The following is a 263,985-nucleotide window of genomic DNA, read 5'->3' on the forward strand; positions in this document are numbered from 1 at the left end:
AACTTCAGCTATTTACACGACTTAACACTTGCGTCAAAATTAAAAGTACAAGTAGAGCCGTTGATAGTGCCCTTTTGCTGGGATCTTACTTTGTGCAGTGTCTGTAAACATCACCTTTCAAAAGTGTCATGAATGAGGCCACAGTGACACATTTTTTGGTTGTTGATGTTCTAAAATGCTTTTGTTAGGGAAAAATCAACTCAAACAAAAACCTGAAGCTGGTGCTGCAGGATAAGGTCCCAGCTCTCCTCCCTGGAGCCGGCTCCAGGGCTCCAGTGTCAGTTTAAAAGTTAAGAATTTTCCATTACCTCCTTTCCGTTCTCCTTGCCATCTGCAAACAGTTTATTTTTTAAGAAAAAAAAAAGTGAAATTGATTCTGTCTTGAAAGATCTTAACCTAAAATACTGCACATTCGAAAAGATGATATTCAGCATTTGAACGTAATGTTGATCGGGGTGAGGTTTGCGCAGAGGAAAGAGTTTCATCACAGAAATTAAGTACGGACACTTCTCAAACGAAAAGATTAATTGTAGGTAACAGTGATATTGAAAAATAGTCCGTCCTATTCTGTTCCCACAGTTAAAATGTCCCTTTACTTATTAGCTCCAATTAGTTTCCATGGTAACCGACCAGCCCTTGTAAACCCTCACTCTTGAGCTTCACTCATCTTTGTCTAGACTGAGCTCACCACCCTTCTTCCTCCACAGATGGCAGTTAGCTGGGTCTATATCTATATCCATATCTTTCATGCACACATAACCAGCACGTAAGTGCCACGTCCACTTTATTACTAGCACAATAGTGGCCAAGGGAGAATGCAAGTGGCATTTAATCCCAGAGTTGCAACGCGTGCATCTGCTGCCACACTAATTTCCCCCCCCCCCCCCCCCGTTGGTTATTGTTTCTTCCAGTCTTGTTCTATTATCAGCTGTTTGCTCCTCGTAATTTCTTTTCAGGGAAGCCAATACAGTATAATAAAAACCTCATTAAACAGAAACACCTATCAGTCTTGGAGAAAGCCCTAGACTACTCCTTTTTGTTTAAAGAATCATTAAACTGTAAAAGAAAAACCACTTGTTTTTCATGCTTGGAAAAAAGAGAACAAAGTCAGCATAACAGTTGACCAAACTAGGGGGCTAATATGAAGATTTAATGCACTTAAGACACCATGGTTCTTTCCCCCTGTGCTGCCAGTTGGACAAACATCCCAACTTAAGCTCCACTGTGAACAAATGATCAGTGAGGCTGAGAGCAGAGCTCCAGGCACTGGGTGGGGAGGGAGGCACCATAGCACCCCGCTGGGCTGTCACAGTGACTGCCCTGAGGGGCTGTGGCCCTGCTGGTGTTGTTGGAGTCCCAGGAAGTCACCATGACCCCAGAAGAACCCAGTGGAGAGTGGGGTGGGCCTTTAGCAAATACTTGACATTGTGAGACCTCAGCAAGTCATACTACTACAGGGCAGGGAGACAGGTACCCCAGAACCCCCAAACCTGCCTGCTCTAAATAGGTTCTGCCATCAACATAAAACATGTAAGACTTTAATGGAAAGGAACTTTAATGCAATTAGTAAACAATACAGGAAAGACAAAGAATATAGTTTCTAAATCAAGCACCCAAAGTTACCCACCCCCTCATGGGTAAAAGTCCACCCAAACAGGATTGGCCCAGAGCAAGGCCCAAAAGCCTGTCTCTTCACCAGCTTTTTCACTTTTCTTTAGCTCCACCCTCCTTTGGGTGGGGCAGGGAAACTGGAACTTACCCTTTTCTTGGGGACCACCCTGTTACAGTACCCTCATAATTTGTGTTGATTTTCCTTCTCTGGGCACAACTCAGTTTTCATTCAGTGTTATTATTTTATTTATTTATTTTGTGGGACCCTCGCCGGCGGCCGGGGAACGAACTGGCGCTGCAGAGGCTGCGGGCAGCTTCTCAGCCCAGCACTCAACCGCTGCACCACCAGGGGAGGCCCTCATTCAGTGTTATTTTTGAGGTAAACCATCCCTTACAAGAGAAGCGATGGCCATGATTAGCCTGGGTATGTCAAAATGTAGCATTAGATTTCTCCTTTTCCTATTAGCTCTGCTCCTACCAGTTTCCAACACCTGCCTTGAGGTACAAATGATTGAGAATATGATTCCCCTGATCTGGTGAAATGCTTTATTCTTAAAAATAAGGCATTTATTTTGGATTTTGAGGTCCTCTGTGAGTTGGAGGAGAAAGAGGTCTGATTATTGATGTTTATCTGATAGGTTATGGAAATCTGTGAAGCTTCTTATACACGTGAATTTTTTGATGATAACATTCCCTTAGACTTTTTCCTTTGTGACAAAAACATCCCCTTAGGCTTTTTCCTAAATGACAAGTGTCACTTAAAGCCCCACAGTGTTAGAAATACATATAATTATTAGTCCTTTGGTGTTTCTATCATACAAACTGTTGAAGGGCAAAGGAAATCACCCTATACCCCTCCGGCTTCTTCTCAGGCTAGATAAGTAATTGAAATAGCAACAAATGGGTTAGCAAAAGAAAGTCAATTGCATAATATCCATATAGACAATTTACATGGTTGTAAGTTCTAAGGAATCATGGAGCGGACTGGGTATATTTGTCCCGCATTTAGAGACCTGAGGGACAGCAGGGGTGTGGAGGACTACTTCACATGTCAGACCAGAAAAGGTTACTTTATCCTTATTTTGTGAGTCAGGATGAGATTCTTAAACATGTTCATTGATAAACCTCCAACTGAATGAGACCCTCCCCAAACTACATTTTCTAGCAGTGATTGCTTCTCCAATTAGGAAAAGGGCAGACACTTAGATATGATGATCTCTCCTTTGATTAGGGAAGGGTGAAGAATTTGGCAAGGGCAGAAGCTTCTCCTCAGCCTCAAGGGATTTCACTGCTCTGTATTCAAAATACTCTGCATGCCAGAGCAGGGCATCTTGAGGAGATCAGTTCTGAGAATCTCAGGGTGGTCTGATTTGGGCACCTTCAGATGTGTCTGTACATGCACAATAAGTCTTGCAATTTGGGTCATTCTTACACTTTGAAATTACTCAGAACTTCATTCATTCATTTATTCTTCTTCACATTCACATTGAACCAAAGCTGCCTGAGAAAGAGAGGAAATTATTGCTTGCTAAACAAAGTCAGATGCTATGCAATAGGGAGCAGGCTTGCTCCTGTTTCCAATGATTGCACAGCTGTTTGGGGGGTTACACTGGAGCCAGTGGGCCTTTCATACCAGACAAGTGGTGTTATCACTGAAGCAGAGGTCCCTCCAGGAAGCATGTATCCAAGGGTGCTGTACCCTGTACAGCTCTATGATAAATACCTTTGGGAGGATAAAGTGGGATCCTAAACCACTTAGTAAAAGATAGTGACCCACAAATGGGGTAATTTATTTTTTAAAAGATTTATTTATCTATGCATACAAGAAATGGGGTACAGGCCAGAGATGAGGGTGGTGAAAGGATTCACTAGAGACAGAATGGGGAAAAGAACAGGCAGAATGACTGAAATACACTGCTGAGGGGAGCAGCCAGTGAGGCAGGAGAGGTAGCTCCCTGGGCGGGGATCGAACTGGTGCTGCAGTGGCTGCAGATAGCTTCATAGGTTATGTCTTAACCTCTTGCACCACCAGGGAGGCACAAATGGGGTAATTTAATGCAAGATGCTGAATTCAATAAAATATGGAAAACAGGAGAGTGAAAAGCTTTTAAAATCTATTTTAAATCCCTATTTGTGAACATTAGTATTTGGGGTTATTGGGTAGTAATCCTAATTTGAGGAGATAATTACATTTAAAATAGATAATAGAAGAAAGTACAAATGATAATAAGAGAAAGATGTGAATTTTGGCAGCAAGAACTTGAGTTTTTATTGGCTCCAACTGGGGCTTTTGGGGATAAAGTGAATTCTATACCTAATGTGTGAAATCAAATCATTTTTTATTCGTAATATATATATTCTCCAGGGAAGGGAAATAGTGTGAATGAAGGGAGGAAACTGGATGCAGTGATGGGTATCACTTATGTCCAAAGAATGTAATAGAATTTTGCCTTTGAAAGGAGTAATAGACAAGTTAGACCCCCTTATTTTATTTTATTTTTAAAGATTTATTTATGTATGCATACAAGAACTATGGTACAGGCCAGATTGTGGGGGTGTGAGAAGATTCACCAGAGACAGAGTGGGGAAATGAACAGGCAGACTGACTGAAATACACTGCTGAGGGGAGCAGCTAGTGAGGCAGGAGAGGTCTGCTGCACCATGTGGGTTGCTCCCTGGACGGGGATCAAACTGGTGCTGCAGAGGCTGTGGATAGCTTTATAGGTTGTGTCTTGACTTCTTGCACCACCAGGGAGGCCCCAGACCCCTTTATTTTAGACCTAAGTGAGGACATTTAAATAATCCCAAGAACTGGGAATAAACCACCAGATTCAACGTATTGCTTCACATATTTTTTTCTTTCAATAGCAACCTGCACTTCTTTTACTAGAAACAAAATTAAGAATTGCAGAGATTCTTTTTATTTGCAGTAGTTCTGTTTTATTGGTGTTAAGTTACATAATTTGAGAAGTTACTGTGAATTCAGATGTATAGAACATTTCAGTTCCTCTCGAAGCCTCCACAGTGCTTAAAAATGTGCTGAAAAATGTTAGGTAGATGGAATCATAAATGCATAAGAGCTTTGCTTGATAATGATAGGATTGAATTAATTTTCTTTTCTGCTTCCATCTTTTATTGTAACATTAGGGTAGGTCAAGGGAACACATCTTCCCCTTTCTTACTTTCATGTAATACTTTCCAATATCCAGGCTTAGAGATTTTGGCATATCCCAATGAGATTAACGCTATGTTGATTTTGGAAGAAAAGAACATCAGACAGTGAACTTAAATTTTTCCTCGTTAGGATCCTAAGAAAATTGGGAATATGCTGTGACTATTTGCCTAATATATATTGATGTTCAATTAATACATCTCAGTAGAATCCCATGTGAAGCAGAGTTCACTTTTTTGACATTTATTTGAAAAATTTTAAATGTGAAGCCTTTGACAAGTTGAATAAATAAAATAATTGGTGACAAAGCAATAATCACTGAACAAACAAAATAGCACACCACAGATAATAGGGCAGAATTAAGTCCATAAAATAAAAATAAATACAGACCTGTTTTTAGCCAAAAAATGGTGTGTGTTTATGGAGAGTTTCCCACTTGCAGGGACACAAGTCAATTCATCTTAAAATCACAACTTCTTTAGGAGCAATTGCTGTCTTACTCACCTTACAACCTCCTCTCTCTGGAACAGAGCACAGTGCATTTATATGATAGATCTTTGCTAAAAGTTTCCAGTGCTAGTGGTTGCTTGCCTTGGTGGAATTTACAAGTGCTACTTCTTAAATAACACAGCTCAGGTTGTCTGAGGAGATTAAGTAGTTAGCTTGAAGACCCTTACTTCTGAGAACATAGCTGATCTGTTAAAAAGCAGAATAGAATCCCTTGAAATACTTTCCTTTCTCATTTTAAGGAAGGTAATATGGTTTTAGTACTCTCTTAACACGACTGGTAAGTACTTGTGTAAAATTTTCTGAGTAATAGATGGAAAACAGCTGTACATCATACATATTACTATTACAGTCTTTACGAGAAACGAGATCTTACAGATGTTAATAAAAAATAGTTATTTTTATGAATATATAGTTCTTTAAATGAGCAGCAATCTTTGGTTGCTTGTTCAATAGGCTGATGTGGATTTTGTTTGGTCTTTTAGAAAGATATCCAACATATCAACATTATCGAGCTATCCTTATGTTAGTCTTAGTCATCACACATTAGATAGTGCAAAAAGCAAAACTGTTTAAAATAAAAAAACTCCACTCCTTTCCCCTTAATAGCTGTAAAACAGAGTTTGCTTATTATTTTGACAACCATGATTTCTTGCACATCAGCTAAGTTTCCTAGGAAGACTGTCAAAAGAACAGTCACAATATTTTTGCAGTTGATTTTAAAGGCAAATTTGTCAAGTATTTTCCCACAAACTTCTTTTTTAAGAATGGGACACTCTTAAAATACAGTGTTAACTCTTTCTTATGCCAGATAGCTCATTTTGATTTAATTTAACAAAAGCTTTGATTTCAAGTGTAAGTATTTCAGAAACTAAAGTTGCAATACTTAATTTCCTCTCTGCTTTTCATCAATGCAGATTTCTATTCAATGATTTAATTGCCTCTCATGTCACCAGTTACAGTAGAATTGCCAGAAGCTATAAAGCAATACAACTCAGTTTCATTACAATGATTCTTATTTTGAAAATAAGATTTAAAAAAAATCTCTTCTCTAAAAGGACTTATTTTGTATTTTAAAGATGTACTGAATTTCTTCCTGAAAATATAAACCCTGAGGCTTTGACAAGTCTTTCAAAGATACTGCTCTTTAGTCATGCCTCTCTCTCCCTGACTTATACCACTGAAAGGGTTGTTTCTTCTTTCAAATTCTTGCCATAATAATAATTTTTAAAAATCTAAAAAGTAGTCTTGAAACACTAGCAGCTGTAATTTTTTAATGTTTTTATCCAGGCTAATTTAATTAACCAACACGATACTATGAGTAGGAAGTTCCTGCTATCGTCTGTATTTTACAGACAGGAGAACTGAGATTTAGAAATATAAAGTGCTTGGGCCTTCCTAGTGGTGCCAGGGGTTGAGACACAGCTTATGAAGCTATCTGCAGCACGAGTTCAATCCCCAGCCAGGGAGCTACCCACATGGCACAGCAGACCTCTCCTGTCTCACCTGCTGCTCCCCTCAGCAGTATATTTCAGTCAATCCTCCTGTTCTGTTCCCCACTCTGTCTCTGGTGAACCCTCTCACCCCCCGCACCTCTGGCCTGTGCCCCAGTTCTTGTATGCATAAATAAATAAATCTTTAAAAAAAATGTTAAAAATGAAAATTCCTCTTTTATTATTCTGCTGTCTCAGTCACCGAAATTGACTTACCTTCCTGATTGGTAGAAAATATCTCCTATTAGAGGAGAGAGATGTAGGAACAGAGAAAATATTCATGGATATAATTGAAGAGAACTTCCCAAATGCGAAGAAGGAGCTGAAAATTGATATACAAGAAGCAAGAAGAACACCAAACTTCCACGACGAAAGGAAAAACACAGCAAGACACATAATAGTAAAGCTCCCAAGAATCCAGGACAAGGAAAAAATAATGAAGCTGACAAGAGGGAAGAAACAGATAACATTCAAAGGAAAACCAATCAGGCTGACATCAGACTTCTCTGAAGAAACACTACAGGCAAGGAGAGAGTGGAGGGACATAGTCAACAGACTCCAAGAAAACAGATGCCAACCAAGAATACTCTATCCCGCAAAGCTCTCTTTCCTCCATGAAGAAAGAATATGGACCTTCCCAGACAAAGAGAAACTCCGGAATTTCATTGCGACTAAACCCCCACTCCAAAAAATACTACAAGGAATCCTAAAGCCAGAACCTCAGAGGGACGAATAACAACGAAAGAAGACCAAAAAAAAAAAAAGTTATTAAAAGAATAAATAAATAAAATCAAAGGAAAGACAAACATAATGGCAAATACAGATGCTAACATATCAATATTAACTCTAAATGTAAATGGACTAAACTCTTCAATAAAAAGACACAGAGTTGCAGCCTGGATTAAGAAACAAAACCCAACCTTTTGCTGTCTCCAGGAAACACATTTAGCTACAAAAGATAAAAATAGGCTCAAAGTCAAAGGATGGAAAACAATCCTACAAGCAAATGGGCCAAAAAAGAAAGCAGGAACAGCTATACTTATATCAGATAAAACAGACTTCAAACTCAAAAAAATAAAAAGAGACCCCAATGGTCACTACATTATGATTAAGGGGACAATACTTCAAGAAGAAATAACACTCATTAACATATACTCACCAAACGAAAGAGCACCAAAATATATCAGACAACTGTTGTCCTCTCTGAAAACAGACATCAGAGAAAACACATATGTAGTGGGAGACTTCAACACACCACTATCAACAATGGATAGATCAACAAGACAAAAAATAAGTAAAGAAACTAAAGCTCTAAATAAGGACCTAGAGCATTTGGGCTTAACAGACATCTATAGAACACTAAACCCAAAAAAAACCGAGTACACATTTTTCTCAAGCGCACACGGATCATTCTCCAGGATCGATCACATACTGGGGCACAAGACAAACATCAACAGATACACCAAGATTGAAATCATACCAACCATCTTTTCTGACCACGAAGGCATCAAACTAGAAATAAATCATAAAAAGAAGGCAAGGAACTATCCTACCTCATGGAGATTAAAAGCAACACTACTGGAAGACCACTGGACTAACGAGGAGATCTAAGAAGAAATTAAAAAATTCTTTGAATTGAATGACAAGGAGGACACCAATATCCTAAATGTATGGGATGCAGCAAAAGCAGTAATAAGAGGAAAATATATAGCAATAGAAGCTCACATCAAAAAACAAGAAAGAACTCAAAGAAACAACCTAATCTCGAAGCTCAAAGATCTAGAAAAAGAACAACAAAAAAACCCAAAACCAGTAGAAGAAAAGAAATAATAAAAACCAAAGCAGAAATAAATGAAATTGAAACTAAAAAAACAATCCAAAAGATCAATGAAACCAAGAGCTGGTTCTTTGAAAATAAATAAAATAGACAAACCCCTAGCCAGGCTCACAAAGGAAAAAAGGGAGAAAGCACAAATACACAGGATCATAAATGAAAGAGGAGAAATCACAACGGACACAGCAGAAATCAAAAGAATAATCAGTAACTACTATGAACAGTTATATGGAAACAAGTTCAACAATCTAGAGGAGATGGACAAATTCCTACAACTCTACAATCACCCAAAGCTAGATAAAGAAGAAATAGAACACCTAAACAGACCAATTACAAGCAGCGAAATTGAAATGGTAATCAAAAACCTCCCCAAAAACAAAAGCCCAGGACCTGATGGATTTACAAATGAATTCTACCAAACATTCAGAGACGAATTAGTGCCTATCCTTCACAAACTCTTCCAAAAAATTGAGAAGGAAGGGACAATACCAAACACGTTCTATGAAGCCAATATTACACTAATACCAAAACCGAATAAGGACAACACAAAAAGGAAAACTATAGGCCAATCTCCCTAATGAACACTGATGCAAAAATCCTCAATAAAATTTTAGCTATCAGAATCCAACAATGTATCCATAAGATAATTCACCACGACCAAGTTGGATTCATTCCAGGGGCACAAGGATGGTTTAACATCCGAAAATCAATCAACGTTATCCAACACATCAACAAAAAGAAATATAAAAACCATATGATAATATCAATAGATGCTGAGAAAGCTTTCGACAAAGTGCAACACCCATTCATGATAAAAGCCCTTGAAATTCTTGGGATACAAGGAACATACCTCAACATCATAAAGGCCATCTATGACAAGCCAACAGCCAGTATCATTCTCAATGGTGAAAAGCTGAAAGCAATTCCATTAAGATCTGGAACAAGACAAGGATGTCCACTCTCACCACTGCTTTTCAATATAATACTGGAAGTCCTAGCCAGAGCAATAAGACAAGAGAAAGACATCCAAGGAATCCAAATAGGAAAAGAAGAAGTCAAACTATCACTATTTGCAGATGATATGATAATATACATAGAGAACCCCAAAATCTCCACAGAAAAACTAATTCAACTCATCAATCAATTCAGTAAAGTGGCAGGATACAAAATCAACACGCAAAAGTCAGTAGCCTTCCTATACACAAACAATAAATCTGAAGAAGAAGAAATCAAAAAAAACCACCCTTTTATTATCGAAACAAAAAAAATCAAATATTTGGGAATAAATCTAACAAAAGAGGTAAAGGACCTATACAAAGAAAACTATAAAACACTGTTAAAAGAAATAGAAGAAGACACAAAGAAATGGAAAGACATCCCCTGCTCATGGATTGGAAGAATAAACATTATTAAAATGGCCATCCTACCAAAAGCAATATACAGATTCAATGCTATTCCAATCAAAATCTCAATGGCATTCTTCAAAGAAATAGAACAAGTATTGATGAAATTCATATGGAATCACCAAAAACCCGAATAGCCAAAGCTCTACTGAAAAAAAAAGAAGGAAATGGAGGCATCACACTCCCAGACTTCAAACTATACTACAAAGCCATAATCATCAAAACTGCATGGTATTGGAACAAGAACAGACATACAGACCAATGGAATCGAATAGAAAATCCAGAAATAAACCCACAGATTTATGGTCAACTAATCTTTGACAAAGGAGCAAAGACTATGCATTGGAGCAAAGAAAGTTTGTTCAATAAATGGTGCTGGGAAAACTGGGTCGCTACATGCAAAAGAATGAAGCTTGACCACTACCTCACACCATACACAAAAATCTACTCAAAATGGATTAAAGAACTAGACATAAGACCTGAAACCATAAAATACATAGAAGGAAATATAGGCGAAACACTACGGGATTTGCACATCAAAGACATCTTTACAGACACATCACCCAAAGCAGTGATAGTGAAGGCAAAGATAAACAGCTGGGACTACATCAAATTAAAGAGCTTCTGCACAGCAAAAGAGACAATAACAAAAACAAAGAGAAACCCCACCAACTGGGAGAACATTTTTGCACCCAACACTAATGATAAAGGACTGATCACAAAAATCTGCAAAGAGCTGATGAGACTCAGCAACAACAAAGAAAATAATCCAGTCAAAAAATGGGCAGAAGAGCTAAAAAGAAATTTCTCTGAAGAGGAAATGCAAATGGCCAGCAGACATATGAAAAAATGTTCAACATCACTTGTAATCAGGGAAATGCAAATCAAAACTACCTTGAGATACCATCTCACACCAGTGAGAATGGCACATATTAAAAAAACTAGCAACAACAAATGTTGGCGAGGATGTGGAGAAAAAGGAACTCTTGTGCACTGTTGGTGGGAGTGCAAACTGGTCCAACCACTATGGAGAGCTGTGTGGAGATTTCTGGACCTACTAAACATAGAGCTTCCATATGATCCAGCAATTCCACTCCTAGGTATTTACCCAAAGGACACAGAAACATCAATTCCAAAGAGCACCTGCACTCCTATGTTTATAGCAGCACTGTTTACAATAGCTAAGCTTTGGAAACAACCCAAATGCCCAAAAATAGATGACTGGATCAAGAATATGTGGTACATATATACCATGGAATATTACTCAGCATTCAAAAAAGATAAACACATGCAATTTGCAGCAACATGGATGGCACTGGAAGGGATCATGCTCAGCGAAATAAGCCAAAAAGAAAAAGAAAAATACCGGATGGTCTCGCTCATAGCTGGAATCTAGAAAACTTAAATAAGGGACCAGGAAAATGAATATAAGAGAGTGAAAATGAAAATCAACAAAAAACTATGAACCAGAGACACTTTTTGGGGGGTGGGGGGCGGGAGGGGAAGGATTGGGGTCAGAATGGGGCATTTGCAATTGTATGGGGGAATATAAAAATAAAATTTAATATTAAAAAAAAAAAAAGAAAATATCTCCTATTAAAATACTTTATTCATTTCAGTCTCCTTTACTGACTTAATTAAAGAAAGACTTTCCTAGAGAAAACATTATCTGAGCCTATTTCCAAAAGATTCAATGTATCTAGAAAGGCATAATTCAGCATTAGTCTATAAAGTCATTAATGAGATATTTTCTGTAAAGAATGGTGGATAAATTTAGGATACATTTTGAAGATATATTTTAAAGTTAAATAATCTGAGAGACCTGAAGACAAGGCAAATTTGTTTTAGGTATCTGTTGGTAGAAAGTTCCACATGTCAGTGATATCGAGTGCTAGCAAAGATTCCTATCTTCTTATCATATTTTAGAAGTGTCAACCAAGCATTTGCTTTTTGTCAATCAAACATTTGTATTTTGTTGTATTTGAACCCAGTATAATATCTAACTCAAAATAGAATCCAATTCATTTTTGAGGGGAAGAAAATTGCTTAGACAATTGCTTTAACTTAGGAATATTTGGTGTCTGAAATTAACTTGATACTTCCCCTCACTTAGATGTCCTTTTTAAAATGGCCTCCTAATGGATAGCTCCCAGAATTATTGTGAAAACTTAAGAATTACATATAACCTGAAAAGTATAAAGTAGAAATTTAGGGGAACTGATCTTAACAGAAAACTTTCAACGCTGTTGACCAATCTCTTTTTTGAAATAACTCTAGTGGAGGTTTATCTGGTTTCATAGGTGCAATTTTTTTTTTAAAGATTTATTTATTTATGCACACAAGAGCTGGGATACAGGCCAGAGGTGCAGGGGGTGAGAGGATTCAACAGAGACAGAGTAGGGAGCAGAACAGGAAGACTGACTGAAATACACTGCTGAGGGTAGCAGTGGGCAAGACAGGAGAGGTCTGCTGCACCATGTGGGTATCTCCCTGGCCGGGGATCAAACTTGGGCTGCAGTGGCTGCAAATAGCTTCATAGGTTGCATCTTAACCCCTGGCACCACCAGGGAGGCCCTGATAGTTGTAATTTTAAAAACAAAAACCACCTGCCCTTTATTCTTCAGAGAAGAAATTTACCAACTCATAATGAGGATATTGGAGTTTGCATGGGAGGGTGGTGTGGAAGGAATGTCAGGGAAGACAGAAAGTGCTAGAAGGTCATCAAATAACATTTTTGCCTGTTCCAAAATATTACCTAGAGTTGACCTTTTCCTAAGATAGGAAGTGACATTCTTCAATATTGCAAAATTTAGTAACACTAGAGATTGCTGACTTCAAACTAAGTACAATCAGTTATTCCACCAACAAAATGGGTTTATTCATAAATAACAAAAAAGAAGTTGTACTTATCCTGATCCAAAACCAACACCTCTTAGGGGTTGAACTCGTGCTGCAGAGGCTGTGGATAGCTTCACAGTGCTGTGCTTAACCCCTCGTGCCATCAGTGAGGCCCTTCATGCCTCATTTAAATAGGGTTTCTCTGCACTAATTTTTACAAGAACAATTAACTTTCTGATACTTGCCTTAAAGATAACCATATTTAGGAGAGGATGTGGAGAGAAAGGAACTCTCCTGCACTGCTGGTGGGAGTGCAAACTGGTGCAACCACTATGGAGAGCTGTGTGGAGATTCCTCAACCTACTAAAGATAGAGCTTCCATATGATCCAGCAATTCCACTCCTAAGTATTTACCCAAAGGACACAGAAATATTAATTCAAAAGGGCACCTGCACCCCTATGTTTATAGCAGCACTGTTTACAATAGCTAAGCTTTGGAAACAACCCAAATACCCCAAAATAGATGACTGGATCAAGAAGATGTGGTACATATACACCATGGAATATTACTCGACAATCAAGAAAGATAAACACATGCAATTTGCAGCAACATGGATGGCGCTGGAAGGGATCATGCTCAGCGAAATAAGCCAGAAAGAAAAAGAAAAAGAAAAATACTGGATGGTCTCACTCATAACAGGAATCTAGAAAACCTAAATAAGGGACCAGTAAAAAGAATAACTATAAGAAAGAAAAAAATCGAAATCAACAAACAACTATGAACCAGAGACACATTTTGGGGGGGTGCAGGGAAAGGACGGATTGGGGTCAAAATTAGGGGGTTGCAATTGTATGGGGAATATAAAAATAAAAAAAAATTAAAAAAAGAATGTACAGGGAAAAAAAAGATAACCATATTTATAATACTGTATAATTTGGGGGCTCCCTGATGGTGCAGGGGTTAAAGACAGAGCTATCAAGCTACTGCCAGACTCTACAGCAGGAGTTCAATCCCCAGCTGGCCAGGGAGCAACCCACATGGTGCAGCAGGCCTCTCCTGTCTTGCCTGCTGCTCCCCTCAGCAGTGTATTTCACCAGTCTGCCTGTTCTACTCCCCACTCTGTCACTGGTGAATCCTCTTACCTCCTGCACTTCTGGCTTACACTCCAGGTCTTGTACGCATAAATAAATCTTAAAAAAAATACTTTATCATTTGGAAAATCTTTTCTTAGGTTTCCAAACACTGGGAATGCAAAGTAAGTTGGACACTCTGTACTTTTTGTATGTTTTTTTAAAGATTACAGGTGTAAGTTAATCAAAAGTAACACATCTAATTTGTGATGACCCAGCAAATACCCATTTCTTTATATATTCCTTTAAAAACTAATGCATTCTCCCATCCCTCTTTATCTCCTTCTTTCATTCCTAGCTCTGCAGTGACTTTTGGTACCAAATTATGATGACCCCTGCTCAAGATAATATTTCAAAGAAGAATATAAGGTTGGAGGAAAGTTTCCTGCATATTTAAAAAAAAAAAGAGGCCACTATAGCAATATATTTTTGTGGCCTACATTGAAAGTGGTATATATTGACATTTGAAACTTTGTGCTTGTAACCCACAAATACATAACACAATATAATTGTGCCATTCATATTATGATTGATTGTAAGATTTATCAAAAATGGTAATCTCTAGTATAAAACAGAGAGCATGACCAGAAACAAGGCACACATTTCAACTGAATGACAAACATCTTTTTTCAATTCTTTTGGAGAACTTCTGGGTCTGTAAATGTAATCACATATGGAGATATTACCAAAAGTCTGAATTCGGGTCTCTTTGTGCATACCCAGTGTAGGAGAAGGCCATTTGCAAGGAAAAGACCATGTGGGAAGAGTCAATAAAGGGGAGGAGGTTGAAGGAGTGGACTCATGAGGCACAAACAAGAGCAGGCAGGGAAAAGGGGAACAGGGAAGGAGGAAAGAGAAAAGGAGAACGATCAGCTAGAAATTGGAGCAGGTTCAGAATTCGAGTGGACTGACATCTTGCTGGGCCAGAGATGATGGCCATTTAACTGTCCAAGCAAGGAATGCTGTCTTAGAACAGAGGCTTGGATTGGAAATTTGGAGGTTCATAATAATAGGAGAGAGGAAATAATTTAACACCAGAAGAGCAGAACCCCACTGAAGAATCCAGAGGAGGTGTGCACATTTGCCTAACTTGTATGTGATGGCTGCTATGCCAAACACTTTATTCTCTCTGCCATGCTTATAAACACTTTCCTGGAAATTGAAGATAAGGATGAAGACGACTGAAGATTTTTGCATAGACTGATGCACTGCTTCTGTACAGGACTGTGTGTTGAGAGCAGCAAGCACTGTCTTCCAGCAAACCTGACTCCAAGAGCTACAAATGAGGCCCAGTGTTAAGATTGTCATTGTTCAGAATACACACATCTTCTTGCTGTCTTTCTGTAGAATTTTTATTTATCTTGGAAATCCTGCTTCAGAGTATACTTTTTACTCTCATATACAGAGATGATGATACTTTTTTCATTTTTAATGCTTATGCACATCATTCATACTTTTATTATTTCAGCTAATGAGGCAATGACTTAATATGCTGTCATTATTGTCTCTTCTACTAAGACAGTGAGCTCAGGACAGATGTTACACATTTCAGCTCCTCTGTGCATATGGAAAAGAATAGCCATGACACCCACCTCCAAGGGTTCTGTGAGGATCATGAACTCAAAGTGTAGCAGCCCTTAGCAGGTTTCTACTCCTGGGCTGGCAGGAGTAGAGTTCGAGGAAGGTGGAACATTGTGGAAAATATTGCTGTTTTGATATTTTCAATGTTACCCTATTGGGAGTACTGGTATAGTTAAGAGAGATTGATAAAAGGCATCATCGAAAGGAAATGAACACTAATTTGGGGTGCAGGCAATCTTAGCTCTGCTTCAGCTCAGTGATCTATTGTTTGAGCAACCCTAGAGGCGGTGGTTCCCCCATCTGCCAAATGAGAATGTCAGGATGTTACAAGTTCCGGTTGACAGTCTCCTGCTAGCCCTGTGGCTCTCAAGGACTCTCCACTAGGCATCAGCCTCATATCAAAGAGTGGTTCCCCAAATTCCCCAAGTTATCTGGGAATTTTCATTTTTAGTTAAAGCCCATATTTCCTTTGTACTGATATTGCAGATCTCTGTGGTGCAGAGAGGAGGATAAATAGTACCCAGACTGGGAAATTCTTCAAACCTCACACACAAGTTGTTCTTAAGCTCTCTGTTGCGTGATTCTGTGGGACCATCACACTGATTGTCCCATCAGGCATGAGACTGGCCCCACTGAAGGTCTGTGGGGTCAGGATGATCTTGAATGCATCCTTTATTGCTTCTTTTCCCATATCCTAATAGGGAAACTGTATGGACCTAGGCAGCATGTAGAGGTTCCTGCTGTCTCTCACACTCTCTCTCTGTTCAGGGCAATGGATTTTGTGATCTTCCAGATGCTTTCTAAGGAAATCTGCTAAGTTTTTGGGCATGCCACCTGGACCACACTGTATACAATGGATTTATGGAGACCCCCACAGAGGCCATCACAGCCATTGAAGTGCAAGGTGTTGAAAACCTGAATTGGGAAGCTGGCAGTGGGGGTGAAAGGGTGCAGGTGGATACAAAGACTATGGAAGGAAAGATCAACACAAATTTAGTGACTGAGGAGAGCCTGGGAAAAGGAAAGCACTGAGTGAAAGATGATTGCAACCTTTCAGAACTGGGACTGTGCTGGGACTGTGGCTTTTTTTTTTTTTTTAAAGATTTATTTATTTATGCATAAAAGAACTGGGGCACAGGCCAGAGGTTTGGGGGGTGAGAGGGTTCACCAGAGACAGAGTGGGGGATAGAATAGGCAGACTGACTGAAACACACTGCTGAGGGGAGCAGCAGGTGAGACAGGAGAGGTCTGCTGTGCCATGTGGGTATCTCCCTGGCTGGGGATCGAACTCGTGCTACAGTGGCTGCAGACAGCTTCACAGTCCTGTGCTTAACCCCTTGAGCCACCAGGGAGTCCTTCTGGGGTTGTGACTTTAATAATTCATGCACATCTCCTGGATTTTGATTCTATAAATTCAGATTGGCCATCAGGTATAAAAGGGAGAAGCAACAGATGAGGGATGCTTTCCTGGAGAAATTATGAATATGTGATGTATCAGATGATGGTGAGAGAGATGGAAATACCTATCTCTGTGCTCAGGAGAGTGGTGAGGACTTAAAATACAACTGGATGATCAAAGGCAGAAAATTAAAGCTTCTGAAGAAGAAAGGATATAAACAGCAAGTTTGTATCTAAAAAGAAGAAGCACTTCTTTTTGACGTGGAAAATGGAAGGATGTGATTACCAGTAGCATCTAATACTGAGTTGTCAGAAAAAAAATTGAGGATGGTTGGGTTCTAGAGTTAATGAGTAAATTTTCTTAGTCTTCTTTCATCTTGTTCTTTGCCTTACTTAAGCATTTATTTCCGTTTGTCTTCCTGCCTGTTTCTTTTCTTCTCCTTCTTTCCCCTCTTCTACTTTAAAAATCTTGGTATGATACACATAGCAAAATTATTTTGATATAAAGTACATAGCAATATTTGCCATTTTAACCCCTTTAAACAGTGCAATGTGTGGCATTTACTATATTCATAGTGTTCACAACCAACATCACTACCTAGTTCCAGAATAAATTTTCATCACCCCAAAGGTAACCCCATAGCCATGAAGCAGTCAACCCCATTTCCTCCCTCTTTATAGTCCCTGGCTATACTACTAATCTGTTTCTAGGCTTGCCTATTCTTGTTATTTCATATAAAGGAAATCATACATATGTGGTCTTTTCTGTCTGACTTATTTCACTAAACATGTTTTAGGAATTCATCCAGGTTGTGGCATGTGTCAGCACTTCTTTCTTTTTACGTTCAAGTGACAGCATACTGTATATATATACCACATTTTATTTATCCATCTATCAGTTTATGGACATTTGGGTTATTTACACCTCTTGTTTATTATGTATAATGCTCTGTGAACATTTGTGTCCAAGTTTCCTGGGAGCATATGTTTTCATTTTTCTAGGGTATAAACCTAAGAATAATATTGGTAGGTTCTATGGCAATTCCATGTTTAACTTACTGAAGAACAACAAAACTATTTTCCACAGTGGCTGTTTCATCTTACATTCTCACAAGCAATAGGTGAGGATTCCATTTTGTTTACATCCTCACACTGCTTATTATATCTGTTTGTTTTAATTCTAGTCACCTTAGCGCATGTGAAGTGGTGTGTGATTGTGGTTTTGCTTTTCATTTCTGTGATAGCTAGTGGCATTGAGCATCTTTTAATATAATTGTCAGCTAGTTTTAGATCTTTTTTGGAGAAATGTCAATCCGTGCCCCTTTCAAAATTAAGTTGTTTGATTTTTTTTGTTGTTGAGTTTTAAGAGTTCTTTATATATTTAGGATAATAGATATGCTTTTCACCTTTTAAGCTGGACTCTGAAGAAAAAGTGGAAGTCAATTTGATAAAGAATCATGGCATTTCTAGGCAGAGATTGCATTGCATACCTGCTGTTTTAGACTTCTCAGGCTGCCATCAGAAAATACCATAGACTAGGTGGCTTAAACCAAAGAAATTTATTTTCTCACATTTTGGGCAGTTGGAAATTTGAGATCATGGTGCCATATGATAGGGTTCTGAAAGGATTCCCTTTTTGGCTTGTCAATGGCTACCTACTTTGTGTTCTTACATGGGGGAGACAGAGAGAGGTGGGGAGGGTAAAGATTTCTGGCATCTCTTTATAAGAGTACTAATCCCATCAAGAATGTCACAACCTCTGGGCCTCCCCTGGTAGCGCAGCGGTTGAGCGCTGGACTGTGAGGCTGCCCGCAGCCTCTGCAGCACCGGTTCGTTCCCTGGCCACCGTGAGGGCCCCACAAAAAAAAAAAAAAAAAAGAATGTCACAACCTCATGAATTTGTCTAAAGCTAATTACCTCCCAAAGATCCCATATCCAAATATCATCACATTGGGTGTTTGGGCTTCAACATATGAATTTTGTGGGGCACACAATCAGTCTATATGCTTGTTTGAAGACTGTGGGGCAAAGGGTTCTGGATCACAGGAACCCTGAGGGGTTGGTCCTAGAGAGGCTAGGACCAGTGGCAGGAGACCCAAACATTCAGACCAATGTTACTCAATCCTAATGTTCATAGGGATCATTCAAGATGTTGTAAAAATGCAGATTCTGATTCAATAGTTCTGTTAGAGGTAGAGATTCTCCATTTCTAAGTCCCCATGCAAGACTAATGTCGTAACAAGTACATAAAAAAATCTGATTTTTGTAAAAAAAGACCCAAAAAGTCTGCTAACGATAGTGATATTTTCTGAGAGCAATGATAATTTATTGAATGACTTGAAAGAGAAAAGTAACAAGATGAACTGGGGTTTTAAAAGGTCACTCTAGTAGCTCAGTGGAAAATATATTGGAATAAGACAACGGAAATGAGTTAGTAGTTAATTATAGTTAAGTAAATTAAAATCTGTATATCCATTTGACAGAGTTTTGTATACACATCAACAATGAATATTTATTACATAATATTAAATAAAAAGAAATCAAAATTAACAAGTCGGTAAAAAAAAGTGTGTAAAGGGAGAAAAAGGGCAATTTTTAAGAGTGCCTCTTGGAAAGTTAAATGATATGTGATTTTTATTATTCATGCTTTTCTCTGAATCATTGTTTTTACCATTCTCAGTCTGAAATTTTGTTTAAATTTCTTTCCAAACTGAAAATTACCCGAGTTACTGAATATTCTCCAAGTTATCAAAGATCCAGAAATTTTTTCTATGAATCTTAAATAAACTTTTAAGGAGCTGCAGCTCTAATACAGTAAATAGGAGTGCTGGTAGAGTTCATTTCCTGGCGCTTCTTAAGGTGCCATGGTGCTGCTGGTTGTCAATTTCACACATGCTATTTCTATCCATTCAGAGCTGACAGCTTGGATTTCCCCCTCCATTGTAATAGTTGTTCTCTCTTCTGGCTTCCCTGGGCTTGCATTTGGTAACCTTTGCCCTTTTATTTGGTACAAGCCAAAATGCCATCTTTGGAAAACTAATGTACCAGAGAAAATGGTAGCACGAAGCCACATAACCTACTGTTCTTTTCCTTTCTGTTTGTAAAGGTTATTATTAGAGCTCATTTTAGAGAATTTCAAATCCATTCAAAGTATCATGGGTTTAAATTTTTCTAATGGAAGCAAAGCTTTTGATGTTTGGGTTTAGAAAACTGCCAAGCCTCTTTAGAGTTCAAATTTTCATACATTGGCATAATTGATCAAAGACTTTATTTTAAGATAAAGAGAAAAGGCAATTTACCTTACCTATAGTTGTTTTGTATTCTTAACATTGTTATTATACTTTTTTTTAATCATACTATTTCTCTGTTTGAAGATCTCCTTTTTTTTACTCACATATATTGGCTTCACCTTCTTTTTGATCAGCTTGAGAAGCCATCTGGAAACAATTGAGAGTGATGTCACAAATCCAGCATTATGATTTTTATATAGGATCAAAGAATAGGAGGAAAAAAATTGAAGAATAGAGCCTGATTTAACCTTTAAGCATAAATACCTATCTAACAGTGTAGAAAGAGGCAAGAAACTATAATAAAGTGAAAGGATTATTATTAGGCATTAAAACAAAGGTAACTGGTTTACCTTGAGGCTCTATTTAGTCAATATACTGGCACTGATTTATATCTATTGTGGGAAAAAGAGATAAACAGACAGAAGGGCAAGACTGACAAGAGATGCCAAAGTGAGAGAGACTTTGTAGTGTTGGGTTTGGCAGAGTGTCCTGAAGCTAAAAGCAGGCAACTATGAGAAAAGTCTTAAACTGGGGCAAAAGGTCATAAGCAAAGACAATGGACCTGGAATTTAGAGGAATTCATACTCTACTGAAGAATTCCTAGACCACTCATGAAATTAACAGATTGTGAAGTCACCAGTGAAAACTGAACCTAGAACTAAAACTAAAATTAAAACACCTCCGCAGCATAAGCAAATGATCTGAAGAAAGGAGGGGGGGCGGTTTCAGAAAGTCGAAAGGGTGAGAACGTAGGGTCCTGATGAGAATGACCCTGAAATTACTGCTAATACAGGAAATGGCTTCATTAAGCCTCAAGAAACTGAGCTCTCAGAACTTGACAAGAATTTGCTCTGAAGAATATTAGCTCATTCTTATACAAATGTTTGTTTCTAGCAAAACTAGATTGTTGATCTCCTAACGGTAGGTTTCAATCAGAAGTTAAAGGAAATGAATGAATTTCAGGGATATAAGTGATGGGTCTGACAGGGGTGAGAAATCAGAGACAGTCCACTCCAAAATTATCCTACTGTTTCAAGTAATAGTCCTGCATTTTTCAGCATCATTCTTGAATATATTTTAATATATTCTTAATACTGTCTTCAACATAGGTGTGTTTTATTTAAATCATCCTCGAAATTTTGAAATTTTGATGGTTGTACTAATTCATAAACTTCTTTGGCCTCCAAGTTATGTCCAAAGAGATTTTTCACTAAACTGGTTGTTGTTACTTTTTTTTTTTTTAAGATTTATTTATTTATTTATACAAGCACTGGGTACTGTCAGATCGCAGGAGGGTGAGAGAATTCACCAGAGCCAGAGCAGGGAGCAGAACAGGCAGAAGGACCGAAGTACACTGCTGAGCGGAGCAGCGGGCGGCAGGAGAGGTCTGCACGCCATGTGGGACCCTCGCCCAGTGGCCGGGGATCGAACCAGTGCTGCAGAGGCTGAGGGCAGCTTCGCAACCCAGTGCTCAACTGCTGCGCAACCAGGGAAGCCCTGTTGTTACTCTTATCACGGAGGAAGATACTTGAAACTTCTCTTGAAGGAATTCCTATCTAATATAATATTTCCAGTCTTGATTTTTTCATTGTTCTTTCTTATTTAGCTTTAATATCTCCCATATGAAAAGCCAATAGAATCTTATTTAAGTAAAAAAACAAATGGACATACTTATAGAGAAACTAACATTAAGAATGAACACACATAAAACCATATTTGACTGTCCTTAATTTGACCTAAGAATCTTTAAAACACTAAATAAAGGCAGATATGTCTGGTATGCTCCTTTCTCACCAGTGGATGTTTACAAAGTGATCCCTGCAATCTTCTGAAGATGGCCAAGACTTCAGAATCCTTCTCAGCACAATACTTCAGAAGCCATTATAACTGATTGGAGTTGGTACTGGAGTGCCAAAAGCATTTGCCTATCTGGCATTAGAGATGAAGAGTATTTTACGTGTGTTGATAATTTTAGATAAGAATATATATGATTTTATTTGGAAATGGAATGATTTCATATTTTTGCTTAAGCACAATTATAAATTTGTAGATAAAACATTCCCAATTTACAAATATTCCATTTGTAGGTGTTTAAAACTCATAACCTGTGAAAACAGCAGCTGGGAGTGGGAGGTCAAGAAAAATAGACAGAGTATGCTATTAGGATAGCAGAACACTTAAGAACACTCAAGATCCAAATCTTTTAGAGTGAGATGCTTTTGACCTCAGCTTTCTTCTTCACCATGCATCAAGCCGGCCATCTTCATATCTTTGGGCTTTAGTTCTTCAATTGTAAAATGATGTGGTCTTCAAAATCAAATATTTAGATAAAGCATTTTTTTCTTGGTATAAGATATGTAGTAAACCCCCTATAAATGTTGTTTTTGATTAATAGGGTGATTGATGTTTTTCTTCATGGTAAAATAAAGAAAATCCTTGCCAATTCTAAATTTTTAAAATAGGAAATTTGGTAATTTTAAGTTTTTCTTATTAGATGTCACCTAGATCACAGAGTATGCTAATGCAATGCAAGTAGCACAAAAGGAAGTATCCATAAAACCATGGGCCCTAATTCCTGCTTGGTTTTCCACAAACAGTTGACAAGTTATTGAACTTAACTGGTCTATCAGTTTCCCAAATATGAAGCTATGGTTCTAAGATTTTTATGATTTTAGATGGTGTTATTTTAGAGGGATTTGGAAATTGGGAAATCAGTGAACTAATTCTACCCATTTGCTCTTTAATGCCTTCTTTGATTCCTCTGCTTATCGACTCACTTGAGCAAAGCTTCTACCCACATAATTTAGATTCAAGTCTAGTCTTTATTGATTTTAAATTTATTTGTGAACCCAAGAGAAAAAATAAACCATATGTCCATAATAAAACTTGTACATAAATGTCCAGTGCATCATTATGCATGGTTTCCCAAAGAGGAAATAATCCAACTGTTTTGTCAGCTGATGAGTAGATTAATAAAATGTGGTATAACCATACGATGCAGCACTATTTGGTCATAAAAAGGAACACTATACTGATACCTGCTATAAACTGGATAAAATATTACACATTGGCATCTGGGTGAAAATTTACCTCAAACAAAGTGATATAAACTAGACACAAAAGACCACATGTGGCAGGATTCTATTTATATGAAATATCCAGAACAGTCAAATCTATAGAGACAGAAAAAAAGTAGATTAGTGGTTGCGTGGAGCAGACTAAGGGCTGGGGAGTGATGTCTAATGGGTATAGGATTTTTTTGAGGTGACAACAATGTTCTAAATTTATTTTGGTGAGGGTGAATATAGCAAATATCTGTGAATAAACTAAATTTAAATAGCTTTTAAAGTATACATTTTAAATACATAAATTATGTAGCATGTGGATTATATCTCTAAAAAGCTGTTATTTTTTTAAAATTCTATTTGAAGAAGATGAAAATGGTGAGTCATTCAGCTTCTAGGTAAGTTTCTAAGGAGTTTCCTGTGATACAAAACAAACTTGTCTAAAAATGTCTGTAAGTCAACATTGAATCAGGGATATATTTTTGGTGTCTTCCATTAAGGACAAAAGAAGTCACTTTAGAAGGAAGGCAGATAAAAGAAAAAGACTAACAACTGAATTTTGTGATAGGATAGGTGGTAAATCAAAACTTGCACTGTAAAACTTAAGGTGAATAGCTAAACAAATATGTATGAAGTGGTGTTTCTAGGTTTTCTTAGAAATAAATGAAAATATTGCTTGTTTTTTTGATATATGCCATTCTTACTGGTGTAAGGTGGTATCTCAGTGTGGTTTTGATTTGCATTTCCCTGATTATAAGGGATGTTGAACATTTTTTCATATGCCTGTTGGCCATTTGCATTTCCTCTTTGGAGAAATGTTTTTGAGTTCTTCTGCCCATTTCTTGACTGCATTGTTTATTTTGTTTTTGTTGAGCCCAAAAATAGATGACTGGATCAAGAAGATGTGGCATATATACACAATGGAATACTATTCAGCAATCAAAAAAGATAAACTCATGCCATTTGCAGCAACATGGATGGAGCCTGAAAGAATTATGCTCAGTGAAATAAGCCAGAAGGAAAAAGAAAAATATTGGATGGTTTCACTTATAGCAGGAATATAGGGGAACCAAATAAGACATCAGTGCAAAAAAATAATACCAGTACAAAACACAACAAAGCAAAAACAGACAATTATAAATCAGATACATCCTGCAGGGGCGGAGGAGGGAGAGGGGTGAGAGAGAGGGAGGGAGGAGCACAGGGGACTGTGGTGATGGTGCATGGGTGCCTTGGGGAAGCAAATATTGTCTAAAAAATGTAAAAAATGATAAATGTTAAAATAAAAAAAAATCTAAAAAAAGAAATAAATGAAAATAAATCTGGTTTGAGGATTCCAATCATTTAATTTCCTTTATAATAAATTTTCAAAATACTTATTGTAAATTACTGAAGACAAACTTCTATAACAGTAGGATCAACACAAGTAATCTATGAATTTATAAGGGGATGGTTAGTCATCTTTCCTATCTCATGCATAAATACAAGTATTGATTGCTGGGACCTCTAAATTCTGTTTTAGAATTTATTTTTGTCTTGCAAACCTACTCAGGAGACTCATTTTAACCTGATTTCACCTATGTGCAAATAGTCTATTCATTCATATTAAGTTCTGAACAATCCTTCTGTAATTTTCATCACTAGTTTTGTTCTATTTAATTACTAGTCACAGTAAAAAGCATTACCCCTAGGGTTTAAAAAAAACACATTTCCTCAAAAATAAAATATGTCTCACCCAATCAGATGAAAAAGGCAAACATTGAGAAACAGAAACCAAAAAGAATAGTTTTACTGTTACTTTTCTCAAGAAAAATAGAGGAAAATTTGGGGGTGGGAAGGAGTTCATGCTTGGTGGCCAGCTCTGATGTACTACTAACTTTTTTTCTTTTCTTTTTTTATTTAAATTTTATTTTTATAGTCCCCATACAATTACAACCCCCTTATTTTGACCCCAACCCCTCCTTTCCCCGCTCCCCACCCCTCATAAAGTGTCTCTGGTTCATAGTTTTTTGTTGATTTTGATATTTTCTTTCTTATACTTATTCTTTTTCCTGGTCCCTTACTTAGGTTTTCTAGATTCCTGCTATGAGTGAGACCATCCGGTGTTTTTCTTTTTCCTTCTGGCTTATTTCACTGAGCATAATTCTTTCAGGCTCCATCCACGTTGCTGCGAATGGCATGTGTTTATCTTTTTTGAATGTACTATTAACTTCTAATAATGGAGAAAACTGGATCTCTTTCTTTTCCTTCTAGTGACAATATGTGAGAAATCACTCATCTCTAGTAATCTTACCCCTTCTCTTTCTGCCTAGCTGCTCATCCTGCTGAAGGTGTGTGGGTCTAGCAGCTAACAGCAATGTAGATAACTTCCTCTTTGAAAAGCAAGGAAAAGGGATAACAGAGGGGCTCCAAGTTCAGGATGTGTGTGTGTGTCTGGAACCAAATGTAGGGAATAAACTCAATTGAGATTGCGGTTATCTCTAAGATAGGGCAATAATACATAGAAACTTTGAAAGATTTTCAGTAGTTAGAGTGAAGAGACAAGAAAAAGCACAGAACTGGAGATTGTGGAGAAGGGATTGAGTGGGGTTTTCAGGTGAATTTCTGCAGACTATCCAAGGCAGCAGCTAAGCTTTGCCAGAAAATAGGACGCATTGCACATATTCCTGCTAATTTTAAGCAGCATTTCCCAGAGTCAAATGTTTATTTCAGTAAAGGCAAGGAAGAGGAATTTGCCTAAGCAAGTGAGAGTCGGTAGGATCAAGAAGGGAGATGGGACTTTTCACAGAGAGATGAAATGTGAGCTGTTCCTTCATTTTTATTTTTATTTTTTAAAAAGATTTATTTATTTATGCATACAAGATCTGGGGTACAGGCCAGAAATGTGGGGGGCGAGATGATTCACCAGAGACAGAGTGAGGAACGGAACAGGCAGATTGACTGAAATACACTGCTGAGGGGAGCAGAGGGCGAGACAGGAGAGGTCAGCTGCACCATGTGGGTTGCTCCCTGGCCGGCTGGGGATGGAACTCTTGTGACAGAGGCTGCGGACAGCTTCATAGGTTGCATCTTAACTGATTGCGCCACCAGGGAGGCCCTGTTCCTTCATTTTTATTGTGATGAAATACATACAACATTTTTTTTAAATTTATTTATACAAGCACTGGGTACAGTCAGAAGCGCGGGAGGGTGAGAGAATTCACCAGAACCAGAGCGGGGAGCAGAGCAGGCAGAAGGACCAAGGTACACTGCTGAGGGGAGCAGCGGGCGGCAGGAGAGGTCTGCGCGCCATGTGGTACCCTCCTCCGACCGGTGCTGCAGAGGCTGCGGGCAGCTTCACAACCCAGTGCTCAACCGCTGCGCCACGAGGGAGGCCCCATATAACATTTGTTTTTAAAGCACACCATTCAGTGGTATTAAGTATAGTCACAATGTCAGTTTCTGAAATGTGTTATTACCCCAAGAGAAACCCTGACAATGTAATCAGCCACTCTCTGCCCCCTCTTCTCCTGGTCCTTGGCCAACACTTACCTGCCTGTGTTTCTAGGGAAACATACACATGAGTGTTCCCAGCACTATTCACAACAGGGAAGGTAGAAACAGCCCAACTGCTCATTGTCAGGTGAATGGATTGACAAAATGTGGTATTTCCTTACAACTATTATTCAGCCATAAAAAGAAATAGAGTGTAGTCATGTTTTGCTTAGGTGGAAATTCTTTCAGAGAAATGCACACCTAAGTGATTTTGTTGTTGCACAATTGTCAATTATCCAAGTGTAGATGGAACAGCTTAGCTTGCACACATCTAGGGTATATAGTCTCTTTTGAAACAGTGACTTATCTGTCACTGTAGAAACTTCCTTTCATGATGTTTGACTGTGCTGATACAAGCTGCAATGCAGAGCAACCTTGAAACATGGCACTTTCCATTCTGTTCTCAGCAAGAAGCAAGACATCCTCAGTAGGGCAGAATATCACAAACACCCACTGGCTGGGGCTCTGGGAAGTTTCTTCTCTATTCTTGGGTGCAATGAGGGGATCCATTTAGCACCATTCTGGATGACAGGTGCTCAACAATAAAGCCAAGAGAAGCAGCCCTGTTTCTGCATATTTTAAGATCTTGAATTGTTCTTTCAAAGTGCTTTAAAAATTTCTCAAATTTTTAAATTATTTAGAAGTTAGAAGGCATGGAAAAAATAAATTGAAGGGTAGAATTATCAAATCGTCTATCCTTTGTTAATTCTTGTGACTCATCTTTCATCCTAACTCTCCTCTCCCCATGCCCCCCTGTAAACCTACCTGGTTGGAATCTTCCCTTTCCTTTGAACTTGTTTTGTGCTCAGTTCTCTTGTGTTTACTCAAGCACAACTTATCCAGCCAGTATTGAACCCAGTGCTTAGTGTACAATTGATGCTCAATAAACAACAGTTGAAAGAATGAAAGAATAATGAGTGAGCAGATGAAACAATGATTTGCTTCTGGAATTCCATAGACCTGATAAGAAGGTCCCACCCCGTGAACTTCATGTTCCTAAAACTCCAGGTCCCTCCATGGGAACTATATTCGCTATTTCCACTCCTGAAACTCTCTTCACCTTTATATCAGTTTTAGTTTATTCCTCCTTGTATTCTGTATCAACAGATGTTAACAATCTTATCTTTATTTACTCTCCTTTGTCCTAGAATCTACACAGAGCTATATATTCCATAACCCTCATGATACTGAATTACTTAGAACATTTACAAAATAAAATAAAACCCTACCAAATCTCTTCTTTCAGATGTGGCTAAGATACCTTTATGAATTTGTCTTGAGACTCTTCCAGGTGGATCTATCCCTCCTGTGCCCTGAATACCTTTTATGCTGTTTTGCTATAGCAACCAAAGAATTTTGGTTTAATGTTTCCTTATGGTATTGTAAAAGCCATCAAGGCAGAAATGATTCAATAGATATTTATTGATTGAATAAATAAATGGATGAATTGTTTTAATATTAATTTTGCCTTAATGAAGACAGCACAGTTTCCATCAGCAATAAAGAAATTTGATAATGAAATAAATTATGGAAGTAAGTTTTTAAGAAATGTCCTTTATCTTATTAGGAAAATCACAATTTTAATAACCCTATTTCCATTAAAGTGATTTTTCTTTCTTTTACTTTATTGCAATTGTGTGTGTATATATATATATACATACATATATATATGTATATACACAATATATAAAAACCTAGATCGTTGTGCAAATTGTGTAAAGAAAAAACAGCAGCTCACTTTCTCTTTGTGGACTTTTAAATTGATTTCCATCTCTCCAATGCCATGACTTTCTTGCTATTTTAATTGTATAACTTAGGTGTTGCCTATATCCTTCTAGAGATGACAAATGTTTAACTCTCTTTATCCTCCTACTCTCATTACACACATATTCTTCACATCATTTCTCCTCAATTTCTATTACATTATTATTCAGCACGATCATGACAACATAAATGTAAATGTTATTCATGGCTGAACCACGTACTGAGTTATTCTTACTTTCCCTGTAAGCTTGTTTTGTTTTCTCTGGAGGTAATTATCTTGGATTTATCTTTTCATTTTCCTTGTTCTTACTAATAATTTGACTTCTGTGCCTGTCATTTATCTAAATTTCATGGTACATGGAATTAATAACCTGACATCTAGAAGAATCAGTGACACAGGAAAGGCATGAGGATGTTAACTGTACTTTGAGGAACTTCAGACTAATTAGCAATTCTCTCATTTATATCTTACTGACAAAATCCCTGCCAGAGTCTCTGTAAGCCTGTTTGACTTCTGGGTCTCTGTGTCTTGCTAATTTCTCTATCTTTCTTCACTGCGCGGTTGCCTATTTCCTATATTTCATTTCTTCCTTTTTCTTAGTTTACATCCTCATCTTTCTGGAGTGCATCCTCTAGGAGTTTTCAAAGATAGGTACAGCATTTTTAATTTTGAAATTTTTTGAAAATGTCTTTTTTGTTCTTTTTTAAAAGATTTATTTATTTATGCATACAAGAACTGGGGTGTAGGCCAGAGGTGTGGGGGTGGGGGAGTGAGAGGAGTCACCAGAGACAGAGTGAGGAGCAGAACAGGCAGATCTACTGAAACACACTGCTGAGGGGAGCAGCAAGCGAGACAGGAGAGATCTGATGCACCATTTGGTTCAGCTCTGGCCGGCTGGGGATCGGACTCTTGATGAGTGGCTGGTGATAGCTTGATTACGCTGTGTGTTTAACCACTGCACCACCAAGGAGACCCTGAAAAATGTCTTTATTAGTCCTTTACCTTGGTCTGTATTTGCCTCGGTTTAGAGTTCTAGGTAGGTGGGAAATATTTTTCCTTCAGAAGTTTGAAGGAATGCTTCTACTGTAGTTTTTTCCTGTTTATAGGACTACATGTTATCTTATTTTTTAATAGAAAAACAATATTGTAATAATGTACACAAAGTGATGATGTTATATATGTATGCATGGTGAAAGGATTCTTACTATTGAATTGGCACATCCTTCACCTTTTTTGGGGGGTAATAAGACGATGTTCTACTCTACTAGCAGATTTCAATTATGTAATATAGTATTATCTAAGACAAGTATCGCATGATATCAATTATATATGGAATAAAAAAAATCAAACACAGTTGTTGAGAACAGATTGGTGGTTGTCAAAGATAGGAAGTGAGGGTGGGTGAAATGGGTGAAGGGGGTCAAAAGGAACAAACTTCCAGTTACAAGATAAATAAGTCATGGGGATGTAATGTACAGTATGGTGACTATAACTAACAATACTTTGCTGTATACTTGAAAGTTGCTAAGAGAGTAGATCTTAAAGTTCTCATCACAACAGAAAAAAAGTAACTATCTGGGGTGAGGGATGTTAACTAAAGTTATTGTGGTGATCATTTCACAATATATACATAAATCATTATTTTGTACAACTTAAACTAACACATCTTATATGTCAATAAAACTGGGGGAAAATGGAATACAGTATTAGCAACTATAGTCACTATGTTACGTTAGATCCTCAGAACTGATTCATTTTACAACTGAAAGTTTGTTCCTATTTACCAGATTCTCCCTATTTCCTTCATCTCTCATTCCTTGGTAACTATAATTCTACATTATTTCTATGAGCATGCGCATCTTTTAAAGATTCCATATATCAGGGATACAATCTCGCTTTAGACTGACTTAATAAATATGTAGCTTACTTCATTTAGCATAATGCTTTCTAGGTTCATCCATATTGTCACAAATAGCAGGATTTCCTTCTTTTTAAAGACTGAGTAACATAATATTCCACTGTTTGTGTATATAGATCAATGCATCCTTTCCTTCTTTCTTCCCTCCCACCCATGTTTTCTTTATCCACTCATCTGTTGATGGACACTGAGCTTGTCTCCATACCTTGGCTATTGTGAACACCACTGCAATAAACACAGGAGAACAGACACCTCTTCAAGAGAGTAATTTTGTTTCTTTTGGCTATAGATTCAGAAGTGGCATTGCTAGATCATATGGTGGCTTTTTAAATTTCTTTAGGAACCTCTATACTAATTTCCTTAGTGACTGTGTCAATTTATATTCCCACCATTTGTTGCCAAGTCAAAAAACCATTGCCAAGATCAATGTCAAAGAGCTTATTCCTGGGGCCTCCATGGTGGCACAAGGGGTCAAGTCACAGCACTATGAAGTTCTCCAAAGCCACTGCTGCACCAGTTGGATCTCCCACCAGGGAGCTGACTCACATGGCAGAGCAGACCTCTCCTGTCTCACCTGCTGCTCCCCTCAGCAGTGTGTTTCATCAGTGTAACTGTTCTGCTCCCCACTCTGTCTCTGGTGAAGCCTCTCACCTCTCCACACCTCTGGCATATATCCCAGTTCTTGTATGCCTAAATAAAAATAAATATTAAAAAAGAGCTTATTCCTTATGTTTTCTTCTAGGAGTTTAAAACATTTTGAATTAATTTTTGTGTTTGATATAAGATAGTGGTCCAGTTTCATTCTTTTGCTTGCGACTGCCCTGTTTCCCCAATGCTATTTATTGATGAGACCATCTTTTTCCCAATTATATTCTTGGCTTCTTTGTCAAAAATTAATTGACCATGCATGTATTCATTTATTTCTGGACTCTCTATATTCTGTTACATGGGTCTATTTGTCCATTTTTATGCCAAGATCATACTGTTGTGATTACTACAACTTTGTAATCAGTTTCTTTAAGGAATCTTGACTATTTGGAGATCTTTGTGGTTTCACAAACATTTTAGGATTTTTTTTCTATTTCTCTGAATAAATGTCATTGGAATTTTTAGATTGCTTTGGATAGTACAGACATTTTAATATTATTAATTCCTCCAATTTGTGAACACAGAATATCTTTTCATTTACTCACATCTTGAATTTCTTTTATTAATGTTTTGCAGTTTTCATTGTGTAGATTTTTTATCTACTTGCTTAAGTTTGTTTCTAAGTATTTTATTTCTTTCGGTACTATTGTAAAAGGGATTGTTTTCTTTATTTTTCTGTTTGTTGTTACTGTATAAAAATGCAACTGATTTTTGTATATTGATTTTATATCCTTCACTTTATTGAATTTATTAGTTTTAAAAATTGTGCTATTATAAGTTATAGTAAGAAATATATAGGTCTTTGTCCTTATTCTTGGTACAGAGATACTAAAATCCTTGGAATTTTCTAAGTGATGAGAATAATAAAGTGGTCTTCATATTCTCAACAACTCCCTTTCAACCACACTTGAATTTATATTAATGAGATGACCTTAGGGAATCACCTAAAGACAGCTGATGCCAGGGGAGCCAACCATGTGATTATAAGTTCGGATATTTCAATCTCACCCCTAACTCTCCATTGAGCACAGAGCAGCTGGTGGCTGAATAAATGCCAATGACCATAAAACCCAAAAGTGACAGTATTTGGGGCCGCCCTGGTGGTGCAAGGGGTTAAGACGCAAACTATGAAGTTATCCACAGCCATTGCAGCACGAGTTTGATCCTTGGTCTGGGAGGTGACCTATATGGTGCAGCAGACCTCTCCTGTCTCGTCCGCTGCTCCCCTCAGCAGTGTATTTCAGTCAGTCTGCCTGTTCTGCTTCCCACTCTGTCTCTGGTGAATCCTTTCATCCCTCATACCTCTGGCCTGTACCCAAGTTATCGTATGCATAAATAGATAAATCTTTAAAAACAAAATGACAGTGTTTGGAGAACTTCTGGGTTGGTGCACAACCTGCACTTGAGATTTGTATATGAAGTGGGTTAGAAGGTATTTTGTAGGATTGAACCTATAAACTGTGGGATCTGATGCTATCCCCAGGTAGATAATGTCAAAATTGAGCTAGTTGCTTAGTAGTATGGGAAAAAACACATCAGAATTGGTGTCAGAATCATGCAGTTTTGGGTGGCCTCTTTAGGGTTTTCTATATATAGGGTCATGTAGTCTGCAAATAGACAGTTTCACTTCTTTTCTAGTTAGGATGCTGTTTATTTCTTTTTATGGCCTAATTACTCTGACTAGGACTCCCAGTACCATGTTGAATTGAAGTGGCAAGAGTTGGCATCCTTTCCTGATCTTAGAAGAATAGTATTTAGCTTTTTTACTATTGAGTATGATGTTAGGTGTGGGCTTGCCATATATGCCCTTTATCATGGTGAGGTTTGTTCTTTCTAAACTCAATTTGTTGAAAGTTTTTTCTTAATAGTGAATGGATTATAATTTTTTGCATTCGTTGATATGATCATATGATTCTTATTTTAATTCAAATTGTTTTGTGTTATTGAGTTGTATGAGTTCTTTATATGTTTTGCATAGTAATAAGTAATCATAGATTTTTTTTTTGGAAAATATCTTCTCTGATTCAGTAGGTCACCTTTCCATTTTGTTGATGATTTTGACTTTTATTTGTACAGAATTACTCCAGGTAATGACTGAAAAGGAAATGATATCATTAGACTATAACAATTTTGCAATCACTAATGAATTAATGGAAATAGGCAGTGGTCATTACTGCCTGTTAATATGATGAAAAGAGATGACTAGACATAACCTCCAGAGGAAATACACAATCCTACCTAATGTGATATTGATGACAGAAAAATTCATACTGTAAGAAACTGCAGGACCAACAGCCTATTTTTTAAAAAATAAATTGCAGAGACAAAGAGGGAGGGAGAAGGGAAGACGAAAGATTAAAAATGACTTAAGGAACATATTGATCTATTGCAGATGTTTGGGTCTTTTTTTTTTTTGGATCCTAAGTTAGACAGAAACTAATAAAAGAGAAAATGAATTCATGAAAAAACTTTGGAAATTTGGATACTGAAATTTTTAGATTGTTCAGAATTGTTTATGTTTTTAAAATCTCATCACTTGGAGGTACATTAGACATTTAGTCATATGATGTCTAAATTTCCTTCAAAATATTGAGTATAGTGAGTGAGATAAAAAGATACTCTCTTACAGCTGATTATTGTTTAAGCTGGGTAATGGGCTCATTTGTGTTTGTTATAGTAACCTCTTTGCTTCCACGTAAGTTGAAAGTTTGTATAACAAACAAGTTAATTAAGAGTAAAATCTCATCTTCAAAATAAAAAGAATGATTTATAAAAATATATGTAATATGATTCATCTTACTAAAAATAATCACTGTCAAATCTCTGTTTATATTTCCCATGCAGGATGAATGAACTTAGGAGCATGGAAGGATAGATGCAAGGGTGTTAATATTGGTTAACTCAGTGGGGAAAAATGGTGGTAGGTTGGATGGAATTGGGGTGGCACAGGATTATATGTGAAGTTATTATTTTTGCATTTCTATATCTTTATTTATTTAATTTATAGCACTCATATAATCCTGCTATCAACTGAAAAATCAAATGAAGTACTTTTGAAATATAAGAATATAATTATTAAAAATTATAACTTATTTCAGTTTTAAAATTTAAAATGAATGTTTTTCAAACTATTCATTACTTTTTTGAGTAAAAATACCTTAAATTTCTTTTGAATGTGTTTTCTGGACAATGAACATCAATAATCTGAATTTACAGATAGAAGTAAAAAGAAAGACACACACAGTCTCTATATATTCTATATATATTCATATATGTATATTCTATGAGTATGTGTATATGCACATATATCCATATATTAAAAAGCCAGGCCACGTAAGAAGAAAATAAGAAAAGTACCTAAGACAAAAAGTTCTAAGTAACAATCAACAATGAATTTAGCAATAGGTGCTCAGTGTAACTGACTCTGAAATCTTCTTTTTGAAAATTCTCTTTAATGATTATACAAATGACTGATTTCATTTTCTCTGTTTGTCATCTTGGTTTATGGGACTCAAATTAGAAAATTTTCCTTTTTCTTAATTTTTCTTTTATTACCAAACATCCTGAAAACGATGAAAACAGCATGTCTGGAAGCGTAGAGCGATCCCACGACGATGGAATTACTTCTATTTCATTTGTGTTTTTTTTAAAACTCTTCTTTACAAAAGAACAATAGAAGGACCTAAATTTCTATGTTAGCACTAAATGCATCTCAGTGCTGCGGAAACATTTCATTTTCTAGCGATTTCAGAGTCTGTATATCCCCTGCTGTTGTAGTCTTTATTAAAATAAAAAGAAAAGGAAAAAAAAAAAAGAAGAAAGAAAAGAAAAGAAGAAGCCTTACATGACAAGAACATTAAACCCCAACAGTGGTTCATTTCAGTTTTGAAGTCTTTCTTCACTACTCTGGGGACACTTATGTCAACATCTTAATAAGGGGAGTAAAGCAGTTTATACGCCTCAGAGCACGTGCACTTAGACCAGAAAATTGGCATGAAGGGGAGAAGGCCAACTCTGCTGTGGACCAATGACAGCCACAGAGTAAGGGGCCTTATTTGGTGAGGACCAGATGACACAATTTGCAGAGGGCAGGTTTAATGCTGTCATTATTAGGGTTGGAAGAAAAACAACTTTGAAGAAACATTTGTTTTGCCCCCTTCCCAGCTCCTCTAAATCTTGAATTCATCTCCTCCATATGTTGGAAATAATTCTACCCAAATTCAATTAAATTCTATTTTTATAATGGTGAAATAACCTTGCACTGAAATTGAAAAGATATTTCTGTAACCTAGAATAATTTTGCTGTCACCAGAACTGCTGTATCAGACATAATACCTCAGTTTTGAATAGAATGAATTATTTCCAATATAAATTAATAAATTATACAATATGATGTATCAACAGCTCAGTCCCATTTGCATTTTCGTAAGCAGAAAAGCAAATGGAAAATGAACCATTAGTTTGAATTTTTAACTATTCTCTAAGTAATATTTAATGATACAGAATTTTCTTTGTTCTTTTTTGCCTTGTATTATTTAAGCTTTGAGGTTTTTAGTCATGACTACCCCAAATAAAACGAAGGGTGGAAATAAAATGGAGAGATTTAGCCAAATGATTAAAAGTGTATATTACTTAAAAAGGTACTTCCCCTCTTCCATTTAATTTTTTATTATTAAATCTGCCTGAAAGAAAGGACCCAGACACAGGGATCCCTCATTGAGTTTCAGACTTTTATGTGGATTTCCCATGATGGATCATAATTATAGGGCTCAGTAATTAATAACCATCTCTTAAAATACAGTAACTTTATATCCTTGGATTGAAGGAAGACCTTCAATGGTGAAGTTCAAATAAAATTTTGAAATCAATTTTACAGGTTAACGAATGTGAACCTAAACATATTAGCTGATATTCTTTAAGTTGCAAGTGGCAGAAACAGACTCAAACTGACTTTAATGTGATAGAACATTTTTCTTCTCATAAGTATAAAATCTAGTTTTAACTGACTTCATATACTGCAGGTTGTAGAAATTTGTTTTCTTTTACCTTCTTTTTTTCATATTTATGTTGTTTTTAATTAGGCTTCCTACAATGGAGATAGAAAAGACCATTGACAATTCCAGGTTCATGTCTTAAAACCTTAGCAATCACAGGAGAAAGGCTGTTTCCTAAAGTTTCCAGTCATTTAATCTGATTGATATAGTTTGGGACATTTAACAATCCCTGGATCAATACCAATTGCAGAGTAATAGAATATTCTAATTGGACAAGTCTGAGATATGTAGTCATCCTTGAAACTAGGACATATACTCAGTTCCAGCTGAATGATGAAGACTGAGAATAAAGGGGAAAAAATTCTCATGCATACTATAAAAGATTGCATTCATGAGTTTGATGGCTAATATATATTATCATTAGTTAAGATTACTAGTTAAAGAAAGAGAGTAGACTAGGTTCCAGACAATTGGAGTATTAGCTGTTAATCTTTATGTAAAAAAACTTTATGAACTGCATTTCTAATTCATAATTAAGTAATTTTAAAAGTTAATGTATTAATTTTTCTAATATGTGAAGTTGGTCTTGTCTTTATTTCATTGCTTCAGTTATAGTCTATATGGTGGTGATCCCCAAATTAAATCTCTAGATCAGATTTCTCTCTGATCTGGGATACTCTAGAAAATTCTGTTTAGAGAATAGTCTTCAGATATTTGGATATCCAGATCCACTTTCTGCATTCTCTACCTTACCATGGACCTCAGGCTCCACCTATATGGACAAATAAAGATTCCCTTGCCTTCTGACTTACATTGGTCAATAATAATTCATCGCAAGGGATTGTGGGGGAGTACAGAGTTGAACATATATATACTTTGATGCCTTTCTTCTGAGAACTGTTCTGAAAAGATAATGTATTTAATGATGAATATTACAAATAATAAAGGCAATTAAGACTAGTAGACCATAGATTGTCTTACTCTGTGGAAAACTATGAATTTTAGTAGAATATAAGTTCCTTTCTTTTATTATGTAACTTTGGTTTACAACATTGTATGTGAGTTAGAGGTATAGAACACACCTTTCAGGTGTATGTTACCACACCACAACCATCACCAAGGCACCTATGGTTCCCCACCCTACCCCCAGTCCCTTTCCGGTAGGCCCAATGCTATAGTCAGATTTTTAAGGTTTGCTATTGGTTTGGTTTTTTTCTAATTCTTTGCTCTGTTTCTCAGTAGTCTGCATGTAAGTGACAATATCCAGCATTTACCTTTCTTCTTTCGACTTATTTTGCTCAGCATAATCCCCTCTAGCTCCATGTGGTTGCAAATGGCAAAAGTTTATCATTTTTTCTTTATAGCTGACTAGTATTCAATAGTGTGTGTGTGTGTATATATATATATATATACACACACACACACACACACACTATTGAATATATATATATATATATATATATAATTTTTACCATTTCCTCATGGGCTTTCCTCAAAGATCAACTAGTCGTCATGCATGATATCTCCACACAGACTAGAGTAGGATTCCTGCAGCATGGTAGTGCCCTTGCTGCCTCTGGGGATATTGGGGAAGCAAAATAGAGGTTCATCTGTTGTGCACTCATCTGAAGGAGATTTTGCTTTTGGTTTGAAGCGCCACCAATTCTTGGGTAATGATTAGTGGTTTTATTGGATGGTCAGAGGCTTATGCAGAACCAATGAAACAAATGAACAAGTGGATATTTGTGTCATATACGGATGTTCTCCACAAAGAGTCCTCATAGAATAGTCCGGTGCATGAAATGACCAGCTCTGAGGGTGTTAGTCAGCTTCATTTCACATGTCCTCAAGGCTATGAATAGGATCATGAACAAGGTGGCTATAAGCAGCGTAGAGACTTAAGAATATGGATTCCTCTTTATGATCAAGCTATTTTTGTCAATTAATGCACAACTGGTCAGCCACAAATATCAAAGCTGAGGCCCCAACAGATAATGATATTCTGGCAGAACATGGATTACACTAGATATAGTCTGTTTGAGGGACTGTATTTACAAAGGATAAATGCACCTTTTAGATGTGCATTTGCTTTCTCTGCTTATTATACTTTTGACTAAATTACTGCTTATCTTACTCACTGTTTGGTGACTAAGATACCAAGTAAATATGACACCTTCATGCATCACAACATTAATTTTGAAGAAGAAATATATTTTACAAAAAAGAACATGGGGTAATTAGTGGATAAATTAAGAAAATTAAGAAAAATTAAGAAAATAAATTAATATAATAATTAAGAAAATATCACAAATTAAGAAAATATCATCCATTCTTCATACTATACCTCATATTATTCCTCATACAATTTGAAGAAATGAAGATACAGTGTCACATTTTCCTCCTTTGTTTCCGTGTGTGTGTGTGTGTGTGTGTGTGTGTGTGTATGTGTGTGTGTTTTCCTCTTTCCCTTTCCTTCCTATTTTATATGGGGTGAATGTGAGCTGGTTTACTTGGTAATTATGATTTTCAAGGTATCAAGATGAGACAGTGTAACTGAAATAGAGTGGAAATAAGTAGAGATTTGCAAGATCTTTTTTAATGTTTAGCTTTAATCTTTTTAAATTTTCTGTGAGAGAATAAATTTCCCCCATAAAACTGAAGAGGATAAATTAAGAAGTTCAGTTCATGGAAATAGAATGTGGAGAGTTCACATTTCATTTCATAGTTCACATACAATCTATGTACAACTATGTAAAACTAGACATTTTCTTTAAACTCCTATGTTTTTTGATTTTGAAATCATTAATCAATGTTAAGTTCAAGCTTGTTAATAAACAATGAGTGTATGCCAAGTTATACTTTCATTGAACTGGAATATAAGTTCACAATGAAAGTGTGCCTTTAGCTTAAATTTAAAATTAATTTTGCTAATTTTTTGTTTTTGTTTTTCTAGTTTCCTTGTTTTGCACAAGGACATCACCAAAGGTGTGTTGCCTCTCTACACAAGTGAAGGAAATTGAAGAACAATGGTTCCTGTAATCATTAATTATTCAAACTAGTTTTTGTTGGTTTTGATAAATGACTGAATGTTTAGGTCTATCAGAACTGTCAATTAGATCTGAGTACATATTTAAAGTATAAACAGTATAATATTTATAGGAAACGCTGCATATTTTTTAGTTCAGCAATTTTAGAAAGTCTCCCTGCTGTGTATTTTGTTCTGAGTACATTAAAACAGCCATTTTAATATTTAATAATAAACTACACACATAGTGGGTGCTCAGTAAACAACCATCTTTTTTCTAGTGTTCACCAACCTCTGTTTTTCACCAGACCTCTTTCTAACAGTCTTTTCTTTTCTGAAACTACTCTTAAAATATCAATATTTATTCCATTTTTATACTAAAACATTGTATTTCATTCACCCATTCATTGTATTGTCTTGAAGGCAATTCATTCATTGGTTTATTCGCCCATTCATTTTTTGACAATTAGGAAATAATGAACACCTAAAATGCACAAAGCAAGAGACAAAAAATTATTCTAAACTACACTATTCAAATACATTAATTTACTAATGAGATTACAATGATATGACTGGATTCATTTTTCAATATCATTCATAGGTATTATCATTACTCATAAACATGTTTCATATTTCACTCAAAACAACTTTAGTTATTCTTAGTTTAAAAATTTCAATGTAATATAGCAATGAGAACATATTATTTTAACTAGATTAATTTTTTAAATAAGTCCTTATTTGTGTGACAAACCCATCTCATGAAATTTGCATTTTTTTTTTTTGGCAGATAAAGACACTGTGTGAGCCCTAAGAAAGGTCTGGCAAAATTCTCTAAACACGTAGAGTTAATACAAAGATGATTCTTGGCTCCAGTCTGAAACATAAGCCTTCACATCACTCTGAAATGGAAATTGATGAAGAAAGAAAAAGAGAAATGTGTCTTATTTTATTAAGGTACTTCGTATGGATATCAGTGAACTAGTCTTCGGGTTCTCATTTTTACTGGGATTTCAGGAAGTTACATTGATTTGGCAATATTTGATCTCATCATGTACACATATTTTAAATATTGGTCCTTCTTGATGGCTTATTCATTTGTCAGGTTATAAAATCCAACTACTTTTTTTTTTTTTGGTCCAAATTACATCCATGAAATGTCTTGTTATCCAACTTAGGCTTTGTGCCATGAAGAATATTCTGAACTGTATTCATGAAATGATCACGGTGACTCTGATGAAAAAAGTTTTAGGAATGGAAAAGCTGATACATATCAAATAATAAATAATAGGTTATACGAATTTGCCAGTAAGTAGACATTTTGTGTGTAAACACAGGCAGCTAATGTGACAGTTTGAAACACGTGCGCTCCATGAATGCTTTGTTGCGGGTTCACATCCACAGAAACCCTGGGTCAGGAAAGTAATGAAACACAATGAGAACAATAGTGCTGCTACCCAACCAGTACATTCGTATTACTGAACTTCAAAGCTCATTATAGATGTTAGAGTATTTGATCATCCCATTTCTATATGGTAGGCACATAATTCTTAACCAGAAACTGGGAAAAAGGGATTAAGTGATTTGTAAAGACCTCAGGGAGCCAAGTTAAATCCCTGTGCTTCTATAGTAGGAAAATAATTTTCTTTACGTACTTTCATCTAAAGCGATTTAGGACTTAATTAAAATTACGCACATTTTGAAATACATAAAATTCTAAATGCCAATCAAGGCTGACTTTAACTTTGTTGGCTTCAACTTTTGGAGCATAAACTGATGGGCTATTGCATTAGGAGTAAAGATTTTCTGAATGTTTAAAAAAATCCAAGAGGTTACTTTTATTTACTTCGGTACATACATAATTGGGGAGACCTGCAAATACCATTTCACTGCTTGTTTGCATGGATATGAATGGGCACACTAAAACTTTAACTATAGAGTAGTATGCAAGATAAAATAAACTGTGATAAGAAAACAAGATAGTGATATGTACCCAGCAGGTGTGCTTGTTCTTCCAGTGATCTATCTGGAGTGTACATGCAAACTCTGGGTGATAATTAAAGCAGATTAGAACAGTTTTCCAACTCTTTTGATTAATATATTCCATTCATTGTAACGTATAATCTCCTTTATGTATTTTCATAATCACTTCACTCCTTTTATGCATCATTTATAAAGGAACTATGTGAGGTAAATATATCATCACATGAAAATTATATGTATAGACTTCATTTAATATATTTAATAATATTCATAAGATAGAAGAAATTTTTGAAATTTCCCCATTTTTAAGTGATACATGGTATTTGATTTAATTTAAATATGAAAGAAAGGAACAATTTGTCAATTATAAACATGACACCACTTGAAGTTTGATAATTTAACACATATCAATGTGTAGATTTAAATATCATTGATATATTCCAGCTTCTAAAATAGAAAAAAACTGTCCTTATGACATCTTTAAAATTTCTATTGTAATTTTTAAAAAAGATTTATTTATTTTTTGCATACAAGAACTGGGGTACAGGCCAGAGGTGTGGATGGGTGAGAGGATTCACCAGAGACAGAGGGGGGAACAGAACAGGCAGATCAACTGAAATACACTGCTGAGGGGAGCAGCAGGAGAGTCAGGAGAGGTCTGGTGCGCCATATGGGTAGCTCCCTGGCCAGGGATGGAACTCATGCTGCAGTGGCTGCAGATAGCTTCATAGGTTGCATTTCTTAACCCCTTGTGCCACCAGGGAGGCCCTCTGTTGTAATTTTTAATTGATTAATTTTTTTCTATGCATTAAAATGAAATTTTAGAAATTTCTCAGTAATTTAAAAAATTATTTTTATAAATTTAAAACATTTAAAAAAGTTTTTGAGATAACATATAAAATATTAATATATAAATTATATAACATAACTTAGATATAAAGTCAATTTACATATATTAATGACTATATTTTTTCTTTTTTAATCCTTCTGAAGTACTGGAGATAACTTGGTATAAAATTTTGATTAGATGAGTTATTGTACCAATCTGATGAACAGTATATTGGGGTGATTGTGCATAATTTTATTATTTTGTTGTGTTCATTAATGTCCTGCACTTTAACATATGTTCTTTATAGTTCTTGTACTTATTCAATATCCCATTATCGGTATACATTGAACAATATATGCTATAAATTAATACAAAACCATCATAATCATCAATTTAGCTATTGTTCAGTTAAAAAATTCAAAGTAAATATAATAGAGAAATGAAAAAATATTATGCAATAGCTAGTGTTATATGATTGGTTGGATGGTAAATCAAAAGAGATCCTAAAACATAAACAGGTTTTTAAATTTTCCCTCACTAATTCACTATACAGCCTCATTCAATATGTACTGGATACTCTTGAATTGTTCTTCTTCAAGGTAGACAGTATTTAAATATTTTAAGTATAATTTCCAGTTTTAAGACTATATCCCCTTGAAAGTTTTTCCAAGTTCCAAAGGAAGACAATAATGAGATATGGAAGAGGGAATAATAAGACAAATGATTTGCTGTCCATTATGTAGAAATTCAGCTGGAAATATCAATAGAATTAGAGAGGGATAGACCCACATTTGTGAATGAATGAGAAGAGTAAGTGAAGAAGTGGAGTATAAGAGAACATATTAACAGTGTACTTGACACTCTTACCAGGGAGTCTCCCAGGTCTCTAATTTATCTGAAATGAGTGTATGATCTGGTCCCTACTCCCTACTTCACGGCAACTCTTTGCAAACACAGCAAATGTCACCACCTCATCAAAATGCAGAAAACTCTTTTTGAGAAATCGAGAGTACAGTGTAGTGAGAGATAAGGCAGTATCTTAGTAGAGATATGGAACCAAGAGAAGCTTTAGGAAGGCATCATTACCACTGGGAAATAGTAATCTTTCTTTACAGTCTGCACTTTTGTACTAAGATTACGAGATAAAACCAAAAGTAGTAATTGTGGTATCAAGTTCTAAGTTCGGAATGTGAGGCCACTGCTGGTATAAACTGACTCAGGCAAGTGTGTTGGCTATTTCATACAGTATTTATTCTTTCATCTGCTTATTCATTCAGAAACACTTCTTCAATACATCTATTTAAAACACTAACTTAAGATGCTTATCGGAGAAATGGTAGATTAGAACCCTGTCTTTAGTAAAAAAAAAAAAAAAGAGTAGGAGCGATATGAAATATGCACACAATTAAAACGTACCTTGAAAAATAAAAATAAATAATATAGCAGGTATGTCAAAAGGTGATTTAATAGTATGGCTTTTACTATTTAAGAACTACAGGGCACCTTCTATGACCAGTTCAGGGTCTGCTTGTTGCTTGAAGCCTCTGCTAATGTCCTGCGTCTTCCCCCATCTGTTCTTTTCCATGGAGTCATGGAACCCATCTGAGAGCAGGGTGCCTCACTATCTTCTTCCTGAACTCTCTATACAATCTCGTCTTGATTTGCAGCAGTCAGTTGCCCAGTAAGTCTGTTGTTTACAGATATAGGAAGATGAAATGCAGGTAAAAGGTCAGGGTCTATGACTTAGCATCCAGTGAGAGAGGCCCATCTCCCATTTCATTGCTATTCAGTCTGTGCCCGGGGGTCCCCTCCAAGCCCTGTTTCCCTCAGGGGAAAGACAATCTCATTTCATCAACTCTGCAACCTAAACGACCTTTCTCTCCATCCTAGTTCTTGCCTTAGTTCCACTGGCGTCTTCACCCCTTGCACCACCAGGGAGGCCCTCTCTGATTCTTTTAAAATTCACTTGGCTCACATGTGATTTTCCAGTGTAATAGAGGAGACATTGTGAAATCAGGCATTCCTGGCATTGGGAAGATTTGCTTGCTGCTGACCACTGTCTACAAAAGATGAGTGGCAGAATGTATGTAGTAACTCACACATTCAGTGTGATTCCATTCCTTTCTTACTCACTGATTCAGGACACATGATATATGATTTGAAAAATGGGTGAACTCTTGAAATCAACTTGTTGGCATGTAAGTTTATCATCTATGTTACAAAGGTACTTTCCTTGGCTGGTATTTGCCTGATTAATGTTTGCTCAAGCATTTACTTTTTATTTTCTATGCTAAAGTGTTTATTTTATAAATGTATGATTAGATTTTTCTAGAACTTAAGACTTTGCCTTTTATTTATTTTTTAACGATTTATTCATTTACGCATGTAAGAACTGGGGGTAAGCCAGAGGTGTGGATGGTGAGAGGATTCACCAAAGAGAGTGGGGAGCAGAACACACAGATATACTGAGATACACTGCTAAGTGGAGAAGTGGGCGAGGCAGGAGAGGTCTGCTGCACCATGTGGGTTGCTCCCTGGCCAGCCAGGGATAGAACTCATGCTGCAGTGGCTGGCAATAGCTTGATAGCACAGTCTTTAACCCCTGCACCACCAGGGAGGCCTGACTTTGCCTTTAAATGATTGAAAATAATTATAAAAATTAATACATTAATATTTTAAAGTTTGGTGTCACATGATAAATTACTTTTATGTCTCAATACCTCCAAATATATTAGCCAGATAAACTATCCCAACAGAAAAGCTCATAGACTAGATTAAAATGCTCAAGTCATGTAGTTTATGGAATCATTTAAAATACATGATGAGAAGCAAGGGGTAAAAAGGGAAGAGGCTATCACACTTCAGGTAGGTTACAAGCAGGGTAGAAGGCCACGCTGTCTTTCCCTGGATGTTAAGTCCTCCAGGCTGGTGGTATGGTTGTGAAGAAATCTATTAGAGGAACCTCACTCAGGGGCAATTTGCTGTATCCATGAGAAGCAGGTAAATATGTCTGATCCCTGCAGTGACCTGACAGTTACTCTACTGAACAGTTCTGGGGGTTTTAATGCAAATTTTTGAGCAAAGTCAGGTCAGAATAAGACCAGGATGGGTGTTACCAACACATGGATAATTTATAGGTGACAGTTGTCAGCATAGAAGTGACATGACCTATGATTTATTACTCTATCTTATCATCATTCCTTTCTATCTTTAAGTGTCATTTTAGTTATTCCATTATATGTTCCATTTATGTATCTAACATGTCTTACAGGTGCTAAATTACTCTATATTTAATAAATCTCTTGTTTGCTGCCTGTGTCTCCTGAGCTTCCTGCGTACTCATTACCTAAAATTAATACATCCTGTGAATTTCATCTGTCTCCCATAAATTGCTTCCTTAATTATGCTTAATAATTATCCTGTATGGGTGTCATTCATTCTATTTTTCTTGTTTTCCACATCAAGTTGAATATTATCTAGCAAGATGCAAACCCACATTACACTAGCAACTGATGATGATTTTAAAGTTAAAGAATGAAAACTATATTTACTTTCTAGCCAATGTTAAGAATATGCTTGTAATGTTTGCAAAATTGCTAGCTTGCAGTTAATTTGCTTTTTTTCTCCTTTACCCTAGTAGTTTATCAATGTTTATTATAGACAATGATAATGACTACTAAATAATTAATTTAATCTAATTTTATCTTTCATTCCTTTCAGGGTTCACCACTAGTATTTGTATTTTATTTTGTTTCTGCAAGTATAACATGTATTTAAACTTAGTGCTATATATGGTAATTGACTTTAATACAACTGACCAAAAAAGTACATTAACTCTTCTCATACTTTTAGATGCTATCAACAAATATGCTGTCAATTTGGGTTACCAAACATTTGAATTGATGAACAAATTTTTGGGAAGAGACATTGTTCTTAAGCAAAAGAGTTTCTGAATTTCCATATTTTACAAAAGCAAAAAATATCAATTAAAATATTTGAACTCTCAGATGATTAATTACTATGGACTTTTTCCAAAGAAATACAATGTCATAGTTGTTATAATCAGAAAAACAGTGGGATCAAATTCTACTTAGCAATGGCATCAAATTTTTAATATATTTGGGATAAAACTAAGAAACGGGCAAGAATATGGAAATTTTCATTCAGGCATAAACACTTTGCAGAAAGAATTCAAAGATATGGCAAGGTGCTAGAAAATATCATCCTGAAAAAGTTACCTAGAAACATAATTAGCCAAAATAAAGACAGAGGAAAGTAAAGAAATCAAGAATGAGGGATTTATGAGGTGAAAGAACTATGACAGACATTTAAGCCTGATAACAACTCAAAGTGAGAACATGACCACCCATGTTCTCAGTACTGGCTGAGTACTGACATAACAAGGTATTCTGGCTCAGTACTGTTAGCACTATGTAGTCTAAGACAAGAACTTCCAGGAAAACTTGAACTTAGCAGTTTTGTTTTTAAAGATTTTTAATTTATTTATGCATACTGCGGTGTTGAGGCAGATGGTGAGAGAATTCATCAGAGACAGAGTAGGGAGCAGAACAGGCAGATCTACTGAAATACACTGCTGAGGGGAGCAGCAAGTAAAACAGGAGAGGTCTGCTGAGCCAAGTGGGCCAATTTCCTGGCTGGGGATCTAACTATCGTGTTGCAGTAGCTGGCGATAGCTTGATAGTGCTGAGACTATAACCCCTGAGCCACCAGGGAGGCCCAGTTTTGTTTTTTTTTTTAAGAAACAGAAAATGCATTTATTTTCTTTTTTAAATTCAAGTACAATTGTTTTACAGCCTTGTTAGTGTTTTGACAGTGTAAGATTTCCCCCCTCAGGCATAGTCACATAGCTCTCCCTCCACAAAAGCACCCGTGGTCCTCCACCATATTTCACTGTGTTCTCCCTCCCCTGGTAGCTCCTCTCCTCTCACTGAATTTCTCAGATATGTGGTCAGTTTTATTCTTGGCATTGAAATTGCTAGCTGATTGATAAGTATTGTAGAATAGAGCAAATAAGTATATAATGTTGACATTATAGAGGTCCAAGTTTCTGGGAGGCTATAAAATGTATTTCACAGTTCGGTGCATTGAAAAAGACTAAAGCAATGACAACCCAGAGGTAATGAGCTATCACCTCCATTCAGTCTCTAATACCATTCCCCAGTAAATGGACCCAGGCTCCAAGGGAATATGGCTGATTCCAGGTCTGGGATAGGGAGGTGGAAGGTGAGCTAAAATATTTTGTGCTTGCAAAAGAAAGTACTCCAAAAGTAAAGAGGGCATATCAAAACAACAGAAAAACAAATTTAACAAGGCTTTCGCTGATGAAATTTGGAAAAATTCAAACATAAAAATGAAAAGCAGTGATAAATGATCTTAAAAATAAAAGGATTTCTATCCTCCTGATGCAATGTATGGGAAAGCATTCAGTATCACCTAAGCTGAATTCTTGTCAAGAAAGTATAATCTGTGTCCATCATGAGGAAATGATCAGACAGATCGAGATTGTGAGATACTTTAAAGACAACTCACTTTGACGTTTCAAAGTGTTAATTCAAAGAAAGGCAAAGCAGGTGCAGCAAATCTGTTTAGCCTAGATTCTTTCAAGTTACATGCTGAAGTATCTTGGGCTGAAGGGTCATGCTATCTGTCACTTAATTTCATATCACTTAGCATCTATGTATCTATATATCTGTCTATCTGTCTACCATTAGAATGGGCAAATGTACCACAATTGGTGAATCTAGATGAATGGCATATGGAATTTATTGTCCTATTCTTACAACTTTAAGTTGAAAATTTGTCAAAATAAAATATTTAGGTGGAGGGAAAAATATTCACATCAGAAAGAGATAATGCATAGTTGGCTAAAAAATAACAAACTGGCCCTGAAATAACTTCTGTATTTAAATCTTGACTTAAATTTAAATTTAGTACATTTGTGGTCTTGGCTAAATTACTAAAGCAGTAACTACTTATTAAGTGAATAAGGAAAATATAACCCATTGGGACATATATTATTCTCTTATATCACTACCAGTGCTGAAAAAATAGAAAAAAAAAACCCTCAAATAATTGCTAATTGACTGATATTATTTGTAATATAAGATTTTGGAGCTGAGGTTTCCTTGGATCCCTTGGAAATTCTGGATTTGTTCACAGCCTTTTCCTTTATTATTGTGCTGAGTAAGTGAAAATAAATAACACTGTCAAGGAGTTTCAATTTCCACTGTAATCAAACTTTTCATATTTTCAAAATCTCCATTATTTAGGAATTCACACAAGTGTAATAATTGTTTATTTTAAATTAACTGACAGAAAGTCATCCTGAACTAGTTTGGTTAGTTAGAGGAATTTACTGGTGGGAAATGTTGAAGAGCTGAACCACAAGAAAGGCGAAGATGTGACTGGACTGAGGGTCTGTGACTGGGGACTTGAAAGCTGATGGGGGTCTTTCACACCAACTCTCATCTTTTTTTCTCTTTTTTTTTGTTAGTTTCATCCCCTTTAATTGTGGATCATGTTCCTCTATAGAACAGGGAAAGTGATCATTAATAACTATTGAACTTCTCATTGTGTTGCTTCCATTATTAAAGACAAACTGTCTATACTGAATTCATTTCAAAAGACTTGGTAAAGGAATCTGGACATTTTTGGTTAAGTGCTCACTTCTGGGGCAATCAGCTGGGGCTTGGTGTTCCATGGGGGTGGGTAGACTTGTGTAAGATCACTGCTGCTCTTTCTAGGACCCACGTATTTTAAATTGGAGAAGGAATATTTTCACAAGTGGTGTGTTAGCCAGACAGTGGTGCAGATTTCTGCAACATCAAAGTCTCAGGTTTTAAGTTTATTCTAATTTGATTACTAAAATTTATAGGGTAAAATCCAAGTTTTTATAAAATAAGTATCTTATTTATGATTCTTATTCAGAAAAATTAAATTCTTGTGACTCTGAAGAACTCACTGAATTTCCAGGGAAAATGTAAAACCGAAGACATGAAGTTAACATAAGTGTAAGAAAAATAATTATTCATTTTAAAAATAAGAGGTATCAAATAGGTGCTTTTAGTGTAGAGAGAAATGGTAGAATAGTTTAATTATGCATCTGGTTTTGAAAATTTAGAATGAGGGCCTCCCTGGTGGTGCAAGGGGTTAAGCACAGCACTGTGAAGCTATCCTCAAACTCTGTAGCACAAGTTCCATCCCCGGCCAGCCAGGGAGCTACCCACATGGCACAGCAGACCTCTCCTATCTTGCACGCTACTCCCCTCAGCAGTGTATTTCAGTCAGTGTGCCTGTTCTGTTCTCCACTGTCTCTGGTGAATCCTCATGTACCCCGCACCTCTGGCCTGTATCCAATTTCTTGTATGCATAAAAATAAATAAAACTTTAAAAAAAGAAAATTTAGAATGAAAATACTCTGTGACATCATTATAACTAAAAAAATTGCAAGTCACACATGGTGAAGAGGTTAAGAGAGGTTAAACTGAAGAGTTACCACTTAACACTGTCCCTTTGAGGACCAGTAAACTCAAATCCACAGCCACAGTATATATTCTGAATATCTTTATCTCTCTTATATTTGGCATTTTATCAAAATATTTTGGGAAATCCTTCCTTATTATTAACATTCCTGACCAGGTAATGTTCACAACAAACAAGTGAAAATAAACTTTCCCTCTGACACTTTTCCATATTTTAAAGGGTTTAGCATTCACCACCTTTGGCATCCCCCAGGTGAGACATAGCAGCAAACAAACATCATTTCTCACAATGTGACAAATGGCACACAAAAAAGTGTGTTGAAGCTAACTCTCTAGCTATGATGGTGTGGATTTTTTGTGGGTAGCAAAGTGTACTTTGTTTGTTCAGTCTAATTAGATGATACCGAGTGTAAGGCTCAGTCGGCCTGGCCTGGTGTACTGTCATTTGCTTGGTTACAGAACTGCATGTCAGGCACTTGGGTGTACTAGGGCAACTGACTATCTGTTGTTTAAACTCTTCCAAAATGAGTGGATTCAATGTTATTATCTTGTTTGGCTCACAATGAGAGAAGAAGAGCTTGTAAAAGAAAAAAACAATGCCCAAAGGAATGCGTGAGGAAGCTGCTTTCATCACATAATCTATGTCTTCATATAATGAAATGGTATATGCAGTGAAGATTAGCACTATTAGCACTGCAGCAAGGTCCCCATACCCAGAGCTGAAGTGTTCCTGCTGGAGGAGACCCATCCGTTGCCTTGTAAAAGGAAGCTACATGAATTCAGTGTACTCACAGACATTAAGATGCTGGAGAGCCAGAAATATGGTAAGCCAGAAATATGGTATTTCTCCAGTCTTGGAGAAATTAGAATGTAAAAAAATGTATTGCTTTGTTTCTGAAAATGACCACGACAGAAGAATGTGAGAAAATATCAAACTAAACTGGAACTGGCTACTCCTGGCCTGATGACCTACATGATATTTGGCAAATGTACTGTTTTTCATTTAAAAAGAAAAAAGTGCCTTTGACAAATTTTTATATTACTTTCAACCTTAGATGAATGAATAGGTGTGTGAAAACACCTAAATCACAGTAGATACTAAATCATAGTAGATACTGCATATGATTCAGACATCCACAGTGTATGTATTAGATTCAGTACTAGGTGTTTATACAACTTGCATTTAAATCCTAGTGGAATCCCTAACTCTGGTGTTGCATGGAAAATTCACAAGCAAGTCTTAGCCAACATAGTGTGGTGGAACTGGAGCGTGGGGGACAGTTAATTCAGGTGCTGGGTCTGTACCTGTGGTTTGTAACTTGATGTTTATGTTCATGTTGGCCACAGGATTCATTTGTTTTATTTATTTCCCTCAGTGAAATGGTGAAACCAACTTGTAACATATGGAAACATTTCCACACTGCAAGAGAGAAAAAGATTTCAAAATATTGTCATGTGAGTAGTCAATTCCAATGCAGAGTACTACATAATATTTCATATGTAATAGTAATAATTGATGCAGTTTGTATCTCTTCCCTTTTCTCTCAAATCTATTTCTAAAAAAAGGACTTTTAGGATCCATTTGGCACAGTAGGGTATGTTGAAAAATATTCTTTTCCTTTGTACTCCTGGTTTGCTTCTCATATTCTAGAAAAAGTTAAGTAAGAAAGAAGTATTGGATTCCATAAAGTTCAACAGTATGAGCTCCCATTTATTGAAAAAAAAAAAAGAAATTAAAGTAGTAACTCTTACATTTCCTGGTTAAGTTTATTTTAAAATTCAATATAATAAATATGATAGTTTTGTGAACAAACCAATTTCTATCTAATCTAAGTACTACTCATAAGGAAGCAGCATTAACATTAACTTTGATCTAGAAAATGTGCTGACCATTTGCATGATTTTAATATTCTCACTAGGTTTATTTTTTTTAAACTTTTGAGTAAAATAACAAAAATATTGAGAACAATTTTTCCCCTCTCATGGGGAAAAAATTCCCAGAAATGCTAAATCTCTGTTTAAGATGTCACTAAAATTGGTTGAGCTTATCTGTAAGATTTCAATTTTCCTGTAGCAATGAAAACTTGGCAAGTTGATCATTTTGAGATTCTGGATAAAAGTGTTTCTATTCACTTGTATGAGAGCACTGTGCCCATTTTACATTGTTTCAATTATGTAATTTTTAAATACCCAATCCCAAATTTCTTTTATAGTTCTTAACTTTGGCAGATAGTTACTTAGGTTAACATCACTGAGTAGCCCTATTACTTGTACAATATTCACTTAAATGCTTGTGTTCAGACAACCTTTAATAACTATGCTGCATAGCAATGAAAACCATTGTTCTACTGAAACACTTTGGGCCTCAAATCTCTAATGGGGGAAATAAAAGCTCCATCCTGTTTTTAATTAGTGTTTGGTCATATAGTGCACTATTATAAAAACTCTTATTTTATTGTATCATATAAAATTTGTGCCACATTTGTGAATGCAAGCACAGTGGTGTGCTCTAGTAGGTGCACAGAAATAAATACAGCTTAAGTCTATGTCATGAAAATGAGGAATGTACTGCAAATATAAATAGAGAATTTGCTCAACCAATACAAACAGGCTAAAGAAAAAATCAAGTGGACCACATATGGAGTTATAGTTAAAAAGAAAAGGAGTATCGGGAGTATAATATTTTGCATTAACCCTGCGACCTTCCACTGTGAAATACTGAATAGAGTGATTTCTCCAGATTTGTGGCTAATAGGTACAATCTATCAAATTACATGCTATATAATTTTGAAATAAAAGTCTTGCTAGAAAGAAAGATATAATCAGCCCGAATCCATAGAATACCGTTTTCAGCAATAAAGAGAAAATAACCAGTGAAGCAACCAGTTGGTTGAAACGAGGAAATAGGGAGGGAATAATTATCAGTTCGTAATCGCTGTGACCATTACCCTTGTCTATAGTCTCCTCTCGAGCAGGGCTTCTGCACCTGGCACTTGTGTGCGCTTGCAGCTGAGAGAGGACACAGAAGGCCAGGCCATAATGGCCCGCTTCCCGGCCCTGCAAGCAGGTCGCCAACTCAATGGCTGCAGATGTTTGTGAAGAATGATCACTTAGGTACTCTCCTTCAGTCATAATCCCAGGGTCCTTGTGGCAGTCAGCAGCTTGAGCTCTTTAACATAAAGGCCAGGCCTGAATTAAGGCTGAATTAAGGGTCTTGGGAAACCTTTGATAGGCCGGGCCTTAGATGTTCTAAGCAGATTGTGAAAATAATTTACAACAAAGGACCAGGTTAATTTAAAAATAGGGTCTTTATTTTTTAAACATTAAATCCATGTTATGCTGCTTCTGATGAGTTTCTATAAACTGATAAGCTTGTCTGATGTAGCTTTGTAAATTTTAAGCACATATGCACAAGTTAAGTTATAACTGGTTCATATTAAACTATTAAAAGGGAATCCTGAAAGGGAGCTTAAAATCAGGTGCATTCAATAAAACTCTATTTGAGTTGGCACAGAGATGGTTGCATGTGTTTTCTAGTTGAGCTGGTGCTGGAAGTTTATCACCTGTATTACCTATGGTTAAATGTTATTTTGCAGCAATAAAAGCAACATTTATAATTTCTATCAACTATCATTAGAGTATATTCATAGTTGATGAATTAACCTCATGTTAAGAGGCAAGTACTAAACCCATAAGACTTACTGAAATTTAATAGAGGTTTATGCTTGTTGGTTAGCTGTGATGTTCAGAAGGGAAAGGAGTTCAAAGAGGCCTCCTTAGGGCAGAGTAAGTGCTGCATTTAAACTAATAGTTTAAACATGTTTATTATTGTTATCGATATTGTCCAACTGAGAAAAGAAACAATTCTCAATAAAGAAGGCAGTTAACATACAATTTTAAGGACCAAATTATTGTCCTCTATGAACTGAAAAGAAATATTTTGTTCATCATTCATGGAATGATTTTGAAATTTGGCTTCAGCTGGAATCATTGATCCTTTATTATATACGCCCTTCCATGCAATCTGTCTTCCTCTGGGAAAACACTTGTCTTGGAACTTGCTAATGAAATTGGAATGGCCAGAAGAAGTTCCCAAGAGGCAAAAATGGGCTGCATGAGATGTTCAGATCCAAAGAATAGGATCATGGCTTCATCAACACACACATTCCAACAAAACAGCACATACTGTGAGTTGTTTTCAAGGCAGAACTCAGGTAATTTTTATTCAAAATAGTTTGGATTCTATCTAGGGCTTACATGTTCTTTTCCTGGAGAGACCAGTTTTCTAAATTCTGTGCCTTCCTAACCAAATAAGATAACTGAGAACTACTGGATGTTAATTCCACTCAGTAAATACTATTTTTAAAGCCAAGTAGCTCCCTCCTCCTGCATTTATTTTTTAGAGATGACAGCCATGGTATTTTCTTCCGGTATCCCAATGACAGTACTGTAAGAATGCATGCCCAGACACACATTTCTCACTTCAATTTCTGAAATAATAAAATTAATCTAGATCTCAAAATTATGTTCATTATTTGGAAACGATTTTTATGAGGTTTTAATTAGAAGTTATATGCACTGAGAGATTTATGGCTGTAAATTTCCCTGGACACATGGCTTTCATTATAATGGCAGTGAACCAATAATTTTTACGCAATTCCCACTGCCCACTCCCCCCACAGCCCCCTGTGAAATTGAAATCATATTAGAGGTCAACCAGGTTTTTGAAAGAAAAGTGGACATTTATAGATTTTCTTGAAACAGGAATCCTTCTGTTTAAGAAATAAGCCAGGAATATTAGAAAAAAAGATTAGCTAAATTATTCTTTGTCATGCAAGTGTGGGAAAAATAAAACTATCTGGAACTTGGGCTTGTTTTAATAGTAATTTTTTTTAATGAGTATTTTCTATGAAGACTAAATTGACTCAGGATTGGGAGTGGTGATCAGACTGATTAATGTGACCCAGTCATTTCACCATCACATTATATATTGTTAGGTCAAAGATCTGTTCAAAAACACAACATTGCCCTCGGCAACAAATACACCAATGTGCCGCGCGCACACACACACACACAAAGCAATTGGATTGTTACATTATAATGTGGTATATGTTATAAAATTACTCTTGTTTTCCATTGGTGAATATTATTGATATTATGTATGGTTAAGCAATCTTCTTATTAGAAACTGTAATTCTGAAAAATCCTTTGTCTTTCTAGGGTTGTTGCCTGAATCCTTATTTTCAACATTATGCAGAAGAGATGGGTAGAAATGACACTTGAAATTCTTTGAGCAGGAGGCTCCATTTAACATGGAAAATATTTTCTGTATTTTCATATCATAGTTATTATACTTTCAATATTCATTGACTGAGAATATAAATATTGCTAAAACTAATATGAATGAGTCTGGTAGCACTTTAAAATGAATTGGTGATTATGATAGTATCTTCATGTATTTAAGGAATAGCAGAAAAACTATTGCAACAGGTCATATAATCAACATATTCAACATATCATTTATCCAAGCCAGGGAAATGACCTAAGTGCCCAAAGACAAATGAGTGGATCAGGAAGATGTAATATATATGCATTTTGGAATACTACTCAGCTATGAAAACCAGATAAACTGTTCCATTTGAAACAACATGGATGGAACTGGAGGAGATTATGCTAAGTGAAATAATTCAGAAGGAGAGACAATTACCAGATGGTGTCACCTATATGTGGAATATGGAATAAGACTAAGGATCAGATGAAAACAAACCAATAACAAACTCGAGAAATCTGACTGTAGAATGGAGGCTACCAGAAGGATAAGTAGGGGGAGAACAAAGTGGGTTCCATGCAAAATGGCCTGTGGTAGACTATGGCTATTTTGGTGGTGGGTGTGGTGTGGAAATAACACTTAAATGGGGAGAGCCCATACCTCTAAATAATATAAAATGTTGTAAACCAATGTTACTTAAATTAAAAAAAATCAAATAAAATAGAAAAATAAAGTCTGGTTAAAATGATCAGTGAAGGTTCATAGAAAAGCACACACAAGATTCCATCTGGTTGATACTCTTTGGGTTGAGACTCAAATTATTTCCACTGCAAACATTTACAATCAAACACTGTCATTCAGACTCAAATATTCCTTAATGGCCCTTTTCCCCTCACTTTTTTTCTCTTGCTTTAAAAAGTCTATTTAAAGTGTATTTTGAACTGTTTTACTAAAAAGTCTCAAATTTTATCTTTCCATGTATGTATTTTTCTGTATTCTAAAATGTTGTGTTATTGGTGTAAACATCACTGTGTGAGAACATTCAGTCACCGTTCAGGTTTTCCTTGCTTGATTACCCAGTAAGCAAATGATCTAAGCATTTTGTTTTTCTTCCTGACAGCTGTCTTCCTTTCAGCTCTTTTATTACTATTAGCACTGTGGGATGAGGTATGCAGAAGCAAAAATAAAACTCAAAATACTTTGCCACTTTATTACTATTTCCACAAAGATGATCAAAGAAAGGAGCAGACTGTGCTTGTTAAAATGATCTCTGATCATTTTCCATATTATCTTGTTCTAGTTCTTCACATAAAGAGGATTCTTTTGTAACAGATATAAAAGGTATGTCATTCACATAGGATTTCTCATTTCATACACTCCAATCTCATTTCAAGATCCCTTTGATTGGGATTCCTAATTCAACTTTTGTTTGTCAATCAGATGTTCAGATATTCTTATTAAACTGGAAGGAAGACAATGTCTATATTCCATTGCCCTATAATTTCCTCTTAACTGACACTATGGGACTGACAGATTTATTTTGGCAGCTTTCTGATTATGGCAATAGTGGTATGATTCTAGAACTTTACAGGTGACTTCTTGATCATAAAGGACAGTTTTCCCTTTGTAGCATAATTCTGAGGCAAATCTGTCTACCAAGACCTTTGTTTCTTCAGCCTTTCTGACAATTCCATAAGTCATTTAATAATAATTTACTGACCTTTCAGTAAACCTTTAATAAAGTAGCTAGCTAGAGTAGCTTCTGTTCTCTGAAACAGATCCCTGATTAAAACAGGAAGGAGATTTGACTGGACAATGCAGAGAATTAGATGTCTTATATTGTCCAGGATATATAATAATATTAGCATATATCAATAATATTAATATAGATTATATCTGTTATTCATAAAACTAGTTTTATTTTTTTAAAGATTTGTTTATTTATGCATGCAAGAACCGGGTTACAGGCCAGAGGTATGGGGGGGGTGTGAGAGGATTCACCAGAGAGAGAGTGGGGAACAGAACAGGCACTGACTGAAATATACTGCTGAGGGGAGCAGCGGGTGAGTCAGGAGAGGTCTGCTGCGCCATGTGGGTAGCTCCTTGGAACCAGGGATTGAACTCGTGCTGCAGAGGCTGCGGATAGCCTTACAGGCTGCGTCTTAACCCCTTGTACCACCAGGGAGGCCCCCATAAAACTAGTTTTAATGCTAGGTTTTTAGAAAATATCAGTCTATACATCAGTCTGTAAAAGCTTATGCTCCTTTAGAATCCATAATGGCATCAACTCCAAAGACCTATTCTACTCCAAAGTAAAAGAAACCTGACTTGTTTGCAGGTAACAATGTGACCCATGTATTTTGGCCTCCCTTGAAGCTAGCCAAATGCATATGACTAAGTCCCATACAATGAAATGTATGAAGGAAGTACATTCCAGAAAGAGCAATCAGTGATGCAACGGTTCAGACGTGTGAGAAAAAGTGGCACATTCATAAAGAATCTTAATATGAGCTCTAACAAGATATTGTAAAGATTCTGGATTTTATCTTTAGGCAGCGAGAAGTCATTAAAGGATTTAAGTAAGAGAGTGATGTGTTCATTCAAGAGATCAAAAAAGATCACTCTAAACTTCTGCTTTTGGTAGTTTATTGCAGTCCAACATCTTTCCTTCAACAACTAAAGGTATCAAATAAATATTATAAATAGCTTTAAAGGCAGCATACCACTGAAGCATCAAGTAAGAGATGGATTGGCATTCCTGATAAAGAGAGTCCTACAATTATCTGAAGATAGCCAGGCACTTTCTTTCCGGAAAGCATTTGTTAATTCTAGGTTCACATTAACACTGGGCTTGGCCTGTGCAGAAGAATGCTCCTAAGGGGAAGTAGAAGGGTATCAGCCTTTACCAGTCATGTGGGGCTGTGACAGATTAGAAACAGTCCCAAATGCCTTCAGATATGCATGTGTGTCTGGGGGAAAGTGGCTAAGGGTTTCTAAGAGGTAGATTGAGATTTTCCATAATCTGAGGGTGCTTGAGTAACAAAGTCAAACTTGTGAGGGTGGGCATGCCTCAAATACATGGTGGGTCTTCACTTAATGAATCTGGCTGATTTTGAATCTGTGGAATAGGAGACTAAAGAACACTGTGATGGTTAATATTATTTGTCAACTTGACTGGGAATATGTTGATTTTTGCCAGAAAAATTGGGAAGTTGGCATTGATCCTGCCCAGGTTGGCCTTGGTGAGTGGAAATTCGTGCTGCTGAGCCCAAGCATAGCCTCTTCCTGCCATGATGGTCTCTTTGTTCAGGGGCTCTTGGATGACAAAGGTGGCTAGGAAAACAGGTTGACTGTTATCTATAGGTGGGTCCTACTATCTACTTATTAAAACCCTCCTCTGTTGAGGTCACCTTTAGTGAGCATTCAACTTGGGTACAAATAGCCTCATAGGGCCTCCCCGGTGGCGCAGCGGTTGAGCGCTGGGTTGCGAAGCTGCCCGCGGCCTCTGCGCCGCCGGTTCGATCCCCGGCTGCTCCCCGGCCACCGGAGGAGGGTCCCACATGGCGTGCAGACTTCTCCTGCCGCCCGCTGCTCCCCTCAGCAGTGTACTTCGGTCCTTCTGCCTGCTCTGCTCCCCGCTCTGGCTCTGGTGAATTCTCTCACCCTCCCGCGCTTCTGACTGTACCCAGTGCATGTATAAACAAAACAAACAAACCAGCAAACAAATAAATAAAGCATGCCTCTATAAAAAAAAAAAAAAAAAAAAAAAAATTAAAAAAAAAATTTAAAAAAAAACAAACAAACAAAAAAAAAAAAACAAATAGCCTCATAATTTTTGCGCATTCAGAAAGATCTGTTCACATGCTTCTTCCCCAGATTTCCATGTCACCAGTTTTTAAATCAAGTTCCTTCCAAGTCACTGACAATTGAGCCCAATCACTGGTTATGGTCCATCAACTGTTATATAATTACATGTCTGGCCAATTCTCCTTCCAAACTAAGTAGATACACAGGTATACTGCCCACTTTTTGTCCAGTGGGGGGATTTCCTTTCAATACTGTTTTTTTCAGGAATGCGCCAAAGAGGGATTATAGTGCTGAGGCTGGCAACTTCGGGATGGTTCCTGCATACTGTGCAGAACCAATGATATACCAAGCCCAAGTCTTACTTTCCTCCATTATCTGATTGTAGGATTTCCACACGATGCCATGAGTCCAGGCTGGGAGAAAGAAGGCAGCATAGCAGGATTGAGAGCATGAACATTTGGGATACTTGTGCCTTCAGGGTCTTCTTGGATTTGATCACATATACACCACTTCCATTTGATGATGGAGTCTTGCTATACATGCCCAACTTAGTGGGTTAGATTACATTGGTTAGGAAACCCGTGTGGGCATTCTGACTGTTGCGAAGCATGTATGTTCTAATTTGCATTCTGGAACCGGGGAAAGAACCACAGAATAGGCTTGGAGACCACTGGACCTACTGGATCCACTGTGAAAAGAACTCAAGCTAAAACTCCATTGGTCATCTGATCTCAATAAGCCCCACTAAGATTGAAGGACAACTGTGGTGTTTTGGGTCTCCTGGCATTAGTGTTAATTCAGAATCAAGGGTGTAGTTGGTTCCTGAGAGGTCTAGTTATTTCCTTTCCCCCAATGTATAGGTACCTTGGGAAAAGGCTGTGGGTCTCTTTGGGGGAAATTTAGGAAAAAGATTAAGGGTATATATTTTGGAAGTAATGAGGATCATTCATCAAAGGGACTCAGCTTCCCCTCAGGGGTTGCTAAATCTGTAAAGTAGTTCAAATCTGGGTCAGGGTCATTGACTCTTTGTTTTTATGATTCAAGTTAAATTTTTGTTCACTTACCCTAGGATAACAATGTCATATACAATTCATGGAGTGAAACCAGTGGATTTCAGCTTTGTTTGTACATTGGAATCACTGGGTGCTTAAGGAAATCTCAGTGCCAGACCACACCTCAGACCAATTTCATAATATTTGCTAAGGGAGGAGTCTAGACATTAACATTTTTTAAGTCCCCAAAGAATTTATTTATCTACTGAGGTCAAAATGAATGAAGCCAGGATGGAAAGAGAAGCCCAATAGTCATTAATACCTATTAATTGCTATCCATCTGATTCTGGGAGCAGAAAATGTTACTAACCTTGCAATGATGACTAATATTTATGTCAACTCCTATTTGAGTTCTAATTTTTTCAGTACTATTTCCTCTACTCTACACAAATTCTGGGAACTCTAGCTATGATTTGGACATCACAAATAGTTTGGGAAGAATTTCCCAAATGGAGTTAAGGGAAAGCATTGTTAATGGTTTATTGATGTCTTCAGAACTGTGACACATAATGACCTCACTCAGTTATCCTGCTAATAGAGTATCCTCATCAGTCCATTACTGTGATCTTTCAAAAAGGGACTTACCATGATCAACATAGGCCTTAGTGGAAGAAAAAATGGTATGAGGATGGTAATAGAGAAAAAAGAGAACAAGGAGGAGAAGATGCAGAGACAAGACTAGTAGGAGAAACAGAAAAGGGGCTCAAAAAGTGCATAACTATGTTCTTGTGGAAAACCTGGTGTCTCGATGACTGAGGGTCTGTGTCAGCTAAGGCTGCGGGCTGGGGTAGGGATAAATGCTAGAGGGTTCTTTTCTGTTAACTGATTCTTCTTCTTTATCCCCAACTTAGGTCTAGTAGGAGAATAGTCTGAATTTCGACTCCTACAAAATGAAGTTAGGGTCAAAATTTGGGGGTGAAAACTGATGCAGTAGCAAAATGTCACATATTAAGACAGAACTGGATCTTGTAGAAGCAACAGCTGGTAAAATTTGCTACTTTGCTAGTATTTTAGTTTGAATGTTTTTATTTTCCAAAATTCTAAGCCCCAAAGATGATGGTATTAAGAGGCAGGGCCTTGGGAAGTGCTTAAGTCATGAGGATGGAGCTATCATGAATGGGAATTATGCCCTTATATATTGTGCCCTTTTATAATCCCTAGCCCCTTTCGCCATGGGAGGACACAGAGAAAAGTCACCATCTGTGAACATGAAAGAGGGCCCTTACCAGAAAGTGACCATCCAGGTATCTTAATCTTCCCTGACTCCAGGACTATAAGCAATAAATTTATGTTGTTTATAGCTAGCCCAGATGGTGATATTTTGCTATAGCAGCCTGAATGGATGAAGACACCAAGTTTAATAACTCTAGGATTCAGAACCTTGACCTCTGGGTATCTACATTTGGTAATGTCTATAATGTAGGCTAGAGCTTACTTCATACAGAACTTCAGGGACTAGACATAGGTATTGTCCGGAAATGAACCATGTTGGGGATGACAGCCTGAAACACACATGGTGTTGGTGACATTGTTCTATTCCTTCCACGATTAAGGAAAATCTGATTGACAGAAATAAAAAAATCAGTATTTTATGAATACTACTAATAAATTAATGACAACCATGATGCTCAGTGGGACTGTAAGGATAAGAAAGGTGTTCACCAAGTGGGGCCTCTTCAGCCTCTTTTCCACCCAGAGAAAATTGGAAATAGCTGCTGTAATGGAGAGCCATCAATTGACCTTCCATATCCCCTGATGAAAGAAGTGCTTTCCTGAAACAATTATGTTCTTTTAAGAACACAAACCTACATTTGTCTAAGAAGAGTTAAAGGGTCAAAAGCAAAGAGTAGAACATTATAGGGTTAGATAGGCTATTTAATGAAGAGTTAGGATGCTGTCTCCTGTAATCTTCCATTTACAAATCCTCAGTGATTTCCTGTTGTGTAAAATAAAATAAGGTATTATTGGTTCATGGAAGGAAGACCTTTCTGTTTTTTTTTTTAATAGGACATAGTAAATATATAATAAGTTATTCATGCTGTATCAGAATACATTGTGATTAAAAACCATTTCTTTGAGAGAGATAGCCAGGACTGCCATGGTGGTGGGCATTGTCTTACTTTGTGTGAATTTTATTGTTTTGACAGACTGAACCTGTGATTTGCCTTCAGATTCTAACCACCAAGTTATAAAGCCCACGAACCCAGATTACAGTGATAACACAGTGCTTTTAAAGGTTTGTCTGAACTACTAATGGGTTTTTGAAAACATCTTTTACTGGAACTCCAATTTGAACTACTAGGCTTTTAATTGGCTCCATGCTTTTCTCTTTAGTATCGAGTGTCAGTGCTCTTTTAAGTAAAATGCCCTTGAGTCACATGGTGGGAAAAGATTTTAATATATTTATAAACCACTTTCTTGAGATATAATTCATGACACTGGTTATTTATTTTAAAGGTATAATTCAGTAATATTTAGTATATTCAAAAGTTGTACAACTGTCACCAAAATGAATTTTAGAATGAGAAAACTCCTATCCCACTAGAGGTCACTTTGTATTTCTCCCCCTCCCTCCTCTACCCCAATTCACTGGCAACTATTGCTTCTATCTGTACAGAATTGTCCCAAATGGAACTATATAACATGTAGCCTTTTGTCTGGTTTTGTCTACTTCATGTTTTTAAGGTTCATCCAGCAGCATGTATCAGCATTTTGTTCCTTTTTCATTGTTAAATTGTATTTCATCTCCTGACTATCACATCATATTTATCACATCACTTGCAAGACATTTGCATTGTTTCCACTTTTGGTGTTGTGAGCAGTGCTGTTAACACATTCATTTTTGTTCAGATGTAGATTTTTATTCTCTTGGGGATATACCTATGAGTGGAATTTATGGATGACATGGTAACTCTTTTAATGTTAAGGAATAGCTAAACAATTTTCCAAAGAGACTATACCATCTTACTTTCCCACCAGCAAAGTGTGAAGGTTCCAATTTCACATCCAGATCAACACTTTTTTTTGAAATAATAGATACCTTAGGAGGGTTTGTAGCAGTATCTCATGGATTTAACGACTAATGATGTCAAGCACGTTTCACGTCCTCTTATAGATTTTTAAATGACCTCTGATTTTTCACTGGGGGGGGCACTTCAAAGCATTTTGTATTAATTTGATCTTAGCTTTTCAGAAAATCTGAAGAAATTGTATTTCTTTAATATTATTACTATTTTTCTATCTGAAAAATTAGTTTTGTAGTTAACAAAAATTTATGATATCAGGCCTCCCTGGTGGTGCAGGGGTTAAAGTCTCAGTGCTATCAAGCTGTCACCAGTCACTGCAGCATGAGTTCCATCCCTGGCCAGGCAGCTAACCCATATGGCGCAGCAGACCTCTTCTGTCTTCCCAGCTGCTCCCCTTAGCAGTGTATTTCAGTACATGCTCCTGTCTGCTCCCCATTCTGTACCTGGTGAATCCTCTCACCATCCCCTCCTCCCCGCAGCTCTGGCCTAGACATCAGTTCTTGTATGCATAAATACATCTTTTTAAAAATTTTTATTTCATGGTTCATGAATATATATGTCATCCTTTAGGTATTTTGTATATTCCCAATTGAGTCAATTACCCTGAATGAAAGTCAGGTTAAAGGGGAAAGAGCATTTGAAAGGGATTATAAACATTATATATAATTTTTGAGATTTTAATTTTTCCATTTGCATTGGCATCAGTTTAGAGAATAGAGTCCATTAGTAAACTTGTATATTTTCACCATATTACCAAATTTAGAAAACCTATAAAAATTTGTGATAATGGAAATCTTTATGTATTAAAAATAGACTTTCTAAAATACTTTTTAGATTCACAGCAAAATTGGGCTGACAGTACAGAAATATTCCAAATCTGGGCCTCCCCTAATGGCGCAGGTAGTTGAGCACAGCTCTGTGAAGCTGTCCTCAGCCTCTGCAGTGCCAGTTCAATCCCGGCCAGAGGGCGAGGGTCCCACATGGTGCGGCAGACCTCTCCTGTCGCTCCCGCTGCTCCCCCCAGCAGTGTATTTCGTCAGTCTGCCTGTTCTGTTCCCCACTCTGTCTCTGGTGAATCCTCTCACCCTCCCGTGCGTCTGGCCTGTACCCCGGTTCTTGTATAAATAAATAAATAAATCTTTAAAAAGAAAATATTCCAAATCCTGGAACACATGCACAGCCTTCTTCACTATCAACATCTATATCAATCAGAGTGTGACATTTGTTACAATTGATGACTCTACATTGACACATCACCCCAAATTCATAGTTTACTGAGGACTTATTGTTGGTATGGGATTTTTTATGGGTTTTAACAAATGTATAATGACATGTATTTGCTATTTTAGTGTAAAGAGTAGTCACTGCCCCCGAAGCCTCTGTGCTCTGCCTTTACATCCCTCTTTCCCCACAAACTGCTGACAAATGCTGATATTTTCACTGTTGTCTTTCCAAACTGTCATGTAGTTGTAATTACGTAGCCTTTTCAGATTGACTTCTTTCACTAATATGTATTTAAGTTTCTGCCACATCTTTTTATGACTTTGTCCCTCTTCTTTTTAGCACTATACAATACTCCATTGTTTAAATGTACTGCAGTTTATTTTCTCATGGACTGCAAGATATCTCGGTTGCTTCAAAGTTTTGAGAATTATGAACAAAGCTTCTGTAAGCATCCATGTGCAGGTATTGTGTGAGCAGAAGGTTTCAATTCATTTGGGTAAATATCAAGGAATGTGATTGCTGGATTGTATAGTGAGACTGTTTAGTCTTGTAAGAAACTGACAAACTGTCTTCTAAAGTAGCTGTGTCATTTTACATTCTACCACCAAGGATTGAGAGTTTCTATTGCTCCACATCAGCATTTGCCATTATCAGTGTTTTGGATATTAGCAGTTCTAATAGAACTGCAGTGATATCTCATGGTTGTATATTAAATGGAGTCCATTACATATTAAAATATGTAATTCCCTATTGACATATGATATTGAACACAATTTCATGTACTTATTTGTCATCAATATATCTTATTTGGTGGGGTGTCCACTCAGGTCTTTGGCTCATTTTTCAATTGGTGTTTGTTTACTTATTGTTGTAAGAGTTCTTTGTAGACTTTGGACAACAATCCTTTTCAAATGTGTTTTTTACAAATATTTTCTTTCAATTTGTGACTGACTTCTCATTCCCTTGACATTGTCTTTTACTGAGCAGAAGTATTTTAGTGAAGTCCAATGTTTTAATTCTTTCTTTCACGAATGGTATAGTTTGTGCTGTATTTAAAAGTCTTTGTTATACCTAGGGTCATTTATATTTTTGCCTATGTTACTTCTCATAAAACTATTTTTCATAAAACCAAATGTTTTACACTTAGGTCTGTGGTCCATTTTGACTTAATTTTTGCTAAAGGATATGAAGTCTGTGTCTAGATTCATCCACTTGCATGTAGATACACAATTGTCATCACAACATTTGTTGAAAAGATTATATTTTCCCCATTGTATTGCCTTTCCTCCTTTGTCAAGGATCAGTTGCCTATATTTATGGTGTCTATTTTTGGGTGCTCTATTCTATTGCAATGACATATTTGTTGATTTCACCAATACCACACTATCTTGGTTATGACAATTTATACTGTTTTAAAGTCAAATTTTATCAGTTCTCCAAGTTTCTTCTTCAGTATGTTAACTATTCAGGAAACTTTGGAATTTGTTGGTAGCCACAACTTTCCAGTTGGCAACTGGAACTTTGATTGGAATGGCATTATCTAAATCAAGTTGGGAAGAACTGATACCAGCATGTTTTTAATTGCAAATTTCATTTGTTCATTGCTGGCATAAGAAAACAATTGACTCTTTTAGATTAGTGCTGTATCTTGCAATTTTACTATAGTCACTTATTAGTTCCAGGTCAGTTTTGTTGATTTAAAAAAAATTTTATGTATCATCTGTGAACAAATATAGTTTCATATTTTTCTTCCCAAATTGTGTATTTTGGGGGATTACATTATTTATTGTCTAACTTCTGCCATGAGGTTTTGGTTTGGGGTTATTTTTGTTGTTTGGGTTTTATATTTAATTTCAGAGTTGCTTATTTTAAGATGTGTCATGTAACTGTGGTCAAAAGGATCATTTGCAGGCTTGTTGATGTCATTATTAAATTGGACTATGGTCTGAGACACTCACCACCAGGTATGGTGATAGGGATGGATGCAACTACTTCTAGGCTCCCCAATATGGTGGTGACATATTAGCGAGACGATAAGATTGTAGCCATATTATATATGCACTTAACTTTAGTTTTTCTTGTCTCTTTCCATTCTTGGACTTTCAGTATGATTTTGAAAGGAGTGGCAGAAAGGACATCTTGCCTTGTTACTTTGTGAGAAAGATTTTAGTTTCTCAGTGGAAACCTTTAAATGAAAGAACACTAACTATTGAAGTTTCCTCTGAGACATGTAAAGTGAGAGTTTCCAACTGACCTAAGAGGATTTTCTAATACTCCTACAAGTTATCCTGCATATAATATTATTAGTTTTCACTTCTTCATCTATTTCACTTTTAAGAACTGAAATGGAAACCAGAAAATCATGCCACTTGGCTTCTTACAGAAAAAAGTATTTTTTCTAATTTGCCTCTGTGAAAAATTATAAACAGACTAAAACTAGTATTTCCCTGGGGTATTTGCAAGCAACCACTTAAATTTTAGCAAAGGCCATGTCAATTATGAACACACTCTCCGTCAGTCATGCAACTACTCATCTAGCAGTAATTGCCCAGTGTTAGGCATTTTGCAACGCTTCCCATTGTAAATATTAAAAATTGATCACAGCGGGGGAAGAGATAATGAAAATGTTTCCATTTGGCACACATCACCATGTCATTATTTTGTAATACATGCATGATATTTTTCTTAGAAGAGAAATATCCAAAAAGTACCAGTAAGGGATGTGTAATGAGAAGAAGACCTGTCTTCTTTGGGTGAGTTCCACTAAAAAAGGGTAAAAAGCTTGTTTTAAATAAATTGAAGCATCAGAGTTGGGCACAAGACACAATGGCCAGGAAAACTCTACTGATTACAACATGCATCCAGAAGGTAACTCTTGATACAGCTTAGGAAGAAGACATGTTACTCTTAATTAGGCTGATCTAAGATGAAGCACTATGGTAAACATCTCATTCAGTCATTAGTCTTACAAACTGTAAATTCTTAGTTTTGGGATGTGTAGTGTTGCTACAATTCTTGGAAAACATTCTTGGTTTCTATTAAGGCTTGTGAAAATCCAAGTAAGAGTGTAGCTTTTCACACAAAAATAAAGAACCTTCCACTTTACAAGACCTATTTAAAAGCTTCATCAGAAGGTTAGACTGTGTTTACTATGCAAGTATTGAACATACCCTTAATCTCATCATTGTGAATACCAACTCAGAGCTAATAGTGTTTATAACCAACATTATAAATAAATACAAAAAACATGTAGATTGGGCCTCCCTGGTGGCGCAAGAGGTTAAGACAACCTATGAGGCTGTCCATAGCCTCTGCAACAGGAGTTCAATCTCTGGCTGCCCAGGGAGCAACCCACATGGTGCAGCTGACCTCTCCTGTCTCACCCGCTGCTCCCCTCAGCAGTGTATTTCAGTCAGTCTGCCTGTTCTGTTCCCCATTCTGTCTCTGGTGAACCCTCTCACCACCACCCCCCCCCCCGCAACTCTGGCCTGTACCCCAGCTCTTGTATGCATAAATAAATAAATGTTTTAAAAAATCATGTAGATTGGATTCATTTCAAACTTGTTGAACAAAAAGAAACTGAAGGCATTCTCTTTATAAGGAGGATTAATTTAATTAACTATCATTTGTTCATTACATTCTTACTATGATTAAGTCCTGTGGAACTTCAAAAACATAATTACATAATAATCTGATATAATGGAGTTCACAATCTAATGGTGAAATAAATAATATGCCTTGATCGAACCCTAATCCATCTAAATATCTCTTCCAAGTACTGTTCCATAAACCATTTTCCCCACCCCTTCTATGTCTTTAACCCTTCATTATTTACTGCTCTTTACCTTTAGCATCTAAAAATAGACATTTGGGCCTCCCTGGTGGCGCAGCGGTTGAGCGCTGGGTTGCGAAGCTGCCCGCAGCCTCTGCAGGGCCGGTTCGATCCCCGGCTGCTCCCCAGCCACTGGAGGAGGGTCCCACATGGCGCGCAGACCTCTCCTGCCGCCCGCTGCTCCCCTCAGCAGTGTACTTCGGTCCTTCTGCCTGCTCTGCTCCCCGCTCTGGCTCTGGTGAATTCTCTCACCCTCCCGCGCTTCTGACTGTACCCAGTGCTTGTATGTATGTATGTATAAATCAATAAATCAATCAATCAATCAATAAATAAATCTTTAAAAAAAAAATAGACATTTTCTCTACATCTACTCCAGATATAGTTCAGTCTCTCTTCTTTTCTTGCTAAGCATATTTCTTGCAAGAATTTTCTCCAGTCCATTCTTTAACCACAGCTGTCCTGCTTCTGATTATCATTTGACAAACAGTGGTTTCTGCACACGTTACCCTGACACCATACTCAATGGACACCTTCAATCTTTACTTCATGGATGGATTTTGACACCATGAACCCATTAAGTCCTTGAAATTCAATTCCCACTGACTTCTATGACCTAGCTGATTCTTTTCTTACATCTCATATAAGTCATCTTTGGTATTAGTCATAGCTCCATTTATTCTGTTTATTGATGCTGCTAGCTGCTAAGGATTTTGTACTGTTGTTTTTTTTAACATTCTTTTTAGGCAATCTGATTGATTCTCATGGTGTGATCCATGGTACCAAAGATTTAGTGCCAATTCTAAATACTAGAGGCATCCAAACAGGGGCCTGCTTCTAAAAAAAAAAAAATTAATGATTTTCCACTCTTTGACACATCTTTTTAATCAACAGTTGACATTGCAGTGATGATATGTTCTGATTGGTTTGACTGCAAAAAAAATTCTGGTAATGTCACACAATATAAACAAGTGGTGCCAGTAATAATGACAATTATAGGGGCAATCATAGGACATGGAGTCTCTTTGAAAACTCACAAGTAGTAATGATTTAGTTTGGTAATAATAATTCAGTGTATTGAATTATAGTTGTATGTGTATATAACATATATCACAATTCTGAATTAATGTGATGAAAATAAAATCCTAGAGACTGCAACCAGAGATGCAGGGAATGAATCAATGTCCTTTTGTTATTATTGTTAGCATTCTCTTTTAGGGTTAAGTTATTTAAAGCCACAAGCCATGAAATAGGCTGTTCAGTCTTTCTTGGTGTCTTGGACTCAGAAGTGGTGGGAAACAATAGAGATTTGTTAGTCTTCTATGACCAAAAGACTGCCAGGGGAAGGGTCTCAGGTCTCTTTCATACTTTTCCTCAGCACAGCAATTGAGTGTCCTTAAGGATTTTTATCCTCAGTATAAGTACCCCATAAGGTTCAGAAAGACTTTTATCAATAGACCCAGAGTAGGTCTCTTCTCACCTTGGTTTGTAAGCTAGAGGTTAATCAAGGCCAGGCAACCCTCCGGAGATTTATTTACATTCCTTAAAGAATGCAGATTGATTTGCAGGAGAGTAGTGAGGACCCCGAAGGCTAAGAAAATGTTCTGTTCTTGCCCAAGTTCTTCTCTCCTCCATAATTGAAAGGGAGCAATAGGTCCTAAACATCTGCCCTTTTCCTAATTGAAAAAGCAATTCCTACTCTCCCTGTTATGACTTAGATCCAAGTCTAGATCATAAAATCCAGAACTCTCCCAGTTTTAGGTTAATCAATAAACATGTTCTCTTTAACCTAAGAATCTCATCTGTACTGTCAGCATAAGGATGAGGTCACCTGCTTGTCTCTCATGCGAAGTCTCCCCATCTCTGTCCTTGAGGTCCCAGGTCCTAAAGCTCAGAATCAATATACCAGGTCTGCTCTATTAACACCTCACAGGAGAAATTAATCATGGTACAAAAATGAACAATGATGTAAAATATATATAAATCAATTTCTTTTTTAAAAGTACTATTAGGGCCTCCCTGGTGGTGCAAGAGGTTGAGCATTGCACTATGAAGCAATCCACAGCCTCTGCAGCATGAATTTGATCCCCGGCCCGCCAAGGGGCAACCCACATGGCGAAGCAGAGCTCTCCGGTCTCTCGCACTACTCTCCTCAGCAGTGTATTTCAGTCAGTCTGCCTGTTCTGTTCCCCACTCTGTCTCTGGTGAATCCTCTCACCCCCCTCATCTCTGGGCTGTGCCCCAGCTCTTGTATGCATAAATAAATAAATCTTTAAAAAAATAATTTAAAAAATCAAAGTACTATTAAAAAGAATTTACAAGCATGTAGATATTCTACATGTTATAAAATTGTTAGTCCTTTGCGAACCCATCAGAAACTGTATTACTCATCCAAACAGAGAAAAACTTAGAGGGCTATGGGATGATTTGTTTGGCCTGGATACTCTACTTTCATCTTATCTTGTGATGCTAAGATAGGTTAAACTTATCTTTAAAATAAGACAATTTGCATACAGTGCTGCTCACTCATTTTAGGTGAATGTTTGATCTATACATCTGTAGTTTAGATTTTTGTTGATGTTGATTAAACTGGGGTGGGGGGAAGAAGCTGATTTTAAGAACTAGAAATGTGCCAGGTGGGTAAGGACTGATTGCATTTGACGAAATGCCTTGTGCTGCTCTCCAGGACCCCTGGGATATTGTCTGCTCCTCTCCCTTCCCCCTAACACACACTTCTGTCATCCCTCACTAACATTGCTGACTACTGGCAATGATGTGTTTGACAAACATTATGTAGTATTAATGGAATAAATGGAAAATACCATGACTCTCAAAATTTGCTTTTATGCTTCTTTGTAGTCAGTTCCCTTAACTCACCTCCACTGGCAAGACTGATCTGATTTTTTGCCTCTTTCAGTATTTCTTCTTTCAGAATATCTTCTAAATGACACTGACAGCATAAAGCCTTTTGCATCTGCTTCCTTTTACTTAGCATAATGATTTTGAGATTTGTCCATGTTACATATATCTGTAGTATGTTTCTTTATATTGCTGAGTATTAATACATTGTATGGATGTACAATTTGTTTATTCCTTCACTGATTGATGCACATTTGGGTTGTTCCCAGTTTTTGGCAGTTCTGAATAAAGTTGCTATAAACATTACTATGCAGATATTTATCTCAACATATGTTTTCATTTCTCATGGGTAAATATCTAGAGATTGCTGAGTTGTATAGAAAACAATATTTAACTTTTGTAGAAGCTTCCAAAAAGAACTGTATCATTTTGTATTTTCACTAGAATTGTTATTTCTTTGCCAACACATAAGAATTTTTTTTTTTATGTAGCCTTTTCAGTGGTGTTTAGTGGTATTTCTTTGTCATTTTGATTTGTAGTTTCCTAATGACTAATGATGTTGAGCATCTTTAGCTCAGTTCCATTTGCATATTTCCAATAGTAAAGAATGCATTCAAACCCTTTGCTTTTATTTTATTTTTGGTAATTTTATTTTATTTTTGGTATTTTATTTTTGAGCTGTTTTTATTCTAGATTTTAGAGAGTTCTTTATATATTCTGGCACAAGTCATCTATTATATATACACATGTGTATATATACACACACACATACATACATATATACATATATTGCAAATATTTTTCCTAACTTTGCTGATTGTCTTCTTTTCTAACAGTGTATTTTTTTTTATAATTTTTTTTTAAATTTTTTTTTTATAGAGGCATGTTTTTATTTGTTTGTTTGTTTGTTTGTTTGTTTGTTTGTTTATACATGCACTGGGTACAGACAGAAGCACGGGAGGGTGAGAGAATTCACCAGAGCCAGAGCGGGGAGCAGAGCAGGCAGAAGGACCGAAGTACACAGCTGAGGGGAGCAGCGGGCGGCAGGAGAGGTCTGCGCGCCATGTGGGACCCTCCTCTGGTGGTTGGGGAGCAGCCGGGGATCGAACCGGCGCCGCAGAGGCCGCGGGCAGCTTCGCAAGCCAGCGCTCAACCTCTGCGCCACCGGGGAGGCCCTCTAACAGTGTATTTTGATAAGCAGTTTTATTTTTTTTTCTTTTCATGGTTTTATGAGTTATGTTTTTCATGTCCTGTAGAAGAATTATTTACCTAATCCCAAGTCATAAGTATTTTCTCCTGGAAATCTACAGTTTCAGGTTTGTTGGTAGGTTTATGATTCATTTTGAGTTAATTTCTGCATATGAGGTCTGGTAAGTTTGCTTGTTTACTTCTCAATATATAATAAGTCCGGCACCATTTGTTGTAAAGATTATTTTTTCTTGACCTGCGATGACATTTTTATCAAAAATCAGTTGATCACGTGGGTTTATATCTGTACTCCATTAATTTATATATCTTTTGCTTGTTTATTTTCTTGTTTTGCTAATACCACGTTATTTTGATTATTGTAGTTTTATAGTAAATCTTGGAATAGGTATTGGAAGCACTCTGGGTACATTCATTTTCAAAACTGTTCTGGCTAGTTCTACCTAAAAATATAATCTGAATCTGAAAAAGAACACACTTTGTAAATTGAAAAGGACTTTTATTCAAGACACCTATGAACTGTATGAGCTTCTTTTTAGTAGATAAGCAGGTTCTCTCTGAAAATGGAGACAGAGGTCTTGGAACAATTTAAGAACAAAATCTACCATCTGCTTTCCCATTCACGCTGGGAAGGAAGACTTGTTTGGGGTGGTCTTCCCCTGGGAAAGTGGAGGGTTCAGGTTCCCTCCCCCACCCTGAGGAAGGGTGGAGCTGAGCAGCAAGAAGTCAGAAAAGACTGGGACAAGAAAGGAAGGAGGATCAAGAGGAGCTGGAAGAGACACTTGGAGCAAAGAGACATGTGAAGAAGCTGTGACTGCTTCTTGGCCTTGGACTTGTACCAGGGACTTGGGAGACATGTAAGGAAACACTTGAAACACATGGTGAGAGGCCCATGGGGAGGTAAAAGTGGTAGTCTTTATCTTGATTTTGATTTTGCTCTTTTCCTTCCAGGCTTGTCTGGCCCCTTCTGCTTCTTTCCTATGGGTCCACACCAGAAGGAACTTTAGAGCGTGAGCTTTTGGGCCTCAGCAGTTCTGTTTTGGGCCAACCCTGTTGTGCTGGGCATTTACCCATGAGGGGATGGGTAACCTTGGGTGTTTAATTGGCAACTATTTTAGCTATTAATGTATTCTTTCTCTTCTTTCTGTTGTGCACTAATTGTATTAAAGTTCCTTTTTAGTGAAGGTCTTAGTCACTAGAATATGCTTTGTCTTGATGCATCAGATGGAGGAACCTATTTAGAACAGGAAGCTTTGGGCTTCCCAGGATGCCGCTCAGCCTGCCCTCTAACAGTCTGTGCACGGATGCCCCTGTGAGGGCATGGCCATGGCTATTTGGACACTTGATATTCCTGGAATGTACTTGACTTCTACTCCAGGCCTTTGCACATGGAACTTATACTTAAATGTCTTCTCTTTACTTATACTCATTAAACTCCTACTGATCTTTTATGACTAAGTTCCAGCATCATCTTTGCTTGAATCTTCTCTGCTCCAGATGGCCTCTCATAGGTCCTCACAGCTCTCTGTGAAGTTCATTCTTAAAGCAGCTTCCTTCTGGGGTTATATTTAGATGCATGTTCCCATTCCTGTTTTGATTCACTTAACATTAAAGCTTTTACTATATATACCCACCAGGTTCTGTGTGGGTGCTGGAGACATGAAAACGAGTTGGTCACAGTCTGTGCCCAGGGGGCAATGGTGTCTAATGTTTCAAACTCCCCATGTAGACTAACATGAATATGCAGTAAAGGATTACTGATTGACTCCAGGATGCAACTCTACGAGAAGTGAATGATGGGTTAGTACAAAAAAGCCACGTATTGACTTCTAAAACAACCTTTATGGGTGGACAATTCTTCATGTTAGCTTAACTTAGATTGCTGTATAACATACTTCATTTATTTAAAAAAATATATAGCATAATATTTTTAGCAATTAGATTGATTTTCTCTTTGTTATTTTAAAACATTAATGTGTTAATGAAACTTTTATAGATATGGGAGATAGACAGAACTTTTGTAACTGTCAGTTTTGAGACCACAGAAAAAGACTTAAAAACAAATGAAGTATCTATTTTTGATGAAATTCTAAGGCACTATAAGAAAAACAGTCAAAATTAAAAGTGTAAATCCAGTCAAGAAATGGGCTGAAGAACTTAAGACATTACTCCAAAAAGGAAATACAAATGGCCAACAGGCATATGAAAAAATGTTCAACATCCCTTATCATTAGGGAAATGCAAATCAAAACCACAATGAGATACCACCTTACACCAGTAAGAATGACACATATCAAAAAAACAAGCAACAACAAATGTTGGCGAGGATGTGGTGAAAAAGGAACTCTCCTACATTGCTGGTGGGAGTGCAAACTGGTCCAACCACTATGGAAAGCTGTCTGGAGGTTCCTCAGTCTACTAAAAATGGAGCTACCACATGACCTGGCAATTCCACTCCTAGGGATCTACTCAAAGGACACAAAAACATTGATTCAAAAGAACACCTGTACCCCTATGTTTACTGCAGCACTATTTACAATAGGTAAAACCTGGAAATAACGCAAATGCCCAAAAATAGATGACTGGATAAAGAAAATGTGGCATATATACACAATGGAATATTATTCGGTAATCAAAAAGATAAACTCATGCCATTTGTAGCAACGTGGATGGAGCTAGAAGGAATTATGCTCAGTGAAATAAGCAGAAGGAAAAAGAAAAATATCAGATGGTTTCACTTATAGCAGAAATATAGGGGAACCAAATAAGACATCAGTGTAAAAAAGTAGGAACAGTACAAAACACAACAAAGCAAAAACAGACAATTATAAATCAGAGACATACTGCAGGGGAGGAGGAGGGAGAGGGATCAGAGGGAGGGAGGGAGGAACACAGGGGCTGAGGCGATAGTGCACGGGTGCATTGGGGAAGGAAACTCTATGGGGACTAACCTGAGGGGGTGGGGGGAAGCAAATATTGTTTAAAAATGAACAATGATGTATAAAATTTTAAAAAATAATAAATTATTTCACAGAGTTTAAATGAAAAAAATTAGAAGTGTAATAAAGCTTGCTGTATACTGGATGAGATAAACCACAAATATGGACAAATGCATACGAATTCATAAAAAAAAATATTTTGAGGTCAAAAGGATCTCATAAGGTAATGTACTATTACTCATTAATTAAATTGCCTTATAAATATTTGCTCTGGGAATTCAAAGGATGAAGGTGTTAAGCAATTTTTAGTGTAATCTGAACTTAGTGCTGAAGGTAAGTAACATTTGGATAAATGAAGATGAGAAGATTATGAAAGTAAACAGTAAAACAACTTGGAGTTTATAATAAGAGGTTTTTTCTTTATCATTAGAGCTCAGCTCCAGTCACCCCTTCTATGAAGGTTTTATTACCACTTCACCTTCTCCTCCACCCACCAGGTAGAAAGGAACACTCCTTTACCTTCCCTCCAGTTACTTTATATATATCAACTATAACATTTTCTATCATTTAAAAATCTTGTCATTTTGTCACTTATTTGTTCTGTGACCTTGGGCAAGTGAGTATACTTTTCTGATCCTCTGTTTCCTTATTCGCGAAATTGAGATTCCAGTCTCAAAGTATTGTTTTGAAAGTTAAATAGAATGATGTACACAAAGTAACTTTTATTATATAAAGTACACACAAGATTTAGCAAATGTTGTATTTCTGTCCTTTGACATGAGCAAAATCTTGGTGAGGAAAAGGCAGAAGTGTGTGTTAGGGGAAAGAGAGAGGAGCCGACAATATCCCAGGGGCTCTGGAGAGCAGCACCAGGCACTGCCTCCAGTGCAACCAGGTCATTATGTAACAGGGTGGTGCCTAGGAAAAGGGGAGGTTCCAGGTCCCCCCCCCCCAAGGGAGGGTGGAGCTGAACAGGGAGGAGAAAAAGCTGGAGAGGAGATTGAAGAAGGAAGGAAGCAGGATATAGAGCAAGAAGGAGACCTGGAGGAGGTACATGGAGCAGAGAGACATGTGAAGAAACTGCACTTGCCTTTGGTTCTGGACTGGTTGAAAAAGATGTGGGTGAGAGACCCATGGGGAGGTTAACTAATGGCAGCTTTTATCTTGATTTTGATTTTGCTTTTTTCCTCCCAGACTTGTCTGGCTATTTCTGACCCTTTTCTATGGGTCCCCAACGGAAGGTGCTTTAGACGTGTGGCAGGCTTTCTGGCCTTGCTCTGGGCCAATCCCATTTGGGTGGACTTTTACCCACAAGGGGGTTAAAAAAAGCTACTAAGACTTATTGTGCCTACCCTGAAAGTTTAAACCAAAAGACCCTTGGGTAACCTTGGGTGCTTGATATAGAAACTATATTTTCTGTCTTTTCTCTATTATTCACTAATTGTATTAATGTTCTTTTCATTAAAGGTCTTATATGTTTTGTCATGATGTGGTGGATGGCAGAACATATTTAGAACAGACAAGTTTAGGGGCTCTGGGGTGCCCCTTTCCTTGCCCTGTAACAATTGCCTACTTGGCATATTTCTAGTTCTGAAATCAGTATCTTCCTTTTCTCCCCATTCACTTTCACCAAGATCAACCAAACTTTGAAAGTTATACCAAATGTCTAAGATTTAAATCAGTCTTTCAAAATTCCTGGTCAGCTTCTTAGAGGTTTAAATCAAAAAAATAAAAATAAAAAAAAAGGATATTGTAATTTTTTTTCTATGTGAATACTTATTCAAGATCAGCAACTTATTTTTTAAGATTTAAAGAAAAATCTGACCATAGCTTTTTTTTATGTAACTATGAAAAAAAGAAAAGAGAATGTAGTAGTTTTAGAATCTGAAAATATTGAAAAACAAAATTATTGTGTTTCAAAGAGTGTCCAGGAATGAAATTGTAGAAAACTACTTTATAACTGATTTTGGTCACATAGTTTTAAATAATTTAAATTTAATATTTAGCTATGTTAAACTCTATGTGAAAATTTTGTTTCCAGGCAGAGATGCTCATGAATAAAAAACTATATAGTTAATAGATACATTTATAGGTAGGAAAACCATAAGCTAGCATAAGGAATTCTCTGTTTGGGTCTGGTAAATGTAGACGTTGTAATGTAGGGAATATGCGGTGAGTAACTGAAATTTAAATTGCTTGGAGCCCACAGACATCCTGTAGTTAGAAAAAAGTCAGATGATATCTGTACAGCAACCACTGTATACTCAAAACTTCACTCCCTATTTTCACTCTTTTATTAAAAAACAAACAAACAAAAAAAAAAAAAACAAGGGAAAAAGGAACACAGAAAACAAACAATTTTTTCTGTGCTAATTGCTTAGGGAACAATTCATGCTGCCAGTCTATGAAGACATTGGTTCAATATCCTGAGAAGTTGTCGATTAAAAGACACCAACTGAGCATTTTGATATTGTTGGGTCATCCCTCAGTCTCTTAACCATCCCATGTACATTGAAATTCAGTCCTTTCCTAAGCTTTTGTGATTCATTTTGACCAACAATCATGAAATACATCTGTATATACATAAACAGAACAAGGAACCTTTTTCCTTATTCCTTATTTTTCATGAAAAGTTTCTGCATTGCAGCAAAAAGGAAAATGATTTTTTAAAAAGTTACTAAGACTTATTGTTCCTACTCTGAAAGTTTAAACCAAAAGACCCTTGATTATTTTTTTATTTCCCTAAAGAGAATCACAGTAAATATCCTAACTCTGCAAACTGAAATAACCTGTAAACTCTGCAGGATTCCTGGAGAAAGGCAGGAACTTGATTTGGGTGGTAATTATGATGGCGTATTCACAAATGCTACAGGTCAGTTAGTGCTTCCATTAGATTTAAAACATCCTTGTGAAAATTCACTCCAGAGAACTTCCAATTTTTGCTTCAAAGTGAATAGCAAAGACTTTCAAAAAAAAAAAAGAATCAGTTTTCTCTGGTCCTTGAACTGGTAAGTCCTTGAAGCAGCTAGCTTGGGGACTAAAGCACTTAATGCTGGTGTTTATCTTAGGGAGGGAAAATGGGAAGCGTTTCATGATTTTCTGAATTTATCATCTCTCCTTCAGTGCTGTCATGACTGATGTAGGGTCCTGAAAAGCAAATGGCGCACTGTGACGACAGAGCAATGTTGTGTGTTGCGACAGGAACTTTGTTGCTGTTTTGCGGTTGGAACGTGATGAGGGACACAGCAGTCGTAGAGCAGGTTTGCAAGGCAAGACTCTGCTGCTTGAACGGAAGTTCTTGTGCCATTTATTGAAAGCACGCAGGCTAGTAAAAGCTTATCATGCGGCAATGGAATGAGGACTGAAGTCCGAAGGGTGGGATAGGATTGGGGGACAAAGTTTTACGAGGAGCAGGGAAGGGGACATCGTGACCATACATCAAGAGACATTTGTGTCAGCAAAATATTTGATGTTATCACAGGCAAAGTTATCCCGAGACCACCATGGAGATAGTCACGTAATCAGGTCAACAGCGGCCTAGGCGTCCCCAGGCCTGTCTTGTGATAAGAGCTATACTCCGTAGGTAGTCAAGGGATTCTCTGCTGTGATATGTAGATAGCAAATAGGTGACAGCTGCCCATGAGTGGCCAGCTCATAGGAACCCACAGTTCAGGACCAGTGGTAAACAAACTCTAAGGACTCAGCATCTGACCACATGCAGCCTCTAGAATCTCAAAACTGTAGTAATGTTTTCAGCAAGAAAACCAGGAAAATAGACATAGTAAGTGATCGTTGATGCCTTTTTCCTTATGTCACCAATCTTTTCATCTGTCAAAAGCCATGTGTCTATACAAAGCAAGAAAAATGTACCTGAATTTTTCTACTCATAGTCAGGGTTGGAATTGATACTTCTCTTTGCTCAAAGTCCCCTAACAAAGCATGGAAAGAAGCTGGCAGGGAGAGAGCATATGTTGATCTGTCTCCTCTCTTTAAACCTGCTGTCACATAATCAAGAATGGTTTTCAGTGAAATACTTCTTTATAGAGGCTGTATGCGTTCCTACACGATGACTGAAAACTTAGTGGGGAAAAAAGGCTTAACTGTTAATTCCCAAGCAATAAACAAACCCAAACGACTAAATTCAGGAAAATTGTTGACATTCTATACCGACCATGTCTCTTTTTCAAAGTAATTATGAAAACATGAAGGGAAAAGTAGGTCAAGTTACACTTTTAAACATAACTTAAATGTTTGGGGATCAAAGAGTTTAAAGAAGAGTAAAAAAGCCAACCGGAATCTGAGAAACGCATTCCCTGCTTATCTCCTTACAGTTTTAATAAACCACTAAATGTTTATAAAACAAGATTATCAGAAAATATGCTTTTCAGAAGACCTATTCTGCGTCAGTTAAAGAGTTTACCCCATGTACTATTTTAAAGAGATTTACCTGAATTTCATAGTTTTTAAAAAAAGACCATTCTTACCAGTTTTGTACCTTTCAAGAGAAAGGCCTTTGTTCTGCCAAAAAACAATCTCCTGTGCAGAGAGGAGCCACAGCCAAAGAGCCACAGGATCTCTGGTCACCCTCCTTGCCTGGAGGTACCTGCAGGCTGCATGTAAACAACAGTACACAGACTCCTTAGGTGGGGGCCCCTGGAGAGGAGAAACCCCTCTCAGGTTAATACTGGGATCCCTTTCTACAAATCATGACAAGATTAATGCAGAAAATGCAAAGAAGAAAAAACACAGGGTCTGGCTCAATCCCCTGAGGTAGTAGGGGAGAAATTTCTAGGGAGATCGGGTTTCGTTTTTGTATAATTACACACTCCATTGAATTTAATTATTTTGTAGTTAAATTCCTAGAAGACAAATGTCTTCTCAGTATATACCTTTGTTTTCTTTCTGGTGTAATCACATTTTTTTCTAGATTGTTTTGAAGAGAAATTCTGTTTTAGGTAATGTTCAAAATATGGTATGCAAAGAGAGCTCTCTGTGCCAAGTATTTTTATTGTCTTACAGATTTGTGGAGCTTATTTTACATGAAAAATTAAAAATTGGTTAAGCGCTTTATTTTAACATCACAAATCCCTAGTTCCATCCAGTTCAGCTCTCTGAGGCTACCATTGGACTTTTCAAGGTCTGATTATTAGGCCATTTACAGGGTCAGCTCCTCCCAGAACCACCCTGCTGTGGCAGCAGCATACTGGAAAGGGATGAGGTTTTGAAAGATTTATCTCAGAGCTGGAGATTTCAGCTCAACATCAGACGTTCTGTAACTTTTCTTGGTGTGAGTCTGACTACTCGGTCTGTGTGAATTAGAGCCAATGCGAATGGTTGCCAAGTGCGGTCACGGGAAGAATGCTGTGGGGAGACCTGGTTTCTCTCTAAGTCTAGCTCTGCCACTAATGTGCTGTGTGACTCGAGCTTTCATTCAACCTCTCCCGAACCTTTGTGAATGTTTCTTATGTGGCAAACGGATGGTGTACTGTTGGTTTTCCTGTTAAATGTTGGAAAGGATAGTAAGTGAGAACAGGTCTCGGAATCTCACTTACTCTGACCATCTCTTTCCAGGTCTCAGTGTCCTTATCTATGAAATGGGGACAGTAAGTCACATTCCATGGGCTTCACTGTGATTTAGGAGATAATGAAGGCAATGTTCCTTGTACAATGCCTGACCTGCTATAAGTACCCTTCAAATAATAGGTTTTGCTATCACACGGAGAAGCCCAAGGGGCCACTGGATTCTCACTGGAATGAGAAGCAGGTCTACTTTTTGGTCTACCATTTGGCCTTGGGCAAGTAACTTAATCTTTTTCACCCTGAATTCATATCTGTTTGGAGAAGTCAACAAAGTCTTGCCTTCCTTGGGGTTTTTTAGTGGGTTAAAATAGGTGTGTGTGAAAATACTGCCTTTAGTCTATCTCTGTCGTACATACTCCATTGCCTCAGAACCAGAAGGAATGTAGTAAAATACAAACTAGGCCTCACTCAACATTTGTTAGGGACTCCCAATTTTCTCCAGAATTAAGTCCAGATTTATTAGCCTGGCATACTAAGCTGTGCATTCTGATCTCTTTCTCAGGCTATGATTCCTTTTTCAACACACCACCACATTGTCCCCAATTACTTTGTAGTCACATGGAACCAGCACACATTTTCTTGATCACACTTTGTCTTTGCATAGTCTATTCTTCCTGCTTCAATGTCCTGTTCTTTTTAACCTAGCAAACCCCTCTCATCACCTAGCAGGGCCCTCAGAAGTTCCCTGTAGACTTTCCTGAGCTCATCATTCTCTCTTCTTTTCTCATATAGCCATTTGTTGATGTCTTAACTCTGGAATGAATAAATGGTGTTGCGATTTTTTAAAACATTTATTTCATAGGAGAACTAGGGTGTAGGCCTCAGGGCAGGGGGTGGTCAGAGCATTCACCAGAGAGAGTGGGGAGCCGAACAGACTTACCTACTGAAATACACTGCTGAGGGGAGCAGCGGGTGAGACAGGAGAGGTCTGCTGTGCCATGTGGGTTAGCTCCCTGGCCGGAAATCAAACTCAGACTATAGTGGTGATAACTTAACCCCTAAGCCACTAGACTTAACCCCTAAGCTATTAGACTTAACCCCTAAGCTATCAGACTTAACCCCTATGCCACTAGAGAGACCCAGGCCTCATGATTTTTATATCACACTTTTTTCCTTAAGAACAGGAATAGCGTTTCATTCACCTCTGCATCCCCAGAGTTTAGAACAATGTAAGGCAAGTCATTGGCATTAGATAAATTATTTTTAAACAAATGAAAGAAAAAAAAGCAAGTATGAAAGTTATTGTTAAATTCATTTTTACTATAACAGACAAACACATAGTTTTTTTAAGTTAAAAAAAAGAAAAGATCACAGTCACTTAGAATACATTACTCCAAAAAAGTCAGCTGGTACCCCAGGGGAGAAGCAGTTCTCTCTAAAGTCAGCTACTTTCAACAATTGTAATTTCAACATTTGTTGGCATTAAAACAACAAAGTGGTGAACATTTTCTTTCTTCTAGTATATGCCAATTATATAGAGATGTTCCTAAGGTAAAATCACTAGCTAATTAAAAAATGAATTAAATGTGTATGTATGATCAATGTAAGGATTATCAACTCAAATGGAAAAAAACAGTGGGCAGGAAGGAAGAGAAAAGAATGAGAATTTTCAGCTTTGAAGATTGCCCAATATTGCAGGCAACACTGTCTAGGGCTGACTACAGATTCCTCTACAAGATATCCCCAAGTCAAGTTTTGGAGTAAGATTAAATTTGCTTTGGGCCTATTTCCAGTGCCCTTTTCTTATCTTTTCCTTCACATTCCGGTGTCCAGATATTTTTGCTGTTTGGTTTCTTTACTGCTCCCAGGTCTCAATGGCTCTGTGACCCTTTGAAGTGACCCAAGTTCCTTTTCCTCTGCATTGCAGCCATAGACTTTTCAGCAGAGCTCAACTAAGGCAAACTGCTAAACAAATCCACCCTAGGGTGCAAACCTCCCAGGGGGTTTCACATTTGAAAAGAGGTCACCAATTGCATTTCCAAAGGATCAAATTGCAAGGAGTGTGAAAAAGTGAAGTGTGGAATTTCATGCCTCTTGAAGAAGAAAATTTTAGCCTTGGAAGCCTCAGTACCTTGTTGCTCAGGCACTTCGCAGCATGGATTTTTGCTGCTGGGTCTTCTGTCACTCAGGGAAGTGGAAAGGACGGGAGGAAATAGTACTGCTGGGGCTGGTGGGCCAGAGACTGGTAGCAAATGGTTATATACAAATGGCAGGATATCATAATATACAAGGGCTGCAGTGTTTAAACTTGCTCATTGTTTGTAACTGAGCTCTTTAGCTACAGTTGTTGTGAATGATATTCCCTGAAGTCCATTTTTAAAGCTGTGATATAAACTTTAAAAGTTCTCTGTTTTTCAAGACAGATTTAAAACCAACAGCCACTGACCTGCTTATTCTTGGTCTGCAGCAGAGAGCATAATTAGGAAAATGGTCCTACACATTCATCAAGTCATTAGCGTGTAAACTGTGCTTTTTAACTGCTAAGCAAGTCTCTTAAAACGGGGATCCAGAATACCTATTAAAAAGACATCTAGATGTGGACTAAGATCAGGTCATAGCATCTAGTTTTGTAAGGAAATTTTAAAAATTCATTTCCCCTTCCTCCCAAATTTTACAAGTTGCTATGACTTGAAGAACTTTAAGAGTTGGGAACACAGGGTAGAAAAAATGCCTTTGTCTCAGGATCCAAAAAACCCCTCAATTATTCTTTCAATGTTGCCCTTCTGTTTGCAGTCTTTTTTTGTTTGGAAGGGCATGCATGGTAACCTGGTAGCTGAAGGTCAAGATTCATTCCAAGCATGTTTTACTAGCATTTGAAAAGCTGGTAATTTCTACCTAAGTATCTGAATTCTAGTTTGTCTTAACAAATGAACTATTTGGTTAAACTTGTGCCTGCATTTCCCACAACATATGACCAGAGCTGACCTGAACCAATACTAAAACCCTCCTCTTGCGCTGTAGCACGTTTCTGTCCTGTTAGCCACTGTCCCCACCACTCTCTACTGTCTTACTCTCTATCTGAAGGCACTGCAATTTCTGAGCTAGACTTCCATGTAGCAATATTAGTATCTGTAAAATGAGCAGTCACACCAGAAAAGAAGTTTCCAGATTTGCTTGATTATAGAAATAATTTGGCATGTCAATAAAAATACAAATTCTTAGGTCTTTCTCTTAAGGATTCTGACTCAGTAGAAATGGAATGAGGTCTTTGATTTTTTTTCTTGTTACCCAGTTTATGCCAGCAAAAAGGTAGAGCTAGAATCTTGACTTAAATGATCTCTCAAATTCTAGTTCTAAAATTCTATTAGTCCAACTAGCCTCAGAAATCTAGCTTAATCATTCTTTTTCAGGTCAATGGGCTTCAATGCATTTAAGACTCTGGTATAATTATTAAATCCAATTAGCCATTCAGTTAAAATATTTTCAATCAGCCTAAGGCTATTTACCACAACATCCCCCACCTGTGATCTGAATAAGAACAAAGGGCCACGGGGAATGAATACTACTCATCTATCACTTCCACATTAAAGTGACTTATTCACACAGCAGGTAAAAATTCCCACAGCCTGGTTTCACTCTTCAGAGGATCTAATTATTTTTAAAAAGTTAGGGAAGAGAGCACATTCTTATCAATGTGCCATTTGAGTATGAATAACAGAAAAGGATATTCAGGATTAAGTGCACTCTGATAACAGCCACATTTTACTTGCACCTTTTTAACTTATGTTCGGGACTGTTTCTCAGAAACTTAAAAAAAATACAGGAAGGATTTAGATTTGATGCAGTGGGATCTTTTAAAATTTGGCACAAGTCTTTTTGTTCTTTCAGCTTACTCTTCAAGGTATCACAATGTGAGAGAACGCAGACTTTGGCTCAGACTGCCTAATATCAGCAAACTGTGGACTGATGTCTGTGGACAAGCAGCTTGGGGAGCTGAGAGGTTTCTATGGAGACGGGAATTAGTGAGGAAGTGCTTTCCTTTTGATTATTCTCCATCCTAATAGGGACAATTGCAACCATTTATCTTTTTCTGAAGGAATAAGGACATCTTTGGGAACAATAGCAAGGACTAGAGTGAGACTGTTCATGTTAAATATCATAAAATATCACGTCCTTCCTTCCTCCGATGTAAATCATAAGGTCTTTGATGGACTCCTTTCCTTGAGAGGCATGACTTTGATTTTCTCAGAGAACAAAATCAGGAAAAAATGCTTTATGTGATCTTGCACATAACTGTACTCTTTTAGAGTTAGATGCATACTAAGCATTTGTAAAAATAATAACCTGAACTTATGTTTAATCTGGACATGTAAAATGCTTGGACAATGCATAATAATTTCATTTACATCTGAGAAGGAAGATATATAAACCATCATTCCCATTTTTTAGATGGAGAAACTAAAGGATAAGCAACTCAGTGATGGTTTTCATAATCGGTGGAAAATGAAGGTGTGAGTGAATATATAATGATTTTAGAATCCAAATTTAATGACTTTCTTTTTGAATTCCCATTCATGATTTTCTTTTCTCATTCTTTACTAGAAAGTAACTGTCACACAGTTGAATTAAATAGAATTAAAGCAAAAAGTTATACAAATTCTACTACCCAGAGTGAAAATCGTTATCTCTTTGACATCCTTCCAGAATACACACACACACACACACACACACAGATAGATGATTTACTTGTACTTATAAAATGATCTCCCGAAAGTTTTATATTTCTCAAACATTTTTCCTTAACCTCTTCATGTTTTTTTACTGGTTGTTTGATCCTTCATCACATGGTTGTGCCAGAGTTTATTAAATCATTTTCTTATTTTGTATGTTTAAGTTGTTTTCTCTTTATTCTTTTTCATAAACAATGCTTTGATGAACAGTTAGAAGTCTGATAAGTACTATCAAAATGTCCTCTAAAGAGGAACCAGTTTTCACTGCAGTAAAACTTTTAAAGTGAGACGGTACACACCGATGTGCCATGTGCCTCAACACACCGATGTGCCATGAATGGTTTTAATGAAAAATAACCTTCTAATGGTAGAGTGAAAACCTATGTTCCCAACTTGTGTTTATTTGACTATCTGTGAATATTAGAGCCTTTGAAACCCAACTGTTCTTACCCTTGCTTATGTATAGAATTTCAGAGGATGTATAATATTTCTGATATTCAGACCATGTTTGATTTTGTGGGTCAGTGCTCAGAAGACCCCTTGCTTGCTTTAAGATTCTGCTCTTGAAATTCATAATAATTTTATCTTTGCAACTGTGATTTTTATGTGAAGTTTGATGGGAAAATGGATCATGCTCTGGGATGGGTCTTCCCAAAAGTGTCAGATAGGCTTTTTTCAATATGTCTAGAGGTCTTTTCTAGTGAGTGTCACTTTGGTAATTATAATAGAACCAGGGGCAGCTGAGGTCTTGTGGGGCCTGTTACTATTATTTAAAGAATGCAGATTATTATTATTATTATTTTAGTGAGGCATTCTTATTTTAACTTTGTAAATATTTTCACAGCATAGGATTTCTCCCCTCAGGTGTGGTCACCTTAGCTCTTTTACCACCAAAACACTGAAAATCCTCCACTATAGACCATTGTACTTTTTCCCTGTCCTATTTTCTCCTCAACCCTTCTCCATTTCCCTCTCCCACCCCCACTCCCAGATGCTTCAAATCTATGGCCTGCTTTCCAGGCTCAGTTTTATAGTTTCTTTGTCTGACTCCTTTTAATTTCTCTGTATTTCATATGTAAGTGAAACCATTTGGTATTTATCCTCTTTCTAGCTTATTTCATGTAGCATAATCCCTTAAGAGTTTCATACATGCTGCCACAAATGGCATGAGTTTATCTTTTTTGATTGCTGAGTAGTATTCCATTGTGTGTGTGTGTGTGTGTGTGTGTGTGTATGTATGTATGTATGTGTATATATATATATATATATATATATAAACACATATTCTTGATCCACTCATCTGTTCTGAGGCATATAGATTATTTCTATATCTTGGTTATTATAGTGCTGCTATGAAATTGGGAATGCAGGTTTCAGTTTGAATTGGTGTTTTTGGGTAGATACCTAGGTGTGGAATTGCTGGGTTGTATGGCAGATAGATGTTTAGTTTTTTGAGATACCTCCACACTTCTTCCCATAGTGGCTATATCAGACTATATCCCTACCAACAGTGTAATATGGTTCCTTTTTCTCCACACCTCACCAGCACTTGTTTCTGTTTTTATTTATTTATTTTTTTGATATTGGTCATTCTTGCAGGTGTAAGGTGATATCTCATTGTGGTTTCGATTTGCATTTCCCTGATGATAAATGATGATGATGATGAACATTTTTTCAAATATCTTTTAGCCATCTGTGTGTCTTCTTCAGAGAAGTAGCTATTTAGTTCTTCTGCACATTTTTTGATAGGATTGTTTGTTTTCTTTTTGTTGAGTTGTATGAGTTCCTCATGGATTGTTGATATCAGTCCCTTGTCTGATGGAAGGTGTACATACCTATTCTTCCAATCAGTGAGGCATTTCTTCATTTTGGTTACTGTTTCTTTCTCTGTATAGAAGCTTTTTATTTTGATTCCATCCCAGTTATTTATATTCATCTTTTTTCCTTGCTTCTGGAGATGAATCTGTGAAGACTTTTATGACATTTATATCATGGAGTGTTTTGCTCATCTTTCCTTTTTGTATTTTATGGTTTGGTTCTTACATCCAAGTCTTTCATCCATTTCAAGTTGATTTTCATGTGTAATGTGAGATATTTACCTAGTTTCATTCATTTGTATGTGACGGTCCAATTTTCCCAATACCATTTATAAAAGAGTCTTACATTGTTCCAGTGTATATAGTTTACTCTTTTGTCATAGCTTAGTTGTCCATTTGAATGTGATTTTATTTCTGGCTCTCTATTTCTATTTCTATTCTATTTATTTCTATTTTATTGGTCAATGTTCCTGTTTTTATTCCAGTGTATGCTGCTTTGATTATTATGGCTTTATAGTACAGTTTGAAATTTGGAAGTGTGATGCCTCCATTTCCTTCCTTTTTAGTCAGGGGGGCTTTGGATATTTAGAGTCTTTTGTGGTTCATGCGAATTGCAGTAATATTTGAAAAATGCAGATTATTTTTATTTAAGAGTAATAAAGACCCTAGAGATTGAGGAGAACCTCTAGCCCTTCTCTCAGTCCTGTTTCCTTCCCCTAACTGAAGAAGAGATCATCACTTTCTAAGCTTTCACTTTTTCCCTAATGAGAGAAGCATCACTGCTCCCCTTTTTATGACCTAGAATAACGTCATGGGGTGGCAGACATCATCATCCAGGTGCAGGTTTATATGTGAAGATGAGGTCTCTAAGAACTCTGAGAGGAAAGGTGAAGTCATCCCCTCCTTGTCCTATGAAGTGATGTCTCTCTTATCTCCTGGCCTGTGAGCCCCTCACTTAAAGGTTTATACCCCTTATTCATTGTAGCTCCTCCTTCCCAAGTGTGTACATTATTAAATTGATTTTTTTCCCTTTGCTCATCTATCTAATGATTGTTTTGATAACTTGCCCAGCTTCAGAAGAACACAGAGGGAGGGGGAATTTCTCTTGTGCCCCAACAATATCATTCATGTGCAGCCTCTGAGATGCCCTTGAACACTGAATTGTGATGGGTCCATGGCACATTAAGAGTTCAGTGAAATTCAAGAGAGTACAAGTTAAGCATGTTACAGCTACAACTGAGTAATTGGGCCAGATAGAGGCCCAGAGAAGTGACACTGGTTATTTAAACCAGAACTTGCCTCAAACATAGAAAGAAGACAATGCTTTTTAAGAGCTTGCAAGATTGTAAGAGTTTACAATGCAAGGGGTTAAGTACAGCACTATGAATCTGGTGAATCCTCTCATCCTCCCACACTTCTGGCCTGTATCCTAGTTCTTGCATGCATGCATAAATAAATCCTTTAAAAAAAAAGCTTACCATGCTTTCGAAGACGAACAAACCTATCATATCCTGTCTTAGTTACATGACTTTTATTACCTATTTCATTAATGCTGAGACTTTCTCTTACATGGTAGAAAAGGGAAAGATGAAACATCTACATTTAGGCCTTCCTTACACATCAGTATGTCAAAGATAGTGTATCAAAGAGTGAATCATGAGGCTGAGAGGTCAAAAGAGAGGGAAGAGCACAAGGGACTATGGTGATGGATCATGGGTGCTGTGGTGGTGGAAGAACTACGGGGGCTACACCTGAGGGGAGAAAACAAATACTGTACAAAAATGAACAATGATGTAAGAAAATGAATAAATTAAATAAAAGAGTGAATCAAAAAATGAAATAAATACAACCTAAACTATTGTCTTAGGTTTATACACATTTTCACAAAATACACATGTATGTATGAGCTATGAAACACAAATTGTACAATTTTGGTGATTCTGCCTATCAGCTAAATGTTTTTATATTTTTATTTTAAAATTAGCAAGGAACAATATAAAGGAAATCATGAAATGCATGCTAATAATTTGAAATTTTATTTTTTACTTATGACATTATTAAATAGCAAATAAAACACCACTTTTTGTCAAGACAGAGCGTGTGGAAGGAAAATAACACTCTGCTTTAGTGCCTTTTCAACTCTGTTTGAATGAGGGTCCTACCTTTTATTCTGCCCTGGACCCCACAAATTATGTAGCCATAGCTGCCAAAATGTAGTCAAGTTTGAGAATCAGTAGGCTAATCCTTACCTTACATTGTGTTAATACAAAGGTCTCCCCCGCTTCCACTTGCTCTTCAGTGTCACTATGTTTAGTTGTATTTCTGTTGCTTACAGTTCACTTTAGCAGGATGTAACATTTTTCCTCCTATCTTTTCCTTCTTCTAGAAGCCTAGAAATCTGGAATCATATTTGCAAAATCATTTTTCTCATAGAAAGATAAATGATTGAATTCAAATTAAAACTTATTTTTAATGATTATAGGAGCTATCACTTGAAATGGATTATAAACTCCCAAAGGCATGAATTTTTACCCATGACAACTACAACTATATGTGGACTATATGACAGAACTCTACAAATACTGCTGAATTTATTAACCATGAACTTTACAAGAATCTAGTATATTAAAATTTAAGATTACTCCTCTCATAGGCATATACATTCAAGTGAAATATTAGTTACTGTCTGATTAATAAGACATTTTATCTACTGTTTTTTCCCCCCTGTGGGTTCTCAGTTCTCATTTTCCATCTTGGAGTCACTTTATTATCTGTTGGTTGGCACTGTAAAGTTTTGTGACTCACATAATTGTCCTTTGTGGTTATAGGAAGACAGACATTGCAGAGTATTTTAAAAAAGAACATTTATTGGTAAAATTGAGATGTTTATTTGGAGATTTATGATGATTTGGAAATCCTGAGAACTCCAGATTAGTCAGAGGTACTCACTGAATTCTAGAACTGTGATCCCAGGTGGAAGTCATGGACTGTGCCCTACAGATGACCTTGTCTAGAAGCTGCTTTCTTTGTTTGAAAGACCCGGAGTGGAAGCAGTCAGGTAGAACTTCCTACAGTAGCACCTTGGTCGGGCTTGGTTCAGTAGGTTTGTAGTCAGTGAGGATAAGTGTAGATGCTTCCCTGTGAAAAATTGGTAAGGGTCTAAAATGAAGGAAATTGGTGGGACATGTGGGACTCCATAAAACAAAATAATAGGCCTGTTTTTAAAAAATCTGAATAATTTCCAAAATTCTGAGGCAACAAAATTAAAGTGTTTCTGCATTAAGATTCTTTGGACTTCCTGCTTCTGAGTAAATTCTCAGAGCCTTCTTAAAGAGATATAAGTTTAATTATTGCTTAACACTCTCAGCATGAGGACACAGAGGGCCTAGGCACATATACAGTAAACTTGAATTTTTGAAACTACATAATCAGATCAAGTGGTGTTGGCCTCATGGAAATTAAAGAGAAGAGGATTATATTTAGCTTATTTTCAAACCAGTCTTAGTGAGCATCACAGACACGGATATTAATTTTTAAATGAAAAGTAGACTGTTTACCATGCACAAAGGATCATTTGTGCTATCCAAATCTATGCTAATCTCCATTTCAAATCCCTTAGCAACTGTTACTTGGTTAGAAAGTTTCAATTTTCATGAAAGAAAGAAAACTTTCTGAATATATTGCTGTGAAATTTGGTTTGGGCTTCGAGTTGTTATTAAAAAAATTTTTAAATTACATAAATAAGTGGTTGTTTAAAATGAGTTTAAATTATCTTTCATATGCACCAAAATCTTCCTGTCTGTTCCTAAAATTAAATGTTTTAATTATTTTATTAAAATAAACTATAATAAATAGGTATGCCAAAACAAAATAAAATTAGATAAGAAAGGATACCCACAGTTTTTAAAACTAGACATTCATTTATTCTTTTTTTTTTTAATTTTTTTTTTTATAGAGGCATGTTTTATTTATTTATTTATTTGTTTGTTTTGTTTATACATGCACTGGGTACAGTCAGAAGCGCGGGAGGGTGAGAGAATTCACCAGAGCCAGAGCGGGGAGCAGAGCAGGCAGAAGGACCAAGGTACACTGCTGAGGGGAGCAGCGGGCGGCAGGAGAGGTCTGCGCGCCATGTGGGACCCTCCTCTGGTGGCCGGGGAGCAGCCGGGGATCGAACTGGCGCCGCAGAGGCCGCGGGCAGCTTCGCAACCCAGCGCTCAACCACTGCGCCACCGGGGAGGCCCTACATTCATTTATTCTTTTGCTCACTCAACAACTAGTATGCAAGCATTTATCTTGTACTAAATACCCGATGTATGTGGAAGAACAGCTCAAATGCCTGACCTGATGGAATGTGTAATCTGGTGGGAATATGAATTTATAAACTTGTGAATATATGAAATATAATAATTATTACACTGGAGTTATGAAGAACTTTATCACACATTTAAAAAGTTAAATAAAATGGTAAGTTTCTAGGAAAAATATTACCTATTAATATTTAGGCAAGAGGATATAAACCAGTAAAGATATATTAGCAGTTAAAAATATAACAACAAACCACATAAATAAAAATATCAAAAAGATCTATGTTATTCATAGAAACATTCTCCCCAAACTTTAAGGTACAGATATTTCCTGTATTTTACAGCATGCTCTAAATAAATATACGTCAAACATATATTGCCAAATAAATAATGAGAATCAGCAAAGAGGGAATCCTTCCCATGTCCTTTTCCTTTTCTAAGGGTAACCTTGATAGTAAAACCAGGCAAGAACAGTGCAAGAATAGGAAGTTATAAATGAATAATAATATTTATGAAATAGATGTTCACTTTAGATTAATATATGTATAATATATGATATTTGTGTATGGTGAGGTATATAAATATATGTGCTTAACATAGTGCTTGATGATCAACTTTAGCTCAGGAATATAAAGAAGTTTTAAAATTAAATAATTGGTATTATTCTCTACATTAAATATTAAATAACAAAGCATTTGTTTCAATGGGTGCAAAAAAAATTTGATCAGCCTCTTCTTCATTTCATTATAAAAACTCTCAGTAATGCAGAAACAGCAGTAAAGTTCTTTCACTTGATAAAATCAATTCATCAAATTCTACGGTAAGAGGATACCTAATGATGACCATATGATTTCCCTTTGAGCAAGAACCTATCTTGTTCATCACTGTTCTGATGGTAAAAGCTAGTTGTAGTAAAACAAACATACAAACAAAAGATATAAAGCTTGAAAAAGCAAAACAACACTTTCAATATTTATATATTTATGATGAAAATCCAAGAGAATCTTATTAGAACTATTAAGAGAATATGGCAAAGATTCTAAACAAAATGCCAGTATATAAAAATGAATTGTATTAAAATACCATAACAACAAAAACTGGGAAATATAATTAAAAAAATTTTATTTTACAATAGTAATAAAAATTCTCATGTGCCTAGGTACACATCTATGAGAACACATGGAGTAGTTTTAGCTGTTAGTAAAACAAAATCAGAATTAAATCATCAGGACATTTATTATTAGTTAAGAAAAGGTTTGAAGTTTGTTGGCAGCTCAAAAATGTCGACAACGATCCAGACTCTGAACTTTTAATTTTTGTTCTGCCATCAAGACTGGATTTGCGGGAGTGTGAGCTGTAAAGTGACTCAGGGTTCAATAGCTCAGAGAAACTCCTTGCTTGGTTTATGTGCTCTGCTGTTGCTGTTTCGAAAGTCTTGATAATTTTGTCTGTCACTACCATTTGTATGTAGTTTTTGTGATATCTCATGAGCACAGAATGCCAGCAGACCACTATGCACAGGAGTTCAGTGACATTAGTGAGTACTAGTTAGGCATGTTACATTTACACTGAATAGCTGGAGAGATGGCAGTCCCAAAAGGCTACATTTCCATTTCAACCAGAACTTTTTCAATTACAGAAAGCTGGCAATGGTATGCTAAGAAATATGAACAACCAAGAAACCCTATCGTATCTTTTCTTCTGTCCCTTCTCTATACTAGCTATTTCATTTATGCTGAAAATGATAACATAGAAAGAAAGGGAAAGATAGGATGATCTGTTGTATCTTTTCCTTTTGCTTCTTCCTTACTTGTTAACCCAAGGTAGAGCGTGGTGGGAGAGTGTATGCAATGAAGATAACTATAAAGACTATTGAGTTCGTCTTGAACAGTGCATCCACTCTGCTCATGAGAATGAAATACATATGCATGTACCAGTTCTGAAATACAAACTGTGAAATTTTGGTATTTCTGCCTGTGAGTCAACTGTTCTTATAGTAGCATTTAAAATAGGCATTTCACAATATAAAGAAAATGACAAAGTTCATGCTAATAACTTCAGGTTTTAAATTTTCTTTACTGAGAACACTTAAAAAAAATCCTAGCAAGTTAAGTGAGTTATTTTATATATTTAGCAGTATTTTTTTTTCCTTGCATTTTGAACAAGGGACCTTGCATTTTTATTTTTGTATTTAGCCCTGCATGTTCTGTGGCTGACTCTGTCTGCTACCCTCGGCTTATTGCTAGCCCTTCTCCCAATTCTCCTAATAGTTACCCTATAATTACAAGATCACCCCCAAAGGAATTACCCTGGATTCCCTGGAAAAGAGGGTAGATCCATCCAAGGTAATATCTGGCAAATAATGATGTCAAGGCCAGGAATTGGCAAACTTCTTCGGCTGAAAGACTAAAGCCTCTGGAGGCACAGAGGCTTTCTTGCAACTAGTCAACCTTCCTGCTGTAGTGTGAAAGTAGATACAGACAGTATGTAAATAAATGGGCATATCTGTGTTCCATTAAAAGTGTCTTTACAAAAATAAGAGTAGGATAGTTCTGGCCTGTCTTCCATAATTTGCTGATCCCTGCATAGAACATAATTTTGCTTTCAATACTAAATGGTGGAACATGGGGTGATGATAGAGAGTAGCTGCCATTTATTGAATGCCTACTGTCTGCTCCTCAGTTGAAATTGGGCATGTTGCCATTTCTAAAAATTATTTATATTTTGCTATCCAGGAAGAAAAGGAAAAGCTTATTAGGAAGTTGAAGAAATTAATTTACATAAATAAAGACTTGATTAAAAGGAAAGATTTATAAATACATAGACAGAAAGGTTTAATATTGTAGAGATGTCACTTTTCTCCAAATTTAGCCATTAATTTCAATTAAAATTCCTGCAGATTTTTCATGGAATGTGACCAGCTGTCCTTAAAGTTTGTATGGAAAAACAAAGGATTAAGAAGAGACTAGACAGTTTTGAAGATGGATAACAGAAATAGCTGGGGAATTTCCCTACCAAATATTGTTACAAAGCTGAACTAATTAAGATGATATTTGTTCTGAACTAGAAAAATGACCTAATCAGCAGAAGAGTATGTTCAGGAACAGATCAGATAATACTTGGTGGAGGAGGATTAACAAAAAGGGTGATGATAGATGAGTCAATACATAATGCTGGGGAGAATTAGTAATTTAATTGGAAAAAATTAGATGTTTGCCTCATCCAAGTCATAAAAACAAACTACAGGTGAATTAAAGACCTTCATGTGAAAAGCAAAACAGTAATACTTTTGGTATAAATTGAAATACTTCTGGTGGAGTAATTTTGAAGTAGAAAAAGTTAAAAAAGTAAGACACAAAAAGCATAAGCAAAAAGAAATATTTTGATGAATCTATTTTCATCAAAATGAAAATAGAAGTATCAGAATAGAAGTATCAGAATCAAACTGAAAAGACATTCCAGGGAGTGGACATGAGTAAAGCATATAATGAAAAAAAAGATTCAATCTGGAATATATAAAAACAACTGGAGAAAAGTGGGTGAATGATGTGAACCAGAAATTCTCAGAGAACCTTCAGAGGCTCACAAACATGTGAAATTGATTCTCAGTCTCCCTAGTATCAGAGAAATGGAAATTAAACAGCAATCAGATTTTATGTTCTCTCCATTAGTTAGCCAGTAATTTTTAAGAAGTGACAATTCAGGAGTTGGCAAGCATGTGGGACAAGTAAAGCTCTTGCCACTGCTGGTGGGATTATAAACTAACATAACTACCTTACAAGTAAAGTGGGTAAAATCTAGTAAAGTTGAGGATGTGTGTGGCATGTACACTAGGGTAATGATTCTTTGTCAGATTCAACAATCTCCTTTAATAACAAATATTTTGTAACACCCAACATAACCTTCTTTATGAGTTCAAAAAGAAATGAGCATAATGTCATTATCTAAATATAAAGGAGAAATAAAATAACATAGTAAAATACCTATTTCAATAAGTACTTGCTTGAACACAGCTAAACTAGAGGGATGAAGAAGCACAAAAAAGTGCATGTGAATTTTACAATTACAGACTGCTGGTTTTTTTTTTTAAAGATTTATTTATTTATGCATACAAGAACTGGGGTAAGACCAGAGGTGTGGGGAGTGAGAGAATTCACCAGAGAAAGAATGGGGAACAGAACAGGCAGACTGACTGAAATACACTGCTGAGGGGAGCAGTGGGCAAGTCAGGAGAGGTGTGCTGCGCCATGTGGGTATCTCCCTGGCTGAGGATTGAACTCGTGCTGCAGTGGCTGCGGATAGCTTCATAGGTTGCATCTTAACCCCCTGCACCACCAGGGAGGCCCTATACACTGTTGTTTTAGCCACACAAATGTTACATTACTGTAGTAGAGAGAGTTTTCTAAATGGACAACAGTTATTAAAGAAGTGAACAATATGCAGTCTTTTTCCATTTGCACGGTAGTTACATTTCTTGGACATCCAGTGCACGTGAACACTAGTTTGTGTTGATGTATAAGATGGAGTCAAGTTCTAGACTTGGATGACATAAAAACAGGGTTCTCATTTAAGCATATGTTCCACCATAGTATACAGAGCAAGTCTTCATGCTCCCTTGGCTTCAGCACAGGAAATGCCACTATATTGTCATTATAGTGACAATAAAAATTTCCCCCACAAAATGCTGTAATATTTCCCATGAGGTGATCCTGTCTTGTTGGGAACGGATATTCAACAAAAACTTTCATGTGGGGGCCTCGCTGGTGGTGCAAGGGGTTAAGCACCACACTATGAAGCAATCCGCAACCTCTGTAGCACGAGTTCGATCCCTGGCCGGCCAGGGAGCAACCCACATGGCGAAGCAGACCTCTCCTTCCTCATCTGCTGCTCCCCTCTGCAGTGTGTTTCAGTCAGTCCGTCTGTTCTGTTCCCCACTCTGTCTCTGGTGAATCCTCTCACGCCCCCACATCTCTGGCCAGTTCTTGTATGCATAGATAAATAAATCTTAAAAAAAAAAAAAAAAACTCTACTGTGGGCACAAGCAGCAATTTGAAGGCATATTCACTGCTACATTCTTTGCCATAGCAAATAACTGGAAATAGTGTAAACATTCCTTAGCAGAATAAATTTGTGTGTGTGCATGTGTGTGTGTGTGTGTGTGTGTGTGTGTGAGAGAGAGAGAGAGAGAGAGAGAGAGAGAGAGAGAGATCTATCATCTCTGTGTATCGCTTTGGCATATTCACACAATGAAATTTTAGACATTAAAATAATAAATTAGAGTTACATGTATTACAGTGAATTTACCTAAAAAACAACATAGTAAGAAAAAACATTACAGTATACTGTAAATAGTATGATGTCTTTTAAATAGACTTAAAACATTCACAACAATAGTCTATCTTAATGTATAATCCATACTGAGCAAAAGTATGAAAAATGTGCCTCAGCTTGAGAAATACCCAATTCTGGAAAGTGGTTACCACTGGGGAGTGAGCCAGAGAGAAATGCGATGAAATGAGGGTGGATAAACAGCAGAATTTTGCTGCATTTTGTAATGTTTTGCTTCTTAAAAATAAAAGAATTGAAGAAAATATTGCAAAATATATCCTAATACATTTGGTAAAACTGGCAAGTAAGCGGGTGTCACTTTTTCACGCTGCTTTTTTGTGTTTTTTAAAATACTTCATTACACAAATTTAACTAGCCTTGATGGCAGCCTTTGATATATTTTATAGGCCATATCCTATATTTTAATGTTTTGATTTGTGTAAAATGATGTAGATGATGAGTATCTTCCAGACATTATACCCTTTCTCCTGGCTTTTGAACATGACCCATGGAGCATTAAGTGGGGCTGTGACACTTGGGTGAACAGTGGCAGGAGTGGCACTTGCTCTCTGGTTCTGGGACTGCTGCTGGGCTTACAGTCTCCTCCTGAACCTTAGAGTCCTTGACCAGCCCTTGATATTGCAATTTCTGTTCTCTATACTGTACATGGTGCTACACCAAACAAACCACAATCTTCTTTTTTGCCTCTGCTTAGAAACACTTATGGCCATGCCCACCACTAAGGTTGCTTAGTTGTGCTGCAAAAAAGAAGATTGAGGGAATTAACACATACCTCAGCCTCTGCAGCAAGTCCTCCTTCTGTAAACTATAACACTTATCACTCTGTTAGTTGCGATGCCTATTCCTATCATGTGCACAATTGAGCTGCCTTGCTCAGTCCTTGTTTATGTCTATTATGATAGTATAATTATTACAACATCCCCTTTCTTAAAATGTCTTAGTTTATAAAATGAATTTTATCATCACTTTATTTCTAACACATGGGATTATGCATCTTTACAAAAACAAACTTCTTATTATTCTCCAAAGTAGTTTCTAATGAAAACAATGGCCTAAAGTAAGCTTGCATTGAGGGAACAGGTGATATTCATTTATTCTTTATGTCTTCAAATAAAAATCAAGCAGAAAATGTAAATGTGATATTAGGTATGCCAGATTACAACTATTGGTTGTTGGATATGTTTGCATGTACTTTATTATTTGATAGTGAAGAAAATAAAAAAAAATTAAATATTCAAAATATTTCTTGTTTTATAAGTTAGAATAAAGTACAAGTTGTTCATTACTATCCTACCAAATATTTACTTTGCTACAACGCACTTTCTTAATAAAGGAAGAGATAGTGCAGAATTACAGTTGGCAAGTCCAGTTGGGCTAAAAACTTGGAACTTTAGTTATAGTTGTCTTTCACCATACCTCAACTCTTAATTCATGAGAAAATCCATCAAATTACATCCCAAATCTGAGCATACTTCACTATCTTCACCACTTGTGCCCTGGCACAGCCTGCAGCATTTTTCTCCTGAACTATTGCAGTAGCCTCCTGCCTCAGTCCTTAGCCTTTGAGCACCCACTCTTCCTCCAAGTGAAACCTTCACATCATTCTTATCTCCCTCACAATGAAAACATCTCACACACCTCCCACCTCCTCCCCCACTGTTTGTTCTCCAGGGACACCGACTTTTTAAAAAATATTTTATTTTACATAGTTGTTATATCATTTTTAATTTTTGCACAATGTATACATTTTTATTTTGGTTATATTCCCCATATAATTCCCAACCCCCTTATTTTGGCCCTAATCCCTCCCCTCCCCCACTACCCCCTGCTATAGTGTGTCTCTGGTTTATAGTTACTTGTTGATTTTGATTTTTTCTTTATTATAATTAAATAGCAGCACTATTTACAATAGCTAAGCTTTGGAAAAAACCCAAATGCCCAAAAATAGATGACTGGATCAAGAAGATGTGGTACAGATACACAATGGAATATTACTCAGCAATCAAAAAAGATAAACTCATGCAATTTGCAGCAATATGGATGGAGCTGGAAGGGATCATGCTCTGTGAAATAAGTCAGGGAAAAAATAAAGAAAAATACTGGATGGTCTCACTCATAGCAGGAATTTAGAAAACCTAAATTAGGGACCAGGAAAAAGACTAATTATAATAAAGACACTGACTTTGCTGCTCTTCCTCAACTGTATGAAGTGCCAGCCTCAGAGCCTTTGCTCTCTCACTGCCTCTGAATTCATACCCTCAGAGAGCCATGTGGCTGCTTCCTCATTTCCTCTGGTCTCAAATATTCCATCTCAGAACGGATGTCCATAGTGACTCTACCTAAAATAGCAGCAGCCTCCCATGCCGCCTCTAACCCCAACTCTTTATTTTTTCTAACACTTTCATTTCCTGACCTGTCACATTTTTATGTTTATGTCTAGTCCCAGAAGAGCAGGACTCTAGCTCCTAAACGAGACCTCATCACACAATACTGGGGGAGGACGGGGAATTGGTGAATTGGGTGTAATCCTGATTGTGTCCTTGAGTCAATTTCTCCCACATGAAGAACATTCACTTTGTGTGTGCTCCAAAGTCAGTTTTATAAGGTAGTATGCAGCATATGCTTTATTTAATTCCAGGAAAACCCATAAGTCTTTGTTTTTAAACAACAATATAACAGGTGGATTTATTGGCACCGAAGTCAATGAGCTGGTTTGTCCTTCCTGCCACTCCCATTGAATTCTCTTGGAAGCATAAAAATTGATGCAGAGTTTCTTCCAACAACACTAGAAACCAGGAATAGCAAAATATCTTGCCAGACACTGGGAAGAATTTCAGAAACCACAACACAGATGGGGCTGGATTGACAAACCATTAGTGGCTGACACATACTTTTTGAAATTGCTGAAACAGAACAGCAGGGTCAGACAGGAAAAGGTTAGGGCACCAGGTGTCCAGTTTGGACTCTGACAGTCTGTAGGAGCTTTCTGCTGATGAAATAAAGATGAAATATAAAAATAACCACTTAAAAATTAAGATAAGTTTATTATAACATGATTTAGACTCAATGCTATGCAGCATATTGGGTTTTTATCTAATATTTATAAATAAAGGAGGTATATTTATAATATGTGATATATAGAATTTTATGCAGAAGTTATAATATGGGCTGCTATTAACCTATTTGTAGATTGTATATTTTCTATCTATACATCTTATGTATGCATTTCAGGGAACATATATATATATATTTTAAAGATTTATTTGTTTATTTATACAAGCACTGGGTACAGTCAGTAGTGCGGGAGGGTGAGAGAACTCACCAGAGCCAGAGCAGGGAGCAGAACAGGCAGACTGACGAAATACACTGCTGAGGGGAGCAGCGGGCGCGGCAGGAGAGGTCTGTCGTGCCATGTGGGACCCTCACCAGCGGCTGGGGATCGAACAGGTGCTGCAGAGGCTGCAGGCAGCTTCACAGCCCAGCGCTCAACCGCTGCGCCACCAGGGGAGGCCCTCAGGAACGTATTTTTATCAGGTGTGTCAGGTATTTTTGCAGAAAACACACGGCAATTTTTAGAAATGGGAGAAAAGATTTCCAATGATGTTATATATTGGACAAGTTCAGAAGTGAGGCTTAGCAGAGAAGCTTCACTGTACTGAGGGGCCCATACTTTCTGTGGGTGGCCACATCTGTTTTCAAGGGTGACTTAACAGGCACTCAAGCTGCAATTACATGAAGTTACATTCTAAAGAGCACTTGGTTGGTGCTCTGTTGCTACCATCTTGAAATTTTTAATAATTTTATATTTGAACTTGTGTGGGAAGAGAGGAGAGAGATCATTGTGTTTGCTAGTAACTCTCATGCAGCCTTTTCAATGCCTCAGGAACACAGATCTCCAAGGCACCCACAACACATGAGAGTTCAGTGGAACTCATGGAAAGTACAAGTAAGTGTTCTATCAAGTCAGTGAAGAAGATGACAGCCCCAAGAGGCCATGCTCCATCAGAACCAGAACTTGCTTTGGATGCAGAAAGAAGGCAATATTGCTTTGAGGACCGTAAACAACCAAGGAACTCTCATATCCTTGCTTACTGTTAGGAGCTGGAATGTGACCCCTCCCCTTTTTATATTACGAAGTTATGAAATCCTAATTCCCAATATTGGAGAATGTGACTGTATTTGAAGACAGGGTCCTTAAAGAGGTAATTAAGTTAATGAAGTCATTAACATGAACCTCATGAGAAGACCTCCCGAGAAGAGAAACTATGGACACAGACACACACAGAGGGAAAGCCATCTGAAGACATAGGGAGAAGACAGCATCTCCAAGCCAAGGAAAGAGGGCTGAGAAGTAATCTGACCTTGATGGCAAACTCATTTCTGACTTTTGCCTCCAGGACTGTGAGAAGATAAATACCTGTTGAGCAAGCCACCTAGTGTGTGGTACTTTGCTATGTCAGCCCTAGAGAGCTAACACACTTACCATGTTTCTGTTCCATATCAGTCATTTTATATTGGGAATGATGACATGGAGGAGTGGGAAAGATGAAGCAGCCCATAGTTTCTCTTCCTTATGGGTCTTTCTTATTTTTCAATAAGCAAAAGGTAGAGCGTGGCTGGTAGAGAATGTGCATAAATCAAGGAGTGAAATAAAAACAGTTGAGTTAGTTTTGTGTTACATTCTCAATGTTCTGGTAAGAACAAAATACACGTGCATGTATGACTTTGTTAGTTTCAAGCATTCATTGATGCAATTAATGTAAACTATTTCCTTAAGGATCTACATAAAACAAACTTATTTTAAATTAAGGTGAATCAAAACAATAACAATGAATAAAAATAGGAAACAGATTTCTCTTTATAACTGTAAGAGAGATGAATATTAATTTACTGGTAATAATTTGCAATAAATATCTAAGCACTTATGCTGTATACCTTAAACTTATACAGAGCTTGATGTTAATCATATCACAAACTGAAAAAAAAGAAAGGGAAAATATGTTATTTGTTAAAAGCAAATACATTTAGGGTTAAGTGATGCAACATTAGGTTTAATGGAGAAAACAATGAAAAACTAAGAAAACTGTTGACATGGTAAAGGTACAGGAAATAAACATATAAACAAGTAAAAGAAAAGGCAAAACATGTAAGGAATTGACACAACTGTAACTAAATACGTTAGTCACTACAAAGAGCATAAAGGGTTAAACTGCCTATGTAAAAGCTGATCCTGGAGGAATTTTAAACATTTTCAGTTATATTTTGATTGCAGGGATACATGTAGAGTGAAACAACATGTCTGCATATTTCCCTGTATTCAGATTATGAAGTTTTCACTTGGTAAGTATTTTGAAAAGGTACATGGTAAAATTCCCCTTTGGAGTTATGCCTTTCAAGCAAATAGCATTTTGTAGCATAACTTTCTTCATTTATCATCAAACTACTTTCTAAAATATTCAAAGCCACTAGGCCATATAGAATGATTGGTTATTGGTTATTGTAAGCATTCAGACTTGAACACATTTTTGACATGCAAAGGTATGCTTGCATTTCAGGTGTGTGATTTCAAAGGCTTAGCGGTGACTTGTGAATGGGCGGCCAGGCCCTCTTTCCTGGCCGCTTTCCAGTAGCTCTGAGAACCTGCCATAAATATCAAGTCTGTGATTCAAGTGAAAAGTCTAAGATAACAAAACAGGTCCTCTAGTCGGCGCATTGTGTCACTGCTGTCTGTATTCACAAGGACTATTTCTACCAATCCCTGAAACAACAAATAAACCCTGGACTCTATTAAGGCTTAGACTGCCTCCCATATCCACCCCCTTTCTACTGTAATGGGGTCTGTAACTCTTTATTCTCCCCTGGTTTATTGATTCCAGTCTTCTTCCACTACTAGCTCTGTAGTTAGGAGGTGGCATTGATCTTGCTTTTTAAAAATTCTGTTCTGATTCTCTGAGCAGATATATACTCAGAGGACAAGATGCTATTGTGGAAAAATAATGCCCACTCCCCCAACTTCCTCAAAGATGTCCATGTCCTAATCTTGGAATTTGTAAATATGGCAGTTTACATGGCTTAGGGGAATTAAGGTTGAAGATGGAATTGAGGGTATTATTTGACTGATCTTAAATAGGGAGGTTATTCTGGATTATCACAGTGGACCCCATAAATGTTCTAAAAAAGTGGGACATGGAGGAGCAGAAGAAACAGAATTGGGAGATGTATCAAGACAGAAGGACTCAACCCACAGTTTCTGGCTTTGAGGACAGAAAAAGGGGCCACCATACCTCAGAAGCTAGAAAAGGGAGGAAATGTGTTCTCCTTTGGAGTCTTTAGAAAGCAATGCAGCCCAGGGGCCCCTTGATTGTAGCCCAGTGAAAACTATGCTTGATTTCTACCTTGATTCTTTACAGAGCTGCTAGAGAATAAATGTGTGTTGCTTTAAGTCACTACGTTTCTAGTTATTTGTTACTGTAGTAACAGCAAGCTAATACAACCTAGAATAAGAGGAGAGTACATCAGTTTTCATTAGTAAACATTCCCAATCTCAATGCTTAAATTTTCACAATGAAAACTACCATTTAGTTTTATGTGCATCCTAGAGACAGGCAATTATTTTACAAAGGCTCATCATGTTCTCTTCCTGTAAGAAAACAGGATTTTGCATAAAATTTCCTTTTGTCCTTGTTGATTTTTCACATTCTGATAATATGAGCAAATGGAAACATTAAATTTAATGTTTAAATTTAAGTTTAAATTTTCACTTGGGCTCTCTTGGAAATTGAGAAAAAGGTAATCAACTAGGGACTTGAGTGGTCAACATAAATAATACTGCGTTACTTTTTTTTTTCTTACCATGCAGATTGTCTCCCCAAAGACAAGGGAAAAAATGTTACTGCTTTAATTTGAAAAAAAAAAAATGAGCAGATGTTATGTAAATAGTTGCCAGAGAATATATTATGTGCATATCAAAGGAAACTGGAAAACCCTTTCCCATAAGACTACATCTGACCCCTGGAACAGCTGTAGCTCTGTGTTTGAAGAGTTCTGTGGAGGAAGGTCATGGAACACCTCTTGGTCCTAGAGGGGATTCTGTCCTAACCTGTCTGTCTGGCCACAAAGGGTGTGAGTAAATACATTTCAAATGGTTCCAGGTCCCATTACTGGTACTCAAGGCAGGAGGCTTCTACTAGTAAAAGGTCATACTTATCGAGGGTAGTACAGACTTGCTATTAGTAGCCTGCCACTCGGGGAAGGGGGGGGGTAGAAAAAAAAGAGAAAACAATTCACCTGCAATTTTTCATAAACAAGCAAGAGGTGTATATACTGACACATTGTCTCTACTTGCAAAACTACAAATTGCCTGTTAGGACCCATCTATCCATTGTCTCAGGTTCCTCACTTCTCCTCCTGAGACAATGGAATTTGCCAGCAGGTACACCTCAGATCTTCTTCCCAGTTTAACCGTGAATCCCTTCCCAGTTTAACCGTGAATCCATGTTACTCTTTCCCCACACCTATTTCTGCCTGGGAAGTAAGCATAGAAAAGGTTTTTGGCTTAGCTCCAGGTTCATATCACTGTGACTGGGGCTGTGGCTCCTTCATCTGATGCCCTTGTGATCCACATGACCCTCTGCTTGGGAATGCCGTATTCCAGAAGGTCTTCATTCTCCCAGCCTCGATTGTTACCACAGTAGCCAGTACTTCAATTGCCATTAGGAAAGCGTTTGAAAAGCTTCTGCCTCTTAAAACTAACAACAAAGTAAAAATCAAAAATCAACAAGCAACTATAAACCAGAGACACACTACAGTGGGGGGAAGAGGGAGTAGGATGAAAACAAGGGGGGTAGGAATTGTATGGGGACTATAACCAAGATGAAAATGCATACATTATGCAAAAATGAAAAATGATGTAAAAATATATAAAATGAAAAAAAAAGAGCAGAATAGAGTAGGAAAAAAAAACCAAACCTAATAGTTTGCTAGGGTTCCAGAAATTTTCACTGGCTTCTAGCAAATGACAATTTCAAACCATAAAAACCAATTGTTTTCGGGCCTCCCCGGTGGTGCAGCGGTTGAGCGTTGGGTTGCGAAGCTGCCCGCAGCCTCTGCGGCGCCGGTTCTATCCCCGACTGCTCCCCTGCCATGGGAGGAGGGTCCCACATGGCACGCAGACCTCTCCTGCCACCCGCTGCTCCCCTCAGCAGTGTACTTCGGTCCTTCTGCCTGCTCTGCTCTCTGCTCTGGCTCTGGTGAATTCTCTCACCCTCCTGCGCTTCTGCCTGTACCCAGTGCATGTATGAACAAAAACAAACAAACAAATAAATGAATGAATAAAATACGTGCCTCTTTAAAAAAAAAAAATCTTAAAAAAAAGAAAAAAAAAACAATTGTTTTCTTTTTCCCACAGACATACAACTTTAATTGTTTAATGCTTCAATGAATTGATGGTCCTTTACTAGGCTACCTTCATGCAGAAGCTTTATCTACTTTGATCTTAATATTGAATGAAGTGAAGTATGTAAAATATGAGGCAGCTCACACTTCTCTTGTGCAGCTTGTTCTAATGGATCCATCATTACTAACCAGGTGAGTCATGTAGTGAACCAATGAAGCTTCCTATTTGCACCCGGCACTATAGGTAGTCACTGACAGACATTTGAAAGTGATTCTCTTCTGAGTAGGGAGAATTATGGTTTTATTTTATTTTTTTTAAAGATTTATTTATTTATGCATACAAGAGCCTGGGTACAGGCCAGAGATGTGGGGGAGGGGTGTGTGTGAGAGGATTCACCAGAGACAGAGTGGGGAACAGAACAGGCAGACTGACTGAAATACACTGCTGAGGGGAGCAACGGGCAAGATAGGAGAGGTCTTCTGTGTCATGTGGGTTGCCCCCTTGCTGGCCGGAGATCGAACTTGTGCTGCAGAGGCTGCGGACTGCCTCATAGCGCAGTGCCCAACTCCTTGCGCCACCAGGGAGGCCCGAATTATGGTTTAAAAAAAATCATAATTAACATCTTTTATTTATATAGTGTTTTATAGCTTAGCAAATGTTTTCCTATTTGATTTATTTTACTGTCACAAAAACTGTGAAATTTGCAGAATAGTTATTATCTTATTTTACTGAGGGAAACAGCAACTCCTAGTTAGTAGTTAGCATGTCTTGCAATTGAGACTGGAAACCAGTTTTATAAATTCTGCCTTGAGTGTCCTATTATTATACCATCATCCTTAAATACGCACAGGAATACAGTGCTGTCTCCTAAGAAGAAGGGAATACTTGCTCTCCAAGAGACCTTTCACCATTTAAGAAACTTGGCCCTGCCATTTGCAATACCCGTCCCTGGGCAGAAGTCCCTACAGCCATTACTGCAAGTATTTATGTGCAGGTCTTTCACTCTACCTAGACTTTGTATGCCATGAAGGAGGAGTTTATATTTTTTAGGACTTGGCATATAGCAGATGTTCAATAAATCACTGATAACAGTAGTTAACATTTATTTAGGGATTCTTATACGCTATGCAGTTTTAAAATGCTTTTACTGGGCCTCTCTGGAGGTGCAAGGGCTTAAGTCTCAGCACTATGAAGCTATTCATGCCACTGTACCATGAGTTCAATCCCCGGCCAGGGAGCAACCTACATGGTCCAGCAGACCTCTCCTGACTCGCCAGCTGCTCCCCTCAGCAGTGTACTTCAGTCAACCCACCTGTTCTGTTCCCTGGCCTGTACCCCAGTTCTTGTGTGCAAAATGATTTTTTTTAAAAAAAATAAAAATGCTTTTACTTAATGCATTTGTTTTTCACAAATGCACTTTGTGAATCTATATACTCCTCAATTTTAAAAATAAAGAAACTGAGTCACAGGCAAATAACTGCCCAGAAAACACAACTAATGGTGCAGTCTTACTGTTGAGTCCCTACTCTTAATCACACTTTGATATGGCTTGTTGATACAATTTTGCTGAGCAAATGATGAGTGGTCTGTAAGGAGGTACCTCTTCCTTGGGCATAAAGAATTCCATTTTCTTTTAGATATCTTTGCATGGCAATCCTCTAAAACACTATTATAGTCTTTGTTGATATCTCTATCACAGAACTAAATCTCACGCTGGTGAAATAAATGCATTCAGTACAATTCAATTTGCATTCGATAAAAAATTTCCATATAATTCAAATCAGGTTTACTGAGAATGCCTGGAGAATTGATGGACTCAGATTGACAGAGCAAAGATGAGAGAACTTGAAAGAGAAATTGGCAAATGCATAGAATACTTGAAGACTGAATTTTGCTACCAGATACAGAATAACATTAAGTCTTCCCATTGAATGTCACCATTGCAGTTGCAAATACTCAAATTAATCTGGAAGCTAAATATGAATTTATCTAATCTTATCAATTACTCCAATCAGTGGGCATTCACACCAAGTGAAACTTGCACCCAAATATGGTTCTCAATTTCTTAAATATCTTTCCCCACTAAGCTTTTCAAGTGCTGAGTTCATGCCACTGCTTATTAAGTATCTGAACAGTATGGGTGGACTCTACCAGTTCTCTTTGGGCAAATCTCAGTAATCTTCTTGTTCAGATTCAGAAATATTCTTTTGAGACCCAGATGGACTTTGTCTTGTCTGTTTCTTTCCCAAAGTTTCTTTACTGGTTTCAAATTTCCTATATTTTAAATAAAGACAATAGTTGCACCTACCTTCATTATTGAGGTCATAGGATAAGCTGCCATGACAAAAAGAACCTCTCAGTTACAGAATCTCGAACATGATAATGTCACTTCTTTCTTATTAAGTAGACCAGAGGTAGGAGGCAGTCCAGTTTAGGCAGAAGCTTGCTCCAGAAGGTCATCAAGGCAACAAGGTTTTTTTTCTTTACCATGATCATGAATATTGTCCTCATTTGACCATGACCATGCCATGCTTTAGCCCACTGGAGGTGGAAAATGAGAAAAAGAGGGCAAAGAATATCTTTATGAGGGATCTGACCAGGAAGTCGCTCATATCACATCCAGTTACATTATCTTGACTGGAATTTAATTACAAGGCCCTACCTATCAACAAGGGAGGCTGGGAAACATGTTCTGAAGGTGAACATCCATGTGCCTAAATAAAACTTGGGTTGGAAGTTTCTTTTTTTTTTTTTTTTTAAAGATTTATTTTTTATTTATTTATACAAGCATTGGGTACAGTCAGAAGCGTGGGAGGGTGAGAGAATTCACCAGAGCCAGAGCGGGGAGCAGAGCAGGCAGAAGGACCGAGGTACACTGCTGAGGGGAGCAGCGGGCGGCAGGAGAGGTCTGCGCGCCATGTGGGACCCTCCTCTGGTGGCCAGGGAGCAGCTGGGGATCGAACTGGCGCTGCAGAGGCAGCGGGCAGCTTCGCAACCCAGCGCTCAACCGCTGCACCACCGGGGAGGCCCTGGAAGTTTCTTACTAAATGAAAGAAGGGAGCAGAATCTTCTATGCTAACTGGAAAGTTTGTCCCAAGGACTAATTAAATTAATATACTTAAAGTACCAAATGAATGTTTTCAATGTTTGTGTTAATCTGGTATCTGTTGTTATCATTGAGCAGTTATACCTGGTAATTTTATTAATACTCAGAACAACTTTATGTAGATAATATTCTGATTTTACAGAGAAGACACACACACACAGAGCTACACATGTATTAACACACATGTCTGTCTGATTCTAAAGGTTGTTTCGCCATTAACTTCATCTCTCCTCACACCTACAAGTCCTTATATATATATTTAAATTATTTATGTATACAAGAAATGAGGTGTAGGCTAGAGGCATGGGGGGTGAGAGGATTCACCAGAGACAGAGCAGGGAGCAGAACAGGTGGATCTACCAAAATACACTGCTGAGGGGAGCAGCGGGCAAGACAGGAGAGGTCTGCTGCATCTTGTGGGTTAGTTCCCTGGCAAGGGATCAAACTCATGCTGTGGTGGCTAGCAACAGCTCCATAGTGCTGAGACTTAATCCCTGTGCCACTAGGGAGGCCCAAAAGGTCTTCTTTTAAAGAAATATTTCCATCTGAGAGGGGCCATGTTAGAGATAAATGAGAAAAGTGGTTGGATAGACCTGGAAAGAAAAGTTGTCAGGTTGGAGGCTTGAAAATTTAGGTTTGATGTGTTGAGCAAATTACAGCCAAGGGGAGTTCTTGAATGGAGTGATGCAACAAGAGGTATTCTGAGGATAATCATCTCAACAGGTAGATGTTGGCCTAAAGGGAAGGAGGCTAAATGATGATGTCATAAGCTAGGCATGAAAAACTGTAAAGGCAAGAAACAGGGCTAAGAGAATGAAAGGAACAGATTGAATCGAAGAGACATTATGAACAAAAGTGTGGAAAGTTTTTACTATGAAAGTATTTTGAGGTATGTGGGAAGTCATTTTCAAATACACTGTGACATTATCTTTAACAAAACACTTTGAAGAAATAGACTCTTATATCTCTTTGAACACTTGACTCATGCCATGATTCCCCAAATAGCTTTTTTTAAAATTTTATATATTTTTGCCTCAATTTTCATTTTTGCACAATGTATGCATTTTCATCTTGGTTAGATTCCCCATACAATTCCCACCCCCTTTATTCCTAAATAGCTTTTAAGGTCTCCAAGTTGCAAATTTAAGACACTCTGGAAATTTTGATAAGATTAGTAGGAAGAAGTGATGGGAAGGAATCCTGATTTGGGAACTTAAGTAATGTTTTAAGTTTTCCATAAGCCAGACTCCCTGTATTGTTATATTCCATTCAGTTGAAGTATGCAGCAGGTATCAGAAGCAAAAGGCCAGATTTGGAGTGAATGCAAACATCTGAAGCTATGATAACAGATTAGATTAATTAATAAATATATATAGTATATCTAATCTGAAGTTAGCTATCTTAATTAGACTATGGAATCATCTTTCAAGAAAGACTTGGAAATTGAATTTTCATACCACCCTAAGTAGACAATGTGAAGATGAAGAGAAGTCAATAATGGAAAAAGAGACAGAGTAAAGCAAGAAAGATAGCCTAATGGAAAAAAGATTGAAATTGCATTTAATTCTGATTCTGTCATATCCTCAGTGAGTTTGGGCAGTTCTCTTAGGCTATCAGTAGGAAGTGGCTGGAGAATGTGAACTCTGTTTTTTTAAGAGATGAAGATTTGATGTTCTAGTTAGAAAGTGTGGGAGAGTTTCAAGAATGAAATGTTGGTTAAAATTGTCAAATACAGTGACAGTCCACCCATCCCTTTCCTGCACCCCTGTCTTTGCCACCCCTCTTCAAAATTCTCACGCCACAAAAGAAACATTGTTGAGACTGTCACTAGAAGTGACTGCATAATAACGTTGGATATTCCCTCAGAATTTAAAGAAAAAATTGTTACATTACATAATCTGACAAATTTTGCTTCTTTCAATTCCTTCCCAAGTCTAAATAAATGCATAAATAGCAGATTGGCAATCCCAAATGCAAAAATAGGCAGGGAGTATATTTTTTTCTACATTTGGGATATTGTCCACTAAGAGATAGATCATGAAGGCACCTTGACACAATAGCGTATTTGAGATTTAAAATCTTATCTTTTGATTGTAGAGGATTTTGTTTTTATGGGAATAAGTTTGATTTTACCAGGTTATCTCTATTAGCAGTTCATGGTTCCTAGGGTTTTCCCCCCTTTTTCAAAATGAAATTCAAGGGCCTATTGTATAAACATGATACTGAATCTACCCACTGCCAAACCCTGGGGCTCTCTAGTATATTAATCCAATCCCCTCACCAAAGGAAAGAAATTCAAGACTAGCAAGCATTAGTATTTGATGGAAAAATAAAATTGTTCTCAGCTGAATTAAAAAAAAAAATCTTGCTAGTAACCAATTTAGCAATGTATTAATAAAGTTCTTATGAGCCTTTTTATTCTTAATCTTTTATGGATGGTTAATTTCTCAATTCAATTACTTTTTTATTGGGGAAGAGAAATTCGACTTCAGTTTCTCTGTTTAGTTAAAGGGTCTTGCTAATTAAAACAAAACTTTTCCCCAAATTTGTAGATGTTAAATGGTTCTATTTATTTTTTTTTAGGAGACAAGAATCCTGTTTTTGAGATAGTAAAAATTAAACTTTATAAATATTTCTTTAAAAATTATTTTAAAAGTATAACCATTGGTACTTGACTCTGTATGAAAATATTGCTTTTTAGGGTTATTAGTATAATTTTGAGGTCAGAGGTTTAAATCTTGGTCCCATAACTTTCAAGGTGGGTGACTTTAGGAAAGTTATTTAAATTCTCATGATCTTATTTTCCTTACATAAAAAATAGGGTAATAGTATCAATGTCATTGATATGTATGCAATTAGTACACAAAAAGTACTAAAACTTTAATGCTACTCTCTTCTCTATTGTTATTTTAAACGAGGAAAATTAAGAAAATACTAAAACTTGAAAATCAAAGCTCAAATAATTCCTTTAAGCTACCTGAACAGAAGCTGGATATGTTTTTTTTTTTTTTTCTGAAAAAATATCTCAAATGGCCCAAATGAGTAAATATTTCATATTGGAGTTCTTGTTATATTTTCCATTGTACTTTTATGAATTCTAGGGAAAATATCAAAAGATACTATCATCTATCTGGGATAGAAAGAGCAAGGGTACTTGCATAATTGGTTAGAAAATGTTTTAATAAGAAAGCATATTTAAGAATATTTGCCTGTTCTGTTTATTTATATATCTATTTATGTCTAGCCTCATTCTAAAAATAACATGTGGTGGCAATTATAAGATTAAAATTTGGCCAGTTAAACTTAAGAACCTATGGAAATAGAAGTTCGATGTTGCACAGAGATGGGATGGGAAAATATATTAGAAATATAAATATGAATAGTTCCAATTCATTTGGAAAAAGGTAAGTTAGAATAAACAATGGAAAAATAAAACAACACAAACTGAAGTATATATATTAACAAAGTTCTTATAGCTTTATCGTTGTAAGGTTTAATTTGGGACAAGACATAATAATTTTCCTGGACACCAAGAAAATGAAATATCCTACCAAAATAGCTCACTAAAAAGTACCCAACAGCAAAGACCCTCAGAAAAATGAGGATTCGGTATGAGAATTATTTGTGAAAAATGTTTTTCCTAACTCAGGGAAACTTGTAATCTTTAGAAATGATGAGAAATGTTTTAATATTCACAGGCCTATATTTTAATATTTAATATTTTTAATAGTCACAGGCCTATATTTTTCCTTAGGTTTATTTTCAACCCATTTTACTACTATAATTTTTTTAATCAAAACCATTTTAATGGAAATTTGTTCTTGATTGAGAAGAAACTTAAAATGTATTTTTTAAAAGATATTTTCCTTATCAATTGAATAAATACATTAACAAGAAGGAGAACTTAGTTGTACATTTATAAAAGATTCATGTTCTCTTCAACTGTGACCATAGAGTGTTATTTAAAAAACAAACAAACAAACAAGCAGCAAGGATGAGAGACCCTATTTGCCCTATGAATGCATGTGTGATTCTTGGCATATCCACACAATATATATACTTTCTGGGAAAGCCAAGATGAAACAAAAAAAAAAAACAACTTAATCTATTTCAGACTCATTGGAAACAAATAACAGCAAAAACAATAGCAGCAAACAATTACAGAGGTATGGTAAGTGCTCCAAAATTGAAGCAGGTACAGAATTCTCAACACCCCACCCCACCCCCAGTGCCCCATCCCGCCCTCCCGCTCTTTGCTCTTTGTCTCACAGTCTCTTTTCTCTCTCTCTCTCTCTCTCTCTCTCTCTCTCTCTCTCTCCCTCCCCTTCCTCTCTCACATACACCCTAACAAAGAGGTGCATATATGTACAAATAAATTACTTTGGCTCTGCATCTGATTTCATTTATGAATCTGAAGGTAAAACATTAAGATTTCACTCTCAATACTTTCAGCCAATTACTGTCCTATGTGTAATAGTTAATATTTACAGAATAATTTGTGAGGAACATCTTTGTTTAATACAAAATTAAACAATTCTTCATGTGGTGGCTACAGATGACTTCTCTTCCTATTAAGATTTCCTAGGGTTGGTTTTCTACTTTAGTTCTTTATTAGTTGGAACAAACAATCTAGTTTCTTGTTATTCCTCATCTCTAAGCTAGTGTGTGATTGAGAAACCTAAAAATCAATGAAATATTTATTAATGACTATAAGGTGCAAAGCACCATTAAAACCATTTAAATATCCCAAACCTAAATCTAAGCTACTGTTGGCTGCCATAGTCAAATAAGTTTGATAAAACATTTCATACAACCTACCTCTCTACCCTTAAAAATGTACAATGCATATCAGAATATTAAATTTTTATACATATTTATTTAAAGTTGTGTTTAATTTGAGCTTTCCCAAGCTTTATAAAAAATAACTTTCAAAGAACCGCAATTAACATGTTATTGGGCCCGGACTTCCACGGAATAGAATCTGGGATTCTCTTGTAAAGAAAAACAGTTTGAAAATAGCCATGCTTCCCTCCCAAGTCAAATATAAATGACCTTTACAACACATGTCATTATATATTATGCACATGCCCTCCTTTCATGGCTGCAATTAATCAAATGGAAACAAACATATTCCAGTATGTCAGTATCATGGCTTCAGATCAGCCAGTAGGTCTGCTAGCAGAAGACTAGTAAAACCTGTAAAGGCAAGTTCCCTGAAGGATTTTGTAGAGGAAAGAAGGAACATCTTCCCTTGCACTCTGCTTGTGCAGAAGGTGATTGGCTTCGCTTGGTTCTGAGGGAGTTCAAATTGGGACAGTGTTGAGAGTGAGATGTGCACTCAGCAATCACTCAGCACAACTGCCCTGCACAAACTGAGAACTTCCTCTATAGTCAAGGGCTACTCAGGGACCCCTGAAGGACCATCTCCCCCACAGACAATTGAAAAGGTCAAAATATGCTCATTATTTAGTTCCATAAATTTGTTAAGGAAAAAAACAAGGACTAAATTATGAACAGAACATTGACAATTGCCTGTCTCAGATCGCTATTTTGCAATATCCACAGAACATTATTTGATATAGAGACACTATTTTAAATGAGGAATATGAATGAGGCATGAAAAAAGGCAAGTGAAAAAACAATCATAAAAGAGAGGTGTTTAAATTGATTTTAAAACCAAAAAAAAAAAAAAAAATCAAACCCAAAAAACCTGGAAGCAAACCCTATTTAAAAGTCGATTTGGATTTTCTACCTTATGATCTGTAAGAAAGAGCAGACTGAGAAATATGGAAGTTAAGGTAGAATCCTATTAGTTGTATAATTTTAGCCAATTCACTTCTCTAAATACATTTTGTTCTCTCTCTTTTTTTTTTTAAAGATTTATTTATTTATTTATACAAGCACTGGGTACAGTCAGAAGCGCAGGAGGGTGACAGAATCCACCAGAGCCAGAGCAGAGAGCAGAACAGGCAGAATGACGAAGTACACTGCTGAGGGAGCAGCGGGTGCTCAACTGCTGCGCCACCGGGGAGGCCCACCTTTTGTTCTCTTTAAAATAAGACATTCTATGATATGGCCCATGGTTGCTGTGAGGACTGAGGCAAAATGTATGTGGAAATGCCTGAGAATCATCAACAGGCTTCATCTGAAGAGGCAGGATCCTATATATTGGAATCACACACAGTGATGTAAACCAATATTACCTTAGTGAAAAAAATGATTAAAAGATACCACACCAATAGTTGTAATTTTATATAGTATTAGTATTTTACACTAAGCAACTCCTCTGAGGACTCTTTCATGACCATCCTAGATTTTCTTCAATGAAGAAGTGAAATCAGGACTCATTCTTCTACCACAAGTTCTACATTTCTGTTCTTGGTTTCTTCTAGAGAGAAACTTCAAAAAGTTTTCTGGGCCTAGAGTTTTAAAAACAACTCTTAGGGGCCTCCCCGGTGGTCCAGCAGTTGAGCGCTGGGTTGCGAAGCCGCCCGCAGCCTCTGCAGTGCTGGTTCGATTCCTGGCTGCTCCCCGGCCACTGGAGGAGGGTCCCACATGGTGCGCAGACCTCTCCTGCCGCCCGCTGCTCCCTTCAGCAGTGTACTTCATCACTCTGCCTGCTCTGCTCCCCGCTCTGGCTCTGGTGAATTCTCTCACCCTCCCGTGCTTCTGACTGTACCCAGTGCTTGTATAAATAAATTAAATAAATAAATAAAATAAAAATAAATCTTAAAAAAAAAATAAAAACATCTCTTAGACTAAGCTATGACAGAGAAGTGAAACAAAAGGAGCAGCTACGTGGGCACACTTTAATTGACAAATAGGCTATGTGTCTGGAACAGGCAAAATCTAGAAGGCTGACCCCACGCAGGACTTCATATGGTTCTGTTAAGACACTTCCCAACCCCGAATGACATTAATGGACTCATTCTTTGCCAAAACTGTTACTTGTCATGTGGAGTAAACTAAGGATTGTCTTTAATGATTTTGTCTTAATAGCTTTTAAACAACATCAACTACTTAAGAAACAAAGAAGCAAGCATGATTTAATAAATGAGTATAAATCAACTGATTTTAAACATGTTTGGTCTTTTCTGTACCATATGTGTCTAATGGGACAGAGCTTCTCCCACTCTACCACATCCCTGCTTTCTACTTCACCCACTTCTTCCTCAGCAAGAAAACAAAGAAGCTTTGCAGTAATTTCATTTACTCTATCATTTTTGCACTTTAGTGACTTTCCAGATCCTGGCAGATATTCTGTATTTTGCATTTCATCTTGTTTGATTTGCATTTCTTTACAGGATGAGAGTAAGAGTGATGAGGGAGGATGAAGAGTTACTTCTTTTAATTTCTTTTTTATGATTCTGGAAGGAGGGAGCAGCATAGAGTAGTTGCAGTTTGGGAGCAAAAACAGAGTACAAAAAAATCATCTAGGTTTGGGCTGCTGGTAAGTACTATAACTTTGAAAGTTAAATATCTGTTTATTTTTTTCTACTTAAATGTTACCAACTGTAGATCTAGAAGACAAGCACAAAATGTATGAAGAGGTTATTTGCAATCCTCTTGTGTTAAGTACCTAGAAATTCTGGCAAAATGTTGGCAAAATCTCCTTTTTTTGGCCACAATTTTATTTTTGTATTAATCTCTGGAGCTGTATTCCTACAGAAAATAAATTTTATATTCTTCAGATTGAATATTCAAAGAAGACCAAGGCAAATAAACCTCAAAAGTTATGTAATTAATTCTAATGATAGAATGTGAGATGTTGTTGTGGAATTGGGAATTTTAAAAACTGGAATACTTTAAACCTCACCATATCACATGGATAAACACTTATTATGACTATGTGGAGGTTGACAACCCAGGCTCCATAACACAAACATAGAGCATAACTGATTTATGCTTAAGTTGTTTGACAATTGCAAATATATATCAGGCTCCAAGTTTAGGGTTAGGTATTTAAAAATAAATGTGATATAGTCTTTGTCCTCCATGGATTAAAATCAGAGTATAGTAGTATAGGTCTACAGAGATATGTTAAATGATTGCCACAGAGATTATTCTAGAAAGGGAAAGATAAGAAATACTTAGTGAAGGTCCAGATTGTGCTAAATACTACACTATCTCATCTCACAAAACACCCAAAATCACATAGTAGATATGACATATATCTACTATTCTTATTTCCCATCTTTTAGATAATATATATGTATATATGTATGCATATATACAACATATAGTCATATATATGACATGTGTATGTCTATGTGTGTGACTCAGGTAGGTTTACTTATTCACATTTATCTTTATAGTGTAGTCATGAATAACTAAGGTCCATTAAAAAAGTCCACAATCTTTGGGTAAAAACATTTTCAGAAGTCTTTCAGAAATCTTTGCAGAAAATAAAAATACTGCTTATTGTCTTCAAAGTCCTTACTTCAGACGTCAAAACATTCTCCATGTAAATGCTTAAGTGATTGCAATTATAGTACTTAATTATTGTGGGGGAAAAAAGGAACTTTCGGGGCCTCCCTGGTGGTGAAAGGGGTTAATAAACACAGCACTATGAAACTATCCACAGTCTCTGCAGCACAAGTTCCATCCCCAGCTGGGCAGGGAGCTACCCACATGACTCAGCAGACTTCTCCTGTCTTGCCCACTGCTCCCCACAGCAGTGTATTTCAGTCAGTCTGCCTGTTCTGTTCCCAACTCTCTCTCTGGTGAATTCTCTCACCCCCTCCTCCTCCTCACCTCTGGCCTGTACCCCAGTTTTTATATGCATAAATAAATAAATCTTCAAAACAAGGAAATTTCTTTGAAAAATTCAATTTTAATTTCAAGTCCATATTTTCATAATACTTGATAAATTAAAAGAAAAATTTCCAAAAGGATTAACTTGCTGTGTCTTTGCATAGCAAATATTGAATGTAATTCAATTTCATAAATAACATAGTCAAATTATTGGCAAGGTCCAAATATTTAAAGATATAAACCAAACTATTAACTTGTTAAGTAAATATGTTCTAGCTAACATTGAATGGAACTTAATATGGATCAATTATATATATATATATATATATATATATAAAGAAAGATTATTAATGTGACTGAAATTTGGCAAAAAAAAGATGAGTTTTGTGCTGGTCTAATGTTTTGTTTAAGTGCTAGTGATATTTGGTTGAATGATCAAAAAATACACAGTTCATACATTATTGATACATTTAATTCATGATTTATTTTTTCTTCCTTTGAACAAAATCATGAAATTAGGTTGTTTTTGCTCAAGCTATCAAATTTCCTGATGCAAAATTTGATTGCTCTCAAGCTATCAGGGAGATGTGGAGATGGCCGAACTGTGTCAGTCACAAAAAGGAGTGGTCAGGGTGACAGGCAGTAGTATGTTGGGGTCAGCTCACATGGGCTCCAGAGGACCCATTAATGGCATCGTTCCCAATTCTGAGGTCACTGGCATTGAACTGGGAACCCCAAATCCACCAAGGGTGGGAGAATTTACTATGAAATTAACTTAGGGATCAGTTCATGCTACAAATCGGTTTCCTTCTCCTCTTGAGTTGATTGTTAAACAGTACAGCTCTGGTTATAGGATGCTCTCAAGGTTGATTTGCAAGTGACTGGTGTGGTGTGGGGTGTGTGTGTGTGTTTTAATAAACTTACTTTCTGCATGTGTTTGTGATAAGCAGAACCCTCTGTAGAACTATTGTCTTGCTTGTCTGGGTACAAGGGTGGTACTGATTTAATTAGATTGTTCTTCTCTTTGAAGCTGTTATTTTCTGTAATTCTCTAAATGAAAAAAAAATAATTTTAGAGCGATCATGATTTTTCTCCTCAAAGGAGACTATATATTTTACCCATTTGATATTCATTCTGAAACTAAATAAAGTTAAAATGTTATGTGTTGGACACCACTTTGTGACATAAGTATCTCTTTCTTAGTCTAAATTGATACAGGTTTCTTAATCTGTTTCTTCTTTTTCATGGTTACTAGAGTAGATTTTATGTTACTGAGCATTGATCCAATTAGGAAAATGAAATGTTTCTGGATAAAAATACCTAAGGATGTTGTGTATGTGTATGTATTACAAAAATGCTGTTGTTTAATTCTTAAATGCATATCAAGCTAGAAAATATTCTTGATTTATAAAAAGAAAGCTATCGATAATGTGAAACATTATAGGAAACAACTGTTCAGTTTAATTTTGTTAAATTACATGACTGTAATACATTAAAAAAAGTAAAATGTTCACCATATAATACTTGTTCTAGATAATCTAAAAAAGACAAAATAGCTTAAGTTGCCAGGAATTCAGCATGGTAATTAAGAAACTGATATAAAAAGCAGAGAAGGAATTCTTGTAACTACCCGACACAAAGCAGATCTTCCAATGTAGAATTACTTCCATCCTGTTCTTTATATGATAAGTATGCTTAGAACAGAACCCTGTCAACTCTTATAACATACTCAACTATTCATTCATTTCCCTCTAAGGCAAATGGATTAGTAATTCATACTTGGACTTTATGAAAATACTATTGTAAAAATATCCTGACATATGTTGACTATCAAAGCCAGGTACTGTATCTTTTCCTCTTAGAATGAATTCAACTCAGTTGATTAAATATCCTCAATATATTGTAGGGTTTACATTTATAAATTAATTTAGTTCAATCTGTTTTTCAGTGCATATTTTTGTTTATGAAAACAAGTTTGGAAAAAAGTATGCTTTAAGTTTAAAAACTGGATAGAAAGTGTTTTCTCAGTTTTGAATTGGAGATTTGTTTTCACAGTTGAGCAGGAAACTATTGCTGTTTTGTGAAAAATAGGGCAACTTATGAAGAGGATAGATGTTAAGAAATGCAACAGAATGTGCATTTGTTCCTTGGTTTCCAGTGCAGGAGAAATCAAGGAGCCATTTAGTTATAAATTTAATAATGCCTATTTACTCAAGCTTGTGTGTATGATCTTGCTAATTTTGGCAGTAAGTTACTTGCACTTAAGACTGCAAAGTTGGGTAAGGACTTTACCATAGGTGTATAGCATTAACTTCCAATTAGATCTTCCTATATGGAACCTTTTTTTATTCACTGGAACCATTTCTACTTCTCTGACTATTTGTCTATTGTACTGCAGTGCCCTGTGGCTTAGTTAAATCTCCATGTGAGGCTTGAGATGGCCATTGCGCAGCACTCATACCTGTTAGCTTTTCCAAAACAAGGACACAGGACTAGCAGGTGCTAGGGTAAAGTATGCCGTGTGAAACTGCAAAATTTCATTGCAAGTTTTTTTCTAGCCCTAATGTTATTATAGGGCTAAGATAGAGAAGAGGCAAGATGCTGCTGTCTTTAGTATAAGAAACTAAGAAAAAAAAATTTCTCAGCAGCTTTCAAGAGGTGATGATACATTTTTCTATTGTAAACAATACACATATTAAGACATTCATTTTTCCTAAGTATAGTCCTCTATCTAAATGTTTAATAGTTTTTAGATTTTGTGATTTCAGAGTGCTTATATTTCTATCTCTCCCCTTCTCCCACCCTTCATGCCATGTTTTCCTCCAGTCTCCCTGGACTTTGCTTTCGTCAGCTTACTTTACATAGCTATCTCCTTATCTCATACATACTATTGGACTTGTGTACAGTGTTTCTTATTTTCTTTTACACATTTTAATGCTTTAATGTAAAATCTTCTATCATATAATTTATCATTTTCCAAACTTTGTTTCTCTCTTTTGGAAATTATCATCAGTAGAGAGAATTTCCAATTCTAGCAGTTTGCTTATGCTGGAAAAGAACTTCTTGTGAATATCAAAAATGTAAAGAAGTAAGTTAATATGCCCTGGTTTTTCAGCACATGGAATTTTTCAGCACATGCAGGCCTTTTCTGTTCTTTGTGCAAATATTTTTACTTTTGTGTCGAATGCTATTTTCTATTTTGTCCAAAATAAATGCCTCTTCTATATGAGTAGTTCTTTGAAACTTCCTTTGTATCTATTTCCTTCACTTTATTCATGAGCAATCTCTGCATAGATGGTATTATGATGACAGATTCCGCTTGCATATTATTCTATTATTACTGTTATCATTATTTTGCTTATTTTCACTTGTCTTTCATTCTAAAAAATCTCTAGGATTCTTGAAATCAAAATCTTTCTATTAATCATCATTATTTCTCTAATGTCTAGTCTAGTGCAGAATATAGACAGATGATTCAGTGAATATTGCTGAAATCTTAAGTAAAGTTATATCTAATTCAGACAGTGGATGAAACTGTATTCTACTTCATTGCAATTTTCAAAATGGGTTACAGTCTCATGATTTTTACATAATATTTAGATAAATGGAAAGCAATTACTCTGACTAGTTGATTGATGATATTCTTATTTAAAAAATGCCATTCAGAAGTCTAGCTGATTAAAAAATTGTTACACTGTTAAAAGTAAACCAACTTCTTTGTGCTGCATTAGTATTGCAATCTCCTATGCAAACATTTAATGACAGAAAGCATCAATTTTGGAAAAGCTACCAAAAAAGAAAGTTATAGATTGAGTGGACACAATCTAAAGACTCATTGCCCATATGGGATAATTAAATGATCAGGAATTACCTAAGAAGAACTGCCTTTATATTTTTATAGGTGTTAATGCATTCCCATAGTTAGAAGTAACATATTTGTATTCTTGTTTTCTCCTGGTTAGTTCTGTATCATGCTTTGCTTGGCTTTTCTACTCTTTCAAGAGAAGATCTCTCACAGCAGGACAATTAAATGCTAAGAAATAGACAACATGTGCTTGTCTTTCAATGGAATTCTAATCCATTAAAAGTAAGTCTGGCATTCATCTTCATTATAATTCTACACATGGTCATGGATCACAAGATACAATCCCATATTCATCTTTAGTTTTGGTGAGACAGTGTCATTCTTATTAATGGAAAGATTCAGGAGATTTTTTTCTTGGCTGCTAATTTATTCTAACTGCATGACAAATGCTTGAAACTGGAAAGAATTTCTATACCATTAAAATGGCTTTCTTGTTTGATAGATGAGCACAGACATCTAATACCATCTAATAACTAACACAGGGCTATTGAGATGGAACCTGGGTCAGTGATTTCCCCACTATACTAAGTTGATTTGATCATATAAACTTTCTTTCCCCTTATATCATTTGACTCTATCTCCTCCCATCCCTGTCCCACCTCAGAAGCCTCACTTCATTAATTAGTGTTCACTTGCTTTTATAAATATTTTGCTTTGTTGAATAATAGCCTTCTATATAAATGTTAAGTATTTGACTTTATCATCCTGACTTGCTTTACTATACAAAATTCCCTTGAAACTCCTTCCCTTTTGCTGTAAATGGCAATATTTTGACTTTCTTTGTGCTGAATAATATTACATGGTGTGGCTAGCCAGCATTTTCTTAGCCCAATCCTCTATCACTGGACACCTAGGTTGTTTCTACATCCTAGCTATTGCAAATAATGCTGCAGGAAACAACGAAGAGCATGTGATTGTTTTAATTGATGGTTTCATGTTCTTTGAAGAAATACCTAAGAGAGGGATTGCTGGAATTTATGGTATTTCCATGTGTAGTTTTTTTAAGGTAAATCCATGAGCCTCCAGAAAGACCCATCTTTTCCTGTTTCTATGTAGACTCCACCTCCTCAAACATATTCTTAGATAGGATTGTGGTGGCAAACTGTCCAGAACCATTTTGATTGGTTCAAACCCAACAATTACATCATTGGTGGCATGTTGTTACCAGTGTCCCTCAATGGCTGGGATACCTCTTATAGCCTGAATTCATTTTGGAGGTGAGAGTAAGGAAGCACAATTTTGTGGTTCTCCCAGTTTGGAAAATAAATGGAAACTAAGGACTATTAACAAAGATTAGCCAGAGCCAGCCCGATGGTGTGGGAAAACTGGAGTATGGATGATGAACGCTGGTCTCACTTGTATTGCACTGAAGTCTGCCCAAGGCCACAACTAAGAACTACCACTAAAAGAAACATACTGCCAGAAATGTCAGGTCCATGAATGCAGTACAAAGGCTATAAATGGAAAATGTGCTTTTCCTATTGACTTGCTTGTATAAATAGCTTAGAGATGTTTTCCAAGTGCAAATCCCTAACACTTTAAAATTTTTACTTCACCCAGTGGGAAGAAAATACTCATTAAAGGAACCACAAACCTCAGCTTCTTGGCAAGAATTTTCAGCTCATTACATGGTAATTAATACTAATCTATATGCTAAAAAAGTAGAAAACCTTTTTCTTTGTTCCTGTTTTTATACTGCTGCTGCCAGACAGCCAATAAAGCTAAAACAGAGCCTTTAAAGAAAAACCAAAAAACTCCATATGCAAATGTAAAGTTCCTTGCCTTTACTGAAGAGATGTATACATTTCTAGTTTCTTGATAATAAAAGTTTACTATTATTTTTTAAATTATTAACATGGCTACTGCATATTGCAACTACTCTAAATCCCACAACCAGTAAAAATAATGTAAATAATAGTAGGAATCCAAAAGTCTTTTAAACCCACTCTTCAGATATAGTTTTTTTTTTTTTTTTTTTTTTTTTTTTAAATATTAAATTTTATTTTTATATCCCCCATACAATTGCAAACGCCCCATTCTGACCCCAATCCTTCCCCTCCCGCCCCCCCCAACCCCCCAAAAAGTGTCTCGTTTCATAGTTTTTGTTGATTTTGATTTTCACTTTCTTATATTCATTTTCCTGGTCCCTTATTTAAGTTTCTAGATTCCTGCTATGAGTGAGACCATCCGTATTTTAACTTTTTCTTTTGGCTTATTTCGCTGAGCATGATCCCTTCCAAGTGCCATCCATGTTGCTGCAAAATTGCATTGTTTGATCTTTTTTGAATGCTGAGTAATATCCATGGTGTATATTGTACCACATCTTCTTGATCCAGTCATCTATTTTTGGGCATTTGGGTTGTTTCCAAAGCTTAGCTATTGTAAACAGTGCTGCTATAAACATAGGAGTGCAGGTGCTCTTTGGAATTGATGTTTCTGTGTCCTTTGGGTAAATACCCTAGGAGTGAATTGCTGGATCATAGAAGCTCTATGTTAGTAGGTCCAGAAATCTCCACACAGCTCTCCATAGTGGTTGGACCAGTTTGCACTCCCACCAACAGTGCACAAGAGTTCCTTTTTCTCCACATCCTCGCCAACATTTGTTGTTGCTAGTTTTTTAATATGTGCCATTCTCCACTGGTGTGAGATGTATCTCATGGTAGTTTTGATTTGCATTCCCGATGACAAGTGATGTTGAACATTTTTCATATGTCTGTTGGCCATTTGCATTTCCTCTTCAGAGAAGTTTCTTTTTAGCTCTTCTGCCCATTTTTTGACTGGATTATTTTCTTTGTTGGGCTGAGTCTCATCAGCCTCTTTGCAGATTTTTGTGATCAGTCCTTTATCATTAGTGTGGGTGCAAAAATGTTCTCCCAGTTGGTGGGGTTTCTCTTTGTTTTGTTATTGTCTCTTTTGCTGTGCAGAAGCTCTTTAATTTGATGTTAGTCCCAGCTGTTTATCTTTCTCTTCACTATCACTGCTTGGGTGATGTGTCTGTAAAGATGTCTTTGATGTGCAAATCCCGTAGTGTTTCGCCTATATTTCCTTCTATGTATTTTATGGTTTCAGGTCTTATGTCTAGTTCTTTAATCCATTTGAGTTGATTTTGTGTATGGTGTGAGGTAGTGGTCAAGCTTCATTCTTTTGCATGTAGCGACCCAGTTTCCCAGCACCATTTATTGAACAAACTTTCTTTGCTCCAACGCATAGTCTTTGCTCCTTTGTCAAAGATTAGTTGACCATAAATCTGTGGGTTTATTTCTGGATTTTCTATTCGATTCCATTGGTCTGTATGTCTGTTCTTGTTCCAATACCATGCAGTTTTGATGATTATGGCTTTGTAGTAGAGTTTGAAGTCTGGGAGTGTGATGCCTCCATTCCTTCTTTTTTTTTCAGTAGAGCTTTGGCTATCGGGGTTTGGTGAGTCCATATGAATTTCATCAATAATTGTTCTATTTCTTTGAAGAATGCCATGAGATTTTGATTGGAATAGCATTGAATCTGTATATTCTTTTTTGGTAGGATGGCCATTTTAATAATGTTTATTCTTCCAATCCATGAGCAGGGGATGTCTTTCCATTTCTTTGTGTCTTCTTCTATTTCTTTTAACAGTTTTATAGTTTTCTTTGTATAGGTCCTTTACCTCTTTTGTTAGATTTATTCCCAAATATTTGATTTTTTTGTTTCGATAATAAAAGGGAGTGTTTTTTGATTTCTTTCTTCTTCAATTTATTGTTTGTGTATAGGAAGGCTACTGACTTTGCGTGTTGATTTTGTATCCTGCCACTTTACTGAATGATTGATGAGTTGAATTAGTTTTCTGTGGAGATTTTGGGGTTCTCTATGTATATTATCATATCATGCAAATAGTGATAGTTTGACTTCTTCTTTCCTATTGGATTCCTTGGATGTCTTTCTCTTGTCTTATTGCTCTGGCTAGGACTTCCAGTATTATATTGAAAAGCAGTGGTGAGAGTGGACATCCTTGTCTTGTTCCAGATCTTAATGGAATTGCTTTCAGCTTTTCACCATTTGAGAATGATACTGGCTGTTGGCTTGTCATAGATGGCCTTTATGATGTTGAGGTATGTTCCTTGTATCCCAAGAATTTCAAGGGCCTTTATCATGAATGGGTGTTGCACTTTGTCGAAAGCTTCTCAGCATCTATGATATTATCATATGGTTTTATATTTCTTTTTGTTGATGTGTTGGATTAACGTTGATTGATTTTCGATGTTAAACCATCCTTGTGCCCCTGGAATGAATCCAACTTTGGTCGTGGTGAATTATCTTATGGATACATTGTTTGGATTCTGATAGCTAAAATTTTATGAGGATTTTTGCATCAGTGTTCATTAGGGAGATGGCCTATAGTTTTCCTTTTTGTGTTGTCCTTATTCGGTTTTGTATTAGTGTAATATTGGCTTCATAGAACGTGTTTGGTATTGTCCCTTCCTTCTCAATTTTTTGGAAGAGTTGTGAAGGATAGGCACTAATTCGTCTCTGAATGTTGGTAGAATTCATTTGTAAATCCATCAGGTCCTGGCTTTTGTTTTTGGGGAGGTTTTTAATTACCATTTCATTTCGCTGCTTGTAATTGTCTGTTTAGGTGTTCTATTTCTTCTTTATCTAGCTTTGTGATTGTAGAGTTGTAGAATTTGTCCATCTCCTCTAGATTGTTGAACTTGTTTCCATATAACTGTTCATAGTAGTTACTGATTATTCTTTTGATTTCTGCTGTGTCCGTTGTGATTTCCCTCTTTCATTTATGATTCTGTGTATTTGTGCTTTCTCCCTTTTTTCCTTTGTGAGCCTGGCTAGGGGTTTGTCTATTTTATTTATTTTTTCAAAGAACCACTCTTGTTTCATTGATCTTTTGGATTTTTTTTAGTTTCAATTTCATTTATTTCTGCTTTGTTTTTATTATTTCTTTCTTCTACTGGTTCTGGGCTTTTTGTTGTTCTTTTTCTAGATCTTTGAGCTTCGAGATTAGGTTTTCTTGAGTTCTTTCTGTTTTTTGATGTGAGCTTCTATTGCTATATATTTCCCTTATTACTGCTTTTGCTGCATCCCATACATTTAGATATTGGTGTCCTCCTTGTCATTCAATTCAAAAATTTTTAATTTCTTCTTTGATCTCCTCGTTAGTCCAGTGGTCTTCCAGTAGTGTGGCTTTAATCTCCATGAGGTAGATAGTTCCTTGCCTTCTTTTTATGATTTATTTCTAGTTTGAATGCCTTCGTGGTCAGAAAAGATTGGTATGATTTCAATCTTGTGTATCTGTGATGTTTGTCTTGGCCCCGTATGTGATCGATCCTGGAGAATGATCGTGTGCGCTTGAGAAAAATGTGTACTCCGTTTTTGGGTTTTAGTGTTCTATAGATGTCTGTTAAGCCCAAATGCTCTAGGTCCTTATTTAGAGCTTTAGTTTCTTTACTTATTTTTGTCTGTTGATCTATCCATTATTGATAGTGGTGTGTTGAAGTCTCCCACTACATATGTGTTTTCTCTGATGTCTGTTTTCAGAGAGGACAACAGTTGTCTGATATATTTTGGTGCTTTCGTTTGGTGAGTAATGTTAATGAGTGTTATTTCTTCTTGAAGTATTGTCCCCTTAATCATAATGTAGTGACCATTGGGGTCTCTTTTTATTTTTTTGAGTTTGAAGTCTGTTTTATCTGATATAAGTATAGCTGTTCCTGCTTTCTTTTTTGGCCCATTTGCTTGTAGGATTGTTTTCCATCCTTTGACTTTGAGCCTATTTTTATCTTTTGTAGCTAAATGTGTTTCCTGGAGACAGCAAAAGGTTGGGTTTTGTTTCTTAATCCAGGCTGCAACTCTGTGTCTTTTTATTGAAGAGTTTAGTCCATTTACATTTAGAGTTAATATTGATATGTTAGCATCTGTATTTGCCATTATGTTTGTCTTTCTTTGATTTTATTTATTTATTCTTTTAAAAACTTTTTTTTTTTTTTTTGTCTTCTTTCGTTGTTATTCGTCCCTCTGAGGTTTCTGGCTTTAGGATTCCTTGTAGTATTTTTTGGAGTGGGGGTTTAGTCGCAATGAAATTCCGGAGTTTCTCTTTGTCTGGGAAGGTCCATATTCTTTCTTCATGGAGGAAAGAGAGCTTTGCGGATAGAGTATTCTTGGTTGGCATCTGTTTTCTTGGAGTCTGTTGACTATGTCCCTCCACTCTCTCCTTGCCCTAGTGTTTCTTCAGAGAAGTCTGATGTCAGCCTGATTGTTTTCTTTGAATGTTATCTGTTTCTTCCCTCTTGTCAGCTTCATATTTTTTCCTGTCCTGGATTCTTGGGAGCTTTACTATTATGTGTCTTGCTGTGTTTTTCCTTTCGTCGTGGAAGTTTGGTGTTCTTCTTGCTTCTTGTATATCAATTTCAGCTCCTTCTTCTCATTGGGAAGTTCTCTTCAATTATATCCATGAATATTTTCTCTGTTCCTACATCTCTCTCCTCTCCTTCTGGAATTCCTATAAACTCTTATATTTCCTTTCCTCATGGAGTCAGATAGTTCCCGAAGTCTTTCTTCATTCTTTTTCCTTCGTACTTCTCTTTCCTTTTCTGTGGTTCTTTTTATTTCTGTGTCTTCAAGATTACTTATTCGTTCTTCCATTTCATCTATTCTGCTTTCATTGCTTTTCCCAGAGTTCTTTAGTTCCTCCATTAATTCTTTGATCTCCTGCATTTCTCTTACTTCCCTCTTTAGGGACTCAATTTCCTTCTTCTGATCTATCACTTTTTTAATCATGGCAATTTTAAATTCTCTTTCTGGAAGGCTCAGAAGTTCTTCCAAGTTGCTGTCGTTGCAATCTGGGGAGTGGTTTTCTTTTGTGGTGTGCTTCTTTCCTGAGGAGTTTTAGGTTGCGTGTGGTTCTTCTACTCCCTACTGTCTGTTTTCTAATTTGTCGTATGCGTTGGGACACTGTGTTGCTCGGACTGACTGACATCTTGGGTGAACTTCTCCGCTCCCCTCTGGCTCTTCCAGGAGCCATCTCTGGCTTCTGGGGAGCTTTCTGCTGTTTTAGGCAGTTTTTACTGAAGAAATGTCCCTGTTCTCAAATGGCGAAGCGGGATGCAGTCCCTGCGCCTCCGGTTCAGGCACACTCTTCTGCGCGCCCGGTCTGCCCCGGACGTGGGTGCCTGCTCCCTCTGTGGGCTCAGACTGCTGGTCGGAAGGGGCCTGCGTGGAATAACTTCCCGGCTGGCCACTGGGTCCGCCAGAAACCTTCTGCCCTTTTCAAGCAGTCTTAAGAAATGTCCTGTTTTATAGGGTGTTAGTGAATTTTTTTTCCTGGTCGCTAGGTGGCGCCAGAGATCTCTCCTATTGTCCTTGGGGGGCTGTTTTTCGCCTCCCCCCACCCGTGGGACAGAGAACAGAGCGGAATGGTAGGGTACACCTCAACAGCTTTGGGTGCTGTGTCTGCCTTGTGCCCCACCGTCGTGGAGAACCCACGCCCCGAATTTTCGTGCCCCGGGTCTCAGTTCGAAGCCCTCAGTTCCAGGACGCGGGCTGTAGCCCAGTTCAGTGGCGCGGGAATGGCGCCTTTTGCACAGCTCCCGTGCCTGGGCGCCTGGTTCCTGCTCACTCAGGGAGGGACCTTCACCTCAGTGAGGACCTCCGTGCGTCTCCCCGCAAGCCTAGGTCGCAGGCGCGGGGACCTGGGCAGCTGCGATCCCGGTCTGCACTTGCTTTTCAAGCTCCCCTAGCGCGCCGCGTTTCCGCGCCAGCTTACCGGCAGCCCGGGCTGTGTGCGCGTCTCCCGGGGTCTTTGTTCTTCTCTAATGGCGCCAGGAGCCGTTCGCTCACCGCCGCGGCGGATCCTGCAGGGTTCGCCTCAGCTCCCGTTCCCGGGGTGTGGTGGCTGCAATAGTTCCTTTCCACTCACAGTCCCGCTTGCTGCGTCCTTTGTTCTTGTGGGCCGTTTTGGTGTGTTGTTTCCTCCTCTCTGCGGTCGGAGAGTGCTGCCTCTGTGGGCGGGGGAGGGAGCAGGGTTCTGCGCTTCCCTCCCTTCTAGTCCTCTTTTATGGCCACTTTCTTCTTCGGGCAGTTCGCTGGCGTCACCCGTTTATCTTCCGTGTCCCACTTCTCACTGGACCTGCCGCTTTTCCTCCCTATTCACTTTTTTTAATGGGAGATCTTACTCGCAGCGTCTCCTCGCCGCCATGTTGCTCCGCCCCCCAGATATAGTTTTATCTGGATTAGATTATTTACTCATGTGACCTCACTAACTGACATTATATTTCATATTCTGTCTGGTATCAGATATGCCAGCTTGGATATGGAATTTAAAAACATAGTCTCTGATGATTATTATAAACTAAACAATAGAGAATAAATGAGAGCTAGACTATTTCTTAAAAATATGAAATATAATGTGTTTTTGCTTGCATTTCTACACTTATATTTTGTAAAAAGCAGTAACTTGGAAGTGAGGAGAGAAAATATACATCTTTCACTTTCATAAGATCTCATGGAATAATACTGGTGATGTTATGTTGCTGAAAAGGAAAATGATTAAGCAAGTAAACAAAGTATATTGATAGACAGGAGCACTGACTGGGAAGGAAATACTAAATACTTACTATAAATAAGGTACTAAACATGGGCATCATATTTGTTGTGAATTTAAACTATATAAATTTGAAATGATATGACACGCATAATAAATTTTCACTTTATGCAAAACTGAATGATATAAAAATCTCCTCAATAAAAATTCTTCAAAATATCATATATTAAAAAAATATTAAGGGGTTGGTAAAATGTTTTTATGCTATTGACAGGCTATCTGGAAACCAACAATCGTACCTACCACCTTTTGCTAAGATTAACTTCATTATTGTGCCAATTTTGAGTTATGCCAAGTCTTCAGAAATATGTGCCTTTTTGCACTGTGACCATCATCCATTGGGATTTGCCAGGGTAAGCTTGGATAACATACTCATGGCCTCTGAGGGTTTTTCAGTCAAGTAAGGGAGATGATGAGGTATATATTTGAGTAAAATAAGGTGAGATATGAAGTGACAGAGGCATGCACAGGAGCTTTGCAAAGTGCAGAGACAACTGATCTAACTTTAAAGGCAGATAAGACATCTTAAAGCAATCGTCACCTGAGTTGATTGATAAGAAAGGCGTAATTTAGCCTGGAAATGTACAGTGAATTGTAAGAGGAAAAACAAATGTAGAGAGAGGGAGAAGAGTATACACAGGCATGAAGACAAAGAATTTTGGTTAGTCTGGAACAGAATGAACTATAAAGACTGGAGAGATAATTGTCGGCATATTATTCAGACTATGCCAACAAATGTGAACAAAATGGAGATCCTACTACTTACCTCAGAGGCTTTAGGTACCAGATTGACACAGTCAATTTTTATTTTATAGGCATCACCTCTAATTTGGAGGATGATTGGTAGGATATAAGGCAGAGAAAAAATAAGATATGATGGGTGTCAAAACTCAGGTAGTGACAGTGGGATTGAACAGTGGTTAGATTACGGAAATATATGCAAAAATGAATATATTTTGGTAGCATACTCCTTTGGTGTTGGAGAAGGAAGATCTGGGAATGAGGATGAATGTGCGGATATCTGAAAATTTAGGGATAGAATAAACAATTCAAAACCAATAGGATATGGATGCTGAGGGAGAAGGAGGAATTAATTATAACTGGTAAATTTGGGGCTAGAGAAGTTTGCTGTAAAGGATTAACTCAGCTGATCTGGATTGCCCAAACCTTACATATTCCAAAGAAAAATTTGGCACTTACCCATCTCCTGGGACACAGTCTCTAAACTCTTAGACTATCTTGCCTGTTAAGAGTGTCTTTGTTTAGCTTAATTCTCAGGTCCTGATAGTTTATGTTCAATTGTGACTTATGGTGGGGGTCCTGGGGTGTGTGGTGTCAGCTGGGCCCCTGCAGGGAACGTACACTCAGTAATTAAGGTTAGCCATGTGGGCAGTCAGTCATGCCAACCCCCAATAAAAACTCTGAACAGGAAGGCTCTGGGAACCTCCCTGGTGGGTAATACTTTGTATGTGTTGTCATACAAAATTACTGGGAAAATGATGTGTTGTCTGTAAGGCACCACTGGAAGAGGACAAAAGGAAGCTGTGCCTGGTTTCTTGGGGGCTCTGCTCTGTGTGTCTTTTATCTTGGCTGATTTTAATCGGTGCCTTTTCATCACAATAAAATATTTGCTTTTCTGAGTTCTAGAAGTTGTTCTAGAGAATTACTGAACTTGAGGGCAGTCTTAAGGACCTCTGAACACAACTCATCAAATGGATAAAAGGTGGCACCATTCATGGAACTAAGTTAATACATGAAGAAAAACAGATTTGGAGGAACTATGAGTTCAATTTTATTTTTTTAAAGATTTATTTATTTATTTATACAAGAACCAGGGTACAGGCCAGATGCACGGGAGGGTAAGAGGATTCACCAGAGACAGAGCAGGGAATAGAACAGGCAGACTGACTGAAACACACTGCTGAGGGGAGCAACAGGCGTAGCAGGAGAGGTCTGCTGCACCATGTGGGACCCTTGCCCGCCGGCAGGGATCAAACTGGTGCTGCAGAGGTTGCAGACAGCTTCACAGCGCGGCGCTCAACTGCCTGCCCCAGCAGGGGAGGCCCTGAGTTCAATTTTAAACATGTTGGTTTGGGGAACATCCAGGTGGAAATGTAGGGTAAGAAGTAAACATGGAATGGAGGAGAAAGTCAGCACTAGGAATCTGGAAACAATAACAATTGAGATATTGTTTAAATTCATGGGTAGATAAAGATGATATAACTTTGAAAATAATAAAACAGTTAAAAAGAGAATTTGGGGGAAACCTCAATCTTTGAAAGTGAGAGAAGTCAAAAATCTTAGAAGAAAGAATCAAGGCATCAGTGGTATCTCAAAAGCCAAGTGGAAAGAATATTCCAAACCGGAGCTATTATCTGACAGCATCAAAAGTCTCAGAAAGACCAAATCACCCCTGGAGTGAAGAGATTTAAAAATGATGATATTGTCATTTCCACTTAATATGTGAAAAAACAGAGACTCAAGGAGTTGGCAAAAGCCATGTGGACAGTGACAGAGCGTACATTAGAATTTGGGACTTGGTGACTATCCATGTGTTCCTTCTAAATCCCACTACTGTCCAGTCTCATGAGTAGACGGAAATCTCTGCTGACAAGCGCTGACTCACTTACTCTTTTGGGCCTACTTTTTCCATGAAGCCTTCTTTAACCCCACCAGCCCATTCTGCCTCCCCTCATATCTACACTTCCTGTAGCACACAAGCTGCTGTTTATCTATTTTTTATGGAAGAATACTATCTCTTTCAGTGAGATTTTAAGTTCCCAAAGACATAGAACTGCATGTCAATATATACCTATAAAAACTATGAGCTATGGCATAATTTCTAATTCCCTCCACTTGTGATGTTGCTTTAGGTATAAAAGGTAACTTTCTCCCTGGGGTAAATGTGTAAAGGAAAAGTGAATCAGACTGCAGACATTCTGTTATGGATCCCACCCATAGATAATGGGAATGTTTTCTTTTTTATCCTTTCAGACTTATGTAGGGGATATGCTAGGCAGCAAAACTGGTAAGGAAGTGAATGAACAGATTTAAAACTCCACCTCTTTCCTCTGGGGAGGTAGGAGAGGGTGAGGGTTCTGAAGAGGTTACAGGAGGTTAGCATGAGGGATGTTCATGAGATGATCAAGGTGGGACACTGGACAAAATAACAGATCAGAGTAAAAAATTTTGTGATAGGGCCTCCCCAGTGGCGCAGCGGTTGAGCGCTGGGTTGCGAAGCTGCCCGCAGCCTCTGAGGCGCCGGTTCAATCCCCGGCTGCTCCCCGGCCACTGGAGGAGGGTCCCACATGGCGCGCAGACCTCTCCTGCCGCCCGCTGCTCCCCTCAGCAGTGTACTTCGGTCCTTCTGCCTGCTCTGCTCCCCGCTCTGGCTCTGGTGAATTCTCTCACCCTCCTGTGCTTCTGACTGTACCCAGTGCTTGTATAAATAAATAAATAAATCTTTAAAAAAAAAAAAAAAAAAAAAAAAAAAAAAATTTTGTGATAGAATTACAAATTATACTTGTGAGTAAGCAGGGAAATTATTTCCAGGGAAACAAGAAGTTACTTTTCTTAGCTAATTTTCTTTTTCGCTAGGAACACTGAGTGTTTGCAGACTGAGTTGGTGATTAGTAATGAGGGCATTTGCTCAGAAGTGGTTCTCAGGATGGAAAATATCCCTTGTTCTTGCTGGTCTATACTTTCTTATTTCTCTCAGGCTGGATTTTGAAGTTATGAACGCACCCAGAGAAGATGGGGAAGGGAGAAATTTAGGCTCAGTATGTTACCTGCAGATTAATTATGTTTTATTTTTCTGTTCTAATGAGCACTTTTACTGAATCCTTACAATATGGTGGCAGTTATAGAATTTATGGATAAAATGTGGCCATTCTATTAATCATCTTTCTGTTAGTTTGGGAAAGGAATAGAAGTCATTTCCTAAAACTACTGACTTGGCTTCGGGGAAGACATTGCAGTATTAGGTATAAGAAGTTGATTCTCAGACATACTTATCTATTCAAGGGAGGGCTGCTCAAAAAACATTTATAAGTACTTGTGAAAGATGAAGGTATTTGACTACGTTTAAATAGTTCAGGAAATCATCTGCAATTACTTATGGAAATACTTGAGCAACTTATGCGTGAATCACCAATGATGGCGTCAGACTTCCCAGAAGTGGGAGTTCCTATCTCCAAAAAGGATTCACTGGTATATTTTACACCATTACCAATTATTTTGTGATTTTAGAAGATAAATTAGGGCTGAAGTTTCTCAGCAGATATTAAAATCATTCATCTATGAGTGAATTCTTTCAATGCAGAATAAAACTGAGATAACCAAAATCGGTTTGTTTATGGAATGTTTTCTAGAGAAAATTTCATTTTGAAGTTTATTCCCAAGAAATGAACTGGAATAAGATATTCCATTTCACTGTACAAATGAATTTTTTTCTTCAAGATCTTTTTGGCAACTTATAAAAACTTATCTGAGTAAAAAATTTTGAGCAAACACTTAGAGTTAGTTATTCTAGTTATCTTACTATGCAGATGAGGAAACTTAGACTCCAAAGGTAAGAAATTTATTTTATTCAGTGTCATGTAGCAAAATGGAAATCTAGGAATCTTAATGCCTAAATGAGAGATTTGCAGTTAATTAACTTGAGCCTCTGTGTTCTTTAAAAGGCTGAGAGTTCTCCCCAACTTAAAAGTCTCCATTTTTTTTTTTCTATCCTCCTAGAGGAGTTATTTTACTGACATTGGAAAAGTCACTTAGTTACTTGAATTGCCTGTGAGTTTTGGTTATTTCAATACTTATTGGGTTTCCCTGGAAAAGAATAAAAAATAAAATCACCTAGCTTTATGCATTCGTCTTCTGTAGTGCCACTCCATATTACTTGGTAAAACATATGTTATCTTACCTTTAAATAAAGGTTTAATTTGCTACAAGCCTTCATCCTTTAGGACTGGCAAGAAATAATATAAGTCATTGTTGGGTTACCCTTCCCTACCCATCAGAATTCAGTGAAGCCTTCAAACTTACCCCTCCTCTGCCACTCTTCTTGATCTTTGAGAAGCAGTGTATTAGGGTGATTTGGAGAGCACAGATCCTGGACCCAGACTACTTGGCCTCAGATTCCAGCTCCATTTCTTAATTCAGTTTACTAAGTAGAATAAGGTTCTCCCAAAGAGCTATGTCAGTGTTCTAACACTCTGATTCATTTCTGTGAATGTGGCCTTATTTAGAAAGGTCTTGTACATATCATTAAGAACTTTGAGACAAGATCACCCTGCCCATCAATCCAATGACAAATGTCCTTAAAAGAAGAGGGAAAGACAAGAAGGAGAAGGTTGCATGAGGATGGAAGCAGTGATTGGAATGATATGGACACAAACCACGGAGCCCCTCCAGGCACCGGAAGTTGGAAGAGGTAAGGCAGAATTCTGTGACAGGGTAAAGAATGGCCTACCAATGCCTTGATGGTGTACTTCTGGTCTCCAGAACTGTGAGAGGATACATGTCTATTGTTTTAAGTGTCTAAGCTTGTGGCAATTTGTTACAGCACCCACAGAAAAATCATACCTTTAGGGTAACCATGGACAAGTCAATTATCCTCTCTGTCAGTTTCCTCTTGTTTGTTAGGAGGATATTAATGCTTAAGGATTGTTATGAAAAAGTCAGTCATTCAAGTGCTTTGAACAGTACTGCAGCATTATAAGAACTTAGCAAGCATTCAGGCTTGTGTGATTAGTCCAGGTTGATCACCACTGATAATCTCATTCTTCAAGGCTACCTGGATTTCTGAGGGTCTGCTTCTCAGCTTCTACTATGCAAATCTTGAGAAAAAGGTGGTCCTGGACTCCAGGACCCTATTACTCTGCCTAACTTTCTTATAGCTGGGGTCTTCTCTGGCAGTGCTAAAGAGCAAGAGGCAATTTGGAGCTATATAATTGCTATTTTGCTCCTTTATCTACCATTAAAGCAAAATGCTTGTCTTTCCTTACCAGAGCAAAGCATATTAACATTCATCAATTTTTGGTAATAATTCACCATTATATATACATTTCAAAGCCATTTTAATGAAACTTTTATTTTAAATTAATTTATTATTGTTTTTTACTGAAGTTCCATGGGTTTACATCCTTGTCAAGTGTTTTGAAAGTACAGGATGCCCCGCCACACCCCACCCCCACCCCAAGGCGTCGTCACCCTAGCGCACCCACTACTGATGCACCAATGTATTGTCCGTCACCACAGTCCACTGTGCTCTCTCCAGACTTGGTTCTGTCCCTCCCCCTTGCCTTCCTTCTCTAGATGTCTCAGTTCTGTGGTCAGCTTTAAAGAGTCCTCTAAAATTTTTAGCTATTGTTACATCTGGCAGAAAAAAATGGTGATTTCTTTCTTATCTATGTTGCTTTTCTGAATGACTTGTTTAAGTTGTAACTGACTGCGGTAGGTTGCTGTACTGTTTTCTTCTTGGTAAGGCCTTGCTCTGTGCCTTGCACACGGAAGTGCAAGCAATGTGCCTATGTAATTGGCTACGAGGTCATTCAAATGGAAGGCTTCTGAGATGGGAGACATAAAGAGTTTCAAAATATTCAAGAAGATTGTTTTTTTCCTGAAACCCAAAGCAGAAAGTACTCCTATTATTAATTTTCTCTGTTTAGTTTCTCCTTTTTTGACGCTTAGTCACCACCAATCCCACAAGCACTGATTTTACCCTTTCACATGTTGTTCCCTCTGCTTATCTCCTCTTTGGCTACATAAAAAACTTCCACTCAGCCTTCATGTTCCAATTCAAGCGTCACTTTCCCCATTTTTCTTAATGCTCCTACTACTGATTCCTGTCCATGTCACTATCATTACTTACACTGTCCAATTCCTTTTCTAGTACTGAATATAAGAGGAGAAGCAGGAAAAAACTCTAAGGAGAAATAATAATGCTTTGGAATAAGGTAGTAGCAGTGGGAAGGGAGAGAAGCAGAAGTATTTGGAATCCATTTTAGAGGTGGATTTGACAGATCTGGTTGAAGATCTTGTTTGACAGATCTTGTTGAAGAATTATAGATAGGAAGTGAGAGAAAGACAATAATCATGGGAAATTCCTTAGCTTGGGTCTGGGCAACTGCGAGGAAAGTGATAATATTTAATGAGATGGAAAAGACAAAGACAAAAAGTTTCATTTTTATCTTAGCTTCTGTTTGTGCATGCGTGGACACCTGTTTATATTAAAGTTGATTATCTGAAGTTCTACTGGGCAAGTGCAGCTTGAGATGTATGAAAAATTAGACATTAGAAATGTTAACTTGACAACCAAATACATCAGATTGGTGCTCAGGTAGGAGCTCAGTGGTAGGATATTGAATGTGGGATTCACTGACACATACTTGATCTCAGAGGCTTTGGAGTACGTGTGATCACTTGGAAAAAGAGTGTAAACAGGGAGGAGGAAGTCTTGGACCAAGCCCTGGATACATTTCAATATGGTTAACATTTACCTGTTATTTCCAATATATTTCATTCAATATTGGCAATCAGTTTAAAAAACTAGAAACTTCTGTTTTATAAGATCCTCAGTCTCAGAGAGTTCAAACAAATTATACATTCCATATAATTTAATACTGCTTGTTTTGCCAGAAAAATTTCCGTTAAGATGTGCAGCTATTCCTTGCCATTACTTTATGAGAAGTCTTAACTTCTTAAGAGGTCTGTAATTTTCCTTTTAATTTCTTATGTGAGGAGTCTGTCAATAGATCTTAATCTGGTAATTACTGCAGCTTATACTGGTTTCAACATGTTAGAAAATATTTAAATATAATGCCATTAGGGGAAATATTTTCTATGTCTTTTGACACTTTCCTATTCTTGAAGTATCTATAAACATATCAACAAATAGCACATATTTTATTCAATGAAGTACAATTTGGATTTCCAACCCATTCTTGACACCCCCAACAGCTGGCATGATGCAGGTTTAGTAAAGACATTTCATCCCCACACTGACTTCATGCAGATACATGAAAAAGCATTTTATAAAAAACTGGCAGACTACTATGAAGCTTTTACATGCATTATTTGACAGAGAAGTTCCAGGGAAAACAAACATATACAAAACAACAAAAACAACACAAGCAGAAATAGTTAAGGGCTCCCTATTTCCTATGCCTATTTTTACCTGTTGCTGTGTAATGAGTGATAAGTCCATTGGCAGGGCATTCTATATAAAAGAACAGATACTTACTCGGTTGATATCTTTGACAACAGAGTCTACTTTGGAATTTCATCACACCCTCCCTGACACCAGCAATGTGTAGGGAAGAAAAGAACAGGGTCTAACTCGACGGTCTGCTTCTAGCTAACATAGAAGATACTTAATGCTAAGCTATGCCTTCTCCTTACCAGTAATAAAGGCCTACCTGGGCTTTTGCCAGTGCTATTCTCTCCCACTATAAATCTTCTAATGCCACTATAATGCTTTATTTTTCAGGTTTCCTCCTGATCGTCTTCTCACTGTGATTTAGCAGAAAAATCCACACGGCTGCCAAATGATCCTATACAATTACAGGATTTATGAGGTGCTAAAACAGCCCTTGGGCAAAGCCATCAAAGGAAAAGAGCTATTCATTTATTCTGTAGTTTGTTGGTCTACAAAAGGAAATGGTCAAAATGGCAACTGTTTATTACCAAAAATAAAGAATTTAAGCAGTTACTCAGGACAATCTGCTGAGTAGGAGGAAGCATACAGGACTATGCACAAGTGTGAGTTGTGGTTTACGGTTTTTCTCTCAGTGGATGGACTTTCTCAGACGCTTGGCCTATTCAAGCTGGTACACCCTGGTTTGGTAGATGGAGAACTGCTCCTTTATCTGCTTCAAATTCTCCTCTTGGGAGAAGATGTGAATAAAATGCAGATGTTTAGAAATACAAAAATCTCATTTTCTGTGACTGCTCACATTGGGAAGAAAGTCAATGGAATCGCTAATTCAGCTTTCTTTTTATTTTGTTTACTGAGAGGTTTTAGAAGAAAAATATAAAAAAATATTAAGGAAGATTTTTGATAATGATAATTTTTTAAGCAAAAATTTCTTTTTTCATAGTAGAGTGGAAGATTTTACTATTCTTATCCAAGTCTGAGTTGTTTAATTATATAGATTAGAATCCATGGTGATTAGAAATTATTCTACTTAAGAAATACTTTTCCAACGAAATATGAATACTCTCAATAATTTGATCTCACTTTCATTGTGTTAAGGAATGTTGTCATTTTTCATATTTTTCTTGATTCCTCAAAGTCATGAAGACTTGCATCACTACAGCCAGCATTGTACTAAACCTAGGCACATACTCCAATCTTGTGGAGATAGGCACGGTTCATGCTCTTTCAGCACCAGTGGTGGGTCTCTTAGTCAGTTATTGTTCACCACTGTAAACCTTTTACTTGCTATAGTGCCTTTGTTATGTGGAATTTTAAAATAAACTCATACTTTCTGCAAGATTAATAGGAAGATGTCATGGTCCCTATAGTGGATGGCATTGTTCTTCCCTATGCTGATGGGCTCTGTCCCACTGTTGTTTTAAGTCACAAGGCACCATGGAAGAGTGGACAGTGAGGTATCCTGTCCATCCATAGGAAGGGTATAGGAAGAGGACAGTTAGCATGGTGTCTAAGGCAAGATCTTAAGTCCAAGAAAGAGGTCATGAATAACAGCCATGGGATAATATATTGGAAGGGACTAGTCCTTACTGTGTCATTTTCAAGGAACTCGATTCAAACTAATCCAAGAAGAACACTGCCTGCTTTAAAATCTTTACCTTTGGAATGTCTCCAATGAGTAGAATATAAATAAAAACTCAAAAATAAATGAATAGAATGTGAAACAATTTTTAATGTCCAACCAAAGGAAACTCTGTTTGAGAGATACTCATGTGTATCTTACTGAGAACTGATGCATTCCTTCCCAGACTTTGCAGTGTGTGATGGAGGGTGGCTGGACCTAAAAACCAAAGTCCAGGTGCAGCTTGTGTTCATTCCCGGATCATTTGTGTTTGTAAAAGCCTATGAGAATGCATGAAGGGGATAGCTTCTCACATTAATTTTTATTATTAATTTTTTTCTTTTTTTTGTCCCCCTACCACCCAATTTTTATTATTTAAAAAAATTGTTGGGCCTCCCCTGGTGGCACAGCAGTTGAGTGCTGGGCTGCAAGGCTGCCCGCAGCCTCTGCAGCACCGGTTCGTTCCCCGGCCAGCGACGAGGGTCCCACAAAAAAAAAAAAAATGTCCTTCATGACAATTCTCAAGCCTAAAATTGAGAGGCTTCCCCAAAATTTTTAGGTGATTATTGGAAAAGTATCTGAAAGATGTTCTTTCGTGTCTCACTTTGGTCAGTTCTATCCAGAACATGATATTATTTCCAACTGGAAATGTGTGGCATTTAAATCAAGAAGTTGAAAAGGCTTCCTGAGCATGCAGTGATAATAATGGCTCATTTACTGAGCACAGCTATGTTCTTTACCCCTAAACACTAGGCACTGCTTTCTTCACTTTATAGACCAGAAAGCTGAGGCTTTGAGGGGTCAATTAAATCATTCAGGCTTCCATGGTTGATAAATATCAGAATCTGCATTTGATAAGAGCCCATTCTGTTCTCTGCTCATTCTGATAAGTAGTCTCTACTACTTGCTGAAGAAGTCCTCTGAAATATGCATCTAGGTCTCCTAGATTTCTTTAAGTTTTCTTATCTGACCCTAACTCACAACGAAATTAAACAACAAAATATCAATATATGTAAATAAATCTAGATAGACAAAATGGGATTTTCAGATAACAAATGCCTATAGCTGGGATTTTGTCAGTGTGTTGGTATCTATATGACTCAGTTCCTCCTGTGTAGAATTTAGGTACTTGTGAAATCATTGTCTGTTTTCCTTAAAGGTTAGGTATGTGTTCACAATGTGAGCAACTAATTGATAATGATTAGTGACTCTCTGTCATCTGTTATACATTATATCTGTCATTTTTAGATAATGGATGTTGCAATCTCAAGGCCATACACACACACACACACACACACACACACACGAGTTTATATTTTTCTTTTGTCTCCATTTCTTTTTCTAATGGCCCTCTGACCTTCCTGTGGAACATTGGAACATCAGTATTTTCAGGGATGGTTCTAGTCTTCTTTTGGGTCCCTTAGAAAATGTGTAAGTTGGCAATGATCTCAGCTGCTCCCCTTCCAAAGATAGTAAGGAGTTTCAGATGAAAGAAACTCAGACCATGTCTCTCTGCCAAAGAAAACAAATCCAGTATCTCTCTTATGATTTTGTTTTGCCAAACTCCAAAAGGAAGGCTGTATTAAAATAGTGTCTTTCACATTAAGTCTTCAAACACCACTAGAATTAAAGTAATGATAAACTTTCCTTTTGCTTTGGATCTCATAACTCTTTCAGGTGTTATGTGAAGACATGTCAAAAGACTCTTCTGTAACCAACTCAGGCTCAGAGACACAGGCAGGCACCCTTCCCACTCTTTCATTCCCCACCCCCACCCTCACCACCATCTTTTACTCCCAGGAATTCCATCTCTTAAAGAACAGATTTTATTTTGAGGCTCTAAAGTAAAATGCTCTCAATAAAATTCTGACAAATGTTTTAAATTTGGACAACTGTTCATCTATTTTAGAGTATCAATGTTAAAGATTTTTAAAAAAGATTTATTTATTTATTTTACACAAGAACCAGGGTACAGATCAGATGTGCGGGAGGGTGAGAGGATTCACCAGAGACAGAGTGGGGAACAGAACAGGCAGACTGACGGAATACACTGCTGAGGGGAGCAGCGGGCGGGACAGGAGAGGTCTGCTGCGCCATGTGGGACCCTCGTCGGCTGGCCGGGATTGAACCCACACTGCAGAGGCTGCAGACAGCTTCACAGGGCGGCGCTCAACCGCCTGTGCCACCAGGGGAGGCCCTTAATGTTTAAGATTTTTATTGTGTTGATAGTTCTTGCAAACCCATGGAATGATTATGAAAACATTACAAAAAGCGTAAAAGCTAAAATAAAAGTATTGCTTTTTAGAATCCATATCCTCAAAAAGGTCCATTGAATGCTACATTCACAATAAAACCCATACTGATGGCCCTAAGGGGATCTGAGCGCCAAGTGGGACCCTCACCTGGTGGCCGGGGATCCAACCGTTGCTGTAGAGGCTGCGGGCAGCTTCGCAGCCCAGCGCTCAACTGCTGCGCCACCGGGGAGGCCCAGTTGCTTAACATTTTTATTCTTTCTCCCATTTTTCAGTTAACTTTTGCACTTAATGAAACCCTCACTGCCCTGATTTTCATCCTTTGAGTCTTTCCTGTTTCTGCCCAACAGATTATCACTGCACACTTGGTACTGGGATTGCTTCTCTTCACTATGTATATAATTTAGCTATGTTCTGTCACCCAACACCCTGTATAAAATATATGTGTCAAATTCTCCCAAGGTATTTTTTAGACTTGAACTCTCTCCTGGCCACCAGACTGGTATATGAAACTCCCTTTTTGGCATTTCTGCTTGTTTATTGAATAGACACTTCAAACAGCATAATCAAAACAGGATTCTTGATTTTTACCTTCTTCCACATGGATTATTTCTGTTTTTGCACCTCAAAAATGGCATCTCCCTTCCCATCTGGACAGCAGCAATAGTCTCTAAACCAATCTATTATTTTCAGTAATAGTTCTTCAATACAATTCTCACTCAGTTAGTGGGCTCTCTGAAAAACATTTATCAGTGATGTTCTTCACCTAAGTAAAGCCCTGTAATAAATGGTTCTCTATTGCATTGACAATATAATTCTGACTACTTACCTTTGCCTATAATTCATTCAGTTCTTTCTTTTGAATATAAAATGTCAATTCCAAGTAGTTACACAGTCATTATCACAATAACAGAAAGTTTGGATTCTGAAGCTAGATATTAATGCTGAATAATCTGTTTACTCAGTTGTGTATTGCCTCTATCCTTCTTACTCTCATCAGAATAGGATCTTGTCTAATTTCTTTACTTACTATAGCTAAATCGTCTACCACAGTACTGGTACCAGAGAGGCACTCGGTGGTAGCTATGGATTCATGATTTCAATAGCTTTTCAGAGTATCTATTCTGCACCAGGTACTCTGTTGAGAGCTAAGATTTAATAGTAACTAAGATCCACTTCCTGAGCTGCCAGGGCTTAGTGGTAGAGAAAAATGAACATTTAATCTTATTGTAAATGTTGTAATAGACAAAAGCATAAGGTGTACTTAGCCTTTTCCTAAGTCAAAATTGATAGCCTAGAGCCTGTCATCTTATAAATGTGGCTGGGAATATATTTCTCTAAATTCATTACTTTACACTTTTCCATAACAAGACTTCTCAGACCCTTCTAATCACTAACTATGTCTTTTGAGTTGTCTTCTCTCACTATTTAAAACTGTGATTCTCAACCTTGATTCTATATTGACATCACCTAGGAAGTTTAAAAACATACTTATGTCAGGGTCCCAACCTTAGGAAGTCTGTTTAATTGTTCTGAGGAATGGCTTGGGCATTGGAATTTAAAATATTTGTAGCCAGGGTTGAGAACAATTGCTCTAGAAATCTTATTTTTCACTGTGTGGTGAGATGGTCAACCTCTGCATCATTGAGAACTTAGAAATACAAAGTCTCAGACCCCACCCTTCATCTACTGTCTTCAAATCCAATCTGTATTCATGGCCATATCCTCCTTTCCCCAGTCTCAATGTAATTATTTAAAAACTATCTTTGGGCCTTCCCTGGTGGCACAGGCAGTTGAGCGCTGGGCTGTGACGCTGCTGTTTCTGGGAAACATATTTAACTACAAAAGATAAACAAAGACTGAAAGTAAAAGGTTTAAAAACAATCCTACAAGCAAATGGACTAAAAAAGAAGGCAGGAGCAGCTCTATTTATATCAGATGAAATAGATTTCATTAAAAAAAGTAAAAAGAGACATAGACGGACACTACATTATGATCAAGGGGACAATACATTAGGGAGAAATAACACTCATCAACATATACTCACCAAATTAAGGAGCACCGAAATATATTAGAGAATTATTATCAGCTCTGAAAACAGACATTAAAGAAAATACATACGTAGTGTGAGACTTCAATACCCCACTATCACCAATGAACAGATCAACAATACAAAAAATAAAGACACTAGAACCCTAAATAAAGACATAGACCTCATGGACTTAACAGACATCTATAGGATACTCACCACACCCAAAAAAATCCAAGTACACATTTTTCTCAAGTGCGCAGGGATCATTCTCCAGAATCGATCACATACTGGGCCACAAGACAAACATCAACAGATACATGAAGATCAAAATCATTCCAAATATCTTTTCTGACCATAAAGCATCAAACTAGAAATAAATCATGAAAAGAAAACAAGGAACCATCCCACTTCATGGAGATTGGAATCCACACTACTGGAAGACCACTGGACTAATGAGAAGATCAAAGACAAAATTTAAAAACATTTGAGTTGAACGACAAGGAGAATACCACTTTCCAGAATGTACGGGATACAGCAAAAGCAGTAATAAGAGGAAAATATATAGTAATACAAGCTCACATGAAAAAACAAGAAAGAACTCAAAGAAATAACCTCATCTCAAATCTTAAAAAGCTAGGAAAAGAACAGCAAAAACCCTAAAGCCAGTAGAAGAAAGGAAATAAAAATCAAAGCAAAAATAAACGAAATAGAAATTAAAAAAAAAAAAACAATCCAAAAGATCAATGAAACCAAAAGTTGGTTCTTTGAAAAAAAATAAACAAAATAGACAAACCTCTAGCCAGGCTCACAAAGAAAAAATGGGAGAAAACACATATAAGTATGATTGTAAATAAAAGAGGAGAAATCACAACAAACACAGTAGAATTCAAAAGAATAATCAGAGATAACTATGAACACTTATATGCAAACAAATTCAACAATCTAGAAGAGATGGACAAATTCCTAGAATGATATAATCATCCAAAGCTGGATAAAGAAGAAATAGAGCACCTAAACAGAACAATTACAAGCAGCGAAATTGAAGCAGTAATCAAAGCACTCCCCAAAAAAAAAAACCTGAGGACCAGACTGCTTCACAAATGAATACTACCAATGTTCAGCAATGAATTAGTGCCTATCCTACACAAACACTTTCAAAAAATTGAAAAAGAAGGAATATTACTAAATACTATCTACAAAGCCAACACTACACTAATACCAAAACCAAACAAAGACAGCACAAAAAAAGAAAATGACAGGCCAATCTCCCTAATGAACACTGATGCAAAAATCCTCAACAAAATCCTTGCCAACAGAATCCAAAAATGCATCAAAGGGATAATACACTACGATCAAGTGGGATTTATCCCAGGGACACAAGGATGGTTCAACATACGAAAATCCATCAGTGTAATCCAACACATCAACAAAAAGAAAAATAAAAACCATACAATCATATCAATAGATGCCGAGAAAGCATTTGACAAAGTCCAACATCCATTTATGATGAAGGCCCTTGAAATTCTCGGGATAGAAGGAACATATCGTAATATGATAAAAGCCATATATGACAAACCCACAGTCAATATTATTCTCAATGGTGAAAAGCTTAAGGCCTTTCCTTTAATATCAGGAGCGAGAAAAGGATGTCCTCTCTCACCACTGCTCTTCAAAATAATACTGGAGGTCCTAGCCAGGGCAATAAGACAAGAGAAAGACATACAAGGAATCCAAATAGGGAAAGAAGTAAAACTATCACTATTTGCAGATGATACGATAATATTCATAGAGATCCCTACAAACTCCACAGAAAAACTACTTAAAATAATCAACCAGTTTAGTAAAGTAACAGGATACAAAATTAACAAACAGAAATCAGTAGCCTTCCTATACACAATCAATCTGAAGAAAAAGGAATCAAGAAAACCAAACCTTTTATAATTGAAACAAAAAAAATCAAATACTTGGGAATAAACCTAACCAAAGAGGTGAAGGACCTATATAAAGAAAATTATAAAACACTGTTAAAAGAAATAGAAGAAGACACAAAGAAATGAAAAGACATCCCTTGCTCATGGATTGGAAGAATTAACATTATTAAAATGGCTGTGCTACCAAAAGCAATTTACAGATCCAATGCTATTCCAATAAAAATAGAAATGAATACTCATGAAATAGAACAAATACTGATGAAATTCATAAGCCCACAAAAACCATGAACAAAGGAGAATGGAGGTATGGAAACAAAGGACGTCCATAACGTCAAACTATACTATAAAGCCATAATAAATAAGAGTATATGGTACTGGAACAAAAACAGACACACAGACCAATGGAACTGAATAGAGAGCCCAGAAATAAAATCACACTTATATGGACAACTAATCTTAGACAAAGGAGCAAAGATTATGCAATGGAACACAGATGGTTTGTTCAATAAATGGTGCTGGAAAACTGGATCTCCACATGCAAAAGAATGAAACTAGACCACTTCCTCTCACTGTGCACAAATATCAACTCAAAATGGATAAAAGAACTGGACATAAGACCTGAAACCATAAAATATATAAAAGAAAATATAGGTAAAACACTATAAGACATACATCTCAGAAACATCTTTAAAGACTCATCACCCAAAGCAAATAAAGTCAAGGAAGAGATAAAAACCTGGGATTACATCAAACTGAAAAGCTTCTGTACAGCAAAAGAGACATTAAGCAAAACAAAGAGACCCTACTGACTGGGAAAAAACTTTTGCACTCCACTTAACTGATTAGGGACTGATCACAAAGATATACAAAGAACTCACAGGACTCAACAAAAACAAGGTAAATAATCTAGTCAATAAAGGGGCAGAAGAACTTAAAAGACTTTTCTCCAAAGAGGAAATGCAAATGGCCAACAGCATATGAAAAAATATTCAACATTCTCTATAATCAAGGAAATGCAAATCAAAACCACAATGAGGTACCATCTTACACCGGTAAGAATGGCACATATCAAAAAAAAACTAGCAACAACAAATGTTGGTGAGGAGGTGTTGAAAAAGGAACTCTCCTACATTGCTGGTGGGAGTGCAAACTGGTCCAACCACTATGAAAAGCTGTCTGGAGATTCCTCAGTCTGCTAAAATGGAGCTACCATATGACCCGGCAATTCCACTCCTAAGGAATCTACCCAAAGGATACAAAAACATTGATTCAAAAGAACACCTGTACCCTTATGTTTATTGCAGCACTATTTATAATAGGTAAAACCTGGAAACAACCCAAATGCCCAAAAATAAATGACTGGATAAAGAAAATGTGGTATATACACACAATGGAATACTATTCAACAATCAAAAAGGATAAACTCATGCCATTTGCAACAACGTGGATGGAGCTAGAAGGAATTATGCTCAGTGAAATAAGTCAGAAGGAAAAAGAAAATATATCAGATTGTTTCACTTATAAGAGGAATATAGGGGAACCAAATAAGACATCAGTTTAAAAAAATAATAACAATACAAAACACAACAAAACCACACAATTATACATCAGAGACATCCTGAAGGGGAGGAGGAGGGGGAGGGATCACAGGGAAGGAGAAGCTCAGGGGACTGTGGTGATGGTGCACGGGTGCATTGGTGAAGGAAACTTTATGGGGGTTATACTTGGCGGGCGGGGGGAAAGCAAATACTTTTTAAAAATGAACAATGGTGCAAAAAATAAAAAATAAATAAATAAACTTGACAAGGCAGAAAGAGTGGTAGACAAGAAAAGTAGAGAGGGCAGGGCAACTAGTGGAACTTTAACAAATAAAGTAGATCTGAATCTAAATCTATCCATAGTCACTCATGGTGTAAATACATGAATTCAAAGACAGACTGCAAAACAAGAAGTAATCAACACACAAACCACAACTTTCTGTTGTTACCACGACATGCACATTAACATCCAATCAGACAGAGACAGCAAACCCAAGAGATTCAGGGTTCAGGGGAGGAGGTGAAGCTGAGACAGGTGGTTTTAGGGAGTGAAAATGTTCTGTGTGACAGAGTCCTGGGGAGAAGGACATGAGGCCTGGGTGCAACCCACTGACAGTACCCAAAGGAGTGACCCCAACTGCACACTGTGGGCTTCAGCTGATAAGGAGATATCACAGGGACGATGCCCTCCTGCAGAGAAGAAATGGCAAGGCTTGACTGCACGTGAACTGTGAGCTACGTGGCCCAGAGTGATCTGAACCCCGGGCCCCATCCACTGCTCCTACCCCACTGCACAGAGTGCATGATGCTTGCTCTCTGTGCATGAGCAGAGCAAGGGGGCAAAGGGGTGGCTAGTACCCACTGGCCGCCCCTCCCCCAGCCAAAGAGTGATGACCCCTGTTGCTAGGCAGCTATTTGTTTTGAAGATAGAACCTTCCACTGTGTTCTGTGCGGTCCGTGAGGCCCACAGGACACTGGCAGTTGGTGGCCAAAAGCACTGACAGCCTGAGTTATGGCGATGTGTGCCCTACTGCTGCTGCAGCAGCTGTGGGCTGTCGTGCTGGTGCTACTTGTCTGCATGGCATAGGTGCCAGGACTCCCAGAAGCAGCCTGACAATTACTCTTTTACTTTGCTCTGCTGGGCTTCACATGGAAGATCAGGCAGGTTTTGAGCAGAGTACAAGGACCTTGGGGAACTCAACCCTCTTCTGTTGAGTGCCCTGGGCAAGGCCCAAAGAAGACCAACTAGGAGACAGCCATCCCTGAAGCCCTCCAGGAACCAGATGCGGAGCCCACTCCTCCCAAAGTACCAGCCGTCAACCTGGCAACACTGAAGCTGGCTCTGGTAATCGTCGGCCTCCAGAAGGCTCATTTGCAAGATGTGAACGCCCAGCCTGATGGGCAGATGCAGAGGCTGCATGTGCAGTTTCCAGGAGGAGCTGGAGTCCTATCACTGAGTCCTGGGGCTGGAGAGCAGGATCGCTGAGGAGGAGGAGCAGCATCTGACCATCTTAAGAATGCTGCTCAGCGCCTGCCAGGGCCTGGACTCCGCCCTTCAGGCCCTGGACCTGCACAAGATCACCCACACGCAGAGAACAGCGCTGGAGAGAGCCGCTGCCTGCCACCTGAGAGAGCTCCACCGCTGGGAGAAGATGGCTCAGGAAAGCAAGGAGGGTGGCATGTTGAAGAAGAAGGAGCTCCAGGAGCTCAAGAGTAGCAATGGATGCCTCGGGGAGGAGCTGGCCAGATGGGAGTGCAAATTCTATCTTTCCCCCCGTGAGCCTGGTGCTCCTTGGGCTCCCCCCCTAGAGGCCCTGCACTGCCAGGGGCTTTCCTGGGACCAGCTGTGGTGGGGCCTGGGGGTGGGGTCCCCTCAGGTTTGACCACCCCCACACCAGCAACTGCCACCCCATCTACCCAGGCACCTGTGAGCTGTCTCCACCGTTCACATTGACTTCCCCATTGATGCCCTATAGGTCCCATTATAGTTAGTTAGTTTTAAGATTATATTTTAAATTAAAAATTTTTATTATTAAAAAACAAAACTAGCATGTATTTGAACAACTACATTCTATTTTCTATGTTTCTATGTATATTGATTCTGTCAATGAGTTCTCCATTCTGAAATAAGTAGAAGCATTTTCTTGTTCTTTGTTTTTCAATTTTGTTTTACAAGTCAAAATCGTATATATTTAAGGTGAACAACATGATAATTTGATATATACACGCATTATGAAATAATTACTACTGTCAATCTAATTTACATATCTTCTTTTCACGGTTACCATTTTGGGAGTAGTTGTATTACAAGAACACATGATAACTATCTACAATTAGAAATTCCAGTATTCAGTAACAATTTCTGTCCTTTAAAGTTCAACCAGGGAGATTTAAAAAAAAATGGTTGGCTCAAAAACAATTAAGGTGTTTTTTAATATTTCATCCTCAAAAAGGGTAATTATTCAAGTAAAACTTGCCCTGTTTTCAAGTCACATTCCATGTGCAAGGTCTGTATATTTCTACATACCAATTAGAAAAAAATGTAACCACCGAGGTGCAATAAAAAGACATTTCTAGGTTCATCCAATATCCTTGTTAGATTTGCTTCTCCAATTACAGATGGGACTTGGGAAAGAGCATCTAGGGGTGGATAGACATCATTTTTGAGACGTGCAGTTTCAGACTATAAATTTTAATCCCGTGTCTGAAGGCAAAGGGGCATTTATTTATAAAAAAGAAAACACCTGAAAGAATAGTACAAACCCATAGACATTAGAAAAGGATATTAAATATTACAGGGAAAATGATCAATAATGAGGCAGTTAAATACCCTAAAAGAAATACTGCCTCAGAAGCCTTAGGGAAGAAATTGAAACCACATCTAAAATCCAGAGCAAAAAAAAAAACACACACAAAAAAGGTTAGCTGGGAAAAGCACCTGGCCCCAACAATGCTATGGCTGAGCTCATAAAAGCGGCAGGCAATTATGTAGCTAGTACCCTGTAAAATTTGTCAGTGCACATGGAAAAACAGAGGAATAGCCAGAAGCCTGGTACAAATCAAATGGCATAAAGACTACTAAATAAGGGAGAACTGAGAGCAAGAAAGGATCACAGATCAGGCCCGGGAAAACTCCCTCATTTCCCATCAGTCCAGCCACATGCCTCAAATACTTCCATAAACTATTTAAAGCACAAAATGTACAAGAGAGTCCCAAGTGGAGAGAGGAGAAAGGGACATTTTCAGAAGAAAACTCAAACTATAACTGCAGCAGAGGAGGGGGAGTCATTTTAATGCCTTGTTTATCTTTACAAGATTGGAGTTCAAGGCCTCCATCAAGAGGGTCATTTTACAACAAAGAAAATAATCCAGTCAAAAAATGGGCAGAAGAGCTAAAAAGAAACTTCTCTGAAGAGGAACTGCAAATGGCCAACAGGCATATGAAAAAATGTTCAACATCACTTGTAATCAGGGAAATGCAAATCAAAACTACCATGAGATACCATCTTACACCAGTGAGAATGGCACATATTAAAAAAACTAGCAACAACAAATGTTGGCGAGGGTGTGGAGAAAAAGGAACTCTTCTACACTGTTGGTGGGAGTGCAAACTGGTCCAACCACTATGGAGAACTGTGTGGAGATTTCTGGACCTACTAAACATAGAGCTTCCATATGATCCAGCAATTCCACTCCTACGTATTTACCCAAAGGACACAGAAACATCAATTCCAAAGAGCACCTGCACCCCTATGTTTATAGCAGCACTGTTTACAATAGCTAAGCTTTGGAAACAGCCCAAATGCCCAAAAATAGATGACTGGATCAAGAAGATGTGGTACATATATACCATGGAATATTACTCAGCATTCAAAAAAGATAAACACATGCAATTTGCAGCAACATGGATGGCACTGGAAGGGATTATGCTCAGCGAAATAAGCCAAAAAGAAAAAGAAAAATACTGGATGGTCTCACTCATAGCAGGAATCTAGAAAACTTAAATAAGGGACCAGGAAAATGAATAACTTTAAGAAAGTGAAAATCAAAATCAACAAAAAACTATGAACCAGAGACACTTTTTGGGGCATGGGGGGCGGGAGGGGAGGGATTGGGGTCAGAATGGGGGGTTTGCAGTTGTATGGGGGAATATAAAAATGAAATTTATTATTTAAAAAAATAATAAAAAAAATAAAACTGACCAATGAATCAAAAAAAAAAAAAAAAGAGGGTCATTTTACAATGATGAAAATGGATCACCACTTAGCATATTCCTCCTTTCATTAACGAAGTCAGCAAAGAAGCTGTGGCCTACAAAATGTACAGAAGAAACTACGGTTGACTTTAGACAGATTATACTAATTATCACAATCAAATGGGGGACCCATCAGTACATTAGAAACAACCTAGAAAGAGGTGACAGAGAAAGTAAAAAAAAAAAAAAAAAACCAACCAAAAACAATACCTGGAACAATTTATAGATTAGATGCAATCAATCAATTTACTCTTATTGGGCATTTTAGTCATTTCCAATATTATAGTCAGTAGTTACTAAAATTTTGCCCTAAAGTCTGTTTCTCCATATTTAAGATCTTATATTAAGAGAAGAGTTCCAAGGGAGGGGAATTTATAGACTGGAAAACAGTAACATTTTAAAATTTTTCACAAAAGTCTCTCAAGTATGTCATATATTGAGTCCCTCCTTCCCCATACTATCAATGATTTCCTTTTTCCCTAGGGACCTTTCCAGCACTGCTTTAATCATTTGAAAAATAAATACATTTTTCCCTATGAAAACAATAAATAGTATGACATTCAAATTTTAATTTGAGTTCCTTTCATTACTTGTGAAATGGGGCATTTATTTTCAGTCAATTGACCCTTTTTTTAAATATAGGGAATGTTCTTTTCCTTATAGATTTGTAAGTGTTCTTTATATGTACTTGAAGGGCTCAGAAACATGATAGAATTTGTGAGAACTTTGGTGGGTCTATTGAGATAACACCCATATTACATTTGTACTCAGAATATACTTCTCAGAGACTCAATTATCAGGTTATCATGGCATGGTTGTACAATCATATTGGTGACTATCAGAGTAAAACCTCCTGGTTTAATATAGAGTAGCTGAAAATTTATAAAATGCTAGATCATGATGTTACTATTTTACATACATGAAAATAGCTGGTGTTTTATTTCTTCTAAGAAAATATAGTTGTTAGAATCACAAAGAATTAGAATTATCAGAGAATTAACAAAATAAGAGATAGTGATCTTTCAGAAATCTTCATGGATAAACAGAAATGAATTTAGCTTTTACTATATCAAGTCTTAAGTAGAATAAGCTCCATCTTCTAGTATTCTGTTAACTTTGGTAGTATACCTTTTTTACCATCAAGCTAAAATTCAGCAGTTAGACTTCACAGGGTGATGATGTATGGTTTGTCCTTCCAGTGGAATGGTAATTGGTAATGGTAAAATGGTCATTTAATTTGTTGCAAAAAAAAAAAAAAATTAAGACAGAGCAATTATCTTTAAAAATGATTAATTATAGTTTAGTTAGTACCAAAGGCATGAGATTTATCTGAATCTTATTACTGCAGTGATTGTAGAAATAAATGATACTTAATAAGCATTCTGTCTCATTCTAGAGTAACTGATGTTGATCAGTGTGTTCTGGGAGGTGAGGTTAAGGTAATGGGTCAAAGAAGTGAACACAGAGTCAGAAAAAGTAAATGGTAGGATGTGATTTTAAAATGTTGCTCCTTCTGAAAGAAATGAAGATAAGAATATGTTTCTTATCTTAGAGTCAGGCCATTTTCTGAATTCCTTTTTTAGGAGAAAACTGCTTTCTACTTCAAAACACTAATGGGTTTCTATCACCTTCGGAGATTACAGTTAAATTCTTTTGCCAGAGGATGGTCATCAATAAGCAAATTTTGCTTATGCTGTCACTTTTGGTTTTAACAAAATGATCTATTTTTGTAACATGGTTGGGTGATGTTAGTCTGACAGTCCTGTTTTTACTCTTAGTGTATTAGTGGAAACAGCCATGGGTAGGTGTTTTTCAGAGCACCAGATTTTAGTTTGATTCCTAGAAAAGAGAATTCTCAGATACCTTACATTCATGCTTTACCTTCTTTACCTTCCCTGCTGCATGATAATTTCAACCAAGTAATGAGGGCTTTTATTTCTGAAGAATCCCATTTTCTCTCTGGGCACATAAACATATCTGATTGTAAGTTCCCATTTATCCATGGTCTTTTTTTGGACATTACAGAGAATACTCAATCCTTATCTCTCTGAGCCTTTCTTTGTAAGCTCCTTTTGTTTCTTCCAACCATCTCCCTGAGGGATTTCAAAGATTCCTCACCATTTCAATCATATGAATGACAAAATGTGTGATTATTATGTTTTGCTAAGATTGTATCCTCTACTTCACATAATCATCTGCTCATTATTTCACTAATGAAACCAGATATCTCATCTATGATAATACACATCATATACTTTTAACACTATCTTTCTTGGATGCTACCTTATATTGTTTAAGTTGCCGATAGGTCCAAAGCCTTTTCTTCTATATGCTATTACTCCATCATTACTGCAGTTGTTTAAAATCAGGGATGATTTTTCTCTCTCCCATTTGGCAATGCCTGAAGACAGTTTTGGTTGTCAATTGGTATGGGGGTGCCACTGGCAACTAGTGCTAGGGTTCAAGATGTGCTAAACATCATACAATGCCCAGAACAGTTGCACAACAAAGTATTGTGCGGTCTAAAATGTCAGTGTTTTAAATGCAAACACGGACACTTGAGATTAAAACTCACTTTAGATCTGGTTCAATTTTCATTTGACCTTGTGAAAGGAATTTACTTCTCCAAACTTTGACCATCTGTAAAATGGGATTTAGGTCTGTTTTTGTGCTTTTAGTTTTGTTTACTGATTTATTTGTATTTTCTTTTATCAATACAATATTGTTTTAATGACTGAATTAAGGAATTTAAGAATTCCTGTTAAATTTATCAGAATTAATCCTTTCATATTAGTTTCTGATGGCTTTCATAAAAATACTTTTCTCAGAAAACTTATTCAAAATATATTAAAATGGAATTCTGATTAGAATTATGAGAAACCTAAAAAGTACTCTCAATATTTATTCTTTCCATTCATGTATGACTCAACATACATATTTACTTTTTAAAAAACGTTTGTATATTTTTGTACAGATCCTATTTAAAATCATTTCTTTGCCTAATTCTTTTGTGTTCTTTCTGATAGTCTGTCAGTTCTTTTGCTCTTATCCAGTAAAATTAACAATATTGAGAATTTTTGTTAAATCTGGTCACAATATATCTTTAGAGTAAATATTTCAAAGCCAAACTCTCACTAGGAATAGTATAGCTTATTTCTTTTAAAATAAAATAAAGTTAATTAGATTTATTGTTTTCAGCCGCTAGTGATTTAACTGCCTGAGTTTGAATTTCCATCGTATGGAAAGTTTTATGCTTGTTACATAAAAGCACCACTGCTTTTCCAAGCTCAGCTTTGTCCCATGGTAGCTACATGCCACTTCTGAATAATAAACTTTTAGGTTAGGAACACTTAGCAGCCCTACAGAATTCCTCTGGCGAGATCTCCACAATGATAAACAAATGCTTAGGTAGGAAAGAATCAAGTACATGAGACGGTAGAATCTCAGTGTACAAAGCATTCTCTGATGACCTCATATATTATGAAAATAGCCCTGGGAAAAATGGTGTATGTTGCCCTGTGTTGGCCCAGAAATTGCCTTACTGTGCTACAAAGGATGAAATTGCCTTACTGTGCTACAAAGGATGAAATGAAAGTCACTCTAGTTTTCTCCAGAGCTAGTAGCTGACTGATATGTAAAGTTTCTGTACTTGGGCTAGAGATGTCAACCCTAGTTCTAAGGGTACCCAAGGATGTTTTATGGGAAATCTTTTGGGCAAAGTGAGATAAACCTACATTTTATTCCCTGCTTACTTCTAAGCTTGATGAATCAGTCTAATTCTTTGTGTCTCAATCTAAGCAGCAAATTGGAGTCCCCTTGAGAGTTGTTTCAAAATGCTGTTTTCTAGATTCTACTTCCAGAACTTTTGTTTTGAGATTCAGATATCAGTATTTGAAAAGCACTTCTGCTGATTCCAAAGTGCAGCCAAAATAGGGATTCCATGAAAATCCTGAGCCTATTCCTTAGTGAGCTACTACTGCAACTGAAAACTTCTCAATAACTTCTAGATGTTATCACCATTAAAAAATCATGATTGTTTAATATAGTAAGGGAGGAGGAGGTATTTGAAAGTGTTTCTAGGACCCTGTACTATTACTTTTGAAAGAAAAGAACCATCAAATGGGAGTTTTGAATGTCCACATTCAATCCTGTTACCTATACCTGCTTTCCATGCATCATTTTCCTAATTATTTCAAAGTGCCATTCATTGCATTTCAGGGTCTCAAAGTGTTATTCCTTATTTATTATTAAGAAATGGCAAGGATAAAATATATCTCATTTTCAAAATATGTTATATTTGGTGAGAAAATTTTTTTTTAAAGATTTATTTATTTATTTATACAAGCACTGGGTACAGTCAGAAGCGCGGGAGGGTGAGAGAATTCACCAGAGCCAGAGCGGGGAGCAGAGCAGGCAGAATGACCGAAGTACACTGCTGAGGGGAGCAGCGGGCGGCAGGAGAGGTCTGCGCTCCATGTGGGACCCTCCTCTGGTGGCCGGGGAGCAGCCGGGGATCGAACCGGCACTGCAAAGGCTGCGGTCAGCTTCGCAACCCAGCGCTCAACCGCTGCACCACCGGGGAGGCCCATTGGTGAGAAAAAGTTAAGTTCATTTGTGTGTCATTTATTTAATTCTAGTTCCAGCTGAAGCTGCTCAAATTCCTTAAATTCTCTCTAAGTAACTTGACACAAGTTTACCATAAGATATTTGACTAAGCTGTGTAACAAGTCTCCTAAAACTTACCAGCTTCACTAAGTATCAGGTGAAGGCAGCCTGCTTAAGTTTTTAATACAACCATGTGGTCTGAGGCTATCTCTTCATTTTTAAGTAATACGGCCTACCAATATCTCAATCCTCTAGTCAATGTGATAATTAAAAAATCTGAAATAATTCAAATGCAATGACTTTCTAGATATATATATATATATATGTTATAATAATAAAAAACATATTGCAGAGTCTTTTTCCATATGGTGCAAGCAATTTGGATTTTAGTAGCAGTTTTTATAACTTGCAACTCACCACTAAAATGTCAGAACCCGTGAGAGTAAAACAACTTCTATTTTAGGTTTTAGATTCATTTGCTCTGATCTCTCAACCAGAAAAACTGACTCTAAAGGCCTCTTTATTCTGAATAAATTTTGCATCAGTTCATTACTACCTTCTCAGTCTATTAGAGCCCAAAGTGTTTCAGTATCTCTTCTCTTTGTTCACTTACTGACACTTATTGAATATGTGCCATGAGGGTGAGGATGTCACCTGACCTTTTATGGCAAAGGAAACCAGTGCAGGAGAAATTTTATATATATATATATATATATATTTCACATTGCTAGAAGCCCATATGCTAAAGTTAAGCAAAGATGCTTAATTTTTAAACCAAAACATTTTAGAGAAAGCAGTATAGATTAAATTGTCTTGATAAAATTAATACATTTGTCTAAGTGCTGGGTCTTAAATTAGAGAGACACATTTCAAAATCACTGGGTGGTTTTGAAATACCTGAAAAACTCACAGGGGAAACTTAACTTTCAATTGTTTTCACACTGCAGTACTTATTTCAGAAATGGTAATGTATTTTTCTGACATTTCTCTGGTCTAGCAAGGAGTTTGACATCTTCTAATATTATTTATGCTCATTTTAATGAGAACAATTAATCTAGGGAAGTTGTTTCAGGACACTTTAGATTGGAAATTAATGAGATTGAGTATTACTGGCATAAGCAGCAAGGATTGCTTGTCTAAATATTAACTTCAACAGCAATTTACTAAGTGTAAAATATACTTTTGAAATATACTTTACATGCTCAAATAATAATATTTTGGATGTACTGGATAGAAGGAGGGGGAATGTGACTCTTAAGTGATCTTTCAAGTATCATATTGACTTAAGATAGTATTTTTAGCTTAGTGACATTTAGAAGAATTCAGAGAAAAAATAGAAATCTTTCTTCACTTATTTGGTTGGGTGCATGGAAAGAGTAAACTTGAATTGACTTAATCTGATGAGGTGACAGGCAATGAGGGTTTGCTTGAAAAAGATCCAGTTTTGCTGTGATGGTCCTGACAGACCTTTTGCTTTAAGGATTAGCAGACTGGTAATTTGGGCCAAGTGGTTCTAGAGTGGCCTGTGAGACTTAATGGATCTGGAAGTAATGCTCGCTTTTCTCCATAATTATATAAAGCCTCTTGTCTTTTAATTGCGGGTAATTTGCTGAAACGAGAATCATCTATGGTAATTCTGATTTCATAGTGTGATTACTTCAACCCAGGATTAGATCAATACTGAGCAAGGAAATAAGAGGATGTGGTATGCCACATTTTATTCAAAAGATTGACAAATGTGCATTGAGGGTTAAATATTTTCAAGGAAATAAAACCTTCTATTCTGTCAATTTTATTCATGACATGTATGTGACAAATTCCCAACAATCGACAATATTATCTTTCAGAGTTCAGAAAAGTACCACTTACCATTAATTATTCACAATCTCAATTACATAACTGTGATCAAGAGAACTTTGGGGTCTTATTGTTTTCCATTTGTCTAAGTAAACGAGGTACTGGTATCTCCTTATCTTTCTGATAAAGGTATGGAAGTCTGTCTGTCTAGCTCTCTTTGGTCTTTATTAGTAATCAAATTATCAAAAATGATTAGATTATTCACTATGACATAAAATATAGTATCAGGTTCTCATTTAACTTTGAATTAACCCTTCGCAGATATTTTTGTGTCAGTCTCTTTAGACAGCTTCTCTCATACATGTTATCTGGCAAAAGAAAGGATCGTGTTCTGTTTTCTTCTATCTTGAATTAGCATGGATGACTTTTGCCATTAGAAGTAATTTCTATTTGTTTTCATTTGACTGCCATTTTATTTTTTTGAGAAAATCCTATTTCTGCCTACATAAAATTGTCTTAGTAATAAGTTTTACCTCTGTTGCTCAATATTTTAGTCACTGACTACATAGGGCAATTGAGCAATTAATGAATTCTGCTAGCTTGAACTGAAATGTTCTGGAAGTGTAAAATATACTTTTGAAGACAGTATGAAAAATATAACGTAAAGTATCTTAGTAACTTTATATAAATGATTACATGCTGATGTAGTATCTTGAATATATCAGGTTAATGAAGCCTATTATTAAAATTAAATTCATTGAAGACGTTTTAAACTTTTCAATATAGATACAAGAAAATATAAAATTGAATTTGTGACTTCACATTTGTGCCTTGCATTATACTTTTATTGGACAATGCTATTCTAACATAGGTTTTGATAGATACTGTTTTTCCCAAAGACCAAGAAAGCTATAGATACTCAAAAGATATTTTTTGGTTAAACCAAACTGACCAAGATTTACAGTAAAAAAATTATAATAGACAACAATAAACAAATTGGACAACATGGAAATTTTAAAGGCAGGAAGCAAAATTAATTGTTAACATAGACATTAAAATATTTAATTTGTTTATTCATAAAACTTTAACTTATTGAGTACCTACCATGTACCAGGCTTATGGGCATATTGAGTATATACACTATTGAACAGATCCAATTTCTGTCTTTAGGGAGCTTTCCATTGCCCATAATGCTATCAATTTCTTTCTTTTTTTGTTTTTTAAGATTTTATTTATTTATACAAGCACTGGGTATAGTCAGAAGCATGGGAGGGTGAGAGAATTCACCAGAGCCAGAGTGAGGAACAGAACAGGCAGACTGACAAAAATACACTGCTGAGGGGAGCAGCTGGCGCAGCAGGAGAGGTTTGCGCACCGTGTGGGACCCTCCCGGGAGGCCGGGAATCAAACCAGCACTGCCTGGCACTGCAGCTTCGCAGCCCAGCACTTAACTGCTGCGCCACCAGGAGAGGCCCATGCTATCAATTTCTAAGAAAGGTTCATTAGTCATTGACTTATTAAGAAGAGCTACATTGGGAGACTAGGCTTTGTAATCAAACAAATAGGAATTGAATTCTCTGTGACTTGAGAAAATTAGTTTGACTCTTAGTTTCTCATTTGTGAAAATAGGAAAATACCTAATTTCACTTGTAAGCATAAATGGCTAATGTAAAACGATTAATATAGTATAGGAGTAAATAGTAAATTATTCACATTATAACTTGAAAAAGACAATAGAATTACTTGAAAGAAAATGTTAAGTGTATGAAGAAAGTATAGAAGGCAGAAAATAAAAGTATAAGTTTGGTCATAAAAAAGAGGAACAAAGAAAAGAGAGGGAATAATATACCAATGATTCTTGAGTTGAAGGTCTAGGAATGAGGAGAAAAAGATTCTTTGGTTAGGTTTTCCTAAGGATTATTTTTGAAATTGTTCCTGTCCCACTTTTAAATAATTTTTTTTTTTTATTTATACAATAGCTGGGGCACAGGCCAGAGGCGCAGGAGGGTGAGAGGATTCACCAGAGACAGAGTGGGGAGCAGAACAGGCAGACAGAATGAAAGCACTGCTGAGGGGAGTAGTGGGTGTGACAGGAGAGGTCTGCCATGCCATGTGAGAATCTCCCTGGCTGGCTGGGAATCAAACCCACGCTGCGGAGACTGCCGACAGCTTCACAGTGCTTCACTCAACCCATTCCGCCACCAGGGAGTCCCCCTGTCCCACTTTTAAAAAATATTTTCAACCCTTTGTTATCTTCTCTACCTTCTGGAACTGATTCTTTCTTTGTATGAAGTTTTAGCTAATAAATTAAATTTCTTTAGTAGATATAGAGTGTTCATGTTTTCTATTTTTTCTAATGTCAGCTTTGAAATGAAGTTGAGAGAATTTTTTTCTATTTCAAAATTGTCAAATGTACTGTGATGAGGTCATTTATATTACTTTATTCTCATTTTAATGTCTTTACTCTCTATAGGAATATCTCCTCTTAAATCCCTCATATTGGTGATTCATATCTTTTTTCTCTTTTAAAAAATAAATTGTATTGTTATTTTCAAGGGTCCACATTTTGTTGCTATTTCTCCATTGTTCATATTTTTTTTTTTACCATTGTTGGTTTCTACTCTTTATTTCCTTACTTCTACTTTTCTTGCATTCCATTTTTCTTTTTTATCTCCCTGAGTAGGACACTTTATTGATTTTAAGCACTTATTAATATGAACATTTATATATTTTTATATTTCCCTCTATGCACTGCTCAGATTGTATTCCACAAATTTTAGCATATTGTGTTTTCATTATTTCATTATTTAAAAAATTTTCTAATTTCCATTGTGATTTCCTCTTTATTATTTGTGTTATTTAGAAGAATACTGCTTTATTTCCAATATATGGAACTATTTTCATTTTGTTGTTATTAATTCCTATTTTCATCTTCTTTGGTCATAAATATTCTCTATAAGTTTAGTTTTCAAAACTTCGAAACTGGAGCCTCCCTGGTGGTGCAAAGGGTTAAGACACAACCTATGAAGTTCCCTGCAGCCACTGAATCATGAGTTCAATCCCCGGCCAGGGAGCAACCCACATGGCGCAGCAGAACTCTCCTGACTCGCCCACTGCTCCCCTCAGCAGTGTACTTCAGTCAGTCTGCTTATTCTGTTCCCCACTCTGTTTCTGGTGAATCCTCTCACCCTCCACACCTCTGGCCTGTACTCCAGTTCTTGTATACATGAATAAATAAATCTTTAAAAAAAATTGAAACTGCTTTATGGCTTAATATATGGTATATTTTAGTGAATATTCTGTTTACCTTGAAAATATGGATTTTTCTTCAGTTTTTTAGATATATATTACAAGAATCCATATATTTAATTGGTTAATAGTGTTACTGAATATTCTATGTTATCATTCATTAATTTCTCTATTTTTTCCAATAATTACTGAGAGATGTAAGTTAAAATCTCCATCACTACAGTTTTTTAATATATTTATTTGTCCATTTTCTCCTTACATAATTTGAAGTCACCTTACCTAGGTGCATACGTATTTAGGTTGTGTCTTGATAAACTGACTTTTATTATTCTATATGAATTTCAGTATTATTTTCTCCAATTTTTTTGAAAAATATCAATGATTGTTTTATAGGGATTGTCTCGAATCTGTATATTGCTTTGGGTAGGATGGTCATTTTTTTTAAAAAGATTTATTTATTTATTTATACAAGAACTGGGTACCATCAGAAGCGCGGGAGGGTGAGAGAATCCACCAGAGCCAGAACAGGGAGCAGAACAAGCAGAAGGACTGAAGTACACTGCTGACTGGAGCCGCAGGCTGCAGGAGAGGTCTGCGCGCCATGTGGGACCCTCACCTGGTGGCCGGGGATCGAACCGGTGCCGCACAGGCTGCAGGCAGCTTCGCAGCCCAGCGTTCAACTGCTGCGCCACCAGGGAGGCCCAGGATGGTCATTTTGACAATATTGGTTCTTCCAATCTATGAGCAGGAAATATTTTTCCATTTCTTTGTGTCTTCTATTTCTTTAAACAATGTCTTATATTTTTCTTCATATAGATCTTTTACATCCGTGTTAGGTTTAATGTCTTATATTTTTCTTCATATAGATCTTTTACATCCGTGTTAGGTTTATTCCCAAGTATTTAATTAAAATATGCTCAGAGCACAGAAAATTTGGAATATTAGGTCATGAGGGAATTTTTACAGAATTAAAAAAATGAATTTTTACATAATTTAAAAAAAACCTCAAGAAAATTTCCTACTTTGTTCCAAATGTCTTTTATCATTAAGGTCAGTGATGCTATAAAAACAGACAAGAAAACCAACACTTACAATCTACCATCAGCCAACCAGAGTACACACGGTATCTTAATAGAGCCTCACAAAATCTGATGAATTTAAACCTTGCTGATATGCTTTTACTATGTTATAGATTAAGTGAAGCAAAGACGTTGTAGAAGGATCGAAATATGCCCTAAAACTATAGAGCAAGTTATCAGTAGATACCTAATTTGAAACTCAATTTCAAAGTACAATGCTTAAAATTAGTTTATGTAAATGGGAAAACATCTAAAATATTGATTTGAAGGATGGTCATTATTATCCATATTATAAAACCTTCAAAGAAATAAGTTAGAGGGTGACATCATTTTTCTATGAATTACTGTGTTGTCAAATTAGAACTAACATGAGCTTTGTTATATTGGTACCTAGTAAATTCTATTTTGAGTGAATGAATGGATTATTATTCCTTACATATTTAGGCATTTACACACAAAATAACTTCTACATTTTCAGTTATCAGATCACATTTGTAAGGGTTTTTAAAACCCAATTCAAAATTGGAGCATCTTTTCCAAGAGCTTTGCTGTGGAGGAAATGTTTTATAAATTTAACTAAAACCCGTATGGAAAGCTTCTTGAGGGATTATAACCCAGTATCTTGTCACAGAAGATACTTAATAATTATTGTTGAGTGATCAAATCTGATCAATGCACTCTCCAGTTGGTTAGCAGTTTGTAGGAATATATTACTGCCATCTTATCTTAAAAATCAAAATTCTACTGAAGGTTTTCAATAGGACTCCACTTAAAATTCCATCTATCAGTAAGTATTTATTGGTTCTTAAATTTAAGAGAATGGAGATTATGATGCTGTAAAATCAATGAATGAATTTTTAAAATGTGAAAAATATGGATTTAAGAAACAAGAGTAATATGAGAAGTTGACATTTGTTGGATATTTTGTGACAAATTTTGGACTCAGTTTTCTGCATATTTATTTTGTTAAAACAACCACTCAATGAGGTAACAGCCCGCCCATTTGGTGAATGAGGGAAGTAAGACTTGCTCAGGCCACCTGAGTAGTAACTGTAATATCTGGGACTTGACTCCATGCCAATCTGATTACAAAACTCATGCTTTTAGCTTATATTGCTTATAAGGTTTATCTCTCTGGTTCTCAATCCTGCTTTGTTTCTTACTGACAATGATTTATTCTGTCTTGGAGCAAATCATTTAAACCCTGTGATTATGAGTTATACCTGCCATGATTATCGTAAGGGTCAAAATTTGAAAGTCTTATGTATCATAGTATTTATTTATTTATCTATTTATTTATTTATTTTTAAGATTTATTTATTTACTTATATAAGCACTGGGTACAGTCAGAAGCGTGGGAGGGGTGAGAGAATTCACCAGAGCCAGAGGGGAGAGCTGAGCAGGTCGGCTGACGAAGTACACTGCTGAGGGGAACAGAGGGCAGCAGGAAAGGTCTGCGTGCCATGTGGGACCCTCCGGGGCAGCGGGGGATTGAACTGGCGCTGCAGAGGATGCGGGCAGCTCTGCAACTCAGTGCTCAACCGCTGAGCCACTGGAGAGGCCCTGTCACCTATATATTCTGTGGAAATCATTTCCCCATTATGTTATCTTTAAGGAACTTAAACTTTCCAGGAATATCCAGCACACTTAAAGAAGACTACCATGGGATCCAAGAGATCTGCAGCAAAGAATATGAACTTTGTCCATAATTGGAATTCCAATAAATGCAGATCTTTTGAATAGACTAGAAAGATGCCCAGGATGGAAAGAGGGTGTCCTATGAGAAAAGCATCTAGAATGACATGGTGATATAGTTGGGTGGGCCAGACTGCATGGGTCAGGAGTGAGTGGAAGATGTCTGTGCTCAATCATGACACCTATATCCCTATGTCTTGTGTGATTGGCCTGGGAGAGAAAAATGACTATGTTCAGTGGCATAAGTGTTCCCCTCAGCTATGTATTTCAGTAGATCCACCTGTTCTGCTCCCCACTCTGTCTCTGATGACTCTTCTCACAACTGCACCTCTGGCCTACAACCCAGTTCTTGTATGCATAAACAAATCTTTAAAAAAAAATGGCCAAAGTCATGTGTGGCTTAAATAGCTTTATTTAGGGAGCTCTCTATGAAACAGCCACTCACAAGGTGGAATCCTTTTCCTGGGTCAATGAGGTGAACAGTAGTACTTGGACTGTGGATACTACTGTATTAGAAGAGATGCTGAGCTGCTGGTGGTGCAGAGCAGCACAACGTACTGAGTAGAACCATCTGGAAGCTGCAGGCATGGACTCTGCTAATCTATGAGATAATATACCTCTTCTCCTCGTCCTACTGAGGAACTCTGCTAGAGGATAAAGTCCTCCTCTAGAACCAATAACCTAGTCCAGAGATATTTGCCCTCATGGAAAATTGGAAAATACAACTTGTAAGGGATTTTGAAATGCTAAAATTTGGAATATTATGACTATGATTTTTTGTAAAATAGGATAAAGAGTTTGGGCAGGGCCTCCCCGGTGGCGCAGCGGTTGAGCGCTTGGTTGCGAACCTGCCCGCGGCCTCTACAGCGCCGGTTCGATCCCCGGCTGCTCCCCGGCCACCGGAGGAGGGTGCCGCATGGCGCGCAGACCTCTCCTGCCGCCCGCTGCTCCCCTCAGCAGTGTACTTCGGTCCTTCTGCCTGTTCTGCTCCCTGCTCTGGCTCTGGTGAATTCTCTCACCCTCCCGCGCTTCTGACTGTACCCAGTGCATGTGTAAACAAAACAAACAAACAAACAAACAAACAAATAAATAAATAAATAAACATGCCTCTATAAAAAAAAAAAAAAAAAAAGAGTTTGGGCAATAACAATTTCAAATATGAGACTATTTTGTAAAGAAAACCTATAGAAAGTGAAAATTCCTAGCATTATTTCAACAAAAAACTTTTTCTCTATTTGTCAGATACTATGTAAGACAAAGAGACATAGTCTAGTTTTAGTATGGGAGGGATATGTATACAGATGTCAGTAAATATTGAGTAATATAGATGCTAAACTAGCAGTATGGACCCACTACAGTGAGGGTTAAGAGGGGTGGGCAGAAGTCAAGGGAACCTCTGAAATAGCTGGGAAACTTCTTAGAGGAGATAGATTCCAGATGAGCAGGAGTAAGGCAGATGACCTGTGGTGAGAAGAGAATTTCAGTGAGAGGTCAAGAGCAAGGAGTATGCAAAGAGTTTGTTGGGCAGAGTGCCTGGCTAGGTACCTGACACATAGAGGCACATGCTGGAGATAAAGCCAGAAAAAACAGCAGCCAGAATGTGGAAGGCTTTGTGTGCATGCCCTACAAACATTTCTGACATAATCTTGCAGGTGATGAGAGCTACTGAAGGATTCCAAACAGGGGAGTTCCACAATCAGACTGCATTTCTGAGATAACTCAGAGGGGAGTGTGGAAAGAGCTGGGCAGAGCAATACTTTAGTGGGCAATATCCCAGCAGGCCTCGTCCTGCTGTGTGCTCCACACGCAGAGGAAGCAACTGCCTTATGGGAAGCAGCTGTGCCCAGGGAAGAGCCCAAACATGGCAGGAGCATGAGATTCCTCTTAGTGATGCCTGGCTGTATATTTTTATAAACCTGCAGTTACTAATACATTTATTTACTATGATAACAGCAATTATAAAATATTTTGGAAAAAATTCAAAATATTTTTTGAATTTTAAAGTGAGAAATCAAAAGAAAATCTGAATGGAGAAAGATTCTTTCTGGATGGGAAGATACAATATTTATATAACTCAATACAATAATTTATAAATTCAAGACAATTCACATAAAAACCATACAGCATTTATTTTAAAGGTAAGTGATCAGAAAATTTAAAAAAATTATCTGAAGAAAAAAGATCAGCAAAATTATCTAAATTTTGAAACATGGGATTACAAAATTGCAATAAAGATATAGTAATTCAAGCACTGTGACAGTCATGTAAAAATAAAATAACAAGTCAGTGAAATAGCAGAGGTTTAGTAGTAGTCCCTGCTATAAATGGAACTTAGAGTTTGATATTCTCACAGTAGAATCAAAGGATTCTTCAATAAATAGTATTGCCACAAAACAGTAAAAATAACAAAGGCAGATATCTGTCAAATACCATTACTTAAGTAAATTCCAATAGGGTAAAGACCTAACCAATATGGCTATACATATATATAGATATGTGCATGTGTGTGCATATGGGGAGAATAAGATGGAAAAGTACAGACATGCTAATTATCTTAAATGAGGGATGGTTTTCTTTCAATAAGGAAAAGTACTAAATGAAAAGATTTGTATGGTTGTCTATATGAAAATTTAAATTCTTACACTCCATAAAATCATTGACATCTGAAAAGCTGTCTCTGGATAGAATGGAAGAAAAATTAACAAACTGGAAGAATAAAGTTAAAATATTTAAAATCTCTGAGTATAAGTTTCTGTTATATATTTACAGCAAATTGGTATGAAAAATAACATTCTTCCATAAAATGGGTCAAGTATATAAACTGGCTTTGCACAGGAGAGGAAATATGCGGAAATAATATTTGAAGTTAGCACACTAGTAACCAGGAAAATGCAAATTAAAATAATAAAATACCATTTTTCATTTAGTAGGCTAGCAAAAGTACAAAACATGAAATGCTATTAAAGGTGCAGGGGGAAAAGTTACTTTCATTGATTATGAGAGTAGAAATTGAACACTTCAGAAGGCAACTGGGCAACAGAAAACAAATTTCAGAAAATACACATAAGCAAAACCTACTATTTTCTCTGTTAGATATTTACTAGAGAGAAGCAATTTCATCTAAGCACAGAGAGCTATATAAAAAAGTATTTATTATAGCATTGCTTGCCATAGTCGGAAATTAGAAACAACCTATATGTCTAAAATAGAATAATGGCTAAATTAGCTATGAAATAGTTATACAGTGAAATATGAGATAGAAGCTATAAAAGACTAAAATGACAAAATATACAAACAATTATTGGAAGGCTGAAAAAGGAGCTATCAGTGACAGTTACAGACCACAGTATAGGTCTGAATGTTTGTGTCCCCTCAAAATTCATGTTGAAAACTCCTACAGTGATGGTATTGAGAAGGGAGGGTTTTGGGAGATGATTAGCTCAGGAGGGCATTACAGAGATCCCTCCCCTCTCCTGCAATGTGATGATACAGTGAGAAGTCTCTACCTAGAAGAGGATCCCCACTAGAGTGGGCATGCTGGCACCCTGGTCTTGGACCTTAACCTCAGGAACTGTAAGAAATAAATTTCTGTTGTTTATGTCACAAGTATGTGGTATTTTGTTATAGAAGCCTAAATAAACTAAGACAAATACAAATTATGTAAGAACATAAACACACCTGATATATTTCAAACATGCATACTTGAAAATATATAGAAAAGGGTCTCAAGGTATTACCCCCCTAAAACATGGTTGTCTCTGAAATAGAGGATATGAAGTAGTTATTCTTTAAGAAAAACTTTGCTTTGTTTATATTGTTGAATGGATATAAAACACTGATTTATGGTAAGGAAACTATCCTGCCTGATAGTTGCAATTTTTCTATTAAACCACATGAAATATAATCTGTTGACTGCAAATAAATATCTTTGATAAAAGCTTAGAATGGCTTCTGTGGGACACAAGTACCCATCGATATTAAAAGCCTTAACTTTGCAGACACTAAACCATAAGGATTTATAATGGTACTTAGCAGCTTTCAGCAAGAGGTGACCAACTGGGAAAACAATAAAGGAGGTATTAGAAGATGTGGTGACTGGTAATGCAGGGTTTTGAGGATTCAAAAAGAGAACTGGAAGAATTAAGTTAACAGGAAGATGGGATGGAAGACAAAGAATCAAGTAACTGGAGGTCTTTTGATGTCATCATCTCTAAATTGTCTGCTCAAATAACTTGTCCATTTTCTCCAGATAGTTTGACTTTTTTTTTTAAAGTTGATTTGTGGGATATTAATCCTCTGTGTATGTCTTGTGAATATACCTGCACTGTGAATTAAGGAGTGAGAAACTGTTAGGCATGGGAGTTATGGGTAGAGAACCTGAAATTCTGGTTGAGATTTCAGCTCAAGGGAATGGTCTACTCAAGAGCAATAGAAATTAAATTCACTGACTTCTAAAAGAGCAAGAAGATTTGTGGCCAAAGAGTTGTGTGAAATGTAAAAGGAATCGAGAAGTCATTCATGACGAATGTTGGATCTTGCCAGAGTAGATGAAGATTTGTGGCCAAAGAGTTGTGTGAATTGTAAAAGGAATCGAGAAGTCATTCTTGACGAATGTTGGATCATTCATGATGAATGTTGGATCTTGCCAGAGTAGATGATTGTAAGATGGATGCCAAAGTCTTATATTTAATGGGGATAGAGAGGAGGAAAGATGGAAAAAAGTTTACCAGGTTCTTAATACTCAGATGAAGTGCATCTTAAAAGAGAAGGGACTTACATCAAGATGGATGCATTAGGGCCAGGAAAGGAAAATGGGTACTTATGGGAAGGTGCAAGCTGCTGGCTTTGTAATCCCTTGAAGTTGAGATACTATCATATAAAAAACTATTTCTGTTTGCAGTGGAAGGGGTATCTGCAAGGCAGGGAAAGGTTTCAGTTGCTCTTTTCTAGAGTTTCTATATACTCATAATTGCACATGTAAGATCAGGGGCTGAGAAAGAGTAAAATGGAACAAGGATCCTACAAATTTCATTGATAAACTATGGATGGATGAGAACATCACCTCAGGTTCTTTATCTCCTCCCTCTTATCAATATATAATTTTGTCATGTTGAACCAGAATCCTCTGTTTTACATTATGCAAATGCTGCCTCCTGATTCTGACTGCATACTGGATGAAGATAGAACTTCTCAGCACACTGCATAATGATGCATTTTAAATCAGAGAACAGACTGAAAGGATGTTATTTGAAATTTTACATTACAAAATATTAGGTGCACCCAGCTAAGTGTTTCATTAAACATGTTTCCTGTTGAGATTCTTACATTTTGAAACTTGGTCCTTCTTCCAGCTTCTAAAAGCCTGTAGGTGTCACAGCAAGTGTTAGGAACAAACATTTGGGCAGTCAGAGAGCAGCATATTATCCTGCTGTAAGAGATGATTAAATACAAGTTGACTGATTCTATTCTAAAATTTTGCTTAGTCTGGATGATACTGACAAGCTTTCTTTGGAAGTTAAGTTAGGTCAAATATGAAAATGAACCAAGTTTCTTTATAATTATATTTTTACGTATTCATATTATCACTGATAACTTTAAACAATTAACCTTTATAATGATAATAAATGTGATTGTATAAAGGTTTGATAACAAAAATTTTTCTAAGATTAAAAATACCAACATTGTAAAAATAATCAACAGGAAAGTAGAATTAAAGCAGAACTACACATTTACAGGCAATATAATATACTATCTCCAATTAAATCTTGGGCAGTAGCCTCTGGATTTTCTTCAGATAAAGCACATATTTTGTTTCTTTTAATAGCATCATCATCCTCCCATTTTCTAGTCTTAAAATAGTATGGCTGTCTTTGACTCCTTCCTTACATTGCAACTAACATCTAAACTGACAAATACTGCGTGTGCCCTGCAAGCAATATATATTCATATTTTTTGTTTCCTATCATTTTCATTTGTATAAACTGAATTCATGTTCTCATTTTTCTGGTTAAATCCATACCAATACTCTCCTTAATGATGCCATTGTTTTTAATGTCTTTATTTTATACACTATTTTCTGTAAATTCAAGGTCAAACTACTTAATATCCATTCATTCAACAAACATTCATTGAGGTTCACTATGTGACCGACATTTTTCCAGTTTCTTGGATTATAGTTACACATTTTCTGTGAGAACCTTTTCCCCATGAAGTTTACATTGCAACAGAGAAGGGGAACAGATCTTTAAAAAGCAGACAAATAAATGGAAAGTAAATTTTGAAAAGGAGTGCTATGAAGAGAATGAAACACAGTGATGTGAAGAAGACTGACAAGCTGGCATCGAGGAAGGTTTACTGAAAAGCTAATAAAGTTAAAGCTAAAGGGGGTCCTCAATTACAAAAATCCTTCCCCAAGTTTTACGGGACAGGGTCCCACAAATATGTTTTCATGCTCATACCTATTGAAAGTAATATATTTTATCCAAATTGGTAGCATTGCTGTCTCATTATACTCTAATTCTAATGAGCGTCCTCTGGATTATTTCAGTTTTAGAGTCAAACTTAGGCAAAACACTAATTATATATGTTGATCAAAAAGAGACTTATTGAGGGCAAACTATAAGATAGAGTAACCATTTGAAGAAATAGTGCCAGAGTTTTCAAGCAGAGGAAATATCAAGGAAAAGGCTAGAGTCTGAACCAGTGTGTCTGAAGCTGAGTAACTGAGGTTCAGAGAAATGGGAGGTATACATAGGCAGGTAACTGATGACTTGGCCACATAGGGCTTTGCAGACCTTATAAGGATGTTGGATTTTATTTCAACTGTAATGTGAAAGTGATGAAAGGTTTGAATGGGTGTAACACAATATAATTTAACTTGCAAAAGCTTATTCTGGATTCTATATAGAAGGAAATGACAGAAGGGAGGAATAGGAGCAGTGAGAACTGTTAGCATGCTAAAGTACTCTGGGAAGAAATGAAGTCTACGTGGGCTAGGTTCATAGCACTGGAGACACATATTCAGGATATATTTTCAGGGAAAAGTGGGTAGAAATTTTCAATGTATTTGAAACAGAGATGCAGGAAAGGGGAATCAATGAGAATTCCTGTTATTTGACCTGACAAGTTGGTAAACAATGACACCATTTTTTAAGGAGATAATTGACAGTATAAGTTTTGGAAGTAGCTGTGTAGAAATGTCTCTTATCATGTTGGTGTTGTGATTTCTATTATTCATTTAAGTCAGCATCAAGGAGGCAGTTAGATACCAAATTTGAAGGTCAGTGGAGAACTCAAACATGTAGCTTGGAATCAGTGGCATGAAATATGTAATTTAAAGTCAACAGATTGGATCAATTCACCTACAGTGTATTTAGGGTAGAATCTTTCAAATCCCTGCACAACGTGCATTATTTCCCACTATATATGCCCTCATTCATAAAATGCCTTTTCTTATTTTCAGCATGCTTGTATTTATTTTACTTTTTATTTTTTATTTTTATTTTTAAATATAATTTATTTACTTACATATATTTCACATCACTGTTCATTTTTGTACAATATGTGCTTTCTCCTCTCAGGTGTAGTCCCCATAGAATTCCCACCACCAATTCACCCATTCACTATTGTAATAGTCCCTTGTTCATCATGCTTGTATTTAAACAAAACATCATTCCATTGATCCTCTTAACATGTAAATTCTATATGCCCTTCTGTTTCTACATCAAGGTCAAACATTCCTGTCTACCTTAGTTTGGCTTAAGTTCCCATCCCAAAGCAGGCACTATGTGTACCTTCATATTCTAGTTGGCCATCTAAGGACTCAAAGTACTGTCTTATCTTCAAATATTCTTTGTTTCTGGAGTACAGGGCCTACATTTTTTTCATGGTCCAAAAGATCTAGATCTGCCGTGCTTTTCAAATAATGACAACCAAGGGGTGGAAATCATACGTAAACACTATTAGTCAAAGGTATTTGCTGTGTAGCTAGATAATACATACTTTTTATCTAGGATACTAAAATTCCTTTTTTTTTTTAAAGATTATTTATTTATTTATACAAGCAATGGGCATAGTCAGAAGCGCAGGAGGGTGAGAGAATTCACCAGAGCCAGAGCGGGGAACAGAACAGCGAGACTGACGAAGTATACTGCTGAGGGGAGCAGCGGGCGGCAGGAGAGGTCTGCGCGCCATGTGGGACCCTTGCCAGTGGCCAGGGATCGAACCGGCGCTGCAGAGGTTTGCAGGCAGCTTCGCAACCCAGCACTCAACTGCTGCGCCAACAGGGGAGGCCCTATACTAAAATTCCTTTATGGCAATTATTTACTAAGTAGTCACTCAATATCAAGAGCAAGATTTCCAGTCATACAAATGTTATTCACTATCAGATATTCTATATATAGAACATAAACTTTCTCTCTTTATTCATTTAAATTTTTACAAATAGATGTACACATACTGAATTCCTAATGTTCTAAAAAGTTACATATATTGAGGTATAATTTATGGGTACAGTTTGATGAATTTTGAGCTTTGTTACTAAAAATAAAATGTGCTTTCTTTGAATAATGTCATATAAATGGAATCAGACAGCATGTAATTCTTTAGTGTCTGGCTTCTTTTCCTCGACATAATATTTTTTGAGATTTATCCTTGTTGTTATGTATGGTAGTAAATTTTTTCTTAGGTAGATGAAAATACCACATACCCACATACTTGTTGCGTGTTTAATTTGTTTTTGGGTTTGGGTTTGTGTAAGTTTTTTGTTGCTGTGTGGCATATTGCTTCAAACTTAGCAACTTAAAACAGTACATACTTCCGCTCTCACAGACACCTGGGTCAGGAGGTTGGGCACAATTCAGGTAGGTCATCTACAAGGCTACAACTGAGGTATAGGCCAGGACTGGGCTCTTCTCTGGAGGACTGACTATGGAAGGATTACCTTCCCAAATCATTCAGGTTTTTAGCAAAAGTTATTTCTTAGAAACCATGGAAGATATGGTTGTTTACTTCTTATATGACAGAATGGAAAGTAACATTTCTGTAAAGAAAGTTTGCTGTCATGATAGAATCTTATGTGGGGTCACTATGGAGAACAGTGTGGAAGGTCCTCAAAAAAATTAAAAGTATGACTACTTTATGATCCAGAAATTCCACTTCTGAATATTTACCTCCCAATTGAAAATACTAATTCAAAGGATATATGCACCCCCATATTCACTGCAGCATTATTTACATTAGCCAAGATATGAAAACAGACTAATTTATACACTGATAGATTAATGGGTACATAAAATGTGACATATATACACAAGGTAATTATTATTCAGTCTTTAAAAGGAAATCTTGTTATTGAGACATGGGTAGACTTTGACGGTATTATACCAAGTGAAATAAATTAGAGAAAGACAAATAACATATGATGTCACTTATGTGGAATCTAAATATATAAATAAAGAACCCAAGCTCTTAGATACAGAGAACAAACAGATTGTGGGTTACCAGTGGTAGGTTGCAGGGATCAGGAGAAACAGGCAAAGGGGGTCAAAAGGAATGAACTTCCTGTTAAAAATCAGTAAGTCATGGAACTCCCTGGTGGCACGGGAGGTTCAGCGCAGCCCTGTGAAGCTGTCTGCAACCTCTGCAGTGTGGGTTCCATTCCGGCTGGCCAGGGAGATACCCACATGGTGTGGCAGACCACTACTGTCTCACCTGCCGCTCCTCTCAGCAGTGTATTTCAGTCAGTCTACCTGTTCTGTTCCCTACTCTGTCTCTGGTGAATCCTCTCACCCCCCACGCCTCTGGCCTGTACCCTCTTCTATAAATAAATAAATCTTTAAAAAAATCAATAAGTCATGGGCATATAATATATAGCATAGTGACTACAATTAAGGACATTGCATATTTGAAAGTTGCTAAATGTAGATCTCAAAAGTTCTCCTAAGGGGGAAAAAAAACTGTAATCAGTGTGTGGTGATAGATGTTAACTGGATATATTGTGAACATTTTGCAAAATATACAAATATTGAATCATTATGTTATATACCTGAAATTAATACAATTAAATCAAGCATACATAAAAATAATTTCCTTAGATTTTAGAAGCAAGGTAACGTAAGGTGTGTATGAAACATTTAGTTTTTGTCAATTTATAGCTTTCTGTTGCTATAATGGATTTTGTGTTTACACCAAACTAAAGCAGACAATGCTGTTGAAAAAGAGAGTTTAGGTGGAAAGTGTAGGTTAAACAGCAAAGGGAGAGAGGGCTCAGATATGGGGACTGGTTTTATTCATGAGCTAGTACTCCGGTCCTATTCTGTTTTTATGGTTTAATGCAATTTTCTACTGTTTTGAACAAAATAGAACTACGACTTCTATTTCATAAGTATAGTTTTATTTTCTTTATACTTAACAACGGCTGTATTATTATTATTATTATTACTATTATTATTTTGTCTGTGATGTTGACGAATTTCACTGGGTTGCTAGAGGAGGCACAGGACACATCCCTCCTTATTACCAGTCAACCTATAACAGTGGGAAGATATGCAAGATTTCTTGCACTGGCTCCTTAAGTCTCCGCCTTCTTTCAAAAGTCTCATTTCCTTAGTTCTCTCCTTGAAATCACAGGAGGTTAGATTGAAGGACATGAGTGGGCCAACATTTTCAGTTTGTAAATGAGTAAAATAGGAAAACCAACGTCCAGACATGGGAGTGACTTGTTTTCTGTGAGAAACAGGCGTTTCCTGTTACGAGGACAGTCCAGAGAGCCTGGATACTGAGTCACTGTGGAAACATAGCAGGTGACACAAATCGGGGAGAGGAAATGATTTAGTATCTTCAGTCTATTTTTTAGGGAAAAAAGTGGAGTCTTGCATTACATAATGGAATCACAGGCATGATATGGCATTACTTTATCATGTTGCGTTGGTTAGTAGTACAAGTTACAGGTCCCACCTATACTCGTGAGGAAGGAATGAACACCAAAGGATGGCTATCACGAGGACCACCTTCAAGTTCATCCTTCACATGATAATTGTGAATACATTTGCTATGAATGCTTATAAACAAGGTTTGGGTGGACATATGTTTTTGTTTCTTTGGGATAAACACCCAAAGTAGAAATACTGGGATATGTGGTAAAAGTATATTTAACTTTTTAATAAACTTCCAAGCTATTTTTGAGAGTGGTTATACCATTTTAAATTTCTACTAAAAGGTATAAGATTTCCATTTGTTCCACATTCTAACATCTGGTAATGTCAGTCCCTTCAAAGTTAGCTACTAAGTGGGTGTGTAGGGGTATCTTATTTTGGTTTTACTTCTCATTTCTTTAAAAACTAATAATGTTGACTATTTTCTAATGTGTTTATTGGCCATTATGATATTAATTTTTGAGTGTCTATTCAAATCTTTAGACCTTATATTTTTGGGTCACTTGTATTTACATATTCTTGATATGATTCATATGTCAGAAAAATACACTGTGGTTATTTTCTCCTAGTCTGTTTTCAGAGAGCAGAAGATTTTAATTTTGAAATATATTTTATATTTTTCTTTTATATTCTGTACATTTTGCATTTTAAATAGTCTGCCTACCACACGATTAAAAAAATTCTTCTAATATTTCTTCTATAGAATTTTTAGTTTTATCTTTTATGTTTCATACATTATAATAAATTTCAAATTAATTTATATGTAACTTGTAAATTTAAGTGTAACTGGTAAAATAAGAGTTGATTTATTTTTTTCTCTTAAATATGATTTTTTGGTGTATTTTTGATCAACGTATTTTTGATATTGTTTCTCATTTAATCACCGCCGGTCCCTTGGCAAAAATTAATTGACTATATATGCATGGATATTTATTATATTTCTCATGACAATATACTGCTCTCTTGGTTAGTGTAACTCTATGTTATAAATCAAGTGTCCTAAGTGCTCCAACTTTTGTTTTTCTCTTTCAAAATACAATGAATATTCACTGAAGGTCATTTTTACTCAAACAAAAATTTTAGAAAACTTTGTTAATGTTATAAAAAAAAATCTGCCTTGGATTTTGATTGGGATTATGTTGAATCTATATATCAGTTTGGGAAATATTAACTTCTTAGCAATAATCTCTGTTCAGACCCACCCAAGAACATATTTTATCTCTCCCTTTATATAGGTCTTTAATTTTTCCTAGCAAAATTTTATATTTTTCCATGCACAGGACTCTGTGCATATTTTTATTATTTTTTTGTGGCTTTAAATGTTATTATAAATAGTATTTACATTGAAGTAGTTTGTATATAGAAATGCATTGGCATATTACAAGTTGATATTGTATCTTGTGAAGTTAATATTCATATAGTAATTCTCATAGTGTCTTATTTTTCCCTTAAAAGATTGTTATATTCACCAGTGAAGCCATCTATATTTTGAACTTTATTTTGGTGGGAGGTTTTTAAAACAAATTAATTTTAATAGTTACAGAATTTTTCAATTTTCGTATTTCTTTTTAGTTTCAGTAATTTGTATCTTTTAATACATTTGTTGCTTGTCATACTTATTGATATAAAGTAGTTTATATTATTTTTTATCCTTTAATGTCTTTAGTAATATCTTTATTTCTTATATCAATAATTTTTAATCATTCTTATTTCAAAGAATCAGATGTTAAAAGATTTCACTATTTTTCTATAGTGTCAGCCTGTTTTATTTTGTGACCTTTTTTGTTCTTATCTTCATTCTATTTATCTTTGTACATGCTATAAGTAGATATATACAGCATTGCTACTGAACCTTTTCTTTACTTATAGGAGCATTTTATATTGATGGCACAGAAAATGTCTACTACTAGTGACTTGATATGGACTCTGTATAATTCAGTTTTGGGGTAGAGTACTCTGTTAAATGTCATTTCAATCAAATTAAAATATCTGACTCTATTTGTGTCAGTTCTGTCAATTTTTGCCATAACAATTCTGAAACTCCATTACGAATTGCATACACATTCAGGATTATTGGTCTTCCACATGAACTAAACCTTTTTGAAATATTCATCCTTATTTTTGGTAACTTCCTTGTTCTCAAGTGTATTTTGTTTGATACTAATATTGCCACTTTAACTTTCTGCTGATTAGTGTTTGCTACTTGGGGTATATTTTTGTCTTTTTTTTTGTTTTAAGATTTATTTATTTATTTATACAAGCACTGGGTACAGTCAGAAGCACGAGAGGGTGAGAGAATTCACCAGAGCCAGAGCGAGAAATAGAACAGGCAGACCAACGAAATACACTGCTGAGGGGCAGGAGAGGTCTGTCGCGCCATGTGGAACACTCACCAGTGGTCAGGGATCAAACCAGCGCTGCAGAGGCTGCGGCCAGCCTCGCAGCCCAGCGCTCAACCGCTGCGCTACCAGGGAAGGTCCTATTTTTTTCATGTCTTAATTTTTAACTTAATTGTATCTTTTTTAAAAAATATTTATTTATGCATACCTCTGGGGTATACCAGAGGTGTGGGAAGTGAGACGATTCACCAGAGAGAGTGGGGAACAGAACAGGTAGATTGACTGAAATATATTCTGCGGGGAGCAGCAGGTGAGACAAGAGAGGTCTTCTGTGCCATGTGGGTTGCTCCCTGGCCGGTTAGGAATTGAACTCATGCTGCAGTGGCTAGAGATAGCTTGATAGTGCTGTGTCTTTAAGACCTGCGCCACCAGGGAGGCCCTTAATTTATCTTTATATTTAAAATAAGTTTTTTGCAGATAATTTATATTGGATTTTGCTCTTTTGTCCAATTTTACAAATTTTTTTAATTTTGATTGAAAACACACATAGTGGAATTTATTGATATGGTTTGATTATATTTGTGCTTTATTTTGTTCATTTTTATCTTTACTCTCTTTCTGCCTTTTTTCAGTTGGCTTATTTTAAAGACTTTTTTGTATTCACACTGTTGACTTATTACTTTCATTCTGTTTTATTTTTTTAGAGCTCCATTTTTGTCATGATTTATAATATGCAAGTTTATCTTACTGTAATTTTATTCAAATAACATTATATCACTACATATATCATATAATAATCTTACAACATACTTCCATTTTCACTCAATCATAGTATGTGTTTTAGTTAACTCATAGTTTATGAATCCCACCATACACTGATTTTAATTTTTAGGCAGTTAGCTTTTCAAAAAGTTAAAAATTAGGAAATCATATTTTATATTTATTTACATATTTACCATTTCTGTCAGTCTACATTCCTTTGTGTAAATTCAAGTATCCCCTGCAACATTTTCCTTCTAAAGATTTCCTGTCACATTTCCTTTAATTTGGGCCTGGTAATGATGAATTCTCTCTTTCGTTTGTTTGAAAAACACTCTTTCATCTTGGTTTTATATTTGAAAAATTTCTGGGCTAATAATTTTTGCTTTCAAAATTTTAAAGAAGTTGCTTCATTACTTTATGGATTCTAGAATTTTTAATTGGAAATCTACTTTATTGCTTAAATCTGTATGTCTCCTGTCTCCATGGTTTCTTTAAGAATGGTTTTCATGTGTTAGGTCCTTAATCCATTTCAAATTAGGTTTTCTTTTTTTAGAATGAAAATACAATTTCCTCACTGCCTGACACTGCAGAATCCTTTTCATCACTACTGTCTTGATTTGTGTTACAGTCATGGGGATGGGTTACAAATGAAAGAAATGAAGTTTGTAGATGATTTACAATAATGATAACAGATTATATTCAAGGTTATCCCTCTTACTTTTATGAATTTGAATTATGGTGTCTTTTGAGAGGCAAAGAATAATGTCCTATTTTGGAGTCAACATGGTTACCAAGGAAATTTTTCCTGCCCATAAACCTCAGCTTTCATAAACGATCTCGCGAAAATCATTGAGAACTATTGTAAACTGTGTTACAAATGATAAATAAGAAATTGATAGCTAAAGAATAACAAATAAAAAGTCAGATCACCTAACCAAGAGTAACCTAATCAAACAACAAAAGATATGATGGCACGTTGAGGCTTAAATAAATCTGGGCAAGTTTTTTATTCAAGGGTAAAAAACTCACCTGAGCAATTTTTATTTCTGGTAGTGGGAAATGAAATTCTCTTTTCTTTCTTAAGATTTCCTTTCTTGCTCTTGAGCATCAAATTCTCACAGATATGAGATGGTTATTTTATAGGCATCTCCTTAGAGGTCAAAATGAAACTTTTTTGACTGTGGTTTTTAAAAAGTAGGCAAGTGGCGGTAAACAGAAGCCACAGTTTAACTGCAACACTTCCCTTTATTTAACTGTTTTCCTTCTTTTATTATATTACATTTAAACTCTCCTGATAATATCCCCCTCCTTTACAATGGACTTCTTAAAACTCCATACAATTTTCTAAAAAGAAAAGTAAAGGTGTAATCGCCTACATATAGTCTTCATATAGGTAACCACTAAATCCTGGACTGAGGGCTAGTGAGAACTTTCAAAGACAGGATCACAGTTTAGAGCTGTAAGTGGAATTTAAGTGTTTTCCCAGCTGGAAACTGTCTTTGTGCAGTTTATGTCATGTGGCTTGATGCAAGTTTAACTAAATGGTTCTGTCTTCACAAGGTTTATCTGTGGTCATGATATACCACAAGTTAAATATAAATCGTATTAAGGTGCTTTGAATGTAACGCACCTGGCCATAGTCCTAGGAGCTAAATGGAAAAAAAAAAAAAAAAAAAAAAAGCGTAAGAGAGTAGAAATTCAACATTTTTGTTATATTCAACAGATTTTCTTTAAGACATTTGCCCTAATGGTGTTAATGGGCTCTAATGTACCCTTATCTTTACAAAGTTCTTTCACTTTTAAAAAGAGTAAAACCATTAAGGAAATTAAACTTAAGTAAGTGGTGGAAAGCTGGGGCAAAGGATCTGACAACTTTGCATGTCTCTTGCATTGCCCTGTGAGAGTTTTCTTAAGTCTTTTGTTTAAAAAGCAACTCTAATGCAAGTGTCAAAATCTGCTTTAGCTAGAACAAATACCTTGATCCAAAAATTACCATGTGAGAATGGGTTTGTACAGGTTTTGTTATGCTTTCATACATTCTATTTCAATTTAATGTTTTATATAATCAGCCATATGTTACATAATAAATAATACATTACACATTAGTATTATTTATATATTAATTAATTGCATAGCATCCTATACATAAATATATGATTCTATTGCCTATTTTCTGTAATGTGTATTTATATTTTTCTGGTAACATATATGTATGTATAGTATACACATATATGTGCAAGCACACGAACTCTTTCTCTCTCTCCCCCCCTATTTCCATTGTGCGTATTCTTACAAGCCTCCATGAAAAATTTAGGGGAAAGAGGAAGTTAATGAGTTAATTAATTAAATAAATAAAAGAGCTATATTAAATTACAGCTTGAGTATATAACACCCTCTTCTTTAATAGCACTCGTCTTTAATAGATCCATTAACCATAAATGTGAAGCTCTGGGAAGGAAAGCAAGGAAGGCAAAAAGCCATATACATCCAAACCAGAGCATAAATGATGAAAAGGGTAAAGGGCAAATAAATTTTGATTTTAATGTTACTTAACCCTTTTAGTACCATAGAGAAGGGAGACTGAGTTCAACAAAAGGGTACTGTTTGAAATCCTGCAGAGCTAACCAAATAAAAGCTTTGAGGGAAGCAAAATGACTTGCAAAGAAGAGACCCCAGGCTTCCAGGGCCACTGGTCTGGGAGGGGTTAAGCAACTTTATCTGATCTTCAGCTCTTTTACTGAACAATTAATGACCTACAGTCTGGAGAAGTTAAAAGCTAGAAGTGAAGCCAGGGCTCCTCAAGACTCCAGCTGGCATTAAATGACAAGAAAGAATTCAGGGGCCAGACAAAGCTGTTATTATAAACCATTGGTAGGAAGAAAATGAAAAATTTAAAAGGGGGAGAAACAAGAAAAAAAGAAGAATGGAAAACAAAACTCAGGAGCAACTTCCTGCTTCGTTTTTAAGTTACATATTTTTGCTTTTGTTGCTAAACTTTTCTGAAAAAATTTCAGGTGCAGAATATTTTAATGCTGCTAATGAAAGTATTGATAACAATGTGCATGAAAAGTTTATGACCCTTGCAAAATAAAACACGATGATCAATTATTTTTCATTTAACTTCTCATTTCAACCAAAAGCCATGTGCCATTTATGGATTAAATTTGTTGAAAATAGTACTGACTGTTACACCAGTACAAAAAAAAAAAAAACTTGATTTATTGCCTTCCTATCTTAATAGAAAAAATATTCTAAATTCATAGGCTTAGCTAATGAACTTTGCGAATGACCCAATTACAAAAGATGAAAACTTATGACTTTGGACATTTATGTTCAATTAGTATTATTGAGAAAAAAACAAAGTCTCTAAAATTTTAGGATCATAAAATGTTTATCAAAATTTTATATACCAATATTTTGTGGACTGGAATAGGTGTTAATCTGAAAACTGACAGAAGAAAGTGTGGATTGTGCTAGTATGGAAGCATCCAGTCTATTACAGACTAGATTAAAATGAGTTGATGTTGACAGTTTTTATTGCTCTAGTTTGTGCACAAATAGGGACCTCCAAAATAGGCATCTTGGTGGTTTTGGGGACACTGTATTCATTTTCCATCACAATCCACTTATTACATTCTTTTTTTTTTTAATAATAAATTTTATTTTTATATTCCCCCATACAATTGCAAATGCCCCATTCTGACACCAATCCTTCCCCTCCCGCCCCCCACCCCCCAAAAAGTGTCTCTGGTTCATAGTTTTTTGTTGATTTTGATTTTCACTTTCTTAAAGTTATTCATTTTCCTGGTCCCTTATTTAAGTTTTCTAGATTCCTGCTATGAGTGAGACCATCCGGTATTTTTCTTTTTCTTTTTGGCTTATTTCGCTGAGCATGATCCCTTCCAGCGCCATCCATGTTGCTGCAAATTGCATGTGTTTATCTTTTTTGAATGCTGAGTAATATTCCATGGTATATATGTACCACATCTTCTTGATCCAGTCATCTATTTTTGGGCATTTGGGTTGTTTCCAAAGCTTAGCTATTGTAAACAGTGCTGCTATAAACATAGGGGTGCAGGTGCTCTTTGGAATTGATGTTTCTGTGTCTTTTGGGTAAATACCTAGGAGTGGAATTGCTGGATCATATGGAAGCTCTATGTTTAGTAGGTCCAGAAATCTCCACACGGCTCTCCATAGTGGTTGGACCAGTTTGCACTCCCACCAACAGTGCAGAAGAGTTCCTTTTTCTCCACACCCTCGCCAACATTTGTTGTTGCTAGTTTTTTTAATATGTGCCATTCTCACTGGTGTGAGATGGTATCTCATGGTAGTTTTGATTTGCATTTCCCTGATTACAAGTGATGTTGAACATTTTTTCATATGTCTGTTGGCCATTTGCATTTCCTCTTCAGAGAAGTTTCTTTTTAGCTCTTCTGCCCATTTTTTGACTGGATTATTTTCTTTGTTGTTGCTGAGTCTCATCAGCTCTTTGCAGATTTTTGTGATCAGTCATTTATCATTAGTGTTGGGTGCAAAAATGTTCTCCCAGTTGGTGGGGTTTCTCTTTGTTTTGTTGTTGTCTCTTTTGCTGTGCAGAAGCTCTTTAATTTGATGTAGTCCCAGCTGTTTATCTTTGCCTTCACTATCACTGCTTTGGGTGATGTGTCTGTAAAGATGTCTTTGATGTGCAAATCCTGTAGTGTTTCGCCTATATTTCCTTCTATGTATTTTATGGTTTCAGGTCTTATGTCTAGTTCTTTAATCCATTTTGAGTTGATTTTTGTGTATGGTGTGAGGTAGTGGTCAAGCTTCATTTTTTTGCATGTAGCGACCCAGTTTTCCCAGCACCATTTATTGAACAAACTTTCTTTGCTCCAATGCATAGTCTTTGCTCCTTTGTCAAAGATTAGTTGACCATAAATCTGTGGGTTTATTTCTGGATTTTCTATTCGATTCCATTGGTCTGTATGTCTGTTCTTGTGCCAATACCATGCAGTTTTGATGATTATGGCTTTGTAGTATAGTTTTAAGTCTGGGAGTGTGATGCCTCCATTTCCTTCTTTTTTTTTTCAGGAGATCTTTGGCTATTCGGGGTTTTTTGTGATTCCATATGAATTTCATCAATAATTGTTCTATTTCTTTGAAGAATGCCATTGAGATTTTGATTGGAATAGCATTGAATCTGTATATTGCTTTTGGTAGGATGGCCATTTTAATAATGTTTATTCTTCCAATCCATGAGCAGGGGATGTCTTTCCATGTCTTTGTGTCTTCTTCTATTTCTTTTAACAGTGTTTTATAGTTTTCTTTGTATAGGTCCTTTACCTCTTTTGTTAGATTTATTCCCAAATATTTGATTTTTTTTGTTTCAGTAATAAAAGGGATGGTTTTTTTGATTTCTTCTTCTTCAGATTTATTGTTTGTGTATAGGAAGGCTACTGACTTTTGCGTGTTGATTTTGTATCCTGCCACTTTACTGAATTGATTGATGAGTTGAATTAGTTTTTCTGTGGAGATTTTGGGGTTCTCTATGTATATTATCATATCATCTGCAAATAGTGATAGTTTGACTTCTTCTTTACCTATTTGGATTCCTTGTATGTCTTTCTCTTGTCTTATTGCTCTGGCTAGGACTTCCAGTATTATATTGAAAAGCAGTGGTGAGAGTGGACATCCTTGTCTTGTTCCAGATCTTAATGGAATTGCTTTCAGCTTTTCACCATTGAGAATGATACTGGCTGTTGGCTTGTCATAGATGGCCTTTATGATGTTGAGGTATGTTCCTTGTATCCCAAGAATTTCAAGGGCTTTTATCATGAATGGGTGTTGCACTTTGTCGAAAGCTTTCTCAGCATCTATTGATATTATCATATAGTTTTTATATTTCTTTTTGTTGATGTGTTGGATAACGTTGATTGATTTTCGGATGTTAAACCATCCTTGTGCCCCTGGAATGAATCCTACTTGGTCGTGGTGAATTATCTTATGGATACATTGTTGGATTCTGATAGCTAAAATTTTATTGAGGATTTTTGCATCAGTGTTCATTAGGGAGATTGGCCTGTAGTTTTCCTTTTTTGTGTTGTCCTTATTCGGTTTTGGTATTAGTGTAATATTGGCTTCATAGAACGTGTTTGGTATTGTCCCTTCCTTCTCAAATTTTTGGAAGAGTTTGTGAAGGATAGGCACTAATTCGTCTCTGAATGTTTGGTAGAATTCATTTGTAAATCCATCAGGTCCTGGGCTTTTGTTTTTGGGGAGGTTTTTGATTACCATTTCAATTTCGCTGCTTGTAATTGGTCTGTTTAGGTGTTCTATTTCTTCTTTATCTAGCTTTGGGTGATTGTAGAGTTGTAGGAATTTGTCCATCTCCTCTAGATTGTTGAACTTGTTTCCATATAACTGTTCATAGTAGTTACTGATTATTCTTTTGATTTCTGCTGTGTCCGTTGTGATTTCTCCTCTTTCATTTATGATCCTGTTTATTTGTGCTTTCTCCCTTTTTTCCTTTGTGAGCCTGGCTAGGGGTTTGTCTATTTTATTGATTTTTTCAAAGAACCAGCTCTTGGTTTCATTGATCTTTTGGATTGTTTTTTTAGTTTCAATTTCATTTATTTCTGCTTTGGTTTTTATTATTTCTTTTCTTCTACTGGTTTTGGGGTTTTTTTGTTGTTCTTTTTGTAGATTTTTGAGCTTCGAGATTAAGTTGTTTCTTTGAGTTCTTTCTTGTTTCTTGATGTGAGCCTCTATTGCTATATATTTTCCTCTTATTACTGCTTTTGCTGCATCCCATATATTTAGGATATTGGTGTCCTCCTTGTCATTCAATTCAAAGAATTTTTTAATTTCTTCTTTGATCTCCTCATTAGTCCAGTGGTCTTCCAGTAGTGTGGTTTTTAATCTCCATGAGGTAGGAAAGTTCCTTGCCTTCTTTTATGGTTTATTTCTAGTTTGATGCCTTCATGGTCAGAAAAGATGGTTGGTATGATTTCAATCTTGGTGTATCTGTTGATGTTTGTCTTGTGCCCCAGTATGTGATCGATCCTGGAGAATGATCCGTGTGCGCTTGAGAAAAATGTGTACTCCGTTTTTTTTGGGTTTAGTGTTCTATAGATGTCTGTTAAGTCCAAATGCTCTAGGTCCTTATTTAGAGCTTTAGTTTCTTTGCTTATTTTTTGTCTTGTTGATCTATCCATTGTTGATAGTGGTGTGTTGAAGTCTCCCACTACGTATGTGTTTTCTCTGATGTCTGTTTTCAGAGAGGACAATAGTTGTCTGATATATTTTGGTGCTCTTTCGTTTGGTGAGTGTATGTTAATGAGTGTTATTTCTTCTTGAAGTATTGTCCCCTTAATCATAATGTAGTGACCATTGGGGTCTCTTTTTATTTTTTTGAGTTTGAAGTCTGTTTTATCTGATATAAGTATAGCTGTTCCTGCTTTCTTTTTTGGCCCATTTGCTTGTAGGATTGTTTTCCATCCTTTGAGTTTGAGCCTATTTTTATCTTTTGTAGCTAAATGTGTTTCCTGGAGACAGCAAAAAGTTGGGTTTTGTTTCTTAATCCAGGCTGCAACTCTGTGTCTTTTTATTGAAGAGTTTAGTCCATTTACATTTAGAGTTAATATTGATATGTTAGCATCTGTATTTGCCATTATGTTTGTCTTTCCTTTGATTTTATTTATTTATTCTTTTAATAACTTTTTTTTTTTTTTTGGTCTTCTTTCATTGTTATTCGTCCCTCTGAGGTTCTGGCTTTAGGATTCCTTGTAGTATTTTTTGGAGTGGGGGTTTAGTCATAATGAAATTCCGGAGTTTCTCTTTGTCTGGGAAGGTCCATATTCTTTCTTCATGGAGGAAAGAGAGCTCTGCGGGATAGAGTATTCTTGGTTGGCATCTGTTTTCTTGAAGTCTGTTGACTATGTCCCTCCACTCTCTCCTTGCCCGTAGTGTTTCTTCAGAGAAGTCTGATGTCAGCCTGATTGGTTTTCCTTAGAATGTTATCTGTTTCTTCCCTCTTGTCAGCTTCATTATTTTTTCCTTGTCCTGGATTCTTGGGAGCTTTACTATTATGTGTCTTGCTGTGTTTTTCCTTTCGTCGTGGAAGTTTGGTGTTCTTCTTGCTTCTTGTATATCAATTTTCAGCTCCTTCGCATTTGGGAAGTTCTCTTCAATTATCTCCTGGAATATTTTCTCTGTTCCTACATCTCTCTCCTCTCCTTCTGGAATTCCTATAACTCTTATATTTCCTTTCCTCATGGAGTCAGATAGTTCCCGAAGTCTTTCTTCATTCTTTTTCCTTCGTACTTCTCTTACCTTTTCTGTTTTGGTTCTTTTTATTTCTGTGTCTTCAAGAGTACTTATTCGCTCTTCCATTTCATCTATTCTGCTTTCATTGCTTTTCCCAGAGTTCTTTAGTTCCTCCATTAATTCTTTGATCTCCTGCATTTCTTTTACTTCCCTCTTTAGGGACTCTATTTCCTTCTTCTGATCTATCACTTTTTTAATCATGGCAATTTTAAATTCTCTTTCTGGAAGGCTCTGAAGTTCTTCCAAGTTGCTGTCATTGCAATCTGGGGAGTGGTTTTCTTTTGTGGTGTGCTTCTTTCCTGAGGAGTTGTTAGGTTGCGTGTGGTTCTTCTACTCCCTACTGTCTGTTTTCTAATTTGTCGTATGCGTTGGGACACTGTGTTGCTCGGACTGACTGGCATCTTGGGTGAACTTCTCGGCTCCCCTCTGGCTCTTCCAGGAGCCATCTCTGTCTTCTGGGGGAGCTTTCTGCTGGTTTTAGGCAGTTTTTACTGAAGAAATGTCCCTGTTCTAAAATGGCGAAGCGGGATGCAGTCCCTGCGCCTCCGGTTTCAGGCACACTCTTCTGCGCACCCGGTCTGCCCCGGACGTGGGTGCCTGCTCCCTCTGTGGGCTCCGACTGCTGGTTGGAAGGGGCCTGGCGTGGGCTAACTTCCCGGCTGGCCACTGGGTCCTCCAGAAGCCTTCTGCCCTTTTCAAGCAGTCTTAAGAAATTTCCTGTTTTATGGGGTGTTAGTGACTTTTTTTTTCCTGGTCGCTAGGTGGCGCCAGAGATCTCTCCTATTGGCCTTGGGGGGCTGTTTTTCGCCCCCCCACCCCGTGGGACAGGGAACAGAGCGGGAATGGTAGGGTAAACCTCAATAGCTTTGGGGTGCTGTGTCTGCCTTGTGCCCCACCGTCGTGGAGAACCCACACCCCGAATTTTCGTGCCCCGGGTCTCAGTTCAAAGCCCTCAGGTCCAGGACGCGGGCTGTAGCCCAGTTCAGTGGCACGGGAATGGCGCCTTTTGCACCGCTCCCGTGCCTGTGCGCCTGGTTCCTGCTTACTCAGGGAGGGACCTTCACTTCAGTGAGGACCTCCGCGTGTCTCCCTGCAAGCCTAGGTCGAAGGCGCGGGGACCTGGGCAGCCGCGATCCAGGTCTGCACTTGCTTTTCAAGCGCGCCGCCAAGCGCGCCGCTTTCCCGCGCAGGCTTACCGGCAGCCCGGGCTGTGTGCGCGTCTCCCGGGGTCTTTGTTCTTCTCTAATGGCGCCCGGAGCCGTTCGCTCACCGCCGCGGCGAATCCTGCAGGGTTCTCCACAGCTCCCGTTCAAGGGGTGTGGTGGCTGCAATATTTCCTTTCCACTCCCAGTCCCGCTTGCTGCGTCCTTTGTTCTTGTTGGCCATTTTAGTTTGTTGTTTTCCTCCTCTCTGCCGGTCAGAGAGTGCCGCCTCTGTGGGCGGGGGAGGGGAGCAGGGTTCTGCGCTTCCCTCCCTTCTAGTCCTCTTTTATGGCCACTTTCTTCTTCGGGTAGTTTGCTGGCGTCACCCGTTTATCTTCCGTGTCCCGGTTCTCACTGGGACCTGCCGCTTTTCCTCCCTATTAACTTTTTTTAATGGGAGATCTTACTCGCAGCGTCTCCTCGCCGCCATGTTGCTCCGCCCCTCCTCCACTTATTACATTCTTAATTGCAGTTATCAGGAAGCTAGAGAGCGCAAATGAAAACTGCTTTCTGAGGGAGTCATGGACATAAGCATTCATAAGAAAATATACAGACAACAGAATTTTAAAAGATAAGTCAAGGTCTGAATGAATGGCATGGTGTACACATCAAATGTACTTGAAGAAAATTTGCATTTTAGGATTAGAATGCTTTGTGATCACGATTGTAAGGAATTGCCACGGTGGCACCTTAACAGTGACATGCTAAGTTAAAATGGAAGTTACACCCAATGGCATGAAATGACAAACTTTGGCAAGCTGTCTAACACAAAGCTCATAAACATGAACTTGAAGTGAAATAACTTAACAATATTTAAAAGATTTTATCATTTTAACCTGGCATTTTTTACCCGGCTGTTTAAACCTGGTAATAACTTCTCAAACCCATTGCTTGTTAATGCTTATTTCAAGGATTCCCTCCCAATAGTCACCCACCCCAAATTCTGACGTGCTTCCTGGGTAAAACCTGGGTAAACATCCTATTGCCCCCATTAAGGTCTGGAACTCTACTCCAGTTTCAAACTTCCTATATGATAATTTAAAATTATGGTTGTTTCTATAACTTAAACCCTAAATCTGGGAGTCCCTTGGACCAGTTCCCCTTCATAAATCTGAAGTCCCCTAACCCTCGCCAAAATTGATGATTTAAAAATTTCTTCTTGGGGAATAATATGATTAGCAATTTGAGGCTATTATTTTTTATGTCACAATATATTCAGTATCAAAATTTCTCAGGGGGCAATTTACTAATATCACTAAATGCTGGCATATGAATGCTTGCAAATTCCTCTGAAAGATCTCTCGCTCTCGCTCTCTAATTTATGACTCCCCAATCTTGACAGGATAAAGTTTAAATTACTGAGTATGGTGTAAGCTACCCATGTCCCAGCTGAGCCCAAGGGAAATTGACTGTCCTCTTCCTACTTCTCTGTAATGCACCAAGCTCTATCATCTAAATTACATTTAGAGTCTCTACAAGGAAGGGGAAAGTTTTTTTTTTTTTTTTTTTTTTTACTGCCTGGAGGAAAATCCAACCAGAAGGAAGAAGGATTGTCAGGAATAGCTCGATTCAGCCACAGAGTCAGTGGTAGTTTCAGGTACAGTGTTATGCCCTTTACTTGAATCTTTACAAATCATCTTGCCATCCTAATGACAAGGTAAGTTCTGAGGGAAGGAAGTTCACTTTAAAGAGTTAATTTATTTTTAACAACTTAGATATTAAGTCATCTTGTAATGCATTTTCTAAAATAGAGAAGGAAGGACTTTTTCTGCATTTTTATGTGGGGTTGCCGTGAGCAGAGTGACAGCATGAGAGTGGGAGAATCATTGGTGTCACCACCCCACTTAAGAGAATGTGGCCTGCAAGCATGATGTCCATGAGGGTTTTGGCAGTATAAATCCAAATCACAGCTCTGCATATGGAATGATAGGAACAAACTCATGCCAGACCTATGACAGTGAAATGGCTACCGCTTCAGCGAATTTGAAATGGTAGAAAGAACCTTTTTCTCCTCCTTTATTGAGGTAACATTGGTTTGCAACACTGTACTTGATATAGGGGAGCAGGTCACACCTCTTAAGATGTATGTTACCACACCAGCCCCATCATCAAAACATCCATAATTCCGCACCCTAGGCTACTGGGCTCCCTCCCACCTTCTCTTTGCATGAAAGAACTTTCATCTGTTTTATTCACTCTGTCTCTCTAATAACTAACATTGGCCATACAAAGTTGACACACAATTGTTTCTTGAATGAATGAATAAAGGAATGGCATAGAGGCAATTGGCCATGCAGTTATAAAAGTGAACTATTCCCTGGGAGTTATTTTAAAACATCAATGTCTGGGTTCCCTCCCATACCTGTTCTACAAGAGGTATTTCTTTTGCCTATCCAGATCTTCTGTCCTCTTGCCCACCATGTTCTGAGCTCAGGGAAGCTGATCATTATGGGCTACCACATCAGACTTCCTCGCCTAGTTTCTGGCTAGATTTTTCTCAATGGAGGGCTAGAGGAGAGTAGATTATATCTTTATTCCTCAGCTTCTCTCCCTGTGATGTTAGTCTCATTGCTGAAGATTATTTGGCAGCACCTCCTATAAAACTTCTATAAAATCAATCTGGGTTCTAGTAACAACTCCTCCCTTTAGGGTCCTCTGATGTTAGTAATCCTGAAATACTGGGTATGATATTATTCCTTGTTTATTGGTTTAACTTGTTTTTCATATTTTAGAACCTTTGTTAATTTCTTTTTTTTTTGCCACTTTTTTTTCTGTTGGGTTCCTCACTGATACTCTTACTAAATGTATTCCTAATGCTGCTGCTTGGATATTTATATTTTGAAAACAAATCATAGATGAGGCTAATGAATATCCCCAACTATGAACCCCAACTATGATCCAGACAAACCAGACTGAATACAGTTTCAGAACTCCCTCATGAGATATCATGCTTCCGTATATTTTGTTCATGCCGTTTATATAACTTGATCTCATGATTTACATCTCATTTCACTCCCTGGGGAACTCCCACTCATCTTTAAGAAATCTATCCTGAAATACTTCTAGATTCTTGTCTTCTTTATTCATTCCCTAGAGCGCATGGCAACTATAAAGAGTAGAGATAAACTCTGAATATTCTGGGGTCAACTATAATGATAAACTTTTTGGAGTCAAATGGGTTGGGAAATGCCAAAACATTGTCTCTAAAAATGAAAGACAAATTATTTTGTCTCATGTCTTCCACAAATAAGAAGGAAGTACAATGCTTTGTAGGGCCTTCAGTGGTTTTAGAAGTAGCATATTTCACACTATTTTTGTGCATTTCGCCAACTGACAGGAAAGGCTGCCAGCTTTGAACAAGGACCATGGCAGAAAAAGGTTCTGTAGAAGGTCTAGGTAGCTTTGCTACTTGGGCTAAATGTCAAACAGATTCTGAGATATCAGAAGTATCTGAGGTGGGTAAAGATGCTAAGTAAACCATGGCAAGATGCAGTGCAATGATTAAGATTTAGGTCTCAACATCATACTCCCAGACTTCAAATTATACTACAAAGCCATAATCTTCAAAAGTGCATGGTAATAGAACAAGAACAGACACACCAACCAATGGAACCAAATAGAAAATCCAGAAATAAACCCACAGATTTATGGTCAACTAATCTTTGACGAAGAAGCAAAGAATATGCACTGGAGCAAAGAGAGTTATTCAATAAACAGTGCTGGGAAAACTGGGTCACTACATGCAAAACAATAAAGCTTGACTATTACCTCACACCATGAACAAAAACCAACTCAAAATGGATTAAAGAACTAGACATAAGACCTGAAACCATAAAATATATAGAAGGAAATATAGGTGAAACACTACCTGACATGCACCTCAAAGACATCTTTACAGACACATCACCCAAAGCAGTGATAGTGAAGGCATAGATAAACAGCTGGGACTGTTTATCAACATCAAATTAAAGAGCTTCTGCTCTGCAAAAGAGACAATAACCAAAACAAAGGGAAACCCCACCGACTGGGAGAAAAAAATGTTTTAAAAAGATTTTCAAAACAGATTTCAAACTCAAAAAAATAAAAAGAGACCCCAACGGTCACTACATTATGATCAAGGGGACAATACTTCAAGAAGAAATAATACTCATTAACATATACTCACCAAACGAAGGAGCACCAAAATATATCAGACAACTGTTGTCATCTCTGAAAACAGACATCAGAGAAAACACATACGTAGTGGGAGACATCAACACACCACTATCAACAATGGATAGATCAACAAGACAAAAAATAAGCAAAGAAACTAAAGCTCTAAATAAGGACCTAGAGCATTTGGGCTTAACAGACATCTATAGAACACTAAACCCCCAAAAAACGGAGTACACATTTTTCTCAAGTGCACATGGATCATTCTCCAGGATCGATCACATATTGGGGCAGAAGACAAACATCAACAGATACACCAAGATTGAAATCATACCAACCATCTTTTCTGACCATGAAGGCATCAAACTAGAAATAAACCATAAAAAGAAGGCAAGGAACTTTCCTACCTCATGGAGATTAAAAACCACACTACTGGAAGACCACTGGACTAATGAGGAGATCAAAGAAGAAATTAAAAAATTCTTTGAATTGAATGACAAGGAGGACACCAATATCCTAAATATATGGGATGCAGCAAAAGCAGTAATAAGAGGAAAATATATAGCAATAGAGGCTCACATCAAGAAACAAGAAAGAACTCAAAGAAACAACTTAATCTCGAAGCTCAAAAATCTACAAAAAGAACAACAAAAAAACCCCAAAACCAGTAGAAGAAAAGAAATAATAAAAACCAAAGCAGAAATAAATGAAATTGAAACTAAAAAAACAATCCAAAAGATCAATGAAACCAAGAGCTGGTTCTTTGAAAAAATCAATAAAATAGACAAACCCCTAGCCAGGCTCACAAAGGAAAAAAGGGAGAAAGCACAAATAAACAGGATGATAAATGAAAGAGGAGAAATCACAACGGACACAGCAGAAATCAAAAGAATAATCAGTAACTACTATGAACAGTTATATGGAAACAAGTTCAACAATCTAGAGGAGATGGACAAATTCCTACAACTCTACAATCACCCAAAGCTAGATAAAGAAGAAATAGAACACCTAAACAGACCAATTACAACTAGCGAAATTGAAATGGTAATCAAAAACCTCCCCAAAAACAAAAGCCCAGGACCTGATGGATTTACAAATGAATTCTACCAAACATTCAGAGACGAATTAGTGCCTATCCTTCACAAACTCTCCCAAAAAATTGAGAAGGAAGGGACAATACCAAACACATTCTATGAAGCCAACATTACACTAATACCAAAACCGAACAAGGACAACACAAAAAAGGAAAACTACAGGCCAATCTCCCTAATGAACACTGATGCAAAAATGCTCAATAAAATTTTAGCTATCAGAATCCAACAATGTATCCATAAGATAATTCACCATGACCAAGTAGGATTCATTCCAGGGACACAAGGATGGTTCAACATCCAAAAATCAATCAACGTTATCCAACACATCAACAAAAAGAAATATAAAAACCATATGATAATATCAATAGATGCTGAGAAAGCTTTTGACAAAGTGCAACACCCATTCATGATAAAAGCCCTTGAAATTCTTGGGATACAAGGAACATACCTCAAGGTATGGCCATATATGACAAGGCCATCTATGACAAGCCAACAGCCAGTATCATTCTCAATGGTGAAAAGCTGAAAGCAATTCCATTAAGATCTGGAACAAGACAAGGATGTCCACTCTCACCACTGCTTTTCAATATAATATTGGAAGTCCTAGCCAGAGCAATAAGACAAGAGAAAGACATACAAGGAATCCAAATAGGAAAAGAAGAAGTCAAACTATCACTATTTGCAGATGATATGATAATATACATAGAGAACCCCAAAAACTCCACAGAAAAACTAATTCAACTCATCAATCAGTTCAGCAAAGTGGCAGGATACAAAATCAACATGCAAAAGTCAGTAGCCTTCCTATACACAAACAATAAATCTGAAGAAGAAGAAATAAAAAAAAACATCCCTTTTATTATCGAAACAAAAAAAATCAAATATTTGGGAATAAATCTAACAAAAGAGGTAAAGGACCTATACAAAGAAAACTATAAAACACTGTTAAAAGAAATAGAAGAAGACACAAAGAAATGGAAAGACATCCACTGCTCATGGATTGGAAGAATAAACATTATTAAAATGGCCATCCTACCAAAAGCAATATACAGATTCAGTGCTATTCCAATCAAAATTTCAATGTCATTCTTCAAAGAAATAGAACAATTATTGACGAAATTCATATGGAATCACAAAAAACCCTGAATAGCCAAAGATCTCCTGAAAAAAAAAAGAAGGGAATGGAGGCATCACACTCCCAGACTTCAAACTCTACTACAAGCCATAATCATCGAAACTGCATGGTATTGGAACAAGAACAGACACACCAACCAATGGAACCAAATAGAAAATCCAGAAATAAACCCACAGATTTATGGTCAACTAATCTTTGATGAAGAAGCAAAGAATATGCACTGGAGCAAAGAGAGTTGTTCAATAAACAGTGCTGGGAAAACTGGGTCACTACATGCAAAACAATGAAGCTTGACTATTACCTCACACCATGAACAAAAACCAACTCAAAATGGATTAAAGAACTAGACATAAGACCTGAAACCATAAAATATATAGAAGGAAATATAGGTGAAACACTACCTGACATGCACCTCAAAGACATCTTTACAGACACATCACCCAAAGCAGTGATAGTGAAGGCATAGATAAACAGCTGGGACTACATCAAATTAAAGAGCTTCTGCTCAGCAAAAGAGACAATAACAAAAACAAAGAGAAACCCCACTAACTGGGAGAACATTTTTGCACACAACACTAATGATAAAGGACTGATCACAAAAATCTGCAAAGAGCTGATGAGACTCAACAACAACAAAGAAAATAATCCAGTCAAAAAATGGGCAGAAGAGCTAAAAAGAAACTTCTCTGAAGAGGAAATGCAAATGGCCAACAGGCATATGAAAAAATGTTCAACATCACTTGTAATCAGGGAAATGCAAATCAAAACTACATGAGATACCATCTTACACCAGTGAGAATGGCACATATTTAAAAAACTAGCAACAACAAATGTTGGCGAGGGTGTGGAGAAAAAGGAACTCTCCTGCACTGCTGGTGGGAGTGCAAACTGGTCCAACCACTATGGAGAGCTGTGTGGAGATTTCTGGACCTACTAAACATAGAGCTTCCATATGATCCAGCAATTCCACTCCTAGGTATTTACCCAAGGACACAGAAACATCAATTCCAAAGAGCACCTCCACCCCTATGTTTATAGCAGCACTGTTTACAATAGCTAAGCTTTGGAAACAGCCCAAATGCCCAAAAATAGATGACTGGATCAAGAAGATGTGGTACATATACACCATGGAATATTACTCAGCATTCAAAAAAGATAAACACATGCAATTTGCAGCAACATGGATGGCACTAGAAGGGATCATGCTCAGCGAAATAAGCCAGAAAGAAAAAGAAAAATACCGGATGGTCTCACTCATAGCACGAATCTAGAAAACTTAAATAAGGGACCAGGAAAATGAATAACTTTAAGAAAGTGAAAATCAAAATCAACAAACAACTATGAACCAGAGACACTTTTTGGGGGGGTGAGGGGTGGGAGGGGAGGGATTGGGGTCAAAATGGGGGGTTGCAATTGTATGGGGAATATAAAAATAAAATTTATTAAAAAAAAGATTTTCATTTATTTATTTACACAAGAATCGGGGTACAGGCCAGACTCACAGGAGGGTGAGAGGATTCACCAGAGACAGAGCAGGGAACAGAACAGGCAGACTGATGAAATACACTGCTGAGGGGAGCAGCAGGTGAGAAAGGAGAGTTCTGCCACACCATTTGGGACCCTCGCTGGCCGGCCGGGATCGAACCGGTGCTGCAGAGACTGCGGACAGCTTCACAGCGAGGCACTCAACTGCCTGCGCCATCAAGGGATGTCCAGACTGAGGGAAAATTTATGCACACAACACCAATGATAAAGGACTGATCACAAAAATCTATAAAGAGCTGATGAGACTCAACAAAAAGAAAGAAAATAATCCAGTCAAAAAAATGGGCAGAAGAGCTAAAAAGAAACTTCTCCAAAGAGGAAATGCAAATGGCCAACAGGCTTATGAAAAAATGTTCAGCATCACTTTTAATCAGGGAAATGCAAATCAAAACTACCATGAGATACCATCTTACACCAGTGAGTATGGCACATATTTAAAAAACTAGCAACAACAAATGTTGGTGAGGTTGTGGAGAAAAAGGAACTCTCCTGCACTGCTGGTGGGAGTGCAAACTGGTCCAACCACTATGGAGAGCTGTGTGGAGATTTCTGGACCTACTAAACATAGAGCTTCCATATGATCCAGCAATTCCACTCCTAGGTATTTACCCAAATGACACAGAAACATTAATTCCAACGGGCACCTGCACCCCTATGTTTATAGCAGCACTATTTACAATAGCTAAGCTATGGAAACAACCCAAATCCCAAAAATAGATGACTGGATCAAGAAGATGTGGTACATATACACCATGGAATATTACTCAGCAATCAAAAAAGATAAACACATGCAATTTGCAGCTACATGGATGGAGCTAGAAGGGATCATGCTCAGCGAAATAAGTCAGAAAGAAACAGAAAAATACTGGATGGTGTCACTCATAGTAGGAATTTAGAAAACCTAAATAAGGGACCAGGAAAAAGACTAATTAATACAAAGTAAAAATCAAAATCAACAAGCAACTATAAACCAGAGACACACTATGCAAGGGGGGTCTAGGGGATAGGAAGGATTAGGGTCAAAATAAGGGGGGGTGCAATTGTATGGGGAATATAACCTAAATGAAAATGCATACATTGTGCAAAAATGAAAAAAAATGATGTAAGAATTATATACAATAAAATATTAAGAAAAATAAAACTCTCCTAAACTCCAGAAGTTAAAAAAAAGGAAAGATTTAGGCCTCAAGATTCTGGAGAGGTCCATGCCATACACAAAGTAAGAATGTCTTTGTGTTACATATTAACAATCACAAAAGATTTTCTACCAGTGCTCAAGTAACCAGGTAGACAGAATACTTAGTTAACTTAGATAACCTTTGTCATTAGTCCCCCAAGGGCTGGTATAATGACTGATTAATCCATTCAGTAGCAGAGATGTTGGCAGAGATGAGTGCTCCACAGGCGTCCACCAGCATGTGTTCACTCACCAAGGCTGATCTAGCTACTGAGACTGCTGATGTCTTACCAGCTAGGAACGTAGGAAAAACACCCAGTCCCTTGCACCAATCCTTGAGGAAACCAACCAGCCACAAGGCAGCATGAAGTTGATTACATTGAACTTCTTCCACTCTGGAAAGAACTGTAATTTATCTTAATTAATTATAATTGGTAAGTGTTCTGGGTGGGTATTTCCTTTCTTTTTATAGTATCTTCGGCACCATTACTATCTGAAGGTTTATGGTGAGACAGGAGACACATGAGTATGAGATCTGCTAATTCTATCATATGCTAAACTCTCAGAAACTGCCACAAAGATGGAGTCATAGATAATGGTCTACAGAAGGCATAGTGAGGAATTAGTTTGGTGATAATATTCTGAGTACTTGGAGCCATCCTCTAGGTTACAATATATACCTTAAATCAATGGTTATTTTATGGTGTTCTGTTTACAACACAAAAATTGGAAAACCAAAGGTTTAAACTAAGAGTAGTCCCGTGTATAACTTTTTTTTTACTACTGTTGTAAGACATTATCAGAAACACTGGCTTAAAATCAAAACCCATTATCTCACAGCTCTGTAGGCTTGGTCTCTGCTTATAGTCTCTTAAACCCCAAGTCAGGATATCAGCAGGTCTATAGAACTTACTGGAAGCTGGAGGGATAAATCCCCTTCCAAGTTAATGTAGGATGTTGACTAAGTTCAGTTCCTTGGGGTTTCAGTTCTTCACATCTAGTATTGAATCTGTTTCTCTGCAGACTGCTCCCTGGGGATATGATTTGGCCCCCAGACACTGCCTTCATTCACTCCTCCATATGACTTTCCTCCAGCAAGGGCCAGCCTAGTGCCCTTCAAACTGTGACTATCTCTTCTCCTTTTGCTGTATGTATCTTACTCAAGGCAGGGAAAAATTTTTCTATTTATAATGGTTTAATAATCATATGATTACATGTAATCACAGATTAGACCCACCGAAATAAACCAGGACAGTCTCCTTTTCTTAAAGATCACCATTTTAATTATATTTGCAAAACCTCTTTTGCCATATAACATTGTAGTCAAAGGCTCCAGGAAAGGATGGGCTTTTTTTTTTTAAAGATTTATTTATTTATTTATACAAGCACTGGGTACAGTCAGAAGCACGGGAGGGTGAGAGAATTCACCAGAGCCAAAGCGGGGAACAGAACAGGCAGACTGACGAAATACACTGCCGAGGGGAGCATTGAATGCGGCAGGAGAGGTCTGCATGCCATGTGGGACCCTTGACGGCAGCCGGGGTCGAACTGGTGCTGCAGAGGTTGTGGGCAGCTTCACAGCCCAGTGCTCAACCGCTGCGCCACTGGGGGAGGCCCCGGGATGGACATTTTGGAGACCAGTGTTTACCACACACTGTGACCTGCCTTCACTATAAGTGACTTTCTTTGAGAATATGTGTTCCATCTTTATATCTCTGCGCTTCTCGAAGGCATGGTTCCTAGAGGGAAAACACTTCCACTAGGGGAAACAAAAAGAATCCCAACTTATCCTACTGGAATTAGCAATCCATAATGGTGGTCACCTGAAAGAACGGCATTCAGATCATATACAATGCAAAGATTAGAGCAACACACTAACAAAGTGTAAATACTGGGTACCACAGGGCCCCCTGCATTTACAGGCAAAATTTCCTATCTTCCAAGCCACAGTGGGGGTAGGGAATACTTCTGCATGTTCAGTTATTTGGGGAAGGTTGAGAAGAAAGTGTGATCTGATAAGCTCCATAAATGATAGAAGGGAGGGAACCCATCAAGGATGGCAGGAGAAGGCATTCCAGACATAGCTCAGGTCCTGGGAATGCAGATGAAAGGACTTACATGCTTCCCTATCTGGGTGGAGGGAACCATAAAGTGGGGGAGTAAGGAATAATGAGGGAGGGTCCTGAGAACTGTGAACTCCCAGGATACAGCACTTGGTCATGACGTATTTAAGAGAAATAAAAGCATTCAAGATGAGTATAAATTGTCAAGACAAGTGTAAATTGATCAAAGTGGTGAAAAGAGGATAATCTGAGGTGAAATCTTTTTGACTGACCTTAAAGAGAAATAAATATGGCCATTTTTTTTACTGCATTATTAACAATCATTTTTAGACAACTAGAAGATTTTGAATTGCAAAGGACAAAAATTGGGTAAATGTGGAAAATGAAAGGTGAAAACCTTGAGAAGTTATATAAGAAAGCTTAAGTGCTGAAGCAGCTAACAATATTCAAATCTTATCTAAACTGTTTTTTTAACAGACAGTTTCTCAGCCCTTACTACAATTAGACATTCTTTGTTGCTAAAGAAGATACATTACTAAGCATAAGATTACTAAATATTTGTAGAACATGTTCCAAAGCTCCAGATCACATTAACAGCGGTACTGAAAATATTTTTCTGGAAAATTTACCGTAACTTCATTTCAGGCTACATTAAATTTTTGTTTTTTTTTAATAGTCACTGTGTAGAAGACCCCAAACCTTCTAGTGACAAATAAAATGAACTGAAAAGAATAAAAACTATCTTTCTGTAGCATTTTCGATATTTCACATGCTTCCCTAAACAACTGAGGCACATAGTTCATTCAATTCTTGCAAACCTGGGAGGTAGTTACTTTATTAATAGAGTTCAAGAGACCCACATATAATTACAGAGCAGGAAATTGGTAATTTCAGAACTGAAAAAAAAAAGTCTTAGAATACAGCCTTTTTATGTGTTATCAACGGCTGCTTTTGCACATAAAGCATAGTTAAACAGTAGTGATGAAGGCAGTAAGGCCTACAAAATCTTATTCACTAAGTGGCCCTCTATGGAAAAAAAAGTTCACTCATTTCCTACACTACGGTCACTAAACAGTTGCTTCCAGTAAGTGAATTAGTTTGGCCTCATAGCGAGGGCATCATCTTCACTATAACAATTTACATATTTTCACTGTTTAGCAATTGAAGGAAAATAACTTGCTGAGAATTCTATCTATTGGTGAGTTCGGGAAATCCCCCACTCCTGCCCCTTTCTTTTTCCCTTTAGTCATTACTTCATTTTAGGAGAGAAATTTCTGCCCTGGCTGATTCTAGTTAGAAACAAATTTAACTTTTGGAGAGGAAGTGTATTAGTCAGGGTTTCCCACAGAAACAGAAATAGAAGGTATATATAAAAAGAAATTTATTATGAGGAATTGACTCATGTGATTATGGAGACTGAGAAATCCTATAATCAGTTGCCTGTAAGCTGGAAACCCAGCAGAACCAGAGATGTGGTTCCACTCTTAGTCCAAAGGCTTTAGAACCAGGAGTTCCAGTACAAGAGCAGGTAACCACCAGTGCCCTAGCTGGAGAACTTTAACGTAGAGAGAAGACTACTCTCTAACCCTACCTTTTGTTCTAGTCAGTCCTCTAACAGTAAGGACCAGGCCCATCCACGTCGGGGTGGGGAATCTGCATTACTCAGATCACCAATTCAAATGGGAATCTCTTTCATAAACATCTTCCCCAATGAATCCAGAATACAGTTTAACAAAATGTCTGAACACCCTATACCCAGGTCCAATTGCCACAAAATTGACCATCACAGGAAGAATTCTCCCATCTCTTTAATGTGAGCTCAGGCATGACTATACTATTTTTTAAGGCATGACTATACTATTGCACGACTTGGGCAAAACTTGCAAGCACTTGCAGGACACAGTATCATACCTTGTGCATAGTTGACAAACCTTTTATTCAAAAATGTGTACTGAGAAATCTCAGTGTGCCTATCATTGGTGATAATAAAGAAAATAAGAGTTAGATTCTGATTCTGATCTGGGAGGCCATTAGGTGATGAAGGAAAATTTACAAATTTTTTAAAAAGTAGTATTGTCAATGAACACTATGATAGGGGTAATTAGGTATGATTGTTCAGTATTGATAGATTTGTTTACCCATGTCTTAGGGTGGCAGAGGTGGGCCATGTGTAAAAGGGTTCTTAGCGGAGATATTTCTGAGCTGATTCCTGACAAGGATGCATAGGTGTTAACTTGGCAAAGTAGGGGAAAGATACTCCAGGGAGAAAGGAGACTATAAACAAGAGTGCACATAGCTTAGAGTGGAGGATGAGACAAATAATGGATGAGAGATAAGATGAAAGGCAAGCAAGGATCAGACTATGAAAAACTGTCAAGGTGCTTGAACTTTGCCAGCATGGTGCTATGATCAGATTTTTTTCTATAGTAATAGCTGAATGAATCTGAGTTGCTCTTTAATAGTAGAAAGAAGACTTAAGGTAGGTAAGACCATAAGGACAGTGAGGAAGCTACTGAAATAAAATGGGGTGAGCTGATGGCAGTCAAAATTAAGGAAGGAATAAGTAATATGTAATGAACTCTCATTTTGTGCCAGACTCTTTTTGAATGCTTTCTCTGTGTTATCTAACTTATCTCTAGAAACCACTAGAATGTAAGTTCCATAAGGGAAGAACTTTGTCTGTTTTAATCACAAATGTTTGCTAGAACATACAGTAGATTCTGGTATACATAGTAGGCATTTGCCAAACTGTTAAATAATCTTATGAGAGAGGAACTATTACCTCCCCCACTGGTGGTGAAACTGATGAAGGCAGAGTAACCAACCAAATCATTTAAGGTGCCAGAGCAATGACTGGGAGAACCAGGAGTCCACGTCCTAACCATTGTGGTATTGTATAAGTGAAAACAACACAGAAGTAACTGACAATGTTCACTATCATGAAACCATTAGCTATATTATTCTATCATAGGAATTCTTACCTAGGAAGTGTGTGTTAATCAAAACCTATCTTTCACCTTGTATTTTCATGCATTCAGCTGATAATGTTTTCATTTGGATGAAGCACCCAGGCAATATCAATGATGCACATTCTCCTTTCAGTGGGGCTGATTATTTTCATTTTACTTCATGAGTGATGACTTTATTCAGCTTCTTCATCTCGGGGCTTCACGTGAATTTGATTTTCAGTGATCATTTTCCCTCAGAATTAAAAGAAAACCCATTGGACATAGCTAAGTTCCTACAGCTCCATATTCATTAACATGGCATCATGTGACTATTGGGCAGGTTGATGTCACGTACCTAAACATGTTGACTTCAATGAATGAATAATGTTGACCCCACTTGCCCCCTCAGGCAGTGCTTTAGAATTTTACTGTCAGTGTTGATACTGAAATCTTTTTGAAGCACTATTAAACTAATGTGTTCTGAAATTACCGAGGGTATTTTCTCAAAGTATATATTTTCTCGTTTCATTCTCTAAATGCATAAAGCAACCATGTATAAATTGGGATGTGATACATTCAGGACTCTTCTCATATTTCATCATATTTACATCACTGATGACAGTTCTTACCCCTGACTATCAACATTTTGTAAAAGAGATTGTACCTTCACAATGAATTAAAATATTCTTAGACTTTGCCTGTAGCCAAAAATCCAGACTAGTTCTGAGAATCACAAAATGACCTCAATAATTCCACTGGCATGTAATGTCTTGTTATTAAGAGTGCTGCACATTTGTCCTCATTTTTTTAGGGGGAGGAGGTTACTCATTGTATGAAATTTGCCCCCATGTTTTGGGAGTCCCCCTTTTTTTAAGATTTATTTATTTATTTATACAAGCACTGGGTACAGTCAGAAGTGTGGGAGGGTGAGAGAATTCACCAGAGCTAGAGCAGGGAACAGAACAGGCAGGCTGATGAAGTACACTGCTGAGGGGAGCAGCAGGCGGCAGGAGAGGTCTGCGCGCCATGTGGGACCCTTGCTGGCGGACGGGGATTGAACCAGCGCTGCAGAGGCTGCAGGCAGCTTTGCAGCCCAGCGCTCAATCGCTGCGCCACCAGGGGAGGCCCTTCGTTCTCTTTTGAAGAAGAGCTTGGCACATTGAAGCTGAACATGACAGAACTTACTTCCTCAGTCTTACCAAGGCCTATCAAACAGATTCTTTTCTCTTGACATTGAAAGGCTGATAGAGGTAGAGATTTCAAAGAATCGACTCAAGTGAAAGTGATAACATTTATACCTCATTGTCAGAGATACAGGGCTAGCTGGTTAATAGCAGTGTGAATAGTCCTTTCCACTACATCTGGCTGCAATGTGTCTGTCCAGTGGCTATCAATGTGTCTCTACTGTACTAGTTCTGAAGTATAATCTGGAATTGTTGTGACTGTGTACCCTTGGTATCTGGTTCTCAAGCAACGTAGAGATTTTGTCATGCCAGAAATTATCTGATCTCTAAATCCACTTTCTCTGTTCTTCGTATGCACAAAACTACCTTTACAGATTCCATCACAGTTAAGTGAAACCACGTGACTTGGTTTTTAGTCATGGGATGTGATAGTCACAGTTTGTACCATTATAGTACTGAGCAGTATAGGAAGATGCTGTCTCTGGCAGAACGTAGAAGATGCTGAGGTCCTTAGAGAATGGCAGAAACACATGATGGAAAACTTGTTTAAACTTTATGAAAGTAAAAAACTAAACTTGAAAGTTGGAGACCCACATCATGGCAAAATTGTCATCTGGAATAACTTGGAAGGCAAATAATATGCCTATTTAGTCTATAATTCTAAGACAAATGGTTACAAAGGGTCAGAAATGTGGTGTGTTCTGGCTTTGACTTTGTGTTTTTAAAGTGTTCTTTTCAGAAAGAGAATCATGATCATAAAGTAACTGTGTGGTTTGCATGTAAAAAAAATAGAAATCACTAGATACTTCAGAAATCTGGAAGTTTGAAAGTTTAAATATATCAGATGCTTATCAATCTGGAGCAAAAGGGGAAAAGCCACAGAAAGATTTCAACAGTTTTATTAAGATCCAGCCTGCAACACATGTAAGAATGTGACTTTCCCACCCAAGTTTAGAAGTCAGAGAACCTCAGAGTCAACTTTGAAGATGAAAGTATAGTTATACAGAAGCAATAAATAAATGAAGCTTAAGAATTACTTTTAGGAAAGAATTTAGTTGTATTTATTGGCATATGGAACTTTCTCAAAGCAAATAGATCAGAAATATTTCAGGGAATTGTTTGCCGAAGAAACCAATAGTAAAAAACTCATACATTTACATTTAAATAGGTATTTTGAATGATACCAATCTTTTTCATTTCTGATTCATAACTATACTATTTTCTCATTGATGGCATTCTCCAAAGTTATCAGCAAATTATTAAAGGCTATAAATAAAGTCATAGATAACAATGACTACTGGAAAATTCACAGGTATGTATTTTCTTCTTTTTTTCTGAGTTTGTTAGCTTTTATTACTGACGTAAATAGTATCTAGTCAGTGTTTCAGTTCAAGGTAATATAGACTCCACTTATTCATGCATACATTCTTTCTTTATTCATTTATTACTTATTATTCATTTATTGTTATTATTATTTATGATGTTTCTTGAGCTCCTACTATATGTAAGACATTTGCTAGGCAATTGCAGTATATGTGCCTCTTTGGTTATCATTACCTGAAGGACAAAATACCTTTGAATGATCAATTTATATGCAGTCTTTTCAAAATGTTTATTATTGCAGATTCTTATTGAAAGGAATAATACAACTTGCTTTCAAAACCATAATACCTGAGAGATCCATTTAGAAAAAGGAAAGGAGCTATCAGTATATCAGAAGGAAACACAAAATTACTTCAGAGGAGGAAAAATTTGGTAGTAAGTGTGGATTTTTCTATATTACTTCCCTAATAGTCCAATAAGAGCACACATATAGCTTCTATTTCTTACCCAGCACAGTATAAAACTATTGGTTCTAAGAAGTATACCATTACGGGATATATCTCTATGAATGGAAAATTATTTGTATACTATTAGGATAAAATTAAATGGAATAACTAAATTGTTGTTTCTGTATGATCTATTACTACTAATTTTGCTTTTTGGACTAGCTGTCAACTACAGAGAATCCCATTAACTTAATATTTTCCTGAATGGACATAGATGTATAGCATGTACACATCACAAAGAGCCATGGAATATATATTTGCTTAGAAATTATTAATATAGTCTTACTGTAGTATTGTGTAAAATTTCTATTCTTATATTTCCCTGTAAAGTAGACAAAATAGCAAAATCCCATTCTAATTACTGGCAGTTGCATAACTCCATGTCTAAATGCATCTGGTCAAATTATGCCATATACGCTTTGGTTAAATTCTCTAAATAGATTGCATTTTGTTTAATCTGAATTCATTATTTTCATCATGTCTAAGGTATTATGTTTCTTGTAATTTATGAACACTGAAACTATAATTCATTACTGTTGCTGTAGGAAATTACAGATGGATGGCAGTAACCAATGAGTGCTCATTTTATTTGAGAAAACAGGTTGTTTGCAAAACATATTGACTGAATATCTTCTATGTGTAGGTCACTGTGTTATTTGTAGAGGATGCCAGGAATAGTAAACTCTTTTCTTGCTAGCTTTGCGACTAAGGATGGAAGAAATAAGCTAGTATTCAAATTAATATGGCAAATGTGTTAGATAAAAGAGAAACAAGGAGAGTGAAGGTGGTAAAGACCGGTTCCAGAAACTCAGGGAACACTCTCAGAACAGGCAGTATTAGGCTGGGTCTGAACATGTGGTAAGATTTCAGCAGCATAGGTTAACAGCTGGGAGTCACATTCCAGGTAAATTGACTCTGAACAGAGTCATAGGATTCCTTAGATATATGACTTATCTGAGAAACAATGATACCCCAAATTATTGGTTTGGTTTGCTTTGAACAAACAATACATGAGCAGAAACAGTGGGAAATAAATTAGGAGAGTACCTTGGCATCAGACAACAGAAGACCTTGAAGGCCTTAGAGTTTGCAGTCTGATTTTACTCTGAAGGAAGTAGGAATCATTGAATGTTTTCAGATGTGTCATAGCATAATTTGTAACTATTTTTAACAGATACTTCTGGAATAAGGTGTAGGGAAGAGAATGTCTAGAAGTGAAACTATCACTTAAGAAGGAAGTTTTTAATAAAAATATAAAAATATCAATTTTCTAAACTAGGTAATTCAGCATACATTAAAAAAACAATTTAAAACATATATTTTGCAGTGGGAGAACCTGTAAATGAAGCTTCTCAGTTCTCTAATTTTAAGGCATTATCACTTTCTAAGATCTGGTCATTGAAGGGTAATATGAGTCAAATTAATTAGTACAGCATGTCACCTACAAAAGTACACATCACCATCACCAAAATACAGTAGTGAAATGAGGTGATCCTCAACCAATCTATTTTTTCCATTTTCTTTTTTTTTCCCAAAGGATTTTTTTTTAAAGATTCATTTATTTATACAAGAACTGGGGTACAGGCCAGATGCGCAGGAGGGTGAGAGGATTCACCAGACAGAGCGGGGAACAAAACAGGCAGACTGACGAAATACACTACTGAGGGGAGTAGTGGGCGAGACAGGAGAGGTCTGCTGCACCATGTGGGATTCTTGCCAGCCGGCTGGGATTGAACCTACACTGCAGAGGCTGCAGACAGCTTCACAGTGAGGCACTCAACTGCCTGCACCACCAGGGAGGCCCTATTTTTTCCATTTTCCCTGGTTATTCTTTAAAGTACCACTAGCCTTCTTTTATACATATTTTCTCTGACTCATTTTCTTGAGAAAATTTTAACCTATTTATGTTCAAAGAAAATGTGAGAATGTCAAGAAAACTTAAGCATAAATGTTAATATAAACAAGATAACTATTAAAATAGAAGTGCAACAGTAAAAAAAAAAAAATTGTTCAGGGTAGGTATTCCTAGTCTTTCTCACCCTCTTGCTTCCTTGTTTTTCTGTCGTGGGGGCTAACTGAGGATGCTGGGCAGAGGAGAAGAAGGAAAATGCTGAAGGGAGCTAAATTGTAGCAGGACATGCATGGAGGTTACTCTCCTCAGAAGACAGTATCGTAAAGGATAAGGGAGTGAGAAAGATAAGACAAAGGATTAAAGAAGACATTTTTTTTTCCCTTTGTTTTTATTTTTATTTATTTATTTATTTTTTAAATAATAAATTTTATTTTTATATTCCCCCATACAAATGCAAACGCCCCATTCTGACCCCAATCCTTCCCCTCCCGCCCCCCACCCCCCAAAAAGTGTCTCTGGTTCATAGTTTTTTGCTGATAAAGAAGACATTTTACAGACTGGAGATTTTTAGGAAAATATCAGGGAGACAACTGGGACAGTAAAGGGAACTGAAAAACAAGATTTAAATCTTTTTTGCCTCCTCCCGCCTCTGCTCCCCATCAGAGGCATCTTTTCTCGAGAATGGTTGATATTCATTGCTCTTCAGAGCTTTTGGAGTTACACGCAGAGTTGGTTAAGTGTGTGATATGTCAATGTGACAGCTAGAAGATTCGCTGTTTTTGAAGGTGCATAGGCTTAAGAAGAGTTTCTCCACTTCTGCTACAGTGTGATAAAGTTTTTAGAAATGGGCTAGCATCCCTTCCTGTGCACAGTGACCACCATTGAGCATTTTTGCTGTTTTGAATTCAGCCTCTCCCACGCCTCTTTTTTCCCCCCACCATATAATGGTTGCTAGCGAATCCTTTTAGCTCCCAATTTCTTCTTGATGTTGCATTCTCCTTTCCCCATTGGAGCTTGATTGGCAGCATGAGGCTTTAAGGGTTACTTAATTTTAAGTGCCAACTCTGACATGGACAAAATGGTTCTTGTGTGAGGGGACCACATACTGCCGCGTGGTGATGTTGGACAAGCAGGCCACATTCATTAAAAGTTTTCTTGGAAAAATTCTGAGAATCATCCTGTTGAATATTTGTACTCAGTGGTGTTGAATGTTTGGACTCAGCGGAAAATGGAAGAACACTGCAGGAGTTGCCATGTGTCTGTTGTGTATAGTATTTCACATTTATATTTATAAATAAACTCAGCAGGAAAATGTTAAAATAGGACAGAAAAAAGACACAAGGACTTTAAAAGCCACTGGTAGATGTATTTTACAGTGGTAAGGACTAGTGCCCATTTTAGTTGAATAGAAGAAACATCTGCTGACAATTTGTGATGGTGATATTATGGCAGCTCTTAAGTCTTTCACACTTACTCAGACAACACAGGTCTTTTATCTCTCTAAGTAACCAGTGTGTGTCCTGTTGTGCCATTACTTTGAAAGTAGTCTCTGTTCTCCCGATAGCTTTGTGTTCTCCTCTACTTCAGTGTAATTAATACGCTCAATATAAATAGCTAAATCTTCAAAAAGATTTGCCTGCCTTGCAAGCGCTACATTTCCAATTACACACTAAATTAGGCACATGATTGAACATGAACACTAACATTTTCCAACAGGTGGTGAATAAACTCTTTCCATTCATCAACTCAGTAACAACACTGGCCAAATCATCACTCTGTGACAAGGTTCTTCTAACATACCAGATTTTTGTAAATTAAAAAAATTCTTCCTTCAATGGAAAGATTTAAGAGAATGAAGAGTCTAATTCTAATCCAAGATGATAGAACAGAGCCAAGTTAGTATTTCCATATGTGAAGCTAGAATGTAAATAAAACTTTGTGTGTGCTACAAAAATGTATGCAACTAAATGCATCTTAGTAAATTTGGTACTGGGCTGAGATAACCAATTCTTACAGATTTTTTTTTTTTTTTAAGATTTATTTGTTAATGCATACAAAAACCCAGGTACAGGCCAGATGTGTGGGAGGGTGAGAGGTTTCACCAGAGGCAGAGCAGGGAACAGAACAGGCAGACTGACTGAAACACACTGCTGAGGGAAGCAGCAGGTGAGACAAGAGAGGTCTGCCGCGCCATGTGGGTATCTCCCTGGCCAGCCGGGATGTAACCTGTGCTGCAGAGGCTGCGGACAGCTTCACAGTGCAGCACTCAACCGCCTGTGCCACCAGGGAGGCCTCTCTTAAAGATTTTTAAGTTGCCATAATGCTTCATTTCTCTTTCATACATCAGACTCTCGAGTATCAATTTTGGGATATAAAAAATATTTTAAAAAATCTGCTTAAAGATTAATTTTATTTGCAGTTGCAGTTTACATTAGTTATCACACTCCCCTGTATTCAATACTAAGTGAAACTACTTAATTCAAGATGTCAGGATGAAGTTAATATGGACAGATTAAATAACTGAGACATATTTTACCAGGAGTCTGGGATTAGTTTACCTGCTTAAATGGACTCTATCACAAGATGGCCAGGCTGGGAAATTTATCAGGTACAAGTGTCTTTCTAATAGTTGGCAAATAATTTTAGGGAAGCATCTGAAGGCACAAAGCACTTTCACGTGTTGAGTGGCAAAGCATTATATAATCCAGCTGCCATAACAGCCTATTCGGAGGTAGCGTAGAGCAAGGGCAGAGCAAAATCTTTGGCAAAGTCCCTAATATGTTTTACTAGAAACAGTCAGGAAAAGGAGATAAACTATGGTTGAATAACTGAAGTTTATGTATTTAAACAGCCCTAGAGTTGAACAAGTACCACCCATTTATTCTATTTTTGCTAACATGATAAGGTAGGAGGAAAAAGAAGAAAGCAGAATATATAAGGCTCAATGATGGGGCAGATTTGGTAATATGAAGTAAGAAACCCAAATCTGTTAACAATTTCTCAGCCAGAACTGATTATTGATTGTGTAGATTTAACTACTTGCTTTCTCTTAGGCTGCTAGAAAAGGTAGACTGCTGGTGCAATTGTCTCAGTACTCCTAGATATATTATGTTATAGTGAAATTATTTTCTTACAGAGAAAACTATAGGATCTTCTTATATCTATTTCTCTTTCCCAAATTTCTTGTTTCCAGGAGCCAAAAGCCACCAAATAATCAAAATGAATTAACTATATGCTAATATAAGAAAATGAAATGATTCATAAATATTTATTCAAACAAGAAAATGATGGGCATTTAGAAGGGGGCTTGTCCTAAGTCTTAAGCTGATTCATTGATAACTAAATCAGTGCCCACATAAGGCCCTTTAGAAGATTAATTAATTATGAATGTACAAATATAAGAGATCCAGTGGGTAAAGAAAAACAATAGAAGCAACAAGGAAAATAAACAACAAAAATCTAAACTTTGCAAAGGTAACAATTCTTTATATTAATAGGACACAGTCAGAGTATGAGTTTTTCCCCTAGAAAGCAAGGAACTTCTGTTCCAGTCCAAACTCCAACATTTATCATTACTGGATTATTGGGAAAATGGTTCAACCTTGGATGTCTTAGTGTGTTGTCTGATAAATAATGAATGGCACATAAACAGGTTTTGATGATTTTAGCTCTAAAATCCTATATGGTCCTTTTAGACCAGGACCTTACAAACATGTAAAATATTCTCCAGTGAATGGAGTGTCACACAATTTTGGCACCTTGACTCGTCATTGTTAGAACTACAAATGACTGAAAATGAGGACAGATAAAATTTTAAGAGTTTAGTAGTTTATAAGAAGCAGAACGAAAGAAGAGAGGAAATATTGTAATATGCTTTAGCCTTTAGAATTCTTTTTTATTGAGGTAGCACTGGTTTACAACACTGTATATGATTGAGAGGTACAGGATCACATCTCTTAGATGGAATATGTTACCATACCACATAATCATTTATTTTTTTTAAATTAAGCATCTATTTTGTTTATTTATAAGGATTTATTTTTATTTATTTATGCATACAAGAACTGGGGTCTAGGCTAGAGGTGCATGGGGTGAGAGGATTCACCAGAGATAGAGTGGAGAGCAGAACAGGAAGGTCTACTGAAATACACAGCTAAGGGGTGAAGTGGGCATGGGCAAGACAGGAGAGGCCTGCTGAGCCATATGTGGATTAACCGGAGGGGGGTGGAACTCAAGCCCCTAAGCATCTATTTTTAATAAAAGCATGGAGGGGGGAGGAACTTTATATGTCTCAAACATCTTTATATATATAATTTTTCATTTTTGAGGAATCATTCTCAGCAACTTGTACTCTCTTTATCATATTCATGTGCCTGATTGCTAAGAATTTTCCTTCTATTCTTTCATTCATGAATATATTTCTTGATTTTGCATTAAGATTTTCAGATACAGAACCATGCCATCTGAAGAAAATGGGAATTAAAAGAAAATGGGGCTTAAAGTAACTGAAGAATTTAATGGATCTGAATCATTACTATACAGAAGTCTTAACCTTCGTGTTGATAGGCAAAGAGGGGTTGAGACCATGGAGATTCAGCAGGCTTTTATTCAAATAAGAAAAAAAAACATGTATAATGCACATATATATGTGTGTGTTTATATGTGTTTACATGTGTTATGCATGTATTTTATAAAGCAAGTTTAAAATTAGGTGTTACTTTTTTCCTTCTGATTTCTTTACTTAACCTTCTTCTTAGCTCCAGAGAAGACTGAATTAAGTGATGTAGCTTTGGCATTTCCCTGTTCTGACATTCTGCAAAGTTATTGCCAATTCTCACTTGCTATGGGTTATTTTTCACTAAGGTGTTCATTGATAAATTCTAAAGGTAATACTACTCCTGGGAATTTGCATCGTAATTGGGGCCTCTCAAGGATTTCAATGCCTTCAGAACTCTAGGAAATAAGACTCTAATGTAGAAAACACTATATCTAAAAACCACATGTCCTACATTTTCTAGCTCAGTCCAAATATTATGTTATTTTTATCCTTTTCAGTAAAAAGGAGTCATTAAAAGTTCTTCCACATGTAATTTAATTTTATTGCTTTTGCAAGACTTGTCATATATAAATAAGCAAATCAAAAAATTCTTTATTAGATTGTTCCTATGTGTTGACTGAGAAATAAGGTCCAGGTAATTGGAACAGACAGCTACTTTAACAGATATTTGTGGAAAGAGGAGTTCCAGGTCCTTTTCAAATCACACATATGCAGGGTTGGTGGGGGGTGGTAAGACAGGTTTAGCCCTCTGGATATTTGGCAGTGTAGTATCCAATTATTTTTTGGTTGGCAAAAATTTCACTAAAAGTGGGAGATACATTACTTTTTAAAATTTGTTAAAAAATAGAATGAAATGCCTACAAAGTTTCTGATGACACTATTTTAGTGTAAAGTCCCTAAAACTATGAACTGGGTGAAAAAAGAATGAATGCTAAATTCAGCGAAGTCTACCTTCTAAATTACTCACTGGAGTAATTATCATAAGTATGAACTTGCAGTTACTACAATCATCCTTTGGAGGGTAAATTGGTTGTAAAGCACTGGCTTGTTACACTTGTTAATTTGTACCAGAATGCATCAGACTGTGATTCTAGAGCCATTATAGAATATGTAATTAATGTGAAAGAGTGAAAATTCAAATTGCTGATAGTTGTAGATTGCAGACAATGGGTAATTAAAATACAATTAACAAGGTACTTAAAATGTCAGCAACCAAATGTTTTGTTAATTCAATGATAGTTAATACAGTTTTAGTCCTAACACATTTTAATTCCTAATGGACAAACACTGATCTCTAATGGCTAATATCTCTCCTTTACGACATATGCAAATCATTCTCAGGGGAAGCTGGATACTCTGATGGTTAGCATGAGTCACCCAACATAAGGATCAGAGCAGAAAAAGGGTTTCATGAACAAGGGTCCATTATATGGATCAAGAACCACTTCTTAAACACTTTACACATTCCTGCTTTTCATTTTTGACATGACTTATTCTTTATTTGATAACTTTATAATGCTCAAAGTTTCATCATACAATTTTTTGAGTGTTCATGGGCTTTTGGCAAACTGAATTTATGGGAAAAAAACTCCATTATCTTGGAGTATTTTGCAAATCCAGCTAATTTTTTAGAGCTCTTTGACACCAAATTTCTGATAATACTAGAAAGGAAGGTCATGAAAACTCAAATGGTGATGGCCAAAGTGAGAGTTATAAATAAAAAGATCTTGTTTCCCACTTCTTCCTTGCTCCTACGAAAGTGGAACAACATTATATTTAATCCTCATGACATCCACTTTCAAACTTGCAAACTCTTAGGGAATTAACCTCATGCTGTGAGAATTTAAAATAGGTCTTTATTTAATAACAATCTGTCAAATGATTGACACTGTGAGAATACCCATAGTTGTTAAAATATTTTTTTCTATAAAAAGAGAGTTCCCCACCCAATGGCCAAAACTATCTCAAAGCTGGCATAATTAAAGAAAAACTATTTTATGTTTGCTTATATGAGTATATTGTTGACTGATAATCAAAACTTTTTCAAATATCATAGTCATACTTCAGTGTAAAAAAGGTGTGATGAGGGCCTCCCTGGTGGCTCAAGAGGTTAAGCACCGCACTATGAAGCAATCTGCAGCCTCTGCAGCACGAATTCGATCCCCGGCCAGCCAGGGGGCAACCCACATGGCGCAGCAGACCTCTCCTGTCTCACCCACTGCTCCCCTCAGCAGCGTATTTCACTCAGTCTGCCTGTTCTGTTCCCAGCTCTGTCTCTGGTGAATCCTCTCACCCTCCTTCACATCTGGCCTGTACCCCAGTTCTTGTATAAATAGATAAATCTTAAAAATATATACATATTTCTTTTAAAAAAAAGTGCGATGATTCCTTCATCTTTATATTTAGGATATGTTGGTTGAAAAATTAACAATTAGGATAAATTTGATAATACTTCAAATCTCTAATAGCAAGAGTTTGGGAAAAAAATTGCTTAGATGATCAGTTCTTTAGGATTTTACAGTATATATGAGTAATTAGACATAGATAAGTGAAACCTATTGATATATATAAATTAGAGTATATGACATAGGCAGTATATAAATATTATAAGGGTGGTATTATTTAAAAGTAGATTATCATGGAACAGTATGGGTGAGGAGATTTTGCACAAGAGGTTGTGGCAGGAATTGAGGCGGAATATGAATACACATTAATAAGCAGAAAGGAAGCATGAGGGCATTCTTAATTGAAAGCAAAAAAATATGGTAATGGTAATGAGCATTGTACTAGTGCAGAATATGAGATCAGTACAGCTAGAATGAAAGTGTGTTGTTAGGGATTGCATTGGATTTTTGGTAGGCATTACTGAGAAGGTAACTTGAAGTCAGAATATTGTTAGTGAATTACCAAAAGCAACTTTCTATGCAAAATAGTTAGGAGGAAAGGGGTTCTATTAAAATTGAATATTTACCTGGAATTCTCATGAGATGTTACACTGAAGTATGGAAACTCATTAAATCTCCTAGATCATGAGCACTATCATGCACAATGGGAAACCTACAGTTACTGCATATTGGGGACTGAGATATGAGGAAAAATATCAATATTTCTAAGCAATAAAAATTTAGAAAAATAACTTCAATGCTAGATAGTTTTATACCTAATGCCAATTTTATTACTATTTTTTCTATGATGGCACTAAGTTAAATTTTGAAAGAAAAATGGTCTCTATTCAACTTTGGTTGATAATAAAGTTTAAATATCTCTGAAGAGATGATAATCTATGTCTCAGTAATACCTGAGGGATGATGCAATGGGACACAAACCATTAGTAAGTAGTTGAATTTCAGAGAGATGTTGGAAGCTGGTCTAGGTCAGAGAGATAAGCTTCCTGTTTAATTAGTAGGATATTCCTTGCATTATATGCAGTTGTCCCTGTAAATGAAGGTTGAATTAAGAATTCTGAGGAGTAATCCTTTCTAGTAAAAGGAATGTAAGACACTAATTCAGATGGAGGGGTGAAAGTATAAAGAAAAGATCAGGAGTATGTAGAAGAGTGAAATCATCATTGCAAGGGCCTAGTTGTCTGCAGGTGAGTGTGGAAAGGAATAGCCCATCAAGATGGCAGCAGAGTGAAGATTCCAGGCTGGGCTACTCTAAATACCCACAACTAGATTGCAGTAGAACAAAGCCAAAAAACTCTGAAGGAAAAATGGATGAACACAGCATACAGGGCAGAAAAAGGAGAAATAGTCCAGCAGAAAGGGACAGGAAAAACTTGAAGTGAACTCTATTTATGGAAATAAATGGGCAGTACAACCCACAAGAGGGAGGGGCAACGGCTGAGCTGAGACCCTTTCAGTGGTTGACTTCAGTACACACCAACAGAGACTAATGAGACCCAACACTGCACTGGATAAGGGTGTGTGGGGTTGGCTCTTGGGAGTGAAGGTGTGCTGTCAGAGAGCTTCTGGGTGGGGGTATAGAGTGAGGATTACTAACTTGGGCCTGAGACTCTCAACGTAGAACAACTTCAACCCGAATCAGCAGGGAGAAACAGGTTGGATTACCTGTGTCTCTTCATAGGAGAGGCTACCACTAGAAGCTGAGGCTAAGATATTTAGAACACCTGCCATCCCCCCATCCTAAGGTTAAAACCAAAATAGCAAAGGAACATGTGAATGAACTACAGCTCAAGAACCTGTTAATAACAGGAGCAAACTCTCTAGGATAAGGCTCTATGCTGGCAAAGAAAAGAGAAGAAATCCTGGCTTGTGATCCCATATCAGCTACAATCCATACTCAGTGTTGCCTTTACTTCTCAAAAATAGCCTAGAGTGGAAGCAGACAGAAGAATATACATCACACTGAGACCGAGGAGCTGGCCTAGAGGAGGGGGTCATTGTGGATCACCACCATTAAACTCTGGAACCTATAGCACAGTTGGAAGACTGAATCCCTGTCTCTCACTGGAGGTGACCCTTCAGTTCCCCACGGCCCTGGTCCTTGTTTACCTACTACCCCTTGTTAGTACCAGTTCTATTACTTCAACAGGTGGAAATAGTTTATCCCTATTATAACACAAAAAAATTAAAAAATGAAGAGGCAGCACACACCACAAAGGCTGGAGTAAAAAAAAAAAAAATCTTGAAAGGAGTCTCAGTCCATCAGAAATGTGGAATGTGACTGAGAGGGGTTCAAGGTAAGTTTATAACAGTGTTTACGGAAATCAAAAAGAAATGGAGGATATAAAACACTACCAGAATAAAGACCAATAAAACACGAGGCAGTTATAATTAGACATAACTGAGCCGGGAAATTAAGTAACAGAATTAAAAAATACAATTGAGTGCCTCAACAGCAGAAAAATGCAAGGAATAAGGAGAATTAATGAGTTTAAAAGGACAATGTTGGAGAGCACACAAATGGAATAACACAGAGAAAAAAAGAATAAAAATTGAAACTAGCATATGAGATTTTTGGAATAACTTAAAGAGAAATAACATCTGTAGCATGGGTGTCCCAAAAGGAGGAAAGAATGAGAAAGACATAGACAATTTATTTAAAGAAATAATTGCTGGAAACTATCTCAATCTGGGAAATGAACCAGATATCATGATCTGAGAGGTCCAAAGTGTTCCAAACAAAATAATACCAGACAGAACCACACTGGGATATATTATAATAAAGCCTTTGAAAGCAAGCAACAAGGATAGAATACTAAAAGCATTAAGAGAAAAAGGGTAAGCTATAAGGGAACACCAAACTGTCAGCATATTTTTTTAATGGAAACACTGCAAGCACAAAAAAAAAGGATCAGCAGGAAATATTTAGAGTACTTAAAAAAATTTCCAACCTAGAGTCCTTTACCCTGCCAAATTAACATTCAAGACAGAAGGAAGACTCAGTAGCTTCACTAAAAAGCAAAAAACTAAAATTTATCACCATGAAGCCACACAAGAAAGAAGTGGGTTTTTTTTTTTAAGATTTATTTCTTTATGCATACAAGAACTGAGGCACAGGTCAGAAGTGCTAGGGGGGAGCGGTGAGAGGATTCACCAGAGACAGAGTGGGGAGCACAACAGGCAGATCTACCGAAATACAGCAGGTGAATCATGAGAGGTCCACTGCACCATGTGGGTCACCTCCCTGGCCAGGGATGGAACTTGTGCTGCAGTGGCTGCAGATTGCTTCAGACGCTTAACCCTGTGTGCCACCAGGGAGGCCCCAAGAAAGAAGTTTTAAAGGTGTTATTATAGAGCAATGAAAAGACAATGAATAACAGAGTTAATAGAAACTAAATCATATAACATCAGAATTCACTGAAGACAAGAGTGGCCAACAGATCATACAAATAGTCTACCATAGAGTAACTTCATACAAAAAACAACAGAAGCAACACATAAGACAATGAAAATGGAAGCTAAACAAAACATGAAGGAAGATGTCAAAGAGAACACAACAACAACAAAAAAATGAGTATTTATATCTTAATAATCACCTAACTGTAAATGACCAGAATTCACCATTAAAAAGATATAGAGTGGTTGAATACACATCAAAGTCCAATCTTCTGTTATTTATTAAAAACCCATCTCACAAACAGAGATAAGTGTAGATTTAGATTTAAAGGCTGCAAGAAAGTTACACATTCAAATGGCAACCAAAAAAAAAATCATTAGGAACAGATATACTTAAATCTGTTAAAATAGATTTCCAATTAAGAAAGGTAATATCAGGGCCTCCCCAGTGGCGCAGCGGTTGAGCGCTGGGTTGCGAAGCTGCCTGCAGCCTCTGCAATGCCGGTTCGATCCCCGGCTGCTCCCCAGCCACCTGAGGAGGGTCCCACATGGTGCGCAGACCTCTCCTGCCACCCGCTGCTCCCCTCAGCAGTGTACTTCATCAGTCTGCCTGCTCTGCTCTCCCCTCTGGCTCTGGTGAATTCTTTCACCCTCCTGCATTTCTGACTATACCCAGTGCTTGTATAAATAAATAAATAAAAATTTAAAAAAAAAAATCTTTAAAATAAAAAAAAAAGAAAGGTAATATCAGATAGAGATGGACACTATATTATGATTAAGAACCTAATACAATATGAAGAAATAACATAAGTATGTATGTACTGAGTGATGGAGCACCAGGATACATAGGACAATTAACAGAGATATTTATGACAACATAATAATACTGGGGAATTTAATACCTCACTTAAAACAATAGATGAATTAAAAAAAGAATAAATAAACAATAGATTTACATTAGGGGCTAGAAAAACTAAGTCTAATAGACATCTACAGAGCACTCCATCCAAAACCTGTTGCATACACAATTTTTTAAACGTGCACATGTAATATTTTCCATAATGTTGAGAGACGTTGGGACACATATCAACTGTCAATAAAACTATAAAGATCAAAATTGCACCAAGTACGTTCACTGGTTATGATGCCACATAAATAGAAATCAACTGTAAGGAAAAACAGGAGAAAGTATGATCACATAGACTCCAAACCATATGCTGCTTAATGGCTGTTAGATAAATAAGGAATTTAAATGAGAAATCAAAAAATATCTTGAGAAAAATGAAAATGAGGACACAAGCTTCCAGTATCCCTGGGATGCAGTAAAAACAGTTTTAAGGGGGAAGATAATTGCTATAGAGGCCCAGTTTAGGAAGCAACAAGAATTCTAAATAAATAACAGTATATTAGACCTAAAGCAACATGAAAAAGAGGAACAAACAAAACCCAATTTTAGTAGAGGGGGAAAAAACAGTAAAAAAAACAGAATTAAATGAAATAGACATAAAAACACTACATAAAAATAAATGAAATAAAAAGTTTATTTGAAAATATAAGTAAACTAGATAAACTTCTAGTTATGCTAATAACAGAAGATCATATTAATAGACAAAATCAGAAAGGAAAGAAATTACCACAGGTAGCACAGAAAAATGAAGGAACATAGGAGACTACCATGAATTACTATATGCCAAAAAATTAAATAAGAACTGTTACCTAGAAATGGACAAATTTCTAGAGCAATATAGTCTCCCAAAACTAATATAAGGAGAAACAGATGAGTTAAACAATGCAATCACAAACATGGAAGTTGAAACAGCAATAAAAACTGTTATTCAAAACAGAAATCAAGGACCAAATGACTTACCAATGAATTCAGCAAACCATTAAGAAGAATTAATGCTAAAAAATAAATTAAAAAAAGAAAGAAAATACTTTAGAAACATTTACTATATTTAAACATTTTTGAAAAAAAGAATTAATGCCCATCTCACTCAAATTGTTTTTTAAAATGTGAGAGAATATTCCTTAATACATTTTACAGTGCCAACATTACCCTAATATCAAAACCAGACAAAGACAGCACAAGAAAAGAAAACTATATATGAGTATCTCTGAATATTGACACAAGGGAAAAAAAAAAGGGACAGATTCCAGAGATAAATCAATGGAAAATTGGTGGAGCTTCTTAACTACCTTCCCAAAATCAAATGTTAATGGAGTAAAGGATTATCTAGGAGCTTGGACTTTAGAGTTCTGAGGTGAGCCCACATTACTGGTATGTAATGAGAAGGTAGGATGAATAGATTGTGGTACGAGGGATTAATCAGGCTGAGTTGGATGTTTTGCATTTGAGGAAATCAGTGCAAATAGAAAATTCTGGAAGAACAGTAGGAGGTTAAACCATGGTCCATAACAGGAAGAACCGGTAGATTTTTAAGACTTTCCTACTCACACTTGAAATGTTTTCTTTCAGGAAAGAATAGATCATAAAGAAGAGATTAAACAGGAAATGAAAACATTTAGGTGCTTTCAGACTACAGAACATGTTTTTATATTTGATTCTATTCTTCCTAGTTCATTCATTCAATAGATGACAAAGTTCAAGGACAATGGTTCTTTGAAGTTTATCTATCCAAACTAAATGGATAAAAGACCTGAAGAATGACTGCTATAGAAGAAATCATTTGCACATATAGAAAGAAATAATCAGTTGCACCTATAGAAAGAAGAAAGTATGTGGTAAAAAATCAGGAAAGACTTGAGGGAATAAATATAAGAAAAATTGAGGCACAGGAAACTAAAAGAATAGACATTAAGTTTCTTTGATGACTTCAACAGAAAAAAAACAAAGAACCTACATTTGCCTTTTGCTTTTAAATAAATAGAACATTTCCCCAATAATACCAAGATGACTCACAACTCACATTTTATGTATCTTGTATTTTTCCTATATACTACAAAGACAACACAGTTGATTCAACAGTAGTCAAGTCTTACATGTAATTACAGGATCCCTATAGGATTTCTAGTACATTAATGAAAATCAATTTTTTAATTATGGCATAATACAATGAAAAGCTTTTATAGTTGTTAAAACAGACCAAAAACATTTTTCAAATACTCTATAATAGAATTATATCTTGATGTAAGTGAATGCCTTTGCCAGGATGTAGCAACATCTTTTCCTGTCACTAAAAGGACAAACTATAATCCATCTGTCATGTAGAATTTGACAATCTGCAATGCTTAAACAGTAGGAGGGAAGACATGACTTCCAAAATTTTCCCCTGAAGGGGAAGGCTTTCAGCAGTTCCCAATTACTCTATGGGTGGAATGTCTCACTCGAGGCATCTGCTCAGCAGTTAGCCATGAAAACCTATCACACAGGACACCAGAGGCGTATCTCACAATTATTGTCGGCTTTAGTGTAGCCAATTGTTAAGATAGGAGCCAATGGCTAAGCTTCAGGTGTGCAGTATGGAAACTCTTGGTGGTGTGCCAGTATGTGTCCCAGATCTAGCTTTCTATTGCACATAAACTTCTGAGATGGCAATCTTTGTAAAGTTCAAGGTGAAAAAATTCACTGTGAAGTGAGTCTGTGTTCAGTCATGAGCCAAAGATCTTAATACGTTTCTACAGATAATGTAAGAATGAAAATCATATAGTGCCACAGATCCATGTTTCCTGAAGATAAGGGCTGCTTTCTCAAGAATCACTTTCGTTCACTACACTTACCAAACCTACTAACAATCTTTCCTGGCACTGGTTCAGAATATATAAAGCTGTTTTCTAGAAAGACTTACTTTGGTCACTGCAGGGATGGTTTCCCAAGTAGATGAGAGTTAAGGCTGACCCTATGTGAGAAAACAGAGAGCAAAAAGATAAAAATAATAGCATTGTTAATGGGGGAAAGAGAACAGATAAGGACTTTCTCCATGTGTAGTGATGGGATTGCTTCAGAATTAGCACAATCCACAAGGATACCTTCCAAACCACCAAAAGACCAAAATGGGAAAGGATTAAGGAAAACTGAGAGCTGAAAGCAAGGTGGGATCCTAGATTGATTCAGGGACCGCAAAAGGATCCGAGTGGAGAACTGGTCAAAGGTGAATAAGTTTGGTACTTTACTGTATGGTACCAGTATTAATTTCTTGATTTTTGATAATCTTACTGTGATCAGGCAAGTTGCTAACATTAGGGGAAGCTGGATGAGGACTATGTGGGCACACTCTGTATCTCTTTGTAGCTCTTCTAAATTTTAAATCTAAAATTATTTCAAAATAAGAAGTAAATAAAAGATGAATCCACCAATTAGGAAAGTTGGTCACTATGCTAAGCACATTGCCAGTATAAAGCCAAAGGATGTGCTAATAGTTCTTATTTTCAACTATTGTAGAATTATGGAATTATTATAGGATTAGACTGACAACTCCTATGGAAGAGTTATTAATGTTGATTTAGACTATTTTTTATTATTATTTTATAAATATGAAAACCAAGACAAGATCGATAATGTCATTTCTCCAAGAGTCCACATTTAATTTAATGCAGACCTGGGAAAGGAACGTAGGTTCCTAGGTTTTGTGCTTTTTTTGGCCAATGGCAGAAACAAAATTTAAGTCGCGTGCTGTTTCTCTGCAATCTTAAACTAATCCTTACATAGGAGAAAAGCATCTAATGTGTTCAGAGTACTGTGAGAGACTCTTGCTTCACACCCATGTCTATACTTGTAGCTATATTCCTTCAAAATCCTCACAGTACAATCAAGGAGAGATATCAACTGATTACTATTTTAAAAACCATTAGGCAGTAAAAGTTTCATTTTAATGAGCAATGTGGACAATTATAGAAAGATATGTTTTATATGGAATTTATTGCTGAATTCTCTTCACCAAAATTAACGTTGTAGTATCCCTACATGGATTAGCCCTGGAAGAGCACAAAGAATATACTTAATCCCTTTGTTTCTATAGGTCCTCCTATCTCCATGGACTTGAAGTAGAAGATCATGCTGGTAAACAGAAGCAGCTTACAGTCCTTTCCTTGGACAAGATCCATGTTCTTTTCCCCACAGAACATTACGTTAAGGGAAACTACAGGAGGTTGTTCTTGTAAGGGGTAATATCCTAAAAAGTACAATGGAAGTGAAAGATATTATCTAGAAATGGAGCAAAGAAAAAAAGTGCAGATGAAGAGCCCACACAAACAGTGAAAGGAGCAAGTTTCATGTGTTTCCATGTTTTTAATTGTGGAAAATGTGGAAGGGCTGAATTGAGGTTGCCTCATCAGTGGCTTTGATTTTAGCAGTTTGTATTCCTAAAAACAAGCCTTCCTGAACGAGCAGACCTGACAGCAGAATTGCAGAGTGCAAGTTGCCAAGTGAATAAACACATTTATTTTCCAACTTTTGTCAACATCAAATGCTCATAATTTCCACTTTTTTCTTTCCATCACATCAAATGTTATTATAAGATCTAGACACACTGCAGCTCACCATCAGGTCTTTAGTTTCTTCAGGCTCATCTTACATTCATCCCAGGGCAGTAATTTAATATGCATTTATGAGTTGCTTGACAATCCTGGATTTTTCATTTGGATATGTTGTTTCCTAGAATGATTGCCAGATTGGTATTAATGTCTATAGTGATATACTGACTTTTCCCCAAAAAGCAAGTATCAGTCTTATTAAGCTCCATGGAAAATCATATACTTTTTTTTTGAAGGCAGTGACTGGGACTCCAACTGTTTTGTAACCCACACAGCCCTTGACAAAGTGTTTTCTCAACAGTAGGTGTTTACTAAATTGTAACTGACTGACTCACTAAATAAATGAATAAATGGGAGATTTGTTGAATGAGTTAAACAAATATTTCCAATTAAATCATTGTGAACAATGTCTAGCATTTCTTTCCCAAGAGACAGACATCATGACTTGAAATCATCCTACTCAATGAAAACAGCACACAATCTTTCAAAGTCAGGAAGAGAAATGAAACAAATTTCTGGCCAATTCAAGCCACACATCAACTGTAGCAAAATATATTTTCATTTTTGAAATGTGTAAGTAATACCAACAGTGTTGCTGGCATTTAATCTGAATAAATAAATCAGAACAAATAATTACATGGATTTAAATCTCATGCTCACAGTCTAGTCTCACTTTCTGCCCTCCCTATATTCCTTCACTTGAGCCTTTGTTTCTACCATCACTGTTTCCTGGAATTCCTTTCTACAACATGGTCAACCAAGTTCTCCAACCCATTTTCCAATCTCTGCACTCCTGATTGTTGTTGGCCATATTGGGCCTACAGGTCTTTCCCTCAGTCTTACAAGATTCTCTCGAGAGAATAGGTTCGATTCTCTCAAGAGAATAGGTTCTATTCTGTCCAGAGAATTGGTTCACTGACCAAATACATGTTGAAAATTGACACCCTTTTGGTAGGTTAGTGGTTTGTCTTTGCTCTAGCCCCAAGAATTTGTTATTCTTGAAGGATGAAGCACATGTTCTTGCCTCTGTCTCCTGCTGTCCTTCTGCCCTGAAAGCTCTTTCCCACATAATCTCTTGACTTGCTCTCTCATTTTGTTCAGACCTCTGCACAGATGTGATGTTATTGGTGAGGGTTCTCCTGACCTGATATAAAGTGCCATATGAAGGACAGATTTTTCTTACTGCTGAATCCCCAATTCCTGTAATATGAATCTATTTTTTATTAAAAGACAGATTAATTCAATACCACATTTTCTAAAATTCATAAGGCATACTAACATCTTAAGTAATCAAAAGGAGGCAATTTGCTGAACTTATTTGCCCATGCTAGAACACACTTGGGAAATAACAGGCTGTGATTTATACAGACTGTTCCAACTACTGAAATCCTACAGATTTTATCAGAGGTTACCCATAGTTTACTATAATTAATTTAATAGATACTATTTTTCTCCTCCCCATTTAGCTTTGAACTTACTTCTGCTTAGAGATCACATCAGATACTTGTTTGCATCATTCTGGTGCTTAACATAATGCATGATACACAATAGGCATTTAGATTGTTAATCGATAGATCTTTCTCAGATGTGATCAAGCAGGGTATGAGCGTTGAGATGAAAAGTACATTTACCTATTTTAAATAAATGCTAAAATTTAAACACAAACACTGAATTAGCACTAAAAGGAAATTTCTGGAAGGAAATATTGACCTTTGTTTGCCACCAAATAGGTGTTATTTTATAGCTAGACATACTCTCTCTCTCTCTCTATATATATATATATATTTTTTTTTCCTTGAGGTTTAATTTTGTTAGTTTAGTGGTAGGAAAATAGATATAACATTAAAATAAAAAAGGCAAGACTAATTAGGTAATTTTTACAAAGGCTTCTGCAGAAAATGAACTTATTATTTTGGATATGAAGATTGGGCAAAATATCTAGAATTGTGCCATGGAAAACATAACAAAACCAAAAGGATATCTGAAAACCTTGTATTTCACAATAGATATAATATCACCATGCTTCTAAGAGACTTTTTTTTTTAGATTTGAAGATACTGAAAAGGCCTAGATTTTATCAATTAGAAATGGATAAGTGGGGTTTAAGAGTTCCTTTTTTCTTTTTTCTTAGGAAAAGTACACATGAGAAAGACCCAACCATAAACATTTACTGAGCCAATGCTGGACTTTTAAGAGAATTCTGGTCTTCTCTTTCTTAGGGCAATGACTCAACTAATTGCCCAAGGGACTCACAAAGTACAATATTTTAAGACAGAATTTTTTATTCTTTTGCAGTGGTCACTAAAGTGAAAATTGTTTCTTGGAAACATAGACTCATAGACCTATGTTTAAAAGATATAAACTGCCTCTGATTTTTGTTTTTATTCTCATTTTAAAATTTAAATAAACTAAATTTGTTTTCTTAAAGTAAATGTAGAAAATGTCTTTCCACATTTGAAAGTCATCAATGAACTCTAAAATATTTAAACTTTGGAAATTTTGTAAATCTTAAGGTTGGCAATAATGTTACTGTTCAGAGAGGTATATCAAAACAGAAGCTAAAAGGTACAGCTTCAAGAAGATGAAGACATGAACAAACATACTAAGAACATTATAATAAAGATTTCTGTTCTTATCATTTATAAATATGCTTGTGAAAGTACTGAGGTTAAGAGACATCTTAGCTATTAGTACTTCAGGGAAACTAAATTTAAAGGTATTTGTTTGACTCTCCATGTCTCATTTAATTTTTGTTTTCACATGCTATCAAAAATATTAATATCATACTACTTCTAGGAGACCTTTAATAACAACTCTGTCTATTCTAAGTATTCTATAAAAACAAAGGAATGCAACATAGAAAACAAATCTTTCCTTTTTAAAGTAATGAAAATTTTAATGTTTCAAGTGCCAGAGTGTTGCTTAATCCAGTATTGTCCAAACTGTGCCTTGAGTTGGTTGAGGGAATGTGAGTGATGGCAGGTCCATGAGTCGGGACTGGAACATCTTTGCTCAAGAAGACAGGTGAGGGGAGGTAAGCCACATTTAGGGATAAGTAGATCGAGGTTGAAGGTACACAGGTAAAACCTATAGATAGGAGAACCAAAGACACAGGGATGGGCAGAGCCAGGAATGGGCGGCGCCTTCTGATTTTGATGAGTTTGTCACAGCATGGATAACCACAGAGGGTATTGAAGGATATGAGTCTGTGCCCTCCAATCATAATCTACAAAGTATTTGGTTTCAGTTTTATTGTTACCTATGCTATAACGTTAAACAATAAATACATAAAAATTAAAAATCTACCATGAACCTGCCATTCAGAAATAGTCATTGCTGTCATTTGGAGAAAACATATGCTTTTCCTAAATTGGGATCATGTCTTTTTTTTTTTTTTTTGCACTCTTTTTCCCCCACAAAGAATAATGTATGTGTTCGTTCTCACTTTAATTATGAGTTTGTTACTATTATACTGGAATCTGTTCATATTTTTTATCTTCCCCATCGCCCCTGCACTCCCTAAACTATTAAGGTAAGATCAACACCAATACATAGTGTTCCTTAAACACTTTAGCACAATTTCCAATTATCAACTAAGGCTTAAAAAAAGTTTCCTATAAACAGATTCTAAGATACCAAATACATTTACACATTTAATCTCCTCTACTATCTATGTGAACTCACAGATATTCATGGCTTGCCATCTAAGGGAAGGAGAATATTGGGACATGATGTAGGTTATCAACACATAAAATACCTTTGGAGAAAGCAAAGAGGATTTCAGAAAGAAATTCAAATTGCTGTAAAAATATGCTTCATGCATTCCAAGCAAAGGTCAACTTTGATGGTCTCCATGGACTTGGGTGTCTGGTTTGTCCATATACGGACTGGCCCTGCTCCTTGATTTGGATAAATCTAATTGGAGACCTATCAATCCAGTTCTGTTTCTTGTGCTGTCATGAACAGTTGGCTCTGGCACCAGAATGACATTTGGAAAGAAAGTCTTATTTTAACAACCCTGTTGACTTTCCAAAGTCTCCGTTACCACAGTCATCAGAGTCTAATTTACTCTTGAGGGGCCCTAATCATTCTAGAGTCTGAGCTGGACAGAAAGAAAATAATTTGTGCACTTAACAGAAAGAAAGTCTATACTCCCAAAACAAAACCAGTCAGATGGCGAACTTAGAATTAACAGGCTCTGCTGATGGGCCCTTTTCCCTACTTTTCATCAGTCTGGTGACAGTGGACTCTGGACAGTGATAAATGAGAGGTCAAGCTACCTTCATTTTTCCAGAGGATTATTTCGCCCACAGATAAGGCACAAAGAAGGAAGTAATAGTCAGGATCAGCATGTAAGAAAACAGAAAAGGGTGACTAACAAAAGCTCATTCTCCCAGTCCCTGCCCCACCCCCACTCCAGCCTGGGGAGCACGCCCACCAGTGTGCATAGTTTATTTTTTTTTTCCAGTGAGGAGAAAAATAGAAAACAAAGCTAATACGTGGCAAAGATAATTGTGCCTCACATAATAGATGCTTGTCTTGCTTTTCCTAACTTTATAGGCAATGTTATAAAACCAAAAGAAAAGCTTCCTGCACCATTCTGTTTCATAATACAGAAAGCCCAGAAACACACTGATTTTTAATGAAGAGCAGAGTGATAAGTCTAATGGTCCTTCATTTTGAATTCAGAATTTTCATTCTCCATTTGGAAGAAAGAAGACTTTCTAAACACTGTTACTATTCTTATGATATATTAAGAAAAAAGAGAAGGGATAGTCCTCTAGCAAGTAAAAAACAAGCACAAAAAACATACGTATGTTTGTTATAGGCCTTTCTCATTGCTGATGAAATTTGATTTGAATTGTTCTACTTCCTTTCTCAGTCACTGTCAAACTTATTTTTCACGTGGAAGATAATTTTAGATTCTTTCAATTTTCTCAGGAAAAATGTAATCCTTAATATATAAAGGGCTTTGGAAAGCCTTCATTCCTACTTCAATTATTTTAAATTTGTGGTTTAAAGTAACACAGTGTCTCACTGTGACTGCTTGGAGACTTAGCAATCCTTAGGAATGTCAAATGAAACCTAACAATGAGGATTATTATTGGCAAAAATACTTTTAGGTAGACACATCAATTTCTGTGTTTTCTTTAAGCAGTACTTATGAAAATAGAATGTACAAATGGTCTGTGCATTGTGGAATAAAACAGGTACATGAGAATTAAGAGAGTCAGAAGCTGATTATAAACATCACATGTAAACTGGTTTGTTTTCACAAGGAGCAAATATTGAAAAGTGTAATCTATGGCATTAAAAAATTTTCTATTTGGGTTTTATGTTGATCTCTTATACAGAGGTTTAAACAAAATAAAGAAAAATGGAGTCCCTCTGTAGGCTGTGAAGCACTTTACAAGTGGCAGAAAAGCAGCTTTGGAGCCAAATCTAAATGTAACATTAAGGCAAACTGATGAACACTGACATCTATTTGTTCAGAGCCACACAAGGTTCTAGCCATGTGACTAGCCTCTCCCCTCCCAAACTGCCTCTCACAGAAATCTTCCTAATGTTCTCCCTTGGAACTTTGGCCCCATAGTTAAAACAATTTCTTAGATCCTCAAATTCTTCTCTTGTTTTATTTTCCCCCATAACTGAACTGTGACTCACTCCTGATGTTAAGTGCTTCATCTCTGTCCCAGTGAAGGCTGCCAGTTGTACACACAGCAGGGTCTAGGAGCCCAAGCACTCCTAGCCATCAATCCACCCCCACATTATTCAACTCTCCTCTAAATCACTGCTGTTTCAGCGTCACACCATTCACTTAGAGGATTACCTCCCCTTCCTTATCACGACCATCTCACAGGCCTTAGGTCACTACTTCTGTTTATTAAATGCTTACCTACCTGGGTCACTATCTTCCTTTCTGGGTCTTTCCATCAAGTTAGGTCACAATCACATTCAATTCCCTGGCTTCCCATATCCTTGGCATGCTCATTGTCAATAACCTTTACTTCCACACCATTTCCATATTTTCAAACGTGTCTTTTCCTGGTATGGAAATCAAATTCAACCTTCCATTTGCAGACCATTCATTTTCATAGTTGGCTACATCCACTCACTACCTGTTCTTGGGTTTTAAGGCTCCTCTACCTTACATACTCCTCCGTTCATTTCCTGTCCAGCTTAGATTGCACGGTCTGTGACTTCAACCACTATTATCAAGTATCTCCCAATTCTTTACTCCATTGTTTACTGTAGTGATTTGCTGGCAAAAACCCTATCCAGGATGAATCTATCAGTTGAACTTCATAATTTATTACCAAAGATATCACAACTATGTAGGGCTTTTCCACTGTAATCTTATGACCTCTTACTTGTATGGGTCCTTGAATACAGCTCTGAGGAGATGTTAGGCTTCCCTTCCAAATTCTCCCTTCTAATTCTCCCTTCTAAATAGGTGTTCTAGTATATCTATTCCTAATTTAATTTTTTTAAACCTCTGAAGCGACCAACTTGCCATTTTGTAGATACTCCACAGACACTTTATGAGTGAATGAATAAAGATAGAATAAGTGTGTGTTTCTTGGTTTTAGTCAAGGTGGGCCAAAATGTAATCTCCCATTGCTAAACTGTCTCACTGCGTGGACGAATAAGCAGGACTTGGCAGTGCTGGCGATGCTCTGTTCTCCATCTGGCTGCTGCCACACAGGTGTGTTCAGGTTACAGAGCCGTAAGGTTATGATACATATTCACTTTCATGTGCGTATTGTATTTCAATAAAATAATCATCTGTTGTCTACTGTGGGGAACCACTTTTCTCCAAAGTGTGGTTTCACTGAGGTTCATTCCCAGAGCTCCAGATGGAAGCACAGCCCCCTGCACGCCATGCCATCCTCATCAGGCAGTACATTGATGAAGGCTTTTGTTTTGCAGGTTTGCAAGTTTCCTCTGAATATAATTTAATCTACATTTTTAAAATGCAGTGACCTGAACACATAATAAAATAACCAAATTTTTTTTGATGTTCTACTATTTCCTAAGACTACTTTCCTTTTTTATTTTTTCCATTGAGATAACATTGGTTTACAACACTGCATAGGTTTCAGGTAATTTCTCACCTCAGCAACTGTATATACCACACCATGCCCAGCACCAAATGTCTGCTGTGACTACTCTTTAACTGGAATCTCAGGACAACTTTTGGCACGAGAATATTTGAAAGCAGCACATTAGCCTCAGAGTTCCTGGCATTGAATTCTAACAAGGAATGGGTCATTTTCTGGCACTAGCTGAGTGTGTCTGGCATAAGTTGTAACTGTATGACCATATAATTGGAGAATTTAAGGAGAAAAAAATGTCCAAAGAAAAAATAGTAACAATAATTTACACATTAAATGTTCCATAATGATCTTTCGGGAAGTGTTTCTTTTACCTATTAATTATTTTGCAATCCCATCATCATTATTTTGGCCTCATCATGTGTGCTTAATTTATTGCACTAATTTTTTTTATTGTTGTTCTGGTCACTTCAGTTCTGCTTTTCTCTCCTTCTCTTAACTCCAACCCGACAACAGTGCCAAAATTCATCTCTCAAAAGAACAGATTTTGTAGTCATTACTCCCATCATATGCTAACAGGTTTTCTCCTTTTCTGCCAAAATGAGGACCTAACATTAAATTGTCCTTCAATGGTCACTAATCTGTCCACAACATACTCCTTTGCATTTATTTCCTATTACAATTCACAACACGTGTGCTCTCGGACATGTCACCTTTTGGCCTGTTCATGCTCATGAATATGAACATAAAGTACTTAGCCCTGGTAGAACTATGAGTGCTCTTTCCTGGCCCAACTCTGATGCTGCCTCCTCAGTGCAGCTTTAGCAAGTCAACCCACAAAGAAGTTGTGTGTCCTTTTTTTTAGCTAATGTGTATACGTGAACTCTATATATAGTTACCTTGTTATGCTTAAGTCTCCAAGTAAATTGTTGGGCTCTTATTATCTTTGCAACATAGCTCACAGCTTTATTATATTAATTAATTAATTAATTTGCAGTGACATATTCAGGTATTTATTTTCTTTAGCAATGGTTTGTAGTTTTTTTTTAAATTTTTTAATTTTTTTACATCATTTTTCATTTTTAAACAATATTTGCTTTCCCCCAGCCCTTCAGGTGTAGTCCCCACAGTTTCCTTCACCAATGCACCTGTGTACCATCAACTCAGTCCCCTGTGCTCCTCCCTCCCTCCCTCTGATCCTTCTTCCTTTTCCTCCCCTGCAGTATGTCTCTGATTTATAATTGTCTGTTTTTGCTTTGTTGTGTTTTGTACTATTGCTATTTTTTTTACACTGATGCCTTATTTGGTTTCCCTATATTCCTGCTATAAATGAAACCATGTGATATTTTTCTTTTTCCTTCTGGCTTATTTCACTGAGCATAATTCCGTCTAGCTCCATCCACATTGCTGCAAATGGCATGAGTTTATCTTCTTTGATTACTGAATAATATTCCATTGTGTATATATGCCACATCTTCTTGATCCAGTCATCTATTTTTGGGCATTTGGGTTGTTTCCAGGTTTTATCTATTGTAAATAGTGCTGCAGTAAACATAGGGGTACTGGTGTTCTTTTGAATCAATGTTTTTGTGTCCTTTGGGTAGATGCCTAGGAGTGAAATTGCCGGGTCGTATGGTAGCTCCATTTTTAGCAGAGTGAGGAACCTCCAGATAGCTTTCCATAGTGGTTGGACCAGTTTGCACTCCCACCAGCAATGTCGAAGAGTTTCTTTTTCACCACATCCTCGCCAACATTTGCTGTTGCTTATGTTTTTGATATGTGCCATTCTTACTGGTGTAAGGTGGTATCTCAATGTGGTTTTGATTTGCATTTCCCTGATTATAAGGGATGTTGAACATTTTTTCATATGCCTGTGGCCATTTGCATTTCCTCTTTGGAGAAATGTCTTTTAAGTTCTTCTGCCCATTTCTTGACTGGATTGTTTACTTTGTTTCTGTTGAGTCAATGAATTCTGTTGAGTCAATGAATTTCTGTGAGTTCTTTGTATCTTTGTGATCCATCCCTTATCAGTTGTATGGAGTGTAAAATATTTTTTCTGAATCAGTGGGGTGTCTGTTTTGGTTAATGTCTCTTTGGCTGTACAGAAGCTTTTCAGTTTGATGTAATCCCAGGTGTTAATCTTTTCCTTGACTTTCTTTGCTTTGGGTGATGAGTCCTTAAAGATGTCACTGAGATGTATGCTTTGTAGTGTTTTACCTATATTTTTTTCTATATATTTTATGGTTTCAGGTCTTATGTCCAAGTCTTATATCCATTTTGAGTTGATTTTTGTGCACAGTGAGAGGTAGAGGTCTAGTTTCATTCTTTTGCATGTGGTGGTCCAGCAACATTTATTGAACAAACTGTCCATGTTCCATTGCATATTCTTTGCTCCTTTGTCAAAGATTAGTTGTCCATATAAGTGTGGTTTTATTTCTGGGCTCTCTATTAGGTTCCATTGGTCTGTGTGTCTGTTTTTTCCCCAATACCAAACTGTTTTAATTATTATGGCTTTATAGTATAGCTTGAAATTTGGAAGTGTGATACTTCCTTTCTCTTTTGCTTTCATCAGTAGGGCTTTGGCTATTCATGGTTCCATATGAATTTTGTTTGTGGTTTTTTGTGGTTCCATATGAATTTCATCAGTATTTGTTCTATTTCTTTGAAGAATGTCATTGATATTTTTATTGGAATAGCATTGAATTTGTATATTGCTTTTGGTAGCATGGCCATTTTAATAATGTTAATTCTTCCAATCCATGAGCAAGGGATGTCTTTCCATTTCTTTGTGTCTTCTTCTATTTCTTTTAACAGTGTTTTATAATTTTCTTTGTATAGGCCCTTCACCTCTTTTGTTAGGTATTCCCAAGTATTTAATTTTTTTTTGTTTCAATTATAAAAGGGATGGTTTTCTTGATTTCTTCTTTTTCTGAGTGATTGTGTATAGGAAGGCTACTGATTTCTGCGTGTTCATTTTGTATCCTGCTACTTTACTAAACTGGTTGATTATTTTGAGTAGTTTTTCTGTGGAGCTTTTAGGATTCTCTATGTATATTATCATATCATCTGCAAATAGTGATAGTTTTACTTCTTCTTTCCCTATTTGGATTCGTTGTATGTCTTTCTCTTGTTTTATTGTTCTGGCTAGGACCTCCAGTATTATATTGAAGAGCAATGGTGTGAGAGGACATCCTTTTCTTGTTCCTGATCTTAAAGGAAAGGCCTTCAGCTTTTTGCCATTGAGAAAAATACTGGGTATGGGTTTGTCATATATGGTTTTTATCATGGTAAGGTATGTTCCTTCTATCCCAAGAATTTCAAGAGTCTTCATCATAAATGGATGTTGGATTTTGTCAAATGCTTTCTCAGCAACTATTGATATGATCATATGGTTTTTGTTTTTCTTTTTGTGGATGTGTTGGATTAAACTGATGGATTTTTGTATGCTGAACCATCCTTGTGTCCCTGGGATAAATCCCACTTGATTGTGGTGTATTATCCCTTGATACATTATTGGATATTGTTTGCAAGGATTTTCTGAGGAATTTTGTATCAGTGTTCATCAGGGAGATTGGCCTGTAATTTTCTTTTTTGTGTGTTGCCTTTGCTTCGTTTTGGTATTAGTGTAATGTTGGCTTCATAGAACATATTTGGTATTATTCCTTCTTTTTCAATTTTTTGAAAGTGTTTGTGTAGGATAGGCACTAATTCATTGCTGAACGTTTGGTAGAATTCATTTGTGAAGCTGTCTGGGCCTTTGTTTTGGGGGAGTGCTTTGATTACTGCTTCAATTTCGCTGCTTGTAATTGGTCTGTTTAGGTGCTCTATTTCTTCTTTATCCAGCTTTGGATGATTATATTGTTCTAGGAATTTGTCTATCTCTTCTAGATTGTTGAATTTGTTTGCATATAAGTGTTCATAGACATCTCTGATTATTCTTTTGATTTCTACTGAGTCTGTTGTGATTTCTCCTCTTTCATTTTTAATCCTCCCTTTCACTCCAGCAATGCTGATCACTTGTGGGTTCTCACTTGTAGTGTATAAACTACACTATTTATAACTTTTTTTGTGTGTGCCTAAGCCTGTGGCCTTTTCTGTGCCCTGCATGGATATGTGTCTCCTGCTATAACTTTATTCTTTTCATTTACCTAACTCCACATAACTTAATAAGCCCTTAAGTTTTTTCTCCTTCAAAGATCTTCTCCTTGCCCTGAATTAGTGCTTCCATAATTCACAGTGATTACACTTTCTAGAAAATTAATCAAATTGTTCATAACCTTTTATTTGTATGTTCTATTTTATTTATCTCCAAGTCAGATTAGTGTGTAGACTGAAGCTTATGTTCAATAATTGGATATCGACTGAATTTTTGTTGAAGCAAATGCTCAAAAAAATGTATCTGTTGAGAGCCTCCCCGGTGGTGCAGCGGTTGAGCGCTGGGTGGCGAAGCTGCCTGCAGCCTCTGCAGCGCTGGTTCAATCCCTGGCCACTGTTGAGGGTCCCACATGGCACACAGACCTCTCCTGCTGCCTGCTGCTCCCTCAGCGGTGTACTTCGTCAGTCTGCCTGCTCTGCTCTCCGCTCTGGCTCTGGTGAATTCTCTCACCCTCCCATGCTTCTGACTGTACCCAGTGCTTGTATAAATAAATAAATAAATCTTTAAAAAAATGTATCTGTGGGATTTAATTTTAGGTTATGGTAAGATAAAGCACTACAGGATATTTATATTTATTGATAATTAAGGAAATATAAATTGGGTAATAACACTTTCCATTTACATCATTTTTAAAAATTTGAAGACTATCACAGAAAGGGTGGTAGGGAAAATCCTGCTGCACTGCTGATGAAAAGTTACTTTTAGGGAAGCACTTGTGATTTGAAGGTCTCACATTTTGATTTAGCAATTCTGATTCTGGGAGTGAACCCCAAAAAAATCACTAAAAGTGGTAAGAGTTTCATGTACAACAGTGTCAATCACAAGAGGTAATTGTACTTGTGGGAAATGGAAACAACATATATGTCCCCATAAGAAAAAATTATTGAGTAAAAAAAGTACAATATAGTTACACTTTTAGCAGAATTTTAGGATGCTGTTAATAATTACTTTGAAAGATATTGTAGTATATTAGAGACTGGGTGGTTTCAGACATAGATATTTATTTCTCACAGCTCTGAAGGCTGGATGTCTAAGATCAAGGTGCTAGCAGATTTGATTCCTGGCAAGAGCCCTCTTCATGACTTGCAAATGAATTCCGCACTGTGTCCTCACACAGAGGAGAGGGTGCTCTGGTGTCTCTTCCTCTTCTTATGAGGACATGAAGCCCATGATGGGGACCCACCCTCATGACCTCATCTAAATCTAATTACCTCCCAAAGACTACATTTCCAAATATTGTCACAATGGATGTTAGGGTTTCAACAAATGAGTTGGGGGGAGACACAAACACGGAGTTCATGACATTAGCAGGGGAACATATTCTTGTCATATTGTATAGATAAAAATAGGAAACAAGTAAAATATGTCAACTGCAATGGCCTGCTCTTCTTCCCTCTTTCTAGTTCTTCTTTAGCTGCCCAAGCATCTGCTGATCCATCCCAGAGCATGGAACTGAGAACCACATCTTCAACTCTTAATGATTTAGGCAATAGATGAGAGATCCCTTGAGTTTTTCTGGAGCACAGAAAAGGTACAATTTACAAACCACTGTAGGGGAAGAGTAAGGTACTAAGGAAGGGTTTTTCCATAAAGCAGAGCATCCAAAACAGAGTGAACGTTTCTATAGGTAAGACCTGGATAGTTACTACTCTAAAACTGACCCAAATCCCATTCAGTAGTGCCATGTCCTCTGTCATCAAATAGGTAGCCAAGCACTTGCAGGTAGCCAAGTGCTCCACTTCCATATTACTCCATATATTGACTTGATGACCATACAGAAATGGGGTCAGAAAATTTCCTCTAAAATAGATGAGTTAACACTGTATTTCTAGTGAAAAATTTGAAATATACATATACTGGTATCCCTTTGAATCCAGCTTTTAGAAGGCAATGACAATGAGTTGTGTGTAAGTATGTATCATTTCATTTAGGGCATGTCCAGAAGGTTTGATGTCAAAATTGTAAAGCTCTTTTGCATTGCTTTTGGAAATACATAAGCGCAAAGGTGATTTCTGCAAGCAACATGTATGTGAATGGAGGCAATTGTGTGGTTCAAGAAGTGTGTCAAGACTCACTGGGCCCTGTGGCACCATGCGATTTCTCAGAACAATGTGTCACTGCATGTGTGTGAAGGAGATTCAAGGAAAGGCCACACTTTAACTTAGTTTTGCACGACTGTAAGGTGATGTTGACACTTAATCCCATACCTCTAGATTGTATTCAGAGATCTCTGAAAAATGGGGTGACTTAAAGCACATTGTCATCCAAATGAGAATGCTCCTGCTTGCTGAACATATTTGATCCCAGGGAAGTACAGTACTTGCATGAGATTAAATTTTGTCTCTTAGTAAATTAGACATCATGTCATTGAGATGTTATGATGGGCGCCTATATTTGTGGGCCATGATTCGAGATCTTTGTCAGAGTTATCTTTGTCATTTCTAAAGTCTGTGCCTCTAGAACACTACAGATGGGGTCATTCTCAGAAAGATGGGTCCTAGTTATCAAAACCAATAGGGCATGCAGTGTTAACTCATACAGTGTTAACTCATCTATTTTAGAGGAAATTTTCTGACCCCATTTCTGTATGGTCATCAAGTCAATATATGGAGTAATATGGAAGTTGAGCACTTGGCTACCTGCAAGTGCTTGGCTACCTATTTGATGACAAAGGACATGGCACTACTGAATGGGATTTGGGTCAGTTTTAGAGTAGTAACTATCCAGGTTTTACCTATAGAAACGTTCACTCTGTTTTGGATGCTCTGCTTTATGGAAAAACCCTTCCTTAGTACCTTACTCTTAAAATTATACAATAATTTTATTCAAAGATTGCTAATTTTGCTCAGTAAACCATAGAATTATGGGACCAAACTTCTGAAACTTATTAGGAAGAAGATGAATGTTGCTGCTATTCGGAGAATGGTTTAGAGGGAACTAGGAGGAGATAGTTTAGGATGCTACTATGGTAGTCCAAATTAGATTGTTATCAGAACTCAGTGGGGATTGAGAGAGGAAAACTTGTTCATCAAATTGGTATTGGTAATGTGCTGAAAGATTAATTCTGAGGATAATGATTATGGAAGTATCAATGATAGCTTCCAGGTTTCTGGCTTATAGACATGGGTGGATGATAGCTACATTTTCTGTAATGGAGAAAGACTATTACAGGCAAGAGAAACTTGGGGAAATTTTAAAAACTCCATTTTGGACACACTGATTTGGAAACTTTTGCGTGAGAGTTGAGCACAAATGTAAACTAGGTAAGTGGATATGCCTTTTCAGAAAATAGAAATGCGTGCTGAACATAAAATTTGGAAATCCTGAATATTTCAATGACATGCAAATCCAGTTACTGTTGCCATCTGTGGGATGAATAGAAGAGAGCATGAAACTGAGTATTGAGGTTCTAAAACTCTTGGAGTTCTAGAAGAGGAGGAGAAAGCATAAAAAACTATTGAGAAATAGGTGCAGGGAGTTTCACAGCACCAATGTGAACATGTTTTTATATTTTTGCCATTCTTACCCTTAGACTTTTTCCCTCTTTTCCCTCTCTAGGGGGAAAAAATTTCTCCAGGGCATCTGTACTTTGAGCCATCAGAGAATAAAGAGAGAACGGGATGCTTCTCAGGCGGACAAGTAGATCAGGTTTAGAATGTAATCCATTCATTTCTAAAGTTATGTCCCTGGTTAGGTGAGATATGTGTACTCATTTGGCACACTGGCCCAAAAGAATTGCAGATCATAATAATAATTGTTGTTATCATGTCTGAAGTACCTAAATGTGTACCGGACATGAGTCTAAGGGCTTGAAATGAAGCACCTCACTTCATGCTTACAAGAAAGTGTGAGGGTGTTATTACTACTTCCTTTTACAGACAAACTAAATCAGGTCCAGTATCAGAGGAGTCCTTAAACATGAAACTCTAACAAATGTTAGTAAATCGTATGTTGCACACAGTTAGTACTGAATTACTCATTTTTCTTAAAAGAAAATATTTCACAGGACTGCACATTCAACAAATTTTTGTTGATAAATTCTTTGTCTGCAGGATAGACTTCAAAAAAGGGATGTTCTGTGCTCATGTTCATTAAATTGGTTAAATGGATTGTCTTCCTTCCATCTGAGTGAGAGCAGTCAAACAGAGTAAAGAAGGCCCAGAAGTGGGAAGAAAATGATGATGGGGAGCAGACCTGGTTGGGGTTTCATGTAACTCACATGGAACCAATCATTGTAGGAGGATATTCAGTAGTTTCAGTTAGTAACTACTGTCTGAGTCATATTTTTGACTCTTGCAATTATTGAAAAGATACAAGCGTATACCAATTTTCCACCTGGTTTTGGTTACTACACCTGTACAATGTTGTATCCATAATAGATATTCAACACAAATAGAATGAGAAGATAAATAATGTTGGTCCAAATGACTTTAATCAGGGGTAAAATGCTCCCAGAAATAAGGTCAATATATTGTAAAATGATGTAATTGCTTTAAATCAATCATTTAATGACTGTGCTAAATTCTTACTTTATCCCTGGGAAGTGGTTTTGCTCACAGAGACTATTCAGTGTAGAAGTGTACTCATTAGTATAATAAAGACAAAATTTCACAGAATAGCAATGCAAAGTGGAAATTAATTTGGAAACCTATATTATGATATTAACAAGGCATTTATTTATTCATGGATAGAGAATATTCAATTAACTTTTCTAGATTATAAATTCAATGTAGATGGCAGAATGAAAACTTCATAGACAGAGAATTCATCTGATCTAAGATATATATTATTTATAAACTCTTATGAATACCAGATTTTGCCTTTTGATGTAAATAGCCAGATGCTACCCTTATGGGGTTATTGAAAATTATTAAAACATGTGTGGACATCTAGTGAGTCTGAGACCTGGGACGCGACGGTGAGGGAAATCAGACATGGGGGACTGTCATGTCCAGCATGCAGCAAATCTTTATTGTCTTAGTGCTCATTATATATTATTTTAATTGCAGCAGGTGTAACATCAAAGCATACCATATAATGATAACACATATGAATGATTTGTCTACTTTCTTAATATTATCTATTTACTTCAGACAGTAGGATATCAGGTGGTTAGTTTTCATGCACATAATCTTATAGCCCCCTAGCTAGAGCCTGGGAAGTTCGCTCATTATTTTTGTTATTCTCAGATTGTGGAGATGTAGAGGCCTGACTCCACGCAGGTCAATTTCTGGGCACTCAACACCAAGTCCTGTCACCCAGAGGTTTTCCTCCGAGACACATATGTTTTCACATGCCTTAGGGACTCAGGTCAAGGCCCTTCTGCTCACTGCACGGGGTCTCTCCCAACAAACATGCTTATGGCTTATTTCATCAAATAAATACAATTCTGACTTTAAAAGACATGAGAAGAAAAAGGGCCAAACATGAAGCTAAAATGGATTTTTTTTTAAACAGCCTTTTTTTTTTTTTAAAGATTTTATTTATTTATTTATACAACCACTAGGTACAGTCAGAAGTGCGGGAGGGTGAGAGAATTCACCAGCGACAAAGGAGAGAGCAGAACAGGCAGACAGACAAAGTACACTGCTGAGGGGAGCAGCGGGCGGCAGGAGAGGTCTGCGTGCCATGTGGGACCCTCAACGGTGGCCGGGGATCGAACCTGCGCTGCAGAGGCTGCAGGCAGCTTTGCAACCCAGCGCTCAACTGCTGCGCCACCGGGGAGGCCCAAAGCTAAAATGGATTTTAAAAATACACTATGCAAATGTTTCAAATGTTCAAATGTATCAGAAATTCCTTACAAATACCTAAGGAATGAGCACAGAAACAATGTATCACTGATAGTGCAGTACTATCAGAATGATGGCAATTTTATTGAATTCAGACTTCTACAAGCAACTGTGATGGCAAAAATACCTTTCATGATAATATTTAACGCTTTCTATGTATTAAAAATGCCCGTCATTAAAAAGACCTCTTCTGTTCAGAAAAGAAAATTTTCATAAATGAACACTTAGGGGGCTTTAGTCTTTCTAAAGATGCACCTTGAAGTACCATTAGCATAACAGGAATCTTGTACAAGCTTTAAGGAAAACATTCCATTTTGGGAGTTTGATTTCTAGGTTGTATCCACAATAATGTATCTAGTATCTTCAAATGAAAAAGGGAGTGTATAGCTGTAGAGAGTAGTGATAAAATGATATGTTAATAGTCATCCTTATGAGAGGAGAACAGATCACTTAGGATTCTGACGGGATAGTATTGAAAATAAGCAAAAATACAAGCCAACAAACAGCTAAGTCTTGGATTTTCAATGTGTTCACATCTTATATTCAGAGTTTTTGTGACAAATACATGTAGAAAAATCATAGCATCCAAGAAAAGTGTTTCAAATTATTTTAGATTAGGGGTCCACCCTGCTATTGTGTGGTTTTAGCTGAACTAATTCTACCTAAAATGAGTTTATTTCTGCATAAACTCTAATTCTAAGGTACTGTGGTTTAGACATCAACATTTCTTTTTAGGGAATCCATAAAATTCAATTTAACATGGGAAACATGTGAGCTACTTGACTTGGAGGGGAGAGTGAATCTTGCAAGCTCATGTAGAAGTATTGCCTACCACACTTGAGGTTTGTACTCACAAAATTTTTAGAGAATTCTCATAGTTTGGTCACCTCAAACTATGATATGACAGATATAGATGTGTTCATTTTATTGTTTTTGTATGTATTTTATTGTTTTCATATTTGTTTTGTTTTTGTTGCTTTAGTTTTTATTTTTAACTAATGTTAATAACTTTGCTTTCTTGCCAGAGGACAAAAATGTCACTCTTCCAAATGTTAGCATGACCTAGCCAAGAGCATATGTTCTTTTCTACTGAAACTGATTTTTGTGAAAAACGAAAGAATAAAAACATGAAGATAATGTTTATTTTCAATGTTCATATAATTATAAATAGGAAGATAAATTTTTACTGTGTAATTAAGATACAAATTTTTCTATTAAAAAAGCTGTAGTGTAAATAATTTTTAAACCAGATAGATGGTTTCTTTTTCAAAACTCCAGCTTATAAACAAAGAAATTCTCATAGAAACCTCACTAAAATATCCTTCCTTTACAGTAAGATATTTAAAGGCAACACCTGTAAAAACATCCTTCCTTGAGCCTTATTTGATGGTACACAGACAGAATCCCTCTGTACTTTATTCTTGACAACCAGTCTGCACATTCCTAATTTAAGAGAGCTGAGAATGACCAGGCTTAGTAAATAGAAGGGAACTAATCCCAATAGCAAACTTCATCTTAACAGATAATGAGAGGTCAAGAGAATTACTTGCCCTGTCTACTGAGTTACTCAACAGCATACATAGGATTTGAACTCAGTTTTATATAATCCCAACCTCTCTGTCCTTCCTGCTTCAGCAGACGACCAGTATATGTAGGTCATATTAGATTTCTATGCATGATAGTCATCTATGTGTATATCTGTCACCTCTACCAATTAGAATATAATGAGGCAGGGTATATGTGATGCTCATTTTGTGATACTTACGATATCTGTGTCAGGGTAAAGCTGATAAACAGAGGTGGTAGAATAACATCATCCATTCATGTATTCCTTCAATGCATGAATATTCACTGAATACTTACTATATGCAGACATTGTGCTAAATGTTTAACAATTATCTCTTAATCTTACCACAGCTGCTCAAGACACCCCTCCCATATTAATTTAAAGTCAACAATTGAAATTCAAATATATACTAACATGGGAGGTGTGATGGATAATTTTATATGTCAACTTGATTGGACCATAGGTTATCCAGATTTATGATTAAACAGTATTTCTCTGTATGTCTGTGAAGGTGATTCTAGGAGAAATTAGTATTTAAATCCTGGACTAAGTAAAGCAAATGGCTCTTCCCAGTGTGGGTGGGTATTATCCAATCCACTGAGGGCCTAAATAACAGAATGGTGAAAGAGAGAATAATCTCTTTCTCTTCTTGACTGTTAGAGTTAGAATATTAGTCTTCTGCCTTCAGGCTAGTATTTACACCATTGACTTTCTTAGTTCTCAGGTTTATGGACTCAGACTGAGTTATACCATTGGCTATTCTGTTTTCCAGCTTCCAGAGTGGTGATTATGGGACTTCTTAGCTTCCATAATAACTAATAACTGAGTAAATTCCTCATACTAAATTTCTTGATATATATATATATATATATATATATATATATATATATGCATATGTGTAGGTATTTCTTTGGTTCTGTTTTTCTTTTGAAGAACATTAAATAATATAGTGGGGTAAGAGAAAATGAGGAATTTGTGAGATTTTAAGTAGATAACCCTTAGAGTGGGATGGAGTGTGGCCTGATGAGTTAGTTGTCTTGGAGAAGGCCCTGAGTAGTAGTTGGGAGATGCAGCCTGTGACTTAGCCGGGGATTGTCATATGAACTTGTCTTGACCTAACTCCCCTACACATGTGCGCCCTCTTGTGTGTGTGAATTTTAGAGAATATCTGGGGATAAGTATTTATGCCCTGTGGATGTCTAAAGCAGCTGAACACAGAGACAATGGAGTTATCGTCCCCCCTTTGCATTTCCCAGTGGAGAACGAGTGGTTTTTGGGAGCAGAGTTGTAAGTAGGCCTCAAAGCTGGGTGTCAATACAGGTGACCAGTGGGGGTTGGCCTGGGCCACTAAACCATGGATGACAGATGAAGACAGTGGGGATAGCAGCTGGCATGAGCATTCAGGGCTATGAGATAAATGCAGAAAGGCACAAAAAGAAAGCAGGGTGGGCAGCTATAGATGATACAGGAACACGATCCAGAGCAAATCTTAAAAAAAACAGAGAGAATTTGTTTAACAAACACACTAAACTACTAAGGCCAACTCCTGTTCCAAGCACTTTAGAAATGTTAAATCATTTAATCCTTCCAGCACCCCCATGTTCTTAATTCCCTTCATCAACAGATGAGGAGACTGAGGCACAGAGAAGCAACAGAGTCACATAAGTTTCCATAGCTAGTAGGCAGCAAGATCAAATTTAAAACCAGGCATCTGGCTTCTGAATCTGTGCTCTTAGTCACAGTGCTATGTTGTCAGTGAAATAAGAATCTCTAGTTTTTAGTCTCATGCAGTTATTTTTTTTAAATAATAAATTTTATTTTTATATTCCCCATACAATTGCAACCACCCCATTCTGACTCCAATCCCTCCCCTCCCACCCCCCACACCCCAAAAAGTGTCTCTGGTTCATAGTTTTTTGTTGATTTTGATTTCCACTTTCTTATAGTTATTCATTTTCCTGGTCCCTTATTTAAGTTTTCTAGATTCCTGCTATGAGTGAGACCATCCGGTATTTTTCTTTTTCTTTCTGGCTTGTTTCGCTGAGCATGATCCCTTCCAGCGCCATCCATGTTGCTGCAAATTGCATGTGTTTATCTTTTTTGGATGCTGAGTAATATTCCATGGTATATATGTACCACATCTTCTTGATCCAGTCATCTATTTTTGGGCATTTGGGCTGTTTCCAAAGCTTAGCTATTGTAAATAGAGCTGCTATAAACATAGGGGTGCAGGTGTTCTTTGGAATTGATGTTTCTGTGTCCTTTGGGTAAATACCTAGGAGTGGAATTGCTGGATCATATGGAAGCTCTATGTTTAGTAGGTCCAGAAATCTCCACACAGCTCTCCATAGTGGTTGGACCAGTTTGCACTCCCACCAACAGTACAGAAGAGTTCCTTTTTCTTCACACCCTCGCCAACATTTGTTGTTGCTAGTTTTTTAAATATGTGCCATTCTCACTGGTGTAAGATGGTATCTCATGGTAGTTTTGATTTGCATTTCCCTGATGACAAGTGATGTTGAACATTTTTTAATAAGCCTGTTGGCCATTTGCATTTCCTCTTCAGAGAAGTTTCTTTTTAGCTCTTCTGCCCATTTTTTGACTGGATTATTTTCTTTGTTTGTGTTGAGTCTCATCAGCTCTTTGCAGATTTTTGTGATCAGTCCTTTATCATTAGTGTTGTGTGCAAAATTGTTCTCCCAGTTGGTGGGGTTTCTCTTTGTTTTTGTTATTGTCTCTTTTGCTGTGCAGAAGCTCTTTAATTTGATGTAGCCCCAACTGTTTATCTTCGCCTTCACTATCACTGATTTGGGTGATGTGTCTGTAAAGATGTCTTTGATGTGCATATCACATAGTGTTTCGCCTATATTTCCTTCTATGTATTTTATGGTTTCAGGTCTTATGTCTAGTTCTTTAATCCATTTTGAGTTGATTTTTGTGTATGGTGTGAGGTAGTGGTCAAGCTTCATTCTTTTGCATGTAGCGACCCAGTTTCCCCAGCACCATTTATTGAACAAACTTTCTTTGCTCCAACGCATAGTCTTTGCTCCTTTGTCAAAGATTAGTTGAACATAAATCTGTGGGTTTATTTCTGGATTTTCTATTCAATTCCATTGGTCTGTATGTCTGTTCTTGTTCCAATACCATGCAGTTTTGATGATTATGGCTTTGTAGTAGAGTTTGAAGTCTGGGAGTGTGATGCCTCCATTCCCTTCTTTTTTTTTTCAGGAGAGCTTTGGCTATTCAGGGTTTTTTGTGATTCCATATGAATTTCATCAATAATTGTTCTATTTCTTTGAAGAATGACATTGAAATTTTGATTGGAATAGCATTGAATCTGTATATTGCTTTTGGTAGGATGGCCATTTTAATAATGTTTATTATTCCAATCCATGAGCAGGGGATGTCTTTCCATTTCTTTGTGTCTTCTTCTATTTCTTTTAACAGTGTTTTATACTTTTCTTTGTATAGGTCCTTTACCTCTTTTGTTAGATTTATGCCCAAATATTTGATTTTTTTGTTTTGATAATAAAAGGGATGTTTTTTTTTTATTTCTTCTTCTTCAGATTTATTGTTTGTGTATAGGATGGCTACTGACTTTTGCGTGTTGATTTTGTATCTTGCCACTTTACTGAACTGATTGATGAGTTGAATTAGTTTTTCTGTGGAGTTTTTGGGGTTCTCTATGTATATTATCATATCATCAAGTGAAAATCAAAATCAACGAAAAACTATGAACCTGTAGTGTGGTTTTTAATCTCCATGAGGTAGGAAAGTTTCTTGCCTTCTTTTTATGGTTTATTTTTAGTTTGATGCCTTCATGGTCAGAAAAGATGGTTGGTATGATTTCAATCTTGGTGTATCTGTTGATGTTTGTCTTGTGCCCCAGCATGTGATAGATCCTGGAGAATGATCCATGTGCGTTTGAGAAAAATGTGTAATCCGTTTTTTTGGGGTTTAGTGTTCTGTAGATGTCTGTTAAGCCCAAATGCTCTAGGTCCTTATTTAGAGCTTCAGTTTCTTTACTTACTTTTTGTCTTGTTGATCTATCCATTGTTGATAGTGGTGTGTTGAAGTCTCCCACTACGTATGTGTTTTCTCTGATGTCTGTTTTCAGAGAGACAACAGTTGTCTGATATATTTTGGTACTCCTTCGTTTGGTGAGTATATGTTAATTAGTGTTATTTCTTCTTGAAGTATTGTCCCCTTGATCATAATGTAGTGACCATTGGGGTCTCTTTTTATTTTTTTGAGTTTGAAATCTGTTTTATCTGATATAAGTATAGCTGTTGCTGCTTTCTTTTTTGGTCCATTTGCTTGTAGGATTGTTTTCCATCCTTTAACTTTGAGTTTATTTTTATCTTTTGTAGCTAAATGTGTTTCCTGGAGACAGCAAAAAGTTGGGTTTTGTTTCTTAATCCAGGCTGCAACTCTGTGTCTTTTTATTGAAGAGTTTAGTCCATTTACATTTAAAGTTAATATTGATATGTTAGCATCTGTATTTGCCATTGTGTTTGTCTTTCCTTTGATTTTATTTATTTATTCTTTTAATAACTTTTTTTTTTGGCCTTCTTTTGTTGTTATTCGTCCCTCTGAGGTTCTGGCTTTAGGATTCCTTGTAGTATTTTTTGGAGTCGGGGTTTAGTCGTAATGAAATTCCGGAGTTTCTGTTTGTCTGGGAAGGTCCTTATTCTTTCTTCATAGAGGAAGGAGAGCTTTGCGGGATAGAGTATTCTTGGTTGGCATCTGTTTTCTTGGAGTCTGTTGACTATGTCCCTCCACTCTCTCCTTGCCCGTAGTGTTTCTTCAGAGAAGTCTGATGTCAGCCTGATTGGTTTTCCTTTGAATGTTATCTGTTTCTTCCCTCTTGTCAGCTTCATTATTTTTTCCTTGTCCTGGATTCTTGGGAGCTTTACTATTATGTGTCTTGCTGTATTTTTCCTTTCGTCGTGGAAGTTTGGTGTTCTTCTTGCTTCTTGTATATCAATTTTCAGCTCCTTCTTCAAGTTCGGGAAGTTCTCTTCAATTATCTCCTTGAATATTTTCTCTGTTCCTACATCTCTCTCCTCTCCTTCTGGAATTTCTATAACTCTTATATTTCCTTTCCTCATGGAATCAGATAGTTCCCGAAGTCTTTCTTCGGTCTTTTTCCTTCGTACTTCTCTTTCCTTTTCTGTTTTGGTTCTTTTTATTTCTGTGTCTTCAAGAGTACTTATTCATTCTTCCATTTCATCTATTCTGCTTTCATTGCTTTTCCCAGAGTTCTTTAGTTCCTCCATAATTCTTTGATCTCCTGCGTTTCTTTTGCTTCCCCCTTTAGGGACTCAATTTCATTCTTCTGATCGTTGATTATTTTTCTCATATCATTGTTTTCCTTTATGAGTTCTGTCACTTTTTTAATCATGGCGATTTTAAATTCTCTTTCTGGAAGGCTCAGAAGTTCTTCCAAGTTACTGTCGTTGCAATCTGGGGGGTGGTTTTCTTTTTGTGGTGTGCTTTTTCCCTGAGGAGTTGCTAGGTTGCATGTGGTTCTTCTATTCCCTACTGTCTGTTTTCTAATTTGTTGTATGCATTGGGACACTGTGTTGCTGGGACTGGCCGGCATCTTGGGTGAACTTCTCCACTCCCCTCTGGCTCCTCCAGGAGCCATCTCTGGCTTCTGAGGGAGCTTTCTGCTGGTTTCAGGCAGTCTTTACTGAAGAAATGTCCCTGTTCTAAAATGGCGATGCAGGACACAGTCCCTGAGCCTCCAGTCTCAGGCACACTCTTCTGCGCGCCTGGTCTGCCCCGGCTGTGGGTGCCCGCTCCCCCTGTGGGCTCAGACTGCTGATCGGAAGGAGCCTGGCGTGGGCTAACTTCCCAGCTGGCCACTGGCTCCTCCAGGAGCCTTCTGCCCTTTTTAAGCAGTCTTTTCTGAAGAAATTTCCCTGTTCTATGGGGTGTTAGTGACTTTTTTTTCTGGTCGCTAGGTGGTGCCAGAGATCTCTCCTATTGTCCTTCGGGGGCTGTTTTTTCACCCCGTGGGACAGGGAACAGAGCGGGAATGATAGGGTAAACCTCAACGGCTTTGGGGTGCTGTGTCTGCCTTGTGCCCCACCGTCGTGGAGAACCCACGCCCCAAATTTTGTGCCCCGGGTCTCAGTTCCAAAGCCCTCAGGTCCAGGACGTAGGCTGTAGCCCAGTTCAGTGGCTGCAGGAATGGCGCCTTTTGCACCCCGCTCTTGTGCCTGGGCACCTGGTTCCTGCTTACTCAGTGAGGGACTTTCACCTCAGTGAGGGCCTCGCGCGTCTCCCTACAGGCCTAGGTCGCAGGCGCGGGGACCTGGGCAGCCACAATCTGCATTTGCTTTTCAAGTGCGCCACTGTTCCGCGCAAGCTTACCGGCCGGCCCTGGGCTGTGTGTGGATCTCTGGGGGTCTCTGTTGTTCTCTAATGGCGCCTGGAGCCGTTCGCTCACCGCAGCGGCGAATCCAGCAGGGTTCTCCACAGCTCCCGTTCACAGGGTATGGTGGCTGAAATAGTTCCTTTCCACTCCCAGTCCCACTTGATGTGTAGTTTGTTCTTGTTGGTCGTTTTAGTTTGTTTTTTTCCTCCTTTCTGTTGGTTGGAGAGTGCCGACTTTGTGGGTGGGGGAGGGTAGCAGGGTTCTGCGCTTTCCTCCCTTCTAGTCCTCTTTTATTCATGCAGTTATTTTATAAATATCTATGAAGCTGTGTGCTAGCCATTATTCTTTTTTTTTTTTTTAAAAGATTTATTTATTTATTTATACAAGCACTGGGTACAGTCAGAAGCACGGGAGGGTGAGAGAATTCACCAGAGCCAGAGCAGGGGGCAGAGCAGGCAGAAGGACTGAAGTACACTGCTGAGGGAAGCAGCGGGCGGCAGGAGAGGTCTGCGCGCCATGTGGGACCCTCCTGTGGCCGGGGAGCAGCCGGGGATTGAATCAGCGCTACAGAGGCTGAGGCCAAATTCGCAACCCAGTGCTCAACCGCTGCGCCACCGGGGAGGCCCAAGCCATTATTCTTGATTCTGGGAATGAACATGAGATCCCAGCTTAAATATAAATAAGACCAAAATTTTATTGTAAATAATGACAAGCATAAAATATTAGCACTTTGCTGCTAACAATGGTGGCTTCTAACCAAATTAATTAAACTTTAATTAATTTATACTTAAACAACTGATAAGTTATTGGGGAAACTTTTAAGTTATCTGCAGAGTCTTTCAGATTTCATAAACAGAGGTCAAGCATTTCTGCTAAAACTGTTATTTTTATATCAAGATATGTTGTCAATATAAAATATGACCCCAGATTTCAAAAACTTAGTAATGAAGAATGTCAAATGTCTCATTGTTTTTGTATTGATTATATGTTTGAATGATAATATTTTGGATACACTGGATTAAGTAAAACATTATTAAAATTAATTTTGCCTGTTTCTTTTAAATGTTTTTTAAAATGTTGAGCAAACCATTTGTTTTTCTGTGCTTTTTGGTGCTGTTGGGATTAACTAATTTTCTATGTCCTTAAAATCATCCAGTGAATTTTTCCTACATTGGGTGGGTGTGTGGATAAAAGAAGTGTGAAGACTACAATGCCTAATTTTTTTCATTGCTTTTTCCTTTGGACAATTGGTTTGCCATATAAACTGTCGTTCTGAAGACTATCAGTTCTGGACAATTTACATCTCATTTGAGCAAATATTTCCAATCTGACAGCAGAAATTAATCACTGAAATATGTTAACTATTGCAAAGTGGACTTAACTTGATGTCCCTACAGTAGGTGCCAGGTTAAAAGCACTGTAAGCAATTTCTGGTATGCAACCAAAATATTTACCTAGGATCCAGAGGAATAAATGGATATCTCAGAGTCTAATTACTACTGAAATGGAAGGGGTCACCCAATCAAACCACAACTTTATAAATTATACCAGGCCAGTTTGATGGTATAATAAAAGTTAAAGGTAGTGTTTCTTCTATGAATTTATTCTTTTCTCACTGATCTTGTCTTCAAGTCAGAGGGAGGTTTAATAAATCAGATATGATTTAAATATATTTAATTTTAGAATCTAGTGGAGAGAAATCCCTCTGAGGCTATGTCAACTCTGACTTGATAGTACCCTCTTGCTAGGCTCTCATGAGGGGTTCTGAAAAATCTTATGTGTCAAGATGGAATGCTATGTGTTTCATAACATAGTCTTGTAAGTTGCATTCTACAAAAAATGGCTTCAGATACTTTAAGAGAAAAAACAATAGATAAAATGAAACCCCATCTATTATTATTATGTACTTTAGTGCAGAGTGCTAAAGGACTTAAAGCAAGTGCCAATAATATCATGTCTAAATCCCACTAATAATGAAATCTGAATTGAGCATCCAAGAAAACAAATCTGGCTCTAAGAGATAAAATGTGAATTAACTTTCTTTTAAAAAGAGCTTTACAATCTGTCTGAGAAGGATAAGGTGGCCAGACAAAGGAAAGATTTTTCATGTTAAAAAATGCATTCCTCTTAAAATAGTATCAATTTATATATGTAGATATATGTGCACATATATGTACATATATAATTCTGCCTTCCACAAATATTTATTTAACCCTTACAATGTGCTAGAAACTGTTCTAAGTGTTGGATACATTGAGAGACACAGATCACACAATATAAATGGATCAAATAAGTCCATGAGATCTTATTAATTTAGTGAGTGTTTATGGAACACCCAGAATGTTTTAAAACTATAACAGCTCAATAATAATATATAAAACATAGTATGCTTCCAGTCAAGAGGCCTATTGTCTAGTTGGGAAAAAAGGATACTTATGTAAATAGTGACAGACTAATCCAAGACAACATATAAGCTCATGGTAATCTGGTGCAATTCATATTTACCATGTTTTGATAGCATTATGTGATGGAACTAATTTGGAAAAGCTTCAGAACGTAAACAAATAATAAACTATTGCTTGAAAAAGTGGGGAATGGAGATGGTAGGTAAACAAGGAAAAACACTGAAGGTTTGCTCTTTTCTTGGAAGTGGAGAGGCATGGAGGGGACACTGTTAAGGGAGTGGTTGTAGCAGAGGAGACCTAGAATCCAGTCATTCTACAGAAATTAACAGTCAAACCCCCTACCAAAGAAGTTAAACAAGTGTCTTTCTGTGTACAAATTCAGACACAGAAGCACAAAAACTTCAAACACATTTGCCAATTTTGTATATAGCTGTTTGATGGGCCCCTTGGCAACTACTTGGTCACTGTTCCCCATGGGTGAGGCCAAAGGTCTTCTTTTCACATGGCATGTTCAAAAAATGAGGCTTAACATTTTTTTTGACCTTTTCAATGCAGATTCTCAATTCAGTTTTGCTTTAAATATATTGTCATATTTTCTTTTTATTTTCTCTCAAAATATTTTTTTCCCATTAGTTCTTTGCCCATACTTGTTAGCTTTCTTCAAATTTATTACAGCAGTGCTAGGGACTTTGGAGTCACATTGCTAAATGATTGTGAATTTTCTTCTTCCTTAAGGAGACACTCAAGTAGATCTTTTGGTTATGACCATAAACGTGGGGCTCCTAAGTTATATTTGGTGCCTATTTATTTTTAAAGATTTATTTATTTATGCATACAAGAGCTGGGGGTACAGGCCAGAGGTGTGGGGGGGTGAGAGGATTCACCAGAGACAGAGTGGGGAACAGAATAGGCAGATCAACCGAGGTACACTGCGGAGGGAAGCAGCAGGCGAGTCAGGAGACGTCTGTTGGGCCATGTGGGTTGCTCCCTGGCCACGGATTGCCTCGTAATGCTGTGCTTAACCCCTTGCACTACCAGGGAGGCCCTTGGTGCCTATTTAAATTCATCAGTAAATGACCGAAGCCACACATTTTGTAGAGGTTAGCATCCAAGAAAGAGTTAAATAAGTTCTGCCTTCCAGAAGTACAACCTAAAACAATCACTGAAGTCAGATGACCATCAACCCATCCCCATATTACTGTACAATTTCAACTATTTCATATTATCAGAAAAGCAACATTTAGCAATGTGGTACCCAGACTTATACACTGTATCTTAGTTTCCACATACTTCATGAAAGCTGACATCAGAACCACTCCACACATTTCATCAAATGATTACATTTGAAGCCCTTTTTGACTATTTTGCCAAGTTCCCCCCTTTTATGAAATATCTGTATCCACAAATTTCTTTGCCAGATGTATCAGTTTACATTTTTCTGTCCTGATCTCATTTTATCATAGATCTACAATCCTATCTTTCTTAAGAATATTTTTCATAATGTCTCTATCCTTCTTGAAACATAACGATCTTTAACTAATAAGTATAAAAAGGTCATAATGGTAGATTACCGAAGAATATATGCATCATATGATAAACATATGCATTTTTTTTCTTTGGAAGAAAAAAGTGATCCTTCTCAATTGAAGGATCCTACTTAACTACTTCTTTGAGGCAGTTTTCTAGCCCACCAAACAGTTACTGCAGTTAAAAAAATAGTAATAATTTCTAAAACTGTCCAATGTCTGACAATAAGGAAACCTACTTTGATTATTCAGCAGTACTATTACAAAGCTGAAAAGACAAGATTAAGAATGATACTCAGAGATGCACATTGTATTTTATGTAAGCAAGGGGATATGGACAATATGGTATGCATGTTTACATACATGCATCATGTATGTGAATACATATAAATGCACACACATCTATGTAAGTCATCGGTCTTACAGAAAAACTGAGAAGAGCAAGTAGAGAGTCAGGATAGAGAAGAGAAAGAAATAAGAAGAATTAAAAAATTAGAAGAGCTAAAGGTGCAGCACTTACAGAGTTTAGAAATGGAATGGGATAATAAGTCACAGTATTCAGAGATGTTAGTGACAAGGAGAGAAAATCGAATGTTCTCTACATCTGGAAATGAAGATGGCTATGAAAGAACTATGTACATTGCAATTCTTTTTGAATGCACCAATGTAGAAATGGGATGACAATAACAATGAGATTGACAAAAAAATAAAAAACCAACCAAACATGTAACAACCCAGGAGGACCTCAATAGCTCCTGAGGCCCTGCTCTCTGTCATCCAGTCCCCAGGGGAAGCATGATTTGTTTGTCACCAATGTGCTTGCTGGGTTTCACAACAAGCAGTAAAGCTAGAGAAAAAGCAAAACAAACAGGTACTGAAAAATGTGAAAGGAAGTAGCGTAAAAATGAAATGCTAGTTTGAATGATTTTAATGTAGGCACAGTACAGCCGAGCAGGGAACATATTATACACCCCAGGGTATTACGGACACTTCCATACAATTACATATATTCAAAATAAAGTTCTCTATGTTTGAAATCTAGGAGTCTATTTTCAAGTGTATATAAAAAGGCAAATTAGAATCTGAACTATATTGTGTACTACACAATATTCAATTTTTGTAATATTATGATAAATGAAATTTGGATATGACATTGCTTTATCTTTCTTCAAGCTACCATGAGAAAATGTCAATCTTTTAGCATTTAAAAAAAATCCATCTGTTAATCAGATGTTCAGTGTTAGTACTCTCAATCCAGTAGACACATGTTTATTATATTTAGCTACCAAAATATGCCAATCCAGTGAAAAACAATCCCAAATAATGAATGCAAAATGTGACTAAATATTTGGTAGCTAGTAATTGATGTTCAGTTCTAGCAGTCTGAGAATGATGTAAAAACAAAGAACACTGCAAATCATCCCTATTCTCTGGTAAGTGTAATTTCCACCTGCCTCACCTAAGCAATTTCTTTCAGGTAAACAGATTTTTGGGTTTTTGTTTCCTCATTTGTTTTAGACTATGAGGAATAATCTAAACTGCAGAAACAATATAAAAATATCCAAATGACTTCTAAAATAAAGTCATTTGATTATAAATTCCCAGATATTTTTGACTTTAAAAAATCACACTTTATTCTGACAGACATTGAGAGAATTTGTGTGATTGCTTTTTAGTTAATTATATAGATGCTTTTCTTATTTTAGCGAGCTAGAGTTACAAATTCCTTGCCTTCACACACTTGTGTATGCTAGTATTTTTCTTTATGAGAAACTAGGATTATTACTTTCAGCCCCATTGCAATTTTTATCCTTTCACTCCATTTAGACTTAATTTTCCTTTATTCAAACTCAAGAATATCCAAAAAAGATACAATGTTTCTTTGCATCTTAAAATTAGGGTATCCTGCCTTTCTAAGTATTCCTGTGCTGACTTGCCACCTACATGTTTTATTGTAGAACACATGGCTTAATTAGTTTAACTCTGGCCTAATGTAGAGGCATTATTCTGCCTTCAGGATAACTCTGATTAGTTCACACCCATGCAAAGATCCTTCAGGCTAAGTATCAGCATTATCAAAAGATTTCATAACACAAGATCTATGACTGGGGAAATCATAATAAAGAAGTTTTAGAAATGCTAACGTTCTTCCCCTTTGTCAAGTCAGCATTTTTTAGAAAAACATCTGACTAAAGTTGACAATACCTTCACTTATCAATAGATTAAAAGTTGGTTGAAGGTGCAGCTACCTTTATTATAGGTACCTGCACCCAGAGAGTTCTGGATTCTTCATAGACTAGAGTTTTCAGGGTTTGCATCCAAATCTAGAATGCTTTAGATTCAGAACCATTAGTAAAGCATAATTCTGAAATTGTCCCTATTCATCTAGATATTTACTATTGATAGCTATTTTCTGATAGATGAAGACCAGTGTCTTTTTTTTCTCTCAATCTGTGCCTCTGAAAAGCAGGTAGGAGAGCTTACATTCAATGTCCATGTTCTGTGTTGGCATTTTCTCTGGTAAAATAGTAACCTTAAATTTGATGATTTTTCTTCCCTTTGTGTTAAATAGAAGTTATGACAGTCATAAATAAAGTTCTAACTTTTCTTGTGGTATAACTTAAAATGGACAAGAATAACAGCTAAAGTTTTTGAGCAGATGATTCTAAAAATAAACAGAAAGTATTGTTTTTATAAAGGGATTAGAAATTCAGTAAATTAATCTAAGCCACATCAGTGAGTTAGTGAAAGGGTTGAGAACAGATTTCATGTTTTATGACATCTGGTCTGATTCTTAGACTCCTTGTCTACTGTCTCACTGTGTGTTCTTAGAAAAAAATCACTTCCCATATATTCATTTTATGGGAAAATTACATTGAATCCATCTTATAAATGTACTAAGGGAAATCTAGAATCCCCTGAGGGCTGGGGCCAGTGTCTGTTTTCACTTGCTTACACATGCATTGCTGCCTCTCATAATTGAGGAGGACATTCCTGATGACTTACTATCTGTATGTTTCAAAAGATCAACTCAAAGCAAAGCCCTTTTCTCCTTTACCCACAGAAGTTTTATAAACCCTCATTTATGGCATAAAATCTAGGGACTCTAGTAAAGATTTTGTGAGAGTTATTCCTGACATTAAATGCTTCAGACTTTTGTCCTTTGTCACTTAAAAGAATTTCCATTTCCCATTCAATTCTGATTTAAGCAAGAAATACTCTATTACTTGTTAGTAGTTTTTAACACTTGCTAATCCATTGACATGACTGATTAGATTCCACCAGTCATTAGAGCAACACCTGAGGAGAGCAATGTGGGAAGAATTAGAGAGGAGGGTTCCAGAGAAAATTACTTTATTAAACCAGACCGTCAAGTGATTTTACTTCCTGTACTCGATTTTCTCCTTTGAAAATAAAGCCTTCAAGTATTAACTTCAAGTGCATGCAGAGAAACAGGCATTCACATTTGATGTGATTTCTTTGAATGCATGAGAGTGATATGGACCATAGAGATGTTGGATACATGCACTAAGACTCACAATGATTCATTGAGAGAGCAGCTGGCACATCAAATAAACATACCTTTTAGTTTTACCTGATATTTGCAAGTAGACCTATTCACACAAAAATTTATAAGTCAATGTTTGTCTCTATTTCACTGGGTTCTAGAATTCAGGTAAGGTGTTATGAAAGAGGCTGAGGGGAAGCTGGAGTCCAGAATTGCATTACCATTCAAACCATAAAAATTCTAATTTGATCTGAACTTGCCTCTATTTTTTTGTTGCAAGAGAAAAAAAAAACCTACACTAGTGTCTTTCTTCAGGTTCTCATAGATAAGACATAATAAATTCTTTTTTTTTAAGTAGAATTTTCAGCATAGCTCAAATAACCGGAAAACACACATGCATTTCTACTTTTATATTCCCCTGTCACACTAGAATCTATCAGAATGTGTTGCAAAAACATAACTCTATCTCCTTTGATGCTGTGACCATGACCAGAGAAAGATGTTTTAGTGAAATATCAAAAACATGGACAACGTCAAAAAAAAAAAATGCATCATACAGCCCCTATACCTAATGTGTCTACTGAAAATAATGGTACTGATTAAGCATGCCTATAGTTTCTTTCAATTTCTTCCAAAAAATGATACACTGAGTGATATATATATAAGCCATTAAAAATGAAGAGCAAGCAGGCAACTGGAAAATAAAGTGCTAACATGCCAAATTAAGTAGGAACACATGGTCAACTGGAATATGGCAGAGAAAATAAATGGTAAGAAAAGGAGTTATAAGTATAAATGACATTACTTGGGTGTTTGCAGAGTATTAGTAAGAACTGTTTTGCTCCTTGTCTACTCTCTCCTACCTCTCCATCATTTTTGGGCTATTTCCAGGTAATGTGGGATTCAGCAGTAACAGCATCATTGGAAAAAAAAATACTGATATTGACAATATTCCCCAAATGAAACTCACAGATTGATATGTGGTGCTATATAAAAGCAAAAACTAGTTTGTATGTTATTTTATAGAAAAAAGACTACTCTGATTTACATCTCTGTTTCAGAGCTGGCGTTTTTCATAACCAATGAACTGATTTCTTTTTGAATTCTGCAACAAAATGAGTAAATTGTTTAACTTTAGATAAATGATGTGCCTTGAGAACTCTAGTCTTTTCTCTTTCACAAAATACTAAAAACACGCAATTTCCCAATTAACAACATATAATAATGAAGTGCTGAGGATATAATAAAGAATTCCACTAATATCTAATTTTTTTACTTAAATAAAAATGATTCATTTTATTTACTCAGAACACTTTTCATAAACAAATTACATTCACAACTAAAGCCTGAAGGCATGGAGATGCATTCTTTCCAGTAAGTATTAAGGTCAAACCTTTACTTTACCAGTTATGATTTGTTGAGCCCTTGGGAAACTGTCAAACTCTTGGGATTTTCAGTTTCTTATCCAAAAACTTGAATAATTCTGATGGGTAAGACTTAAATGAGATAATAGGGGTAAAACATTTTGCAGAATGTCTAGCTTGTATTAGTATTATCAATACTTGGAGAAGTCAGATATTTTACCACCTTCCCTCTTAACCAAAGTGGTCCAGTCAAGTTCCATTCCTATTTTTCTCCTTGCAATTCCCAAGTTCATTCTCTTTTCCTACTCTCATATCTTTTGCCACTCTTGTCCTTTGTGAGTGCATACCAACTTTCCTGTCCTTGTTGAGCTTTGAAAAGGAAAGTTTATTTGTATCTTAGTATTTTTTGGTTTGTTTGTTTTTCATGCAGTCTGAGCGGCTCTTTCCCTGTTATCTATGGGTTATTTTCTTATCTTTGGTTTGGTATTGTATTATATCCTTAAATAGATTTTTCTTAAACATTTTCGCAACCATTACCTCCCCAGTTCTCCAGCAATTGGCATTGTTGTATTTTATTTTCTTCATAGGCCTAATCAGTAATTTACATTGATTTTTACATTTATTTTCTGCCTCTATTATAATATTAACTCCATGAGATTATTTTTACACATCCAGCAACTAATAGTGAATAACATAATAGTCTAAAAACCTGTGCTGAATAAATGAATGACTTTATTGTGCCTCCCCTGTGTGCTGGATACTACTGAGAATTTAGAATATGGTGCTAGTCCCATGTTCATTGCAGCATTATATACAATAGCCAAGAAATGGAGACAACCTAAACGAACATGAACAGATGATTTAACAAAAGGTGATGTGGTATATATAGATAATGGAATACAACCTCATTATTTTTTAAAAAGATAAAATACTGTCATTTGCAAAATCATGTATGGACCTAGAGTATATTATGCTTAGTGAAATAAATCAGATGGAGAAAGAAAACCAATATGATTTCACGCATATGTTATATAGAGAAACAAATAAAATGAATTAACTGAAAAAAAAAAATTCAGGCTGTAAGACCAATTAGTGGTAACCAGAAGGAAACCGGGAAGGTGGGTGGGCAAATAGGGTAGCAGGAATCAATTGTACGGTGAAAGATGGACTCAGTGGTAATCGTAAGGCAGTATACACACAGACATAGATTTATAATGATGTACATCTGAAGCACATATAATGGTATAATGCAGGGTTAGTTCAATAAAAAATAACATAAAAGGATATGGTAGACAAAAAAACACACACCTTTCATGTACACCTGAAATTGAAAATGCAATGGAACAGATATAGAGAAAATAACTAGATGAATGAATATATTATAAACTATAGGTAGACCTGACATTTTCAGGTGTGGAAGTATCACTCAGGATATGCATTTGAACTATTTAAGACCTGAGAAATGAAGGCTGAATGAGTTAACTAGGGGATGGAGGTGAGGTGAGAAAAGAGCAGGTCACACAGGATACATTGGTCTTGAAGTGGAGCAGGATGATGAAACCCCAGAGACTGCTGTGCTAACACATTTGAAGAGATATACACTATAGCTCTTAAACATTCACAGTATTATTAACCAACATTACCTAGAGAAAACAACAATGCAATTAAAAAATAAGGCATAGCAGACCTCTCTTGTCTCACCCACTGCTTCTCTTAGTAGTGTATTTCAATAAATTTGCCTGTTCTGTTCTGTTGTCCACTCTGTCTCCAGTGAATTCTTTAACCTTCATGCCTCTGACATCCACCCTTATTCTCTCCCTCCCACAAAATATTAAAAAAATTTAATAATAATAGGGAAGACAAAAGCTAAAAATATTCTGCAATATTTCACACAGCAGAAATTAACAACAAAGAAAGCAGATATTTGAATAAGTAGATAAAAGTGAAATAAGTTCTGTAAGTAAGCATAAAGTGCATTAAAACTAACAACAAAGACTTGCAGATTATATTACCAAACAAAATCCAAGTAAAAATTATGCATATGTTATAAATTTAACAGAAAGCAGTGCAAAATGTTAAAAACAAATGGAAAGTTCTATCAGGGAAAACAACAAGTGAGGGAACAAAGGACATGAGGAACTACGGGTGCAATATGAGTTTTATGCAAAGCAATCAAAGTATCAATGAGGGCGGAGCAACATGGCAGCGAGGAGACGCTGCGAGTAAGATCTCCCATTAAAAAAAGTGAATAGGGAGGAAAAGCGGCAGGTCCCAGTGAGAACTGGGACACGGAAGATAAACGGGTGACGCCAGCGAACTGCCCGAAGAAGAAACTGGCCATAAAAGAGGACTAGAAGGGAGGGAAGCGCAGAACCCTGCTCCCCTCCCCCGCCCACAGAGGCGGCACTCTCCGACCCGCAGAGAGGAGGAAACAACAAACCAAAACGGCCCACAAGAACAAACGACGCAGCAAGCGGGACTGTGAGTGGAAAGGAACTATTGCAGCCACCACACCCCGTGAACGGGAGCTGAGGCGAACCCTGCAGGATCCGCCGCGGCGGTGAGCGAACGGCTCCGGGCGCCATTAGAGAAGAACAAAGACCCCGGGAGACGCGCACACAGCCCGGGCTGCTGGTAAGCCTGCGCGGGAAAGCGGCGCGCTCGGCGCGCTTGAAAAGCAAGTGCAGACCGGGATCTCGGCTGCCCAGGTCCCCGCGCCTGCGACCTAGGCTTGCGGGGAGACGACCTAGGCTTGCGGGGAGACGCGCGGAGGTCCTCACTGAGGTGAAGGTCCCTCCCTGAGTGAGCAGGAACCAGGCGCCCAGGCACGGGAGCGGTGCAAAAGGCGCCATTCCCGCGCCACTGAACTGGGCTACAGCCCGCATCCTGGAACTGAGGGCTTTGAACTGAGACCCGGGGCACGAAAATTCGGGGCGTGGTTTCTCCACGACGGTGGGGCACAAGGCAGACACAGCACCCCAAAGCTGTTGAGGTGTACCCTACCATTCCCGCTCTGTTCTCTGTCCCACGGGGTGGGGGGAGGCGAAAAACAGCCCCCCAAGGACAATAGGAGAGATCTCTGGCGCCACCTAGCGACCAGGAAAAAAAAAAGTCACTAACACCCTATAAAACAGGACATTTCTTAAGACTGCTTGAAAAGGGCAGAAGGTTTCTGGAGGACCCAGTGGCCAGCCGGGAAGTTATTCCACGCCAGGCCCCTTCCGACCAGCAGTCTGAGCCCACAGAAGGAGCAGGCACCCACGTCCGGGGCAGACCGGGTGCGCAGAAGAGTGCGCCTGAAACCGGAGGCGCAGGGACTGCATCCCGCTTCGCCATTTTAGAACAGGGACATTTCTTCAGTAAAAACTGCCTAAAACCAGCAGAAAGCTCCCCCAGAAGACAGAGATGGCTCCTGGAAGAGCCAGAGGGGAGCGGAGAAGTTCACCCAAGATGTCAGTCAGTCCGAGCAACACAGTGTCCCAACGCATACGACAAATTAGAAAACAGACAGTAGGGAGTAGAAGAACCACACGCAACCTAACAACTCCTCAGGAAAGAAGCACACCACAAAAAGAAAACCACTCCCCAGATTGCAACGACAGCAACTTGGAAGAACTTCAGAGCCTTCCAGAAAGAGAATTTAAAATTGCCATGATTAAAAAAGTGATAGATCAGAAGAAGGAAATTGAGTCCCTAAAGAGGGAAGTAAGAGAAATGCAGGAGATCAAAGAATTAATGGAGGAACTAAAGAACTCTGGGAAAAGCAATGAAAGCAGAATAGATGAAATGGAAGAACGAATAAGTAATCTTGAAGACACAGAAATAAAAAGAACCAAAACAGAAAAGGAAAGAGAAGTACGAAGGAAAAAGAATGAAGAAAGACTTCGGGAACTATCTGACTCCATGAGGAAAGGAAATATAAGAGTTATAGGAATTCCAGAAGGAGAGGAGAGAGATGTAGGAACAGAGAAAATATTCATGGATATAATTGAAGAGAACTTCCCAAATGAGAAGAAGGAGCTGAAAATTGATATACAAGAAGCAAGAAGAACACCAAACTTCCACGACGAAAGGAAAAACACAGCAAGACACATAATAGTAAAGCTCCCAAGAATCCAGGACAAGGAAAAATAATGAAGCTGACAAGAGGGAAGAAACAGATAACATTCAAAGGAAACCAATCAGGCTGACATCAGACTTCTCTGAAGAAACACTACGGGCAAGGAGAGAGTGGAGGGACATAGTCAACAGACTCCAAGAAAACAGATGCCAACCAAGAATACTCTATCCCGCAAAGCTCTCTTTCCTCCATGAAGAAAGAATATGGACCTTCCCAGACAAAGAGAAACTCCGGAATTTCATTGCGACTAACCCCTACTCCAAAAAATACTACAAGGAATCCTAAAGCCAGAACCTCAGAGGGACGAATAACAACGAAAGAAGACCAAAAAAAAAAAAGTTATTAAAAGAATAAATAAATAAAATCAAAGGAAAGACAAACATAATGGCAAATACAGATGCTAACATATCAATATTAACTCTAAATGTAAATGACTAAACTCTTCAATAAAAAGACACAGAGTTGCAGCCTGGATTAAGAAACAAAACCCAACCTTTTGCTGTCTCCAGGAAACACATTTAGCTACAAAAGATAAAAATAGGCTCAAAGTCAAAGGATGGAAAACAATCCTACAAGCAAATGGCCAAAAAAGAAGCAGGAACAGCTATACTTATATCAGATAAAACAGACTTCAAACTCAAAAAATAAAAAGAGACGCCAGTGGTCACTACATTATGATTAGGGGACAATACTTCAAGAAGAAATAACACTCATTAACATATACTCACCAAACGAAAGAGCACCAAAATATATCAGACAACTGTTGTCCTCTCTGAAACAGACATCAGAGAAAACACATATGTAGTGGGAGACTTCAACACACCACTATCAACAATGGATAGATCAACAAGACAAAAAATAAGTAAAGAAACTAAAGCTCTAAATAAGGACCTAGAGCATTTGGGCTTACAGACATCTATAGAACACTAAACCCAAAAAAAACGGAGTACACATTTCTCAAGCGCACACGGATCATTTCCAGGATCGATCACATACTGGGCACAAGACAAACATTAACAGATACACCAAGATTGAAATCATACCAACCATCTTTTCTGACCACGAAGGCATAAAACTAGAATAATCATAAAAGAAGGCAAGGAACTATCCTACCTCATGGAGATTAAAAGCCACACTACTGGAAGACCACTGGACTAACGAGGAGATCAAAGAAGAAATTAAAAAATTCTTTGAATTGAATGACAAGGAGGCACCAATATCCTAAATGTATGGGATGCAGCAAAAGCAGTAATAAGAGGAAAAATATAGCAATAGAAGCTCACATCAAAAAACAAGAAAGAACTCAAAGAAAACAACCTAATCTCGAAGCTCAAAGATCTAGAAAAAGAACAACAAAAACCCAGAACCAGTAGAAGAAAGAAATAATAAAAACCAAGCAGAAATAAATGAAATTGAAACTAAAAAACAATCCAAAAGATCAATGAACCAAGAGCTGGTTCTTTGAAAAAATAAATAAATAGACAAACCCCTAGCCAGGCTCACAAAGGGAAAAAGGGAGAAGAAAGCACAATACACAGGATCATCAATGAAAGAGGAGAAATCACAACGGACACAGCAGAAATCAAAAGAATAATCAGTAACTACTATGAACAGTTATATGGAAACAAGTTCAACAATCTAGAGGAGATGGACAAATTCCTACAACTCTACAATCACCCAAAGCTAGATAAAGAAGAAATAGAACACCTAAACAGACCAATTACAAGCAGCGAAATTGAAATGGTAATTAAAAACCCCAAAAAACAAAAGCCCAGGACCTGATGGATTTACAAATGAATTCTACCAAACATTCAGAGACGAATTAGTGCCTATCCTTCACAAACTCTTCCAAAAAATTGAGAAGGAAGGGACAATACCAAACACGTTCTATGAAGCCAATATTACACTAATACCAAAACCGAATAAGACAACACAAAAAAGGAAAACTATAGGCCAATCTCCTAATGAACACTGATGCAAAAAATCCAATAAAATTTTAGCTATCAGAATCCAACAATGTATCCATAAGATAATTCACCACGACCAAGTTGGATTCATTCCAGGGGCACCAAGGATGTTTAACATCCGAAAATCAATCAACGTTTATCCAACACATCAACAAAAAGAAATATAAAACCATATGATAATATCAATAGATGCTGAGAAAGCTTTCAACAAAGTGCAACACCCATTCATGATAAAAGCCCTTGAAATTCTTGGGATACAGGAACATACCTCAACATCATAAAAGGCCATCTATGACAAGCCAACAGCCAGTATCATTCTCAATGGTGAAAAGCTGAAAGCAATTCCATTAAGATCTGGAACAAGACAAGGATGTCCACCTCACCACTGCTTTTCAATATATACTGGAAGTCTAGCCAGAGCAATAAGACAAGAGAAAGACATCCAAGAATCCAAATAGGAAAAGAAGAGTCAAACTATCACTATTTTGCAGATGATATGATAATATACATAGAGAACCCCAAAATCTCCACAGAAAACTAATTCAACTCATCAATCAATTCAGTAAAGTGGCAGGATACAAATCAACACGCAAAAGTCAGTAGCCTTCCTATACACAACAATAAATCTGAAGAAGAAGAAATCAAAAAAACCACCCCTTTTATTATCGAAACAAAAAATCAAATATTTGGGATATGAATCTAACAAAGAGGTAAAGGACCTATACAAGAAAACTATAAAACACTGTTAAAAGAAATAGAAAGACACAAAGATAAGACATCCCCTGCTCATGGATGGAAGAATAAACAATATTAAAATGGCCATCCCTACCAAAAAGCAATATACAGATTCAATGCTATTCAATCAAAATCTCAATGGCATTCTTCAAAGAAAATAAACAATTATTGATGAAATTCATATGGAATTCACCAAAACCCCGGAATAGCCAAAGCTCTACTGAAAAAAAAAGAAGGAAATGGAGCATCACACTCCCAGACTTCAAACTAACTACAAAGCCATAATCATCAAACTGCATGGTATTGGAACAAGAACAGACATACAGACCAATGGAATCGAATAGAAAATCCAGAAATAAACCCACAGATTTATGGTCAACTAATCTTTGACAAAGGGCAAAGACTATGCATTGGAGCAAAGAGTTTGTTCAATATGGTGCTGGGAAACTGGGTCGCTACATGCAAAGAATGAAGCTTGACCACTACCTCACACCATACACAAAATCAACTCAAAATGGATTAAAGAACTAGACATAAGACCTGAAACCATAAAATACATAGAAGGAAATATAGGCGAAACACTACGGGATTTGCACATCAAAGACATCTTTACAGACACATCACCCAAAAGCAGTGATAGTGAGGAAGATAAACAGCTGGGACTACAATCAAATTAAAGAGCTTCTGCACAGCAAAGAGACAATAACAAAAAACAAAGAGAAACCCCACCAACTGGAGAACATTTGCACCCAACACTAATGATAAAGGGACTGATCACAAAAATCTGCAAAAGCATGATGAGATCAGCAACAACAAAGAAAAATAATCAGTCAAAAATGGCAGAGAGCTAAAAAAAAACTTCTCTGAAGAGGAAATGCAAATGGCCAACAGACATATGAAAAAATGTTCAACATCACTTGTAATCAGGAAATGCAAATCAAAACTACCATGATACCATCTCACACCAGTGAGAATGGCACATATTAAAAAAACTAGCAACAACACAATGTTGTGCGAGGATGTGGAGAAAAAGAACTCTGTGCACTGTTGGTGGGAGTGCAAACTGGTCCAACCACTATGGAGAGTGTGTGGAGATTTTCTGGACCTACTAAACATAGAGCTTCCATATGATCCAGCAATTCCACTCCTAGTATTACCCAAAGGACACAAACATCAATTCCAAAGAGCACCTGCACTCCTATGTTTATAGCAGCACTGTTTACAATAGCTAAGCTTTGGAAGGAAACACCCAATGCCCAAAAATAGAATGACTGATCAGAAGATGTGGTACATATATACCATGGAATATTACTCAGCATTCAAAAAAGATAAAACACATGCAATTTGCAGCAACATGGATGGCACTGGAAGGATCATGTCTCAGCGAAATAAGCCAAAAGAAAAAGAAAAATACGGATGGTCTCACTCATAGCAGGAATCTAGAAAACTTAAATAGGGACCAGGAAATGAATATAAGAAGTGAAAATTCAAAATCAACAAAATCTATGAACCAGAGACACTTTTTGGGGGGTGGGGGCAGAGAGGGAAGGATTGGGGTCAGAATGGGGCGTTTGCAATTGTATGGGGGAATATAAAAATAAAATTTAATATTTAAAAAAAAAAAAAAATAAATAAAAAAAAAAAAAAAAAAAAAAAACAAAGTATCAATGA

The 263,985-nt window shown here is 36.9% G+C and overlaps 1 long non-coding RNA gene across 1 annotated transcript; it reads right to left on the bottom strand.

Moving 5' to 3' along the window:
- Window positions 1-43,486: 43,486 nt before the first annotated feature.
- On the bottom strand, window positions 43,487-221,845 carry LOC119241127 (uncharacterized). The gene is made up of 11 exons (XR_005124250.2): window positions 221,745-221,845; window positions 220,054-220,104; window positions 218,115-218,149; window positions 107,156-107,388; window positions 103,967-104,200; window positions 101,388-101,427; window positions 100,936-101,068; window positions 89,746-89,934; window positions 89,046-89,194; window positions 50,824-50,938; window positions 43,487-43,703 (listed from the first exon to the last, which is right to left on the bottom strand). It is a non-coding gene; the product is annotated as an uncharacterized LOC119241127 (long non-coding RNA).
- Window positions 221,846-263,985: the final 42,140 nt, after the last annotated feature.

Source organism: Talpa occidentalis, unplaced genomic scaffold (assembly GCF_014898055.3).
Source record: "Talpa occidentalis isolate TD23 unplaced genomic scaffold, MPIMG_talOcc4v2.1, whole genome shotgun sequence".
NCBI classification, from domain to species: Eukaryota; Metazoa; Chordata; class Mammalia; order Eulipotyphla; family Talpidae; genus Talpa; species Talpa occidentalis.